We start from the raw sequence: 288,358 nt of genomic DNA, 5'->3' as shown, positions 1-288,358 counted from the left end.
TAGAATGATCACAGTTCCTCACGTTTGCCAGTTCTCGAGTACAATGACGTGGTTCATTGTGCATTAATGCGTTTAAACGATCTTCATCAAACCCCCAACTGTCTCCCTGAACGTGGAAAGTCGCTAATATCAAAACGATCGTCCTTAAAACTAGAAAACCGTTTTCTTGCCGTTCTCTGCCCAGTGGCATTATCCCCATTCACGGCGCATTGTTTCTCATTGCCTCCGCTACTGTCACACCTCTCCTGAACTCAAACAGAAGAATATGTCGGAAACGTTCCAGTTTCTCCACTTGGCGCTCTTTTTTCCAGAGTCCACAGTTCCACTTGCTATCTCCAAATGACAAATTGACAATATGTAAACTCAAATAGCAACAGTGAACCAGAAATAAAAAATGATAATCGATAAAAAAACCTTTAGCAACCGGAATACCAAGATGTAGAACAAAAACACATTGCTTTCGTAACATCGCATTTCTTACTCGGACATAATCACAATGTGTTATAGACTAGGTGTGTAGTAATTATAGGTCGGCCGGAGTGGCCGTGCGGTTCTAGGTGCTACAGGATGGAGCCGCGCGACCGCTACGGTCGCAGGTTCGAATCCTGCCTCGGGCATGGACGTGTGTTATGTCCTTAGGATAGTTAGGTTTAATTAGTTCTAAGTTCTAGGCGACTGATGACCTCAGAAGTTAAGTCGCATAGTGTTCAGAGCCATTTGAACCATTTGTAGTAATTATAGTAGGGGAAGGCGGGGCAAGATGGGGAAGCTAACTTTAAACCCTTACAAAAGGGACAAAAATAAACAAATTCAAGTAGGTCTGATTGTCATTTTTTTACCCTGAATTACAATAGCATGCGAAGAAACCTGCAAACTTGTTACATTTAGTTAGAAATATCTCGATTTGAAACATAAACTACCAATTCCCCGTCTTGCCCCATATGCGGGGTAAGATGGGAACTAGCATGAATTCATCTCTAAAGCTTAAATAAGGACTGGAATAATGAAATCGTGTGACGATAAGGTTTCGAAACATGGTTCTGCGCCGGCCGAAGTGGCCGTACGGTTAAAGGCGCTGCAGTCTGGAACCGCAAGACCGCTACGGTCGCAGGTTCGAATCCTGCCTCGGGCATGGATGTTTGTGATGTCCTTAGGTTGGTTAGGATTAACTAGTTCTAAGTTCTAGGGGACTAATGACCTCAGCAGTTGAGTCCCATAGTGCTCAGAGCCATTTGAACCATTTTGAACCATGGTTCTGCGAATTGTAGAATCAGGTATTACGTTTTATTTAGGCCTCTTTCTTTCACATAGTACACAAGTGTTGACAGCCTCGTCATCATCACTTTCTATCCCGGCACAAGTGTCGCGGGCCCAGCGTCCGCCGCTAATACACCATATCCAGCCTTCTTCAGAGGCTATTTACAATTGTATTCAGCGTATAGTGCACGTGTTCAAAACCCGCAGCGAGGTAAACACATGAGACGATAAGAACGTAATGGTTGGACAAATAGTAGGGGCAAGACGGGGAAGCTCCCCATCTTGCCCCACCCAGTCTTGCCCCCTAGCACGCTGTCAGGTTATGTTACGCCTACATGAACACTATCTAGTGAATATTGACTACTGACACAGCAGTTTACTGTTGATAAGACGTACTATTCGGTGCTATATATACAGTCTGGACAAATGTTCACGAAACACATGTTTTAGGACCTCGAAAGGTGTAAAACATTGCAAATCAGTGCAACAATTGTACGTACCTTGCAAAACTCACAGAAACCGCAGTGAAACTAAGGTTCAGCAATGTCAACATACTGAGACCTGTGTATTGATGATGTTGACGTAGCTATCCACAGATGGCAGCACTCTAACTGTAGCTTATAGCCCTTCCCCGTCCTACCCCCACCTCCCGGTCTTGCCACGCCTTTCCCTACTTTTGTCAGAGACCTTGTACTGAAGCAAAGGTATATCAAAACGTTAACATCTTAGACTTTATGATCATGCAGTGAACGCATTTGTAACATTCACGCTATATAGCTTACTGCCCATACAAAAATATCTTGATTATAGTGTAATAAATACGTTAGTCAAGCAAATACCTCTGTATTAAGGTTCTTAAGTTTATGCATAAATAAAGAAGAAAACATGTATCGTACCTATTTGCGATTTAAATTATTTTGCCTGAAATTGCAGCGAAATACCGACGAATAAAAAAATCAACTTTAATTTACATCTGTTTTATGGGTAATTTATTCTTTTTTATTTCTTTGTGATTTTTACGATAAACTAAACGCAGCAGCTGACAACAATTTAACATTAAGTGCGACACGGAAAGGAACAATAATCAGACACGTTTGCTTAGTTCCACTTCATCTCTACCTTTGTCGGCTGTACTTCCTCTTTACCTGAGTGTAAGCAAATTATAAGCATCGATACGTCAAGAATTTAACCTCACACCGTTGCGCAGCAACTTTTATCATCAACTGAATTAAAACGCTGCAGCTCTTTGTTACGCGATATGCCTCTCACCGAATCTTAAATACAGGCTGACACAGAAAAACGGAACATTTCCCCAATCCAATAAAAGTAGACGTGATGAAGGACAGAAATTGGATTCATAGAAATTGAAATCTTACAACTTCGTCACGTACGAAACACAGATGGCATTTATCATTTTTCAAAAATTACGTTCTTTAGATTGCGTCCTCCTGTACGAATACATTCGTGAAATCAGCTATTGAGATTCCTCATAGAATGCGGCAACATATCAGCTGGGATACTGTGAATTGGATCCCGAATTCTCTGTTTTAACTCATCCAGGGTTCTTGGTCGAGTCGTGTAGACTTTTCTCTTGAGGTAGCACCACAAGAAAAAATCACAAACGGATAAATATGGCGATACAGGGCCAGGGAATGATACCGAATGGTGAGATCACACAGCTGCTGAACAGTTCTCGCACATAAACCATTGATTGTCGTGCAGTGTGTGATGTCGCTCCGTCCTGTTGAAACCAGTCTTCTTGAAGTTGTTCAGTGCCAGTGTAACGAAAGTACGTAACATTTCCACGTAACGATCGACATTGACAGTTATTGTCTTTCCCTGTTCATTTGCGAAAAAATACGGTCCGATAATCCCATGTGATGAAACAGCACACCATACTGACACTTTACTAGCGTGTAAAGGGCGCTCACGAAAGTCATTAGGATTTGTGCTTTCCCAGCAACGATAGTTCTGTTCATTCCCATAACCCGTGAGATGAAAATGTGCCTCATCTGATATCCACAACTTCTTTAGAAATTCATCGTCAGTGTTTGTTTTTGTTGTTATTTGTTGACAGAAACCTGTGCCTCATCTGATATACACAACTTATTTAGAAATTCATCGTCATTGTTGGTTTTTGTTATTATTTGTTGACAGAATCCTAATTTTAATCGGCAATCGTCGTTATCCAATCGTTGCACCATCTGTAGTTTGTACGGATGAAATTTTAAAACAGATGAAGAATTCTGCGAACACTCTCCTGGGACATTCCAACCACTGCTGCTTGCTTACGAAGCGAACGCCGTGGGATCCATAAGACAGACTCTTGTACAACATCAATGTTCCCTCTGAAACGCACAGTTTTTGGTCATCCAGTGGGTTTCTTCTTGAGGGCAAATCAAGTCTCTTCAAAGTTATTAATACAACATTTTATCGCTTGTTTCAACGGCACGGCATCACGACGTCCAAAATTACAAAAACGTCGAAACTTCCTCTGCGCCGCTGTAAAACTGTCATTGTTTTTATAAAACATTTTTGTGGCTGATGCACGCTGTTTCCAGTTCCACTGATCGATGCTTACTGAAATGGCGGACTGTTTCCTCCCTAACTCTCACGAACCTGCAGTGCTGCCACTTGCCCATGGCTGCCACTACTCGTTTCAAACGTTCCCGTTATTCTGTATCAACCTGTATTAAGATGAATTATGTTGATGCCCAGAAATACTTCTTGCTGCTTCTCTCCCTTCAGTAGGAGACAAAGCCAAAAACACAGCTTTACAGCATTACTTCAGAGGAAACTTCGCATGATACATAACGTGTTCTGTGCTGTACATGTAACAGGAGCCCTAGTGTGGCTGGAATTGTCACTTTAAGCGACTCCAGCTAATCAGGAACTGCATACGGATTCAGGCGGAGGGAGAGGGATAGACGTTCTTTACCTACATATAGCTTTGTATACTGATAAATATATGTAAGATATGCAAGTGATATTAACTTTTCAAAGAAATAGGTACAGTATCTTTATTGTATGTATTATGTTATTACAGGTTATGGCGTGGCACGTGAGCGCAAACAAGATGATCAGTAATCAAATGAGAGGAGTAGATCAATCGTCAACACTCCGTGTCCATTATCTCGGTAAATGACAAACCTGGCTGCTGACACTGCAGCTGGAACAGACATGCAGACGTACAGCAAATATCCCTCTAATAGTGAAAGCTAACACAGAGGCAGGGGCGGCGTATGATATGCTTCTTTAATGTACAGCGTCCGAGAACAGCGCTTTGATGCGCTCAGGAACTAAATTAATTACGGCGACTGGTTGCAGTAATTTCTGGAAACTTGAATTAATTCTGATTCCCGGGATTGCCTAGAAAGGCTGGCCCTGCTGATGTCCAGGCACGGCCAGATATTGGGACAAGCGCGCTGTCCTCGCCCCTTTATGCACATCCAGCTGGAATGCGGTGGAGGTCCAGTGAACGGACAGGTATGCAGCGCTGTAATGGAATCTGTACGTCGTTCAGATTCCGCTAACGACGGCTATTTCAGTACGATTTCATACGCCTCTGTGTCCTACCTTAATTACGGTAACAACTGGAGGTTTACAAACTTTATTTCCGAAAGAACCAACAAATTTTTCAAAGGTGTATCTTTCACATGTAACCATATATAGCCGGGGGTACATTTTGCAACTACATTTAGATTTTGATTTAAGATTCACGAATGTCTAATTTTCTCTCGTCCGGAAACACAATAAACATGCAAGGGATAGTTTAAATTATCTAGTGCCGCCCACAGATGTCATTTTTTCCTTTATTCATTGTACGATTTTATAATTTCGAAATTAGATCGTAATCAAGGATAAAAAATTAATCGATGTCACATTATGCCATACAAGACTCTGCTCGTGCGTAAATTTAAACAGTGACCACGTCAATATGTTGAATGCGGCTATCATAGTTATCACAAAATTGAAATCGCTATGACTACTACGACAGTGGCAGTCGTAAGCAAGATGCCACTATTTAAATAAACACGGTCACAGAAACCTGTATGACATAACTTGTCAACAATCAATTTCTTGAAACTTGCTAATAATCTAAGACCGAAATTATATAGCCGTACAACGAACAAAGAAAAATAGAAAAATATGACAGCAACATGCGGCAATAACCATTTAATCAATTCACCGAGATGTGGATAAAATCTCAATGAAGATGATGTGGGGCATAGTCAAACTGGTCCCATATCTTTGCGAACGTATTGCGTGGGGGGGGGGGAAGTCACTCACGAAGGGATCCGGGGACCGCGGACACGAATGATGTAGTGCATGATCCATATAAAGCTTATGGTCGACCCTGTTGGTATAACTCGATGTTAAGCAATACCGTTATGTGCAGCTGTCAGTGGATAGCTCGGTCCTGTTAAAAAATTGTCGGCATATTCTCTCAATCTTGGAATAAGCCAGATCTTCTAATTATCCAAGTACGAGATTCCTGTAACAGGATGAGCGACGACTTAACTATGCCACGGATACGCCTGCCCCTGGTGCCTAGGTAAACATTTAGTTCGGATGTGTATGTTAAAATGTACCCAAGGTTCAATCTTAATTCACACAGTCACGTGAAATAGGATCAGTTTTTTTGAAACGCTCTCTCGTTTGTTATTTTGAGAAACGTACTGTTTACACGGTCTCGGCAACTGACATACGGCCGGGAGAGCGGTGTGCTGACCACGTGCCCCTCCATATCTGCATCCAGTGACGCCTGTGGGCTAAGGATGACACGGCGGGCGGTCGGTGCCGTTGGGACTTCATGGCCTGTTCGGGAGGGGTGTGTGAGTGTCTGATTGTTTACAACTGGTTAAGAAAAAAAACGTTCAAAAGGGTGTGAAATCTTATGGGACTTAACTGCTAAGATCATCAGTCCCTAAGCTTACACACTACTTAACCTAAATTATCCTAAGGACAAACACACACACACACACACACACACACACACACACACACACACACACACCCTTGTCCGAGGGAGGACTGGAACCTCCGCCGGGACCAGCCGCACAGTCCATGACTGCAGCGCCATAGACCGCTCGGCCAATCCCGAGCGGCAACTGGTTAAGAATCTTTGTAAATAATCAGCAAACAGTTGCATAAAAGAAATTTTAATTTTATTTCATTTGCCCGTTTCAGAGCCGACCACTGTGGCCGAGCGGTTCTAGGCGTTTCAGTCCGGAACCGCGCTGCTGCTACGGTCGCACGTTCGAATCCTGCCTCGGGCATGGATGTGTGTGATGTCCTTAGGTTAGTTAGGTTTAAGTAGTTCTAAGTTCAGGAGACTGATGACCTCAGATGTTAAGTCCTATAGTGCTCAGAGCCATTTGAATTTTTTTAACCAGTTTCAGGAACATAGTGCCCACTTTCAGAGGGCTGTACAGAAGACTATACTACAAATAAGTAGAAGCTAGACAAAAATATAAAATTTAAGAACGAAAAGTTTAATTCTTTTTTTAATTTAAAAGAAAAAATTGGCTAATCTTACACATTTGTAATCATCGCATTATTTATGATTAGCAAAAATCTAAATTTATGCAGCATATTAAAATGGTTCCAAGAATAAAAAATTATGTAATACAATAATGAATCCATTAATGCTAAAAGAGATCGTAAATGATTACATGTGGTTAACAGACCCAGTAAAAAAGGTATAAGGAGATAATACAACTGGTGCAGACATCATGCCAGAACTGGAGATAATCAGTTGATGACACGTATGTCTTCAAATCTTGAGGCTGGTGTCAGGATGGGGATAAAATTACGGTAAAATAATAAAGCAAACCCTTACACAATAAAGTTGCCATAAGGCATAAACGAAAATGTAAGTGTGAATAAGGAGCATAATATGAAAACCAGTTGTTGCTGTGATCTTCAGTCCAGAGACTGATTTGATGCAGCTCTCCATGCTACTCTATCCTGTGCAAGCTTCTTCATCTCCTAATACCTACTGCAACCTACATCCTTATGAATCTGTTTAGTTATTCATTTCTTGGTCTCCCTCTACGATTTTTACCCTCCATGCTACCCTCCAGTACTAAATTGGTGATCCCTTGATGCCTCAGAATATGCCCTACCAACCGATCCCTTCTTCTAGTCAAGTTGTGCCACAAATTTCCCTTCTCTCCAATTCTGTTCAATACCTCCTCATTAGTTATGTGATCTACCCATCTAATCTTCAGCATTCTTCTGTAGCACGACGTTTCGAAAGCTGCTATTCTCTTCTTGTCTAAATTATTTATCGTCCACGTTTCACTTCCATACATGGCTACACTCCAATCAAACTCTTTCATAAACGACTTCCTGACACTTAAATCTATTCCCGATGTTAACAAATCTCTCTTTTTCAGAAACGCTTTCCTTGCGATTGCCAGTCTACATTTTATGTTCTCTCTACTTCGACCATCATCAGTTATTTTGCTCCCCAAATAGCAAAACTCATTTACTACTTTAAGTGTCTCATTTCCCAATCAAATTCCCACAGCATCACCCGATTTAATTCGACTACATTCCATTATCCTCGTTTTGCTTTTGTTGATGTTCATCTTATATCCTCCTTTCAAGACACCGTCCATTCCGTTCAACTGCTGTTCCAGGTCCTTTGCTGTCTCTGACAGAATTACAATGTCATCACCGAACCTCAAAGTTTTTATTTCTTCTCCATGGATTTCAATTCATACTCCGAATTTTCTTTTGTTTCTTTACTGCTTGCACAATATACAGATTGAATAACATCGGGGATAGGCTACAAACCTGTCTCACTCCCTTCCCAACAACTGCTTCCCTTTCATGTCCCTCGACTCTTATAACTGCCATCTGGTTTCTGTACAAATTGTAAATATCCTTTCGCTCCCTGTATTTTACCCCCGCCACCTTCAGAATTTGAAAGAGAGTATCCCAGTAAACATTGTCAAAAGCTTTCTCTAAATCTACAAATGCTAGAAACGTAGGTTTGCATTTTTTAAGCTATTTTCTAAGATGAGTTGTAGGGTCAGTATTGTCTCACGTGTTCCAACATTTCTACGGAATCCAAATTGATCTTCCCCGAGGTCAGCTTCTACCAGTTTTTCCATTCGTCTATATTGGTGTTAGTATTTTGCAGCCATGGCTTATTAAATTGATAGTTCAATAATTTTCACTTCTGTCAACAACTGCTTTCTTTGGGATTGGAATTATTATATTCTTCTTGAAGTCTGAGGGTATTTCGCCTGGCACATAAACCTTGCTCACTAGATGGTAAAGTTTTGTTAGGCCTGGTTCTCCCAAGGAGGTCAGTAGTTCTAATGGAATGTTGTCTACTCCCGGAGCCTTGTTTCGACTCAGGTCTTTCAGTGCTCTGTCAAAGTCTTCACGCAGTATCATATCTCCCATTTCCTCTTCATCTACATTCTCTTCCATTTCTATAATAGTGCCCTCAAGTACATAGCCCTTGTATAGACCCTCTACATACTCCTTCCACCTTTCTGGTTTCCTTCTTTTCTTAGAACTGAGTTTCCATCTGAGCTCTTGATATTCATGCAAGTGGTTCTTTTTTCTCCAACGGTCTCTTTAATTTTCCTGTAGGCAGTATCTATCTTACCCCTAGTGATATGCGCCTCTACATCCTTACAGCTGTCCTCTAGCGATCCCTGCTTAGCCACATTGCACGACCTGTCGATCTCATTTTTGAGACGTTTGTGTTCCTTTTCTGCCTGCTTTATTTACTGTATTTTTATATTTTCTCCTTTCATCAATTAAATACAATATCTCTTCAGTTACCCAAGGGTTTCTATTAGCCCTCGTCTTTTTACCTACTTGCTCCTTTGCTACCATCACTATTTCATTTATCAAAGCTACCCATTCTTCTTCTACTGTATTTCTTTCTCCCATTCTTGTCAATCGTTCCCTAATGCTCTCCCTGAAGCTCTCTACAACCTCTGGGTCTATCAGTTTATCCAGGTCCCATCTCCTCAAATTCCCACCTTCTTGCAGTTTCTTCAATTTTAATCTACAGTCCATAACCAATAGATTGTGGTCACACTCCACATCTACCCCTGGAAATGTCTAACATTTTAAAACCTGGTGCCTGAATCTCTGTCTTACCATTAAATAATCTATCTGAGACCTTCAAGTATCTCCAGGATTCTTCCTTGTATGCAACCTTCTTTTATGATTCTTGAACCAAGTGTTAGCTATGATTAAGTTATGCTCTGTGAAGAATTCTTCAAGGCGGCTTCCTCTTTCATTCCTTACACCCATTCCATATTCACCTACTATGTTTCCTGCTCTTCCTTTTCCTACTACCGAGTTCCAGTCACCCATGACTATTAAATTTTCATCTCCCTTTACTATCTGAATAATTTGTTTTATCTCATCATATATTTCATCAATCTCTTCGTCATCTGCGGAGCTAGTTGGCATATAAACTTGCACTACTGTGGTAGGCGTGGGCTTCGTATCTTTCTTGGCCACAATAATGCGTTCACTATGCTGTTTGTAGTAGCTTACCCGCACTCCTATTATTTTATTCATTATTAAACCCACTCCTGCATTACCCCTATTTGATTTTGTATTTATAACACTGTATTTACCTGACCAGAAATCTTGTTCGTCCTGTCAACGAACTTCACTAATTCCCACTATATCTATCTTTAACCTATCCATTTCCGTTTTAAAATTTTTTTTCCAACCTACCTGCCAGATTAAGGGATCTGACATTCCACGCTCCGATCCGTAGAACGCCAGTTTTCTTTCTCCTGATAACGACGTCCTCCTGAGTAGTCCCCGCCCGGAGATCCGAATGGGGGACTATTTTACCTCCCGAATATTTTACCCAAGAGGACGCCATCATCATTTGACCATACAGGAAAGCTGCATGCCCTCGGGAAAAATTATGGCTGTAGTTTCCCCTTGCTTTCAGCCGTTTTCACCTAATGGTAAATAAAATAAGTTAACAGAATCGACACGTGGGGCTGTGGATGGAAAATTGATAACTCGTCTCCGAAACGGCTGTAGTGAGGTCAGCAGCGTGCTAGTAGGAAACTTGTCGGCTAAAACGAAGTGCTATAGCATCATGGGGCTGGAAACCACAACCAGACTAAATAGAGAGGCAATTATCAATAATTAACTGATTTTAAGTGTCAGAAAGTAAGTATAGTGGAAAGGAGGCGTCGACACAATTGTATACTTCCACCATAGTGAAACAACTAGTAGTGGAAAACAAGAATTTACAAGTACGATTCGTGAAAACTAGAAACTAGCGGCATTCAGACCAACTGTATAGTACAGTAAGTTTTAGAGCACGTGGCTGAGATGGTGGAGAGAATGGAATCTACATCTACATCTATACTCCGCGAGCCACCTTACGGTGTGTGGCGGAGGGTACTTATTGTACCACTATCTGATCCCGCCTTCCCTGTTCCATTCACGAATTGTGCGTGGGAAGAACGACTGCTTGTAAGTCTCCGTATTTGCTCTAATATCTCGGATCTTTTCGTTGTGATCATTACGCGAGATATATGTGGGCGGTAGTAATATGTTGTCCATCTCTTCCCGGAATGTGCTCTCTCGTAATTTCGATAATAAACCTCTCCGTATTGCGTAACGCCTTTCTTGAAGTGTCCGCCACTGGAGCTTGTTCAGCATCTCCGTAACGCTCTCGCGCTGACTAAATGTCCCCATGACGAATCGCGCTGCTTTTCGCTGGATCATGTCTATCTCTTCTATTAATCCAACCTGGTAAGGGTCCCATACTGATGAGCAATACTCAAGAATCGGACGAACAAGCGTTTTGTAAGCTACTTCTTTCGTCGATGAGTCACATTTTCTTAGAATTCTTCCTATGAATCTCAACCTGGCGCCTGCTTTTCCCACTATTTGTTTTATGTGATCATTCCACTTCAGATCGCTCCGGATAGTAACTCCTAAGTATTTTACGGTCGTTACCGCTTCCAATGATTTACCACCTATGGCATAATCGTACTGGAATGGATTTCTGCCCCTATGTATGCGCATTATATTACATTTATCTACGTTTAGGGAAAGCTGCCAGCTGTCGCACCATGCATTAATCCTCTGCAGGTCCTCCTGGAGTACGTACGAGTCTTCTGATGTTGCTACTTTCTTGTAGACAACCGTGTCATCTGCAAATAGCCTCACGGAGCTACCGATGTTGTCAACTAAGTCATTTATGTATATTGTAAACAATAAAGGTCCTATCGCGCTTCCCTGCGGTACTCCCGAAATTACCTCTACATCTGCAGATTTTGAACCGTTAAGAATGACATGTTGTGTTCTTTCTTCTAGGAAATCCTGAATCCAATCACAAACCTGGTCCGATATTCCGTAAGCTCGTATTTTTTTCACTAAACGTAAGTGCAGAACCGTATCAAATGCCTTCCTGAAGTCCAGGAATACGGCATCAATCTGCTCGCCAGTGTCTACGGCACTGTGAATAGCGTGCTAGTGGGAAATACGGCCGCCCAAATAGCGGGAAAGATGTACTGAGGGGCCAGAAGCAATAACCCGAGTAAATAGAGAAGCAAGTCCTTGACAACAACAAAAATAAATGGTCAGACATTAAAGGCAACATGTGCATGTTTCCATACGTTTGTTATAGTAGCATAACTGGTGTAAAAATTTATACAAAACATTAAACACACTTCGAGAGGCACATATAACTAGCGATATTCACATTAGTAGCATTAAACAAGTGAATGGGCTTCACTACCAGACAGTGAATGACTGAAAGTGCTTGTAAACCGTAAACACTAATTGTAACTATGAAGTAGAGCATCTGCAACTTTATGAATAGACTGTCTATAAGTCATTGTATAAATATAGCTAACCACATGTACTAAGAATAAATCATCATTTCTAGGTTATAGGTAGCATAATACCTGAAATAACAAATGGTTAAATACCTGGTAATGAAGTAGCTAATCACTTAGAAATGGAAATGCTTCATTACTTACAACTGTAGATGGCTAACAGCTTGAATCTGTAGATGATAAATTACTAAAAAGGCTTTGTAAAAAAATAAAAATGTTAATTATATACAAGAAATGTACCAAATAGTAAAAGTTTGACTAATTGTAGGTGTGAGGAGCTGTTGAAATGTGGCCATGTACACCTAACTAACAGCAACAAAATGCAATAGTACATGGCCAAGTTATAGTGTATAAAATACTACTAACGAGTTACTAGTTACAGGTAACCAATTAGTGATCAACTGAGTATAGCCGCTTACTGCAAATTATTGAATCTAGCGTACTGATTGCAACCCACTGACTGCAGCGTACTGAATACAGCTGCAAACAATGAAGCATTTCCTGATCTAAGTGGTTGCCCACTTACACTACCGAGCTGCTAACCATTTATTACTGCAGATACTAAGCCGTCTACAACCTGCAGGTGGTGAATCATTTTTGCTACATGTGGTTAGGTTTACATAAACAGTGACCTGTACACATTCTATTTTTAAAGTTACACATGATTTATTTCCCAGTTACAATTGGTGCTTACGGTTTATAAGCCCTTTTCGTCATTCACTGTCAGCAGTCCAACCTATCATACTCATTTCATACAACTAAGATGAATGTTGCTAGTTATATATACTTCACGAAGTTTGTTAGGGTTTTGCATTAATTTCTGAATCATTTGTTTCATTGTAACAGGAGGATTCAACCATGTCCACGTTACCTTTAACTTCTGGCGCTTTATTTCGGCTACTGACTCGGAACTGTTTCTCTATTTACTCCAGCCCTAGTGCAACGCTGTTTGCACGGCCATATCCCCTGCTAGCACGCTATTGATACCTCTATACCAGTTCAGCGATGTATTTTAAAACTTACGGTACAATACGATTGGTATGAATGCCACTAGATACTATCTGTCACGAATCGTTCCTGCGACCCGCATGTGTTCCAGTACTAGTTGTTTTACTATAATAAAAGTATACAACCGTGTCGATGCCACCTTTCCTCTATAGTTAATTTGTGACAATTAAGATTAGCTAATGATTGAGAACTGCCTCTGCACTTACTCCAATTACAGTATTCCAGTCCCATGACGTGCTTCGGACTTTTTCCCTGCTAGCACGCTAATTATCTCACTACTGCTGTTGAGGTGATTAGTTGCCAAATGTTCCATCGTTAGCGCTACTTGTCGGTTGTATTACATTACTTTATTCAACGTTAGGTCGTTATACGTTATTCATTATGCTGGTAATGGGCACTTACATTTTCGTTTATGCCTTATGGCAACTATAGTTGTGTAAGGTTTTATTTTATTATTGTATCGTACATTTACCTGTAGCCTGAGACTAACCTCGAGATATGCATGTCATTAGCTGATTAGCTGCAGTTGTGACGTGATGTCTGCACTTGCAGTTTGATTTACTTGACATCGTTCAGAGATCGCAGTGCCACATCAACGTCGGCAACGCATATCGACACCGCAGACGCTAACTGGGGCACGCTGCAGTCCGTGACGACCTGTGGGAGGCGCTCTTAAAGACAAAGCCTCCCTTCTCAACAAAACAGCGCCCTCACACCAGAGGCCAATACGGTGTGGAGCAGGCAGGAGCTCTTCCCTAGTTCGAGACCTCGGCTACAGCAGTCAACAACATCGTGTAGGACAATTAACGTTTCTGATAAAACGTACTCTCATAAGAATTCCATTTTATGTTGCAAGAAAACAGTTTGTTAATTAGTGCCTCAAGTTACGTTTTCATTGTCAATGACCGTTGTAAATTATCAGACAATCTTGTGGAAAAGAAGTGTATCAAAGGTAAGTGAATCTTTAAATTTATGCTATAAAGTGAACTACTGAGCCTTACCCCGGAGCAATTAGAAAACACACTGCTATGGCCAGACGAAAGTAGTTTCACCTGGTCACAACAAATGGTAAGGATTTTCCAAAACTCCCGTTGCTGGCTCCCGATGGCTGAAAAGCAAATGTTCACTGTAGTTTTCACGTTGTTCTAGGATGACATCAAAACCACAAGTCCCCTGTCCACCGACATGGAGGCGTATCCAGGGATTCGGACGCCTACCCGCGATTTTCTGCTGCCTAAGCAGGAATCATAACAGCCACTTCCAGAAGCGTGGCCGCACTGTTAATGGTCAACACGTCTGCTTCGGTACTAAAAGCAGACCCAGCTGCTGAAGCCAGTCCCTCGCCTGTTACACAGAAACATCGGAATCTATAAGTCGTAGTAAAGCAGTGGACGCCCAACCAACTTTCATGCTGTAGCTCATGTGCGATCCTTAATCCTCTTGAAGTACAACATTCCCTAAAGCGACACTCTAGCTGTATTTCCCAGGCAGCAGGCCAAAGACTGTACGCTGAGCAGCAGGCCCTGATAAAGGCTATGGCAAGTCCTAGTTCTCCCGCCGAAAGTGAAATGGGGAACAAGTTTGCGGGGGGGGGGGGGGGGGGGCGGTAGAAAACCACAATCTTATGATACACCCGACCTCAAAGCATGCTAGTTACCAGGCACAATTTTAAGTTGACATAAGCGTGGTCCATCTTTTTTCTTGGTGGCTCGGTTTTGGACCAGAAACCTACCTCGGGAGATCACCTTGACCACATCATTTGGCCCCACAAAGTGGGGAAGCACTTTCGCAATCACGTTCTGGCTACTCTCTTACTCTGGACTCAGAAGTTATCCAGTATAACGACGGCACGAACCTGTAACGAGACTGGGCACTGCCCCTGTTGCACCATCAACTTCCCTTTGATGTGCAACATGAATGTTGTTCCTAGCCGCCAACCAAATTTTCCTAATGAACATCAGATTATTATCCTTGGAGAGGAGGTCATTGATCGACCACATGTTAGATAAATCTGAGTTACCTGGATATGCAACATTATCTTGGCGGGGATGTCCCATGAGTTTCAAGCAGAGCAGTATTAAACACAAAGTTACACCAACTGATTGACTGATTCCACTTTGCCTCAGACTGGACGTGGAAAATGATCAGGTGCAGATTTCAAGTTTCAGTTATATCTGTGTATAACAGATCAAAACGAAAATTTCTGTTCCGACACTGACAATGTTGAGTGTTTATGGAAAAAGTTCAAGGCAATCGTAAAATCCGTTTTAGACAAGTACGTGCCGAGTAAAACTGTGAGGGACGGGAAAAACCCATCGTGGTACAACAACAAAGTTAGGAAACTACTGCGAAAGCAAAGAGAGCTTCACTCCAAGTTTAAACGCAGCCAATACCTCTCAGACGGACAGAAGCTAAACGATGTCAAAGTTAGCGTAAGGAGGGCTATGCGTGAAGCGTTCAGTGAATTCGAAAGTAAAATTCTATGTACCGACTTGACAGAAAATCCTCGGAAGTTCTGGTCTTACGTTAAATCAGTAAGTGGCTCGAAACAGCATATCCAGACACTCCGGGATGATGATGGCATTGAAACAGAGGATGACACGCGTAAAGCTGAAATACTAAACACCTTTTTCCAAAGCTGTTTCACAGAGGAAGACCGCACTGCAGTTCCTTCTCTAAATCCTCGCACAAACGAAAAAATGGCTGACATCGGAGTAAGTGTCCAAGGAATAGAAAAGCAACTGGAATCACTCAACAGAGGAAAGGCCACTGGACCTGACGGGATACCAATTCGTTTCTACACAGAGTACGTGAAAGAACTTGCCCCCCTTCTGACAGCCTTGTACCGCAAGTCTCTAGAGGAACGGAAGGTTCCAAATGATTGGAAAAGAGCACAGGTAGTCCCAGTCTTCAAGAAGGGTCGTCGAGCAGATGCGCAAAACTATAGACCTATATCTCTGACGTCGATCTGTTGTAGAATTTTAGAACATGTTTTTTGCTCGAGTATCATGTCGTTTTTGGAAACCCAGAATCTACTATGTAGGAATCAACATGGATTCCGGAAACAGCGATCGTGTGAGACCCAACTCGCTTTATTTGTTCATGAGACCCAGAAAATATTAGATACAGGCTCCCAGGTAGATGCTATTTTTCTTGACTTCCGGAAGGCGTTCGATACAGTTGCGCACTGTCGCCTGATGAAGTAAGAGCCTACGGAATATCAGACCAGCTGTGTGGCTGGATTGAAGAGTTTTTTGCAAACAGAACACAGCATGTTGTTATCAATGGAGAGACGTCTACAGACGTTAAAGTAACCTCTGGCCTACCACAGGGGAGTGTTATGAGACCATTGCTTTTCACAATATATATAAATGACCTAGGAGATAGTGTCGGAAGTTCCATGCGGCTTTTCGCGGATGATGCTGTAGTATACAGAGAAGTTGCAGCATTAGAAAATTGTAGCGAAATGTAGGAAGATCTGCAGCGGATAGGCACTTGGTGCAGGGAGTGGCAACTGACCCTTAACGTAGACAAATGTAATGTATTGCGAATACATAGAAAGAAGGATCCTTTATTGTATGATTATATGATTGCGGAACAAACACTGGTAGCAGTTACTTCTGTAAAATATCTGGGAGTATGCGTGCGGAACGATTTGAAGTGGAATGATCATATAAAATTAATTGTTGGTAAGGCGGGTACCAGGTTGAGATTCATTGGGAGAGTGCTTAGAAAATGTAGTCCATCAACAAAGGAGGTGGCTTACAAAACACTCGTTCGACCTATACTTGAGTATTGCTCATCAGTGTGGGATCCGTACCAGATCGGGTTGACGGAGGAGATAGAGAAGATCCAAAGAAGATCGGCGCGTTTCGTCACAGGGTTATTACGGAGATGTTTAACAAACTCAAGTGGCAGCCTCTGCAAGAGAGGCGCTCTGCATCGCGGTGTAGCTTGCTCGCCAGGTTTCGAGAGGGTGCGTTTCTGGATGAGGTATCGAATATATTGCTTCTCCCTACTTATACCTCCCGAGGAGATCACGAATGTAAAATTAGAGAGATTAGAGCGCGCACGGAGGCTTTCAGACAGTCGTTCTTCCCGCGAACTATACGCGACTGGAACAGGAAAGGGAGGTAATGACAGTGGCACGTAAAGTGCCCTCCGCCACAAACCGTTGGGTGGCTTGCGGAGTATAAATGTAGATGTAGATGTAGGTGGTAGTGACGTGGGATACAGCCCTATTAGAGCTCACGTCCCTAAATTCCCTAGGTATCGATGCTAGAGCGTTATTGCTCAACACGCCCAACATGAACCAAAAACCGGTAATATTCCGCCTAGTTGCTAAATCGTAACCTCGATGGTGATGGACTTACTAGGGAGCAGCAAGACAAAACCTGTGAAGGCAATGACCACCACCAGTACGTACCGATTACCCTGCCTTTTACGGGGCAAGGGACCCAGATAAACAAAGGCAGTCTTCCTTTTAGAATATTCAGAAATGTTGTATAATGTTCTAGAATCTTCCAGAACGTTATAGAATCTTCCAGAAGATTCTAGAATATTTTGGAATATTTCGGAACGCTCTAGGAACGTACAGAAAGTTCTCAAATATTCTGGAGTGTTTCAGACCGTTATAATGCATTCTAGAGTATTCCGAAATGTTCAAGAATATTCCAGAACGTTCAAGAATGTTCTTGATTGCTCCACTATCTTGTGGTTGTGGACATACGTTCCAGCTCAGAAGCTTATGTATAGGCAGTGCTGAGGAACTCACGCACACTATACTTTTGGACATCGATTGCTGAAAGTGAATTTCTTAAGGTAGTGAACAACATATATAGTGGAATTTTAGTGTCTTAAGTAATATGAGCACTAAACAGGATGCCAAAAGAGGGGTTCTTACCAATGATGAATTAAAAGAAGGAAACATGAATGACAGCGAAGAAATGAAGCAGGGGAAGAGCAAAAATGACGTTTAAATTCACAACCGAAGAGAATGGAAAGAAAAGATAACAAATAATCAATGAGATGAAATTAGAGAAGAGTGTCGAGTGCTCTAGAAGGCTTCAGAGTATTCTTTAACGTTACCTAGTACTCATGAATATTTTGGAATGTGCAGAATGTTTTCGAATTTTCTTGAAGTTCTGTAAAGAAATTATAAGTGAGTAACATAATAATTATTTTCAAATTAGGGTGGTGTCGAATACGCAAGTCTATTTAAAAGTATTTCAGAGCATTTCGAATGCACTTTGGACCATGGAATATTAATAGTTTACGATTTATTGTTCAAATGTGTGTGAAATCTTATGGGACTCAACTGCTAAGGTCATCAGTCCCTAAGCTTACACACTACTTAACCTAAAGTAGCCTAAGGACAAACACACACACCCATGCCCGAGGGAGGACTCGAACCTCCGCCGGGACCAGCCGCACAGTCCATAACTGCAGCGCCCTGACCGCTCGGCTAATCCCGCGCGGCTTACGATTTATTCAAAGTTCATTTTTATGATGTTCCAAATGTGGTTGAGGGATCTGGTGCCTAATAAATTAAAATAAAGACCAAACGAACCGAGTCTTATTCAGCTCGTTCTTTGTAGAATTTTCATTACAGCACGTTTCATTGCGACACTGCTATTGAAAATTTCGTCAGTGGAACTTGGACGTGTCTGTATGGTTCCCGACAAACGACTATGGTTTGTCTGTAATCTATATTCTCCTGAGTCTCTAGCCACCTACTGGAACGACTAAATATTTTTGTTCCAGGAGCTAGGCTGAATTCTGATGAAGTGTCTTGTTTCCGAGACTCTTTAACACAGAAGAAAAAGCGAATTCAGAGGTGCAGCCACAAACTCGCGGCCTAAAGACTTGCATTTGCGGTTTCCGCTGGATCCCGGCGCTCATGAATTTTAACGAGTCATCCTGATTAGGGAGCTGCGCGGCTACTCTGTGGTGTGTCGCAGACCTCGGCTGGTCGCTGCCCGGGAAACTGAACTGCCCCGAGCCCGCCAGCACCCCGCTCTCAACACTTCAGTCAGGCAAAGGAACGATGTCTCAGTCGCTTTAATATTGAACAGGATAGTAGTAAACGAAAGAGACAGATGAACAAATTAAAAGAAAAAAGTTAATATTGGTACTGGATCAACAAAGGGCAGTGATCACGCTTCCCCCTGGGAGAAGAAATAATAACTCTGAGGCTTTCCGTTGACGTAATTCTGTCGGACACGGCTAAATACTTGGAAGAGCAGTTGAACGGAGCGAATAGCGTCCTTAAGAGTGGTTATCAGATAACATCAATAAAAGTAAAACAAAGAAAACGGTATGTAGCCGAATAAATCAGACAATTTGAGGGAATGAAATAAGGAAATGAAACACCAAATGTAGTTGAAGAGTTTTGCTATTTGGCCATCAAAATAACTGCCGACGGCCGAAGGAGAGAGGATATAAAATGCAGACTACCTGTAGCACGAAATTCATTTCTGAAAGAGATGTATTTGTTGACACTGAACATAAATTTAAATTTTCGGAATGCTTTTGCTGAAGGAATTTTCCTAGTGTACCATTACGTTGCTGACATGGCTTTCTGTACAAAGTCTGATATGAAGCAACCGTCCTAATTAGTCTGTCTCGTGTAACACACTTCATGGCAACCTGCTTTACGTAGTCATCACTTGCAGTGACACAAATCGACTTGGCCGATGAGAAATACGCTAATTCTAAAGTATATTGCGTCTACGCGTGCTTGAGAATTAATCTATTTGCGTAAAGGAAAGAAAGTAACTGCGAGAATAAACTCTGTATAGGCCGTGCTACTCTTTGCTGATATAGCTTCCTCGACACTAGATTAATAATGTTTCCTACCACGGCCTGAGATACTGGAAGAGCAAGAAGTGTTGTCGAAGCTGATCTAGATGTATTGCTGCACGGAAGCTAATTCAGAATTAGAAAATTAAGTTTACTTAAACACTAAGGCATAATACCTTGTGAATAGAAAGACTAAAGTGGTTGTTTTGTTAAAGAGAATTACCGTCTAACTAAATCTGTATTCAGAAGTGAGCAATTTTATTATTTTAACAGCTTTGGAAACTTGTGCTTCAAGTTTACGTTTGTGTGGCTTTGTGTGTGTTAATTCGAACCTGAACACGGCCCGGTTCCGTCGAAATAGGCATTAGAACTGTAGTTCACTAATATTTTATCCCCCAAAAAATATGGTAACAGAAAAATATTGCGAATTGCTTCAATTACTATTAAACTTTATATGTTAAAGCTAGAATGATGTTAGTTGTTTGTTAAATTAAATGTTAATGTGTTTCACACAGAAGTTTTCCTGTTAATTAAGAGTGCCTTTAAATCGATCTAGGCTTTCAGGACTGTCCTGCTATGCCCATGTTGAATAATTTTACTTGTATGATGTAGGTTCGTGCAGCCGCCACAATGATCAGTTGATAGCGATACTAAGCTGTAGAATCCGCACTCCGCACCGCTATTGCTATAAGCCGGTCTCCTGAAAAGTTTATTTAACTTTATTTCTCACCTTATACATGCGTGACCACTTATTGCATTACTAAATTATACACCGCACCGTCAAAGAAACTGGTATAGGCATGCATATTCAAATACAGAGATATAAAAACAGGCAGAATACGGCACTACCGTCGGCAACGACTATATGAGGCAATAGGTGCCTGGCGCAGTTGTTAGTTCGGTTACTGCTACTATAATGGCAGGTCATAAGATTAAGTGATTTTGAACGTGTTGTTACAGTCCGTGCATGAGCAACGTGACACAGCATCTGCGAGGTAGCGATGAAGTGGGAATTTTCCGATACGACCATTTCAGAGAGTACCATGAATATCAGGAATCCAGTAAAACATCAAATCTCCGACATCGCTGCCGCTGTTTGAAGATCCTGCAAGAACGGAAGCAACGACGACTGAAGTGAATCGTTCAACGTGGCACAAGTGCAACCCTTCCGCAAACTGCTGCTAATTTCAATGCTGGGCCAACAACACGTGTCAGCGTGCGAACCATTCAACTAAACATCATTGATATGGGCTTTCGGAGCCGAAATGCTTCGTGTACCCTTGATAACTGCGCGACACAAAGCTTTACGTCTCTCCTGCCCCGTCAACACCGACAATTGATTGTTGATGACTGGAAACATGTTGCCGGGTATGGAGACAAACTGATGAATCCATGGGGCCTGCATGTCAGCAGGAGACTGTTCAAGCTGGTGGGGGCTCTGTAATGGTGTGGTGCGTGCGCAGTTGGAGCGATATGGGACACGTGATACGTCTAAATACGACTGTGACAGGTGACACTTACGTAAGCATCCTGTCTGATCACCTGCATCCATTCATGTCCGTTGCAATTTCATCAGGAAAATGCGACACCCCACACGTCGAGAATTGCTACCGAGTGGCTCCAGGAATACTCTTCTGCGTTTATGCACTTCCGCTGCCCATCAGACTACCCAGACATGAACATTGTTGAGCTTATATGGGATGGCCTGCAACGTGCTCCACCCCCTCGTACACTTGCGGTATTATGGACGCCTGCAGGATTCATGGTGTCAGTTCCCTCCAGTCATTTAAGACATTAGTTGAGTCCATGCCACGTCGTGTTGCGGGACTTCTGCATGCTCGCGGGTCCCTACATGATATTAGGTAAGTGTACCACTCTGTAGGGCACGTCTACTTATCCTTGTGTCTGAAGTCATACACAAAATCTTTCACGATTTATCGAACTTACGTGTGGTAGTCGTCTAGTCTCCTTTTTCGTGTTCTGTCGTCTTTCGGTTTTTTTCCTATTGATTGTTGTTAAGTAGAAGTATTTGTCATGCTCTTTGTGTTCTAGGTTCCGCAGTTGCTGCTTTTGGACCTCATTTTTGCTTTCTCTGTGAAATTTTTCCTTGTAGCTGTTTGTCTTTGTAAAATGCTTCTTAGGTTGCCGCTACTAAGCCGCAGTCGCCAGTTGCGTCGCATGCAGCTGATCGAACTCAATTTATTCAGTTTCAGAGTGAACAAATGGCGCAACTGCTTGTGCATCAATCTTTTTCCAAAGTTGCGCCCTGAGTTGGAAGAGTATGAGGACCTATTGCACGTGTTTACAAAGTATTATAAGGACAGGGTTCAAGTGACGGCTGCCCGTTACAAATTCTGTGCCGGCCGCGGTGGCCGAACGATTCTAGGCGCTTCAGACCGAAACCGCGCGACTGTTACGGTCGCAGGTTCGGATCTTGCCTCAGGCATGGATGTGTGTGATGTCCTTAGGTTAGTTAGGTTTAAGTAGTTCTAAGTTCTAGGGGACTGATGACCCCAGAAGTTAAGTCCCATAGTGCTCAGAGCCATTTGAACCACTTGAACAAATTCTGTAGACTGCGCAAGAGACAAGGGCAGCCACACCATCAGTGGGTGATTGAACTGCAAGGCCTTGCTAGACAGTGTAGATTCAAACGTAACTGTGGTAAATACTACAGAGGACGGAGAGGAGAAGATTAGTGTTCAACGTACAGCCAACAACGAGGTCATTAGAGACGGAGCACAAGCTTAGATGGGGAAACGTTGGGGAAGGAAATCGGCAGTGCCCTTTCAAAGGAATGGCATTTGCATAAAGCGATTTAGGGAAATCACGGAAAATCTAACTCAGGATGGCCAGATTTGGTTTGAACCGTCGTCCTCCTGAATGCAAGTCCAGTGTGATAACCACTGCGCCACCTCGCTCGGTGGTAAATACTACAGTGATGCAACGATACGAGATGCCATTACACACAGTATTGCTGATTCTCGAATGCGGGACAGAATTTTAAATACCCGAAACCTTCCTTGGAACAGATTCTGAGGTTCTAGAGTATCAAGATTCCTCTGAAAGTACAGCATACAGTTTTAATGTTCTGTGGATGGCAGCGACAAACATGCCTCCCCACCAGCTCACAAACAGCGATCCGGCCAGCCACAGCCGCAACGCTCACGTAATAGAAACGTGTGTCACTTCCAGCACAAGGAGTGGAGTCACGCCCTTGCTGTTATACGTCACAGTCGGGCTGATGTTACCCTCGCTGAGAAACGACTTGCTTTTTTAGCGGAAAACGGAGACTTGTATAGTCTGTGTGCTTACAGAAGCGTAAGGCATCCCCTTCTGCTGCTCTTTCACGCAAATCTAAGTCACAGACAGTGTGTGGTGTGTTTTCCAAGCCCACCAGTGTCGTTAGAACAAAATAGTGTAATAGCCATTCACGTAAGGCTCCCAACACATCTGCAGCCCTACGTGACAACAACATTTTTTTTTTTTTTTTTTTTTTTTTTGTCAGTAACTATTGCTCTACAATCAGTTCGTTCGGAACTTGACACTGAAACTTCAGTGACCCTGCGCAACAGTACCACTTACGAACTACTTGGCAAATCTAAGTTGAGAACGTCGCGCCATACACTGACGACGTATAAAGACCAGGCACTTGCAGTGTTCCTGCAACTTTCTAAAATTTGACAAAAACAGTGACTTTTCTTGACAGTGCTAACACTTTTGGTATACACTCTTTTGAGCTATCTTGGGTTAAGCATTCAGGACATGTAGTTTCTGTTACGTCCTATGATCCTCGGGTCAGTGTTGCTAAGTTACGTGCAGGATTTCAGGATTTGTTTTCTGAGGGTGCACGCAAAGCCAATGAATTTGATGTTGCCCATGTTACAATGAAGATCAATGCACAACCGCGTTTTCTCAGAGCTCGTCCTGTCCGTCATGCTCTTCGAGAACAGGTCGCTCAGGAACTCGCTGCTTTGCAATGAAAAGCGGTCGCAGCTCACGCTGCTGCCAGTCAGTGGGCGTCGCCTCTCATTATTCCCAGGAAGCCGTCCGACAGACTCTGGTCGTGAGCCGATTTTAAGAAATCTTTGAATCCTCGATCACTGAAAGTTATCCGTTCCCACGCCTGGAAAAACTGATGAATAAATTTAGCGCCGGTCGTTACTTTTCCAAAATTTATTTGCATGACACTTACTTGCAAATCACTCTGGATGAGCAGTCGCAACAAGGACTTGTCATGAACACTAACCTGGGTTTCTTCCGTACCTGCCATATTTCAGCGCTTTCTTTTTTGCTCAAATTATTTAAATTACATTGTCCTCTGAGGTAGCAGTCCTGAAGAATACATTAGCGGTCTTCGCTCTCCGTATCAAGTATTGTCTGTAGCTTGTCTCAGATGTAACAGAGACCAACGGGTGTTTTTTTTCAGACACAACTTGAGTACTTGCAACATGTCACTGATAGCCAGGTTCTTCACCCACTGGAGTCACATTTGCTAGCCATCCGTGACCTTCCACCCCCACACAATGAGCGGGAATTGCAGTCTGTTTTAAGAAAGCTCGCGTATTACATATGAACTATTCCAAACGCCTTTCAGATCGCGGCTTCCTTGCATTGCTAGCACAGGAAAAATGTTCCTTTTAATTGGTAGCAAGTGTGCCAATCTCCTTTCCAGAAGCTGAAAGATGCTTTGCTTAATGGTCCATGCCTTGTTCATTTGATCAAGCGAAACCTGTTGTCTCGGATGCTTCCTCTAATGATATTAGTGCACTTCTGTCGCATCAGCATTGTGCTGTTGACGGGGCGATTGCCTTGCTTCTAAAATGTTGCGAAGCTTAACGCAGGCTTCCTCCGTTGTCTGTTTTCTCAATAAGGGTCACCAGTATATTTTTGACTGAAAATTTTAGTTTGCAGCTGACTATAATCCTCTACAATCTTAGTCTAACCCTTCTCAATCAGTTCCAACTAGCACAGCGCAGAAGCTCCTAAGGTGGGCTCTTCTTTCGTCAAATTACCAGTATGACATTGTGTTTCGGCTCACTTCTATGTATGCAAACGCAGATGCTCTTTCTCACCTATTTTTTGGTCCAGATTGAACATTCGACCGAGTCCACTACTTCTTTGTCGCTGAATTACAGCATAAGACCCGAACGTTTTGCGTAGCTCTCCGCTTAATCACCGGAAAATTGCCCAGCCACAGCAGCGTATTCTGATTTGCAGATTCTGTTGCACTGCACTCGGTCTGGTTGGCAGCGCTCAGCCAGACAGTTTCGTAGCTCTGGCGTCCGCCGATGTTTGGCCCGTCGACACGACCCTATGGTTCACATAGGTGTCATTCCGCTTCACACCGATAATAATCGGTCACGTATTGTGGTTTCTCAGGATCTTCAGCTGAACGTGTTTCGTTTGCTACACCAAGGTCACTGGGGAGTCGTTTGCACAAAGCAGTCGGCATCATGTTGCACTTTGCACAGTCTGGGTGCACCAAATGAATAGTTGACTTCTCAAAGGCAAGTTTGTACTGAAACGTCCCCTTTGAACAATTATACACGACTGTGCTTATACTGACACACAATATTTTTAGCGCAACGCAATCTGACTTTCAATAATCCCTACAAAGAAATGGCCCTGACTAACATTAAACTATACCTTTCACAAATCACTTACCTCACAAAAATCTTCGTTACTCAAGCTACTGCAATACAGCGAGCGCCACTACTGCCAGCTAAATAAAAGATTCAAACTACTGAAGGCACTAACTACTGATAGGCATAGTTAGCAAATGAAAGATTTTGATAGAGAACAAACAATGTATTTAACTCAATAGTGTTCAAAAGTCATAATGTATATAGCAGTTCATGACATCCAGTCTTACAAATTTCAAAACTCCGCCATTTCTCTCCCCATATCCACCACTGCTGGCGGCTCACCTCCAACTGCGCAACGCTTGCGCGCTGTTCACATCCAGCTGCCCAACACTACAAAGGCAGATATTCCAACAACAATGCAAACCAGCCACAGACTGCACACAGCACATACAGAGCGCTACGTGGCGTTACCAGTATAAAAACTTAAACAGCCTACTTACAGTACTAAACATAAGCCAGTCCCGCTTCTGCAGTTCTTTGAATGGTCCACACCTCAAGCACAATGTCAAGGTTTGCACTTCGTTTTAGTGGGTCATTACTGGAATACACGTCGGCTCATTGTCGTTTGTGCGTCTGGAAAATTTTCCTACATTGTTCCTATGCACTGTTCCACAGCTCGTTCCACAATCCGGCATCGAACGAGGTGACGCAGTGGTTAGCACACTGGACTCGCATTCCGGAGGACGGCGGTTCAAACCCAAGTCCGGCCTCCTGATTTAGGGTTTCCGAGATTTCCTTAAATTGCTTCAGGCAAATGCTGGGATGGTTCCTTTGAAAGGGCATGGCCGACTTCCATCCCCAGCCTTCCCTAATCGGATGGGATTGATGACGTCGCTGTTTGGTCTCCTCCACTAAATCGACCAACCAACCAACAATCCAGCCTTCTTGTCAGTCTTTTGCCTCGAGGGATTGTATGAAGTAGTTGTGAGCGACATCGGACCTCCATTTAATTCCACCGAGTTTGAACAATTTTACACTACCTCCATCATCAGGTGTATCCCAAGTGCACCATCCCACCCGCAATCCAGCAGAAAAGCTGAACGCTTTGTACAAAGAGTTAAGCAATGGACGAACAAATTTGATGCCTCCCACACACGGGATCAAGCTCTTTTGCTATTATTTCCTACCTACTGCTCCCAGCCACGCGGTAGTCCATCCTCATCGTAGTTTTTACATAACCGGCGTCACCGCACCTTACTTCAGTTGCCGCAAGCGTTGCGTGGGCGGCACCCACATTGACCGGACAAGCAAAGTATCACACCAACAATTCTGTCTTTTAAAGATTGTATGGTGCACGGATTCCCTGGGTGCAAATAACCAGTCTACGACATATTGGACGTTCTAAGTCTCTTGTGCAAGGGAGGATTGCTGTGATGCCACCAGAATCAAATTCGTCCTTGTGAATTGTATGCTCCTACCACAGGTCGCATGCTTTCCGATTCTGTGCCTGTGTCGACGCAGCAGCCCTCACTGCGCGTGGCACCTGCAGGACCTGGGCCACTGGTACCAGTCGCCCTCTCGACAGCCACTGTCGTCTTCAGGGCAGCTGTTCCATGTGCTGCCTCGGGTCTATCTGCAGTCAAAAAGAGAACGCCATCCTCGGTCGCTGATCCGCCTCTGATGTGGGTGCCTGTCCTCTGCCTGGTCTTTTGGCTGGTATTGGTGGGTGGGTTCAGCACGTGTGCTAAAATGTGGGTGGGTCCTCGGCATCATCCTCAGATTTGGCTCGTCTCCTCATCGTTACATGCACCTGACCCCCTCCCCAATCGTCGGTTGCCCATCTCGACTACTCAACGACAGTGAGGAGGATTGGATGGGGGCCGGGGGTTATGTGATATCACGTATCCATAACACCCCAGAGGTACCATTACATTGGTAATGGAAATGCAAGTTTCCATCGAACATTGATATTAGTCATGTGAGACCCAGCGCTCGGTGAAGCACGCCTGCTGAGTCACATCTACTGTGGCTCTGCACCACGATCGCCCTCGTGGCCAGTGGCAGCGACTCATCCCACTTGTGCCGGGAGCCGCTTCACCACGGGAGGCTATGCACTGACATCATATTTCATACTTCAGTACACAGACACTCTTCCTTGTTGACGCTGAGAACTGGAATCTGTTTCCTGTCGCATTATTTGAGAAGAGTCTTCATTGGCCAGGAGAAATGCAAGTTAAGTAAATCTTCTGTTTGTTGTGATAAATTGTGCGCTAATCATTCCTTAGCCACAGTGGCCCTTTTTTCATCTTTGTCGTCGCTAGTGTTTTTACTCGTCCATTTGGCTGGCCTTTGCTGTGATGTGATTGGCTGAGCGAAGCTTTAAAGGAACTGGGTAGAATGGTCGTGTGGTCGGTCGGACTACAGGAGGTTGGAGAGGGAGAGCTCCGAGTGGTGAGGCAGTTGTGATGCCGGCAGTCAGCGCTGGAGCAGGTCAGGGTCGCCTAGAGCTCGACGGGATGCAGAGGGACGGCGCGGCCGAGTGGGACTGCCCGAGGCCTCCTGCACATAGCGGAACTAGGATTGGCAGCGTCCGAAGTGGAAGCCCTTGCTGCCCGTGGATAGCGTGCGTCCTGTCGCGGCTGTGAGCTGTCATGTGGAATCGCTGCTGCCGATTGTACCCCTTCTTGTGGGTTAGCTATTTGCCGAACTATTAAACTGCGCCGGCTGATTCATTGTTAGAAACTATAACGTGCTGTGATTACACTGTCTTACTGTCCATGTTCAGCAGTGCACGAATTTTGCCCTCTTATAATGAAGCGTAGGATTAAACCGGCTGGTTTCGCCTTTGACATGGTTTGGCAAGCGTTGTTGGAGGCACGTGCTATTTAACGTGTTCTTGCGCGAAAGCAATAAAGTTTTAACTATCAGTAAATTTGCTGTTATACCTGAACTGCTTTAATTCGAAAGTGCCGTTACTATCACTGTAAGATTCCAAAGCTGCCAGCTTCCCCTTACAGCAAATTGGTGTTGCTTAGGCTAGGCTGTTTTATTTTTTTGTCACATAGTGCTTCCGTGAGTTGTCTTATGTAATTAAATACTCTTCCGCTTGTAGTTATGTAAAAAAGGTGGAGTAGTGATTTCATTAATTTCCTGGGTGGTAGTTTAAAGATAAAATTATGTTGGTCATATGAATCGCAACAGCTGCCAGTATTGACATTTAGTTGAAACGTTCATTGTCTTATATTGGTGCCTCCTAAAGCTTGGTGGTTCCGCAAGTACCGCCACACTTGGTCGTGAATTTATTGGTTTATTTATTTATTTATTACGTGTTTTAGAGTGAGACTCATTCGTGTGTGTCGTGTCGAGCGCTGTGTCAGGTGTTGTCGGCGTCCAGTGCAATCAGGCGGGCCATGCCCTCTGCAGGGCGCCGTAGTGGATTGGCACCACAATTGATGTATTGCCTGCTCTCAAGAAACCGCTTTGTCTTTAAATTATAATTTGAAAGTCTTGCTACTCTAAGGTGAGAGGAAAGAGACCTGATTCTACTGGGCCCATCCGGCCAGAGGTTTGATAAATTAACCTGTTGCCTGAAAGATTTTCTCCACAGTAATTTTGATTAAATTTTTAGAATTGTATTTTGCTTAACAGTCTCCTTTTCTGAAGGGTTGGTTCAATCTTCTCTATTTTGCTAAGTATTCGGGAAATAATAATTATTAATGGACTTATTCTAAATTTAGTCTGAAATATCATACTTCTCCCACCCGCCTCCACCAGTTTGCATTAAAATGTTTTGTAATGTTTACTAAGTTGTTTTGATCTGAGACATACGTATGTATACACATATATTGTAAACTCAAGTTTTTATGCATTGTATTTTTTAAAGTAGTATTTTGAGGGGCTAAAAGGCGGCTATTGCAATCTGCAGGTCGATGTTTTCACAGGTGTGCAATACTGTATGCTTTGGTAAATAAAATATTGTTACATTGTATCGTCAATTGGGTTCGGACATTGTAGTCCGACAGCTCTTGTGCCCTGCTGTCGTGCATCAAATTCTGCTCATGTCCAGCTCTCCTACAACGACAGCTGCTGCATCAGTCTGTAGCCCCCCTCTCCTTACCGTTGAGTACAAAGCCGTACACAACAGTTTCAATCAGAATAGTTTAGTAAGGCAGGTGAATATGCACACATACAACATTGTGAATTAATGTTAATGTAATGGTAGTCATTGAAACGTCAATGAAACCACGTTTTGTTTAATTCTTCAGTGTCAAGAAATTACAAAACCTTTGAAATTCGCACAGGTGTCCGACAAGGCGATGGCCTCCTTTTCAATCTGGCGTTAGATGAGGTAATAAAAGAATGGGAAACATCACAACAGGGGATAACCTTAGGAAACCTACAGATTAAATGCCTGGCCTTTGCAGACGATTTGGCGATTGGCACGAAAGGTATAAACTAAAAAAAGACGCTGTTGAAAAACTACACGAAATCGCTTCCAAAACTAGACTACAGATCTCTTACGAAAAGCCACAGTTTACGAGCACAAAGAAACTCTCATCTCTGAACACAAAGTATGGCACGATTTACAAACGGCAAACTTCAAATACCTCGGTGAAACATTAGAAATGAGTGGACATAACAGAAACTCCAACGAAGAAAGGAAAACTAAACTGAACAAGGCATACAAAGTAGTGTGGAATCATTACAACAAGAAGTCTATCTCACAAAAAGCCAAATTACGCCACTACGACACGGTGGTGCTCAAATGGTTCAAATGGCTCTGAGCACTATGGGACTCAACTGCTGAGGTCATGAGTCCCCTAGAACTTAGAACTAGTTAAACCTAACTAACCTAAGGACATCACAAACAGCCATGCCCGAGGCAGGATTCGAACCTGCGACCGCAGCGGTCTTTCGGTTCCAGACTGCAGCGCCTTTAACCGCACAGCCACTTCGGCCGGCACGGTGGTGCTCCCCGAGGCACTATATGCAGCAGAGACCACACTAATCCTAGGGCATACACGTATCAGGCAACTAGAAAAAGTAGAATGGAAAATATTTAGGAAAATATTTGGCGCAACTAACATCAATGGAATATGGATCAAGAAACCAACAGAGGAACTATACAAACACACGGAGACAATCACAGAAAAGATTAGAAAACGTAGACTACAATTCTATGCACACCTATACAAAAAGCTATCACACAGACTAACCAAACAGATCTTTGACTGGGTAACCACTAGAAACAACTAATGGGTATCAGAGCTAAAAAACGACCTGAACCAACTCAACATAACAGCAGACACTATAAACGACAGAATAAAATTCAGAAACATCATTAAGAAAAGTAAAGTACATGAGATACAATGTGACAAACGAACAGGCGTAAAATGGACCGAAGAACGCAAGCAAGATCACAGCCGGAAGATGAAAGAAATATGGGCAACCAAAAAGGCAATCAAGATGAAGCCAAAGACACAAAGTCGACAAGAAGCATGGACAGAGGACCGGAAATAGAAACACAGCGAGCGAATGAGGGAAGTTTGGGCAGCAAGGAAGGCAGCAAAAGGAACTGGCCATGTAGTTTAGTCCAACTGTGCTCTTTAAGGGAAAAACACCAATAATAATAATAATTCAAGATGATCATTATGATACGAGGCTGTTCAATAACTAACGATCATAACTTTTTTTAAACATAGCTTCATTCATCCTCATAATTTTTGTGGTACTTCTCAACTCGCCTCCTTTGGATGCCATGCTCTTGTCCCAGCGTTCCTGCCAGCCCACTAAGACATACAGGAAACTATTTTTCTATAGGTACTTCAGAATCGCCTTCGCAGACTCATACTAAGGTATTTCTTCAGGTTATGTAATAAAAAAAGTCACACAGAGCTCTATCTGGACTGTAGAGAGGATGAGGGATGCACTTCACGTTGATATTTCCAGGATGTTAACATAACAACAATAATTTAATATGTGGCCTGACATTTTCAAGGTGCAGCATCCAGCCTGTTTCACAGACAGGTGGGTCTGCAGCTCATGCTCTAGTGGCTAGCGTTGCTGCCTCTGGATCACGGGGTCCCAGGTTCGATTCTCGGCCGGGTTGGGGATTATCTCTGCCCAGGGATTGGTTGTTTATGTTGTCTTCATCATTTCATTATCATCATTTGTGACAGTGGCTTGACCGGACTGTGTAAACAAATTGGGCTCTGTAAGAATTGGGATTTTTTGTAGAGGCGCTGATGACAGCGTAGTTGAGCGCCCCACAACATCATCAACAGACAGGTGGGCTTTTGCACCTCTCATGGATTTGCAAAGTTTTCGTGACATCAAGGGGGTATTGTTCAGTTGTTGATGCATATGTAGTTCCAACATGCTGATACACCGTTTCATAGAGATTAAAAATGAGATGGCCATAACTTTTTCAGCAAAAGTGATCACTTCCCCTTTTTCAAGATATTGATGAAAGAGGTTCCCAGATGGAGCTTTGCTGTATTTGCTCAGGATAAAAATGAAGCAGCAAAGTTTCATCAGCAGTGATTACCTTTGGAAGAAGCTTTGGAGCTCCCTCTAAAATCAACGTTTACTGCATGAAGACCTTCGCACAGATATCCTTTTGTCCCCGAGAATCAGTCGTGTGGGAACCTATAGTGTGCAAACACTTGTAATGTGCCAATTTTGTGTCACCAACTTGTGGATGGAATGCACTGAAATTTTCGTTATTTCAGAGAGTCTCTGTAAGGTTATTCTTCGATCCTGTGTCACAATGAAAACAGCGGTGGTGATGTACGTTACGCCAATCATTTCGAACTTGTCATAAACCCAAGGCACCAGACACTGGGCAGCAGCAGAAAGTTCATCGAGGCCAAATCAGTGTTAGACTCGCGACAACGTCTGTCGCTATTTAGAACCCCAAGTATAATTCAGAGTTTGATTTGATTACTGAAAAGGCCGCGCTATTCGTCGAAAGATCGTTGTTTGTGCAATTCTCCAAGCCAGTGCGGGTTTTGAACTGACCAGCAGTGCATATTGAGAAGATTGATATGCTCAAGGCTTGTAAACATTACTTCGGCCGTAAGCAAAATCTTGCCTAGAAGCGCCCTTATCACTTTTCGGTTTTTGTATGCATTATTCAGTGAGCTATAATTGATTTAAAAATTAACTGTTATAAAGCTGTTGGTGGAGCGAAATATAGTAAGGATAAATTAATTAATCTTGAAAAAGTTACGGGAAGGTTTCGATTACGATACAGCTGATACACCTGACCGGTGTATCTTGACTCTGGACTTTAATCCAGACCCAATAGTTTTATCCTGCACAGTATCGGAGATGCAGAATACTTTTACACTTTTCTACATTCATGTAGGGAGGCTGGTGAGAGACGTCTGTGTAGAGGGTGACAGTGACGACCTCTTCACTCATAATTCATGTCTAATAAACGGTTGAAGGAGTATGTGGAACAATATAACAAAGCAACACAAAACAATATGACAAAGAAAAGAATGAAGTTTACAGTATTCGACTGAAGATTAATAGTGTTCGTTACATTAACAAATGTTTAGGGCAATACTAATAAATAACATGTAATGGGACGGACACGTAAACTCTGTAGTACGAAAAGTGAATGGAAGATTTTAATTTTCTGCAAGGGCTCTGGGAAAGTGCAGTCTATCTTTAAAGGAAGTCGTATGCATGATGCTAGTGCCATTAGATCTATAGTAATGCCCCAGCACTTCATCAGGCAGGCAAAACAATAAACAGCTGAATGAATTCAGAGATGTGCTGCTAAGACCATAACAAGCCTTTGTTGCCCATACCAAAGAGTAACAGACATGCTCAGGGAAACTTCGGAGGAAAGACTACAACTTAGAGGACGGTAATCGAGAGAGACTGTACGATTAATCCTGTGCCACCATCGTATCTCTCGCTTAGAGCCGATGATGGCAGATTAGCAAACGTCTAGAGCAGAGCTGGCCACGGCGACCCAAACAGCATGTGTGCCTGATGTGTGGCCAGCTTGTGGGCCAAAGATCGTCCTTTCTCGAATTTTCTCGGTTCTTCTGTACCCTGTAGAGCACGACGGTTCATTTGGCAATGCGGTGTGGTAGCTTTCGATCAGCTCAAATCTCTTCAGTTCGGAATCGTGGTAAGAAGGACGTTAACAGGTCCATTGGCTGTTTGCATAAAAAATGTCAGTCATAAGGCATTAAAACTAAATGAGGATGACAAAAGAGAGGGATGAGAGTTCTCAGTAGACTAAACTGGCGTATATTGAAGCTGACTTGTAGTCACATGGGGATTGTTCGTTACCGCTGCTGACATAATAGTCGCATTTCCCTCGTTACTTGGTGTTATTTTCCACTGGTATGTGTAGTTGCTCAAACTTCCAGTCTTTCTCTCTTTTTTCTTATATTGGGGATGGGTGCTTGGCTTGACACGATAAAGATGATACCGTTCGGTATTCCGTCGCTCTGATTGCCGAGTGTCGTATACATTGTGAAATGCTGATCAGCTTCACCATCTGATCTCTACAACGACAGAACAGAGTCTGATGGTTTTCAAGCGCTCATTTAAACACATTAATCGCTCCTTAGGTACATGTTTGCTTATATCTAGCAGTAGGCAGATGGCAGGACCATTGTTTACGGCTCTGATTTCTTGTTACTATGTGGGGCATTCAATAAGCAATGCAGCACTTTTTTTTGCTGAAAGCAGATTGGTTTTATTGAGGATTCCAATACATCATATTATTCCCCAACTTTTGGCTACAAAACTCTATATTTTACCGTAATCTCCATTCAGTACGGGTCGGCCGCTGTGTCCGAGCGGTTCTAGGCGCTTCAGTCTGGAATCGTGTGACTGCTGCGGTCGCAGGTTCGAATCCTGAGTTGGGCATGGATGTATGTGATGTCCTTAAGTTAGTTATGTTTTAAGTAGCTCTAAGTTCTAGGGCACTGATGACTTCAGATGTTAAGTTCCACAGTGCTCAGAGCCATTTGAACCATTCAGTGCGATGGCCTTATGCGACCTTACTGGGAAGGCCCCCTACGCCTGCATGGTACCACTATTGGTCATTGTCGAAGCCTGTGTCTAGCTGCATCAATAAGCTTCCCATCATCCATGTAAATAATTGGGTGAAGAGTGTTCTGTGTCATTTTGTTTGTGTGGGTTTCGTTCATTTAGTGTCAATCATATATTAAGGGAACTTTATACCCCACTCCCTCACCTAAGCCAAATGTTATGGCAATTGGTTTGTGACCCCCTGGGGGTTGATTTACGTGTCCCTGGGGAAAATCTGTCCTTCTGAGAAAACCCCTTCCCTACATTCTATCCCTCCGCCACCCCACTCCCTCTTCACCACCCCTCTCCTCCAGCCCACCTCTGCACTCCAACACTTCACCCTCCCCTCCTCACCCCTAAATTGGCTGGAAAAGATTAAGACTGCACTGAGATACTATTGACGAAGGATGTAAGGTAGTCATTATTTATTTAGGTTTTTTTTGATTTGTTGGATTGTCCTCGACACTCCACTCGTCTCCATCCCTACTTTCTGCTCTCACTTTCCGCTCACCCATCCCCCCCCCCTTCAGTTTTTCTGATTGCCTTTGTTTATGTTCACCTCGTAGTATGATGACTGACTACTCTAAGGGTACTGACTTGGTGATGTTGAGAGAGGTGTTTTTTACCTGCATTATCTGTAAGCATATAGCTGAGGACTGTGTCCATGAGGAATGGAAGGAGATGATATTGGATGAGCATATGGGGAATACTTTTCAGCAAATAATGGTGATGCATTTCACAAATTATAGAGGCTATTTCCTGAACAGGAGTTGTTCATGTTTTTTAAATTGGCCAGTCAAGCCACCATGTAGGAGACAACTTCGTCTTCTTCCTCTACCCCAGACAGAATGAACCAAAGGTGCTCTCCTTGCTGTGTGGAGCTCAGCTGAGGGCTCTTGGAACGGGTCATGCTACTTGTTCTGGCCACATATGTGTGTATATTCACCTTGCTGTATTCTCTAGTTCACAACACGAATCAAAATATGCAAGGAACTCTCCTACCACCTGTGCTGGAAAAATTCTTCCTACACACTTACAAGTGTATAGCTGCTCAGGAACTTGTACACAGATACATGGTAAGAAGGAATAGGACAGCAAACTATCACTTAAGTGTAGGAAGTACAATACATGTTATCACAACTGATGGAAAATGCTTCACTGCTCTAATTACACGTCGAAATTTTCGTGAAAAAAACGCCAATCGTAAAAAACGAATCATAATGCTGCACACACCTTGAGAATTGACAAAAACAATTGTAATAACACAACTACCGCAGAAACGGAATCCTGGAGGAAAGACGCCGTTCTTTTTGAGAAACACTATTGACAACAGACTTTGACCCTGACTGCAAAAGGTTTCTACTACCGCCAACATACATTTTGCATAAGGACCTTGAAGATAAGATACCAGAAATTAACGCTCATATGGAGGCCTAGAGACAGTCGTTTCTTCCCTCACTCTGTTTTTGAGTGAATAGGAAAGTAAATTACTAGTAGTTGTACAGGATGCCCTCCGTCACATACCACACGATAGCTTGTGAAGTCTGCACATAGAGGTACACTGATGAGCCAAAACATTAAGACCACCGTCCACCGAGACGTTGGATGGCGCCTGGTAGCGTCGTAGCCACGTGACACAGGAACAAATGTATGTAAGCAGAGCAGACACGGATGGGGGATCATCCTAGAGAAGATATGAGCTGCAAATGGGGAAGAACATTGAGATAAGCTACACTGACAATGGGCATATTTTTCTTGTACAGAGAATTTGAACGAGTACCCCGAAAACGGCGAAGCTGATTGAATGATTACATGCTATTATCGTGAGCATCTATGGAAAGAGAAGCTAAATGGGTGGACGTCCACGGCTCTTCACAGAACGTGGGGTTTGGAGGCTTCTCTGCTCTGTAAAGTAGGATAGACAGTAATCAAGGCATCTCCGCCGAAAGATCACAGTGCTGGTGCATGCACAAGTGTTTCAGAGCCCACCGTTCATTGTACATTGTTGACCATGTTAACTCTGGAGCAGACCATCCTAATGTGTTGACATGTTGAGCCAACGACATCTTCAATATCGATTGCAGCTGGAACAGGGCCATTGGGATTCGATCGTCAATTAATGGAAAAGTGTCGGCTCTTCGGGTGAGTCCCATTTTTGTACACTGGGTCGTTGAACGTCTACACAAACGCCGTGAACGAGGTGAACAGTTGCTCGGAAGATACAGCGTGCTGTGGGCGCAGTTTGGTTGGTGCAGTATTTATGCTATGGAAGACATTTTCCTACCTTTGCATGGGGGGCTATGGTAATAATAGAAGTCACTCTTATGAGAGGCCTTACATTGTCGTGGAGAAATGGAAATTCAATTCCATTTTTGTGGTGATCAATACTCTGAAGTCGTTTCTTCTGTTTTCGGAGGGTAGCACAATACACTTCAGGGTTGATCGTTGCACCATGAGAGAGAACATCAAAAAGAATAACCTCTTCAGTGTCCCAAGGGACCATCGCCATTACCTTAACGGCTGAGGATACATCACTGAACATTTTCTTTGGAGGGGGTATTGTGGCGTCCCTCCCTTGTTGGTCTTTTGTTTGCAGTTCGAAGTGATGACCCCATGTTTCATCGTCTGTGACGATTTTCGAAGAAATATTGTCAGTATTAAGAAAATGAGACTAATCGTATTTCGGATTTCTTTTTAAAAACCGAATAATATGGTTGTATTACCAACATTTCCTGTTAACGACGTTCGTTTTGTCACTTCTATAGATAACCAAAGCAAATTTATCAAAGTTCAGGCAATATTTAAGTTCAGAATTGAAGAAGATGGGTACAAGCAGAGAGTGTTGATACTTGGATCTCTTAACGTTGGCTTAGTGCTGGTATTGATTGGTTGACAGAAATGAAATGTACGGCAGATTTCGAAGAAATTTGGCTATGTGTGAAGTTAAGTAATGGAGAGAAGAGAATTAGATCTAAAGGATTCGTTGATGGAGATCATTGGAGTAACAAGAGCTTAATGAGTTTCAGAGAGGAAGATGAAAATGCAGTTTTAAATAATTCAGAGGAGGATACTGAACTGCAAGAGAATAATAATGATGAAGGTGCTTTGACTAGTATTCAAAGGATGCCCCTGCAAAATTAAAGGCAAGAATTTTGAACCATTTCACAACACATATTACCCAACACCTTTGCCCAAGACAGAAGCAGTCAGTAAAGAAGAGAAGAGGATACTTGACAGTTAGATAATGAACGATCAGATAGCGAATATTCTAACCAGATTAATGTTGTTGCTAAGAATTATAACACAATATGTTCAGTCTTTGACACTAGTACAGTGAACCACTTTACTCTGCCCTAAGTGGCCAACTGGAAAATTTAGAACGACTCCCACAAACATTGCGAGGAGTAAAAGTCTTAAGCGGTTTGGACCTAACGAGTAGTTACTTATAAATATTCTCAGAGGAAGGTAGTTGAATGTATATAGCCATTTTAAGTAATGTAAGACATTACCAGTTTACAAGACTGCCTTTTGGTCTTCAAATCTTATCAGTGGGCTCTATGATAGCACTATATGAAGTTCTGTGACAATGATTATTGAAGTGCTTAATACTCTATGTGGTTAAAATTATAATTAGCACTAATTAATGATAAGAACAGTCAGAACGCCTATGGTGACTACTAGAAGCCTCTAAGAAATGGTATATAAATCAACTTGCACACATCACAGTCCACCAAATCACAAATTCCTTGGATATAATTCTCCCAGTGAAAGTGAACCTGATCCAATGAACATGGAAGCGGCAAGAAATTTTTCCGCTTCAGAATGCATACATAGGGCCAGTACTTTTTAGGAATCAACATTTATTCATTCCAGCGTACTATCTATGAAAAGAGGTTGGAAGCATTTGAGATGTGGATGTGGAGGAGAATGGAGAGGATAAGCTGGATGGAAAGAGTGAGTAATGCAAGAGTATTGGAATGGGTTGGTGAGAGAAGATGTCTGTTGAAGGTTATAAGGGAAAGGAAATAGAAGTGGTAGGGATATTCATGGAAAAGGGAGTACTTGCTAGCAGATGGTTTGGAAGGACTGGTTTGTGGGAGAAGACTGAGAGGAAGGAGATACAAGATGATAGACGACATAAAGGGAAGAAGAAATTATGTAGACCTGAAGAGGATGGCAGAAGACTGGACAGCCTGGAGAGCTACTGTGTGAAAATCTGCCTTTTGGCAGAACACTAACGATGATGATGATGATGATATACTTTTAACGTAGAGTGTCTTATGTAAATACGATAAGGGACATCAAAAAATACGTAAATTAATTAAGAAACAACTGTGTAATGTTTCGATTCGTCATCACCCTGATTTGAGTGACAAATTTCTATCTTTCACATGGAATGTAGCTATTAGTCCGTTGGTTCAGAAATGTACCAATTGATTGACACTAAGGAAGTCAACATCAGACAACTTATTATCACTTTGGTGAGCCGCGCACTTGTTATCTCGGTAGAAAATACACAGGAACGGGAAAAGAAGCCCTGGCCATTCTATGGAGTTCTGAGAAGTTTCGTTTCTGCTTGCTTGGAAGATACTATGGTTATAGACATAAAGCACTTTCACTCTTACAAAATTGCAAATTAATGCACGACAGGCTAACCTGATGGGCATTATCACTTCAAAATATAATTCTGAGCTTCAGTGCATACCAGGTCACAAAAATAGCTTACTGTGTGCTCTTTCAAGACTGTCCCAGATAAATTTATCGATTCACGTCGTTTATTCCAGGCAGAAACACATGAGAGCTCATTTTATGACAGGCACAGCAGACGAAATTTCATACAAAACTTTCCATGCAATATCAGGTGAGAGCAGGAAAAGGATGGAACTCTTAATATAATCAAAGAAGAATATAAAGAACTCGACAGAAACAAGATAACATCAATGTTGTTTAAAGGTTGTTGATGTGTTACACAGGAGGTCTAACTTACATTCAAATAGTTAGAGTCTATGTATTCCTAGACATACTGTAGACAAACTTGTAAATGCTGTAATTTTTGACAGTGTGGCATGAAAAAAAAGAAAACGTTCAATGACAAAATTATGAAACCAATTATATATAAATAGATGACTAGATCTTAATGAAAACACACATCAAATCCTCTGGAAAGAATGAAGAAATAAAGAAGTTCAGTCACCATTATCAGGAACCATTTAAAATTAGAAAGATTGTTCATCCCAATTTTGTTGAAGATGAGGGTGAAGTATGGACAACATTGTGGTCTCCAATGTGTTGAAAACATAAAATTGCATTATCATCAAGAAAGGTTGCAGTAGCATATGAACTGGTGAACAACAGTTTTCTTCCAACAAATACGTGAATTACTGTGATTTTCTATCAACAGAAAATAGTCGGTTGCTATTGTGAGCCCAGATTATCAGACAGTAGTGCGTAGCAGCTGTAAATGTTTAAGTGACTGTAGTACTTAGCTGCAGTGACTTGTGATAAATATTGCTGTGTACTGCAGTGCTACGACAACACGTAAGAAGAGTAGTCAATGCAGAGCAGTTAATGATATGTTTATTCCGTAAGTGTTGCGCATAAATAACCAGTGTTTCATGGTGTGCTATGGGTAATGTTTGGTCAGCTACATGCGAAAGTGAATGAATCAGTCCAAAATATAAAAATGTAAAATATTATTGGATAATTAATATGTAAACAGAGTGCCAAATTGATTAATTTTTTCGAATTATAGCTTTAAATCAATCATTAAACTGTATGTGATAGTATGATACTCCTTTAGGAAGTTGGGTTGTATACTGTTATGACAATGGCTGTTAGCGAAATTTTTTGATAGTTATATAATATCAAAATTGCGTCTGATATATGTTTAGACCTACCTGTTTGGCACAGCTGCGTTTGCTACAACTACGTACATTGTATCCATTGGTTTCATTTAAATGGATAATATATTTCTCCACTTAGCAGGCAATCTGAGGCTTTTGCTATCTGGTACTGATGACGTGTTCACTAACACTTGTCAGTTTTACTGTACCTAAGAATTACTACTTTCAGCTATTTGTTTCATAGTTAGCATGAATATACAGCTATGCAGCCTCACCTGTGCAAATATTTTTATTTCAGTATCTCACGTTCATTTTCTGTATTATATGTTCCGCACCTTTGCACTTTTAATGAGTCAGGGCAGCATAGAGGCAGTAATACATTGTAAACATAATAATGCACTAAAATAGGTCGCCCACATACAGTTTATTAGCTCTCTTTTGCCAGTTTTAATTAAATCAAACGCTTCACTAGTGATAATGTGGGTTTTGTAGACAATTTTTACCATATTTATGCAACTTGTTTTACAGACACATACAGTCTTGCACTCTTAGTCAAGCTATGATAGAACATCTACAATAATTATGTGGTGTGCACCCACTGTTTTGGTATAGAATGTTTGTTGTGCTAATGGAACTTGTATAGTAGTAAACATTAGTTTTTATAAGATAATGTAGCATTTTTCCTACTATGGAACTATATCTCTCATACATGTTACAGTGTTATATATGTTACTAGCAGTGTCAAATCAAGGTACTGCATAGACTGATTGGGCGTTGTGTAGAATGCCTAGAACTTTTTGGCTAGATGATTAATTTTAATGTGTTTAATTTTAATTTCATGGTTTTCCTGAGTAGTGTATAAAATGCTTAGGTATTTTACAAAATGTGGAATGAACACAGCCAAAATATAAAATTACAGTGTACTCTTGTAAATCAGAAACAAATTTACTGGCGAACTCTGTCTCACTGTCTGATTGTATGGAAAATACAACTCCTAGAAGAGTGAATAAAACAACTAAGAGGTATGCTGCATGACAGGTGACTTTGATATACTAGAATGAATTTATATTCACTAACTGAATGACTTTTAAAATCCATTAGGACAACCTAACATAGAAATTTAAATTCAAACATCAATGGTTTTACTACTAAGCCCTTTCTACACCACTTCTGCTTCTGCTTGCAGGGTTCACAGATTTGTACTAAATGCTGTATATCACAGCAAGTTATACTGACACATCTAACAGACAACTCCTTTAAATAACATAGTAGTAAAATCACTATGTTTCTCCAAATTTGGTTTTCCATGTAAGGTGGACCTAATCGATTTTCAAACTCAATCAGATGGTGAAAGTACACGATCATCAACGATAATATTTTCACAATCATCACGTAAAGGTCCCATTTTAGCGAAAGTGAAACTCTAAAACACCTGAACTCACACCACTCTGGATTTAAACTGTCACAACAATGATGTCTGTGCGCCTTGTAGGAATCACAATGTTTAAATCATCTTTCTTTCATATTTTGCGTTAAACATAACCAGCGTTTTTCTTAAATGCATAGGAAAAGTATCAAATAAGATGTCTTCCACACGCTGTCTAATGACGTTTGGTATTATACACACTGTCTAGGCATTCCTTAAACAGAAGGATTTCACAGTTTGCCAGTGATGTGTATACCACTGTTTAATGGTTGTGCTTTCTATTTTTGTTCAGTTAGTGTGTAATTACTCAGTCACACACAGAGTTATGACATGTATGTATGACTAGATATGAGTCTGTCATTAAAAAAATTACTGCTTGATTCCTAGTGTAATTAATAATTAACTAATTCTGATGAATTAACATTCACTGATTACTTAAAGCAATTACTGAATTTTATTTTTTAAATTTTTAACTTTCTAAAATACAAACTTCGTTTCTCACTTAAATGTAATTGGTAAGTTTTCATTTTGGTGGGAATCTATAAAGGTACAGTTTCCTTAAATGTAATGACTCAAATATTATCACTAAACCAACAATGCTTTTATTCGACTCTATAAACAATGGGGACACATGTGCCAGTTTGCCACTTGGTTGAGTGATAGAGTAATTATGATCCAAATACAGTCTCACGCTTATAGAGTTAATTCGTGGCACTAAATATGTTGAACTGTTTGTAGGGAAGAGAGCTGAGTTCTGTTAACAGATAGTGTTAAAATTTAACTCAAATTGGATTTTCGTAGTTTAATAGTGGAAGTAAAATGATTTACATTAGGAACAAATAAATGTTTCGGTAACAATGGAGATCACCAAAACATAAAAGGATAAAAATCAACTATAGCCATCGATGAAAGGCCATACACGATGTAACTGAAGATCATGACTGGTTATAGTGTTCAGTCTGTTGTTGTTCACAGGTACAGCAGATATAATTTTAAAATGTCTAATTGCAAAGAAAAATATTGTTAACAACAGTTGTTATAACTAACAGCAGTTTTTCTTTAAATTAAGTAAATCATTGTTGGCTTACAGCTCGGAGCTGTAAGTGGAAAGTAAGGGTAAACCTTAGTTCTAGTTATTAAAGGCGAGCAAGGTTTTAGAATGTTCATTGTCATTACACTTGTAATGATGCCTTGGGCGATTCTTAAACCAACGAAACCACAGAGTGGCTGTCACAGCATCAACGGCTGCTGTTGAAAAGAAATAAAATCAGCACGAGAAAATTAATATCCACGCAGTTATTAAGAACCAAGAAAACGCGAATTCGGAAGCAACTCTGACAAATCGAATCTTAATTATGCAGTGAATGTGGATTTTGGAAGTATAGCAACAGAAATGGAAGGAGGATGGCATAAGCTAAAATTACTGTAGTCGTTATCCCTCGTTGATTATATCTTTGAATCCATGTAATCCACCAGAGGCTGCCACACAGTCTCCTAAAGAGACATACATGAAAAAGATACCTTGCGATTCACGCTAATTGTCTTCACCATATGATGTGCTGAGGTATTTTAAAACAATTACATTTTTTATTATTGATGAGAAAATAAGCGATGTAGCAATACTGTAATATGGGAACCCAAGTCCAGTGATAAAATATTATGCATACATTGAGAGAACAGAAAGGTTTCCAGCGCTCCTAACAGTTTTAGTTAGTCCAGTGTTGAAACTGATGTATGTTTGGCGCTAATCCCGGCATTCCTTGGCTAATGTTCTTTTTTCGTTTAGCCTTAACTGCAACATGGAATTACATGTGAAACTACTTTCTGCTTACTAGATAGAAAATTCTCTTCCTGTATTGAAAGTTCACTTGGAGACATAAATATCAAGAAGACCACTTCAGATCTGTGCAAGGGTGTGTTCTCCATTTTTGACGTTATTTCTTTGATTGTTGATACTTGTATCTTAGATGTAATGTATGAATTCGTATTGAAACACGTCAGTGTACCATGTAAACTAATAGTCGTTATCTTGCGTCAAGAAAGGGATCGATAGGCACTGACACAGCTCGAACCAATGCTTACATTGGTGCAGTCTGGAGCAATCAGGCAGCGTAGGGGGCAAGTCAGGAGAAAGAGCTTCACAAACTGAGAAAGTCAACAGAGCCTATGTCCACCTTTGGCCTTATGCTAACAATTATTGGGTCTGACATTGACTGGTGAAGTTGTTGGATGTCCTGGTGTGGGATATAATGCTAAATTGTATCCAATTTGTGCGTTAGAGGTTGGAGGGTTGTTTTCGCCTGTAGACGTACACCACACGTACCGTCATGTAACTCTCCATTGCTGACATAAATCATGGTAGCGAAGTGGTGTTTATGTTCCAGCCGACCTTTTTCATGCTCGTCTGCGTTGTCTTGCCCTTGCTTCAAGGTCTCTAATAGCTCGCTGTAATGCCCTAGCTCTTTCTTTGTCTGAATTTAACACTTTTTCACTGTGAAACGACTAACAGTTTGTAGCAGTCTTTTCAAGACTTCACACCTGGCGACATTTGCTTCATTGAATATTGTCACTGCATCTAAGACTCCAAAATGCAGTGTACTAATTGACACAAATACTGTCTTGGGAATTCTGGCCCAGATTATGCTGTTGATGGACTCTTTAGGTTTCTGGATGCAGCCAGGGACTTATTTCTTCAGTAGTCTTACAGCTGACAGAAGTCTGAAAGTACCTTTCAAGACCTCCACTGTGCCAAAGGGTGCAGCTGGTTTGTGAATGTATTTCTCACCACTTCGCTGTGCTGTGTTGTATTGGCACCACGATTACTTCCTGGAGGACATAGGCTATGAAATGGTTTATCGTGTGTTGCAGAGGGGTGAAACAAAGTTGCCCATACAGCTTTTCTGATATACTCTATGCTACTAACATTTTGCCCGATGGCCATTCGATAATAATTTTGAATTTTATCTATGACAGATACTGTGAGTCTATTATTTCCATCTAATCCTCTACCTCCTTCCAGTTTGTTTCCCTTGTATGCACTTTCCAGTCGGACCCATTCGCTTTTGTACATGACTTACCCACTCTTGTTTAGCGACAGTTGCGTTTTCTTCAACAGCTTCTCCTCCTCAGTTGCTTTGTAAGCATTTGAATCCTTATCTCCTAAATAATTGACGAATCTTACCTTCTTGAACTGTTCAGATTCTTGGAAAGTGGTTATACCCGTACAGTGTTTTGTTTAAATGAATGAATAAACCAGTAATGAGGCAATAATGTACATGCATTATGTATTATTGGAAATGGGAAATTCTGTAGATTAAAATTAATGAAAAATACAAGAATTGAAAATTTCAAGCTTTAAAGTGGTACTAAGCCTCTTAAGCGTGTTTCTCGTACTATGACTTGGATCCACTTATTCAAGTTACTGAGAGCATGTAAACAGTCGGCGTAGCACCGTGGATTTCCCAACGCGTCTACGAGGAACTGTCTGCCAGCAGCAGCCATGTTCCAAGACTTAAGGAATGTTATCATAAAAACATCCTAATCAACAAGATATTTCAAATAAAAAAAGTTGTTAGTCTGCCATACTTTTTGGTCTTTGTCAAACGATGTGCTATATGTGTGTCTCTCCCTGAAATTTCTGTCTTATACAGAATTGTAGAACTGAGAATGATAGTCGTAAAATAAATTTTTAAAATTATGGGGACCGGGGACGAGTATGACGCCTTCGAGTGACAAGAGGTTTCAAACCCGAAACGAGTGGCTCCGGTCTATGATCCATTTCAGTCAGCTACCGAGCGAACCTGATAAGGGAACTGCATGCAGTGGACATTTGGAGTCGAGTATCTCGCAAAAGGCAGCGGCACATACAGCTATGTACTTGTAGCAGATCGGACAACACTAAGAGTTGGCGGTAACTGACCGGAGGCGTCTAGTGTGGCCAAAACGGGCGCTACACTTGTCTCGTTTTCAAATGACTCAACGTGTACAGTGCACCGCCGGCACAATGAGACGTTTAAGCCGCAGTGTGCTGAGGGTACAGTTCAGGCCGCAGGTGATGTCGTGATGTTTTGGATGTGTTTCCGTACATTGTCTTCGCCCCATTCATTCACGTTACTGTGAACATGTATCGGGATGTTTATTCCAGCATTTTCGGTGACAACGTTTAGCTCTTCCTTCTACACCTTCGCGATGAGCATTTAGTAGGCAAGCCGCCTTCCGAGATGACAACATCTGTACTCACCAGACTCCACACAGACGTTTCGGTTTGACAAACAATCAGGCAACCTACCGCACTTCGACTGGTCAGCTAAATCGCTCGATATTAACGTCCGGGAGTATTTGGAACAACCTCGGAAGTTTCGTAGTTCTATGGATCTAACCATCAATCAGTGAGTTCGGCTGCCTACGAGACACCTGAAGAGATCCATGAGCCTTCATCCTCGATAAACTGAGACCACAATCTGAATGAGTCGGTCTGATTGGCTGATGCATCAGCGCTGCCTGTCCTGTGTGTCTACAAGGAACAGTGTATCACTCGCAGTCATGTACCACGGCTCAAGAATAGTTGCAGTAAAAGATTCTAATTCACAGGGACCCGAGACGAATGTCACGCCTCTTCAGTGACAATAGGCTTCAAACACGACAGTAACTGCTGCTGTCAGAGAGTGCAGACTCATCTCAAACAGTTTCCGAGCAAATACTGCGAAGGGAACTGCGTGCAGTGGACATTTGGTCACGTAACACATGAAACTACACGTCTTCACTTGACCAAACGACACTGGTCACGTCTAGAGATTCGGAGAGTGGTGATACTGTCTGTTTTCAAGCGATGCAAGACGTCGAGTGCAGCGACAGTCTTACGAGGCGGCTGACCCGCTGTGTGTGGAAGGTGATACTCAGTGCGGAGTTTGTTCTCTGATGTTGTGCAGCTATCATGTCAGCGTGAACATGTACGAGGATGTTTATTTGAACATTATCGGTGACCAAAAGTTGCCTTTTCTTTTACTTCTTCACGATGAACATGCTGTAAAATTTCTGTTCGCAGGTCCGGTGTGATTATTACCTAACAGACAGGAAAGATTGCTTTCGAGTTACATTGTTTCTGAGGAGTCCTAGTGATAATGTGTGCCTGTGCGTTTAGTATAGTGCAGTGCAAAAGGTAGTTTGCAGTTGCACCTAAATTTATTTCTGTAGTCCAAAAGCCACCTTTAGGTGTGTGGTGGAGCGTACTTTGTGTGCCACTGCCCTCCCCCGATTTCCTGTTCCAGTCGCCAGGGGGTTCACAGGAGAACGTTTGCTGGTATGTCTCCGTGTGGGACAGAATCTCTCTGATTTTGTCTTAGTTGTCTTTTCGCGAAAGAAACGTAGAAGGAAGCAATATATTGGTTGTCTCTTCTAGGAGCATGGGCTCTCAGAGCTTTTGCAGAAGACCATTCCGCGATGCAGAGCGCCTCTCTCGCAGCGTGTGCCACTGGAAATGGCTGACCAGCTTCGTGTCGCTTTCGCGCTTACTAAATGAACCTGTAACGTAATAAGCTCCTCTTCTTTGGACCATGTCTATCAGTCCTATTTGGTACAGGTTCCACACTGGCGAACAGTATTCAAGTAGTGGTCAGACGATTGTTTCGCAAGCTACTTTCTTTCCTGATGAACTATACTTCCTGAAAGTTCTTCCGATGAATCTCAGTGTGGCATTAATAGTTACTCGCGTTTAATGTTAAGTGGTTCAAATGATCAAATTCATGTGAATTTCTAAGCGACCAAACTGCTGAGGTCATCGGTCCCTAGACTTACACACCACTTAAACTAACTTATGCTAAGAACAACACACACACCCATGTCCGAGGGAGGACTCGAACCTCCAGCGGGAGTTTTTTTTCTTTTTCTTTCTTTCTTTTCTTTTTTTTTTTTTTTTTTTTTTTTTTTTTTTTTTTTTTTTTTTTTTTTTTTTTTTTTTTTTTTTGTCATTCCACTTCAAACCACTCCGTATGCATCCTGCCAGATATTGTATGGAACATATCGCTTCCAGCAATTGTTCTGAAATCGTGTAATTATAAAATGAAATTTATTTCTCTCTATGTATTTGCGATACATTATGTTTGTTGACGTTGAAAACAGTTACATTCCAGCACCAAGCGACAATCCACTGCAGGTTTTGCTGCATTTCGCTACACTTTCCTAGCGCCTTTTCTGTATACAACAGTACCATCCGTGAAAAGCCTCATCGAACTTCCGACTTTATCTATGAGGTCATATATGTATGAGAGAGAGAGAGAGAGAGAGAGAGACAAACAGATAGAGTGTTAAAATTACACTGAGAGGACGTAAGCCATGGGATACGTCCTAATGTCATGTCGGACCTTCTTCTTCCCAGCGGATTGCAGCTACTCGATGTGGCATGCACTGGACAAATCGTTGGAAGCCCCTTGCAGAGATATTGAGCCACCCTGCCTCTAAAGCCATCCATAATTGCGAAAGTGTTGCCGATGGAGGATGTTGTACGTGAACTGACTTCCAGATTACGTCCTATAAAAGTCCGAACGTTTATAGGACGTAATCCGGAGGTCAGTTCATGGGATCCAAGTCGGGGGATTTGGATGGCCGTATCATTCGCTCGAATACTCCAGATTGTTCAAATAAGGCGCATTGTCACGCATAAAAATTCTATGGTTGTCTGGGATCATGAAGTCCATGAACTGCTGAAAATGGTTTCCAAGTAGCTGAACATAAGTATTTCCAGTCAATGATCGGTTCAGTTGCGTCAGAGGACCCAGCCATTCCACAGACCGCACCATTACGGAACCACCACCAGCTTCAATTGCCTTGTTGACAATCTGGGTCCATGATTTTGGGGGTGTCTACGCCACATTCGAACGCTACTGTCAGCTTTTAGCAGCTGAAATCGGGACCCATTTGACCAGGCCTTGGTTTTCCAGTCCTCCAGCGTCCTACCGGTATGGTGACGAGCCCAGGGGAGGCGCTGCAGGGGATGGAGTGCTGCTAGCAGGGGCACACGCCTCGCTCGTCTGCTGCCACTGCCCCTTCTCGGCAAATTTAGGTGCACTGTCCTAACAGATAGACAGATAGGTTCGTCGTACGCCTCACACTGATTTCTGCGGTTGTTTCACACAGTGCTTCTTGTCTCTTAGCACTGACAAATCTAAGCAAACGCCGCTACCCTCGGTCGTTAATTGGAGACTGTAGGCGGATGCATTGTCTATCGTATTCTCGGCACACTTTTGACACTGTGGACTCGGACAGTCCCATGCGTATATCTCCAAGCTCAAGTTCTATTAATTCTGTCGTGCCGCCATAATCGTGCCGGAAACCTTTTCATATAAATCATCTGACCACAAACGATAGCTCCACCAATGCACTGCCATTTTATACATTGTGTATGCAATGCTGTCGCCGTGTGTATATGTACGTATCGCTATCACATGTCTTTTCAGTGTGAAGGTCCTATAACACTCCAAAGTTACTTTTATGTCTGAAGACTACTCTCCGTTCTGAATGACATGCTGTTCTCTGTTTGCAAGAAATTCTTCAGTCCAGCTACAAAGTTGGTCTCATATTCCGTACGCTCTTTTTTTATTCATCAGACGGCAGTACAGAACCGTGTCTCACACCTTCCGGAAGTCATGGAATACGGCGCCTACCTGGACCCTTACATCTATCGCTTTCAATGTCTCGTGGACGAAAGGAGCAAGCTGGTGTTTGCATGTTTCTTTTTTTCGGAACCCATGTCGGTTCCTACATATGACATTTTCAACCTCTAGAAACATCATAACACACGAGTATAAAACTTGTTTCAAAATTCTACAATGGATCGACGTCACAGATATAGGCGAGTAATTTTGTGCGTCTGCTCGATGAAATTTCTGGCATACGGAAATGTTCTGTGCTTTCTTCCAAAAATCTGCGACACTTCGCTGCTCTAGAAACCTGCGATACACTTCCGCTACAAAAGCGCAGAGTTAGTTCGCATGCTTTGTATAGATTCGAACTGGTGCCCCGTCAGGTACCGGCCGAAGTGGCCGTGCGGTTCTAGGCGCTGCAGTCTGGAACCGCGAGACCGCTACGGTCGGAGGTTCGAATCCTGCCTCGGGCATGGATGTGTGTGATGTCCTTAGGTTAGTTAGGTTTAACTAATTCTAAGTTCTAGGGGACTAATGACCTCAGAAGTTGAGTTCCATAGTGTTCAGAGCCATTTGAACCATTTGAACCCCGTCAGGTCCAGTGGCCCTTCCTCTGTACAGCGGTTTCCGTTGTTTTTTTTTGTTTTTTTTTTTATTCCTTGTTCACGTACTGCTATTCTGCCATTCTGTCGTTCGTGTGACAATTTAAAGTTCAGTCTTCCTCCGTGAACCAGTGTAGAAAAAGACGTTTAGTATTTCGGGATTTTCTGTGACATCCTCTGTTGCAGTCATAGAGTGCCTGGACGGATGGCATTTATTCGTTTACTGATTTAATATAAAACCAAAATTTCTTAGGATATTCTGTCAGACACGACGGTAACTCCGAACATTACACAGGGTCGTGTGTACTGACAGAGACTTCCTTGCATCACAAGGAACGTTATTTCACAAACTGGAAAGCTGAAAGGGGAAGTACTTTAAGAAAGACGAATATCCCTTATTCCCTTACATATCACTCACGTAGGGGATATGAACATAAAATTAGGCACACACATAAGTAATCATTTTCCAGTTCCCCGTTCCATTCGCGAATGTAATGTAGAAATCGAACATACTCGGTGTTGTGGTTAGAGTCCAGATATTGTGTCATTGACGTGGTACGGCGAGGCGAAAAGGAAGGCCCAACTCTGTGTATAATGTCAATTGTATCACCACAGTAGTGTATACACCTTCATGATTTAGTGTTATTTTGATTTTAGTGTGTCGACTGTGGCGGTAGAATTGTAACCCTTCAGTCTTGTTGCCTCCATGACGCCGGGCACTGATAACTTCGGGTGTAAATTACTTTTCTTCGGAGCACCCATGCTATTCCCACAGTAATTTTCCACTCAGCTGCGTCTGTTGTTGTCTTTATTTGCAATCGAATTCGAAGACTTTTATGGCTGCATCTTCTCTACTTAGGCACTGCTTTCGAAAAGAAATAAACCCGCAAGTATATTTTGTTGCTGTGATACAGCACTGTTCAAATTACTATTATATCTTTCATATAAGAATTTATTGTAACATCGAACTCTTGCTACAAACCTTTATCAGTAATTTTCCGCTACGTATAGACGGCATACTTCAGCAGCGTCTGAAACCAGTAGCGTTATAATGAGAGTGTCTCACTTTATTAGGTCTAGATTTTGTTGGGATTATGATACTTACTGTTTTTGATGCCGTCTTTTTCTTTTGGTGGCTTCTTCCCTACAACCAATTTGTTGTTTAGAAAAGAAACAAGTAAACGGAATGGTTTTGAACTTTTTTTTACTAAATAAACATTTTGTAACGAACACACACGTACATTTCTTATTGGGCTAATGTGAATGGCAGTGCATTACATGCCAAACAGATCAATCAAACAATGGTTGCTTACAGTATGTGGTTGTGATATGCAAGTAAATGATATGGGTTTAGGGTTTCTTCTTTTAAAAAACCTTATACTCCGTACACACGACTCTACAGCCGAGTGAAACGTACCTTTATGAACGTACTTACATTCCAATGTTCTAATCGCTATCTTAATTAACAAAGCGCTAGTACAGTTAACGTCGACAAGGGTCCAACATATTTTTGCTTGTATAGTGTGCAGAAGCATAACCAACATTGATAACTAGCATTTTTTTTAATCCTCCAAGCGTGACTGCGCGTCGATATTTTAACAAACGATAGGAGTTGTTATGCACGATTTAAGAAGAAGCGAAGCACATCATGAAATGATCCTGCACACAGTATAAAAAGAGTACGAAACGTCTACCAGTACCAGACGCCCGCCTGTGTATAGAACGCACAGGGCACGCGCCACAAAGTAGATATTAATCCCTCGATTTGTTGGCTCTTATTAATCGACAAAATTTGTCCCACTATAATCTACTAATTGGCAAGCCAACGAACACCGGATTCCAGTTGGATGAGGATAACAAATCATCGTACAAACACAACGTCACATTCATGCTCTATGTTACACAAATAGGGCCTCCCCTAAGCAGACTCTAAGGAGGCCACTGCACAAACACAGCTGAACATAAGAACTTTATCAAAGAGTTTTTTTTTCAAAACCGTTGTCATCAAAGTGTCAAAAATAAAGTCTCTATTACACAATAATACACAGGTAAAAAGGGTAAAGTGACTATGGAGAACCTTTATCCAGACAATGGGGACCACATTGGACATAATCTATTCCACGCCTTGGAAGTGCTTAGTCAGTAGAAAAATAACAAATTAAACGAGTGTGACTACGAGGTAATTTCTCTCAGCCAAAATAGTGGCGCGTCTGAGTACACCCAAATAACCCTTTTCCACCCGAAAAACATATTTTCCTGAATTTGACGGGTCGCACCCAACCCAGCAGACCTACAGCCTGGTTTCAAAATTTACTCCTTTATCAATTTGGGTAAATGTTGCTGTGAAAAACGCCACTAAGCAAGAATTATTGTAACTGCACACAGTAGTATGTACACAACAGCACAGAAGAAATACATCCCCAGAAGGAAGTAGAGATACAAAAAAAAATCCCTGTTCGTATTGCCCCTAATTTGATCGAAAATGCTCCCAGTGATACCACAAAATGTTGGCCTCAGTTGCTACACCAATCCACCGCAGCTGCCGTGCTGTGAATAGGCACTTGAGTTGTCCCGATGGGCCGGTTTCTGGCTTGTTCCCGTTGACACGTGACAAAAGCCACCCTCGCTCTGGAAGGCGCCGCTCTTATTGTCCGTTGTTGCTGCTCCCTCTTCTCTCTTCTCTTCTTTTCTCCCCTCCTGCGTCGCGCTCTTCTCGTCTCGCTACTGTATTACAAAGAGACTTGTGTCCGGTCCCCAAGCTCCCCACGTGCGGGGACGTGGACCACAGCTATCACCACCTACGCCTACTGATTTGAGTCCATCTGTTGTTGGAAACTAGCAACTATCCGAGATAAAAGTTGCGTTGCCGGCTGGTAGAGGGTACCGCTAGCCAGTCGGACTTCACCCTGCAAGGCACTGGACCAGGCCTACCTCTGAAACAAACCAATGAGCACGTTCAGTAAGGAAGCGGTTTCATCTATTCGAAAAGTTTTGCCAGTAAAGCAATAGATAGCCAGATTTCTTTATGATAGGAAAAAGAGGAAGAAAAAAACAAAAAGGTGGCATTCTTAAGCAACAGACACAGACTGTTACAATAAGGACTTTGTATGAAATCTGACTTGGAGCCCGCGGTCTGTTTTAAAAATTCCTTTTTCGTTCAGGACTGTCTTGATCACATTTGGTGGGCTTATAACGGTTATTGATTTCCGCTCCTGTGAGTCGTCTTCATAACCAGTAATTTTTTAGGAAAGTAACACTTCAAGTGGTCATCTAGCGCTCATTCTAGTCACTTAAAATGAACTCAGTCAACACTTCTCTGCTGAATTGATTTTAAGAGACGAAGGTGGACGCTAGACCACTGCTTGACGTTTTACTGTCTTAACAAGGTACTGGTTTTCATAAAGAATCATAAGGTTCGATACCACTCCTTAATCTTATTAAACAAAATCGAAGCAATTGTGAATATAAAAACACTGGGCCTTTCTAATATTCACAAGCATAAAGAAGCTTCTCCAGATTGTTCCCAGAACCTGTTCCATTGTCATTTCACTGCACTTCTTCACCACAGTAAAATATACGCTGTTACAACATGCGTCAATTTGATAACTTTAAAAATAGAGCCATTTAATCTTGCGAATTGCAAAATTAGAAAACACTCAAATTTGAAGCCCTCATTCTCAACAATACGGTATACAACCGCACAAAAGTTGAAAGTTCTAGAATTTCACACAGATTTGCGGCTGGAAACTGCCTCCACGTTGTTTCCATTTCTTTGTTCTCTTTTCGTGGAAGAGCTCGCTTCAAGAACAAATGTTTTCCTCTTCTGTCTCACGATGCCACCAAAGGGTTAAGTAGGAAGAACTCAAGGGCAGGGTGTGAAATGTTGGGGGAAATATTCCGATATAATATAGAAATCGTATGTACCACTATCTATTTATTAAGGAAATGGAAGTTTTACTTTTAAATGGCACTTCAGTTCATGCTGAAAATTTTCTTACTGCATAGCACTATTTTACATCAGTAAAATTAATGCCCCAACTTATTAGGAACTGTGAAAGACAAATAATGTAAACACTAACTTCATGCGTATGGCGACAGCCGAAACAAGAACTTCCGTATGGTATACGTACCTAAACGAACCATTCGTCCTTCTGACTGGAGGAAATGTCGCTGAAAGGAAAGGAGAAAGGTTGATTTAATAGTCACATAGATTATATATGATTGTACATCTAAAGTAATAATATTACGTTGTGCAGCCGTCGAAATAACTGAAATCAATGGCTTGTGTGTGAAATCTTATGGGACTTAATTGCTAAGGTCATCAGTCCCTAAGCTTACACACTACTTAACCTAAATTATCCTAAGGACAAACACACACACACACCCATGCCCGAGGGAGGCCTCGAACCTCCGCCGGAACCAGCCGCACAAAATCAATGGCTTAAATCACAATCAAACAAGAGTAGATAGCACATGCCCTCTCAATGCTAACAAAATATTGAGATGCACAGTTAAAGCAACTATTAAAATAGGTCTACTGAGAACACTGAAAACAGCACAGCATTGTTGAAACGTGCAACACCGCCTGGATTTTCATTTCTCATTTGTGAATCTAAGTACATCAGGTTGTCTGCCTTGCGGATTTTAATCGATCCTCATCTTGTAACGCCTACTCGTGCCCCCACTTTTTTCTCATGTGGGCCCCATATTCCTTGCAAATTTTCCTGTTTTGAACTGCTGTAAACTATAGACTTATCTGTTTGCCATGTGGGTTACAATGTAATGAAAACGAGCATAAATCAAAAATGTACCAGTGATTTGTTATCATTTAGAAAACTTAATAGCTGTTTAGCATCTATGTCACAAAACAAAAGAGAAAAAAGTATTCTGTGCAGAGGAATACGGGTAGGAAAAAGTGTAATAAAACAGATTTAAATTCGGAAGATAATGATCGGAGAAACGATTAAGTAATTGTTTCTTATTCGTAGAAGCACTCTTAGTAGCAAATAAATGTAACCAAAGAATGTTAGTTGACAATCTGAAACTTACAAACTCTTGTGCAGGTACCACTTTTTCTTCTCCAGTTCCAATGGAGTACTAGATATATGACTAGTCTTCCACCTGTGGACGATTCACAATCATTCTCTTTGTCATACGGCCCAAAAGCAAAAAATTTGGTGCAACCAATGGTTCAAATGGCTCTGAACACTATGGGACTTAACATCTGAGGTCATCACTCCCCTAGAACTGAGAACTACATAAACCTAAGTAACCTAAGGACATCACACACACCCATGCCCAAGGCAGGATTCGAACCTGCGACCGTAGCGGTCGCGAGGTTCCATACTGAAGCCCCTAGAACCGCTCGGCCACACCGGCCGCCGGTGTAACCAATAAAAGAGTCTACGATCACGTATAGTTTTCCAAATTTCGACGGCAAAACCCGACGAAAGAGGAACTGGTATCTTAGTGTCACGCTCTACACCCACCGACTATTGAATCAGTCTCAAGGAAGTCTATCTTAGTCAGCAAAAGTTTTGGCAAGATACTAATTCATTGGAGCGAAACTTCTAGAAATCTGACTTGGTAAAGAATTAACACACTGCAATATACAGTATTATCTTTACATTTATGAGGGCACACACCCAAATAAACGAATGGTTTATGTGGCATGTTTAATTGCGGTTTATCTTTTTGAATAGTGAGCGACGAAACAGAGCGAAGTAAGCGTACCTGGAAACGAACTTGGAAGAAAATAAGTTTGTTAACATAAGCTATAGTATGGTAAATTTATTGCAAGTATTGAACTTCTCAATGGGAGGAATTTTAGATTATGTGGCTCCTTAATTGTTCTAAAGCTTTCGATTGCAAGTAGAGAAATTAATTCTGTACCATTAATCGTATTACAATAAATGGTTTTAAAATAAAAGTGTTATTGCTTCTTATATACATTCACGTTTTAAGTAATACTCCATTAAAAGAATATTTTATTTACTTAAGCGACCGTACATTTCGTGTTTCTGCTTTATATCAACAGAAAATATACCCTAAAGGATATCACACACAGCCAAAAATATTAACTAACTCATTGTGAAATGAGTTCCATTTTATTTTTTAGATTCCTGAAGTCGATGGCACGTTCTGTCAGACTCGTCTTAGGTGTTGTCGTTGTAAGCGACAGCAAGTTAATCTTACTGTTCCGTGCAGCCCAGAAGTCTCAGGACAGCGCTCCGTAAAAGCAGCAAACGTCCTGCCCTCGACGAGGGAGAAAAGAGAAGTAGATAAAACTCAGATTGACTAAGGCTACTCTTTCAGAGGAACCACTCCGGCGTTCACTTTAAGCGATTTAAGGAAAACACGGAAAATACAAATCCGGATCGCCGGGCAAGGATTTAATCCGCCAATCCACACTAAGAATCCAGTGTCTCAGAACTGAGTCACTTCGTTTGCTAGTTTCATAATGTTTGATCTTGTAAAATAAACATTGTGTCTAAGAATTTCATTGTACGAACAGGTGTCTAAATGGGAACGTGTTAAAAAGGTAATCGTCCATAGATGGTGCGGAAAGAGAGACATGTCTAGGTATGCAACCTGCCGTCGAACACGCAACAATTTGACAGAAGCTCTCGCTAGAATGTAATTATAATGTTCGCGGTACTCGTCGAAACGTCTTGGTATGTCAACACTTCACCTGGCTGTAAAGCCGAGGGCTTTTCATCAGTATTGTGTGCCGAGAAAGTATACATTCACACACACAATAGCATGTCTGCTGTTGCCAGTGCCTTGTAGCGAGTGTGATGTCTAGTAAGCTCACCGAGCGAAATACGCTCTGCGACCAAAAAAAACCAGAAAACAAGAAACCCTGATCATAGGGCTCGGTTACAAGCGGGGCGCATCATTGAAGTCAATGAGCCCCATGCAAAATACCTGCCTGGATCCAACACGCCAGTTGGACACAATTTGACACGATATACGATATCCCTCAGGATTCTACCCAGAAAGTCTGTGAATAAATGCTGCTTGCGTAATGGCCAGAGTTGGACCAAGGCGTTATTGCCTTGCTGAGTTTCTGAGGATCTTTCTCTTGAATAAATCATCCAATATTTCTGAAATGGTAATCATTTGTTTGCCCGTACATGTACATCACCGATACTAATTTCCATCCCATTCGGATGAATCCTTCGTAATAGTCTATTTTGTCTGAGATTGTCGTATTGGTACCAGGCGGTCAACACAGCTTACGTATGTGACGGCATTATAAAGTGAGTGTGGCGGTCGGCTGTGTGGAACCAGCGAATGAAGTTGAGTCGATGTGGAGGCAAGACAGAATGGTAGAAAGAAAATATCATGTTTGGTCATGCCTGTGACCAAAACGAGAATGAAGTTCCTCTTGTTGGTGTAGCAACAAGGACTATCCAGCATGTCTATTAGGAGTGGTCCATCAGTCGCAAGCCATGCAACACGACGTAAGAACAGTGTTCGGGAAAATATCGTAACGGAAAGCTAGTTTAGAACAAAAAAACTGTTGTTGGGCATTAGAAATTTTTAATCTTTGACACATGATGTATCTATTCCTGTAATTGTTTTCTTCTACAGGAAGTTAAAAACAAAATAACCTTAAAAAAAGAGAGGGGTCTCGGACGAGAGCCACGCAATGTCAGTGATAAACGGTTTCAAACGCGAAAGGAAGTGCTGCTGTCAGTAAATGTACGTCAGTTTCGGCCAGCTTAGGAGCAGGCATTGAGAAGAGAACTGCATACACCTGACATTTAGAGTAGAATATCTTGCAAAAGGCCTTTGTTCACAGAGGCAGACAAACAGCTTCATATCTCCCACAGTCTAATCAACATAGAATCTGACACCGGCTGTCTGGAAGCCTCTTATGTGGACCGGAATTTCGCGAGGTTTTGGTGAGACGTTCACATTTCCGGAGGGTGCAGTGCAGCTCGGAGGTGATCTTGAGATGTTTTGTCACTCATTCAGTTTACTATGCTTATACCAGTATTCTCAGTGAGAAAGTATCACTCTTCGTCCTAAGTGTTCCTGATAAGAATATTGTGGACAGAGCCGTCATGTAAGAGATCAACACCCGTGTTCAGAAGACCACAGGCGCGCGCACACGTACACACAGGTTCCGGGTGTGTCGAAAACTCAGAAACATTATCGTTTCTCGACTGGTGTACAAAATCACGCGACTTTAATCCCATAGAAAATGTCTGAGACTATTCGAACAGTGGACAAAACGTGGTAGCTGATGACACTTGAGGACCACTTTCCTCTGCGGGCTAACCCTAGCAATGCCGAGGCATTTCCCATAAAACATGTTCCAATTTGGGGGGTGGGGAACGTGGGGGAGCTACATTATCCCTAGCCTAAAAAATTAGAAGTTAAAATTCGTTAACTGTTTTTGGATTATATTAACAGTGTACTTTTTAAAGAGATACTGATGCGTAAGTGGGGTCCATAACCGGAAAATACCTTTTAGCACACTCTTATCAATATCAGCTCACTTTCATTAACGTGTACTACCGGGATTACGACCACCACAAAAAATTTAAAAATGCAAATATCGTGATTGTTCTTTACTTATATTCTCAATACACTTTTCAAACAGATACTGATGTGTAAGTAAGCCCTCAAGCTGAAAATACAGAGCACTACATTCGTAGTATATAGTAACATCCACTCCTGAGACTTAAATGTCCGGGTTAAGTTTTACTGAAAAATTCCTAACATAGAAGAGATATGATAGAAGCATCCTTCGAAAACAATAAATATTTTTTTTCAATATTTTAAAATGTAAAATAACTGACTACGTTACGGCGTAGAAACTGAATTATAATTTGAAGCAGAGAAAATAGCTATTGCACAGAATTTACTGTCGTGACCGGTATCAGAAAATTACGTTGCCATTATCAGATCTTTTGCAATACACTTCACGTAAGATCTGGTGATGGCAACGTAGTTTTCTGATACCGGTCACGACAGTAAATTCTGTGCAACAGCGATCTTGGGTGCCTGAAGTTGCACTTCCGTGTCTACTTAATCTACATCGCCCCCTAACATAACAATGTAAGGCTTATAAGGCTAGACTACCTTCGAGTCCGCTGCTTCGCTCGCTTACATTGTGTGGCCCGCAGAGAGTTTATGGTTTTTGTTTTTAATTAATTGAATTTTTACGTTGCTAACACACTGCAACGCCATCTAAGCTTTTCACGCTAATTATGGCCATATAGGCATAGACTTTTCTGAGTGTAATACTGACCAAAAAGTGATTCTGTTAGCAGGAGTCCAAATTTTTTGTTAATCATGCGTTTTGTTTTCTTGTGGACGTATTTCCATAGTAACTTTCATCCCATAACAAATATTTCTTTATATCTAACTGAGAAGTGAAATACTAATTTTCCTAAACTCAGATTTAAAATCTTTTTAATGTAACGAAAGAGTTCTTTTTTTTTCACTGAAACACTTTTTTTTTTTTAAATTTCTAACCGCGAAGTAAAGTGCTGATTGTCACAGATGTAGCCTTAAAATCCTTTAGTAGTTAATTATTCATTATTTATTTTCAAAAAAACTTTGATCGACGATTGTACCGCATAGTGGTTGAATTACCAAAAATGCTGAAACACGTACTTTTTTTTAATTTCCTGACTGAGAAACCAAATGCCCGTTCTCGTAATTCTAGCTTCAAAATTTCCTTAATGAGGATATACTTTCAGACAGCCATTCATCCCCTATTTCACTCGCTCAGGAGTGAAATTTCGGACAATCCCGTCTTCAACGATACCTACAGTATAAGATCGACACCCTCTCCAAACTTCAACTACTTTTTTTTTTTGTCATCAGTCTACTGAATGGTTTGATGTGGCCCGCCACGAATTCCTTTCCTGTGCTAACCTCTTCATCTCAGAGTAGCACCTGCAACCTACGTCCTCAATCATTTGCTTGACGTATTCCAATCTCTGTCTTCCTCTACAGTTTTTGCCCTCTACAGCTCCTTCTAGTACCATGGAAGTCATTCCCTCATGTATTAGCAGATGTCCTATAATCCTGTCCCTTCTCCTTATCAGTGTTTTCCACATATTCCTTTCCTCTCCTATTCTGCGTAGAACCTCCTCATTCCTTACCTTATCAGCCCACCTAATTTTCAACATTCGTCTATAGCACCACGTCTCAAATGCTTAGATTCTCTTCTGTTCCGGTTTTCCCACAGTCCATGTTTCACTACCATACAATGCTGTACTCCAGACGTACATCCTCAGAAATTTCTGCCACAAATTAAGGCCGGTATTTGATATTAGTAGACTTCTCTTGGTCAGAAATGCCTTTTTTGCCATAGCGAGTGTGCTTTTGATGTCCTCCTTGCTCCGTCCGTCATTCGTTATTTTACTGCCTAGGTAGCAGAATTCCTTAACTTCATTGACTTCGTGACCATCAATCCTGATGTTAAGTTTCTCGCTGTTCTCATTTCTACTACTTCTCATTACCTTCGTCTTTCTCCGATTTACTCTCAAACCATACTGCGTACTCATTAGACTGTTACCGAGCGAGGTGGCGCAGTGGTTAGATACTGGACTCGCATTCGGGACGACGACGGTTCAATTCCGCGTCCGGCCATCCTGATTTAGGTTTTCCGTGATTTCCCTAAATCGCTCCAGGCAAATGCCGGGATGGTTCCTTTCAAAGGGCACGGCCGACTTCCTTCCCCGTCCTTCCCTAATCCGATGAAACCGATGACCTCGCTGTCTGGTCTCCTTCCCCAGACCAACCAACCAACCATTAGACTGTTCATTCCGTTCAGCAGATCATTTAATTCTTCTTCACTTTCACTCAGGATAGCAATGTTATCAGCGAATCGTATCATTGATATCCTTTCACCTTGTATTTTAATTCCACTCCTGAACCTTGCTTTTATTTCCATCATTGCTTCCTCGATGTACAGATTGAAGAGTAGGGGCGAAAGGCTACGGCCTTGTCTTACAGCCTTCTTAATACGAGCACTTCGTTCTTGATCGTCCACTCTTATTATTCCACCTTGGTTGTTGTACATATTGTATATGACCCGTCTCTCCCTATAGCTTACTCCTACTTTTTTCAGAATCTCGAACAGCTTGCACCATTTTATATTGTCGAACGCTTTTTCCAGGTCGACAAATCCTATGAAAGTGTCTTGATTTTTCTTTAGCCTTGTTTCCATTATTAGCCGTAACGTCAGAATTGCCTCTCTAGTTCCTTTACTTTTCCTAAAGCCAAACTGATCGTCACCTAGCGCATTCTCAATTTTCTTTTCCATTCTTCTGTATATTATTCTTGTAAGCAGCTTCGATGCATGAGCTGTTAAGCTGATTGTGCGGTCATTTTCTCACTTGTCAGCTCTTGCCGTCTTCGGAATTGTGTGGATGATGCTCTTCCGAAAGTCAGATGGTATGTCGCCAGACTCATATATTCTACACACCAACGTGAATAGTCGTTTTGTTGCCACTTCCCCTAATGATTTTAGAAATTCTGTTGGAATGTTATCTATCCCTTCTGCCTTATTTGACCGTAAGTCCTCCAAAGCTCTTTTAAATTCCGATTCTAATACTGGATCCCCTATATCTTCTAAATCGACTCCTGTTTCTTCTTCTATCACATCAGACAAATCTTCACCCTCATAGAGGCTTTCAATGTATTCTTTCCACCTATCTGCTCTCTCCTCTGCATTTAACAGTGGAATTCCCGTTGCACTCTTAATGTTACCACCGTTGCTTTTAATGTCACCAAAGGTTGTTTTGACTTTCCTGTATGCTGAGTCTGTCCTTCCGACAATCATATCTTTTTCGATGTCTTCACATTTTTCCTGCAGCCATTTCGTCTTAGCTTCCCTGCACTTCCTATTTATTTCATTCCTCAGCGACTTGTATTTCTGTATTCCTGATTTTCCCGGAACATGTTTGTACTTCCTCCTTTCATCAATCAACTGAAGTATTTCTTCTGTTACCCATGGTGTCTTCGCAGGTACCTTCTTTGTACCTATATTTTTCTTCCCAACTTCTGTGATGGCCCTTTTTAGAGATGTCCATTCCTCTTCAACTGTACTGCTTACTGCGCTATTCCTTAATGCTGTATCTATAGCGTTAGAGAACTTCAAACGTATCTCGTCATTCCTTAGTACTTCCGTATCCCACTTCCTTGCCTATTGATTCTTCCTGCCTACTCTTCACCACTACTGTATTGTGATCTGAGTCTATATCTGCTCCTGAGTACGCCTTTCAATCCAGTATCTGATTTCGGAATCTCTGTCTGACCATGATGTAATCTAATTGAAATCTTCCCGTACCTCCCGGCCTTTTCCAAGTATACCTCCTCCTCTTGAGATTTGTGAACAGGGTATTCGCTATTACTAGCTGAAACTTGTTACAGAACTCAATTAGTCTTTCTCAATTAGTCATTCCTTGTCCCAAGTTCATATTCTCCTGTAACCTTTTCTTCTACTCCTTCCCCTACAACTGCATTTCAGTCGCCCGTGACTATTAGATTTTCGTTCCTCCTTTACGTACTGCATTACCCTTTCAATATCCTCATACACTTTCTCCATCTGTTCATCTTCAGCTTGCGACGTCGACATGTATACCTGAACCATCGTTGTCGGTGTTGGTCTGCTGTCGATTCTGATTAGAACAACCTGGTCACTGAACTGTTCACAGTAACACACCCTCTGCCCTACCTTCCTATTCATAACGAATCCTACACCTGTTATACCATTTTCTGCTGCTGTTGATATTACCCGATACTCATCTGACCAGACATCCTTGTCTTCCTTCCACTTCACTTCACTGACCCCTACTATATCTAGATTGAGCCTTTGCATTTCCCTTTTCAGATTTTCTAGTTTCTAGCTTCTGACATTCCACGCCCCGACTCGTAGAACTTCATCCTTTCGTTGATTATTCAATCTTTTTCTCATAGTAACCTCCCCCTTGGCAGTCCCCTCCCGGAGATCCGAATGGGGGACTATTCCGGAATCTTTTGCCAATGGAGAGATCATCATGACACTTCTTCAAATACAGGCCACATGTCCTGTGGATACACGTTACGTGTCTTTAATGCAGTTGTTTCCATTGCCTTCTGCATCCTCATGTCGTTGATCATTGCTGATTCTTCCGCCTTTAGGGGCAATTTCCCACCACTAGGACAAGAGAGTGCCCTGAACCTCTATCCGCTCCTCCGCCCTCTTTGACAATGTCGTTGGCAGAATGAGGCTGACTTCTTACGCCGGAAGTCTTCGGCCGCCAATGCTGATTATTTATAAAAATTTAGGCAGTGGCGTGGACCGAACCCAGGACCAACGACGTTTTGATTATGAATCAAAGACGCTACCCCTAGACCACGGGTATATGTTCAACTACTAGTCACTCGTTAAAGTGAAAATACGATCTTCTCTGGAACAACAGTAACTTTCCCATGCGTTTAAAATAACATAGTGTAACTTATTTATTTTTCGATACCTAAAGAATTAATTTAATGCAGTCAAACACTGTACAAATTAGTTAATAGAATCAAACATCAATCAATTTATAAACTGTACTACAAAGACTCTAAAGTTTCAACTATTATTGCACTTAAGGAAATGAATTTACAAACCGCATGCAATGTTACGCTTACTTATTAGTGCAATCTAATGACTGGTGACACTTTGTATTACATATCAGCTAGTTTTTGTGACAAGCACACCTATCTGTGGTACATTTAGACGCGCAGTCGCGTTTTCTGAAACATTACCGAATACCAAGGAATTGTTTTATTGCTATTTGACATACATATACCTCTATATCTTTCGTTAAAAACCTCTCTTTGCGAAAATCGAATTCAGATTTGTCATAAAACTGTTTTAAACAGCCGACCCATTTTAGCACCAAGTTTATAAAAATCATCCCTTGTTTTAATAAGAACCGCAACTAAACTCGAACGGGCAACTATTTGTGCTCTGTCTACGTTGGGTACTTTCATTTTCACAGTGATGCCAACGACATTTGGGTGCTTTGCATTAGATACTGTTTACATTTTCTTTGTTGGCTTTTCTAAATCTTTCTTGGCTTCTTCATGCTCAATACATTTTTCCTATACCCTTCCCCCTTAGGATTAACACAGTCTAGTCACATTAATGTAACCATTGCCAACATTCGACGTCAGTGTGCTATAACCGCTCACAGGCGGTAGGTGGCTGCATTAACGGTGGAGGGGGGCGTGGAAAACATTGCAGTCGTTGTCGTGAAGCGGGAGCTGAGCTATCTATCTGACGTCCAAAGGTCATGATAATTTGCTTTTGGGCCAAGGGAAAGCCTTTTCGAAACGGATAAGTTTGTGAACTGTTGGCACGCCGCCATGCTTAAAGTACACCTCGCATGGCAGCTGCAGTGCACCGCGGACCATAAATGAGAGAAGTTGACAACGGTTGTTGAGATGTGTGCGGGAGAACAGACGTGAAACTGCTGAGCAACTGACCACCCAGGTTTCCTGGTGTGTCCTCAAAGGCCATTCAGCGAATGTTGCTGCGTGTGGACCTCCGTAACAGGTGCGGTGTTTATGCTTTCACGGTGACTGTTGTTCATTGGCGACGAAGGCTGCAACTGGACATCTATTGACGGGCGCCAGTTGTCCATCCCAGATGAATCACGTTTTATCCTCCGTCGGCGTGAAACGTCAGAAAGCAAAGACTCTGCAACAATTGTCAGACGGATCCACGCCGCAGGAGGGAGCATTATGGTCTGCGGAATTTTTTCGTGGCAGTCTCTGTACAGCACAATGTATCAACACAAGTATCCATCTATCCCTGGGGATCGTGTCCACTCCTGCACACAGTTCGCTTTTCCTCGGCACGATGGCATCTACCTGCACGACAATGCAACGTGTCACACAGCTCGCAATGTACATGCGTGGTTCGAAGAGCACCAGGATTTTACCGTATTCCCTTGGATTCAAACCCAATCGTAATTCTATGGGAACATCTCGATCTGCGTGTACGCACCATGGATTCTCAACCGCGAAACCTAGCGCAACTGGCAACGTCACGGGAGTCATAATGACTCCACACCGCTCTAAGTACCTTCTGGAACCTCACTGTCTTTCTTTCTGCAGGCTAGCAGCGGTCAACGCTGGAGAATGTGATTACTCAGGCTTTTGACACGTGGTCATGTTAATGTGACTGGACATACTATTTCACCACAAGTTACGTCAACAAACGTATCACACGATTTACATTTATGAGCACCTGATGATGCTTTTGAGCGAACAATACAGTCCACGCCTTGTACAGTCCTCTTTTCAGGCTCTGTACAAAACTATGATGGCAAGTCTGCTGAAGCTGAGGGTAACTCAGTGATGACTTCTCCAACATGCAGCGGTGATTCCTTGGAGGTGCAGGATAATTTCATAACTGTATTCTCAATCAACGGTGTAGAAGGCAGTTTAAGATTCTCTCGATAAATTCTTATATTGCTTGATTCTCTAGGAGCAGGTGATAACGGAATATTTTCTTGACTAAGATTTAACTGTGATCCTATAGTCACAGTCTCTTGTGAATCTTCTAATTTTTGAAGATCTTCTTCAGTATTTATCAAATGTAATACACTTTGTGCTATAATACAAGGAGACAGTCCCATTTTTGCGGGATAGCCGAACATGACTTGGTATGGGCTTCATTTAATCGCGGAACGATAGGCACGATTTTTCATGAAGTGTACAAATCGTACGTCCTCACTCCACTTGTTAGTCTCATTATCAGACAGTCAAGTAGTGAGTATATTTTCAGGTTTTTGTTTCGCTCGTTCTGCACTTCATTGACTTTGGTTGCGTCTATGTTGCCCGTGTGCTTACAAGTTCTTCGATTTCATATACAAAATTCGCCTCCATTTCCAGAACGCAAAATACTTGTTTCGTCAAAAAGCAGAAAAATATCAAACAAGTTATAGGCTACTTCATTCGCCCGTTTCGATTGAGCGGTTTCAGTATAACAAATTTTGTTAAGTGGTCTTGCTATACGAGAAGAAACTTATGTATTCAGTCTGGTTGGGATTGGTAATCGATGAGATCCACCTGGTATCTGTTGCTGAAATGCGATGAAATAATCGGCTTTACAATAATCCCTTTTTTCACCTTTTTTGACAAGGTTTGTATAGATCCTAAAACAGTTTTGTCTGGGATTTCCGGGCGGGAAGGCGTGCCGGTCCCCGGCGTGCCGGCCAGTCTGTGGATGGCAGGCCGCGCGGGTAGCCGCGAGGTCTGGGGCGACTTGCCACGGTTCAGGCGGCTTCCACCATCGGACGTTCGAGTCCTCCCTCTGGCATGGGTGCGTGTGTTGTTCTCAGCGTAGGTTAGTTTAAGTTAGAGTAAGCAGTGTGTAAGCCTAGAGACCGATGGCCTCTGCAGTTTGGTCCCATAGGAACTTACCACGAATTTCCAAATTTCCTTTTTGCCACTGCTAGTCTGCTTTTGATGTCCTCCTTGCGTCGTCCGTCATGGATTATTTTGCTGCCTAGGTAGCAAAATTCCTTAACTTCATCTACTTCGTGGCCATTAATTCTGATGTTAAGTTTCTCGCTCTCCTCATTTCCGCTACTTTTCATTTTTTTCGTCTTTCTTCGATTTACAGTCCATATTTTGTACTCAGTAGACTGTCCATTCCTGTCAGCAGATCTTGTAATTCTACTTCACTTTCGCTGAGGATAGCAATGTCATCAGCGAATCTTACGATTGATATCATTTTACCTTGAATTTTAATTCCACCCACGAACATGTCTTATATTGCTTTTTTGATAGCAAGATATAACAGTAGCGGTGAAAAACTGTATTCCTGTCTTACACCCTTTTTCATCTGAGCACTTCGTTCTTGGTCTTCCGCTCTTATTATTCCCTTTTCACTTCTGCACAAGTATATTACCCGTCTCTCCCTATATCTTACCTCTATTTTCCTCACATTTCGAACAGCTTCCACCATTTCACATTTTCGAACCCTTTTTCCAAGTCGACAGTTCCTATGAACGGGCCTTGATTTTTCTTTAGTCCTTCTTCCATTATCAACCACAACGTCGGAACTGCCTCTCTGGTGCCTTTAGCTTTCCTAAAGCCAAACTGATTGACATCCAGCACATATTCTTTATCAATCTCCTGTATAGTATTCTTGCCAGCCACAATCAGGACTGCATACGACCGAGGCACACAGGGCCAACACCCGGCATCATGGTGTGGGGAGCGATCTCCTACACTGGCCGTACACCACTGGTGGTCGTCGAGGGGACACTGAATAGTGCACGGTTCATCCAAACTGTCATCGAACCCATCGTTCTACCATTCCTAGACCGGCAAGGGAACTTGCTGTTCCAACAGGACAATGCACGTCCGCATGTATCCCGTGCCACCCAACGTGCTCTAGAAGGTGTAAGTCAACTACCCTGGCCAACAAGATCTCCGGATCTGTCCCCCATTGAGCATGTTTGGGACTGGATGAAGCGTCGTCTCACGCGGTCTGCACGTCCAGCACGAACGCTGGTCCAACTGAGGCGCCAGGTGGAAATGGCATGGCAAGCCGTTCCACAGGGCTAAATCCAGCATCTCTACGATCGTCTCCATGGGAGAATAGCAGCCTGCATTGCTGCGAAAGGTGGATATACACTGTACTAGTGCCGACATTGTGCATGCTCTGTTGCCTGTGTCTATGTGCCTGTGGTTCTGTCAGTGTGATCATGTGATGTATCTGACCCCAGGAATGTGTCAATAAAGTTTCCCCTTCCTGGGACAATGAATTCACGGTGTTCGTATTTCAATTTCCAGGAGTGTAATTCCACAAGTTTGAGAGTAAAATAATCGAGACATACAAAACACAGCTGAAGGAAAGGAGAAAACCACAAGAATGACAGAAGGGCAACAAACACTAAAATGGACAAACTCGGACAAGAAAAGCACACAGAGATGCAACAAACATGTAGAAGAGATCAAAACAAGAGAGCAGATTACCATGGCTGGCTGACCATGGGAATAAAAAGGGGAAGCCAGCCACTCTGCAACACATTAAAACCTCCACCCTAAAAGCACTTGGCTGAAGGACACTGAGGGACGAAGGACATGCGCTAAAACTTAGATCAAATGACAAAACTCACCCTCACGAATAAAACGTAAAACTAAAGCTGCTGCTGAGGCATTGTCGCCCAACAACGAAGGTAGGGTGCTGGGAAAGTTAAAAGTCCACCGCAGAGCGGCTAAAAGTGGGCAGTCCAGCAAGAGGTGGACGAGCGTCATTTGTGAGCCACAGCGACACCTAGGTGGGTCCTCGCGACGAAGGTAATCATGCATTCGATACGTATGGCCAATGCGGAGCCGACAGAGGACAACTGATTCCCTGCGAGAGGACCGCATGGAAGACTTCCACACATTAGTAGTCTCCATAAAGACACGCAGTTTGTTATGCGTACTGCTATGCCACTCCGTCTCATAAAGCCGAATTACCCTGCGGCGTAAGACAGAAGGCAGGTCAGTTTCGGAGATGCCCATCTCCACAAGCGGTTTCGGCTTGGCCTGTTTCACCAGCCTGTCGTCAAGTTCGTTGCCTGGGATTCCTTCGTGTCCTGGCGTCCACACAAACACCACTGAGCGGCGGGACCATTCCAGGGCATAGATGGACTCCTGAATGGACGCTACCAAACGATGGCGAGGGTAGCACTGGTCGATAGTTTGTAGGCGGCTCAAGGAGTCAGTACACAGGAGAAATTATTCGCCAGGGCATGAGCGGATGTGCTCAAGAGCACGAGATATGGCCGCCGCATCTGCAGTAAAAACACTGTAGCCATCTGGCAAGGAGTGCCGTTCAATACGTCCTCCACGAAAATACGCAAAGCCTACGTGACCATCAGCCATCGAGCCGTCCACTTCATGGCCCCGGTACATGTCGAGAGTCGAGAGAAAGTGATAGCGGAGACCCACAGAGTAACGCAGTCCTTAGAGCCATGGGGAAGGTCCAAAAGAATCAGCTATCTAGGTGTAAGTCATGGAGGTGTATGTGAATGGACCTTGAGAAGTGGTGGTTACGGGAAAGACTTCAGACAGAAGGGACCAGACGTGAGCCGCCAATCGTAAGCCCTGACCCGGGCCTCCAATGCGGGAGATGAACTGCCAGGGTTGGGAAAAGGAGACGGTAATTCGGATGTGCAGGAGAACTACGAAGGTGTGAAATGTAACTGGCGAGCGGTTGTGCATGCCCAACCTTCAGTGGAGGTACTCTGGCCTCCACCAGGACACGTATCACTGGACTCATTCTAAAAGCTCCCGTCACTAGGCGAACACCACAGTGGTGCACTGGGTCACGTAAACGCAATGCTGAGGGTGCTACCAAACCGTAAACCAGACTCCCATAGTCAAGGAGGGATTGGACAAGGTCTCTGTAGAGCTGCAGCAGCGTAGGGCGATCAGCACCGCAGTTGCTCAGGCAGCGGAGGGCATTGAGGTGCTGCCAGCACTTCCGCTTAAGCTGACGAAGGTGAAGTAGCCAAGTCAATTGGGCATCGAAAACCAGTTCTAAGAATCGATACGTCTCCACTATAGTGAGTGGATCATGATTAAGGTAAAGTTCTGGTTGTGGATGAAAGGTGTAACGCCGACAGACAAGCATGACACTGTCGCGAATGATAGCAAACAGGGTTAAAAATCAAATATGACCTAGGCTTGGAAATTCTTGCTACCAGCGAGATGGATGTGACCGGACGTAGCTAACGTGAAATGTTTACCTTGCTAACAAGAGCGGACTATGCCGCATCACGAGGCTCGAGAGCCGTCACAAGACGCACGCCTTGGACACAGCGAACATAGTGGAGTACGGCCTGTTAGTCACAGAGGCATCACGTGCTGCCGTGTGACACACACGCAATGCTCGAGAGTAGTGGAAACTTTTAGAACAAGTGGTGCCGGGTGCACTACCGCCTATAAAAAGGCTACCCGCTATAGTGTTTGAAGAGTGATGGAAGTGATGGAGCAGCTGGTCAGTCAGTCAGATATGGTTTAGCTGGGGTTAAGATACTGTGAGATTGTAGTGCAGTGCTGCGTAACCACGAGGGGACTTAGACTCATTTCCATGTAGTCAACACTTAGTCTGGTGCGCCCGCCTCTGCTATATTGGGACGTAGACTCAGGCAGCTTTGAGAAGTTACACTACTAAGACGGTAGTCAGTAAACTTTGTATGTAGAACTGTTTATAAAAGGGATATGCCAGGGGTGCTTCCAGTGTACATATATTCATGCATTGATTTATGGTTTCATCCAGTGTACCCTGAGATCCCAGCCGAGTTCCCTGTTCTAACTCACCCTACAACCCTTTTTTCAGTGAAGCAAGTACACAGAAGGCAGCCCACGACTGCGAGATCTTCTGCCAAGCAAGTTCTTTGACGAGCATTCTTGCAGTCCTCCCACTCCCTCTCAGGACTTGTCAGTGCGACATGACAACACACGACTTCGCGGCTGAAAACTTGAAGCCGACTGGAAGCCGTGGGCTGGAGCCCATGACTGCACCTTGTGGATAGCTCCCTGTAGGCCCCGCTCAGAAACACCCGTACTGAAGGAGCAGTACGAAATGCAGAAGTCATCCGCATACAGAGAAGGTGAGCCCGACGGCCTTACAGATGCTGCTAGACTGTTAATTGCCACACTCAATATGGGGCCCTGCGGAACGCCATTCTCCTGAATACGGGGGGAACTATGGGAGGCACCAAACTGGACATGGAAAGTATGGAGCGACAGGAAGTTTTGTATAAAAATCGGGAGTGGGCCATGGAGACCCCACACAAACAATGTAGCAAGGATATGATGTCACCAGGGCATGTCACATGCTTTAGGTAAGTCAAAAACGACGGCAACCAGGTGTTGGCGTCTCTTCCGATGGCAGACTCGAGGGACACAAGATTATCAGTGGTAGATAGACCCTGGTGGAAGCCGCCCTGACATGGAGCCAGTAGGCCACGTGACTCCAGGACCTAACCCAACTGCCAACACACCATACGTTCCAACAGCTTACAAAGAAATTTGGTGAGGCTGACGGGCAAGTCGCTATCAACATCAAGCGGGTTTTTATCGGGTTTGAGCACCGGAATGATGGCGTTCTCCCGCCATAGCAATGGAAAGACGCCAGCACACCAGATCCATATGAATATGACGAGGTGACATCGTTTGTAGTCGGACGAGAGATGTTTGATCATCTGACTGTGGATCCGATCCGGCCCAAGAGCTGTGACGGGGCAATGTGCAATGGCTGAGGAGCTCTCACTCTGTAAATGGAATGAGTAGTGAACGAGAGGATGCGAAAGGCTGAGGGGGGGGGGGGGGGGGGGGGTAGTTCTCTGACGCAGAGGCTGAAGCATAGTGCTCCACAATCGCTTCGCGTTTGCGTCGGTAGATAACACGCCATTGATGTTAACGCCAGGGACACCTTACTGTCTTTCGCTGGGGCCCCTTAAAGAACGAAGGATTGCGTTTTCGGCCGAAGAAACGATCGTTGTAGTGACCTGCTGAATGACAACATCGATGGCACCATGTGGGGGAGATTCAGCAGTGACAGCAGAGGTGAAGGCTTCCCAGTCTGCTTTATTTAAGGTCATCTGGGCAAGCGTACAGGTTGTCATGTGCTCTCCAGTGGATAGATGGGAGAAGGCCAGGACTGCAGATCGAGAGATCAATGGCCGAATGTGTGCCATGTGCTACGCTGAAAAGTGTGGGGGCACCTGTATTTAAGAGGCAGAGGTCGATTTGTGACCGTAAATTGTCAACCTCCCTACCTCAGCCAGTAAGCATGGCCCCACCCCACAAGGAATTACTGTTGTCATAGCGGCAGTGAAGGTTGACGTCATATGCAGGATGTAGTACCTCATATTTTCTCTTAGCCTCAGTGTAGGTCACTCAGTGCACGGTCTTGTATTCCATTATTTTTCTTTCTTGCTGGAGAATCCTCCAATCTGGTGAGCAAGGCGAATGGTGCTCTCCGCAGTTGACATAGATGGGAGGCTGGGCTCAGGGAGTATTAGGATGTGAAGGACGTCCACAATCCCGACAGATGACGCAGGAAGTACAGTGGGAAGACATATTGCCGAACTTCCAGCACTTAAAGCACCGCATTGGACGAAGGATATATGGCTTTACATCACAGTGGTATACCATTAACTTCTCTGGTAATGTGTCCACTTAAAGGCCTAGGCGAAGGCACAGGGGGGAACCTGATTATCCCTCGGACCCCCGTGCATGCGCTGGACGAAATGGACACCTTGTGCTCTAAATCGGAGCGCAGCTCATCGTCAGACTGCAAAAGAAGGTCCCTGTGAAATATGATACCCTGGACGATATTTAAGCTCTTATGGAGCGTGGACGAAACAGAAACATCCCCTAGCTTGTCACAGGCGAGTAGTGCCCGTGATGGGTAGAGGATGCTGTTTTGATCAAGACCAACCCTGACCGCATTTTGGACAAGCCCTCCACCTGCCCAAATGCTCCTCTAAATGCTCCACAAAAAACCGAGATTTCGTTGACAAGAAAGATTCCCCATCAACTCTCGTACATACGAGGTATCAGAATGAATAAGCTTCACTGTCATCCTTATCCTGGCGTTCCTCCCATGGTTTGCCCGGGGGGGGGGGGGGGGGCACGATATGGGGTCATATTTCTTAGTATTGAAATTGGAACTTGACTGGTTAGAAACTGCTGTTGTTTGACCACCAGCAAGAGATTACGTACTACAATTCATCACGTGCCCTGATCCCACCCACTCCATCTAGGGGACCTCCCCACAGGCGCCACCCAGCTGCAGCAAAGGCCACCTGGCAGGATGGCCATTGCCGGGAGTCCCAATGCCCCAGGGTGATGTGGAGATAACGGAGCAGGCAGCAGAGAGCGATCCCTGTGTGGTCAGGGGGCTATAACCGACAGGGTACATGGCAGTCCCACCACAATGGACTCGCTATTGTGCTGGATATCAGGCGCAAGCGAGCTAAGAACATTATAGTCGACAGCGCAGAAAGCGATACCGCACAGAGGATGGAGGAAAACTCACCCAGGAGGGCCACCTCCCCAGTAGCTAGAGAATGATCCATGTCGACGAAGGATGCGAGAGGTCTCGGCGCATGATAGACACTATGCACCATGTAAGGCACCCTTCCCCAATTGACTCGCTCTTCGGGAAAATTTTGAAAAATGGAGGTCAAACCGCATAAAGGCCGAAATGTATGAGACTCCTTTTAGTTGCCTCTTACGACAAGCAGGAATACCTTCGGCCCATCCTAACCCCCCGAGTCGCAGAGGGGTTTTAAATTCTGATTCTAATACTCGATTCCCTATCTCTTGTATATCGACTCGTGTGTCTCGTTCTAATACATTAAATACGTCTTCTTCTATCACGCCATCAGACAAATATCTCCACTCATAGAGGCCTTCAATGTGCTCTTTCCATCTATCTGCTCTCTCCTCTGCATTTAACAGTGGAATTCCCGTTGCATTCTTAATGTTACGACACCTGCTTTTATTTTAACCGAAGGTTGTCTTGACTTTGATCATTGCTGATTCTTCCGCCAATGTAGGCAGTTTCCCATCCCAAGCCCTGAACCGCTATGCGCTCTTCCATCATTTAAGTCAAGGCCGCTAACAGAATAAGGGTGACTTCTTATGCCGGGACTCTGATATTTTTACAAGACGGCTGAGGTCCATCTTAGACTACATATAATGCTAAAGAATTAACCTCTTTGAAACTTCCTGCCTGATTAAAACTGTGTGCCGGACCGAGACTCGAACTCGGGATCTTTGCCTTTCGCGGGCAATTACTCTGCCAACTGAGCTACCCAAGCAAGACTCAAGCCCCGTCCTCACACCTTTACTTCTGCCAGTATCTCATCTTCTATCATCCAGACTTTACAGAAGCTCTCCTACGAGTCTCCATCCGGCACTCAGTTTTAATCTGCCAGGAAATTTCATGTCAGGGCACACTCCGCTGAAGAGTGAAAGTCTCGTTCTGAACTAACCTCTTTGCGTAATTTGACTGGGTTAAAGGAAGTGTGTAGTGTTTAATCTTTGACCGTGTACTGGAGTGTGGCGACAGCATGGCCGTTCTTCCGATAGTTATGCGTATGGTCGCTATGCCAAGGACTGTCCAAAACAAGTGACCCCTTGTTTCTGTGATCAACGCTGTCCGAAATATTACCTCTGAAAACTCGTAGTTTCGCGCACGGCTTTGGTACCGTGCACGGACCGATTGAAACTCCGAAAGAGGTCGTTCCATGAAGCGTGTGGCAGCGTATTACTTCATTCCATATGCATTTCATGGAAATAGAAAACCTTGAGAAGTTAGAGTTGACACAGAGGTTTACCGACAACCAATCTTCCCTCTGGTGATAATGGCGGTCGCAGAGACGTAGTAGTCGTAAGGGCCCGGGTTCAATTCCAGGCTGTTGCATGAGGTTAAACCGGCCCTTCCAAGGCGCGCCTCTTCAAACGTCTCAGTGTTCAGACGTCCGGCAGTGTATTTTTCCACTAAACGTGATAAATAAATACGGAATACAAAAAATAGTAACTAATATAAGAAATACAAACGCAGCGTAATCAACATAAATCACCCGACGGTGAACTGGACTGCAATACGGGAGACTAATTCTTATGAGGGAAGACCATGACCTCGAACACTCAGAACTGCTAAAAATGTCCTTATAATTCCAAAAAACAGTGGTATGAGCCATTCGTTTGCAAAATTGCGCATCTTATCATGACAGACGTTTGGATCATAACTTGTTCAAGGGCTAAGAGAGGAACCTAGATAACACTCAGGGACAGAATATCGGTATAATAGCACCAAAAACACGCATAATTCAGTGTCGTGACTTAGAGCTATATGTCCTTCAGTTTAAAATAATTATACCACCTTGGCAAAAGCTTTTCCGAATACGTGCTGGTGTTGCACACCTGCTCAGCTACGAAGTACATTCGTCAGGTTTAAATGAAAAGGTCAAAGTAAAGTGGAACACAAAAGTACGCACTCCTGACATTTTTTCGTATTTAACATCGCTTCTGTATTCAAGCAGTCCAGCATCAAACGCCAGGTTTGGAAATGTACAGGGACTGGCCATAGTTATGGAAATACTAGAAACACTGCATATTACCCTGCCCAACAAGGTGCAAGAAGCTCAGTTGCATTCAAAATAGCTTCCACGCGTCTCAGAATGGATGGACATACGCCCTTCATGGTTTCCAAGGAAATCGCACACCACTGTTCTGCAAAACAGTTGCAAGTTCAGGTAACGATGATGGGGATGGACAGCGTTCACGAAAAATTACGTCCAGACTATTCCATAAAGGCTCAATAATGTTGAGATATGGTGGCTGTGGCGGCCAGAGCACATGCGACAATTCATGCTGGTGCGCACGAAACGAATCCTGGACAACGCGAGTTCTGTGAACAGGGGCTCTGTCGTCTTGGAACACAGCATCACGATTGGGAAGGACCTGGTCACTCAAAATGGGCACATTATCTTTGGCAGTAGCGCAGCTTTGCAGATTAACCAAGGGGGCGCCTTGTGCATATTGGGATAAACAAATAAATGTCATGTGGCTAGGGCCTCCCGTCGGGTAGACCGTTCGCCGCGTGCAACACTTTCGATCTGACGCCACTTCGGCGACTTGCGCGTCGATGAGGATGAAATGATGATGATTAGGTCAACACAAGACCCAGTCTCTGAGCGGAGAAAATCTCCGACTCAGCCAGGAAATGAACCCGGGCCCTTAGAATTGATATTCTGTCGCGCTGACCACTCAGCTACGGGGGCGGACCATATTTGGATGAAAGCTCGGCCAAAAGTTGGAAACAGTGTGAAGCAAGATTCATCCGACTTTCTTCCATTGTTCCATAGTCAATGTTTTATGCCTACGGCACCCCCTTTTCTTCTTCGAGCATTTGCATCACTAATGTGTGGTTCTGGAATTTCAGATCGGAGTGTAACTCCCAGGGTATGAAGCTCAGTCCGTGTTGTTTTTGTGCTGACGGGCTTCACAAGACGGAAGAATCGGCAATGATCAACGGCGTGAGGATGCAGTAGACATCGGAAACTGCTGTATTAATTCTGCAGTGACCTTTGCAGCTGTCGTCTTCTTGTTTTTCTTCAAAATCACTCAGTACACACTTCCGACCTCGTTGTAACTTACTGAGCGATGTTTTTCCGCTTTCGATGTATCCGGTGTAAATCTTCGATGAGGGGGTGTTGAAACACTAAAAATTTCGGTTCCTTGGTTACGGAAGCACCCACCATGCACGCGCCACCAGTTTTCTCACTCTAGAATTCACTTATCTCCCTCATAACTACACAGAGCCCTGTTCTGACGACGAATGACGCTTTAAACGTATTGAGCACGTTGCACAGTGGTGTTCGTGGTCCAATACACTGTCGCAGGCCTGGCGTTCAAGCTTACACTTCTCGCGGTGCTTCCGTATTACTCTCCAATCCCGTAATTGGTGTGGCGTTTGACAGTGGTTTGCTTGTATGCAAAAATGATGCAGACTGTGAAAAACTGGCCTTCGTCAGAAGTGCACACTGTACTGTTCCACTTTGCTTTGACCATTTCACTTAAAAAAATATTCCAGCCTATAGTGCACAAAATATTTTATTATTTAGGACAACTTGCATCGACAGACTTTGCTGTCATATTCAGGTCTTAAAATACTTTTGCTGTAAAACGTGTTTATTTTACCTTCAAACCTCACGCCAAGGTGTCAAGCTCATAAAAATCGGCACATTATAAAAGTTTATCATAACAAAATAACAGTATTTAAAAACATAAAGCACCTTGTATGTAAATCATTCACAGATACTTGATACATCACAAAAACACAGAACACAGTACTTTGTTTACATGAGCTGGACATATTTATTTTAAAACCAATAACAAAAAGATTTTCAAGACCTGAAGATGACAGCAAAGGATGTTAAATGTTTCTTTTAGCAAGTAAAACAGATCGCGTCTTCAGTAGTCTCACAATGAGGAAATTCAATCATTTCATTGAAATCTCTCACCTGCAGTTTGAGGGCCGAATAGCTTTGCAACACCATGACGTTAGCAGAAAAAAGTTTGTAGCTCACATAGCGCAATTATTTTATGGATAGAGAAATATGGCGATAAGTCACGGCATTGAATTGTGTATGTATTTTTTGGTCCTGTTATACCAATTTCTTTTTTCTTCGCATTACCGAAGTTCCTCTCTTAGACCTTGAACTGGTGATCACCCAAGTGTCTCTCGAGGCGAGGCGAGCAGCTTTGCACGCGAATGGCTCCTACCGTTGTTTTTGGAATGAGCGATTTATATTCTAAAAACATTTTCGCGAGGTTGTGACAGGTGAAGTTATCACACTTCCCTTGTTAGTGTGCCTATACGGCAAGTAAGGAGCTCTTCTGGGAGAGGTCACTTCTCCCAACTCATGCATTACCGTACTTTACAGACTATAAAATGCACTTTTTTAAAAAAAAATTCATCAAAATGTCCAGCTTTTGATTTAAAACTCCTGCCAGCCTCAAAAATGGCCGTATATTCGATGCAGCGCGAGACATATCTATATCTGGCAGCATTGGATTCAATTATCGGTAAAAGTAAAATATTTATGTTAGTAGCTAGTTTCGTAATGGAAAAAATGAAACGTATTCATATGATGCGGGCTATAACTTGAAAGTAATTGCATACGCGGAAGAACATGGAAAGAGAGCAGCTGAGTGGCATTTCAGCTCTCCAACAACAGGAAAACAATCCGCGATTGGAGGGATAGTAAAAACAACTGAAAAAATGAGGACTGAAAGCAAAACAGCAGAAACTAGAAGATGACGTACTGAAATGCTTTCAAGAACGCCGTCAAAATGGCGATGAAGTTAATACAAAATTGTTTCAAATACTCGCTCGTAAGCTAGCGCTAGAGAGGACCTTTAAGAGTGGAGTTGGTTGGAGTTACAAGTTTGTGAAGCGTCATGGACTTCACATGCGAACCAAAACTAAAATATCTCAGAAAAAGCACAAAAATATGAAGAGAAAATATTATCTCTCCATTACTTTATTAAACAATATCGAAAGAAACCCAGTGTGGAACAAAGCCATATAGCGAATATGGACGAAACTCCTTCAACATCTGATGTGCCGAGTAACAGAACTGTTGCAATGAAAGGTGCTAAACCGAAAGTAAAAAAGAAGTGGAAATGAAAAAAATATACTATACTCTTGTCTTCTCGTGTTGTGACGACGGTACTAAACCTAATCCAATGCTCATTTTCAAGTGAAAAACAATGCCAGAACTTCCTGAAAATATCGCCAGGTGTCGTTGATCACATACACCATAAGGGCTGGATGGACGGGGCTGGTGTGAAATTATGCATTAACAGAGTGTGGGAGAGAAAGAAAGATGCTCTATTGAAGAGGGGTTCTCTTCTTGTGCCAGATCAGTTTAGTAGCCATTTGAAACATTCTGTGAAAGAGAAATTGAGACAGGGAAATACAGAGCCTGCTGTTATTCCGGGAGGACTAACTTCACAACTGCAACATCTACATCTACGTCTACGTGATTACTCTCCTATTCACAATAAAGTGTCTGGCAAAGGGTTCAATGAACCTTCTTCGAGCTGTCTCTCTACCGCTCCCCTCTCGAATGGTGCGCGGGAAAAACGAGCACTTAAATTTTTCTGTGCGAGCCCTAATTTCCCTTATTTTATAGTGATGATTATTTCTCCCTATGCGAGTGGGTGCCAACAGAATGTTTTCGCAATCGGAGGAGAAATCCGATGATTGAAATTTCGTGAGAAGATCCCGTAGCAACGGAAAACGCCTTCGTTTTAACGATAGCCGCTCCAATTCGCTTATCATGTCTGGGGCACTATCTCTTCTATTTCGCGATAATACGGAAAGGAGCTGCCCTTCTTTGAACTTTTCCAGTGTCATCCGGATGCGACATCGCACAGCAATACTCCAAGATTGGGCGGTCAATCGTGGTGTAAGCAGTCTCTTTAGTAGCCCTGTTGCACCTGCTAAGTGTTCTGCCTGTGAATGGCAGTCTTTGATTTGCTCTACCCACGACATTATCTATGCGATCGTTCCAATTTAGGTTATTTGTAATTGTATTTAGTTGAATTTAGATCCTTCAGATTTGTGTGACGTATTGAGTAATCGAAATGTAGCGGATTTCTTTTATTACTCATGTGAATAACTTGAGGGCCAATTGGTACTTTTCGCACCATGCAGCTAACTTATCTAAATCATTTTGCAATTCGTTTTGGTCATCTGATGACTTCGCAATACTGTAAATGACAACATGATCTGCAAAACATATAATAGGGCTACTCATTGTCCCCTATGTCGTTAAGATATATCAGGAACAACAGAGGGCCTGTAACACTTCCTTCAGAAACGCCGGATATTACTTCTGTTTTACTCGATGACTTTCTGTCCATTATTACGAACTGTGACTTTTCTGAGAGGAAATCATGAATCCAGTCGCACCACTGAGGTGGTATTCCATAAGCACGCAGTTTGGTTGGAAGTCGCTTGTGGGAAACGGTGTCGAAAGCCTTCTTGAAATCTAAAACTATGGAATCAATTTGCCATCTCCTGTCGATAGCACTTATTACTGCGTGAGTGTAAAAAGCTAGTTGTGCTTCAAAAGAACGATATTTTCTGAATCGGTGTTGACTATGTGTCAATAAATCGTTTTCTTCGAAGTAATTCATAATGTTCGAACACAGTATATGTTCCAAATCCTAATGCAGGTCGACATTAGGGATATGGACCTGTAATTTAGCGGATTGCTCTTGCTTCCCTTTTTGGGTATTGGTGTGACTATCAATTTTCCAGTCATTAGGTACGGATCTTTCTGTGAGCGAGTGGTTGTATATAATTGTTAGATATGGAGCTATTGTATCAACATACTCTGAAAGGAACCTGACTGATATATAATCTGGACCGGAGTCCTTGCCTTTATTAAGTGATTTAAGGTTCTTTGCTACACCGAAGATATGTGCTACTACGTTTCTCAACTTGGTAGTTGCTCTTTATTGGTATTCAGGGCTATTTACTTCGTCTGCTTTGGTGAAGGAGTATCGGAAACCCATGTTTAATAACTCTGCTTTAGTGACACTGTCATCAGTGACTTCACCGTTGTTATCAGGCAGTGAAGGTATTGATGGCGTCTTGCCACTGGTGTGCTTTATGGATGGCCAGAATCGCTTTAGGTTTTCTGCCAAATTACGAGACAGAGTTCTGTTGTGGAAATTATTAAAAGCATCTCGCATTGAAGTTCACATTATATTTCGAACTTCTGCAAAGCATTGCCAATCTTGGGGATTTTCCATTCTTTTAAATTTGGCGAGCTTTTTTCGTTGCTTCTGTAACAGCGATCTGACCCTTTTTGTGTATCATGGGGGATCAGAAACATCACTTATTAATTTCTCGTATGTCTCTCAATTGCCGTCGATATTATCTCTCTGAAATCATTCCACATCTGTATATCAGCTTTTTTAAATAGGTGTACATTGCGTGTCTTGCGTTCAACCTCTTGATGTGTCGATAAATGAGACATTTAAAGTACATATCAGAGAGGAATGGAACATATGGATGATGGATGGAACCTAACATGAATTCACGCCGAAGGGAGCTTTGAAACGACCTTCAATTAAATAAGTGTGTCAGCGGATGAAACCGTCGTGGTCTAGAGTGAGAGGAGACGTTATTGTTGAATCTTTCAAGAAGTGGGGCATAAGTAACGCTCTCGATGGCAGTGAAGACCATCTTATATATGAAGAGGACAACGACAGCGATAAAAAAGAAGAAGAAGGAAGTTTATATGTAAATTTTCAGGGATTTTAAAGATCAGTTCCGTTGTATAAACCAAGAATTTCTTGTAAGCCTGGCTTTGCAATCTGTAAGTAGGCTGTAATTTCTTAGACTTTCCCGGCGATTTGATGACATCTCGTGGAAATCGGGTATTCTGCCGGATATCAGCGTCTTCCAAACACGATATTTCGACGTCATTACTTGACGTATTCATCAGGTGTTCCCTGAAACTGGGAACACCTGATGAATACGTCAAGTAATGACGTCGAAATATCGTGTTTGGAAGACGATGATATCCGGCAGAAAACCCGATTTCCACAAGATGTAAGTAGGCTCTTTAGGTTTTTATATTGGTAAACCCACGTAGCGCTCTGTATGAAAATCACTGGCTGTGCTGTGTGCAGTCTGTGGCTGGGTTGCATTATTGGAAAATTGTTATTGAGGTGTTGGCCAGTTGGATGTTAACAGCGCGTAGCGTTGCACAGGGCAGTAGTGGCGCCCGCTGTATTGCAGTAGTTTGAGTAACGAAGATTTTTGTGAGGTAAGTGATTGATAAAAGGTATAGGCTAATCTTAGTCAGGGCCTTTCTTTTGTAGGGATTATTGAAAGTCAGATTACGTTGCGCTAAGAATATTGTGTGTCAGTATAAGCACAGTCATGTATAATTTTTCTTAGTAATAAAAATGGCAAAAATGTTATTTTTTAAGAAAATTGCTTAAAGGTTAAGGTGTGTCTTATAGTCTGCAGCGTCTTGTAGTCCGTAAAATACGGTACTTGTCCTCCAGTTTAGAGACAGACTATACCCTTCGCCACGTGCGTTAAGGTTCCTGGCGTAGACGTGAATCACGCTGACGCCGGTAACAGCCTCACAGCCTTCGCCTCGACGATCACGAGCCGCGACTGCCCGTGCTTAATCCGCAGCCTTATTCCGCGGGGATCTCGCCTGCCTGAGATGACAGCCCGCCGCTGGCGCCAGTCTTCGTCGCGCCCGTGTCGCGCCAGGATTACACGCTGATTAGCGCTATTCCATAAACGGCCGGGTCTCTGTGAACGCAGACGAGCATCCGTCGCGTAAATCAGCCGGTGTGTGTGGGAAGAGCGGCCGCGTCACGGAGTTCATCAGACGGAGAGCGCCGACGCCGACGCCGACGCCGACGCCCCAGTGTGCTGCGCCGCTGTGTGGTGCGGTGTGGCGCCAGATGAGCGCGGAGTAATTGCGACGCCCCGCCCCACCCCGCCTCGCGCTGCCCCGCAGCCCCCGCAGAGAACCGCCCACGTCGGCGGCTGCGCGCCTTTTGTCTAGCTCTCTCCGCCGGAAGACGAGCCCGCGTCCCACGCACCCGGCGCCCACTTCGTTGATGAGAAAGAAGCGAAAAGAAATACGGGGCAACGCCGAGCCGTGTGCCGGCGGCGGCGGCGACGGCGGCGGCGGCGGCTCCCTCAAGCGCTCGCACACACGACGGGGCCCGGGAGCGACGAGAAAATGTCAGCGGTACTCTGCCAGGTGTGTGGGACCCCAGTTTCTTTTTTTTTAAAAAAAAGAAAAGAAGACAGCGCATACGCAGAGAAGATTCGAGAAGTTGCCGAGTTGGAAGCTAATTTCTTAGAAATTTATTATATCATTGTTCATTGTTAGTTTTTACTCGTACCCCCACGACAAACATTTAAGAATCGAACTCCCATGCATAAAACACCTGGCTTAACAGCTACTTCAGAATATCAGATGTTATGGCTATAAAACCATTCTGGTTGCAGTCACGGAAAAGGCAGTTTTTCACGAACCTAGATGTTAATATCTCCTGTGTTGCATGGCAGCATCACATGCTGTACTGAAAGATTCCTGTATCCATGCAGCAGAACGAAGTTATAAGTGGAGAAACGCACGACAGCTCCATAATTAGGTTCCATGTCAAAACAGCACATATTCAGTATGCAAGAAGACATGTTCAGCACACTGATAGCCGGCCGGAGTGGCCGAGCGGTTCTAGGCGCTACAGTCTGGAACCGCGCGACCGCTACGGTCGCAGGTTCGAATCCTGCCTGGATGTGTGTGATGTTCATAGGTTAGTTAGGTTTAAGCAGTTCTAAGTTCTAGGGGACTGATGACCTCAGATGTTCAGTCCCATAGTGCTCAGAGCCATTTTTTGAGTACACTCATAATGCAAAAGCTTCCAGTCAGCATATCTGAATGCCAAATTTGTGATACCTTACAGCAGTGACAGGGCTTCTAGAGGTGGTGACCAGACGGGAAAACGACGGTAAATGAAACCATAACTTCCCAACTGTTTGGCCTAGCCACTCCAGCCTGCTGTGTATCCAGAGCCAGGAGTGCTGCCATTTGAAAAATATCAAACAGCGTAGGTTACATATATGCCGCCTAATTTAGATCCTTAGTCACCGTGTTCGTTTGTGCACAGTACAACCAGTTAGGCGGTAGCTGCCAGGCACTACTCATCAGAAAATCAGAAATTTGTGGTAAGGTCTTATGGGACCCAACTGCTAAGGTCATCGGTCCCTAAGCTTACACACTATTTAATCTAACTTAAACTAACTTACGCTAAGGAGGACACAGACAGCCATGCCCGAGGGAGGACTCGAACCTCAGACAGTAGTTATTCATCACAAGGAGAGCACTTGCAGACCAATACGAACCAGCCTGCAGGCACTACACAAACTTCCTGTCGTAGCTGCAGGCCTCTGCCTGAGCCACTCTGTGCGTAGTCCACTTGCCACTCACTGGGTAACACACATCTGCTCACAGCCGCCTCCCTGGCGTGCTGCGGGTTTGAGCCTGAATAGTCTAGCCCCAGTGAGACACGGGTTTCAGCCTGGCTCATCTAGCTGCCCAGACAACCCCGCTCGAGCAGTGTCACTGTCCATTGCCACATGCGGACGTACACTAACTAACCAAAACATTACGATCACCTGCTTAATAAGTTGTTAGTCCATCTTTGGAACGCAATACGTCATCTATTCTGCGTATCATGGATTCGACAGTTTGTTGGTAGGTTTGTGGAAGCATGTCGCGCCAGATGTCTACACACACGCCTTAAAAGTGGGCTGCTGATTTGCGTACGCGGTGATGGTGCCCGATAGCGACACAAATGGATTCCGCTGGCTTCACCTCAGCGAATTTCTTGGCCAAGATATCAACGTGCGTACAGTGTGATGCTCCTCAACACTATCACTACAGGATTGTTCTTTTATGCATGGACAACTGCCCTGTTGGAAGATGACACTGCCAGCTACTACTACAGGTCCCATGCAGGAGCAGCACAATTTCTGCCACAGTATAATACTGCTTGATGTGGTGCACATACTGAACCGCTGTTCGCGTCTATGACGGCATTTCTGGAGACGACATCTATCTGGTGTAGCAAAATTTGATTCATCCAACGAGGCGACACGTTTGCATTGATCCACGGTCCAGTCTCTATGATCCCATGGCCACTGAAATTGTAACTGAAGATGTCGTTGTGGACATGTGAACATGTAAGGGTCGTCTGCCGTGGGGCCCCATGTTCAACAATGTATGTGAACGTTGTGCTCCAGAACACTTATTCGTGCGTCACAATTGTGCTCTTTCAGCAGAAATGCAACAGATCGACACCTACTCTGCTTCACAGAGCAGGAAAGCCTCCAAATCCCACGTTCTGTGGAGAGTCGTGGACGTCCAACCACTTATCACCCGGCGGTAATTTCACTGCCATTCTACCGCTTTCCATAGATGCTCACTGTAGTAGTACATGAACTATCACAGCGATTGAACATTCGACCAGCTACGCCATCTTAGAAATACTCGTTCACAGGCTCCGGGTAGTAATACCACCTTTGTCAAAGTCACTTATGTTAGTAGATTTCCCCTTTTGCGGCCTGTATCGTGGTTAGAAAGATTCCCCATCCGTCTTTGATCCACTTATATACTTTTCTCACCATGTTACGTTCCCGCAACCCCACCAGGCGTCATCCAAACTCGCGACGGGCAGTGGTCGTATTGTTTTGGCTTATCAGTATATGTTGCTGCTGTTCTTCACGCAGGAAGAGCACATGTCATTACCACCGGCCATGCGGGAAACCGCGGCTTCAGCCTGCATTCCCAGGGTGCTTTCCACCACAGCTACAGTAGGTCAGCAGCAGCCACTGCTACCTTAGGTGGCCCATTATCAATAGCTGCCGCCGCACAACGTCAGCATTCTTCTACTGTGTCATTGCAGCACTCAACAACAGCTGTCATTGCAAACGCACTGGAATGCTTCAGCGGCCATTACCGACTAGATCAGGGAGGCCACCGAATCCTCCTCTTCCTTTGATTCCGTCACTGTCTCTGTAATAAATAGAAGATTTTCTTAACCAGTAGTATTTCTCCTATGTGCGACCATAGGACACCTACTACCACCAATGTATCTCACTGCAGTACACTAGATCCTGCTATACCAGTAGTGCAATTCGCTCGCGACCATAGGCGTCACGTTCCCGAACCTTACATGACGACAGAACTGGTTAATGCAATTTTAACGTCCATCATCCATGGAGAAGACAGTTGAGCTACTACGGACAATGGGGTTGTGAACGCCATCACTAACTCCAATTTGCAGATTAGACGGCATAATGCAGTGAGTGGGCTTACTGTTTCGTTACCGTTCACTAATCATGCACACGAAGATGGCAGAGATAATGGTATGCCACAGGAATATAAAAGTGCAGTTTGTGAAGGTTAATAGACCTGCCGGCCTTTCACAGGGGAAACAGTACTGGCATGCGGCCGGTGAGATCCACGTACAGCAACCTGTTAGATTACAATGCATCTTGTGCACTGTCAGCGCTTCTTAAGTGTAGTATGTTTGCCACTATTTTCATTCTGTCGACCAGTGTTCAGAATCAAGATGAATGATTCAGCGCAAAAGTTATAAACATCCTGTAGATATTTTAGAGTGCCTGTCGTTTCCTTGCTTTTCTTCTTCTTGTGAGTGCTTGTAATTTTTTTACAGGTAAATATTTTGCAATGTCAGCGTCAGGTATGTAGGGTGTTTCCTCACAAGGGGCATTTCAAGCTTTGACAGAGCAAGTAAAGATGCTGACAGCAGATGACATACAGTTACACAAGAAACTTGCCGCAGTAGAAGAAGCAAAAGCTTCATCCATTATAGCTGCACCACGGTTAGATTCAACTGTTGCCAGTCCGACTAGCAATATTTTGGGCAGGATAACCAAGTATCTGCTGGCGTTCAAGGGTGACTTAGAAGCAGCCACAGTGCTGGGCGTCTGGACATACGAAAAGCTTTAGCAGATGCCCAGGCTACGCTTAATGTATCACGATGGTTTCCAGAAAGCATATATATTCTGGCAGCTGAATGAACCACAATAGTACTAAGTTCTTTTGAGAGGAGCTCAGTCGTGAAGCGTTAATATAAGTAGAGAGTATTTTGGACAGGATCAGAAAAATAAATGCTCAAAGCTATAGGTTCATGGAAAGCACAAAGGCAGACATGATTACTTTTCATGAGGCTGAACATAAAGCGTTGGATGGTTTTTTAAGGCTACTTCCACGCGAGTCGATCAAGAGAGCGCTTATGGAAGACCCAAAGGATTTGACTGCCGCCAGTAGGGTAGCTATGCTGCTAGAAGAGGTATATGTGGCGACAGAAATACAGGAAAAAGAGGCGTGTTTTCTACACACATAGAGTACTATAGATATGTGTGCACAGGCCACATTCGGAAGCAGTGTCGCAGCCACAATGCAATATGTGCAGAGTGGTAGGTCACAGTAAACAAGACTGTAGGAATAAGAAACAACATGGGCAGGGACAAAATAGATGGTCGCTAAACACCAACAGGGCTTACGGATCTGCCGGGTTGTGTTTCCAATAAATTTCAACATTATGAAGACGTATATGGAGGGGTGGAGGGGGAGTTTTGCTTAGATGGTACAGAACATTAGCTACTATTAGACACAGGGGAATATGTCCGTGACGAATGTGGACTTCTTGGGCAGGAGGAGACTGAACTCTCCACGTAATTACATGTAATAGAAAATAATATGTGACATCACTTGTTCAACGATGCTCAGTTTTCGCATTGGAGCAAAGCATTTCCGAAAGAATGTGGAAGTTTTTCTCCTTGTACATGTGGGGTAGTGTGCAATCTTGGGGTCAGATTCCTTAAGCAGACATCACACAAAAAATTAATCTCACACAGTACACCGTTAAACTTAATCGAGCACTGTTCGACTTGCAGAGACTGCTATCAACGATATACTGTTGCAACATGCACCTGTCATAAGAGCAGAAACAAGTAAACTACAGTTGTTAAGAGTCAGTTCATTGGATAAGTGTCACAGGACGCAGAAGAATTTGAATAAGTGAGGTCAGAGACCTACCGAGCAATATCTTCCATATAGTAGAGCCATTGATAGACAATGATGAGATACATACATGGCATTGTTTTACACATACGAGCATTGCTCATATGCAAGACAGCTGGGAACGTGTGGTTTCTATCAGTAAGGATAATTTCAGCACCACATGTAGTGATTTTAACAAAAGGGTTGTTAGTTACAATATGGACGTTCTGGGTGAGAACAATTTAGACAGATCAAATTTGGATGTCAGCCTTAAGCAAACTGTCAACACAGCAGCATTAATGTCAAAATATTAGCATTTCAAGGGAGAAGACAGGATAGCTATAGAGAAGTTATTCATAAAGTTTCCTGATTCTTTCATTCTAGAGGGCTAATGCTGGCAACCCCCATAACATGGCAAAGAATCCTAATTGAGGGCAAAACTCCTGTGTATCAAAAACCGTACAGAGTATGCCACCATTTTCATCCAATAACGGAGGAGTTTATTTATCAGCAATTGAATAATGGCATTATCCATGCGGAGTACTAGTTGTTACTGTGCACAAGAACTCGTTAAGAAGTACAAAAAAATTGAGGTTTTGTTGTGATTATCGTTATTTGAACGCTAAAATGATGACAGATGCACGTCCAGTACCAAATATTGTGAAAAGGCTAGACAACTTCGATCAATGCAAATACTTTTCCACAATAATCCTGCAAGACTGGTTACCGTCAGTTGGAAGCAGGGGCGGAGCATTGGCCAAAAACTGCATCTACTATCTCCTGGGGTCATTACCAATAATGGTGAATGTCATTTTATTTAAACGCTGCATTGGCCACATTTCATCGATTTCTAGATTTATTGTTAAGAAGTCTAAAGCCTGATTAGTATCGTCTTTTCCAAGGATATGAAGGAATGCACAATCCAAGTAGACGAATTTTTTAAAATGTTGCACTCAGCAAACTTAATGGTGAATACTGGTAAGTGCCACTTTGAGTTAACAGAAGTGACTAACTATGCCATGTGATTACCCAATCTGAGAATGATACATGCTGTGCATGATATCCCCCCCTCCCATCCCACAGACTACTAAATAGCTACAGTCATTTACAGGATTTGCCAACTGAAATAGAAAATTTGTGATGAAACATGTGGGTGCTGCCAGACCACTGACACACTTATTAAAGAAGGATGTAGATTTTCATGGGCAGCTGAATATCAAGCCACATCTGAGAAAATAAAGGAGGCACTAATAACTAGCTCTGTATTAGTACGTCCAAATTGCAAGCAGCAATTTATTTTGTTCTGTGATATTAGTGGCAGTATAGTAGTGTGTGTTTTAAGCCAGAAAATAAATAGGAAAGAGCAGTCAGTAGCTTAAACGCCTGGACAATTAAGTAAAGCAGAAAAAAGTTATGCATCCACGGAAAAGGAGATGTTGAGTCTAACATCTACAGTCACATACCTCAGATGTTATCTGTATTTCAGGGAACTGCGAGTCTTAACTGACAACACAGCGTTAAAATGTCTATTAAAGTAAAAGATCTTTGAAGCAGGTTGAGTTGATGAACATTAAAATTCAACGAATTCGACTTTTTAGTAATTCGCAAACCTAGCAGGAAGTAAGGTAATGCATACTGACTATGAAGAAAGAATGGTGTAATAAGAGCACATGTCTGGAACCTTACAGAATGGCAGAATGTGTGAACTATTGACACAGACTTCAAGCTATTCAAAACACATCCACAGTTCACTATTCACAATGGATTGCTATGTAGCACAATGAAGCTTGGTCCATGAATCATGGTGCTTGCTGCACTACGAGAATAAGTGCTGAAATATGCTCATAACTATATGCCATCTGGCCACGGACGACAAAGAACAACTTACTGTAGGATAGCCGATTGGTTTAGGAGAGAACACAAGGGAAGGATGTCAACTAGTATATGGAAATTGTGTACCACATGTACAACATGCTGATTTAACCTATGAACAAGTACTGCTTCAGACATTACCAGTGGTGTTCAAGCCAGTTGAAATGGATGGGATAGACGTCTTGGGCCCATTTAGGGTACAGCCACTACATGTTGACTGGTTGAGACCTTATTTTGCCGTATATTGTACTGACAGCCATTCGAAATCAGCAAGAAAATACAGTAGCACAAGCAATGATTAACTGCTTATTGAAGTTTGGCATCCCCAATACGATTATTCCTGATTGGGGCATAAACTTCATGTCAGAGCAAATGAAACAGATGTGTAAACTGTTACGATTAATAGTCACCATAACGACTGGGATGTTTACCTACACAGTGTCGTTTCTGCATATAATTCAAAGATCGATGATAGTGTTGTGCTCTCAACATACAAGACGGTATATAGAAAAAATATGCCATCATATTTTGATGTTATTAAACATAAGATATGAAAAAGTAGCTAAAATTTGGCTCAAACACTAAAAGACGTGTGAAAGCAGGTGTGGAAGGTAAACACTAAGGAACCCAGGTGCCAAGAGAAAAATGGGATGGTGTACTGCTATGTTACCAGAGTATAGAGTAGGCCTATAAGTAATGTTAATAAGCACCTACTTACTTCAACATTAATAGTGCATAAGGCACCTGATGGAGCGGAGTGTACTGCTGGTACCACTGTCTGATACTCCATTTCTTGTTCCATTCGTGAATTTCGCAAGGGAAGAGTGACTGTCAATAAACCTCTGTATTAGCTCTAATTTCTCTCATTTCGGGACGTATAGGGAAGGAAGTAGTCTGTTTTACGACTCTTACTGGAACGTACCCTCTCGGCATTCAATAGTACACCACTACTTGATACACAATGCCACTCTCGTAGCGCCTGCCACTGGCGTTTGTTGAGCATCTCTGCTGGTTGAGTCTCGACTAACCGAGCCTTGAAGAAACGCATAGCACTTGGTTGGTAACAGTGCCATAATGATGAGCAGTATTCAAGAATCAGCCGAATAATTGCTCAGTAAGCCACTTCTTCCGTGGATCTGTATTTCCTTAAAATTCTTCCTATGAATCTCAATCTAGCATCTTCCCTTCACACTATTTTCTTTATTCTGTAATTCCACATAAGATCGCTCCGCATGGTTACCCCTTCATATTTTGCTGTAGATTCTGTTTCCAGCAATTTTTCATGAGTTGTGTAGTTTTACCATGTCAGCACAGTATGTTACATCTGTTTTCCTTCAGAGTCAACTACTAATCCTTACACCAATCTCAGTCCTGTGCAGGTCCTTTTGTCAAACGTTACAGTCTCCTAGGGTTGCTACCTTCCTGTAGGCAGCCGCTTCGCCTGTGAATAGCCTTAAAGAACTTCCGACGTATTCTACTAGATAATTTATATTTATTCTAAATGTTAATGGTACTATCGCCTTTACTTGCGGTATTCCTAAAATTACTTTTACATCGGTCGATTTTATTCCTTTAAGAGCGACGAGTTGAGCTCTCTCTGTGAGAAAATCTTGAATCCAGTCACCAATGTGGCCCGACAACCGGCAAGCTCGTAGTTTTTTTTCGCTAAACGGCAGTGTGTCACAGTACTGAGTGCCATCGCGAAGTCCAGGTAGGCGGACTAAACCTGAGCGCTGATGCCTGCCGCGCTGTGCATCTGATGGAGCGAGCTGGCTTTCCCAAGATCCCTGTTTGTTAAATCCGTGTTTATTTTTATGGAGAAGATTTTCGTTTACCAGTGAGGATAAAAATGTCACATAACCCTACAACAGATTAACATCAACGATATAGCCTTAAAATTACGTGCATCTGTCCTATGATCCTTCTTGAAAACAGTAATGACCCGTGATTTTTTTCAGTCGTTAAGTACCCTTCGCTGCCCCAGAAGCCTGCGATAAGCTATTGCTACTAGGGTACAATTTTTTTTTTTTTTTTTTGCATAGTCTCTGTAGAATCTAACAGTATCTCATCTGGCACTGATACCTTTCCACCACTAAGCGATAGAGGGTGCTTTATTATTCCGCGATCACTTATCTGAATATCTACCATTCCGATGTTCTTACGAATGAAAGGAGGGACTGTATTACGATCTGCCATGGAAAACAGTTTCTGAAGGCCAAATTCCCTGAGTGAGATTATTTCGATTCTTTTACTGTTTTTATAATTAGCTTTTTCAGTCAGATCGTTTGGCCAAATTTTACTTTCAGAGTCATTGAGGGCTTCTCTCAGTGTTCTCTTCGCTTCGTTCAGCTCGTCAGCGAGGTTTTGACTTCCCTTGAATCTTTGATAAAACTCTCTTTGTTTACATAGCGGTTTTGTAATACGGTTATTAAATCTAAGAGGTTCCTTCCTATCCCTTCAGACATTGTTCGAAACAAATTTTTCTAAGGCATATTGAACGATGCTTTTGAAGTTTTTTACCATTTCCGCTCTACATCTTCGTCTCTTCCACCGATCATTTGATGTTGACTACGCCGATACTCATCAGTTTGTATTCTGTCACTGTTGCTAAGGAAACACGAAAAAACTAACATCGTGATATCAAGGACCATACCAATTTGTAGAAAAACCGTTACTAGTAAACACTAAGTTACTATTGACAAAGCGGACAACCATTGTCCTGTGTTCATTATGCCTTTAAAGCTTCTTTGGAAACTTTACCACTAGTGCCAGTAATATTGCCACGACAGAAGCTATAGGACAAGAGCGCAAGTAAACAATCAGAAACTCGTTGCTGGCGGCGCGTGATATACCCTATGAACTCAGGTGACGCACATAAGGAAGTCGTCTTATTTGTATAGCTTGGGAATATTTATTGTACATGACTATTTATGTGCGAGATCCACAGCATATGTGAGTGTGGTGGTAGATTACATTGTGTTCGTATAGTTTTCTTATTTTTCTGTGGTTGTTATTTTTTGCTAGCATGGGGAGATGCATGTTTTCATGTTGATATGTTTCCTAGTGACAGGCTTAGCAGGCAATGCAAAGCTTGGGTAGAACAAAGTTAAACAAGCGTAACAGAAAGAGTTGTGTCGTTATTGGTATGTAACAGCGGAGATTGGGTGTCCAGTTTTTTAGAGGGGAAAGAGACAGCGATGTTGATTCCTTTTCCCCAGGTGGCGTTGCTAATTTCATCGCTATTCTCATTTCTGCTAATTTTCGTTACTTTTGTCTTTCTTCTGTTTACTCTGAATCCATGTTTTGCACTCTTTAGACTGTTCCTGCCATTCAGCACATCCTGTAATTCTTCTTCACATTCACAGACGACAGCACTGCCATCAGCGAATCTTATTATTGATATTCTTTCACTCTGAATTTTTCTCACTCTTGAATCTTCTTTTATTTCCGACAATGCTACTTCGATGTATAGATGGTACAGTAGGGCCAATGACTGCACCGCTGTCTTACACCCATTTTAATCGGAGCACTTCTCCTATTCTTTTCACAGTCTCGAACCTCTAGGACCATTCTACTTTGTGGAATACTCTCTCCTACGAGCGTGATCTCATTTTTCTTCAGTGTTGCTTCCACTCTCAAGCGGAACGTCAGAAATGCCTCTCTGGTGCCTTTAATTTTCCTAAAGCCCAACTGATTATAATTTAACAGATCCTCAATTTTCTTTTCTATTCTTCTGCTGCCGAGCGAACTCCAATGTTTCCGATTTTGTTGTTGCGGTCATGAAGAAATTTGTCTGTGGGATTAAGCTGTACGTTGCCCGACACCTGCCGGAACGTACTGTCTTGCAACGTCAATACAGAACCTCTCCGTGATGCAGGGTCACGGGATGATGAGCAGTACTCAGTGAAGCAAGTGGTTTGTAAGCCACGGTTTGTAAGCAAGTGGTTTGTAAGGCTGAATTACGTTTCCTTCAAACTCTTCCAGTGAATTTTCGACTGTTATCTTCTTTATTGTTATACTGTTATGTTACTTGTTTCACGTCGTCATACCCTTTTATGTTCTTCCGAATGGTTACTCCTAGGTATTTTACAGGAGTTATTGTTTCCATTGATTTGTCACCGATAGCGTAATCGAACAGTAATGGATTTTTTCGTCTGTTTGTGTAGAATACGTTACACTTGTTTACTTTTATTTCAACGGCCAGTTCTGCATCTATCATCTATTCTCCTTACGTCTTCTTGCAATTCAGTGAAATATTCTGGCATTGCTACGTTACTAGTAACAGCCCCATGGAGGTTCCTACGTTACTGAGTGGATCAGTTAACCTTCTGCCTATCAGGCCCGTGATGTTTAGATTGACATAAATTGACAGTTATGATGTGAACGACTTCTGAGGTATAAATACTTTAACAAAAATACCTATTTAAAGGTCACATTAAAAAAACACAATTTTTCTACTTTTGCTGGTGGCTTTTATTCTTATTGCAAATTGGCGCATGGTCTACAGACAACAGAAAAATGTTCCGAGAATTCCGGTTTGGTGCACTTACAGCAGGTAATCTGACTTTTACTGTCTTTCTTCGACGCACAATATGTACATCTTCCCATTTTCTTAGCTGGTAGTTTCACTTCATGGATCCGGTACCCTTAATGAATTCATTGACTTCTTTACCGATGCTGGTTGCATTCCTAAATTGATGATGAAAGTTCGACGTCTCATTTTTTTATTGGTAGCCAGCATCAACGAAATTTTGTATGAATTCACTGCACTTACATCGATCCTATTGAGGAAAATCGCCAATGGCCAGCACCTTGTTTTTTCTTAATGCTCTGGCATTGCGACTTCTCGTCCATGGTATCATTTTGCCCCCTTGTGGCAGTGCATGTCATTATAACTTCGGGTTTCTGGTCACGGAGAGAGCTAAGGACACTGAAAACTTTCTCTTTCTTACGAAAATAAGAGCCTATTATCACATGTGGTTGAAAACCAAAGAATGTAGAGTACACTTTACGTCCTTCAGGTGTGATGAAATCGCCATTCAGTCCGCCTTTGTTTTTCCGGACAGTACCGATTAGTGTCAGATCAACAAGAAATCAGGTAAATCGAGAGATGCGAAAAAATTATCACATGTGATATTACGTCCGGGTTTTTCATGTTCAGTCATGAAGGTTTTCACTACATTCTCTTCGCACGGCTCCGGTCTCTTTCTCCTTCCCCCAGTACATTTCCATCTTCCAGCAGTAGCTTGATGCACTGTCACATATGGCTCACAACTTTGTTCCACATCTACCAGGTTTTAATGTGATGCGTTATCGATAAAATGGACGGCGACATCCAACATGGCCAACATTTTATCTACGGTCAGACACCGTTCTGGAATGTAGGCATCAATAAGAGTAATTTCACGTACCCGAAGAACTTCTCTGATTCGTTACATTTTGTCACTTCGTCACACTGCTGCATTGTCAAAGCACAACACCCTTCAGAATAGCACGGAAGCGGTTGCGAGACATGGTTTCATTGAACAGTGATTGGCCACTTTCATCACTCCAAAGCTGACTGATACCCGCATTCCCTGACTTGTAAACTCCAGTCAGGATCAGAACACCAAGAAATTTTTTCGTTTCATGCATATCTACAACCACTCAGTCCTTCTAAACTATTCGACCTTCCCTTTTGGTTCACATACACATTTTGCCAATGAGCGGTAGACGAAAGAACAACATAAAACAAGGTTCTTAGTTATCACAATTCTTAATCGAATAATTTGTAGGTCCTTGGTCTTCTTTCAATACATCTTTTTCGCTCCACCTACCAGAAATTCGATTTTGTGAAGCTAGCCCATATTTCATTCCCATTACGAGAAAAGAAGAAGTCACGATCAACAGAATTTGCATTAAATTGTTCTTCTACATCTTAGTAAAGGTATTCTTCATTATCGTCATCTTTGTGTAGTGCTGAGTTTTCCGCGACATCTATCTCATTATCATCACCACTAGGAGATTCACTGTCATTAGATGGGTTTTCAGAATCAGAAGACTGCTCCAACAATTCCCTTATCTCCTCATCTGATAGTCCTCTTCTCCGTAACATTTTCAGTTTGTAAAACAGACAACTGTTTTGCACCAAAATATACATGTGCTTATCACAAGAAGGACTGTTGAACAATGATAGAATATCAGCGTGTGTCAACAATGGCAAATGACGTAACAGAAGCTGCACAGACAGACGGCTGTTGAAAAATTGCTTCTTGCCCCAAGGGCCTGCGAAGCCCGTAAGGGAGAGAGCACTTTAACACAAAGCCATAGACAAATTCTTGTAATCTTTTCCCAAGATTACGACTAGTTTGACAAACTAGCCAAAGTCTAAAAACGTCACTGAAATAAAATAAATGTATAGTTACTAATAGAGAAGATATTTGACATCACGGACGGCCTCCGAGACCCGACGGTAGGTAAAGGAATATATATATATATATATATATATATATATATATATATATATATATATATTGGAAATGATAACGGTCCTATAATCCTTAGTTGGGAGCTCCTAAAATTATGGTTGTACAATATCCGTCGATTTTCTGTCGTTCAGAGCGACGTGTTGAGTGGTATCTACTCGAAATTCCTGAATCGAATCACAAGCATGGTCAGACGCTCGGTAATCTCGTACGTTTTTTATTAAAAGACTGTAAGAAACTATCTTAAATGCCTTCTTGAAAACAAGTAAGTCAACATCAACCAAGACGCCATTCTGTATTACGTTCTGGATCTCATGGAGGAACAGAGCGAGCTGTTTCAGAAGATAAATGGTTTTTGCAGAGGTAATTTTCATTTTCCAAACCCAACATGAAACATGTGAAGTAATTCTATAAGACATTTAAGTCTGCGATAAGGAGCCTATAGGTATGTGCGTATATTCTATGCACCTTCATGGAAACGGAAATGACCCGCGTTTATCCCAAGAGCCAGGCGACCTTCATTGCTGAGAAGAGTTAGTAAGGGTGCAACTCCTCTAGCATAATGACTGTAAAACCTCGAACGTATCTCACACGGAGTAGATGCCTTTCCAATACTGAGCAATTTTCAATTCCGTCTCACTCCTCTCAGTATCTGGCATTTCGTTCTCAAATACTGGGGCGTACTCTGAAGTCACTCTGAAAGTAGGTCAGAGGTAGGCTTACCATATTTTTTGCGCCCAACCCAGGACATATTTTTGGAATTAATAAATAAATCGCAAACTGGGATAGAGACATGAGAACAGCGTGTACCAGCCTCATATTTATTTTCCTTTTCAGCACACTTATCTTTTAGCTCGACAAAACGTTAAAAGTCTTCAAAACAGAATTATGGCGGCAGCGTTCGCATCTAAAGAATGACCTTCCGGGATATAACAAGATTATTTGCATCCTTAAATTGCTGCAAGCCAGGAGACCGATGAGCCTTAGGGGTAGTGGAATACCCCTAGAGGGGAAACAGTCTGCCATAATTGGATAACCTGGGCAGCCAGAACGCTTCAATTGAACAAAAATTTCTGTAAATTATAGTTCTGATCTTGCCTACGGACGCACTCTGCAGACAGTCCCTCTGCTCACAAAAAAGCGTTGCTCTAGCCGGATACACACTCAAGCCACAGCTGTCATCTTGGTCTGACTGCAGATCATTAAGTACTGGCTGCGGAATACTGTATCCACGAGACATGTGCTGCCACCTTCTAGATATGTACAGGCGCGAAAATCTGCCGTTTGCGACTAATTTTTGATCACCGTCGTAGTTAGTGCAGTTTAATAGAACATTAAGTTCATTTATTCAGTTTTGACTTTCACTAGGCATGTTTTCAGAAACAGTGGTTGTGTTTAGCGATGCGATATGAAACTGCAGTCTCTTTAGCAGTGTACTCCTGATAAATATTTTTCACATCTTTTGCTTTAAAAAAAGTTCTTACGTTTGGTGATGCAGTCCCATGTTTAACCATTTTCACGTGGCCTTTAATATGATTCGTACCTTTATGTGCAAGAGAAAATCCTACAGTACACAGTTTGCAATAAAGACGTTCACTGTTACTTTCATTACACAGTTTCTAAAACTTGTATTCCGCTTGCAGGTTAACACTAAACACACACATTCTGTTGCTCATTGCTACTTGATGAAACAAAACACAAATAAAAAAGATGAGTACGTATATGCGCGTTACTTCACACACGAAAACAAGATGAACACTTTGATTACGCTGTTGTGTTGCCAAATGACTAACAATAAGTGAAAAGTTGCGGTGAACCGGTAGCCACGCCTCCCCGTCGATGTCAGTGCTGGCTGCGAGGTTGTCTGAGAGAGGCTTCGTCGTGAGACAGCGATTAAAAAGACGTTGTCGAACCTATAGATCTAACATTCAAGAAAAAATCCTCGAAAGTCGTAAAACTCTCAAAATCTGGACAATTTTGAAGCTTCCTTGGAAGACTACGTTTCGGTAGTTTTGGTACACTACATAAATAACGTCGTAAGTGGTAGTATTACAGTTAGTACTGGTAACATTGATAAGGAAAGAAACATAAATGAATGTGTTAGAGAGAATCTGGGCGCCGACGATTTTTTTTCACACAGTTAGAGCCACACATCACTCAGTGTTAGAGTACTGAGTAATTTATATCCTTATAGAATATAAATTGCATTTTATATGTAATACTTATTAGCTGATCTGCAACAATGTCTGCGCTTCTATGTAAAACAAAAATATATGGAAATGAAGTCCCATGCTTCTTGACAGAGCGTAGGGGAACGATGCGGGAGACCCGCACTGCCGTACTAGGCAAGGTCGTAATGGAGGTGGTATTTGTTGTTATTTTGTACTCAGTAAAACGGTTCATCATCATGATCAAGGGCAAGTGGTTCTTGTTATTATTGATAAATGCGAAAATTGTTTATGAATTACAAAACCATGTTTTGCATAAGTTCGACAAAATATTGGAACGATGTTTGACCAGTTTTTGTTCTGCTTTTTCATTATTTTATTTTATCCTTTTGTTGAGGAAATTGTGTGTTTAAGCGCTATATAATAAATCTGCATTGTTTTCTTCATTTTTACTATAACAGCCCGTTGTTTCACTTCACAAATCAACAGTTTTTAAATAAAACCTGAATTAAACATTGACAATTTCATTTTTGCTATAATACTTTTTGTTTTTAAGTAACAGACAGAAGCGTAACTATGTAGAACAAAAATGTTGTGTAGGTTACCTGGCCACCTTTTATATCCTCACTCAGTTTCTAGACGGTTCACTGCCTCCTCTTTCTAGGAGAATCTTGAAAGGCACTAATTGCAACTCTAAGAAAGCGATCGTTATGGTGTAACGCCAAATAGCTATGCAACACAACTAACATTCAGGTAACGCGGATATAGACAAATGCTTGTAGGAAAAGTAGTCTCTACTTACTTACGATGGTCTACAGTAAACTATAGTAGTTTTACAGCTCTTATCGTAAAACCGGAGCTACCCAAGAGTGACTCACGACCCGCCCTCGCAGCTTCACTTCTGTCAGTACCTCAGCTCCTACCTTCCAAACTTCACAGAAGCCCTCGTGTGAAATTCGCAACACTCGCACTCCTGGAAGAACGGATACTGTAGAGATATGGCTTAGTTACAGACTTAGGAATGTTTCCAGAGTTAAATTAAGGGGTTTGAGCTATGCTTGGGCAGCTCAGTTAATAGAGCCCTTGCCCCCGAAAGACAAATGTTCCGAGTTGGAAAGTCGGTCCAGTTTACAGTTTTAATCTGCCAGGAAGGTCCACACTCCCCCAGAGAGTGAGAATTTCATCCCGGATGTCGGTGCTACCCCAGGCTAGGACAGCGAGAGCGCCCGCGGCGGACTCACCTGTCGGAGCCGGAGCTCCTCACTCGGCCAGGCAGTAGAGGCGGACCCGGGCCACGCTGTACCCGAGCTGGAGGCCCGCAGGGCGACGCCAGTTTCCCGGCCCCGGCGGCGGCTGCAGCTGCGCCTGCGGGGGCGGCGGCTGCGGCTGGCCCAGCCCCGGCGGTACCTTGGCGGCGCGCGCGCTCGCCCCGCCGCCGTTCCACCCGTACATCTGTTGCACTGCAACGCGTCACGCAACAGCGCTCACTCAGCAACACATGCAGACGATCCAAGCCAAGCTGGGCGGGGGCGGGGGCGTGGTGGGGGCGGGAGGGGCGGGGCACAGCCGTGCTGGGGCGGGGGCGAGGGCGCAGTCGGCGCTGCCCGGCCGCCGTCTGCCATTCTTCCGGGAGCATGCGGCCGAGGGGGCGCCGTGGCGGGCGGCACCAGGACTGGAAACCACTGGCGTGCGGCAGACCTCACGCTTACTGCCAAGTCTACGCACAGGTTTCTCCGGTACAGCGGGGGCTACACCCCTGACCATTATAACTACAGCATCACGAGGGACGGCAAATAAGGGCGTATAGTATAAGAGGAAGGATGTACGATTGAATTTGTACGTGATTTGGGAGCATACAGGACCATGCACAACGAAGAAATTATTCCAGTGGGACGGAAATCCGTAGATGTGATGTCCACGTACAGACAAACAAATGGTTAAAATTTCATAAAAATGAGATAATTTATTCAAGAGAAAGAACACCAATTCAGCAAGTCGATAAACTGTTGGTCGCCGTCTGATCGTTATGCAAGCAATTACTCGGTTTGACATTGATTGATAGACCTGTATGTCCTCCTGAGGAATATCGTGCTAGATACTGTGCAACTGGTGCGTTAGAGCGTCAAAATCCCGAGCTGGGCCCATAACGGTCCAAACGTTCTCAACTGGGGGCAGGTCTGGTGACCTTGCTGGCCGAGGTAGTGTTTGGCAAGCACGAAGAGAAGCAGTAGAAACTCTCGCCGTGTCGTCTTGCTGAAATGTAAGCCCAGGATAGCCTGCCGCGAAGGGCAGCAAAACGGGTCGTAGAACAGCCCTGAGGTACCAATGTGCTATAGGGGTGCCGCGGATACCAACCGACGGGGTCTTGCCATGAAAAGGACTCGAACCCCGAAGATTACTCCTGTTTGTTGGGCAGTACAGCGGGAGAGAGTCACATTAGTATCCCGTCATTGTCTGGAGTGTCTGCAGAGATCGCTGAAGGCAATACTACTCCAGTCAATGAGACTCCAGGCGGGAGACGTGTCTACAGACGCACCAGACAGCGGTGGGACACGAAACTGACTTTCACCCGCCGTTAGGCCGACATGATGGTTTGCCATGCAGTTTCATTTGATAACATCGTTCCATGAAATTAAATGGCCTCTGGTTGTCATTCGCGCACCCTTACAGCACAGCGGTACATCGACGATATTCTACGCCCCGTTCCGTTGCCCTATAATGCAAGCCATCCTCACCTCAGTTTCCAGCAATGTACCGCCCGCCCCAACACACCAAGTGTTTCTACTGCTTGCCTTCGTGCTTACCAAACACTACCTTAGCCAGCAACATTGCCAGATATCTCTCCAAGTAACACCATCTGTAGCATTATGGACAGGGCCTTCCAACCAGCTAGTGCGCCATTTCGGCAGAATTTGGCACGATACTCCTCAGGAGGACTTCCAAAACCGTTTTCAATCAATGCCGAACTAAATAATTGCTTGCATAAGGGCAAGAGGTAAAACAACCCACAACTGTCTTGCTCAATTTGTGAAGGTCTTTCTGTTGAATAAATCACCAAATTTTTCTGAAAATTCTGTAGTCTGTAAATGTACATCACATCCACCGATTTGCATCCCATTGGAATAATTCCTTCGTGATGCGTCGTTCTTTTTTCCCTTTCTCTTCTTCCTCTTCTTCTTAGAGTGTATTTCTTTCTCTCCTCATAGAAAGTCTTTTATCTTTGCTCCTTTTCTCTCTCGCTCTTTTTCCAAGATCTTCTTTTGTTCTACTCCACTGGTGACTTCCTGCGTCTTTCTCTATCGTCGATGTCAGCCACATTGCTCGGCGAGTACTTCCCTTCCACCTCGATCCCCAGTTCCGAGCAAATTATTCCTAATTGGATCCTGTCTTCCTTGTTGTCCTCCCTGTCCTTTCCCAGAATATTTTGCTCGTTCTGTCCTTATTCATAGTGATCGAATGTCCCACAAATAGTTCCCTTTTCAGTTTTATTTCTCCTGATATTGTCGATATTCTCTGGTACAGTTCTTTCCTAGGTCTCCGTATCCATCTCTCACGACCATTTTTAGATCTCCTCATCGACGGCTTGTAGTGTGTGATTCTTTCGGTCCGTGGACAATTCTTATTACTATATACGTCTCTGGTTACACAGAAGGCTTATTTCATCTTCTGCAGCCTCTCTACTGATATCTCATTCCTACTATTTTCTTCTCTTGCATGTTCTCTCACGTACTTAAAGTCGTCCACTTTCTCTGAATAATTTGACATCTTGCTTGACTTGTCTGGCTGTGTCTTGCGTCTTGTTCGGTTTTTATGCTATCCACAAAGTCTATGAACTTCAGCTGGGCTCTACTGACCTTTTACTTCGCTGCAAACGTCTTTGGTATTCCAATTTACTCATTTATTGATCTGCACTGACCACTTCGTCCCGCATGATGCTGAACAACAATCCATCATCCTATTTGATAGCGGTCTTGATCTCACACTCTTCCGACAGTGCTCCTCTGAATCTCACATTTGCCTTTGTGTTCTTGCGCAGAGCTGCCAGCTTTAGCAGCTGAGCATGGAGTCGAACTGAGCTTGCATGACAGACACCGGTACGTCATTCTTTGCTGTTCAAACTGTGTCGGAGTTAGTCAGTCGTATATCATGTTGCCGACTGGTGGCGTGCCAATCACTCAGCAACCTTTCACCAGAAGTTTCCAGTGGATAGGAGAAGGTGCTGGACAGAGAGGAAAAAAAGGAATACACTCTGCATCTGGGTAGATCAGTCAGCAAGTCCATCTAGTTGAAAGATAACGTAAAAGATTTCTCGGAGACAGGGCACAACCAACAGCCATTAAGAGCCAGAAATATTACAACTGCTGTCCAAATTACCGGCTGCGCCACCCAAGTGTGATAATTTTGTGTGCCCAGTGGCACCTCATATCATCACGCCAGGTGCTAGACGCGTATGATAAGGACGAATGCAATACGGCAACGTTCATTATCCTAGGAATCTCTGTACAGGAGTATGTCCATCGTAACGCTGTATATAGAATCGGGAGTCATCGGGAAGATACCGTGATACCACTTCTGCGTCGTTAGGTGAACCACTGCTGGCTGTCACTTTAGGGAAGTCGCAGGAATGGTCCCTGTCCTGACAGCCGTCGCTACTTCAGATGTTGTCGCACGGCCGAGCGAACAGTGTATCTGTCCTTTGCAGCGTTAGTCCTGTGGGCCATTGAGATCCTTCATGGCGTCACGGCCCTCCAGAACTCATAGATTCCATATTGGCATGGGATCTTGACCAAGGCGAGTCACTGAACCTGTGGCTGTCGAATTCCAAGACGTGTTGATACAAGTTCCTCCTTCTTCCACGGGCCATAACACGATCTCGTCCCAATCAGCCAATTTCAAATGCATTTGCGTAACCAAAAATTTAATTCACTTCAACTTTGATGTTGTTGCATACTGCCTTCTTTGTTGTAGTTTTACGGGCTAGCAGTGTAGATTAATTATCTAGCAAGCAACTGCTTATATTCTTTTGTTGATATTGACAACAGTAGGGCAGGTTCGAAACAAGTAAAACGCTGCTATAGATGAATTCGTCAGTTTTACATTCTTGTGGCTAGTCGGTTATGACTTACAAAGGAAAAGCGATAGCTTCGTAAATATTTATTTGTGTGAAAAATCTTTCATAATTTTCGTACTATTCTTACGCCGTTAGATTTTCTATGCACATTGGAGAGGGCCCTGTATATTATTTGACTGTCTCCTGTTACATCCTGTAGTCATCATTCACATTGGGGCTCTACTGAACAATACGATGTGCAACAGTTAACAACTCAGATTTTTCTTTTAGCCTTCATCTGTGGGAGTCTTTATTTAATTCTCTCAGTCGTCGACTTTCTCCTTAATTATGTTTTTTATGTTGCATTTCCTTGATTTTGCTTTCATTAGGCTGCGACCTATCCTATTGTCTCAATTATATCATTACTGCGAGTCCTCTAGAACTTCATAACTTGTCGTCTTAATTTGCTTGGTTCCGTTCTTTTAATTTGTTCATGCTATTTTAGCCTGTCTTTTTACATTAAAAAAATTTTATGTACTTCCGAAGAGAGGAAGTAAGATTACAGTTGAACGTTCCGTCGACAGTGAGGTCATCAGAGACGGAGCTCAAAATGTGAAGACACATTGGCTGTGCCCTCTTCACAGAAACCCTCCCGGAATTTGCCTGGAGTGATTTAGGGAAACCATGGAAAACCTAAATCTGTATGTGTAGATGCGGATTTGAACCATCGTCCTCCTGATTTTCATCATGTGGTGTTAGTTGGTTATCCAGTCTTGCCAGCTATGCTCGTCATTTAAGCGTACTGCGTTCTGCATCATCAACGGTTGCATTATGTAGTCATATCTCGGGCCTCCACCATCCATTAACTAAAATTTTTAGCAACAGTCCCTTTTAAAATGTTCGCATATATCAACAACGCATTTGCTCTTATTAAGCATTTCTTCTCTTGAACTTGTTGCAGAACAACTTAATTCCTTACTCGACGCGTCGGATCAACAGGTGCCTTTAATACAAAATTTCGACTGCTTCCAAACAAACACTTCTGTCTTCTACATTGTGCTGGTTTGGCAAATATGGTAAGCTACTTTCCAACTGCAGTGTTTGACGAATCGTATTCTGTATGCAAGTTTTATACTTTTGGATTGTAGAAGGATCTCTTTTAACAGAAAACAATTTGCCTTGTGCGATCCGTGCGTTTTTATTGTATGTTCCTTTTTTATCTTTTATACTCGATCGATTGCGAAATTCGCCTACCTCTTCAAGGATCTGTTCCCTCAACTACTCTGCAAATACGAGGTGGTCGTGATTAAGCTTTCACTCCTGTGACAAATGAGTAATCGTAGGGCAACTGCACTTTGTGAAAACATTTGAAAGTACATACGGATGGTAAATAACGAATGCACCATTAAAAGAAACACATTTTAATTTCCACGTGAGAAGTTAAAATTAGTTAACTGCGTACCATGTTTACGGTCCACATTACAAACGCTGCTCGGTGTAACGACTATCTGCATCCGTGACAGCCTGGAACGGTTCTCGACATTTCTCTACTGCTGCCCGAAACAACGGTGGGCCTAGGGAGATTCACCTGTCGTGACACATCTCGTGCGCTGCTTGAAGATCGTACAGTGCGTCCAGCATTCTCAGCCATGGCAACAGCAACTTCTTCAACAAACTGTCGAGTGATTCGCTGTTGGCCTCTCCTAGAAGAAATTCCCAACTCGCCTGTTAATTCGAACTTGAGAATTATGTTCTTCAACCCCAGTGCGGAAAGAGAACCTCTTCGCATTCCTTTAATGCGTCGATACTCACGAAGTGCAGCAACACTGATTTACGAATAACGCCCTGCTCACCTCGTCCAGACTCATGCTGAGCGTCTGCAACGGTAAAGCGTCTATGCGGGCTCAGGAAGTGGAAGTTTAATTATAAACACCCTGTACATCTCGTACATAGACGTTCGTTTTCTTTTTGTACACGTCAGCCAGCACTTCACGTCACTTCACCTCCACTATGCCAACAACGAACCGTTTCACGCAGAGTTTCTGTATGTTATAAACAGTTCCCAAATCGAGGTAGTCCATTAATTCCCTCTTTCCAACATGATGTACAAAATTTCTCGCCATTTCTACGCCGTTCATTCAATTCCTGCTCTTAACCGTTCCAGCTGATTCTCATATTTACGAATCTAATATTCACACAGCGTACAGATGTCCATCTTTCCTATAGACTGCGAATCATTAGTGTTGTCCTATTTTGAGTGTATATGTTGTTCTGCTGATGAATGTATTTACTCCATTTGTACTTCGCTTTCTCCTATTATATTCACAGGCCCATTAAAAATATCAAGTTAATTTTTACTATATTTCACACACAAAGAATGTATAGAACCAGATATAAATGGTTGCTGTGTAATTTCATATGCTCAAAATGTATTTCAGCATCGTTTAATAGCTGAGAACAGGACAATCCAATAAATAACATATATGCTAATACTAAAATTTCTGTATAAGTTGTGCCCCACATTCGGAATGAGTCTTTGGAACTGGCTACCGGTTCATGACAGGCTCCCATCCAACAGTGACTCTGCGTAAGTTGCCCACCCGACAATCTCGGGTATAGCTACGACTCACTAATCTTGGTTTCCAGGCCTTGTACCGTCAGCACGGTAGGTTATGAATAATGGTGTGCCGTAGCATACAGGGAAGATTCATGTCAAGTGCAGTGCAGAGAGAAACGGGTAAAGTCGTCTGTACATGCTGGAATTTCACTCCAGTTTATAAGAGCAGGTTGGGGGTGACATCTACAAGAAAACTAAAAGATTCAAGAGAAATATCAAGTCATCTTGCCACCTTTATCTATTAACAAATAAAAGACAGATAAGCAGAGATCAGTTAACACAAATCGTAATTTTCCATTTTCAAGCTTTTCAAGAATCCGGCTGTATGTTCCAAGCGTACATGCCACACAGCTGCTAACGAGAAATATTTGTTAGTTTCCTTGCATCAAATACACAAAATCTTCCAGTCCAGAAGTATTTATTGCTGTTATTTTAACATGCATCATTTCCCAATAGAAAATAAACATCCACTTTCTACATATTTTAATAGATACAGAAGCAAGCACATCAAGGCACATAAAGCAAAGGAGCATGACTTTGGTATTTAACTGCTGAGCAAATAATTTTACATAAAAATCTTATATCTTCATATTGAAATTATTCCAAGATAATGTTAAAAATATTTGTTCGTGTAATCTGAATCATGTGGCACTTTTAGGAATAACTCCTCAGATACCTTCGAATCAGCGTGTAAGGACAATAGGTTTAACTGCAGAATACAAGCGAGTAACGAACAGTTTGCGTTTCCATTCTGTGCATAATTAGCTAAGGCAGTATGATACGTTTTGCCGGCAGACCCCCAACATAAGCTGCTATTTCTTCATTACTACGCCTGACTTTTAACCCGTGTATGTCTTTCATGTGGGTTTATCACCGGACTCGGTTCGACAGAATTCAGGCTAGAGGAAATCCCAGTTGAGATGTTGCAGCGGAAGATGTGGAATATCCGTGGCACAACTGCGAAATGCGCATGTAAAGGAGGCCATAATTTTCAGAAAATGGTTACCCGGATTGTTTCTTACAGCAGATTATAACGGATCATCCTGGTTTCCATCAAGTTTACTTGTGTGCTTCGAAGGTTACCTGTGTAGATTATATTTTTCTTTGGAAATATTAAGAAGCATTCAATTACCGTATTCTTCATACTCAGAACTCTTAAGTAATAACGATTTTTGCAACTATTTCACAGTTTAATAATTCTATACTTGCTGCACTATCTCATTGGTAAAAAACTAACGAGTATTAATCATATAGAAAGTTACTCGCTAATTGGTGTATTATAACACGTATCCCTGTCTTGAAGAGTTCGCAAAAAGCAGTGTTAGTAGTGTTCAGCTCATTTGGGACTTGTACAGCCTCAACCGGCGGGATCTATTTCATCTACTATCCGCAACTGAGGGTAAATCTTTTAAAATATCGCCCAAAAGTCATCGTAGAATGAGAGAAAAACAATTCAGAAGTTACAATATCAAAGGCTGTTGTCTACTACCATAAAATTTAGAGGCACTTGACACATCTCACTTTTTTTCGACTGTAGCCCGAAATGAATGATTAGCTATAAGCCTGCGTATAAGCTCGAATTTATCTGTAGTTTTACTTCTGATCATTATATAGTACAAGAAGAAGTGAGTAAAGAGTTAAACACATTGAAAGAGATAGCTCGCAGAAATGGTTTATGACAGTACAATGATTTCAGCTACGTGTATTAAGAAACAGAATACCTCCAAAGAAAAGAACTTTGGCAATATCACACTAATAAGGGAGCAGCCTAGAGAAAAAATGAGGAATGCTGTATTACCATTCTACGGGCTTATTTCTAATGAGATAGCAAAGGCCTACCGTAATAAGAATGTGCAGATATGTTTCCATAGACAAAATCAAATAGTCAAATCTTTACGCCATAGCATCTATAAGGCAGATGTAATGAAACAGTCAGGTGTTTACAAAGTTAATTTAGATTAACTGTGAAAGGTATTATGTAGGTCAAACCGGGAGAAGCCTTGGACTTAGGCGAGGGAACATCGTAATATTAGAACCAGTAATAAATCCTCCTTTATCAATCACTTACGTACTAGTACACATACTGATAATGGCCCTAATGCACTGGAAGTTTTACTCATACTAGTAAGGGTACATTAATGAATATTTACCTAAAGAGATGCAAATTTAAACCGCTTTTAATAAACATCCAGAGTGCGTCTTGAATGAAGAGATGGATTTGAAAAACATATTTCTTGCAAAATTTAAAAAGATTTTATGTTAATTTTTATATACTTTTTAGTTCCACTCTCTTCGAATTATCATGCAGCCTCATACTCTTTGTTCTGAGTCTTTCTACTTGACAGACATCCTTCATTCGTGAAATTTATGCTTCTTTGGTATTTTGGATTTACACTGAACTGACCCTTAAAAGTTTTTACACTTTTATGATTTTCTTGGTTTATTTCATATTATGAAATAGATTTCACTTCATGTCATGAATTACATGGTGTAATCAAAACTCAATTTACACTGAAGTAACCACTAAGGTTTTTATACTTTTATGGTTTCATAGTTTATTTTATAATATGATAATAGGTTACACTTTATGTCATGAATTACTTCGTGAACTGAAATTTCAGTCCTTAGTTTCTTGTCACAAGTGCCATTTGTGAATAGCACTGCCTTACATTTTATATCAGTTGTTAGATATTAAAAGAGGATTTTATCTTTGACATCTTTATATTTTTAAAAAATCGTTGAATATTACTTGATTTGGCCCCTTGTTTCATTTAATAAGTAGTTTGTACTAGCCAACATTCTTAGTTGATGTGTGTCATTGTGTATATTTTTATCTGTATCTTATGACTTTGCTACCTGGTTACCTTGTGTTCTCTTCAGTTAATGGGTTGTTACCACATACTTTGCTGGACATATGATGCATATACATGTTTTTGGGCTATACTACACTTTGACACCTGTATGTGTGTGAACAAAGGGACCAAACTGCTGAAGTCATCGGTCCCTACATGTGTCCAGTAATCAGTATTTTTACGGACTTTCTTTTTTAGTACGTAAGATGTTTTTATCCATTTTGAAAAATACAAGGCGTGCCTCTGTATGAGGACTCTACAGTTTTGTAAAAGAGTAATGTAACATGAAATGTCATTTAGTTGACCTCTGTATGTTATCGTCACACACTCAAGACCTATGATATTGTTTGTAGTAGCTGTTATATTAATTCGATACATATCTCGGAATTATTTTTACCTGTGTTTTCCAGCCATTGCTACTTGGTTCCATACGTTTTTCTTTGCATAATGTGGTTTGAGCCATATGTTTTACTTAATGTCAGATACATATACTTAGTTTTGAGAAGAATGTTTCCTCATTTGCTGTGAGCAATATTGTTGCAATGGTTTTTAAGTGTACACGTAGATCTATACATTTATTGGTTCCTATTATCATTTCCTATCCAGCTTGGTGTAATATAGGCAGACCTATAGTCACAGATTTATGAGTCATTCATCTGTACAATATGTCAGTAAAATAGTCTCCGTATACCTGTACGTTACCTTAAGTCACTGATGACCACGTTAGAATGTTTTCGCTAAGTCTGACAAACCAATAATGGATAAATTCTTTCGCCGTCAATATTTTAAGATGTTCATACTTTCATAGATGATTTTAAAGCAGTGTAAAGAATATATATGCCCTTAAGTGACCTTTGGTCCAGACTTCCTAAACCTGGCACAGAAACAGTAGATGTAATGTAATTGCACATAGCTGTCTATAGGTTTACAACGTTCGGAAGTAAGGGTATCTTTGACAACATCATAAGAGCTGTTTTAGTTGTCAGGCTGCAGCACTTAGAGTGCGACTTCCGGTTTTGTGTGTGTGACATAAAAGAATATGACGAGCACAACAGGTAATACATGACTTAGTAAATGTAAGTAATGTTACTGCTCTATAATGTTACTGCTCTATAATGTTACTGCTCTGTAAATCTGGTTAAGTTAATGTGAGTTATGGAATACTTTATTTACACATGACGATCAACGCATATATATGATGCTCTTCCACGTTGATTTATTTCAGGTGCTTGACAATGGCTCACGGCCGAAATTAACTAGTAACACGATTTTAATAAAACACCATACAGCCCACAACGGAAAATTTTTTCTTTCATTAAACGCTTAGAAGCTGTGGATCTCAAAGGAAACAAAGTCTACAGAGTACCGTATTTCTCAGCTGTATAAGGTCCTCTCTTGGGTATTTAAGAATAATTCACTCGTTCCGTGATCCACAACGCCTTTCCTGCAGAGTCTGTTCTTGATATTTATGGATCCGTTTTGCGACGTACTAGCGCTGGCTAACCAAAGCCGTGACGAGTCGTGCAGTCCTTCCCCGAGTCTCTGCTATCTCTCTAATAACTTCCACTTATTGATCGCCCCACTCTGATTAGCAATACTCAGTAACTAGTTGGAACAACATTCTCTAAACGAACTATTTTATGAATATATTATATTTCCTCTGCATTCTTCCAGAGGATTTCTGACAGTAATCAGCAGGTCTCCACCTTTATGCAGATGTTTCACCTTAAACAACTTCGGATGAGTCATCATCATCATCATCACCATCATCATTTAAGACTGATTATGCCTTTCAGCGTTCAGTCTGGAGCATAGCCCCCTTATAAAATTCCTCCATGATCCCCTATTCAGTGCTAACATTGGTGCCTCTTCTGATGTTAAACCTATTACTTCAAAATCATTCTTAACCGAATCCAGGTACCTTCTCCTTGGTCTGCCCCGACTCCTCCTACCCTCTACTGCTGAACCCATGAGTCTTTTGGGTAACCTTGCTTCTCCCCTGCGTGTAACATGACCCCACCATCTAAGCCTGTTCGCCTTGACTGCTACATCTATAGAGTTCATTCCCAATTTTTCTTTGATTTCCTCACTGTGGACACCCTCCTGCCATTGTTCCCATCTACTAGTACCTGCAATCATCCTAGCTACTTTCATATCCGTAACGTCAACCTTGTTGACAAGGTAACCTGAATCCACCCAGCTTTCGCTCCCATACAACAAAGTTGGTCGAAAGATTTAACGGTACACAGATAACTTAGTCTTGGTAATGACTTCCTTCTTGCAGAAGAGAGTAGATCGTAGCTGGGCGCTCACTGCATTAGCTTTGCTACACCTCGCTTCCACTTCTTTCACTATGTTGCCATCCTGTGAGAATATGCATCCTAAGTACTTGAAACCGTCCACCAGTTCTAACTTTGTTCCGCCTATTTGGCACTCAATCCGTTTATATTTCCTTCCCACTGACATTACTTTCGTTTAGGAGATGCTAATCTTCATACTATAGTCCTTACATTTCTGATCTAGCTCTGAAATATTACTTTGCAAACTTTCAATCGAATCTGCCATCACAACTAAGTCATCTGCATATGCAAGACTGCTTATTTTGTGTTCACATATCTTAATCTCACCAAGCCACTCTACTGACTTCAACATTTGATCCATAAATAATATAAACAACAGTGGAGACAGGTTGCAGCCTTGTCTAAACCCTGAAACTACTCTGAACCATGAACTCAATTTACCGTCAACTCTAACTGCTGCCTGACTATCCATGTAAAGACCTTTAATTGCTTGTAAAAGTTTGCCTCCTATTCCATAATCTCGTAGAACAGACGATAATGTCCTCCTAGGAACCCGGTCATATGCCTTTTCTAGATCTATAAAGCATAGATACAATTCCCTGTTCCACTCATAACACTTCTCCATTATTTGCCGTAAGCTAAAGATCTGGTCCTCACAACCTCTAAGAGGCCTAAACCCACACTGATTTTCATCCGATTTGTCCTCAACTAATACCCGCACTTTCCTTTCAACAATATCTGAGAAGATTTTACCCACAACGCTGATTAAAGAGATACCTCTGTAGTTGTTACAATCTTTTCTGTTTCCATGTTTAAAGATTGGTGTGATTACTGCTTTTGTCCAGTCTGATGGAGCCTGTCCCGACTCCCAGGCTATTTCAATTACCCTGTGTAGCCATTTAAGACCTGAAATTCCACTGTATTTGATGAGTTCCGACTTAATTTCATCCACCCCAGCTGCTTTATTGCACTGCAATCTATAGACCATTTTCTCCACTTCCTCAAATGTGATCCTACTTCCATCATCATTCCTATCCCATTCTACCTCGAAATCTGAAACATTACTGATCGTATTTTCACCTACATTGAGCAACTCTTCAAAATATTCCCTCCATCTGCCCAAGGCACCCACAGGATTCACCAGCAGTTTTCCTGACCTGTCAAAAATACTTGTCATTTCCTTCTTACCTCCCTTTCGAAGACTGCTAATTACACTCCAGAATGGTTTTCCAGCAGCATGACCCATAGTCTCCAACCTGTTTCCAAAGTCTTCCCAAGATTTCTTCTTGGATGCTGCAACTATCTGTTTGGCTTTGTTTCTTTCTTCAACATAAATTTCTCTGTCTACCTGGGTTCTAGCATGTAGCCATTTTTGATACGCCTTCATTTTCCTTTTACAAGCTGCCTTGACTGTGTCATTCCACCACGCTGTTTGCTTCATCCTACTTTTACACACTACTGTACCAAGACATTCTTTAGCCACTTCTAGTACTGTGTCCCTGTACCTTGTCCATTCCTTTTCCAATGACTGTAATTGACTACACTCAACTAACTGGTACCTTTCTGAGATCGCTGGTATGTACTTGTGCCTGATTTCCTTATCCTGAAGTTTCTCCACTCTTATCCTCCTACATATGGACCTGACCACCTGCACTTTCGGCCTCACAATCCCAATTTCACTGCAGATTAAATAATGATCAGTGTCATCAAAGAATCCCCTGAATACACGTGTGTCCCTCACAGCCTTCCTGAATTCCTGATCTGTTATTATATAGTCAATGACAGATCTGGTTCCCCTGCCTTCCCGAGTATACCGGTGAATGTTCTTATGTTTAAAAAAGGAGTTTGAGATTACTAAGCCCATACTGGCACAGAAATCCAAGAGTTGTTTCCCGTTCCTGTTGGCCTCCGTATCCTCTCCAAATTTGCCCATAACCTTTTCATACCCTTCTGACCCTTCTGTTCGATTTCCAATCCTGGTGTTAAAATCACCCATGAACAGAACACTGTCCTTGTCCTTTACTCTAACAACTACATCACTGAGTGCCTCATAAAAACTATCCATCTTATCTTGATCTGTCCCTTCACAATGCGAATATACTGACACAATCCTAATTTTCTTGCTAGACACTGTCAAATCCATCCACATCAGTCGTTCGTTTACATACCTTATTGCAACTACGTCAGGTTCCATTCCTTTCCTGATGTAAAGCCCTACACCCCATTGTGCTATTCCTGTTTTGACTCCTTACAGGTAGACCTTGTATTCTCCCACTTCCTCTTCTTTCTCACCCCTTACCCGAATGTCACTAACAGCTAAAACGTCCAGCCCTATCTTACTTGCAGCCTCTGCCAGCTCTACCTTCTTCCCAGAGTAGCCCCCATTGATATTAATAGCTCCCCATCTTATTACCATTTGTTTGCCAAGTCGTATCTTAGGAGTCCCTGGTTTGTCAGTTAGAGGTGGGACTCCGTCACCTCCAAAGGTCCGAGGCATTTTGCTCTGATTGTTGCCACTATCATATTTAAAGTACCAGGGAAGCAGGTTGCTAGCCTTACTTGCCCCGAGTCCCATTAGGTTTTACCCCTAACGGTTGAGGGACTAACCGGTGGATTTGGTAGTCTTTGCCGTATGAACACAAAGGTGACCACGACTCAGAATATGTTCGAGATGCCCAGCCTTATTCCAAAGTAACTGGTATCCCGACTGTCGGGACCACTTACTTGGCCATTCATATGTTGCCCGTTGTTCATGAACTAGGACATGACTACAGGAACCATCACCATGAACCACTTCGGATGAGTAGCACTAAATATTTCGGGGTTTTACCTGATTCCACTGATTTATCGAGGATTGTGTGTCAAAACACATTGTATCTTTTTACCTGTGAAAGAGATAAGTTTTTGTTACAAATCAGCTGCCACTCTTTGCAATATTACGCCAGCCTACACAAGTCTTCCTGCATTTCACAAAATTTTCTAATGATCTCATCTCCGTACAAACAGAACGTTTTTCGGTGATATCTTGCTGCTAACTTACGTCGCGTATGTCCTCTGGCTGAGCATCTGCCCTCATTTCGTTACACATTTGCAGATAAGTCACCAGAAAAAATGTCGCCGAAAAGCATTTACTCATCAGTACTTGTTTTTGACAAGAAAATTACTGAATACACTTTTCACATCTGTTGAAAGATACATATGATAATGAACACCCTCGCAATTGGGCAACAAACTAACGATAATTTTCCATCATATTTTGGGCGTCTAGCCAGGATGTGAACCTTACAACCATCTTCGAGGTGAATCAATGACTGACTTGCAAGTGTCAAAACGTGCCTATGTATAAACCATAGAAAGCTACATTATGGAGTGAACAGCATATGTGTTACAGCTAATACGCCAATAGAACATTGAATCTAAATATAAAATTTATTAGTCAAAAATGAAAATGTCGCACCAGCAGGATGTAAGCAAATATAGGACAAATACGTAGTCTTTATAAAAGACATCATATTTACGCCATTGACTGTGACACTACATTTATTTCATGACTGCAGTTTCGGCCTTAGGCTATCAGGCCTTGTCAACCTACAATGAGCTGACATGGCGTAATAGCTATAACATCTTCACTTGATAATGACCTAAGGCCGAAATTGCAATGGTGAAATAATGAAAGTGTTACATTCACTGGCGTAAATATGACGTATTTTATAAAGTTCTACATGACTGTGAATCCCAGGTATAAAAAGTTAATTAAATACGTAGTCAATCATCAAAATCAGTGTCAACTGTCGGAACGCTAACGTGAGAAGATTCAGAATGCAAAACTTTTTTCAGGGCGGTGCAGTGAAATCAGAGGAGCCATCAACTGTCGAGATGGAAACTCTCGTCTCGATTGAGCAGGCTGTTTACCGCGTATATTTCCACAGCTTCCTTGAACAGTGAATCCCATTAGGATAGGACTGTGGCCAAAATCTTAGCTTATGCGTAATTTCTGGAATAATCAGTTGAAATACGCAGATTTGTTAGGCTGTAGAAGACGGCACCTTTTTTATGCAGTATGTGTAGTCTTCCCTATTTAACATTATCCACACTGTTTTTGTTTAAATTCCACTCTTGCTGCATGTCCACTTTCTACGCATCAGTTTCGTCTATGACCGGTGCTGTTGTGCTGCCTGACTTATCTGTGATGCATAGGCATTTCACCCTACAGTTTAGCTTCCTTTCGCGTGTTTTTAACGTTTCAGGGTATAACAAGCATGCCTGAGACTCACAACTCTGTCACCGACTCACCTTCAAGAGGTAGGATTACTGTCGAAATATCAGACGAAGAAGTATTACTGTCCCTGATGTACACCCTAAAAATGAAGGAATATTGTGTCTTCCGCGAAAGCTTATAGAATCATAGTGATTGCAGATTAACTAACGTAAATACAATAGTACAACAAAGTTGAATTATAAATGTTTCGAAACCACATTACTGTCTCCCGTTACGAAGCCTAAGTTTGGAGTTTGGCTCACAGATGCCTACAACCATTCTCTCTAGTGGCGCCCTGCGACGCCACACCCGTGCCGACGACGCTCCCAGTAGGAAGGCGTCAACACGTGAGAAAAACAAGGCCAGGGCTCAAAATGTACAACGTGTTAATGATATCCCATTAGCACCACAGTTCACCGCAATTCTGCGGAAAACCGCCTTGGACGTGTCACGCTATGGGAAGTTCCTCACACTACGTCTTGCCCACATTTCACCTCTTCATTCGACGCCTGTTTGCTAGACATCAAAAGCACGACGCCCAGCGGTTTTCTGATGACTGACCGGCAAAAACATTTCACACACACCGCTACACAGAATCGACACGAAAAGACCTCAGGGTGTGACAAAAATGGCACCAATGAAACTATCCATCCTCTTGGGATGTTGATTCAGACCATTTTAGCGGTCGGAAACGACAATTTGCAGTGCTTTGAGCAACAGGAGGACTTTCTTGACAATCTTTGATACTACTGACATCTCCCTGACGATTCAACTCTTTTCTAATGACATAGTGGACTAGCTCCCCCTTTCCCCCCGTTGAATGTGGTCTCACCCTTCTGGAGTGCAGTGTGACTGTAATTTTTGCTCTGGCGTACCGGATGGAACCACTCGGGACCGCGCAAAACCATTCGGCGAAACGTGAACGTGATCGGATGCAGCAAACGGGTCATATGCTTCTTCAGTGCTTCTGTTCGACGCCCTTGTTTGGTGTGATCACAGAGGGGTGTGACACTGATATATGCGTGAATAAAACGGCAAAGGACCTCCCAGCTCAGCAATAACTTTGGTGGCAGCCCTCTCCCCTCAGATTTACTGAGACTTTTAAAAATGTGACTTTACAGAGAAAACCTTTCTTTCCTTATCTTAAAAATCTCATGAGGATATCACTGTGACTCTACCTTCGAATAAGGTGTGCCAGGCGAGATCTCCATGTGTATGGTGCGGCTGTGTATTGCTTCGTTTAATAACTGTACTTTCTTTATTTTCTCGTGTCAGATTTACTGAGACTTTTAAAAATGTGACTTTACAGAGAAAACCTTGGCAGTAGTGCAAGGCGCCTGCAGGAAGGTAGTTGTATCACGTGGTTGCCTACTTCCATGCGCCTAACAGCACCTCGGAGATTTTCTCTGTAAGAGTACATTTGTAAAACTCACAATAAATGGTGGTGGGTGCCACTAAAATTAATGCTGAACTCAGACGGACAGCAGAAGGTTGTAGGCATCTTTGACCAGAATTTCAAACTTCTGCGTCACAATGGGAGGGAATTATGTGTTTTGAAAAACTGGTCCTTTAATGCCGTTGCGCATTGTAGGATTTATGTATCTTGTATTATTTTATCAGGGAACATGAGCACTAGTGACTCTACAAGAAAAAACGCCTAACTGACGCTATATAATGAATAGTCCATAGACACGATGGCTGTTATAGGCATACGAGGAGCTCGTTCTCAGGTTTTAACTACCACTACGAAAATATAATGCTGGATAATCAGTTTTTGGGTGGTTCGCAGGTACGTGTCTGTAGTGCTGACACGCAATGAAATCCTCTCGGCACAGCATCATAGCACGCCTCTAGAGAGGCCGAAAAGAGATGGCACGGTGCAGTACCGTGAAGTAATTCGTTTTCTGCATTTCAAGGGGAGCACCCTTCAACAGTTCATGCTGCGTTGGTGCAATTATATGGAAACAATTCACCTTCATAGGACACAATGGTTAAGTGGTTCAGGCGCCTACAGTGTGATCAAACAAGTCTGGCTGATGACCAAAAGGACAGATCATATTTCTGTGATCAACTGGGAATCGCGAGACAAGTGGAGGCCCTGGTGCTCTAAGACCGTCGAGTCACAACCGCGACGATAGTGGAAAAAGTAACTCAGTCAAAGGCCAGGCTCCTACGTCCTGCACAACATTCTGAACATGGCAAAGGTAGCTGCTTGGGCATTTCGACACCACTCACAAACAGTCACAGCTTCCTCAGAGCCGAACCTGCAACGGTAATGTTGCAGCTGCGTCAAGCCGATGCAAATGACCTCTTTGGGCACTAACCACAACGGGCGTCAGCTGTGTGTTTTCCTGTGTCCTCCAGACAAAGCAGCAAAGCAAGTAGAAGGGAACATGTAGATTCACTATCGCCTGAAAAGGCAAAAGCCCAGTCATCATCGGGCAAGATTATGCCGAGTGCATTTTAGAACTGCCATGTTGTGGTACTAACGAATTATATTCGTAATGTGCAAAAGCCTCACATGAGCACTTTACTGAAATCTGTTTGACGAAGTTAATTGAAGCAGTAAAAGTGAAGCGTAGGACACAATTGCACATATTACTTGCATGGATCAAATTTGGCCAACCTCTTGCCCCCTCCTTATTCTCCTCACACGCAACTCACGGACTTCTCACTCTGCTCCTGGAGATCGAAACGATTGCGCGAAAGGCATTACCAGGTAGACGACGAGATTTTCCAGGTAAGACGTTCGTTCAGTAGGAAGCATAGACTCCTTCAACCTAGATCTCCGATAGTCACCGATCGTTGGGAAATATGAGGCACATTAATGGGTGAATATGTAGACAACCTTCGTGGTTGCAGTATGAATTTTGTCGATGTGATAACTAAAATTATATTGTTACTCCTAGTGTGTGTGTGTGTGTGTGTGTGTGTGTGTGTGTGTGTGTGTGTGTGTGTGTGTCTTGGTGGTTTATGGGCGTCCAATGCCGAGCGATTATCATCGCCCTGACGGGGCTTAGTAGAAATGAATGTCGTGAAAACGTCTAAAATGTTCTGAAACAAGGACGAGTAAGTCCTACATAATTACACTGTCTTCCAACTTCAGTCACGGTCACCGGCACAATCACACTGACTCACAACCTGTAAGGTAGTACAAATACGATTAGATGTTGTAAACTGCCAAGTAAGTAAGTAAGCAATAGAAGAGGACAGCAAAAATAATTACGCAGGAATATGGGGCTGGCTGATCACTTACAAAAAACATAGATTACCTAGACACCCTGAGAACAAATTAAAAACTTCTCCCCAGAAATTTAGAGAACAAGTCGAACAGTGGTCAGAGCCTTAAAAGTCGCAATATATTCGTGACATTGTCAGTTAAAATAGAGGACAGATCTGTCAGTAAATTAGCTGCACCCTCTCGTGAACTGCACTAATTCTAACGTTAATCTGTTCTCCGCTGCCTCTCGGACAACTTCATTATAAGAGAGTTAGAGAAATTAATACTTCGACACGCCAAGTGTGGTGCTAACAGAAGTTCACTGTTGTATGTTAGGTGATTGAGAAAAGTTATGATACTTTTTTGAGTAGTTCCATTCGGCAGCTATACATTGACGGAGCAGTTCTTCCAAATCTAAGCAGAATGGCTGAAACGGTTCAGCTAGTAGGGCCTTCAACATGTCGGTCTTATTCTCTCGAATTTTCGCCAGAGTCCCTAAATGATGCCCTTTTAAGATATTTTTCAATAATGTGAAAATAAAAAAGCCACAATACTTCACATCAGGTCAATTGTGGGCTGTGGAACAACAGAAATAACTTTTGAGGTAAAAAATTTCATTATGTAAATGGCCATAAGACAAGGGGCGTTGTCGAAATGCAGCATCCACTTGTCTGCAATGTCCAGTCTCAGTCAATTATTCATTTTCCTGAGACTTCGGAGGACATCTTTGTAAAACACTTGTTCCTGGCGGTGTGATCTCACCAGAGCACGCACACGTTCGACGTTTTCGTCGGTTTTTGAAGTTGAAGGTCTCCATGAGAGAGGTTCATCATCAACTCGTTCTCCGCCTTCCAAAATGATTAGTTCCAGCGAAAAACTTGGCTCTCGATGAGGAATGTTCCCCATAGATCTGTTCGAATTTTTGTAAGGCTACACTCGCATATTCCTCAAGTTTAACACAAAACTTGGTGGCGTAATGTTGCTCTAATGTTGGTTCCAGAGTTCAGGGACATGATAATAAACAAATGATTAGATTTACAAGACTGTTCCTGCAATTTGACCGGAAGGATTCGAGGCCTCATTTCGGTTATACTATTCACGGACAGTGGGAATGGTTAAGTTAAATTTCACTTTGGCAGTTTTGATGATTCGGCATTAGTAAGCAGCTTAAGTTGCTAAAACTTCAGTTAGCCATATAGTCGTGCATCAGTTTCGGTCAAAGTTCAACCTCAGTCTGTTTTGTGATCGGTTACGAATCTGTGAAAAACAACTTACCCATACTCTATGACTAGTAAGAAACTTTAGTAGTGTTCCATTCTGTTAACAGGCAACAGAAACACCACTGATAGCGCACTCTAAAGTCACGTGATGGCTGTACGGAGCTGAAACTCGGGCTGAACATCTGGAAGGGATGAACACACTGGTCTGCACAAGTAGAACAACACAGCGTTGCCAGATCGCTCAGAGTGTCGTCACTCTCATTACGTTTCTCACACACAGCACCAGTACCCGAGACGTCCAATAGATCCCAGGACTAATGCCAGTAAGCTCTAGAGGACTGCAGCAGAGCGGAGCGGCCGGAGCGTGGAGTTGTGGAGTGCAGCCTTACACGGGAAGGAGGTGTTGGTGGTGGGCGGCGGCTGCGGCGTGGACGGCAGCGGCCCGCGGCGGCCCCGGGAGCGCCGGCACAGGCAGACGGCGAGCGCGGCGGCCGCGGCGGCCAGCAGCAGCAGCGCGCTCACCGCCGCCACCACCAGCATCGTCGGCGACAGCCCCAGCACGGTGCGCGGCCCGCTCTCTGCAACACGCCGCGCGCCGCCAGCGCTGCACCACACACAGTGTCTCTCTCTCTCTCACACACACACAACAAGCAGGCGACGCCGCCATGGGCCACAGGCTTATCGGCCGTCCCCATTCCCCCCCCCCCCCCCCCCACCCTCCCTCCTCACCATCACCATCTCTCATTTCTTTTCGACTTTCGATACTTTTAGTTTTCAGACATATTTTTTTACCATACAAAATTAAAATTCTGCATTATACCTGAAAATTGCGACACCAAGAAGAAAACGTTTGATGAAAATGTACTTGTGATGTTAAAAGAGGCAACCAGAGCTGCAACTAAAACGGGTGTTTATTTAGACGGTGACCGGTTTCGTGCTATGCCCATCCTCGTACCAACCAATATTTCCGAGTAAAATGTCCGTCCAGAAAAAGTAGTAAATAAAGTGGTACCTGTGTGAATGGTCCCATTTCATTTAGTACTTGGTGGCACAGATAAAAGTAGCCCGTGTAAGTATAAAGTGAATTCAGATAAATTACAGAAATGAAGAGCTGAAATGGAGCCGGCCGGAGTGGCGGAGCGGTTCTAGGCGCTGCAGTCTGGAACCGCGCGACCGCTACGGTCTCAGGTTCGAACCCTGCCAAGGGCATGGTTGTGTGTGATGTCCTTAGGTTGGTTAGGTTTAAGTAGTTCTAAGTTCTATGGGACTGATGACCTCAGAAGTTAAGTCCCACAGTGCTCAGAGCCATTTGAACCATTCGAAATGGACTCACCACGTATTTACAATGAAAAATATAGTGAAGTTCGTATTTATCGAATATGCTGTAAGTGATCCCCTGCAGCATCAGTACACAGCCGTGCTCGTGGAATCATGCTCAGATACACCCTGCGTAAAGTTAGGATATCGACGACGGCAACTTCACGGCTGGTGATGTCTTTTAGTCCGTGTATTGTGTGTGGATTTTTTTCGTAGACGTTGCTCTTCAAGTATCGCCACAGGAAAAAAATCACTTGTCATTAGATTCGACGAACGTAGTCGCCATAAATGTTTCCTGACAGTTCGTTCCTCAGTGAAAACACGATGAACTCGTTCCAGCAATGCCTTACAAGTGTGGCATGTTACCCCATCTTGCTGGAAAAAGCGGTATTGTATTTCATATTCAGTGAGTTGAGGAAATAATGTATCAAATATCTATATATACAACCGTGTAGATGGTAGAATAAAAAAATATCGGTCCAGTGATGGGCGTCTCTGATACATAGCAGCAAATTCGATGTTTTCATCGTGGAGTGTGTCCTGACACACAATGTTACTGGTCTCAGTTGCCCACTGCCTCGTGTTCCGGGAATTCGCATGACCGGAAAGATGAAACCGTGCTTCATCACTCATGATATGGAAGGTTGTCTAACAGACCATCGCTGATGTTATTCGAAGGCGACTTGCAATAATCTATACTTTTCTCACTCTCATCCTTCCGTAATTGCAGCTCAACCGTCACACGATATGGTTTCAAATTAAGGCTTTTCAACATCCGCTGGCAACTACTCCTACTTACATGCGCCTGTTGGGCCGATTTACGTGTAGACTTCTTTGACCTCTGAATAATTATTTCGCGAATGTCTGCAATACCTTATGGTATGCGAACTGAAGGAATTCTTAATCGTTTTATACTTTGCACACATCCATAGGTGTACCAGTTTTTGTATGGACTCTGCAATGCTCTTTGTTGGTAGTCCTCTGTCTGCATACCCGACTCAGAAAATTTCACGAGCATCCTCAATCCAACCTGTCTTCACATATACTTCCATAAAATTTCAGTTCTTTCTTCCATCGAGAAAGTCAGTTTGCAGATCGCAAAGAGAAACTTCTAATTTTACTGATGAAATAAACTGAAATGCTGACAGAAGAATGCTAACAATCGATTATTGTGTAAAACTGTCCATTGTTGTAGCAGTTTATTTCAGAAGTCGAATTACTTTATTCGCATTCAAAGGGGAGTTGGGCTGTTTTTAACTGTACCACTCTATACTTTTTTGGACGGACATATTACTTTTCAAACATCAGTTGCTATGACAACGAGCTAGCACGTAACCGGTTACCGCCTAAATAACCAATAATTTTGGTTGCAACTCAAGATGTCTCTTTTTGCTTCACTATCTAAAATGAACTGCTGTCCACTACACCCAGCATGTTGGAATTATGAAAACAGTAAATGGTTCCACAGTTCATGGACACAAAGCTGTGCATGCACTTTGACTGGAACGATTCGAGGCCTAATCTCGGTTGTACTAGTCACGGGGACCAGGAACTGTTAAATTAAGTTTCACTGTGGCAGTTTTGTCATTCGGTATTAGTTAAGTTGCTAACATTTCAAATGGGCATAACGTCGTGCATCAGTTTTGGTCAAAGTTCAACCTTAGTCTGTTTTTGTGATCGGTTATGAATCTGTGAAATACGATTCATCCATACTCTATCACAATTGAGAAACTGTAGTGGAGTCTTACTTATCGGACGGATATAACTTTTTTACAGTTGTATTGACTAAAGTGCTTCATTCGACTGTAAAATAAAATATTGTACCAGCCTATTTCGGAACATCGAAAAAATTATTTTACTATTTACATATTTAACCTCATTGGGTGAGGGCCTTCAGACACTCTCTTACATTTTAGCAGGGTTTTATGCATATATTACAATTACTTGAAGAACTATAACAATTTTGATGATACCTACTAATAATAAGTAATCAAATTTAAAAGTGTTTCAAAAAAGATTTGCATCTAATGTCAGTTAGAAGAATAGTACTGACTAAGAAGTAAAGGTAATAACACGAGTACTAGCTACACTACTATTGCCAATAGTAATGACAAAAATAGTGGCAATAGAAGAAACAAAATTTATTTCTAAAAATAAGATTTTATGAGACAGCGTGTTCGGGGCGGGGGAGAGAAATTCGGATAGACTGCACCACCTAGCGGCTTTTGGAAATGGAAAACATGTGACGCTAAAGTTTGGAACCTGAGTAGTGGAAACGTTGTATGGGATACGTAAAGAATGAACGCAAGTGTTAATGTCGGTTTAGTAGATAATAGTAAACTCTCGATTCGCTGAAGAATCGAAATACAAGTTATAAAACAGCTTCAAATTTCTGGGACCTTTACAAATGAGTTGAATGTGTTAAATATTAGCGTTAAGCTTGTAAGGGAGAAGAAATTTAGCAAAGATTTGAAATTACAATTAAATTTTGTTGAAAGTTGTTAAGTGCTATTAACACTGTATGAGTACAGTCTAAGTAATTCGTGCTTCGTCTTAAGCAAAATCAAAATCTAGTTTCCATGCATCTCAATGAAACCTTGTGATTGATAGTGCCGTACTACTGCGTGAATGGCGAAAATGTTTGTTTCATGTTTTTTGTGGAGCATCAGCAAGAAACGGTTCCTTAAAGTTTGAAATTATATGTGAAGTTTGTAGCAAGCACATATGTGTTCGCATTTTCAAATATCGAATAGAAATACTCACATAGTCTTGGTCACTGACGCAGTGAGTAACACTGCCTCAAGACATAGAAACTGTGCATAACTGTAATACAGAACATGACAGAATACTAAATTTTTAAATTAGATCAAAAATTATCTCCAGTAATGAAAATAAAATATTTATTACTCTGAAAGTCACTAGATAGGCCATAGATAACTAGTTCAGGGTGCCTTGTACCGGGATAAATGTTCAGTAACATCATTATGATCATCACCTTTACATGGAGTGAGCTGCGTAGCCTATTCTGGAAACCATTATATCGTTCAGTAATAGACAATACGCAACATAATTAAAGGTTCACTCTTTAGAAATCCGTTAATAATTTCCAGTTTCGATGTATAAGTTTAAAATTTGGCTTAAAGATATCTACAATCTACTTCTGTAATGAGGCAAAAGTGTGGTACCCTGCGATATAACTGCAGGTTCAGTGACTCTTGAAACAGCAAGATGATACAAGCGAAAAAAAGACCAGAGCGCAGAAGTTCATTTGAGGTTTAAGATGGGTTAATGATGTTACATCGGCAGTAAAATTTCATCACAATTCTTCCCAGAGCCACCACAGTCGTATCAAACGATGGCAATGGTATCGTACCTCCCCTTTCTCACATTTTGCCCCGTCTTTTGAGGACTATACGTATTAAAAGTACGTCGCCCAGCATTGACATCACTCGGTTTTTTTGAGTGTGGCAGAGTATAATACTTGCGACACACTTCCGCTCAGAACTGACATGAAAAGGCCTCAGGGAGTGTCAAAAGGGCTACACTGAAACCACTTTTTCACTTGAGGCTTTGATTTCCACACATTTAGCAGTCCAAAACGACAGCTGACAGTTGGATGAGCAAGGAGATGGTGTCTTGGCAATATTAAAAACTGCTGACACCGCGCAAATGCTTCAACCCTTCCCTAAAGCATCAAGGCCAGCATCCCAACCGAATGTGATTGCACTCCACATAGCGCAGTGCGACCGCAGTTATTTCTCTGACATTCAATGACATTTGAACGTGATCCAAAGCAGCAAACGGTGCTTATCCTTCTTCCGGGCTCCTCTTCTGAGCCCTCCTGCGGCGTTATCATGGAGGTGTGTGACATTGATACATGCATGAATAAAAGAGAAAACGGTGATCTAAGACCCTTCGGTTCGGCGACATCCTCAGTGCCACCCGCCCACATTCCTTGAGTACTTTAAAAATGCGCCTGTCAGAGAAAACCCATGACGAGAATCCTAGGTGTTTGCAGGTAGGCAATCACTTGACACCTCTCCGTTCCAGTATGCGTACTAGCAAATGGTCAGGCCTCTCGTAGATTTTCTCTGTGCATGCGCTTTTTTAAAGTGCCCAACAATCGTAGGCCGGTGCCACTGACAATACTGCAAAAGCCGGCCGAAGTGGCCGTGCGGTTAAAGGCGCTGCAGCCTGGAACCGCAAGGCCGCTACGGTCGCAGGTTCGAATCCTGCCTCGGGCATGGATGTTTGTGATGTCCTTAGGTTAGTTAGGTTTAACTAGTTCTAAGTTCTAGGGGACTAATGACCTCAGCAGTTGAGTCCCATAGTGCTCAGAGCCATTTGAACCAATACTGCAAAATTTAGCACAGGGGTAGGGGCCATTGTATTCCCACATGTATTAATGTCGTATCCTTCTGTATTCACGCTACAGGAAGTACAAAAACAAGAGGGCTGAAAAAGCTGAGGCAACCTTTGCTGCTTCGGATCGTATTCGAATTTCGTCGAGTGGTCTTGAGTAGTCCCTTATAGACACACACTGTGCACCAGAGAAAAAATTGCGGTCGTACAGCAATCCAAAGGGATACGATCACATCCAGTAGCGCATGATGTCCATAGAGAAGGGCTGAAATGGTCATGGAGTGTCAGCAGTGTTGAAGACTGTCAAGGACGTCGTACTGTTGCTCGCTGCACTGTGAACTGAAGATTTCGACTGCTAAATGTGTGGTCTTCAACTCTTCAAGGTAAAGGGGGAGGGGATTTCATTGACACCCTATACGCCATCCCTTGCGACATTTTCCTGTTGATTCGGAGCGGCAGTATGTCTGAAACGTTTTCCTCGATCACACAGAAGAAGACCGCGTGAATTCAACCTTGGCTGTCGCGTTGCTAACCTCCGCCGTGGAGACGTCATAAAAGGAGTGAAATGTGGCTAAGAGGTGGTGCGACGAACGTCCCAGCGTGTGATACGCCCACTGTGGCGTTGGGCAGAATTGGGTTGGGATTTGGTGCCAACGTGACAAAATTAAGCCACCTTACATCTTTCACGAGCGTTTGAGCTCTGGTCTTAAATTCTGCTGTTTGAAGCTTCGAGGAGCCACAGAGTGACGTCGCAGAGCGCCGCTCACTTGTTCATCATTACGGAGAGAGGTTATAGTAATCTTTGAGCCAAATTTTAAACTAAAGGGAAATAATTACGTTGTTTCGGGAATGTGAACCTTCAATTGTTTTGTGCAGTGTTGAACTCATCAATGGCATCCAAAGTTGAAGATGTTACTGAGTTCTGTTAACTAATGAGAGGGAACATTCCAGAGTCGAAAAGGACTTAGAGAAGATGGCTGAATGATACAGTGGAACAGTTGATATTTTACTATGGTGTGAACGAGTATTTCTTCTGTGTTACTTGGAGGACAGACTTGAAAGTCTGATACGTTGATAATACGATAAAGCATATAGCATGGAGGAATCTCTGCTCTTGTCTGCATGTAGTCAGTACAGTAAAGTGATCAAAAAGTCGAACGTCATTAACATACCGTATTCTGGCACTCACCACCCACTTACACATGCCCTGGGCTTTCCTGAGCAATACCTTGCACTATAACATTGTTGTAAACAACAGTTAGAAGTGCACTCGTTCCCATAAGTTTCTTTCTCAATTCAAATGGGAGAACTTCTTGGATTGTTGTAGACAACGGAGACATACTGATGCTTTCCTACAAATCCTAGCAATGTGCTCAAACCACTTTGGGTTTCCAACTTCTAGAATCTTTGCTGAGGATGAGAAATTTATAATTGACCCACGTATGATTATAGATCATACGGATCCAAATTTCTGTCTAATGAGCAACCAAGACCCTTTGGATATCGACTGAGTTTCAATCACATATACTGTGCGTAATTTGCACGCAGGTCAGCATTAACTTTAACAACAGCCGTCTTCTAGTTGATTGGTTTTGCACCTAGGATCACAGATGCACAGGAGAATACTGGACCTACTACGGAATCTTGAAGACCGCCAGATACTGTCCCATTAAGACTGTGTCATTCCTAATGCAGCCTAATGCAGGATTGGCTCAGGTGACTTTTAACATAGGGGGGTTATGTAGGGATTTTACAAAAGAGGATCAGGTAGTGATTGTGGGTGGGGCCGGTAATAGTATTGATAGGGATGAGGAGTATGACACAGATGGTGACCTGGAAAAGATAGCCACTCAGACTGGCAACACGAATGTGCATTTCGTGGAACTGTTTCAGCGTCACGATCTGCCTCATCTTAATACAGCCGTCAGGCGTAATAACATTAGACTTGGGGGTGCGCTAATGACAGAAGGCATGAGTCACACTTCAGTGGTGTCGGTGGAGTCTATCAGCAGGACGGGTTTCACTAGACGTGGCCTGCACCTCAACAGGTATGGAAAGGGGAGGTTGGCAAAGCTTATAGGTGACAGCATAGGTGGGGGTGGTGGGATCACTCATGGCAAAATTCCGGTAGTTTTGCGTGTTAGAGCTGTACCTTTTTTAGATTGAAGTCAGCTGACAGGTATTCCTGCTTAAGGGAAGTCTCTCTAACAAAGAAACCACCTTAGACAAGGCTCAGGTATCCGATTAATGAGGGAATTAGTATATTTAATCAAAACATACAAGGCATTAGAGATAAAGTTAGTGAACTACTTATAGATGTCGACTCTGAAATTATTGGTATATCTGAACACTTCTTAAATAAGGAGATAATTCAGAGGCTTCGTTTACCAGGATACAGGTTGGCTGGCAGCTTTTCTAGGAGCTCTATGCGGTGTGGGGGAGTAGCCATGTATGTGAAAATCGGCATCCCATTTGAGTCAATTGATGTTTCAAAGTACTGCACTGAAAAGGTGTTTGAATGTTGTGCAGGTGTGGTTAAATTTAGAGGAGCTAAGCTTCTTACTGTTGTTATTTATAGATCCCCAGACTCCGATTTCACAACATTTTTGCTTAAGCTAGAGGAGGTTCTTGGCTCACTTTACAGGAAATACAAAAAGTTAGTTATATGTGGTGACTTGAATATAAATTGTATACGTGATTGTGCAAGGAAAAGGATGCTGGTAGACCTTCTTAATTCATATAATCTTATGCAAACCGTATTCTTTCCAACGAGAGTGCAAGGGAACAGTAGAACAACCATAGACAATATTTTTGTTCATTCGTCATTACTAGGAGGGCATTCTGTTTGCAAAATGGTGAATGGCCTTTCAGATCATGATGCACAAATTTTAAGTCTAAAAGATTTTTGTGCTGCAGCACAGGTTAAATATAGCTACCAACTTTTTAGGAAAGCTGATCCAGTTGCTGTAGAGACTTTTGTAAACCTTATCAAGGAAGAAGAGTGGCAAGATGTTTATAGTGCAGATACAGTAGACGATAAATATAATGCTTTCCTCAAGACTTTTCTCGTGCTCTTTGAAAGTTGCTTTCCGTTAGAACGTTCAAAACAGGGTATTAGCACAAACAGGCAGCCTGGGTGGCTGACTAAAGGTATAATAATATCTTGTAGAACAAAGTGGCAATTATATCAAAACGTTAGAAACAGTCACAATCTAAATGCAGTAGCCCATTACAAACAGTATTGTAAGGTGCTTAAAAAAGTTATTAGGAAGGCGAAAAGTATGTGGTATGCAGATAGAATAGCTAAGTCTCAGGATAAAATTAAAACCATATGGTCAGTCGTAAGGGAAATGGCTGGTCTGCAGAGACAGGTCGACGATATAGAATCAGTGCGTAGTGGGAATGTCTGTGTTACTGATAAGTCGCATATATGTACGGTATTTAATAATCACTTTCTGAATATAGCAGGTGAACTGAATAGAAACCTAGTCCCAACAGGGAATCATATAGCGCTCTTAGAAAAAAGTGTTGCGAGACTGTTACCTGAAATGCTCCTCCATGATACTGACAAGAGGGAGATTGAGTTAATAATTAAATCACTAAAGACCAAGAACTCTCATGGATATGACGGGGTATCTAGCAGAATACTGAAGTATTGTTCTATGTATGTTAGCCCAGTTCTCAGCCATATCTGTAACTTTTCCTTTAGGAGTGGTCGGTTTCCTGACCGATTAAAGTACTCGGTAGTGAAGCCACTTTATAAAAAGGGAGACAGGGATAATGTTGATAATTATAGACCTATTTCTATGCCATCGGTGTTTGCTAAAGTTATCGAGAGGGTTGTATATACAAGGTTACTGCCGCATTTAAATTCACATAATTTGCTGTCAAATGTACAGTTTGGTTTTATAAATGGCTTAACAACTGAAAATGCTATAGTCTCTTTTCTCTGTGAGGTTTTGGACGGATTAAATAAACGGTTGCGAACGTTAGGTGTTTTCTTTGATTTAACGAAGGCTTTTGACTGTGTTGACCACATAATATTACTACAGAAGTTGGAACATTATGGAGTAAGGGGGGTAGCTTACAATTGGTTCGCCTCTTACTTTAAGAACAGAAAGCAGAAGGTAATTCCCCGCAACATTGACAGTGGTAATGATGTTCAGTCCTAATGGGGCACTGTTAAATGGGGCGTTCCCCAAAGATCGGTGCTGGGGCCACTGCTGTTCCTTATTTATATAAATGATATGCCTTCTAGTATTACAGGTGATTCAAAAATATTTCTGTTTGCTGACGACACCAGCTTGGTAGTGAAGGATCTTGTGTGTAATATTGAAACATTATCAAATAATGTAGTTCATGAAATAAGTTCGTGGCTTGTGGAAAATAATTTGATGCTAAATCACAGTAAGACTCAGATTTTAGTTTCTAACTCACAATTCAACAAGAACTGATATTTTAATCAGACAGAATGGGCATGTTATAAGTGAGACGGAACAGTTCAAGTTCCTAGGTGTACGGATAGATAGTAAGCTGTTGTGGAAAGCCCATGTTCAGGATCTTGTTCAGAAACTAAATGCTGCTTTATTTACCATTAGAACAGTATCTGAAATAAGTGACATTTCACACGAAAAGTAGTCTACTTCGCATATTTTCATACGCTTATGTAATATGGTATTATTTTTTGGGGTAATTCTTCTGATTCAAAAAGGGTATTTTTGGCTCAAAAACGGGCTGTTCGAGCTATGTATGGTGTAAGTTCGAAAACCTCTTGTCGACCCCTATTCAATAGTCTGGGAATTTTGACATTGCCCTCACAGTATGTATTTTCTTTAATGTCGTTTGTTGTTAGCAATATTAGCTTATTCCCAAGAGTTAGCAGCTTTCACTCAGTTAATACCAGGCAGAAATCAAATCTGCATGTGGAATGCACTTCCTTGACTCTTGTGCAGAAGAGAGTGCAGTATTCTGCTGCATCCATTTTGAATAAGCTACCACACGAACTCAAAAATCTTAGCAGTAGCCCAAACGCTTTTAAGTCTAAACTGAAGAGTTTCCTCATGGCTCACTCCTTCTATTCTGTCGAGGAGCTCCTGGAAGAGCTAAAAAATTAAGCAAATTCAAGTGTTTCATTCTTGATTTTCTTTATTTAAACTAATGACGTGTCGCCTGAATATGTTTCTTATATTTCATTTTATCTGTTTCTACAATCGTGTTATAATTTCATGTATTGACTCGTTCCATGACCATGGAGACTTCTCCTTAATGTGGTCCCACGGAACAATTAAATAAAATAAAATAAAAAATAAAATAACATGTGCTGTTATTCGGAAAACGTCAGGTGTGAGCACAGCACATGGAGAGAAATATAGGATGGAAGCTTATCAAGTAAAATACCGAAGTCGATAGTCTCAATGGCTTTGCTAAGATATAAAAGCAACATTTTAGCGTCTAGTCTGTTGTCCATAGGTTCAGGTTGTTGTTACTATTATTAAAACACATGATTTGCTACGATCTCTGTAGAATCCTGGTTACTGTTCGACCAATACGTTGAATCAAATGAAACAGTTTGTAAATGGCGCAGTATTCTAAGAGTGCTGTGGAAGCAGGTCAGTGGCTTGGCAGATATACGTCTTACCCACAGGGAAAACGTTTGTTGGTGTGCTAGAAGATACGTGTTATTCAGGGCAGGTGTGGGTCAACAAGAAGAGTGGTCATTTGGATGGTGGACGCTAGTCTCATTACTGGACAGTAAGACGGGTTAGCACGTCACGTCGGTGTGTACTCACGTGGACAGACGGCGCTGCCGGCCTCGTCCGACGCGTCGCCGCAGTGGTTGACGTCGTCGCAGACGAGGTCCGTGTCGATGCAGAACTCCCGCGTGCACCGGAAGTCCTCACACGCATGCTCTGCAAGAACCACACAGTCTGACTCACAGCTCACGATCTACATCAGCCATCAGTAGCAGCCGAAACTTGCAATATTAAGTGCAGATGGTGCTGGTGTCGTGGCAGGGGTGTGGTGGTGGAGCCAGTGGGAAAATGTTTTGTGGAGGGTACATGCTACAATGAGGGACTGATATTTATTCCCGATAGACATACAGAATTCGTAAGAATTCGCTGCTTAATTTCAGTAAAATACTTCTGTGTATTTCACCGAGCTATTTGATAAAACCAGCAACGTTTCAGCCGCTATTGCAGGCAGCCCTCATACACGTCACTATTTTCTGCTTTTAACATCGCAATTTGCGGCTTGTGGTTCCTGTTTTGTATTTTTTTTTCTGCTCCATGAAGGCCTCAACGATACAGATAGCTGTCGTACCGTAGATGCAACCACAAAGGAAGGGTATCTGTGGAGATATCAGACAAACATGTACTTAAAGCGTATTCGCATTGCGAATATGGAAGACCATCAGTTGTATGCTAGAATGACAACAATGATAATTTGTGCTGCAACGGAGTTCTAAACCGGAGTTCCCGTTTATGGCGAGCGGTCGCCTCACCCTCAGGCTATCTGATCACGACCCACGGTCGGACTCAAACTTCCATACGTTACTTGAAAATCGCTTGCCCGGTGTCGGCGGATAAATACGACGCTGCACTCGCTGTGTTATTCCGAATTACGATGCAATATTCCTTCGTACATGCATGTATAAGTTAGATGACGAATTGGTATCTTTGAGAGATGAAAAAGGCAGCATAGGATAAAATAGGTAAAAATACAATCCCTAGTATAAATCCTTGGGTATCACAAGAGATGTTGTGTTTAAGTAAGTAACGGAGAAAATATAAAAATGGAGCAGATGAAGCAGGGAATACAAATGTCTAAAAATAAGACTGACAGGAAGTGGATAAAGTCCAAGCAAGAGTGGCTAGAGGACAAATAAGTATACAGTAGCATGTATTACTAGGGAAAAGGTAGACACTGTCTATAGGAAAATTAAAAAGGACTTTGTAGAAAAGAGAAGCTATGGGAAGAATAGAAACATGAGAAAAGGAAAGTGGAAAGAACATATAGAGAGAAAATTCCTGACAGATTAAAACTGTGTGCCGGACCGTGCTTGGGTAGCTCAAATGGTAGAGAAATTGCCCGAGAAAGGCAAAGGGCCCAAGTTCGAGTGTCGGTCATGTACAGAGTTTTAATCCGCCAGGAAGTTTCATATCAGCGCACACTCCGCTGCAGAGTGAAAAATCTCAATATATAGAGAAGCTCTACAGGGAAAATTAACTTGAAAGTAATGTTGTAGAAAGGGAAGAGAAAGTAGATGAAGATGAGATAGGAGATATGACATTGTGAGACCTGCTGAGACACCTCATTCTAAACAAGACCCTGGGATTAGCCAACTTTCGCCCACAAATGCTGATATCCTTGAGAGAGCAGGCAATGGGCAGAATATAAGAAATATGAGACAGGCTTAAAGAAGAATGTAATAGTTCCAGTTCCACAGGAAACCGGTGGTGCCAGGTGTGAATATTTCCGAACGATCAGTTTCATAAATCATGGATGCAAAATACTGACACGAATTATTTACAGAAGAATGGAAGAAGTGGAAGAAGCCGACCTCGGATGACATCAGTTTGGATTCCGAATAGTGTTGGAACACACGAGACAATGCTGACCCTGCGACACGTCTTAGAAGATAGACCAAGGAAAACCAACTCTACATTTATAGCATTTGTAGACTTAGAGAAGTCTTTTGACAATGCTGACTGAAACAAAAACTGTAAATTACTGAAGGTAGCAAGAATAAAACACCGAGAATGAAAGGCTATTTACAACTTGTACAGAAACTAGAGACCAGTTATAAAGGCTAGTGAGCGTGAAAGAAAGCAGTGACTGAAAAGGGGGGAGACAGATTTGTAGCTGGCCCCTAATGTTTCTTAGTATGTATGCTAAGTAGGAAACGAGTAAGGAAGGAGAAACTATGAAATTGAATTTGTTCTGCGAGAAGAAATAAAAACTTTGCGGTTTGTCGAAGACATTGCAACTCTGTCAGAGACAGCAATGGACTTCTAAGGACAGTTTAACAAAATGGACAGTATATTGAAAGAGGGATATAAGTTGAACATTAACAAAAGCAAAACAAGAGTAATGGAATGGAGTCGAATTAAATCCGGAGGTACTGAGGTAATAAGATTAGGAAATGAAACACTGAATTAGTAGCTGAGATTTGCTGTTTGGGCAGCAAAATAAGTTATGATGGGCGAAGTACAGAGGATACAGGTATAATAGCCGTGGCAAGAAAAGTTTATATGAAGAAGAAAAATTTATTAACATTGAACATAAATTTAGGTGTTAGGAAGTTTCCTGGTGGCATTTTTATGGAGTTTTGGCTTGTACTGACCTGAACCGTGACGATAAGCTGTGCAGACAAGAAGAGAACAGAAGCTTCTGAAATGTGATGCTTTAGAAAAATTTTGTGGATTACATGGGTAGATCACGTAGCTAATGAGTAGGTAATGAATATAATTGGAAAGAAAAGGAATTTGTGGCACAACCTCGCTAAAGGAAGGGATAGGTTGATAGGAAACTTTCACCGTTGTCAAGGAATCACAAATTTTATATTAAGGGCAGTGTGGCTGTGGGAAGGTAAAAATTGTGGAGCGAGACGAAGAGATGAAAGCAGGAGCCAGATTCAGAAGCATGTGGTTGCAGTAGTTACTCAGATGAAGAGGCTTGCCCAGGATAGAGTGGGATGGAGAGCTGCATCACACTAGTCTTCGGACTGAAGATAGCGACATATTTTATTACTTGAAAATGGCTGATACTCCTGACATCTTATTTAGTGGGTGGGTGAACGGATCAAGAGTGAAGGATAAAGGATATCAGTTCCTACTGCTGTGAACACAGGGTGTACATAAAGTCCGCGAACATTTTCAATTATTTACTGCACAAGAACTAAACATTGTGCAGATGTCTTACATATTGCATTTTGAAGAGAAACCCCGGTTGTTTTTCTTTTTTAACAAACATTCGATATGCGAACCATGAGTGACCCGGCAGACGTGAATACGATAACAGAAATCTTGCCATACCCGTTCCAGCACGACGTCATCGACTGTGGCAGTCGCTTCCCGTGTTCTCTCCCGCAGCTCTGCTACATCATGTGGTAGAGCCGGTACACACACGAGATCTTTAATGTGTCCGGACAGAATAATGTCACACGGAGTGAGATCTGGTGATAGGGGAGGCAATTTGATGAAACAGATGTCTCCTTCTGTAGCACAGCCCATCCATCGATGAAGCAGCTCAGTGTTCAGGTATCCCGTCACATAACCTGTAGACATCGATTTCCACTCTTAACTGTTTTTTCTCATGTTGGTTTGGGTGCTGTTGGAAATTGCAAAGTTATTTTTCTCTATGTTGTTTAATGCCGAAGGTCTTGTTTACATGCCGGAACCAGCACTTAGGGCGCATGAAGGAGGTGAGCAGTGCCATCTTTCCGACTGATTCCTTGAGTAGATCTGTGGCTATTAATGCAAAAGGCGAACCCATTGCCATGCCGTCCGCCTATTCACAATACTTTCGTTTTCACTTGAAGGAAATGGTGGCCAGGCTGTGCCGGACGTGGTCATACCGTGCACTATCTGATCAGAAGTATCCGGACGCCTGTTACTGCACATTAGTGTGAGGTGTGTCCAATCTTCGCCTTTATGACGGCTTGAATTCTGCTGGGGACACTTCTAATGAGGGGTATGAATGACCGTGGAGGGATGGCAGCCCATTCTTCCTCAAGAGCCAAGACCAGAGGCGCTGAGACCTGGATCGATGTCAACACTCTAATTCAAACCAAAGGCGTTCAGATCGGGAGTCAGGGCAGACCAGTCCGCACCAGGAAGATTATTGCCTACACACCATTGCTGCTGTACACAACACACAGTGTTGTAAAATGTGTACATTTCCTTCCGCATTTAGCACTTTCTTAAGCGCAATAAGACGGGCACACTACAATTACGACAAACATTCACGCACTGTAAAACCACTTCATCCGTACTTCACTATTGGTACCGCACACGATGGCAGGCAACGTAGCAGAGGCACTCGCCACCCCCCAAACACTTTCATTGGATTGCTGGATGTTACGCCGTGAAGTATCACCACTCCAAATCACTCGTTTCCAGTCACTCACTGTCCAGAGGCGATGCTCTTTAGATCACCCCAAGCGTCGCGTAACACTGACTGCAGAAATGGGTGTCTTACGTGAAGCTGCGCGACCACTGATCCCTCTCTTTTTAATTACTCACGCTGAATCATCGTACTAGCAGGACTACTGGTAGCACTTTGGAACTCACAGGTGATTCCTTCTGCTGACTTCATACGATTATGTGCAACCACTGTCCGCAATGCCCGACGGTCCCTGCGCTTCAGTAGGTGAGGCCTGCCTGGTCTTGATCAAGCTGTGGTCGTTTCTACGCGCTTCCACTTCACAGTCGCATCACCAGCAGACGACGTAAGCAGCTTTACGAGGGACGAACTGTCCCTGATCGATATGGTACTCAGGTGACAGCCACGGCCTATTCCACTTTCGAAATCACTGAGGTCTCCTGACCGATACATTCCATAGTTGTTGCTTTCCTAATGACAACACAATACTCCCCGCTTCCTTCCGTACTGGCGGGTCCGTCTCTTGTGACATCTAGTGGACAAATCTGCATTAAATAGGGTGTTCGCATGCTTTTGATCAGACATTGGATGCATCCGGTGCAGGTGCCGCCGTAAGTAGCTTCCGCCGGATTCCACAATTGCAAACAACAAACATTAACGTAAATTATAAACATTTTTATGCATCTGATATATTTCCCCCTTAATGCAATCATTCGATCCGTAATATTCCAGAACCACCAGCCACTTTCAAATAATAAATAAAAAGGAGCAACCTCGAGACACAAGTACTCATCCTGATGAAGGCCTGCTTGTAAAACCAGACGAAACGTTACTAGTTATATCATATACGAGAAGGTGAAACGTGCAGAAAATTTTTATTTAAATATGTCAAATAAGTGTGGCAAACAGCTTCGTGAAATCTGGGCTTCGATCTAGATTCTACTTGAACACATAGGGAAGCCAGGTGTTAACATTCACACACTATTAAGTGCAAAGGGGCGAAAAACTCACAGCATTAATCACAAGGAGTCAGTGCGTGTGTTACGTGCTAATAGTGAGTAAAAATCTGAGTTTAATTTTGCGGTCTGCGAAGACTAGCCGCTTTGCATATACGCTGTGATAACAGAAACATTTTCGTTACACATTCCCTGCAAACACAATAGAGCAACATAAACTCTACACAACTGATGTTCCGTTTAGGAGTGCAGCGACATTGATCTTGACAAAAAGCTAAGTCAAATTAGCAAGAGTTAAAAAGAAAAAAAAGGAGAGTCGCATAACGCGACTACAGTGTAATCGGAGGCTAACGCATGCCACCAAGGCTTTTATAACTGTGTTTACACATCTGATTGTTTATTTTACTTATTTTCTCCTTTAATTTTCGTTTTCAGTATGTCACTGAAAACGCTTAAAAATAAACCAAAATAAAATATTTGAAAGCTTTTATTCGATAGCAAAAACGGACTTCGCGTAGTAAGAAAATTACAGCACTTCAGAAAAGGGCAGTGAATTTCCATATCAGCAATCTAATACACTGAAGAGCCAAAGAAACTGGTAAACCTGCCTGGTATCGTGTTGGGCCCCCCTGAGCACCCATAAGTGCCACAACACTTCATGGCCTCGACTAATGCCTGAAGTAGTGCTGGAGGGAACTGACATCATGAATCCTTCGGGGCTGTCCATGAATCCGTAGGAGTACGAGTGGGTGGAGATCTCTTCTGAACAGCATGTTGCAAGGCATCCCAGATGTATTCAATAATGTTCATGTCTCGGGGAGTTTGGTGGCCAGCGGAAGTACTTAAACCCAGAAGAGTGTTCCTGGAGAAACCCTGTAGCAATTCAGGACGTGTGGGGTGTCACATTGTCCTGTTACTATTGACGAAGTCCGTCTGAATACTCAATGGACATGAATGCATGCAGGAGACCAGACAGGATGCGTACGTACGTGTCACCTGTCAGAGTCGTATTTAGACGTATCAGGGGTCCAATACCACTCCAACTGGTCACGCCCCACACCACTGCAGAGCATCTACCAGCTTGAACAACCCCTGCAGACATGCAGGGACCATGGATTCATGAGGTACACGTCCATCCGTTAGATACAATTCGAAACGAGACTCGTCCGACCAGGCAACACGTTTCCAGTCATCAAAGGTCCAATGCCAGTGACGACGGGCCCAGGTGAGGTGTAAAGCTCTGTGTCGTGCAGACATCAAGGGTACACGAGTGGGTCTTCGGCTCCGAAATCCCATGTCGGTTATGACACTGACACTTGTTGATGGCCCAGTATTGAAATCAGCAACAATTTGAAGAAGGGTTGCATTTCTGTCATGTTGGACGATTCTCTTCAGTCACCGTTGGTTCCGTTCTTGCAGGATCTTTCGTGAAATGGCCGTACATTCGTGAAATGGCCGTACGGGAAAATCCCCACTTCGTCGCTACCTCGAAGATGCTGTGTCCTATCGCTCGTGCGCCGATTACAAAACCACTTCAGACTCACTTAAATCCTGATAATCTGCCATTGTAGCAGCGGTAACCGATCGAACAACTGCGCCAGACACTTGTCTTATATAGGCGTTGCCGCCTGCAGTGCCGTATTCTGCCTGTTTACATATCTCTGTGTTTGAATACGCTTGCCTATGCCAGTTTCTTTAGCCCTTCATTATAACACGGATGAAATTTTAGCTGACCATATTTTGTCGAGCAAAGAAAGGAAATGTCACGTTTCAGCAATTTCCCTCGTGCAGACTGGGTCATCAAAGTTGTTTGTTTTCCATGTATTTATCATTGTAATCATTGTACTTAGCTGAGTCGGATTTTCCAAGACTTGACAAAGTGCTTCTATTTCAGTATCTGTAGTTACTATTTACATATTTGCCTTTATGATAGATGACACGTGACGATTGTCATAAGACTATTTAAAAAGTGGAGAAATACCAGTAGAGAATCCACACAGTATGTTTTCATTCTTGTACATAGAATTACATAACCGAGATGTTACAAAATAATCCATCGCTTTCTTCTTCATTTTCCACCCGAAAATTTTAGTTGAAACTAATGAAACTGTTAATGGGGAATAAGCTGATGTCAGCTCAAAACTCATTTTTCTGTCCTTTGGCAAGAAAAAGAACGCTGCAGAAGTCTGACGTCCTATATACGAGAGCCGTTGACGGCTATACGTTTCCCTATTCAGGTTGCCACCTTTCCCTTCGGACAAATTTTCTTTCTAAAAATGGCGCACGTGGTACGTGTTATCATCATATTGAGTGTTTATATTCTTTTCATATGTTGCTCTCGTAATGATCACATCTCGCCAACATACAGCAGCGCTAGTTTTGAGATGATGTTGTGAATTCAAGTTTTAAGGTCGTATTACGTACGTTTTCCATAGTGCCTGTTAAAGGCCCACTGATTTCGTTGTATTTCGGAGTAAATCTGTTTATAGATTTAATGCACATTCTTACATTTAAAACAATATACTCGGCCGGTTACTTCCCCATATTACACTACTTAAGCACTCCTCAAGCATTTCCATGACAACCTGCTGTTTTCAGCTGATTGGTTGAATGTTTGACATTACACGACTGTAGTACTCTGTTAATTAATTTTTTATTCCACTGTCGCCATCAACAAATAAAACTGTAGGGAAGAATTAAAACATAGTTTTGAATCATGATACTTTCCTAGATCATCGACCAATTTATAAGATTTCAAGAATACTGCTGGACATTTGAGTTTTCGAGGTCAGCCAGGAATGTGTTATTTATTTTTGGAAGCAGCATCTACGACATACGCCTGACAGCGAAAACGCAAGCGCACTGCTCAAGCCGAGCAAACACTATCTGTTTCCATACGAACAGAACACCAGAAATCTGTTCAATTGCCAACCCCGTACAGTTCTTGAATCTTTTGGGAGATTAAAACTGTACCCTCGGCCGAGACTCAGAACTATGACCTGTGCCTTTCGAGGGCAAGTTCTCCACCTACTGAGCTATCTTATTTTATTGGTTTTGTGACAGTATTTTACATATGATTCTCGTTAGAAGACAAGGTATCTTTCTTTTACCTTGCTTGTTAAAATATAATAATTATCCTGGGAAGAAATTAATTGACTTAACTGTTTCTTTGGTTCAGGCAAGTACTTTCTATCAACTGTTAATTTTTATTCCTTCTTTAATTTCAGAATCTTCTTAACTGAAAGCTGAATGGTAAGGGAAAAATGCATTTCTGAACTCAAAAAGTAATAAAATAATAAACCCTGATTCTTTCACTTACAAATGGTATTGTAATTTCTCCTTCTTCTGAAATACTTTATGACTCATTTTGCTCTAAAAATTAAATTTATAAATGCAAAGAATTCTCATGTTTTTTCTGGAGCCAATCAATTAGACATCTACAGAAACCCGAAGTTCTTGCACTTTGTTAACTCCCAGTTTCAGCTTTGCTTCCTCGCTTACAGCTTCTCATACCTTCGGAGCCTCATGGTGTCCTCCGGCACATCCTTTCTTCTAGGGGTGTTAGTTCCAGATGGCATGTAGGAGAACATCTGTGAAATTTGGAAGTTAGAGGAAGAAGTGCTGCTCAAAGTAATGCTGTGAGGCTGGGTAGTGAGTGTTGCTTCGACGGCTTAGTCGGTAGAGCACCGTACTGTGAAATGGCGGAGGTCCTAGGTTCGAGTAGCGGTTCGGTATACAGTTTTAATCTGTCAGGAAGTTTCAGAGTCAGCGCACACTCTGCTGAATAATGAAATTCTTTGTTGAGGCGGCTAATCTTAGCTGTCAGTGGATGTTAGTTGCGCTGTCAGAGGTATCCTTCAATCACATTTACCTGTAAGATGATTTGTTACACATGCACATTAACTGCAGCGTTTCAAGTAATTAATGACTAACTAATTCGAGCAGGCTTCATTCTCAGAATAAACTATAAGAGGCAGTCAAATTAAAACCAAACGCATGCCAGAATGGGACCACAGAATGTTTCCATTAAAAAGTAACCATCACACACATTAAAGACATTTATGTCACTGAGATACGAGACGATCAATTCCTGTTTCATAGAACGCAGTTGACGGCTGACGGATTCACAACTGTACCCACTTATCCACTTCCTCGTCTGACTGAAACCGACGTTCATGGATGCCTTTCTTGAGGTCGCCAAAGCTGTGAAAACGAACACAGTGGCTGTACGCAGGATGATGAAATGCTTCCGGGCCAAATCGTTGAACCGTAGCCTTCGTCCGACTGGCAATATGGGGGCAAGCATTATCGCGCAGCAAGATGATCATTCCTGCAGCTGTTCACACAAGTTCTGCTAAGTTCACGATGACCTTCTTCTTCGACTGCAGGAGCCGTCCGCTCGTCGAGTTCCTCGAGCTTGACACCACAGTCAGTGTGCAGCACTACGAAGACACTTTACAGAAACTTCACCGTGCCACAAATTCAGGATGCCCAAGAAGGTTGTCGGCCGAAATAATTTTGTTGCTCGATGACACCTGTCCCAACTGCAAATCAGACAAAGGCCGCGCTTCAGCGATTTGGCTGCGAAACACTGCAACACCCTCCGTACAGCCCCGATCTTTCACCGCGTCATTTTCACACCTTTGGTGACCTGAGGAAAGACATGTGTGGACATTGATTTCAGTGGTACGGGGAAGCGTGAGTCGTGTGGAACCATCAGCGGCCTGCCGCGTTCTACCAACAAGGAATGGATCATCTCGTCTCCCGGTGGGATAAATGTCTCAACGCGTGTGGCGATTACTTTTAATGGAACGATTTCACGGTCCCTTTGTGGCGGTTGTTCGGTTTTCATTTATGTGACCCTCATATAAAGTGACTAGAGAGTACACTGTCCAAATATTGGTCAACGAAACACTCAATATCAAGCAGTATTCTGCATATTTCGTCGGACAAAATAAAGTTCCTTGCATGTCATCTGCATTGGATATTAGGAAGAGGTTGTGTCGCAGAGCAGCAATCACAAAACATGGGCAGATGCAAACAGAAAGCGCAGCAGCAGTACGGCTACACTGAAAGAAGTGGAGAGCGCGAGCTGTACATACGGAGGCGGGCGCTAGGCGCCGAGCTGAGCTGAGCATTACTTTTGTCCTTGAAGGCGGTGATGACGAGCCGGAAGCCGTTGGAGTCGGTGCCCCAGCCGTCGGTCACGTACTTGAGCGTGACGAAGTTGGTGCGCGTGTAGATGGCGCCCACGGTCGACTCCGTGTTGCGGCACGTCAGGTCCGACTGCAACAGGAGGGAGGCAGGGCGGCAGCGCCCGGTCACAGCCGTTGTCAGACGGGGACGCCGCCGCCGCCGCGCGCGCCCGCGCTCAGCTCGGAATCCGCTCACACATCACAGTGGTCATATGGAGGGTTGTCATCATAACTCAACTCAGCTGTACTTTACGCTCACCACACCAAATTTTTCCCCAACTTAGTAGAGCACACTGGACGCTTTGAAGCGCTACAGATTGTGTAGAAGACCCAGGCGGTCATCTGACCCAGCATCCCTCACGTAATTTATGGCAGTAACGTGTAGTGGAAGTGCCAGTCGGTTGTACGCTGAGGTGACAAAAATCATGGGATAGCTCCTAAAATCGTGTCGGACCTCCTTTTGGCCGGAGTAGAGCAGCAACTCGACGTGGGATGAGTTTAACGAGTCACTGGAAGTCTTTTGTAAAAATACTGCGTCGTGCTGCCTCTATAGCCGTCCGTAATTGCAAAAGTGTTGCCGGTGCAGGAGTGTGTGTGACCTCTCCGCTATGTCCCATAAATGTTCGACGAGATTCACGTCGGACGATATGGGTGACCAAATCATTCCCTCGAATTACCCAGAATGTTCCTCAAATCAAACGTGGACAACTGTGGCCGAATGACAAGGTACATCGGCATCCATAAAAATTGCGTCGTTTTTTGGGACAATAAGTTCTCGAATGGCTGCAAATGGTCTCCAAGTAGCCGAACATAACCATTTCCCCTTAACAATCGGTTCAGATCGAACAGAGGACCAAATCAATTCCATGTAAACACTGCCCACACCATTATGCAGCGACCACCATCTTGCATAGTGCCTTGTTGACGTCTTGGATCCATGGCTTCGTGGGGTCTGCACCACACTCGAGCCGGCCGCGGTGGCCGTGCGGTTCTGGCGCTGCAGTCCGGAACCGCGGGACTGCTGCGGTCGCAGGTTCGAATCCTGCCTCGGGCACGGATGTGTGTGATGTCCTTAGGTTAGTTAGTTTTAAGTAGTTCTAAATTCTAGGGGACTTATGACCTAAGATGTTGAGTCCCATAGTGCTCAGAGCCATTTGAACCAACCACACACGAACTCTGCCTGAAATTGGGTTTCATCTGACGAGGTCAAAGTCTTACAGTCATCTGGGGTCCAAACGATGTGGTCAGAAGCCAAGGAGAGGCGCTGTAGGCGATGACGTGCTGTTAGCAAACTCACTCGCGTCCGTCTTCTGCTGCTACAGCCATTGAACGACAGATTTCGCCACATTGTTCTAACCGATAGGTTCATCGTACGTCTCACATTGATTTCTGTGGTTGTTTCACACAGTGTTGGTTGTCTGTCACCAGTCACAATCCTATGCAAACGAGCCTGCTCTCAGTGGTCTAGCGAAGGCCATCAGCTACAGCGTGATGCCTGAAATTTGGTATTCTAGGCACAGTATAGAATCCGTAACGATTTCCGAGGAATGTCCAGTTGGCCTAGATCTTACTACCACTCCACATTCAAAGACTTTTAACTCCCGTCGTGCGGCCATAATCAGGTCGGGAAGCTTTTCACACAAATCACCCGAGTACAGGTGACAGCTCCGCCAACGCACTGCTCTTTTATACCTTGTGTACGCGATACTACCGTCATCTGTAGATGCAGATATTGCTATCCTATGACATTTGTCACCTCAGTGTATGCAATCGGCGTGGTAAGATGGATCGACATGGAGATATGCTGCATGGCACAAAGTAGGAATGCCGTTAGTTACTCAGTTAATTAGTTACATGTTACATGTATCATTTCAATGATCATTTTATCTAAATGACGTGAAACAAGCCAGTATACACGATAAGTGTACAGTAGTGGAACTACATTTAAAACCAGTATATAACAGAAGGGGCTGTCGAGCAGAATTAATATTAGATTAGATTTAAAATTTGCTTTCATAACTGTCAGGCAGCAGACATTTTATGTTGAAAGGGTACAGTACCGCCCGACATTGAAAATAGGTGGAATATTTAAGAGTAGTTTGAAATAATAATTTCTCTATTTCAGGAGCTTTGTGGGGAGAATTAAATGTCAGGCAGGTAATACTAATGGGATTGTAGTAATCTTCGGAAGTGACCAACGGTCACAATGAGACCACATGTAGCAATAAGTTGAAATACCTCCGTGTGCTTAAGTTAAGCTGAATTACTAGCGTGTGTACAATAAGTTGAAATATTTAAGAAATAGCGTGTGTACCATAAGTTGAAATATTTAAGAAATGGCGTGTGCAGGACTTGAAATTAGAGACGAGTACTTCCACGTGGTGAGTACTGTGTGAGTCTCAAACTGTGTATGAGACAAAAGATAAAGAGAAGTACTCGTCCATGGTATCAGTTGAGGACTCGAGTGTGTGATGAATACGTTCTTAATATTACTTTGCGTGATATGATTCCGTGTGACGCTAGATTCAAACTCTGAGAGAGAAGCAAGGTGAGTCGACCGTCTATCCAGCAACGCCACTTCGCTTGCATTGCACAGGAAGACGTGCATATATCTCCGGAGTTCATAGTAGGAAAGTAGAATTACGAAGTGGGGCAGTGTCGTGTGAAACTGGGATAAATATTAATTGAAGTGGGAAAGCTGAAGGTGATAATGTTGTGACTATTCTCTGTGTAGTATTTCATATTGTAGTGTGGTGTATGTCATGTAATTTGAGTATGTGTGGTTTGCATGGGAGAGTAGCAAGGTAGTTGCAAAAGATTAGTGGGTTATGCTTGTTCCTTCTGTACTGCTCGGTCTGGAGGATAGTTTCGTGATGATGATTGTGAGAGTCGAAGTGTGAGAAATAATAAAAGATCCACCATCCTATCCAGAAAGTGCACTGTGGCGTTAAATAATTACGAGAGCATAATATAGAGATTCACGAATGTACAGCCATGCCCACTGGGCGGAATTTCTCATGTGTTATTGTTGTAGGTTATAGAATTTGTGTGTTTAGGTTAGAGAATTTATCGGAATAAATAAGATAGTGAAAAGAAAAAGATTGGTGGACTTTTCCTTCGAATTGTATGTTGTCATAACGTCCCGAATTTATAATGTGTGCGCCATTCATATTCAGTGCGGTGGCCACATGTTGACAAAAGCCATTAAATAAAAAAAAAAGGAAGAAAATGTGGTATTGCCAGTGCGTAGTGTACAGTCAGAGTTCTGTGAATTACTGATAGTCAGATGGGTGTTTCCGTTGTGTATTAATCATATAGGAGGATAACTTGTAACTTAAGTGTGACTACTAGAGTTCATGTTACTCGATAAATAAGAATGAATCCACTTGCTTGGCAGACCAGTCATCTTGCAGGTCTGACTGCTTGATGCCACAGTATGAGCAAGGCATGTGGGTCCCTCTCGTAATTTCAACCCTGCCAGGATATTTTGCCAGGATATTTTGCCAGGATATTCTGCCAGGATATTTTGATGTTAGAGTTTGCTGTTTAGATTTTTTAAATTTTTTGATGGAATATATTGTGATAGCGCTAAGAAGTAAAATTTTTTTTGTTTGCAATTTCTTTCTGGATTGGTGAGGATCTTTTATTTTTTTATGTAATTAATTGCTATATCGTCCAAGGCTGGAAGATAGTTGCATAATTTTTTTTGCATACTGTCCGTAGTAACTAGGTCACAGTTGAAAAGTGTAGTCACCCTGGAGAACAGTGATTCTGGGGTGAACGTAGCAGTGCGGCAGGAAGTAGCTGTCGACCATGGGCTAATGAGCGGGAACGGCAAACACTCGGAAGGGGCTGAATTGTTCAGTGGACCGCGGCTAGGTGATCCTTTGAGCGGCGGGCTTTGTCCACAAACGGGGGCTTTTCCCGACGACGCGGGCCAGCCGGGACTAGGTCAGGTATGCAGTGAAAGTGCAGCTACCCTTAGCGAAGCGACAGTTTCTCAGGCGAACAATGTGAGCGCACCGAAAGTAGCAAATGACAATGTGCTACTGCAGTGTTTACAGAGGATGGATAGAGATAATAAGGAAAGATTGGAAGCAATGGATAAAAATAATAAGGAAAGATTGGAAGCAATGGATAAGGGAAATAAAGAGGCAATGAGGAAGCTACTCTCAGTTATCGATGAGCGTCTGTTCGCAGTTAGTAATCGGTTAGACGAGGGGGAGAAGAATCTGGGTGCGTTGAAGCACGTATGTGATGCCGTGAAAGAAAAAGCCAATAATTTGGAGGTACGAATAATTGCAATAGAGAGGGATTTCACAGAACGTAGGGACGTGTTGCCAGATGAGCGAATCAGAGAGGTAGTGGAGGACTTACTTGCAGATAAACAAGGGACATTAGACAGCGTGGAAGCTCAAGTCACCTGGCAGGAAGTGGCGCTAAATAAATACAGGGATGAAGTTGCAGAGGTAGTGATCAGAATGAATACAATTAGTGCAGATGTAGAAAAGGTCAGTATAAGAGGCGAGACAGGCTCTGACAGTATGCAGCGAGAGGTTTATGCCGAGCTGAAAGAAATACAATCACTATTACAGTTTAAAGAGGCACAATTAGAAATAAATAGGAAACATAGGGAAGAACTAGCACAGTTGCAATTAGCATACAGTAGCGGAGGTGACACACCAATAGGTAGATTGCAGAGGGAGAGTGAGATCAATTCAGAAAAAGAAAATAGGCAGAAAGAGGAAGACGAACTGAGAGAGTTAGAAGAACAGTTGTGTCGGCTAAAACAGGTGGCAAACCCAACTGGGTATAGCCCAAGGTCAGAAAACATAAATTCGGAAGAAGAATGTAGGAGGCACTTCATGTCGGTACAAAGGTTCACTTGTTTTCCGGATCCTGATAACTACCAACATCCATGTCGGTGGCTGTCTCAATTTCAAGATTCACTACCTGCATCGTGGGGACCGCTCCTCAAAATGAAGTTTGTGTGTAACCATTTGAGGGATGAGGCTAGAGCAAAAATGCAGGAAGCTATTAAAGACTGTAGTAGCTACAAAATATTTTGTGACAAGTTTTTAAATAACTTCTGGCCGAAAAGTAAGCAGGACCAGGTTAAGCAAAGCATATTGATGATGCCAAATTGTAACGACGGTAGTATAAGAGACTGCTATAAGGAAATGCTGAGACGAAATACACTCCTGGAAATTGAAATAAGAACACCGTGAATTCATTGTCCCAGGAAGGGGAAACTTTATTGACACATTCCTGGGGTCAGATACATCACATGATCACACTGACAGAACCACAGGCACATAGACGCAGGCAACAGAGCATGCACAATGTCGGCACTAGTACAGTGTATATCCACCTTTCGCAGCAATGCAGGCTGCTATTCTCCCATGGAGACGATCGTAGAGATGCTGGATGTAGTCCTGTGGAATGGCTTGCCATGCCATTTCCACCTGGCGCCTCAGTTGGACCAGCGTTCGTGCTGGACGTGCAGACCGCATGAGACGACGCTTCATCCAGTGCCAAACATGCTCAATGGGGGACAGATCCGGAGATCTTGCTGGCCAGGGTAGTTGACTTACACCTTCTAGAGCACGTTGGGTGGCACGGGATACATGCGGACGTGCATTGTCCTGTTGGAACGGCAAGTTCCCTTGCCGGTCTAGGAATGGTAGAACGATGGGTTCGATGACGGTTTGGATGTACCGTGAACTATTCAGTGTCCCCTCGACGATCACCAGTGGTGTACGGCCAGTGTAGGAGATCGCTCCCCACACCATGATGCCGGGTGTTGGCCCTGTGTGCCTCGGTCGTATGCAGTCCTGATTGTGGCGCTCACCTGCACGGAGCCAAACACCCATACGACCATCATTGGCACCAAGGCAGAAGCGACTCTCATCGCTGAAGACGACACGTCTCCATTCGTCCCTCCATTCACGCCTGTCGCGACACCACTGGAGGCGGGCTGCACGATGTTGGGGCGTGAGCGGAAGACGGCCTAACGGTGTGCGGGACCGTAGCCCAGCTTCATGGAGACGGTTGCGAATGGTCCTCGCCGATACCCCAGGAGCAACAGTGTCCCTAATTTGCTGGGAAGTGGCGGTGCGGTCCCCTACGGCACTGCGTAGGATCCTACGGTCTTGGCGTGCATCCGTGCGTCGCTGCGGTCCGGTCACAGGTCGACAGGCACGTGCACCTTCCGCCGACCACTGGCGACAACATCGATGTACTGTGGAGACCTCACGCCCCACGTGTTGAGCAATTCGGCGGTACGTCCACCCGGCCTCCCGCATGCCCACTATACGCCCTCGCTCAAAGTCCGTCAACTGCACATACGGTTCACGTCCACGCTGTCGCGGCATGCTACCAGTGTTAAAGACTGCGATGGAGCTCCGTATGCCACGGCAAACTGGCTGACACTGACGGCGGCGGTGCACAAATGCTGCGCAGCTAGCGCCATTCGACGGCCAACACCGCGGTTCCTGGTGTGTCCGCTGTGCCGTGCGTGTGATCATTGCTTGTACAGCCCTCTCGCAGTGTCCGGGGCAAGTATGGTGGGTCTGACACACCGGTGTCAATGTGTTCTTTTTTCCATTTCCAGGAGTGTAGATATTTGGATGTGCCATACGAACCTGTGGGAGTCATTAGGATCTGTATAACGAAGTTGCCAGTGAGATTGCGCAGAGATATAGCGATAGCAGACAGAGGCTTAGACGACTCCGCGTCATCTCAGCACTTGTTACAGGAACTGGGTAATGAGAGCAACATCGTGAACGGAGACACGACTCATAGGTCAGACAGAGTCGAGGATAGGAACGGCAGAAACTATCAGAATGACAGGAGAGCATGGAATCAGAGGAATGACGGGAATGGAAGATGGCGAGGAAATAGGGGGCAAAATTCATGGGAATATCGACCGTCAAACCGGGAAAATAGAAGATGGGACAGAAATGGAAGAAGAAGGGAAAATCAAAATGATGGGTGAAGAGAGGATAGGCAGTCATTGCGTTCACGACAGGACAATCATTGTCACAATTGAGACGATCAAGGGAAAACAATCGTGTGGGCTTCGTCACATTTCTAACATCAAATTATGGAAAAGTTAAGGATAGATCGAAAGTAGGCAAGTTATGGTAGATAGTCAGTGTATTTATTTGTGGTGTGTAACGTTGTGCAGGGGCAAATCGAACATAAGAATTTTCAGGCGGGATGTCAGGAAGTATGATGGAATAGACTGGTCGAATGAGTCATGAACAGGAGTCGACAGAGTGGTGTATGTACGTATTTTTTGTCATATGAATAAGGATCAAGCAGAAACGACGTGACAATTAGCGAGTGGATAAAGATGGTAGATGGAGAGAGAAGCGACGTGATAAATAATTGGGGATAAAGGTGATATTTAAGGAGAGAAGCGATGTGAAGCAGTGTGATTAATAAAGAGAGATTCGACGTGATGAAACAGTGGTAAATAAAGGTGAGTAGAACTAATAATGTGGAGATGTCTTAGAGGTATGTTACAGAGAGGCCTGTGTATGCTGCAATCGAGATTGATGCGAATGGCAAAGGAAGACCAGGAAATGATGCAGTAATCGACGGACGGGGAGCCGAAATACGAATGAAGAGATGAGGACAACTGCACAACGTGAGTATGAGATCCAGATGGTGAACGTTGTGGAATACTGACGTAAGATGTAATATAAGGGTAAATCTAATTCTTATCATAACATTTGCTATATAAAAAAAATAATTTTTGTTGTTGTTGTTGTTGAAGCCTGGTACCAGTATAACTAATCAAAACAGTACCAAGAATGTGTACAGTTATTTTGCAGGATGAATAATTTGTGTATTTTTTGTTCTTAGATGAAATGTCGCAATTCTAAGTTGATATTTAGCAGGATGAATAATCGGTAAAGTGAATGCAGAGGTAAGCCGATGGAGAGAGGTGCCAGAGTGAAAGGACGAATTCGGAGACTGGAAAGCTATCTCCGAAACAGCTTCATGTGTTATGTGGTTGAGTATAAGGGAGCAAAGGTATGGTGTGTTGTCGTGAGTGTGGTGGTGTTAAGGTTAGCTGACTTCTAGACCTATTCTGTTAGTGTATTAATGGATTGAATGAGAAGGAAAATGTGATGTCTGGTGAGTGATAGTCGTAGAGTAGCGTGATCAATGCGCACACTCCTGTAAAGGGGATGCTACCGATCCGTAACTAAAACATTATTGTGTCATTGTTTGATTTGGATGAACCTCGATGGCAGGTCGGGATCTGACATCATGTGGATGGTTCATACATGTCCTAGAAATGTTGTTATATATAATAAAAAGGTAAAATATATAAAGAGATATTAATTTCAGTCTGTCACAAGCACAAAGGTGCGTTGTATATTGTAGTTTTAGGATCAACAGTTTCTAATATTTTCACTGTGATAGGATTAAAGTAGTCTACTATTTGATATTGTAATTATGAGCTGTATAGATTGTTTTTTATTCCTTTTTTTTAACACTTTCATGTTCTGAATGAGGGACGACAGGTACAATCAATAGCACAAGTGTGGGCTGTATATAGAAAAGAGATAAATGTTGATGTTGTATGTGTAGAAAACTAGGATGTATAATTTTATGTTTTTTAGAACAAAGATTCTTTTATTACCAATGTATCTAATAGATCATACATGTAATCAATGAGTATTTAAATACTGTAAGAATATCCTTTTGTCTGTAATGTTGCGAGATGCACGGAAGGGTCTGACTGGGTGTCGTAACGCCCATACCGCTAGCGGGGCGAAGCTGACGTCGCCATGGGAGAGGTGACAAAGCCGCGGCACTCCCCACTCCACTGCCAGTCGGGGTACACTCCACGCACCCGCTACAGCAGGTCAACGGCCTGGGGCGACACGCACGTACCACTGACCATTCGTAAGTTCTGCCACCCTTACGACTGGGGAAAGTATAACGCGGAGGCAACAGTGGGTGGTTTCTTCTGCTCAACGGCGGAGCGACGGCAGAATGAACGACGCGTGGCAGAGGCCGGCGGGCATTTTTTACCAGCAACTATTAACTAGTACAGGACTGTGGAGCCGTGAAACAAGATGACTGCTCGTATGTCTCCATAAGGTGGTAAGTGAAGGACTGGTGTTCCCACGTTGTGAGTGGTGGAAAAGATTTTGTTGTTTTGTTTTGTCTTGTCCACTGAACGGTGGGATCCATAAACCTTTGGCAGTGACTGGTTAACTGTGCTTTGTGATTTGCATGTGGGACGCTTGGTATCCTTAAACAGGACAGTTGTCGTATGGTGACTAATTATTGTATGAACGCAAGAAACTAGAGTGGGGCATTGACATTTGAGTCTGTAGTAGGAGACATTTCTTGAATTGGTGCGGGAATAAGTGCTGTCTGTTGGAACTTACGACTTTTAATTACACCATGAACTGAAAGGACAGAACCGTGAGTAATAGTAGTTGTAGGGCCATTTCTGGACGACCAGATTCGTGTGGATGGTACGCTGAAAGTGACTATGACATTTGTGTTTAATGTGAGATTCAGTTTACTGTTCAGTGCATGTTCAAAATGCCGATTTGAGTGACTTAAAGACTTTCGTCCGGGTAACCATGGGAGAGCTTTGACACCGAGACAGGGTTTCTGGGGAACCTGTCAGCAACTTTTTTGGCCCCAAGAAAATCACAGAATGAAATGATTCCGTGTGACTCGCAAGATAGGGAATAATGTATTTGTACTTGTAATTGTGTACATTTGGTTAATATGTTTCATTCCTGAAGGGACAGCAAGTGTAATTGTATTTCATTAGCATTTGTGTTTAGAATAGTTAGTGTTTGTTTTTTGTTTGTTCTGGGTTATCAAGTTCATGTAGCATGTTTATTAGAATATTTGGTACAATGATGCTTTAATTATTAGCCAGTGGCGTAATACTAACGTAGCGGCTCTTGTTGCATTGGTCAGTAAGGTTGTCACAGGGGACAAGAGTTTGCATTGCATAACAAATATCGGAATTAACTGATGCATTTTGATGTCGTGGACAGTAATGGTCTTGTTGGTGTGTTGACTGAAGCCACTTATTTTCTTTATCACAGTGGTGATATTCCACATTAAAGTGTAACGAAGGCTAGTCGAAATGCAAGTTCTTGTCGTCTAAATGTGTAACAACAGAGAAATGAGCAGTATAGTAAGATACGAGAGCTACTGGTAGATTCAAGCACATATTGCTAAACTATTTACTGCGTGTATTGATCAAAGTTGATGGACAGACTGGCTCAGCAGCGGGTATTTGTACTGGTGGACATGGATAAGGTTAAATCCACAGTCGAGTAGTGGCGGCAATTGCTTAGGTGATGATAGTTAATGAGGTATGACATGATGCCTTAGATGAACTATATTACGTAACCAGTATGTAACTTGTGGTATATTTCATTGTTCTTCTTCTCAGTTTTATTTCTCTGTAGGTTTGATGCATATTTTAGAGTAATGGTATGGAGCCTGACATTCTTCATGTAACTAGTGTACGCATTGTTTTTCTTTTGTTGATTTTGTTTTGTATTTAGACTTTGCTGTGTAAAGGGTTTTACCCCGCAATTCATGAATGTCAGTTACTTGCTCTGTGTTTGAACGGTGACCTATTTAAAATTTCATGAGTACAATTAGTATTTTTTATTTGTTTTAGAATTATTGAAGTTTGGATTACTCCTAAAAATAACGGAGATCCCGGTAACTAAGCCAATTTTTACCTCAACATTATTTTTTATTTGTATGATGTAATGTTTTATTTGTCATGTGGATTATTGTAAATTTGTATGTGTACGTTACTCCAGATTGTGGAGAGTACAATAATGCAGCAACTTTGTCAATAATTTGGTAAAGTAACAGCATTTGGTCGTCTATTTGAGGTCACCAGGGGCTAAGGTCTCCACCTGGTTATTTTGATGACTTGCTACGTTTGTTCTAATACGGCGTTCTTAAAAAAATTTTCGGAACTACCCTCGCATTGCAAGGATAGTACCATGCCATTTTTTTCTGCATGGGTAGCCGGTGGTGAAAGGGTACAGTACCGCCCGACATTGAAAATAGGTACAACATACTTCATTATTCTTGTCAGAACAACCCTTTTTTTTTTGTAAAATAACTCAATTTCAATTAATACAGCGAAGCTGTATATCAGTGTGGGAAAGAATGACAATTTATTTATTTAATTGATCACGTGTGCACTCCCACAAAGTAAATCCCTACATCCAGTTTGGTGAGATCTCTGAAATGAATGAATGTATGGTCGTCTGCTAACCGCAGATAGTGAATGTGAATATATGATCATCTTTGAGACGATCCTTTGGCCACCTTTGGTGGGACCAAAGAGATGAAATTTACCTGAGCTCTGAGCGCCTGAAATGTGGCTGACCAATAGAGTAGCAAGGTGCTCCCCCACTTCAGCAGAGGTACGAGAAGACCTCGAGAACGGCCATGTTTAAGCACTCTGCCGCTGGATCTTGTGCTGTTAAGACCTGTTTTAGTTGTGCTCCGTAATGACAATAGAGTGGAGACATGGTATGCATGTGGAATATTTAAGAGTGGTTTGAAATAATAATTTCTCTATTTCAGGAGCTTTTGTGGGGAGAATTAAATGTCAGGCAGGTAATATTAATGGGATTGTAGTAATCTTCGGAAGTGACCAACGGTCACAATGAAACCACATGTAGCAATAAGTTGAAATACCTCTGTGAGCTTAAGTTAAGCTGAATTACTAGCGTGTGTACAATAAGTTGAAATACTTAAGAAATAGCGTGTGTACCATATGTTGAAATATTTAAGAAATGGTGTGTGCAGGACTTGATATTAGAGACGAGTACTTCCACGTGGTGAGTACTCTGTGAGTCTCAAACTGTGTATGAGACAAAAGATAAAGAGAAGTACTCGTCCATGGTATCAGTTGAGGACTCGCATGTGTGATGAATAAGTTCTTAATATTACTTTGCGTGATATGATTCCGTGTGACGCTAGATTCAAACTCAGAGAGACAAGCAAGGTGAGTCGACCGTCTATCCAGCAACGCCACTTGGCTTGCATTGCACAGGAAGACGTGCATATATCTCCAGAGTTCATAGTAGGAAAGTAGAATTACGAAGTGGGGCAGTGTCGTGTGAAACTGGGATAAATATTAATTGAAGTGGGAAAACTGAAAGTGATAATGTTGTGACTATTCTCTGTGTAGTATTTCATATTGTAGTGTGGTGTATGTCACGTAATTTGAGTATGTGTGGTTTGCATGGGAGAGTAGCAAGGTAGTTGCAAAAGATTAGTGGGTTATGCTTGTTCCTTCTGTACTGCTCGGTCTGGAGGATAGTTTCGTATGATGATTGTGAGAGTCGAAGTGTGAGAAATAATAAAAGATCCACCATCCTATCCAGAAAGTGCACTGTAGTGTTAAATAATTACGAGAGCATAATATAGAGATTCACCAATGTAAAGCCATGCTCACTGGGCGGAATTTCTCATGTGTTATTGTTGTAGGTTATAGAATTTGTGTGTTTAGGTTAGAGAATTTATCGGAATAAATAAGATAGTGAAAAGAAAAAGATTGGTGGACTTTTCCTTCGAATTGTATGTTGTCATAACGTCCCGAATTTATAATGTGTGCGCCATTCATATTCAGTGCGGTGGCCACGTGTTGACAAAAGCCGTTAAACAAAAAAAAAAAAGAAAGAAAATATGGTGTTGCCAGTGCATAGTGTGCAGTCAGAGTTCTGTAAATTACTGATAGTCAGATGCGTGTTTCCGTTGCGTATTAATCATATAGGAGGATAACTTGTAACTGAAGTGTGAGTACTACAGTTCATGTTACTCGATAAATAAGAATGAATCCACTCGCTTGGCAGACCAGTCATCTTGCAGGTCGGACTGCTTGATGCCACAGTATGAGCAAGGCATGTGGGTGCCTCTCAATGTTGCTGGGCAAATGATCAAAGATCTTGTGGAAATCCTTTCTGTGCCACTGACAGGTTTAATAATGGGTTATCATCGGTTATTTTTCCATCTTTTGTTGCAGATATGGACCATATTATTTTTCTTAAATTTTGATGGATAATTTATGACAGGTTTCTTAAGGGAATATTGAAAGTGGTCCGAAACAGTCTCAAAAGCTTGTAAGGGTGCTGCGGAGGAGAGGGGAGGCGCTTGTGCTGAAAAATAATTATTGAGGAAAAAATTTGATGTACTGTGCCATTTGCGGGTGATTTACCACAGAAGTTAGCCAATCAGGTCATAACGCGACCTGAAATCCGCAAAGCATCTCAAAGGAGAATACTGCTACGGCAGGAAGCTGTTGTGTTGGTCCCAAGAAGAAACCAGAAAGACAACGGCTAGGTCTGAAATATATATATATATATATATCGTCTTTATGCCCTGGCGGAATGTATGTAAACTATCGTGCGAATTCCGATTTCCCTATTCAACGGATTGTTAACAACAATTCCACAGCAACAGAACATGAATTTCCGACATTGGGATAGTTATTTGAATTATTTTGATAATTGTGTTACGGAGTTCCCCAGGGTAGTGTTCACAAGTAGAGCACATATGTATTACAAGATTAAAATAACTCGTCTGTTGTCAAATACTAATTGGGTTTCGAAACTTCATTGTTTGGGATTAGTGTTCTGTGGAAACTTAAAGTAGTAAAGGAGTTTTGCTATTTGGGGAGCAAAACAACTGATGATGGTCGAAGTAGAGAGGATATAAAATGTAGACTGGCAATGGCAAGGAAGGCGTTTCTGAAGAAGAGAAATTTGTTAACATCGAGTATAGATTTAAGTGTCAGGAAGTCGTTTCTGAAAGTATTTGTGTGGAGTGTAGCCATGTATGGAAGTGAAACATGGACGATAACTAGTTTGGACAAGAAGAAAATAGAAGCTTTCGAAATGTGGTGCTACAGAAGAATGCTGAAGATTAGATGGGTAGATCACATAACTAATGAGGAGGCATTGAATAGAATTCTGGAGAAGAGGAGTTTGTGGCACAACTTGACAAGAAGAAGGGACCGGTTGGTAGGATTTGTTCTGAGGCATCAAGGGATCACAAATTTAGCATTGGAGGGCAGCGTGGAGGGTAAAAATCGTAGAGGGAGACCAAGAGATGAATACACTAAGCAGATTCAGAAGGATGTAGGTTGCACTAAGTACTGGGAGATGAAGAAGCTTGCACAGGATAGAGTAGCATGGAGAGCTGCATCAAACCAGTCTCAGGACTGAAGACAACAACAACAACATTCTGTGGAAATAAAATGTGTATGGAGTATACATCAGAGATGAAGGCCTGGAAGCATTTGAAATGTTGCATGCCGAAATGATGTGTTTTGTCTGCGATACTCGTACTACGATCACGTGCCTGTTGCTACAAATCAATATTGTCGCCTGAACAGGACAGATCAATCACTAGTAGCAGATCGAGCGCTAGGACCGGGAGACCACCAAATTTGTTTCTCTGACACTGTGGTATTAGCAAGACCTATTGATTACTACTCTAGATCGTGCAGAGAGGCCATACAAATTCACAAGCACAAAAATAATTTCAACAGAAAACAAAAAGGATTGAAACTGGCCTAGTGCTAAATAAAACAAACAACGCCAACACTTTTACTCTACTAGTTCCACAACATACATCGGTACGACTCCGCGATATTAGGCAGTAGTCTGATGACGTCACGGACCGACCGTTTCATGGATACATATAAACAGTTCGGCTCCATGAACTTGTTTTGAGTCTGCAACAGCTTTCCTGAATAATCAAAGCATTTGATGATGTCTCCAGTAGAGGAAGACGAAACGTTAGGCAGAGCATTATGGACCACGACCTTATACCCATAAATAAAATGTCAGCGATATCACAAACACCAGCCGTGAAATCCTACATTGTACGATTTAGTTCTGGGCTGGCCGTCTCCCGTGCACCCTCAACCAGATACGGTGAATGTTGTGCCTTCACTGTGCATGACCCGCGACGCCACCAGCGGTCTAGTGTAGACCGGACGGCAGTGGCAGACGACAGGTAGGGCGCCGTACGAAGCCAGCAGCCGGTAGCGAAGCGCCTCCACTCATCCTCGACTCCAACAGTACTGAACTGCGGCTAGGAGTTCTGTACTACTCTCGTCTAGTTTACTAACATTAAATCGTGAGAGATGCGTTCTTGAACTAGTTGGGCTTGACATTACTGACTGCTAGATTTTCTTTATAGCACACGAATTTTCTCAAAAGCAATTTACCATACGAAATTTCTTCCCTTAGGTGTCACTTGATTCTGGCCTTGTGAAAGTCCCTTCTGGTATGGTCATGTCCTCTTCGATTCGCTAACTTCTAGCGGAATTTTTGACGCATTTTTTCTGCCGTGCCACACTCGTTCACCACAGACCGACGTTTCTGATGTCCCGGTAGGCGGCCTGGAGTTCTAACAGATATACTACAACGTCAGTCGACAAACGATTAACAAGTTGTTTCCAGAAAGACCTCTTGTGGTAGCAGTGCCTTTACCACTTTTCCTGTTAACTTGCGCTGTGCGCTGAAACCTACACAATCTCTACAGCAGTAGCATGAATCATATCACATTTAAATGAGTCACTTGCATATTAAATGGCTTCATCTCTATGGTTATCAGCACATACACACTTTCTTGTCGTGGGAGTATAGAATTGCTGCTAACGTGAGGTACAAGAAGAATAAGTACAAGGAAAAACAAATCAGGAAAGTCATCAACGGAAAACCGATACAACAGCAAATACAAGCTTTGCATAGTATGTAATAAAGCATCCACGAATAATTTAGCTCTGCAAGGGTACACAGGGAGAAAAAATGGGACAGAGAGACACTGAAACATGTGACACTTATATCCGAGGATGCTGCATGTAACAGGTATGCGGATAAAATATTATTGAATAAGACATTAAGAGATACATGACGTGGTTCAGGAATTGAAAAACTAATGACTTGACAGTAATAGCATGTGTGTCATCGACAAGAAGACTTGGGGATTGGACCAAATAACCAGAGAAACAGAATTAAAAACATGGTGGAAGTTAGCAATACAAATGCAGCGATTTTATGGAAGAAGTCTTATTTACTAGCAGCGAGGCTCATATAACCGCCAGCACACTGTATCCAATAACAAACGTAGGCACGGACAGGTATGTGGAATCAAGCATCTTTCTGTTCACGAAGTACTGAAAACCAAGATAGGTCCCCATGAGACTGCTCCTTCTACCTTCCGTGTGTATCGATCGACAAAAAGACTTTCGACAAGGATCCTCTCCATGATGCTGAATTGCAGGCGAACTGCCCCTGAGCATCCATTTTTTATTTATCAACTGAAGTTAGGCGCTGCCAAGGGCGTAACGAAAGGAGGAAGAAAGCTCGAATCAGAGAAGGTTACGGAAAGAACTCCACCGTGTCGTTTCAAAGGAAAGGTCACAGTAATCACCTAAAGAGATTTAAAGAAATCACTGGAAACCTAATCCGGATGCCCAGAGGCATCCCTCAACGCACAGTGGTTGCCCATAGACAATCATGCTATCTGCTCAGGATTCTAAAGTAGCTCTTCTGTTTGTCCTTGAACGTTTCTGTTCGGGTTCATAAACATCTTTCTTCAGGTATTTGCCGGTTATAATTTTTCAGCATTTCTGTTACATTCTTGTTCCATACAAGTAAACAGTGGATATTCGGACTGACCATCCTCTTAGTCCCACAAGGTATTAATGTGTAGCGCTTCAGCAGAAGAAATGTAATGTCTTTAGTAAATTAAGTCAAGTTACACGGAATGGTAACAGTGAATGGAAGCCAGCCATTTGTTTTACCACCTGAATTATACATGATCGCTCCGTTTCACGTCATACGATACACATAGTATGTCCCAGTTCTTTTAGGACTGCTTGTGCGAAATTCCAAGCTGAAATGCTATCTCATGACGAGATGCCACTTACGAACCCTGAAGTTCGAAGAGCAGCCGTGTAGAAGCAGGCACCCAGGCCGCGAATGTAACAAGCAGTACGTGTCTGACACTCATCGGAAAATGGCGGTGGAGTTGCGAGGTAACATCAAGTATTGTGTTAAATTTTGGGTTTGTGGGCAAGAATTCGACCCGAGTAGCAAGAGGAAGGTACACGGTCGCTTCTCCACAGCGCCGCAGCAGCCCACAAGACGAAGCCTGTGCTTGTCCAGTAAATGGATCACACTCCTGGATCACCCGCCGTATTCGCTGGATGTGGCCGCAGCCGCCTTTTGATTGTTCACGAAATTGAAGTTTGTCAGTGGAAGGACACCATTACGTTGCAATTAACGATATCCAAGAAGACTGTATTGCAGTACTAAATGTTGCTCCAAGAAAGAACTATAATGACTATTTCAAAACACTTTTAAAATGATTTTAGCTGCTTATTGATTCTGGGGGAGAGTACTGCGAATGAATACATTGATTTTTCGAACATAATACATAATTTTTATTTTTCAGAGCCACAATCCTAACGGATCTGAGACACATTATGTATTACTATTGACAGTTACCTTTCCCTACATAAAGAGTTACTTTGAAATTCTAGCTTCAGGATGATATTTTCTCGAGATCTAACTCCATTCTGAAGGACAACATATCCATGTAGATAAACACGTCAACTGCAGTCTGACTTGAGCACAAGTTCGGTATAAACTAACTCGCCGCTACTGTCTGGTATGACGTCATGTTTTACCACTTCCCGGGCGTGATCGCCCGCAGGTGGGGCCGAACCCACCTTGTAGCTGCCGACGGCGTGGGCGCCGTCGTAGATGAAGAGGTGGTCGTTGCAGTCGAGCTGCAGCAGGTCGAAGCGCAGCATGAACCGCTGCAGGATGGAGTGCGTCTGGAACGTGATGACGCAGTCCAGGTTGCGCTCGTTCTGCGACTGCAGCACCGCGCCGTCGATCTTGCGGTACAGCTGCTGCAGGAAGTGGTTCTTGCACAGCTGCTGCATGTGGTCTGCGAACAGGAAGGGGCCGCCTGTCACTGGTGCTGTGAACTTGGAAACAAAGAATATTAAAGCTCAACATCCCGTCCACGACAGGATCATTAGTGGCAGAGTACAAGCCGTGACTGGAAGACCAGGAAATACGTCACCCGAAGTGTTAAGGAAGGAGCGTCCCTCCATTAGTATGAAGTAATATTCGGAAACAAAGGATAACTACTCTCTGAATGGTATTATTGTGATTCGCCCTTTCGTCTCCCTAACACGAGTTCAATACGTAAACAACTATCTGAGAACTCGGTGAATTGTAAAGAATCAGCCTTAATAAATTAATAATCTCAAGAAGCAACATTAGATGAAGGGAGATTGCTGCCAAAAATAAACTGTTTAAACACATTTTAAAACTCCCTATGACTATGACAGTACCTATCACGTGTTGCACAGTGTGGAGCATATGTACTTCAAAAACATCCGATTAAATTCACGTGCGTTACCCATGCTTTCACGACAAAGTGGCAACATATGGCAGAAACAGCTATCGTCAAGAATCGGCCAAACAGGCTGGGTCATTGAATGTATCAAGTCAACTACTCCATACCGAAAGATAATTTTGAATAAGAGAATCTGATAGTCGGAAAAGAATATGTATTATACGCCTTTAATCCTTTTTTAGACGATGCCTTACTATGTTATGAAAAGTTTACAGGAACGACCCGACATTCCCAGTATTTCTAAACAAGCGTGCAGGAAATAGTGAGGCCCTGTACTGTATGACATTAGGACACCTGCTGGTCAAAGGCACATGTTGAAGGAAGCTAATCATAAAACGCTGTTTCATTGTGACATTAACGTACATGTATTTTGTGTCTGACTACAGTCTCGTGTTACCCCTTATTTACTCTCATAAACTTAGCTCTAGTGTTCAGAAATCAGGTATCATTCGCAAAAAGAGTAAAAATAGGATAAAATTAGGAATCGTTGTGAATGTCCATCATACGTCCATCAAACACCAACTTCGAAGAGGCACGTAATTAGAAAGTAACGTAGAGCAATGCAGTATATCCATATCTCTCACTTATGTTGGCACTTTAGTTGAGAGAAGAATATAGAATTTTTATGTTCACAATTTAATGCCATAAAGGCACATTTCGAACTAGAGGGACATCAGCGTTGAACATACCACGAACTGCTTCTACGAGGCATTGGAGTCAAGATAGAGACTTAGGAAACCTTCATCATAGGTGAATAAGAAAAACATTGAGAGTGCCCATTCCACAAAAGGCCAATATATGACCTTAACTGCTGTATGGAACTCAGTGATGCCAGAAAAAGATTTATTAGCAGAGATTATTGCTCTCCAAAAATTTCAGTTTCCAGAGAAGACACAGGTAAGAGCCACAGAACAATTCCTTTACAGCCTAGACGTCTCGTAAGATATGTCTCGTTCGTGGCAGTCCTGGAGTACGAGATCTCACCAGCACTGAGTCATCAATGAGCTGAAGGACGTTACGGCACAATCGCCTAGAAGAAGCGTAACAGGCGCAGCCACCATGAGAATATCGCCGAAACAGAACGATTTGATAGTAGATGCAAAGCGACGTTACGAGAATGCTGTATGGGCGCACGAAGCCCTTCACATGTTCGCTCGTAATTGGAGGAATGCTGAGGTGCAGTTGCTCCACATTTCTTCATCATTCACTGTACTTCCCGTGCGCACCGTGCTGCTCTAGTGAATGTATGTACTGTAGTTGGAGATATATTCAGCATGGACTGATTAGCGAGACCCTAGTTTTGGACGCCACCTGACATGTACAAGGGGTCCACTCAGCGACCAGCAAAGGGATCCGCACTTTCTGAGTAGTGGGACGAGCTGCCAACAGAGCTTTTAGTCCGCCTCGATCACGTTGTTGTGACTTTTGTGTGACAGGAGTAAAGATAATTGCTTTAACTGTTTAGTTACTGGGGAAGACATACCCGATGTTGTTACTTTACTGCTTCGGTTTTCTACATTTGTGAATTACATCTTATGGAGAACTTTGTTCGCTGCGTCTTCCAAACAGTGCCAAAAACCTTTTGAGAAACTATACTCTCATTTCAGTGCTAAGCATAACTTCTAAACTCCAGTCTAATTACTTAATGACGGCGTTACAGATTTCCGATCCACATCATGTTTATATAATTATATGGATGGGACGCTACGAATGTAGTGTGTGGACAAATAAGGTGAGAATGTGGGTCTCGCCGGAGGCCTGCGTGAGCAGTCCCTGCAGACCCACTACCCTCTGTGTCCTCGGTGGCTCAGATGGATAGCCGGCACGGTAGCTCAGCGTGTTCGGTCAGAGGGTTAGCTGCCCTCTGTAATAAAAGAAACTGAGTTGACGATCAACGACGAACTTAAACGGGTGTCTTGCAACGTCCGCCCCGAGCAGATGCAACGAACGAAAGCGAACAAAATGAGGATTAAAAAAAATAAATGGATAGAGCATCTGCCAGGTAAGCAGGAGATCCCACGTTCGAGTCCCGGTCGGGGCACACATTTCCACCTGTCCCCGTTGATGTATATCAACGCCAGTCAGCAGCTGAAGGTATTAATATAATTCTAACATGATATTTAAGTTGGTAAATATGATGGAAGATACAATCTCATTTCAGTCACAACCAACAAAAGTAAGATGTGTAGCATTCAACTTGCGCTAAATCCGCTGTAAGAACTTTATTGCTGTCTTGTGAGAAAATCCATCATTTTGAACAGTGCACAACGTATTTCCTTTAGACAGGAGTGTCAAAAAAAATTTCAAATGAAATGAATTTCAATATCCGAATCTTGGTATTAACGAAGAGATATAATTCATGTAGAGTTTCCTGTTTCGACTGAGCCAATAAAAAGCAGGAAAAGCAGGAAAGTACCTGAGTGAGGATCGTTCGCCTACGACAAATATTTTCACGAAACTACACACAGATGTTGCCGGAAAGCAACCCAGAACATTGGCGCAACGTCCACCCTATAGCGACAAAAAGATTGGCGCCGGAACTCTGCGGCCGTTGTTTGCGTGCATCAGTGACCGCAGCCCCGCTGACAGCATAGTGAATAATGCAGGACATCTTTCAGGGGAAGCGAATCACTGTGTTGGCTGCGGCAAAGAATAAAACGTTTGTCATAAGTAATACGCATTACTGGTGTTACCCAGGTAACAAGTTGAGAAGCAGGAAAGAAGAGTCAAGAGTAAAATCTACCGTTACAAACACAGGAAGTACGGTGTGTTAACGATAGTGAGAGGGATCTTGAGAGAGTACGTGTGGATGGCAACATTTTATTCAAATGGAAATTAGAGAAGGTGGAACTGACAGGATCTTTGTGGTATTGCATAACCATGCAATAGATGGATGGAGAACCAAAAGTATATGTATTCAATAGAGAGGGGCCACTTTTATTACAAGTCTGTACGGCCTTATCCCTTGTTGTCAGTGTTTTTCCTATCGTAAAAGCTTGTTATTCAAAAGCACATCAGATGCTAAAAATGGTTCTGAGCACTATGGGACTTAACATCCGAGGTCATCAGTCCCCTAGAACTTAAAACTACTTAAACCGAACTAACCTAAGGACATCAGACATATCCATGCCCGGAGCAGGATTCGAACCTGCGACCGTAGTAGTCGCGCGGTTCCGTACTGAATCGCCCAGAACCGTTCGGCCACAGATGCCGGCTTCCAGAATACTTTTGACACCGTTTCTTACTAGTAGCTTCTAATCAAATTGCTTACCAATGGAGTATCGTCTCAGTTCTGTGACTGGATACGTGATTTCCTTTAAGAAAGGTCACAGTTCTCAGTAACTGGCGGGTACCAGTCGAATGAAAAGACAGTGGTATTAAGGGTCCGCAAGGAACCGCTATAGGCCTAATCTTTATAAACGATTTAGCAGGAAATCTGAGCAACATTCTTGGATGGTTTTCAGTTGACTGTCCTTCACCGTCTATTAAGGGCCGTTGGAACGCCCTATCCCAAGAATTTCAAATTTAGTGGCTTGGCTTCCCTGTATTTCAGGAACCACTGTAGCCACTGACATGAAACTTTTGCAGGACATTAAACTGTATGTTTGAGTCTACTGAACTGCAATGAATGCATTTCAGCCTCTACTTTCGGAAATACTATTTTTTAATTACACGGTTAAAATTTTGTGTACTTTTTTGTATGTTATCGTAAATAATTTTAATTATACATAACATTATGTTCTTATTTTAGTTTAGTAGACTCAGGTTATGTATGTTATTACTCTCTGAAAAGTTGAATACTCTACTCGAAGTGGTTTCTGATATGTAGGGAAAAATGCAAAAGAAAATGTAAATTTTCAGAAACGGCTTCTACAGTTTCAGAACACTATAACTCACTTAATATATGCTTGATTTTTTTTATTTTTTTTTACTTTTAGTCACTCAGAAGCACCCTGCACCGAACTGTATACCATCCTCTTGATCTTTTCCCAAGTTTTTTTCTTTTTTTCTTCTTTCTGGACTCATTAGTGGCCAACTGTGCTGCATACTCTGCTTTATCAAAGCGCGCCTTGTGCCTCTGTTCAAGTTCTCTGATGCAATTTTCTCCAGTATTAATTCCCATACACTGTAGCACTTTCACCGTACCAACGTTGCCATCATTAAAAGCAGTAACAACATCACTGACCCCCAACTTTAGTGTCTTCATTGCAACAAAAACATTTTTTGGTAACCGAGTCCATATAAGATTACTGAACGATTCATCTGGATTTTGAGTCAGACCATGCAGACACTTCTTCAGTAATTCAGGATTTGCCTGGTCTGTGTACACAGGTTTTATGAAATTCATGACTGCTGCTGGGATGGAATGCTTACGGCTGTATGAACTGTTTGAGTACTGGGCATTGCGGTAATTGCACCATCAATGAGGTCCAAGAGGGCAAAGGTGATGTACTTGTTTTCCATCAGTAGACAATCTGTGGAAGAAGGTAGCCCATACTGCCTGCTTCATTTCCAATGAATCCTCAGTGTCATTTCTAATGGCCATCCCATAATACAGTTGTAGTTTATCAGTCATTATATGTGTCAGCCTGTCTCTTATGGTTTTACCAAGAGAAAATTTACTGTCTCTCAAACTTTGTTTCAACTTCCTCAAACTGGTGCCCATCCTCTTCTTTATAACACAGCAATCTACAGCCTTCTATATAAAAAATTACCGATTTTATCAGATCTTGAAGTAAATCACGTAAAAATTTTAAGATTTTCAACCGTTGTACACTATATTTACAAAAATGAAATAAAATATTTCCCATGTAAGTTTATAAGCGATATATATAAATCGGAAAATTGCAAATTTTATAATGAGATAAAAATCCGAAAATGAGAAAAACATTTCCTTTCTAACTCTGTTTAAATTCATTAGAACATCAATATGATTTAGACAAGATTCTATATAGTGGGAAAGGTGGCAACTGATCCCAATAGTGTGAAGTGTTCCATATAAGCACCAAAAAGAAACACGATAAATGACACAAATTTGGAGGTTGTCTATTCAACTAAGTACCTACGGATTACAATTACGAACGACTTAAACTGGAACAATAACATGGTCAATATTGTTCGGAAGGCTAAAAGACCGCATTTTACTAGCAGAACACTTAGAAGATGCAACACATCTGTTAAAGACATTTCCTACACGATGTCTGTGCGTCCTTTTCTGGAGTTTTATTGCTTCGTATGAGTTCCTTTACAGATATGATTAATGGAGGGCTTCATAAATTTCAAAGAAGTGCAACTCGTTTTGTATTATCACGAAATAGAGGAGGTGGGGTAGCAATCATTCTTACAAAGGTGGGATCATTTTGCGAAGTTTCAATTACGTAGTTTCTCCTCGGAATGATGCAATACAGGTATTTTGTTGACTCCCACCTGTACATAGGGAGAAATGACCTTGTAATGAAATGAGAGAAATAAGAGCTCGCACGAAATGATTTAGGTGTTCACTGCTTCTCATCTGCAGTTCGAGAGTGAAACGATCGAGAAATCGTCTGAAAGAAATTCTTTGATGGCTCTACCAAGCACCCAGGTGTTAATTGCAGAACCGTCATGTGGATTTAAGTACTTCCTCCTTGAAACGAAATTAGGGATTTGGAATTGAAAATTCTAAAATACTAGTCTAGCTTTATGAATATTCCTATCTTTATTGTATTAGCACGGAAGTAATTATCGTGGGACAGTAAAACGGATTCACCCACGCAATCGATTTTTTCGGGAGTGAGTCGCAGAAGGAAATTCGAGACTCCACCTCCAGTCACCGTGTCCTGCAGAGCGTAGGCTTGAATGAGCCAAGTTGACGAGTTTTGCCGGCGTGATTTGCTTGTTTAACGCTTGCCGGAGCGCCTCTGTGAACTCCAGCAGTCGCTACAAACGGTGCCTTGAAGGTCTTCCCCTCCTGAGAAAACGCACATGCGGGCCCACGCAAACTAGTGGTGCAGCGCCACAACAGACTTTACAGTTTTCCCGAAATCTCGCAAGAGATTCTTTTTATTTCCCCCCTCGAGGGAACTTGTTTGCCCGCGAGTTCAACTGCCAACTCGTTGGAACTTTAATTGGCTACGTAAAGGAGTCGGAAGCCATGTTGCAGACTTGCTTAAGAAAATACTTGCGAGAAAGTTACGGGTTCAGCGAGGACGCAGAAGTCGAGCATTATCCATCTCGATGTTTTCGCGGTATTCCGTTTTCAGACAAAGAATTCTATTTGAAACGTTAGGCTGCAGTTTAAGGAACATTATCTTTCTTCTGAGCGTCTTTGTAGGTTGTGTCTCATAGCGTATTTGTACTGTATGGAATATGAAAAAGAATCGGCCATACGTCTTTAGTAATGCAAAACAAATAAAAAATGTTGTTCTGTGTTATTAATGTAATAGAACATTATGAAAAAATATCCACAGCTACCCAAGATCTCAGACGATGTAGAAATTATAATGTCTGTGTAATATTTTCTTTATATTTTTGTTTTAAAACAACTAATACGTCTAGCTCAGTTCTCCTTGAACGACTTCATTCTTGGCGCCTTTCCTGCCTGTACAAGTTAGATTAATTACGTACCATTCAAGGATGTATTACTTTTGTTCAATGTAACTGATATTTCCTGTCCTAACATTTTTAAATGTTTTCACAGCCTTGTAATGGAGAGAACCTAATAGCGTTGGGTCGTACTAATACGGTGATGCTATTCTTCGACCACCACTGCTGTTGCCTTAATGTATGTTGCACGATGAATAAAAGAAACTGCGTTTCATGAAGTGCCATCCTGTTAAAAGAAGCATTTCTATGCAGTGCAAATCCTGGAGTTGAAATACTTATCAGTCCTTCCACGGTCACACATCAGTCTGTTAGTAATGGACCAACAAACGTTTATTGTGCCGGTTTTACAGCCACTCCCGTCATTAAGATAATTCCGCTTCCTCTTCTTGCTAATCACATAAGTCAAATAATATTTGATTATTCACCAAAGAAAAAGAAGAATAATATTACTACTTGTATGCCGTTTCAGAAACTTTACTGTAATAAATTCACCATTCCAGATGCGTGATATTTGAGACAAATTCTGGGAATGGTTAAGCCGTAGCGTATTTCATTCCCCTCTTTGACCAGTCCTATGTCAGTCCCCCTTAAATTTTATGTAATGACACATTGAATTTCAACCTTCCATTGCATGCTGCACTACATATATATGATTTCTTTTAAATTCACATTAAAATTCTCTCCTAGAACGTGCAAGACACTACTTTCAGACTGAACTTCAATTGTTCCGCTTACGAAGGGATGGTGGAAAAAATGAACATCTAAAATTGTCGTGCGAGTTATGACTTGTATAGTTTTAACACTATGGTCATTAGGAGGCGAAAGTTGTTATTGGAATTTTGTAACTGATTGACCAACAAAAAAATCTTTGTTTTAATGACTGCAACCAAACTAGCTTATCATATCTCTCATATTTGTAATTGTTCGTGGTCAACTGTTGCTTTTCACAGTATTCAGTTATCTTGCCAAAGTCCTTTTGTAATTCGTTTTAACCTTCTTTAAGTCTTCGAGTTGGTTTTTAAGGAATGCAGCTATTTTTGATGGAGCTGCCACAGATTATCGCTAAAGAGGTCTAGCATGATCTTGATCATCTCGAGTTTCATAGCCGATCCTTTTCAAGGTTACCCACATCCGTAGCGATACACATTTATTGTGACACGACTGTTTTCTTTCAGAAGTACATCATCAGGATACTCCGCCAACAGACTTCATGACAAATCCCCACAGAGTTGTCTAGTATGTTAATGCAACCGTTTACCCGTCTGGACTCAAGTAGTGATTGTAGAAAGTAATTTTAAGAGGAAGCATTTCGTTGAACTGCTTGCAAAGTTTTACGAATGCCACCTACTATTAACATGTATTTTGGCCAAAATATTAAGAGTATACTAAAATCTCCGTCCCCTCCACTAACTCTACCACTAACTGAACTTGTACTTACGAATATCTGCGCCATTTGATAGTTTGTCTCCACTCGTTGTAACTACTACTGACATGGCAAAAAATTAATTTGTGTGAGGGAAAGGTCAATTTCGGCTACAAACTTGCACATATGTGTGACCCAGGGGCGTGGGAACAGTTACGGGGATAACCAGGACCACTACATAAAGTGGGGGCCCTCACTCTCCTGCACGTCCAGTGCCGGCTCCCACACCACACAGCGCAGCAAAACATCGCCCACACATCTTTTCTCAAATCCCCCCTCCTCTTCCTCCTCCTCCTCCTCTCTCTCTCTCTCTCTCTCTCTCTCTCTCTCTCACACACACACACACACACACACACACACACACACACACACGCCGCATCACACCATTCCTCGGCCACTCTCCTTCCGTCGTGTTGAGTCGAAAAGCGAAATAAGTACGGCAGTCTGTTTCTTTAAAAATACTTTGTTTCCACTATTTTAGTCAAGTATCGAAATAAATTTTCTCCGATTTATCTATGTGTGAAACAGTTATTCGACCTTACGTCAATGCACACAAAAAATACTGCACACTTTAATACACTAACAAAGGAACACTGTTCATATAGGAATCTTTATTTAACTGATAAGCAAACTTCTTACGCTGAGAATGAAAACATAAAAAACTAGCTAATTATAAAAACTGAAAATGTCACAGAAAATAAAACATATCTAATAGAGCACAGCGACACAAAACAGGAATAAACAGACAACAAGCGCCTAAGTTTGAATATCGATAAAAAATGAAAACAACAAATGAAATGTATTTGCTTGGTGATGTAAATTCTTGTCCAACTTGAATGAGTTTTTCCTCGTTCTTGTTTTATAAAAATCAATATTTCGTGCCATTTCATTTCTACCTGCTTAGACATATGTAAAAGTGCATTGTAGATGATACTTTTCACTGAACCGTACTGTTTCTCTTCCATTAGCGTACGGAGCGCTGGAAGAATGAATGCTTTTGCACCTCTGTACGAACAATTATCTGCAAGCAATTACCTGATCGTTCGATCCACCTTTCTGTATCAGATTTCGAAAGCGGATAACAATTCCTGGCACACTGTAGAATGTTAGAATTAAAATTACTTTTCAGCTTGATAAAAGAAAAAATGGTTCAAATGGCTCTGAGCACTGTGGGACTTAACATCTATGGTTATCAGTCCCAACTATTTAAACCTAACTAACCTAAGGATATCACACAACACTCAGTCATCACGAGGCAGAGAAAATCCCTGACCCCGCCGAGTACCGAACCCAGGAACCCGGACGCGGGAAGCGAGAACGCTACCGCACGACCACGAGCTGCGGACTTGGTAAAAGAAGTCAGCCTTGCAGTAGCGATGGGTTCTGTTACATTCATCAGCAAGGTTGTAAGTAAAGATCTTGTCAACATTGGCAGCAACAATTGTTTGCTTCAGTCAATGATAACAATTTTTATTTTGGCTACTAAGAACCGCATTCGGTTCCAAGTACCACCTCAACGTCATCACCTATCTTGCAGTCATCTTTCTCGCTTCCCAAGTAGGTGTATCGCATAGTCAAGTGTATAATACACCTACTTGGGAAGCGATTCTGACGACTTTGCGACAGGTGACGCATTTATGCTGATACTTGAGACCGAATCCTGTACCTAGTAGGCAAAATAAAAATTGTGACCATAGACTAAAGCAAACAGTTTTTTTCCTCATTTAGTTGGTCGACGTTCCAACCGATATTAGGCAGGTCATATGTTACTTCAGCGACGCGAGAAATTGCATAAGAAAATGTCATTGAAAAACTTAAGTGCTTCATTTTTAAGATTTTTTTACAGGCGATAGATTTAAAGAAAGTTACGCTGCTATATATGCGTCTATACGATACTTCATTTTTTTAAACCCGATATTCAGTTGTGAACAAATCTTGGAAATCATTGCATAAAAAAGTGTTACTTTAAGCCCAGTTACAGGCATAGTCAGCCTCGTAAGTGCTTCTCAATTGCTTTAATTCTTTCATTTGGTAATGACCCATCTTCCACAGATGTTGACTGGACAGCAAGGGTTCATGTGATGTATTAATTCTGTCTAGAGGCTTATATTCGCTATGAAAAGGGTGAGATTATGTTTTTCAGACCTACTGCTACAATGCATCCTTCACATTCCTTACTCTTACGAATTATACCTGTCAGACCCTTAAGAACGAAATGAACGTTTTTAGATGGATTCTTTTCTGGCAGCCCAGCGCGCATGGTTTTGTGCCTTTGACGCCATCTTGGAAAGAATCATGGAGTTTGTTTTTAAAGCCTATTATAGCAGCGTTCTATGACCAAAACATTTTTAGATGATGTTGTCAACCGTTTTGAAATACATTACTGTGTCTTGATTAGCCTCTTGCCTCTACAGCTCCTTTATGTACTAAATTTAAATTGTGATTTGATTTTTTTCTCACAACATTGTATACGCCGCTCATGACGAATGCTGCATCATTGCCTTGATCGAAACATTTGTACAGCTCTAGTCGCTTTCGTTGTATATTTTCCATTAACTGATGTTCGTATCCAAATGCAGATCCATTTTTGACCAAGGTAAAGAAGGTAAATGCTTTTCGTACCTGTAAGTCAGAATGATTACCAAAATAACTTGCCATTATTTCTACATGCTGGAAGACTTCTCTTGACCTTCTCTTGACTGACTGATTTTACAACATTTTTCTCTTTTCCTACGATTTTATTTTTCCCCTTTATTCATATTTTCTTCAATTGCAGAGTCTTTGCCCTCGGGGGCATTGCTCCGGTTGACCCCGACACAGCTTAGTTAGTCCCCTGTTATTATCGCCGTAAAGGGACGAGTAATTCCGCCTCATGCAAGACACCTTTTTTCTGTTTTGTTTCACCCGGGCATGTTTCAGCACTTCTTGTGCTATCTTCAGTGTTGTTTTTTTTATTTTCTAATTTACATGATACTATTAGACATTTATTTTCATAGCTATTCTGCTACACAATCTACAATTTCTCATGGTTTTGATACTGTGGTGCTTTCTCGTATGTTGTTGGCGAAGTGAATAGGCTGATTTCGTGACCTATTACCGCTTGACGCTGCAGTTCCTCCAATTTTTGAAAAACATAGGCCTAGTGTTCGCCTCCATTACGTGTTGTATCAGCCTACTCATTTCGCTAACAACATATGAGAAAACACCACAATATCAAAACCATGAGAAGTTGTAGATTGTGCAGCAGAATAGCTATGAAAATAAATGTCCAATAGTAGCATGTGAATTATGAAATATAAAAAAACACTAAAGATAGCACAAAGAGTGCTGAAGCATGTCTGGGTGAAACAAAACAGAAAAAAGGTTTCTTGGATAAGGCGGAATTCCTCGTCCTATTTCGTAGGAAGCACGGACATAACAAGAAGAAATACAACACCACAAAGCGATTATCGCCGTATAGTTCCCTTAATTGCACTGTTATTACTTTCCGCGTATTCCCGTGGAGTAAAACAACACATCACGACATGCCACATTCACAACAATACATGGCTTCATGCAGGGCCCACGCCGTTGCGTAGCAACAGTCTAAGACGAAGCGACTGGCATGCAACATTGATGTACCCGTCCCCAGTCAGCAAAATCTTAAGAAAATCGTCAAACGCAGTGAGATAATGAAGCAGCGATTTCAACCAGAAGGTAAGCCACCAGAAAACATCTCAGTTCTGTCAATCCATGGTACGCAAAAAGCAGGCATCAAGACGATTGCACCTTTCTGCTGAGGCATAATATAAATTTTCATCGGCATGCGTAATGAATACGGAGATCATCGACACAGCAGTTACATCCAGGGTAATTTCCTTTTGCAAACTATTCATCCAGGCTATTTATCAAAGTTTGTGTTCGATGACACGAATTTTATAATTTAATAATAAGTTACAGGAAAACCGGAATAGATCGAATTATGCATTCTCTTACGAAGCTCCCGTGCCAAGAGATCTCTGTATTCGCTCACACATTGTTCGACAAGTCATGTGTGTCTATATTTTTATAAGAAGTTTTAATAACTTTATATAGACGAATTTCAAACATTAACGTGCATTTTTTGTCAAGGAACTGATTTGTCTTTTAGATCACAGGAGTCTTATAAATGGAATGTTGTCGCTGCTTATGCCGGCCGCAGTGGCTGAGCGGTTCTAGGCGCTTCAGTCTGGAACCGCGCGACCGCTACGGTCGCAGGTTCGAATCCTGCCTCGGGCATGGATGAGTGTGATGTCCTTACGTTAGTTAGGTTTAAGTAGTTCTAAGTCTAGGGGACTGATGACCTCAGATGTTAAGTCCCATAGCACTCAGAGCCACTTGAACCACTTGTCGCTGGTTTTGTATAACCAGCTGTTAGCCACAGCTATGCTAACATATCTGTAGTTTTGTTATAATGAGTGATGGTGAGGGAGTAAGCTAATGTACCCGCAACAAAGTCAGCTGCCATCACGCGTCTGCCTGTTTGGGTAGGCGCAGCCCGTGCCGTGCTCCCCACTTCTCCCCCTCCCAAGCTGTCCCAACGCACTGTGCGTCGGCACGCACAGCGTCACTGCTGAGCAGTGCGTACCGAGGGGCGTGGACACGAACACGCATCTCTGCGTCGAGCTACTGAAGTAGCTAAACATCATACAATGTGATGCAACAAACGGTATCGAAATACGGATTAAGCACACTGAAGATTGAAGATTGTATAAGCATTGTACACTCCTGGAAATGGAAAAAAGAACACACTGACACCGGTGTGTCAGACCCACCATACTTGCTCCGGACACTGCGAGAGGGCTGTACAAGCAATGATCACACGCACGGCACAGCGGACACACCAGGAACCGCGGTGTTGGCCGTCGAATGGCGCTAGCTGCGCAGCATTTGTGCACCGCCGCCGTCAGTGTCAGCCAGTTTGCCGTGGCATACGGAGCTCCATCGCAGTCTTTAACACTGGTAGCATGCCGCGACAGCGTGGACGTGAACCGTATGTGCAGTTGACGGACTTTGAGCGAGGGCGTATAGTGGGCATGCGGGAGGCCGGGTGCATGTACCCCCGAATTGCTCAACACATGGGGCGTGAGGTCTCCACAGTACATCGATGTTGTCGCCAGTTGTCGGCGGAAGGTGCACGTGCCCGTCGACCTGGGACCGGACCGCAGCGATGCACGGATGCACGCCAAGACCGTAGGATCCTACGCAGTGCCGTAGGGGACCACACCGTCACTTCCCAGCAAATTAGGGACACTGTTGCTCCTGGGGTATCGGCGAGGACCATTCGCAACCGTCTCCATGAAGCACACCGTTAGGCCGTCTTCCGCTCACGCCCCAACATCGTGCAGCCCGCCTCCAGTGGTGTCGCGACAGGCGTGAATGGAGGGACGAATGGAGACGTGTCGTCTTCAGCGATGAGAGTCGCTTCTGCCTTGGTGCCAATGATGGTCGTATGCGTGTTTGGCTCCGTGCAGGTGAGCGCCACAATCAGGACTGCATACGACCGAGGCACACAGGGCCAACACCCGGCATCACGGTGTGGGGAGCGATCTCCTACACTGGCCGTACACCACTGGTGATCGTCGAGGGGACACTGAATAGTGCATGGTACATCCAAACCGTCATCGAACCCATCGTTCTACCATTCCTAGACCGGCAAGGGAACTTGCTGTTCCAACAGGACAATGCACGTCCGCATGTATCCCGTGCCACCCAACGTGCTCTAGAAGGTGTAAGTCAACTACCCTGGCCAGCAAGATCTCCGGATCTGTCCCCCATTGAGCATGTTTGGGACTGGATGAAGCGTCGTCTCACGCGGTCTGCACGTCCAGCACGAACGCTGGTCCAACTGAGGCGCCGGGTGGAAATGGCATGGCAAGCCGTTCCACAGGACTACATCCAGCATCTCTACGATCGTCTCCATGGGAGAATAGCAGCCTGCATTGCTGCGAAAGGTGGATATACACTGTACTAGTGCCGACATTGTGCATGCTCTGTTGCCTGTGTCTATGTGCCTGTGGTTCTGTCAGTGTGATCATGTGATGTATCTGACCCCAGGAATGTGTCAATAAAGTTTCCCCTTCCTGGGACAATGAATTCACGCTGTTCTTATTTCAATTTCCAGGAGTGTATTTATTGCTTCTAATCATATCAGGTACTACATACGAGTATCAACCAACAAAAGCCTTCACACAAATATAATAAAGATTAAAAGTCGAACGTCAAATAACTTTATCCAAAGAGTAATTATTTTCCGCTAATTCGCGTAATATTCTTCAGATCAATGAGTATGTTGTATGACGCATTTTCTAAAGTGGCGTTACTTCTCAGGGTTCAAGCTATATCCACAGCAAATTTCATCAAAATCGGCTCAGCGGGTTAGTCGTTAAAACGTAAGACAGAGTTATTTTTGCATTTATGATGTTAATATGGGCAGAACTTTCAATTCAGGAGCGCCGAAACAAAACCCGATATATCCACTTTTGCTGTATTCGCGTGTCTGAGCTGTAGGGGGGGAGATACGGGAGTAATAATACCTGCTGCCACAAAATAATTTTCGGCACAACGCGACAGCAAGTGTTTTATGGTGTGTTTCTTCTTCTTATAGCTTGTGGAGCCATTTAGAGATCACTATTTGTTACTTTCTGTATTAACAGCAAATCAGGATTTATCGGTTTTTGTTTCGGCGCTCCTGAATTACGCTGTCTTTTTGTTTCGTGATCCGATTCCGATGAAATGAAGCACTTACGGCATGGAGTATGCCCAAGTCACCTGTGAAAACTCCATGGAAGAGATTAGCGTGTTTAAACATAGATTCAAGCAGATACGACAATTTTAGATAAAACTTTGAGCCGCAGCATCTTTTTTTGTTTCCTGATCCGAGTTTGTTGAAATAAAGCCTGAACGGTGCCCCGAGCAACGCTCGAGTTACCTGCGGAAACCTTATGAAAATCCGCCTTGTAGTTTTGAAGATTATGATGTTTAAACAGACAAAGCCACAGACAGGACAGTCTTACACATTTGTTGTTAGTATAAATACAGACGCAGATTAAATAAATTGCGTCAGCCTTCGTCTCTGTGCCGGTGAAGATCGTATTCCAGATCGTAGTATAATGAACCCACATTTCCTTCGGTTCTCGTCACCCTAGTACTAAATCAGTAGAGATCGCTGGAATTTGGACTGCTGATACGTTGATTCTTCTCGGTCTCAACTTCAGAGATCAAATGGTTCTGTATCCAATGGGTCTGAATTATAGTCATCATCACTTAATGCTTAGTTTCATTTAGGTGATGAATAATTTATTGCAGTGAGTATAATTTGTACATGACCTCTTACGCCATCGTGTTCGTGCTGATGTCTAACACAAGTATAAATCGTTCACTTTAAGAAGACTCTCGGAACAGTGACTGACGGGAATAGATTCTTATTTATTTATTTATTTAACTATGGAACCTCCGGCCGGTGTGGCCGAGCGGTTCTAGGCGGTTCAATCTGGAACCGCACGACCGCTACGATCGCAGGTTCGAATCCTGCTTCGAGGATGGATGTGTGTGATGTCCGTAAGTTACTTAGGTTTAAGTAGTTCTAAGTTCTAGGAAACTGATGACCACAGATGTTAAGTCTCATAGTGTGATTCTTGAGTTTCTCCCGGCGTATTTGATAATCAAAATATCCACGGGTGTACTGCCGGCCTACAGTGTCCAACGGCCACAATATTTCGGCGATCATACATGTCGCCATCATCAGGTGAACTGACGGACTGAGCTCCTGTGAACGTGCCGGCACGGAGATCCGTACGCTATGGCTGCTCAGGGGGAACTGGGTTCGGTCGCGGCGGCAGCCGATTTAAATACCCTCCGCCCGCGACGCACTCCCTCCGCCGTCCGCGCCCAGCGCCACGGTCGCGCGGTGGAACAGATTGCAACGGCGTCTGAGATGACGTCGGTGTGATGGCTCTGTCCGCCGTGGTCGTCACAACTATACGTTTGCTCGATTTACTCTCGATTAACCCAATCGCCGGTTCCCAAGCCTTGCTAAGATTATAGCCACAGTCACGGATTATGAGGTCGTCATTGGTGCGAATTTCGATGGCCTCTCTGACAACGCTGCCCCAGTATCTCCACGTCTGAACCAGAATCCTCGTGCGTTCATACTCCATAGCGTGATTTTCCGACAAACAATGTTCAGCGACCGCCGACTTGCTCGGATACATCAGTCGAGTGTGCCTCTGGTGTTCACGGCATCGATCCTCGACGGTACGCATCGTCTGACCAATATACGACTTGCCACATTGACACGGAATCTGGTACACGCCGGCCTTCGTCAAACCGAGGTCATCTTTGCCGCTCCCCACCAGTGCACGAGTTTTATTCGGAGGACAAAACACAGTTCCGACTCGATGTTTCTTCAAAATGCGGGCGATTTTCCCAGAGAGTGCGCCTGTATATGGAATAAACGCAGTGCCTACCTCCTCCCTCGTGATTTCATCCATCTCCACAGGTTTTGCTGTAGTGGTTGGGCGGAGAGCCCGTTGAATCTGCCACTCTGAGTACCCATTTTTTCGAAATACAGTTCTCAGATGTTCCAATTCCTGGGGTAGACTCTCTGTGTCAGAGATGGTGTGCGCCCTATGTACTAGAGTTTTAAGTACCCCATTGCTCTGTGAAGGGTGGTGGCAGCTGTCTGCGTGCAAATACAGATCAGTGTGCGTTGTCTTCCGATACCGCCCATGGCCTAGGGTGCCGTCAGCCCTTCTCTTGACCAAGACGTCAAGGGAAGGTAATTTACCCTCCGTTTCAGTCTCCATAGTGAATTTGATGTTGGCGTGTATGGAGTTTAGATGTGTAAGGAAGTCAAGGAGTTTATCCATACCATGTGGCCAGATGACGAACGTGTCGTCCACGTAACGGAAAAAGCAAGTAGGTTTCCATTCGGATGACGACAGGGCTTCCTCCTCGAAGTTCTCCATGTACAAATTCGCTACCACAGGTGAGAGTGGGCGACCCATGGCGACTCCCTCCGTTTGTTCGTAGTATTCTCCATTAAAAAGAAAATACGTAGAAGTCAAGACATGCCTAAAAGTTCAGTGGTCTTGTCGTCAAACTTCTGACTAATCAATTCTAGTGACTCTCGCATTGGTACGTGAGAGAGTGGAATTCACCCGCCGGAGCCTTGAGTTGATCTCACATGAATGTTATTACTACAATAAGCATTATTCGACCTCTACATAAAAACTTCAGCGTGCGCCTTCACATTAGCTCTTATTCATTGACGACAAACGTGAAATTGCTTCTCATGAAGATGATGTTAAAATAAATTCAATCGTACATCGCCAGTTTACGGCACCGACGTTTACGGAAATGTTGTGTTATGCGTGGTTTGCATCGAAATTGTCGGAAGTAAGAAAAATTTTTTCAAACTGCCAACGAGCTTTGTTTTTCCTTAGAAATTCTGAAGATTCCTGGTTCATGCGGGAAAACTGCATTCATTCGACGTAGCAGATCCTCTTTTCCGTATCTGTTCGAAAAATATAATCCTGCAGTTTGTAATGTCGAAAGCACATCCGACCATTAATCACACATTACTCTCATATTCTTGGATACAGTAACTCATTATATTATTGAATAAAGCTATTTACACCTTTATTTATCTGTGTTTGACTTGTGCTTTCCAAGCATGTCCCTCGTCCTTGAAACCTGTGTCTGCAGATCGAAGTGTCCACGTGCTAAGCAGTCCTCGGTACCTCACCCGACTGCAGGTATTTCGGGAATGACAATTTTCAGGCTAAATTAATATTTGTTGTAATAGTAAAATTAGAAAAAAAATAACATTGGAAAGCCGGCCGCGGTGGTCTAGCGGTTCTAGGCGCTCAGTCCGGAGCAGCGCGGCTGCTACGGTCGCAGGTTCGAATCCTGCCTCGGGCATGGATGTGTGTGATGTCCTTAGGTTAGTTAGGTTTAAATAGTTCTAAGTTCTAGGGGACTGATGATCACAGATGTTAAGTCCCATAGTGCTCAGAGCCATTTGAACCATTTTGAACATTGGAAATTCAGTAAAATTGATTGCAAATACACGTGTCTTTTCACCACATTACCTTTCAAATGTGTGAAATAATACGACTAGTGTTCAAGAAAGATTTTCTACGCTAACAGATGATAGTAATGGTATGTACTTATACCTACACATTCTCACTAAAATACAAAATTCAAAAATTTAACAATAACGTTGGTATTACTCATTCGCTTAAGGGGCTCCGGAAAGGCTCAAAATCATGAAAAGTTCAATTTTTACTTTTTTGCGTTTTCTGAATCTGCAGACTATTACCTTTTAATAGATATATAATTTATTCAATTCCGAAGACTACAACTATTTTTAAATTTTTTTTTTAAAATGTGTTCTACATGGGCGTGACCCACTGTGGCGCTGTTAAACTGCTGTCAAATGGTGTTATTATTAACGTCCGTGTTCATTAGGTACATTTTAGTGATGTGAGATAAAGTATGTGTTGTGGCTAACCTGTGATGGTTCAATATATATCGCTGGTGTGATTGTCGATTGTTTCATGTTTATTTACTCTGTCGTTATCTCGAAAATATTTGTAATTAATTCTGTTTCTTGAGTCTCTGTTTTGTTGAAGTATAATAATGAGTAAAAGTAAAGTTATTAGAAATCCTCTGAAGGCTTTTAAGAAAAGGAGAAATGTTGGAAAGCCAAAGGTATGTGTTATTACTATAAACAATAAAGACGATAACCAAGTGAGTGAACCTAACCTCTCAAGTACACCTGCCCATAGCAGTCAAAGTGGGAAAGAAAATACTTCACAGAAGAAGCTTGGTTCAATGAGTGAAAACTATGAATGTTTTATGGGCGAATCGGACGTGAATGAAACATTTGATATGTCGGTTCTCAAAGGAATTTTTTCAAACTGTGTAAGATGTATTCATTGTAGTGAAGTTGGTCTGGAACTCTCCATAATAAAGCACGTAGGACTTGCTAGTGAAATACAACTGAAATGTGATAAGTATTCATACATGACCACCTTTTGGAACAGTGTCGCAGTAACTGCAACTGAAGAAAATGGTAGCAAAATCTACGAACACAACAACGAGCGATGCTTGCTTTAGACAAGGAACGCCTTCGTGCTGTAGACAGGGCTGTAAAGAGTCTAGAAATACAAGCAAGAGCAAACAGGAGGAGGAACAAGAGGAAGCTGGAGGAGAAGTTTGCAGAGGATGAAGATAATCCATCCTATGGACCTGGAATGCACTAAAAAGTTAATCCAATCTTTGTCGCTCGATTCCCAAAACTTTTATTTCTTCATACTAATTACATGTTTTCTAAGGATCTTCCAAACATATTTGTTTCAAACTTTCAGTAAATGTTACACAGTACCTTCTGCATAATTTAACACAGCCTTTCTCCAAAAAACTGTATATTTTTGAATATATAAATAAAAAATTGCAAAAAAATGTTGTGAATTTTCATTACAATTGAAAAAAAATCATCTTTAATAACTGAACTAAAATTTTGTAAAATCACAGTGTTAAGTTGTAGCCCATATTCCAATAAATAATCTGTAAAAAGTTCAACTTCCTACCTCAAATACTTTGTGAGGAAAGATGTAATTTATAAGCGTTATTTTAACATTGCAAGTATAGGGCGTTCCGGAGCCCCTTAAGTGTTTTTTGACTGCAAATTTTGGTTGCTGACGTAGATACATTATTTTCCGTAATCTTCCGACTAGGGGGTCGAGTCGCAGTCATGAAGTGGAGAAGCTGTAATAGTCGGCTACTGATTGTTATTTTGTTGTCCAGCAGCCAGGAAAATCATGAAACTTATTCTGTGCAACGCATATAGGTCATAGTTGGAGTAGGTGATTCTTTTCACTGCTGTGTTAACAAATAACCTGCTCAACTGAGCTATACGATCAGCATCTGAACTTTTCCTTTAGGAAAATTTTGCATAGCACAACTCGGTCGGTAGCCTCCATTCTCTCCAGCGAGCAGTATGCGCACCAGGCCTCGCCGCGTTCCAGCGCTTCGTTTAATTCACGCGCTATTTCAGGATCAGCATTGTCAGCAATAAGAGCCACGTGCGTCGCTCCATTATCGTCATTAACGGCCCATAAATCGCCGAAACGTTCAGCCGCGCACATCTCATTGCGGATTTATTTGTGCGCCGCACCAACAACGCCCCCTTGATTACTGTTTATACGTAACTGATATTCTTTCTCCCGTACATCGCGCCAGTATCAATTCCCTGCTACCGGCACTGGCTGGGTCAGCTGCCGTCCTTTCCGCTTCCTGCAGCAAAATTTAATGTCCTCATCCCGTCATTTAATCACCGAATGAATCTCTAACAGTACTCAATACAATTCTACATCTCGTATTAGGGCATCATCACATGATACTACGTCACTATCAGCGCCAGTTTGGGGATGTCCTACCACTGTTTGTTTTAATCATGTTGCAACTCTTTGAATTAACGCTTCACTTCAGCTGCTGTGCAAAAGTCTGCTACTAACAACCTCACGGAGAGATAACTGGACAAATACTCATGCGATATGGAACGAGACACATCTGTCTGGTTGTGTAGGGAAAGCGAGGAGAGTGCCAACACGTTACACCCATGTGAAAAAGTTCAATACCTTCATAGTTATATAAACGTTTCCTCAAGTCAGAAGCGTGTCGGTATTGCACCGATTAGCTTAATACCGACATCTTCACAGGGTAATACCAAAGCATGGAATACAGACACAATAAAACTCCCGTTAAAAGAAACTAAAACATTTAACTTTTTAACCGGTATCAAAACAACTACGCAGGATATTTTTCGAAAAGGGTGTTGACGTTAGAGAAAGTAAATCAACTTCACCTTTATTAAAACCTAGAACTTAATCGAAACTTGTTGCTGATGGTTTTCTTAAGCTTACTTGGGGATTTGTAGTTTTTAAACAAGAAACCCAGATTGGCAATTTTATTGGAATTGTGTTTAGACCTTATTTTTCGGCGTCATGGGTAATTCGCCGCAGCTTACTGACTTCACTAATTTTAATACCTTTTTTAGGGATCCTTCAGTCCATTTAGCTCTCTCTGATTTTATTTTTCTTATCCTCATCACCCGAATTAGGTTTAAGAGCGTGCTTAACGGTAAACAACATCATTTTTTAGGTTTAGAGCATATGGAAACATCGACACCCTCTCGACATTGCTCCACACTCGTCTGTCATTATTACCCACTCAGATATGATGGTGGACACCAGATTTCAATGGCTTTGCCAATGTTCCAAACTTTACAAAACCCGTGTTAAAAGACACGCTATAAAGTATACTATCTACCTATTTTATAGTTATTACCGGAAAAAAGTATTGAAACGCTTACCTCAATTTAAGCATGAAACGAGAATAAGCTCAGTATTTAATAAAAATTAATTTTTAGCGCTGCAATAAGACAGTCGTTTACAATAATTCGTCGCCTCGGCACCCAGCCGGAATCGTCCGCCACGCTGCTGACGTATGTGCCAGTGACCACAGTGCTACGCAGCTGAGCAGACGATGGTCTCGGTATTGCCCGGCACGTCGGATTTGCCCTCTCTCTTTTAATGCAGCCCACGTCCCAGCGATGAGTGCGGCAGCTCGTGGTTGCAGGGACTCCACGGTGCACGGAAAGCGTTAGAGAGCTATCTTTGTCGGCGTTATTCACTTTGTCCGAGACTGTTCGAAGCTGAACCCAGGGCGCGTACTTTTAGCTTCTTGGCCTCTCAGATGTGCTCATTCGAACAGAACTAGGGTGACCTGCACGCCACACTGTCATCCTAATTTTCACACAACGTTCCTCAAACAATTCTGGCACAATTTGGGTTCGAAGAAATATTGATAGAATTCTACGATGAGAACTGAGTCAGTAACAGCGTATAATCTGATTTTTGTGATAAATATTAATACTCTTGCCTGTTTTCATAAATTCTTACCATGGTGCGACTGTTTGGTACTGCACGAGCAGAGACAGAGAGAGTTTTACATCTCTCGTAAAGAGTTTCTCACTTCTCTTGTGGGGTCTGGCTATCGTGTTGGTCAAGTATATGAATTTGCAGTTCTGTTCATTCGGACATGTGCGAAAGAACAGGCTACACGCAAATTCCGCAAATGTGAAACATTACAAGTAAACTGAAGGGTAATCACCGTAGTTAGCTGCCGCGGGGCATTAAGCGGAATCAGCAGCGACAAACGAAAATGTGTATCGGACTGGGATTCGAACCCGGGATCTCCTGGTTACTAGACAGTTGCGGTACCCACTGCGCCGTCCGGGACACATCGTTATCACGACTGCACGGACTATCCCGGCACGCCTCCCAGCAGATCCACACTTCAACCGAGCGCTACCTGCCCACAGTCCCCGTCCATTAGCGCGGATCGGCCGAGAGGCGTGCCGGCTTGGTTCAGGCAGTTGCGATAACCATGTGTCCCGGATAGCGCAGTGGTTAACGCAACAACCCAGTATTCAGGAGACCACGGGTTCGAATCCCAGCCCGACATACATTTTCGCTCGTCACCACTGATTCCGCTTTAACATCCCTCTGCAACTGACAGCAATGATCCCCCACAATTTACGCATCGGTTAAGTACGTCAGGTTAACTATGGTGTAAGACAGGTGGCAGTTGAACAAAGCAGAATCAGTGACAACAGGAGAAGCGGTTTATATTGTCCCCCATAAATACTGTCCTTACCGCACACAGAAACAAAAAAGTGGCTGTGTATAAATAATGACACCTTAGACTGGTCACACTGCTGCCGCTCTGCAGTAACTGTGTAATACTGTGTTATGCAATGTTCTCGCGGAAAAGAGACGGCTAACTTTTCCCTTCCTTTGTCATCATAGCTTTCTCATAGTAACTACTTGAGCTGCATTTTCAAAACTGATCCATGAAATTAATAACTAGGAAGCTTTCTTCAGTACTGCGTCTTCTAAGCCAAAATGGCCCAGTTAATTATCTCACTATATTGCTTGTTCATAACATAAATACTTTGCCTTGCGTATCTCACCGCTACTTTCTGGCGCTTCTGGGTAATATAGTAGGGCTGTCTTCGTTTTGCCGGCCGTTGTGGCCGAGCGGATGTAAGCGCTTCAGTCCGGAACCGCGCTGCTGCTACGGTCGCAGGTTCGAATCCTGCCTCTGGCATGGATGTGTGTGATGCCCTTAGGTGAGTTAGGTTTAAGAAGTTCTAAGGTCTAGGGGACTGGTGACTTCAGATGTTAAGTCCCATTTGAACCAGTTTTTGCAGATGTGCTCCGTGTGTTTATGGAAAAAGTAGGATGATTTAGTCCACGGTTCAGACAAGATACATATAAATTTCGTCAAAGTTAACAAAATGGTTATATTTTTGTTTATTACACCTGTAAGTAGGCTGTTTAGGTTTTTTTATTGGTAACGCCACCTCTGTATGAAAATCACTGGCTGTGCTGTGGGCAGTCTGTGTCTGCTTTGCATTGTTGTAATACTCGCCATTGTAGTGTTGGGCAGCGGCAGCTGGATGTGAACAGCGCGTAACGTTGCGCAGTTGGAGGTGAGCCGCCAGCAGTGGTGGATGTGGGGAGAGAGATGGCGGAGGTTTGTAATTTGTCATGAACTGCTATATTTATATATGATGATATCAAGGTAAATACATTGTTCGTTCTCTATTAATATCTTTCATTTGCTAACTATTCCTATCAGTAGTTAGTGCCTTCCATAGTTTGAATCTTTTATTTAGCTGGCAGTAGTGGCGCTCGCTGTATTGCAGTAGCTTGAGCAGCGAAGATTTTTGTGAGGTAAGTGATTTGTGAAAGGTATAGTTTAATGTTAGTCAGGGCCATTCTTTTGTAGGGAATTTTGAAAGTCAGATTGCGTTGCGCTAACAAAATATTGTGTGTCAGTTTAAGCACAGTCTTGTATAATTGTTGAAAGGGGACGTTTCACACCTCCACCATTAAAAAATATACACTGTGTGATCAAAAGTATCCGGACACCTCGCTCAAAATGACTTAACAGTTCGTGGCGTCCTCCATCGGTAATGCTGGAATTCATTATGGTGTTGGCACACCCTTAGCCTTGTTGACAGCTTCCATTCTCGCAGGCATACGTTCAATCAGGTGCTGGGACGTTTCTTGATGAATAGCAGCCCATTATTCACGGAGTGCTGCACTGAGGAGAGGTATCAATGTCGGTCAGTGAAGCCTGACACGAAGTCGGCGTTCCAAAACATCCCAAAGGTGTTCTATAGGATTCAAGTCAGGACTCAGTTGAGGCCAGTACATTACAGGACGTTATTGTCGTGTAACCACTCCACCATAGGCCGTGCATTTTGAACAGGTGCTCGATCGTGTTGAAAGATGCAATCGCCATCCCCGAATTGCTCTTCAGCAGTGGGAAGCAAGAAGGTGCTTAAAACATCAATGTAGGCCCGTGCTGTGATAGTGCCACGCAAAACAATAAGCGGTGCAAGCCCCGTCCATGAAAACATGACCACACCATAACACCATGGCCTCTGAATTTTACTGTTGGCACTACACATGCTGGCAGATGGCGTTCACGGTTTATTCACCATATCCACACCCTGCCATCGGATCGCCACATCGTGAACCGTGATTCGTCACTCCACACAAGGTTTTTCCACTGTTCAGTCGTCCAGTGTTTACGCTCCTTACACCTAGCGAGGAGTCGTTTGCCATTTACCAGCATGATGTGTCGCCTACGAGTAGTCGCTCGACTATGAAATCCAAGTTTTCTCACCTCCCGCCTATTTGTCATAGTACTTGCAGTGGATCCTGATGCAGTTTGGAATTCCTGTGTGATGATCTGGATAGATGTCGGCCTATCACACGTTACGACTCTCTTCAACAGTAGGCGGTCTCTGTCAGTCAACAGACAAGGTCGGCCTGTACGCTTTTGTGCAGTATGTGTCCCTTCACGTTTCCACTTCACGATCACATCGTAAACAGTGGACCTAGGGATGTTTAGCAGTGTGGGAATCTCGCGTACAGACGTATGACACAAGTGACACCCAATCACCTGACCACGTTCGTAGTCCGTGAGTTCCGCGGAGAGCCCCATTCTGCTCTCTCACGATGTCTTAGTACACAACTGAGGCCATTGATAGGGAGTACCTGGTAGTATGTGGCAGCACAATGCACTTAATATGAAAAAAGTATGTTTTGAGTGTGTCCGGATACTTTTGATCACATAGTGTATGTGCTCCATCAAATGGAAACTGGTCACTGAGTAACGTCACTGCTATGCAACTGTGATAAAAATGGACCTATATGTATGTTCTTTTGCCCATGATAACCTGTGTTTGTGGGCTAATAGCGAGCTGTGTAGCTCATCATTCATTTCTGTAACAACTTTTTTGGGGACTATTCTAATTGTATTTTAGTAATTAATCAGTATATACAGGATGAACTTCATGCTCGTGTCCTGTTTTCTTGTACTGCCTTCATAGACTCCGTAGCGTTGAGAGGTTCCATGCCCTCTTTTGCATGTCGCCTCTCATGTTCATCGATTTTATTTATGTCTTATGCCATTGAGCAGTGGTAACAGGCCAAATAAGGTTATTGTGATGAGAGTATTTCTACTGAGAGCTCAAAATACTTTTCACTTGATTCCTATTCATGCTGGGTTACTTCCCTGGGTGACCTGTGCGAGGCGGGCATCGGAGGACGCGGCACACTGTGGTTCCGGTTGGGGGCTGCACTTCTCCGTATACTGAGAGGGTCGACATCGATCTGCTTAAGTACTTGGCGGAAACACTAACGTCGGTTGAGTTTCGCCTATTGTATGCAGGGCGAAACGACCTGCGAGACATCTGAGTGTCGCCGCAGTTTATGTGTTTACCGTTCCGGCGCGTACGGAACGAAGACGGCTGGCACCGGCTGACTGCATTGTCCTCGTGATTCTGAGAATTGTTGTTGACCGTGCCCTGCTGAGCGCAACTGTCTAGCGCCGGATGGTCGCTGGTCTAGGCATGTTGTTTTCGTAGCCGGTCAAACGCTAAGTGCAGTGCCCTCACCTGAGGCATAATTGGCCAACTTAAACAGAGGCTAGTTGACGTCATAAAGCCCTGCTCGAAATTGGAGGGAACTGTCGCTATTGGCGCGAATGATGTTCTGAGACAGTGTGGGGGGAATGTTTGAATCAGCACTGAATGCTGATTCGCGGTTTTCAAGGGTGGTAGGGAGCCGAGCAACGTTGGCTTCGCTCTTGCGTTGCGCGGGCGCAGGGATTCGGGATCTGGTCTTCGTCGGAGTCGGGCGGTCTTGCGACTTAGTCGCGCTTTCTCGGCAGAATTTAGAATTCTCGGACAGCCTTCGAGGCCAGGGGTTGAAACAGAGTTGCTGTGCAGCAGGAGTCGGCGTCTACCGACGACGTGCTGCAGATTTCACGTCTGGTAGAGTCTTTTGAGGCTTCGGCATTGTAGGACCTATCATTTTTGTATTGAATCCCTCAGCAACACACCCGCTCGCTTTGCTACAAGTCCACCTTGCTTCTTTCTCCATGTGATCTCATTTGAGCTCTCACTACTAATGGTGATACCGCAATATAGTCGGGAGAGTAATATTTGATTCATTAGGACCTCCAGTCATTATCGTCTGTCTATTGTATCACAGAGAATAGGAGCCCTTTGTTACCGAGTTACCGAGCCTATTATTCTCATAATAGTTCAGTGTACCCTATCCTTTAACCTACTTTTTGTGTCGTTAATCATGTGCCTTTATGTTCTGATGTATAATAAACCTCATTGTAATATTTAATCCGCATACCACTTCGCAGATATATACAGAATCCCATTTCCGCTTGTTTATTTTGATAAAGTTCTCCTTTTTTCTCTGAGTAGATTACGATTTTATTAAATTATTGTGAGTTTGCAGTCCTTATGTTACCAAGTAGCAGGGTCCTCCATCATTTCCTTTCGTTACCGCTGTGCACACAGTTAATAGCTGACATGTAAGGAGGGGGTCGAGTGCATGTCTCGTTCTCATACAAAATTCATCAGATTTAAAGACTTACAAACTCTTCTCTACCCCGGCACCTCGCAACGTGTCGAAAGTGTGTACATGTCAACGTAATTTTAGTCATTCTCTGAACATAAAATAAACATTCAAATAACTTTATAGAAAATTGCTCTGAGCACTATGGGACTATCAGTCCCCTAGAACTCAGAACTACTTAAACCTAAGGACATCACACACATCCATGCCCGAAGCAGGATTCGAACCTGCGACCGTAGCGGTTCCAGACTGTAGCGCCGGCAAATAACTTTATAGCAGTGTTCCAAAAACTTTTGTATTTTTGCATACAAACATATACACATATGCCTCACATACCCATATATAAACGCATATGTGTACGTGCGTAAACAGAAGAATATTCACTGCAAATTGACCTGTCATTGTATTTGTATATCGACATGAGCAACGCTTTCGTACGTAGCGGCAATGCGGTTGTACTTGCGATTTTGTGTGCTCGCCTTCCTGTCTACGCTGGTGTAGTCCTGCTGCGACCCACAACCGGCTCAAGTGACGACTTTTTAGTTAAATGGGCAGCGGCTGCGAGACGAGAGTCGCGTCTCCGAGCGTACGGAGGCTGCGAGTTCGTAGACACGCTGGCGAGTTTAAGGCGGTATACGTCCTCATTTCAGGTATCTGCTAGACACTGGTTGTTGAGTACCTCGAGAAAGCAGTATTCCTTGTAGTACTCTTATCATATGCCAAAGTCGTATTTGAGTGCTCCTGCTCACACACCGCAGCAGGTGGAAGAACAAGGAAATCCATACACCATTATTCTCTCCGATAAGATGCTGTGTAGCTGCAAATTGCAGAACACCTGATAATACAAGGGTGCCAGAACACAGCAATACATGAAAATCAGAATCACATGGGAGGACCAGCGTGGGAATCGAAACGGGAGCAGCTGCCAGCAGGGCCGGTTCCGCGGACGTGGTTCCCCATTAGGGGAGCCGAACAGCCACACCCACGGCCGCGGCCGCGGCTGTTAGGGGCCGCCTCGTCCACTCCCTTCTGCGAGAGTCAAACTGAGTGGAAGCAACTCGCGGTTCCAGCGCCCCCACGCGGCGGTTTCTTCAAAAGAAGAAATGTGTCCCTGCGCAGTGGTCGGGAGCAGCTCTTCCGGAAGACGGTGCACAAGGCGGACCTAATCGGCTGTAAGCGAGTTGCTCGCACTCACCAGTTCCGCGCCGATCGGCGGGGGAAGGAACGAAGGCGAGTGGATCAGCGTCTCACAACCAACTCTGTACCTCGCTTTCCCACTCGACCTCATTTATGGGCTGATAATAGAATTCCTCAAGACCCCATTAAAGACAGTCATACAATCTGCAGTCACTAATTACTCCAATACATGAAACATATTCGCTGCTGCGAATATGGTCGACCATCAGTTGTATAATGGAATGACGACAATGAAAATTTGCGTCCGACTGGGACTCGAACCCGAGCGCTCACCTTTCTATTAGGTTATCCAAGAACGCTTCACAGACAGATCCAAACTTCCATACGTCGTCAGCCATGTCTCTACAACCGTTGTACATCCACAATGGGTATTCCCGTAAAGGGAAGACAATGTTGTTAAAAGTACAATTATGGTAAACATTTTTGGGAACAGTGATCAATAGAGCATTATATTTTAACTAAAGTTCAGTCTTGATATAAATATAACCGAAACCGGTCACCTATGTTATTGAGACATAAGTGTTGTGATCAAGACTGAACTTTAGTTAAAATATTAGTTGTTAAAAGTCTCTAGCCCGATATCGGCGGATAAATACGATACTGCGTGCCTGTGTTGTTCATAAGTATGCCGCAGAGTTCCTTCGAACACATTTTCTGAGTATTTCGGTAAAAGGAGCTCACTGTGTCCAGTGGCTCGTTACAAATGAGTTCTATTTCGTTTGACTAGTTATCTCCATTTATCTTTATATACGCATTACACTAAAAATTTGCGCAGAGCAGTGAAGAGTCGACCGTGCGTGTTGCGTATCTACTTTGGAAACAACGTAGCCCAAATTTTACTGTTCACCCTCAAGCCTGCAGATCTGCCTCGGGTTTGTTTTTTTCTGGCAGACGTAAGGGTACGGATATCGATCGTATACTTGTAGGATCGAATCTCCCCTTCCGAGACTGATGACCACAGATGTTAAGTCCCATAGTGCTCACAACCATTTGAACCATTTGAACCATCTCCCCTTCCGATTTTTCCTACAGCGCAGCAGCAACCCTGACGGGGATGCCCCATCGTTTTAGAAGGAAGAGATAGGCGCCTGGAGACAGTTTGGGGCGAAGGAGTGAGTCAGTCTAGCCTGAGAAAGCCTGGAGGGCACGTCCTGGGATCTCGTGCTCCGCGCATTGCCCGTAAAAATGTGAATTCCCTTAGTGATATTGCGGAATATTGTCAGTAGGGCCAGAGAATGATTGCAGAGCAGATCCCGAGTGCACAAAAGAGATAATTTTGTGGTTTGATTCAAACTTTGTATCGAAGGAATTGTTACATAATGAAAAGGCAATTGCACAGTAACGAACTGGCGAGGAAAAACTCATACAGGCTCGTGATAAATGAATGACTGCAATTGTAGCGTGAGCGCAATCACAACAAGTTTGGACGTGTTACACGAATTTAAAGTGGAGCAAAATTAGCTGTGTCATACAAAAGCATTCACGTATTACAATCTCTTCATTATTAATGGAGTATTTCGGAAGGGATAGAGACATGGAACCTTAGGAGAGAATGATAGGGCATGAGACTTAGGTTCAAGGTCAGAATTTTTAATTATTGATGCATGCACCTTGGTATCTCGGTAGTAAGTTAGCCCTCTATAGCTGGCTGCTAAGCAATGACCGATGCCGACCAGTCAAACTATATCAAGGAATAATCACCTATAAATAGTAGGGGACTTATACACAGTTAACAGTAGGTTATCGTTGACACACAGTACTCTGGATATATTTACTGATACAGAGTTGGACGATATGCACCTCACGTATAGGTCTACAGAATGCGATACAAGAGCAGCACAGGTACGTATCCTGATCTGTTACGGCAGCTAAGGCAACCGCATCGCAGTACTTGGCTTCCTCTGAGGGTTGTTGCGTTACTCTGTTTTGTGTTCTACGTTTTAGTGTTTGTGTATTATAGTCTCCACATTGTTGTGAAGATATTTTCACACACACAAAGTTAATTCAGGTAGTAAACCGCATTAATTACAGTCACGACAATCACATTATTGCTATGAAACGAGCCAACGGACGTCACGATACCACAAAACTCAGAAAATGCAGCTGAACAACACAGAAATTTTGTCGGTGGAGTTCTAGTTATGCTTTTAAAATGCATCAACATTTTTTCACAGAAATATTACTGAATAATATATAATATGGTACATAAATCATCCATGGGAATAATTATTGTTAGTATATGGTACAGCAAAATTTGCAGCATTCGCAAGTGCTGTGGAGGAGAAGTATAATAATTGCGTTCCTTTCATTAGCTAAAAATGACCTTTATTAAGATGAAGAGATAAAATTTCTTCGCTTCATACACGAAAAAGTGCAGTGTTTTTTTTTACCGAGGCACGAGTTTCAAAGTATAAATATTTACTTTCATGAAATGTCCCACGCAGAAATAACAGTAGCAGAAACTCGTGCCTCTCCATCAAAGAAACTCATGGAAATTTGAATGGGACTGCCAGGTCAGTGACGAGGGCGACATGGTACGCTGCTGCTCTTCTATCTACATGGAGCCCATCTCTGCACACACAGAACGTGCACACCGTCGTGAACGAGTCAGCGTGGACTGCATCGGGATACCTGAAGCCAAAACCTTCGCAGAACCTCTATCCACTCATCGGCTTTTACTTGCTCACGTGCTCCAGGACAACATCGCATCAGATGTGGAAAAGGTGAAGATGGAACCCATCTTCCGTCACTCGACGCACCCTCCTTGACCTCTGAACAGTATAAGGATAGGCGTGGACGTAGAATTAAGTTCTGGTGGAGGGGGATTGCAATTTTTACTCCCCCCTCTCTTCCAAATATAATTTGGCGTCATTATTAGTTTTAAGGATCCACAGGTACATAAGATTTTAAAAGCAGTAAGTATATATCATTATTGTTGTATTAAATATTTTATTTATTTTTTTACGCTAGTCTTTAGCACATTGCTTTAGCATAACTTCCAGGATATTGCAGTTCAGATAAATGCGTCACATGAAAATCTTCCAAACATTTGATAAGTTCCTGCATTATTCAGTTGTTTTATGAACTGTTATAGCAACAGATTTTCGCAACTTTGACAACTCTTCGAAGTAGACCATATAAAATCCAAGTGTGTAAGCAGTGCCACAAATCGATAGGTCGCTTTACTTCATCACTTCATCTTTGTCGCACCGACGCGGGTCTAGCTAGGTCTTTTGATATTCGATCGTGGAACAGCGAAATTTTCGGAGGAACAGAGCCAGGACTGGGGTCACAGTTTCACTCGGCGGTTGCTCGAGTGGCCTCGCATTCTGGGTCCGTGGTTCGCCACCAAAATCCCTCCTGGTTCAATTGGAACACCCTGAATGTTGGCGACTTGGACGGATCAGTATGGGGCCGGTGGCGCGGAGTAAACCTAAACTCCGTCCGAACAGGCCTCGAAATGACTAACGGGACCGACCGACTGCCGTGTCATCCTCAATTGACAGGCGTCACTGGATGCAGATACGGAGGGGCACATGCTCAGTTGTCAGTTTTCGTGACGGACGCCACTACTTCTCAGTCTAGTAGCTCCTCAGTCGTCCTCACAAGTGCTGAGGCAGCCCGCTTGCCACCGGCCCTCGGGAGGTCACGACGTTCACCCATCCAAGTTACAGCCGAGACCGACAGTGCTTAACTTCAGTTACTGACTCGGAACGGTATTACCACAACGGCAAGGGCATTAGCAGCGTGGAGTAAGCGGCCTGACATTCATCGCTGGAGCAGTGTTCTTGTGGGCAGTGGCTACTAGAGAGGCAGTCCTGCCGCTGGGAGAAAGTGGCTCCCATATCGACTTCAACCTGTGTTCTCTAGCAGCCTGTGGGACAGTTATTATGGATGTGCACATTTTGGAACTTTCCCTGTAGTTAGCTTGGCTGTGTCGCAAGTCGCAATAGTTTGCTATGCAAACAGTTCTTTCGATCTCTTCTTTGGCTTCAACCGATGGTGATGTTTATTCCGCTCTTCGTGTTACTGACGTATAAATTGAGGTTTACGGGACCGGACAAGCAAGTTTCAAATTGTTAAATTTGCACGCGGTGCACCTCAGCCTTCCTTAAAGTGTATTTCTGGTTTCGGTAATTATTATGTTTTTAAGAAATTTTCCGCTTTAATGTTTGTGCTTCATAAAAGAATTTTCTGATTCGTCCCCCTTGTGTTTCGTCTGCCTCGACTGTCTGCCGGGGTGACACGTAAAAACTGGCTACATAAATTCAGCTCGCTTTCTGTGCGTGTTGGGAACTATCGTCCTTGGTACAGTAACTCGGGGTACTTTAATCCTAAAGTATTGCTATTACGCCGAAGCGGGTGCGCGTGCAAGCTGTGTTAGGATTTAGCCTATTTGTTAAACAACTTGATCTTTATTTAATTGAAGGTAGTTATTCTAACGGTAATTTGGAGGCCTGATCGTTATTTAATTGTTAGCTCTAGAGTCTTAGACTACTTCATGTTGTGCTGTCTGCTTCCAGAGTGAGCGTATTTGTGTTTATTAAAGCGGGTTGCATTTTAAATCAGCAAGTATGTTTTTAAATGGCTTGTGAAACTTGTTGAGTAATATAAACTAATCGTTCTAGTTTTTAATTCAGCGCATATGCTTTCGCCAGAGACTGGATACGTTTGCCATTAATTTTTGTGAATATCCATTTTTCCATTCTGAAATTCTTGATAATTGGTTTAAGGTATATATGTTGCACGCCGTTTTGAGCACGCATGCGTAATTAAAATTCTTTTGAGTCAATTGCATTCAAGGACAAATTTTATGATTTTTAAAGGAAAGAGATTCTTGTGACCAAGCACCGTGTGTAATGTGTTAACTTGATTCATTGTTACTGTATGCATTTCAAGGTTTCTTTTTTTTGGTATGTTTTAGAGTGAGATGGTGTCTGATTTCCTTGACCTGCCTAACTTGTGAAGCGACCCGGTTAACCTGAAGCGCCGGAGCTTAAACTTACTCTTTTCGAATTTAGCTGACACTACTCATTTGCACATTTTCATTTCACATTGCGAGGAACTTAGTTACCGTAATACAGTGTATCTGAAATTTATTTGTATCACGAATCTGTTGAGTGCGCTCTTTGCCCAGTCTTTCCATCCCCAAGGCAGCCAAGCGAAAAGCCGCGTTTCATTCTGTACTCACTATTATCAGTATTTCACGAGATGTGCACACAGGTCTGGAGAGGTATGCGAACGTATGTATGCATCTTCCCGTTGCTTCCATTTACGTTCGGGAAAAGCAGTCCTCCAGTTATTTTCTTCTCAGTGGAACGTCTTTCCCCATCTGTCTTGTCTTTCCTTAACTTACTGTGCTTGGCCTGTTCCACCTCTCGACTCACGATCCGAGTCGGGTTTGTTGCTGACAGCAGGAATGACCAGCCATGAAAGACCTCCTTTATCCTGCTGGAATGCTTTTTAGAGACTGTCCGTAAACCAAGCCATGTGGGCTGACCCTCAGGAATGCAGTTCAAAAGTACTTCGTGTCAAACGATGTTTTTTTTAGAGTTTCTCACCATTTTAGAGACTTAGTTCTCACGATATATAGTCACCGAAAGCTACACGAAAATTTTGTAAATTAATAAATGTAAAAATTGAAACGCTTTTCGCAAAAAGTTCCACTGGGTCCGCGTCTGGATGACGGTGGTAGTACCACACTGCAAAAACACTTTGCAGGAGCTGGATCTCCTCTAGGAGGAAACTGATGTTTTGGCGAGTGCAGGAAAATAAAGCGGCCTTCAGAGAAAAGAAAAGCAAATGTTCGAATATCAAGATCTCGGACGGAAAACCAGCAAAGAAAGGAAAGCTGAAAAGTGCGAGAAGTGCGTGGAGGCTCTATACAAGGAAGATGAACATGAAGGAAATATTACAGAACTGGAAGAGGACGTAGATGAGAATGGGATGGGAGATATGATGCTGCGAGAAGAATTTGATAGAGCAGTGAGTTGAAACAAGTCCCCGGAAGTAGACGACATTCCGTGAAAACTACTGATATCCTTGGGAAAGCCAACCATGACAAAGCTCTTCCATCTCGTGCGCAAGATGTATGATAAAGGCAATATACGCTCAGACTTCAATAAGAATATAATAATTCCAACTCCAAAGAAAACAGATGCTGACAAATGTGAATTTTACTTAACTATCAGTTTAATAAGTCATGGTTGCAAAATACTGACATGAATTATTTACAGAAGAATGAAAAAAAAATGGTCGAAGCCGACCTCGAGGAAGACTAGTTTGAATTCCGAAGAAACGTAGAAACACTGTATAAATACTGACTTACGAGTTCTCGTACAAGATAAATTAAGGAAAGTCAAAGGTACGTTTACAGTATTCGTAGACATAAGGAAAGTGTTTAAATGTTGACTACAATACTCTTTTCAAATTTTGAGGCTAGCATGGATAAAATTCACGGAGCAAAAGCTATTTACAATCTGTAGAGAAAGCAGACGACAGTTGTAGGAGTCGAGGGGCATGAAATGGAAGCAGTGGTTGAGGAGGGAGTGAGACAGGTTTGTAGCGTATCCCGAATGTTATTCAATATGTACATTGAGCAACAGTAAAGGAAACCAAAGAAAAATTTAGAGACAGATTTTGTAAGACGTATGCATTGCCGGCGATGGGCGAGGCATGACAGAATCTCTGACCAGAGAGTAGTATGTAGTTAGTTGTTGCTTGTCGCGAGTCGGTAGTAGTCTGAGTCAGTCGACAGAAGTATGCAGTCTGCTGTAGTCTTTAGTCCGTGCTAGTCGGCGCGTGCCTGCGCGTGTCCGCAGTCTGCTCTGGTCGGGACTCTGGACGATGAGTATTATTGTAGAAGGTAAAGAAGCAGCTTTGCGCATATCTAGTAATGTATATTAACTGTCATTAACTTCTTTTAAAAATGCCGCAATAATAATTTTCATAATATAAAGTAATTTTTTTAAAGAAAAGCGTTCATTTCAATTTAAAGAAAATTTCCAATGCATGATCATTCCTTCCAAGAATCAAAAAAAAATATATGCCAGCATTGCACGAAGCTGTGCCAAAAAATTTCTACATAAGAGCAGATATATTCGCAGTTTTTATTGAGGTAAGAATTTTTCCTTTTTTTTATTCAGAATACAGGGCCGAGGCGCAGCGCTGCTGTCGTCACAAAAATTACCAGGTTACTGATTTTTTTTTATTTTTGGGTTTAGGAATTTTTCTATTTTTGAAATTAACATTAAATGAGAAAAGAATTTTGTGGGTACATTAAATGTGAATGCATTTTTGAACGGAGACTATAAATGGGAAGCAATTTTGTTCAGAGGTTACATTAAAATTAATTTTGTTCAGAGGTTACAATATTAAAAAAAAATTCATTTAATCCTTATTTTTTTGGGAGGTTACGCTTGGCTCATTTTAATTATTTAAAATATCTTGTGGGGAGGTTACAATTTAAAGGTCAGGAAGCAGACACGGAAACTTTGTTGTTTGCTGATGACATTGTAATTTTGTCAGAGACAGCAAAGCACTTTAAAGAGCAGCTGAACGGAATAGACAGTGTCTTGAAAGGAGGATATAAGATGAAAATCAACAGGAGCAAAATGTGGATAATGGAATGAAGTGGAGTTAAACCAGGTGGTGCTGTGGGAGGTAGGTTATGAAATGAGGTACTTAAAGTAGTAGACGAATTTTGTTATTTTGACAGCAAAAAAACCGGTGATGGTCCAAGTAGAGAGGGTATAAAATACAGAGTGGCAGTGGCAAGATAAGCGTTTCTGAAGAAGAGAAATTTGTTTACATCGAATATAGATTTAAGGGTTCCAAAGTCTTTCCTGAAATTATTTGTGTGACGTATAGCAATGTATGGAAGTAAAATGTGGACGATTAACTGTTTAGATAAGAAAAGATTAGTAGCTTTTGTTATCTGATGCTTAAGGGGGATGCTCAAGATTAGATGGGTAGATCATGTAATTAAAGAAAAGGTGCTGAATAGAATTGGAGAAAAAACAATTTGTGGCGCAACCTGAATAGAAGAACGGATAGGATGGTAGGACACATCCTGAGACCTCAAGGGATCACCAGTAGTTATTCATAGATGAAGAGCGTTGCACAGGATAGAACAGCATGGCTAGCTGCACCAACCAGTTTTCAGATTAAAGACCGCAGCAAGAACAACAACAACAGCAACAACATGGCGAGGTACAAGATCCGAGTCACCTGCTGTATTGCGACCTATCGGATGAATTATACAAGCTAGAAAATGTGTTTACAGCTAATAACAAGGCTGTTTCCACAGAAGTAAGTGAATAGAATTTTAAGCGAATCTTGCACCTGTCAGTTTTCATTTACATTTCCGCGTGTTATTTCAGACAAATAATACGATGGAACGACCAGTAGAGGTTAATGCAAGGATTAAAAATATATGTATGTGTGCTTCACACGTACTGCGAAGTGCCAGTCGGTTAGCAGTCTCGTAGCACAAACAGTGCACAGGTGAGAAGTGCGGCTGCGCTCGTGACGAGTCGCGAGAGTGCAGAGTCCACACTCAGCGCTGCGTCCCTGACTGGTGATTAGTTGCGGAGAGGCCCGCGAGCTGAATAATGAACGCCGCGTGTGGACGCGCTGCCTGCTGAATCATTGATACGCCGCGCCGCGTGGCGCCTGCCGGTTATGCCGCACGCGGCGCGCCACGGAGCACGTGTATCGGGACTCAGCAACATCCGACCACGCACACCTGTCCCTGTCGGAGCCGAACGCGGCGCGTCTTCCAAGAAAGGCGACTTTCTCGTAACAGCGCCTCGTCTGATCCCTCATTGTATTTCTCTTTGACAAGGACAGAGGGAGCGAGGATAGGGCGCATGGCATGAGGAAAATTGTGGTTAGGTTTTCCTTTGTTGCTTTCGGAGGAATTTTGCAAGAAGTGCTTCCTCCAGCGGTATGAGAACGGTGTATTGAATCTTCTTCTATCTGATGCAGGGATCGCCTTTTATCCTATATACCCGCATGGAACGATATACGTGACTGAGTGCGGTGGCGAGGTTATCCGTACAATGGACTCACCTTAAGACCCTTTAACAAGAGCGGCTTTCTTGTCTCATTCGTGTACTCGTGACAAACGAGTCAACTGCAGTGCCTCTAGCTTTTTATTCCTTTTGCTGAGTCTCAGCTGTCACAAATGGTCGTTTCGATTCCTAGTTAGCTGTCTGTTGTGCAGTATGGCACCTGAACAGTGAAAGTGGGGTTATTAGGGGTCGTCCCTGTTTACGAGAAAATCTAAATACTGTTACAGAATATAAGAAGAAGCCATAAAGATGGAGTTTTCTAATGACCAAATAAAAATTCATTGTGGATGCTCTTACAAAGAACGCATGATAAATTCCCCACACACATAACAACAGAGAGAAATCGAAACGTGTCATTTAAACATTTCAGAATATTTGCATTAATCTGCTGGAGAAAATATATATTACAATTACGTCAAATAATATTTAGAATATAGTGAAACGCACCTTTTTATTTTATCCTCCGTGTCTTATTTTATTTCTGTGTGCCATATAGGATCAAAAATTATTTTTCCCATAAAATACACTGACAGGAAAACTGAAACACGGAGAAGACATGGCCGTATCTCAATCAACATAGCTTCGCACACGTTCGCACGATCAGACGGTGTGCAAATGACTGCGTTTGCGATTCTCTGTGGCAGGTAGAACGACCACAAGAGCGCGTTAGTGTTTCTCGTGTTTAGTGTTGTTACCAGGCGTATTGTCTCGTGGATAGGCTTTACTAAAAAATGGACAAAATAATTTTTGATCTGTGTGATAAACTGAAAGTACTCCAAAAATTTAAAAAATCGTGTGAAGTGAGTAATAAAAGTTGATCAGCGACCCTGACGAACAATTACATATGTTTGTGTGATTTCTGATTCTGACTACAAAAGACTTTAATAACTACTATTCTTTCCTTCTTGTGTTCGGCGAAAAAAGACTGATTTCAACTCTCTTAAGATTACCGCTGGCTTAGAAGGAAGTGATTCTAACAGCTCTCATTAAAATACAGCCCTGTTATGGCTGCCACTGCTATTGGCCTAACTAATTTTGTCAATCACGGCTCTTCAAACCTACTTACTTATGAAAAAGTTCATTCAACCATTATCCAAGGTTAAAGGTAAATGTTTGGTGTTCTGTAAATGTATTAGTCGTACCGGACATGTGATGCCAAGTACGTTCAGCGTACCGTATTCGTCATAACAGCCGTCACGGAATATTAATTAATAATACAGACTGCTTGCAAACTGAATGTTAGCGTCAGTGTAGCACGATACAGACGAATACATTTTCGACTGAAATCCCTGAGAGCTTTATTAATTCATCCTCTACTGAAATTTATTGCTCTTTTCTGCGTAGAAGTAATTTTGCCCTTTTACCTACAAATAGATGAAAATATTGACATAGCACCAGTGTGTTGTTGGTTTCATAATTGTGTTCCTGTATTAATGATGGTTTCTGGAAATAATATCAGTTTTTAACGCAAGGATTAACGATAGTAACTTTAACTTTAATTTGAATGTGAAGCATATTTAAAGATCATTGAAACTACAATACAATACCCTATGCAAACACAATACGACACGTTACGCAGGGTCGGTAGGGTATATAATGGGCGTGAACAACGGCAGATTTTGATTGGACGCAGTGAACGAAATGGAGCTGCCACGTACTTATTTGAGACAGCGTAACAAGCACATGACGGTGTTTGAAATGCCACGTTACCTCATCAACAGTGATATGGCTGTTCTCGTTTCATCATGTGGGACACCAATAACCCAAGAGCCAAACCTAAACCTGTTTGCACGCTGGCAAATCATGTCGCCGTGAAAAGCGTCAGATCCTCGTCTGATCATCATGCAGAAGAGGCCGTAAACTTTTCACGTGCCATTTGCCGTCGACCACTGTCACTAGACATAGAATTCGAATGACAGATGGACAAAGATCTTTATGTGCCAACATCAGAAGAGAAAGATATAAGGTTGCCGAGTTAGAAAGGGTAAAGGAGACAATGACAAGAAGAAGACGACGAGAAAGCACGGGAAGATAGGAACTGATGGCGGCAAGTATGTGAAATGCGTCGACAGCTGTAGGAAACCCACAGGAGAGAAGAGCTGCAGTTCAGTTGGACAACGATGGGGGAAGAAGTCAGTCGCTGCTGTCGTGAAGGAGCAACTCGACGTTTTCCTGAAATAACTACGGAAGCAATGGAAAACAATAATCTCCACATACCAGTCCATTTTCGCAGCTTCTGCAACACTTCCGTCTGAAGCTTGACGAAAAAGGCGGGTTAGATATGTATTTGAATTGTACTCTTTTTTAGCACCAAATAACTAGTTTTTCGAAGCTGACTTCGATTTCCTTACGCTCTTCGCGAAGCTCTTCATTTTGCTACAACCAGAAACCACAAACAAGGTGATATTATTTACTACGCTGCTCTAGTTGTTATCGTATCCAATTCTTTCAATTCTTTCTTTTTGCTACTCCTTCAAATCAGGTATTACTCTATTTCATGTTCGATTCCACGAGAATGATTGCGCCTCACGACAGTGATGTAATCCAGGAGAGAAAGAAGGTCAGCATCGGTAGTAATATCATCCGTCATTCTCATTGCATTACAGATCTAGGTTTCAACTGAGAGAGCAGCCATTATCAGTGCGTTATAAGTTTACGTAACTGCTTATAGCGCACTGATGATAGCTCCACTGCTAGTTGAAATCTAGGTTCGCTGTGCAATAAAACAGACGGATGCTGACCTCCTTTCTGTCCTGGATTAGTCAATTTATTTATACTCTTTCGTCAGTATCGACTAGCCATTTCATCCGTTCATCATTTAAATGTAACCACTTTATAAATTCAGTCGTCTATTCATTGTTTCATCAATATTCTGTAGTCACGATTTAACTCGCGTTACTCTCGTCTTTTGGGACTTATTATCATACGATCCGCTTCCACCTAATAGTCCTCGACAAGAATTACCAAGAGCCACACTATGATCTGTATTCGCAGAGTTGCCTGTCAGCCGTCAACTGTTCCTATCCGTCTCTCTTCCTCCCCCTATGGTTCTCCCTCCAGCGCTAGATCTATCTACTACCTACACATCTGTACTGTCTGTTCCATTAGCCTACATATGATTCTAACTATCTATGTATCAACCTATAGTCTGTTCAGCTGTTTATTAATCATCTTTCCTCTATCTGTCCCTCTCTCTGCTGTCATCTCTCTCCTATCTTCTTTTCTCATACACCTGTATGCCTCTCTAATTCCTCTCTTTCTCTCCCCCCTCTCCCTCCCTCTCTCTCTCTCACACTATCTCTTTCTTTTCATCTACTATGTATATCTATCTCTCTATCTATATATCCATATTTTTCGGTCTACCTTTCTTTTTTCCCTTTTCCTCTCTTGAGATAAAGACATAACCAATTCGGCTCTAACTTCATTCTCACTTCTGTCGACGGAATTTCGTCCTGTGGGAACATCGAAAGCGTATCACATGAGAGAGATTTATGCACCACTTATGCAAAAATCACGTCAATTTGGTTTTATATGTTTTGTGTTTAGCCTATGGCGTACTGTGTTTCTGATGTTAGCGTACATAACCCTACCGGAAAGGCCTGCCCTGACGCTGGCCTTGTACCGGGTTGAGAATGGTCAACCTGGCAAGCGGGTTCGATTCACGCTCATCGACTACCGAATTATACGGTCTGGCTCTAGTTATCGACGGTCTAAGCTCTGTTCGCCACAGAAGGAAAGGGACAGTGGAGCTAAATGTACTGTCGAGGACTGGGTCATTAGCGACAGAGCGCGAGCTCGGCCCGGCCGGGAGTGGTTGGCGCCTGCGACTCACCGCGCGCTGCCGGCGGCGGCGTGCCAGCGCACTCTTCCGGCGCCGAGGTTGCCGCGAATACCTGCCGGCTGCCGCGCCGCGCCGCTCCTCGCTATTAACATTCCGCGGCCGGGGCGGCATCAAAGGAGCCAGCCAGGCCCGCATATTAAAATATCGGCGCCCCTGTTTGGCCCGGCGAGCAGCGCCGGCGCCGCGTCGCCCGCACCGCGCAACACCTCTGCCCGCGCGTCGCTATCGACTAAACTCGGCGCGGAGATCGATATCGCGTGGCGTCGCCGTCCTCCGTAACACGAAAACGCGCCGCTGCCGCCCCCGCGCGCGCTCTGCCCGCGACACGCGACACGCTCCACGCTCCCCGAGTCCACGCCGTACGTCCACCTCCACCGTGCCCACAGCGCTAAATCAACGCCGTGCACTCGAAACTAACCGCTCACTTGTCCGTTTCCTTACCGGAGTATTTTTATTCTTTCAGTAACTTAGTCCGCTGTATTCAGCTTTTAAAGTGACGAAACGATCTGACGCAGTCTCTCATGAAACTTCCTAGCAGATTAAAACTGTGTGCCCGACCGAGACTCGAACCCGGGACCTTTACCTTTCGCGGGCAAATGCTCTAGCATCTGAGCTTAGGAGACGAGATACTGGCAGAAGTAAGGCTGTGAGGACCGGGCGTGAGTCGAGCTTCGGTAGCTCAGATGGTAAAGCACTTGCCCGCGAAAGGCAAAGGTCCCGAGTTCGAGTCTCGGTCGGGCACACAGTTTTAATCTGCCAGGAAGTTTCATATCAGCGCACACTCCGCTGCAGAGTGAAAATCTCATTCTGGCAGTCTCTCATGTTTGCTGACAACACGGCACCGTACGGGCAACTGCCATCATTGGCTGCTTGTAAGACAACGATGAATGGCAGTATGCTCTAAAAACGGGAAAAAGGTAGACGACTGGGAAAAGCAATCCTGTAATGTTCGAATATACTGTTAGTGGTGTGCTGCTTGACACGGTCACGCCAATCAAACATCTAGGCGTAACGTTGAGAAGCGACGTGAAATGGCACGAGCACGTAAGGTCGATTGTAGGAAGGCGATTGGCTGACTTCGGTTTATTGGGAGAATTTTAGGGAAGTGTAGCACATCTATAGTGGAGACTTGGTGTAGAACAATAGTCCGACCATTCGTGAGCACTTCTAGAGTGTCTAAGATCCCTACCAGGTCGGTTTAAAGGGAGCCATAGGGGAAATTCTGAGTCATGCTACTAGATTTGTAAACGGTGGGTTCAATCGCAAAAAGAGAGTTACGGAAAAGTTCTGTGGATTCCATCGGGAATCCCTGGATGCTACAAGACCTTCTTTCCCTGAAGCACTATTGAGAAGGTTTATATTGAGTGTAGAATGATCCTACTGCCACTCGTGTAAGGAAGTCGAGAGAAAACAGTACTCGTATGCGAGTGTGCAGACAGTCATTTCCCACTCTCTCCATTTGCGAGTGACACAGAGAAGCGTGTGACTAACAGTAGTACAAGGCACCTTCTGCCGTCCACCGTACGGTGGCTGGAGGCGTACGTATGTAGATACAGATATAGAAGAACCAATGCACTTAACAGGCAGTCGATCGGTGATGCTATCGACTACAACAGAGAAATTTTACCTCTCTGGTGTTTCGTTACAAATGACATGAATGTTGTCAAGACGAAGACAAGGCGTAAGTGTTTTATAAAATCATAGAACAAAATATTAGTGACCCTAATAAAAGAGCCACTGATCACTTTGGAGTGCTTTTGGTAGTGTGGAACCGGTGTCAGGTGGTCTTGCATCGATCTACCTTTGTCGTAAGTCGTAACAGTGAAGTAGTGGCATGTGCTTGTCATTTTTATGGAATCTGAGCAGTGGCGAAACGAAGACCTGAAAGAACAGCAGGAAGGGGCACGGCATAGTCACCCGGTGAATGATGTTCCCTGATTAGTTGGTATACGAATGTAGACTGTCTAGCTTGTCCAAAAGGTGCGGTGTACCACTAGGAGCCATGTAAAACGGCGTAAGAACAGATGTCCTAAATGGAAATGGAGCCTCTCGCCTTCTCAATGACAGTCGGTTTCAGACCCGAGAGGAGTTGCTGCTGCTAAGAAATCCAGCTCCATCCCAGTCTCATTCCTAGCGAACATCCCGAAGTGAACAACATGGCCTGAAGGACGCACACCGTCAGTGACGAGGCCATTATATTGACTGATGAGTTTAAAGGTAGTTCTTCATCGAAGTAATATATGACATTAAGTTCAGACCAAATGAAACACACATTTCACAGTATTAGGCACCCAAACAGTCGCATAAATTCGCAATCTACCCACCCTCTGGCAGCAATGCAGGCGTCTAGCAATGCATGCAAAAGATCGTAATGGTGACCAATGTCATACAGCGATAGATTGTCCCAAGCATATGGCACCCTTTATTGCAATTCCGCAAAGATGTTTTCAGGCCCCGGTGAACGAGAAAGTAGTCGCTTCATTATGTCGCGTACGTGTTCAGTTGGTGGGGGATCTGATGATCTTGCTGGTCAGAGCAGTTGTACACCACGAAAAACACACTTCGTCACAACCTCCGTATGTAGACGTGCACTGTCGTGCTGAAAAAGCACATCGCCTTCCTGTCCAAGAAACAGCAGAGGCGGTGGGATGTCAGCCTGTGCAATGTAGCGGGCACAGATGACTTTATCACGCAGAAATAACAAAGTTGTAACTAATGTAAGACATTTAGCCGACCTCGTGTGGTTTCCAGGGAAGATCATGAGGAATCAATCTCTTTTCGTTCCCCATCAAACTTAGTTACAATATTTATAACATTGTTAATGAGTATGAGGTGCATTAAACTCCTTTTCAATATTTGTATACTTTCCAGTCGTTGACATTTTATTCTTCACTCTAATTTTGTTAGTAAGTAAAACAATTTGGAAATGACTTTATATTGTCATCGGTCTGGAGTCTTTTAAATATTCTACAATAATCTCTTCAGTCTTAACTGGTGACTTCTTTTCCCATCGAAATTTAAAATTAATCATTCGAAATGGTGGCGATGGTTTTCTGCATCTTCTCAAAGATTTTTTACTACTGAGTAAACATTTGGATGAACTTTTGATACTAATGCTTTTATCCTTCTCTTCACCATTCACAGATGTTGTTAGCATAATAGCGTTTCCCACTGAAATTCCACATGTCGTACGTCGCAGGTAGCTGCACACAGGACGGTGTATGCTACTGTTTCGCTGCAGAAAGATATCCTGGGTGAGTATGCGAAATTTTTTAAGTTTTCCCAGACATCGTCGAGTCAACCCAAGACAAGCACGAGCACAGTTTGACGGGCGGAATGCCAACAGGTAGGAGAATCGACACTGCAAACATCACGGCACACAACCGATGCCTTTGCCACACATTGCTCGAGCGACACGTCTGTATCCCCAATTCAGCAATATGGTCTGACTGTGAAGCGATCATAACGTCACGAATTCCGACTTTAAATTAATCTGGATGAAGTTAAGTATCAAATATCGGTCAAAAATGGTAATCGGATGCTTTTATACACCTCGTGGGTGAGGAGCTCTTGTGGTAGAGCGCTTCAGACAGAACTTGCTGCCGCGCGGGGTAGCCGCCTGGTCTTGAGCGCCTTGTCACGGTTCGCGGATCCCCCCTTCGGAGATTCGAGTCCTCACTCGGGCATGGGAGTGTGTGTTGTCCTTAGCGTAAGTTAGATTCAGTAGTGTGTAAGCCTAGTGACCGATTACCTCAGCAGTTTGGTCCCATAGGAACTTACCACTAATTTACAGAGTTCCAGAACTTGCTGAATATCGTTAGCAATTTTCCTAATCATTCCGTAGTGACAGGGGTGACTTCAATTTGCTAGGTATGGATTGAGAATGCCATGCTATCAAAACTCGTACCTGAGATAGGGATTCGTGTGACATTTTTCTGGCTATCTTGTCAGAAAATCACTTTGACCTGAAAGAGAACCAGGTCGTGAAGGAAACGTTTTAGAGCTCCTGTCAACAAACAGACCTGGACTTATTAAATCACTTAACGTAGAGGAAGGTATAAGTGACCATAATGCTATGATAGCATCTCAGACAACGGGCCTGACAAATAATGTCAAGAAAAGTAGGAAGACACTTTTGCTTAGTAAGAGAGACAGGATACAAATGTCAGAGTTCCTCAGCAGTCAGCATTGAATATTCGGTGATGAGGACGAAGATGTGCAAAAAAAAATGGAAAAATTGAAAGAAATCGAGCAGTACACCCTAGACAAATACGTTGCGAGTAAATGTGAAAGACCCACCATCGTATAACAGCCGTGTTAGAAAACTGCTACGTTAACAAAGAAAATTTCACCTCAGATTCAAGAGAAGCAAAAACTTAGCTCACAAACAAAAGCTGAACGAAGCGAAAATGAGCGTAAGGAGAGCAATGAGAGAAGCGTTCAATGGCTTCGAAAGCAAAACTTTGTCAACCGATCCGAGAAAAAACCCTGAGAGGTTTTGATCGTATGTAAAATCAGTAAGTGGGTCTAAATTATCTAGTCATTCACTCCGTCGCCATACTGCCACCGAAACGGAAGATGACAGAGAAAAGGCTTAAATATTGAATTTCACCGCGACAAATCGTAACACGGTCCCTCGTTTCAATCGTCGTCAAGGTCAAAAAGGTCAAAAAGGGCAGATGTTGAGATATGCGATCTCGGAACAGAAAGACACCTAAAATCGCTTATTAGTGGAAAGGCGTCAGGACGAGATGAGATACCTATAATCTTCTATAAAGATTATGCGAAAGAACTTGCTCTCTTCTCGCAGTAATTTATCGTAGATCGCTGGAGCAACGAACGGTACCTAGAGACTGGAAGAAAGTGCAGGTCATTACCGTTTCTAAGAAGGATCATAGGAATGATGCACACAATTATAGACCAACATAGTTGACGTCCATCTGTTGTAGAATTATGGAGCATGTTTTATGCTGCAGAACTATGATGTTCTTGGAGGAGGAAAATCTCCTCTATTCCGATCAACATGGATTCCACAAACAAAGATCTTCCGAAACTCAGTTCACTCTGCTCCTCCATGAGATCCACAATGCCGTAGACAACGGCTTTCAGGAAGGCCTTTGACACCGTTCCATACTGACGTTTAGTGAAAAAAATACGAGCTTATTGAGTATTGGAGCAGATTTGCAACTGGCTTCAAGACTTCCTTTCAGACTCAATACAACACGTTGCTCCTAAGGTAACAAAATTTACTGATGTAAAGGAATTTTCCGGTGTACCCCAAGGAAGTGTGACAACCGTCACTGTTTACAATATATATAAATATATATAAACGATCTAGTAGAAAGCTGTAGTATATTCGAGTCCTCCCTCGGGCATGGGTGTCTGTGTTGTCCTTAGCATAAGTTATTTTAGGTTAGATTAAGTTATGCGTAAGCCTAGGAACCTATGACCTCAGCAGTTTGGTCCCATAGTCCTTACAACAAAGTTCCAATTTCCAGTAGGAAGCGTCTGATGCTCTCTAAGGCTGTTTGGAGGTTATGCGGTTGTCTATAACAAAGTACCGGCCGCAGAAGATAGTAACGATTTGCAGAATGACCTCCAGAAAACTGATGAATGATGCCGGCTCTGGCAGTTGACCCTGAACGTAAATAAATGTAACATATTGCGCATAAACAGGAAAAAAATCCACTACCCTATACCTACACTATTGATGACAAACCGCTGGAAACAGTAGCTGCCGTAAAACATCTAGGAGTAACTATCTGGAGCGACCTTAAGTGAAATGACCATATAGCACAAACAGTGGGAAAAACGGGTGCCAGACTTACATTCATAGGAAGTATCTTAAGGAAATGTAACTCATCCTCGAAGGAGGTGGCTTATAAGGCGCTTGTTCAACTTCCACCTTGTTCTTCTATCTGGCATCCCTACCAGCTAGGAATGATAGAAGAGACAGAGAAGAGCCAACGAATAGCGGCGCGTTTCGTCACGGGATCGCTTAGTAGGCACGAGAGCGTTACGGAGATGCTCAACAAAGTCCATTGGCAGACATTACAAGAGAGGCGTTGTGCATCACGGAAAGATTCACTATTGAAATTTCGAGAAAGCACTTTCCGGGAAGAGTTGGACAACATATTACTTCCCCCTAGATACATCTCGCGTAAAACCCATGACCAGAAAATTCGAGAAATTAGAGCCAATAGAGAGGCTTACCGACAATCATTCTTCCCACGTGCTATTCGCGAGTGGAATAGGGCTGGAGATCTCAGTTGCCCTGCGCCACACACCATTGGGTGACTTGCAGAGTATAATGTAGATGTAGATTCTCACAGCACTACAAGATGCTGTAACAACACATAAATCTTACACAAGAATGCCTTTCCGCCTGCTGACAGTGCAGAAAGTGCCAAGCTGAACAGTTGAGAGATACAGAAGAGACACCGAGCACTGGTGAAGAATGCTGACAGGCCCAGAAAACCAGACCACACTCAGTCATCCTTGGCATATCCTCCGGCAGACAGCTCAAAATATTTGAGCTCCAAAGCTCTTCTCTGTTCCAGTCGCAGCGAATCAGCTTCGAGGTTGAACCTGTGACGTGCTGACCACCATTCACCAGATGGCTACTACCTTGCTCTGCTGCACTTCGCCACTGTGAGCTGCTGACCTCTCCTCAGCTGAGGTGAAGACTTGGAGTCCTCACTCGGGGCCAAACTGGTGGGGTCTGGCACTCTGTCAGACTGTCGCCATACCAGAAAGCACAGTTGCTGTTGCTGCCCCCCCTCCCCCCCCCCCAACTTACATCCGTGAGCGGACGCTGTTGTCCACATCCTTTCTCTGGTGGAGAGGCCATGACATGACTCTGCACCGCCACCACTGCCCTGTGCAGAGCTGCTGACAGCTCACTGGGGCGCTCCTTTCGATGCCTCTAGTGAAATGTGTCTTCGAGGTGTTAGGCGTCACCGCCAGACGACCAACGTCTGCTGACAGCAGGGCAGGCTGCCTTGCGCGGTACCGCTGGTGCTGTTTTGGTGACCGTGACCCTACCAATGGCTTCAGATCTGCTGTGGAGGGCACATCACGCGCTCCTGTCCTGCATACCATCTCCATCGCCCTCGCTGCTGCCACAGAGAGGGTGATTTAGTTGTAAAACCAAAACTAGTAAAAGTCTAAACTCCTAATGCTGTCTCATTAAAACCCTACGCACCTGATGGGTCCTTACCACTGTCCTCTACGTTTCTCATCCTGCGTCCAGAAGGGTCACAGCCCACTGACCTTTACACTACTTCTGGAACTGCCTGTTCCAGGTCCACAAACTGTAGTCTCTTGTTCTTCGCCCCAATGCCAACACATTCCATCTCAACACAAATGCCACTCCAAACAACTGTCACAAACTTGAGGCCTGTCATGACTTCCCTCCATTTCAGAGTAACACTTGCATTCAGAGCCCTCAATTATTTATTGGAAAAGCGTTTATTCCAATCTCTGTCTTCTCCTACAACTTTTACCATCCACGGCTTTTTCTAGTACCATGAAATCATTCCCTGATATCTCGATACGGGCCTGTCGTCCTATGGTTTCTTATCAGTGTATTTCACATATTTCTTTCCTTCTCAGTGCTACAGTTCACCTCCTCATTTTTACATTTTAGCCACTTAATGTTCAGAATCATTCTGGAACACTAAGTTCCGAACACTTCAGTTCTTTTCTTTTCTAATGTTCCCACTGTCCATGATTCACTTATGTTCAATTTTCTGCTCCAGACCTAAATTCTCAAAAATTTCTCCCTCAAACTGAGGTCTACGTTTGATTGTGTTTGACTTCTTTTGCCGAGGAACGCTAGCTTTCGCTGTGCTGATCTGTTTCTTATATCCTTCTCGCTTCGTCCTTCACGCGTTGTTTTGCTTCCAACAAACAGGATACCTTCACTTTCTCTAATAAGTAATGCTCAAATCTGATGTTACTTCTCATTACTTTCCCCTTTCTTTCATTCACTTTCAGCCCATTTGCTACTCATTCCATTTAACATATCCTCACTTTCTCTGAGGGTAGCTCTGTCATCAGCGAAACTTACGATTAATATCCTCTCACTGTGAATTTGAATCCCTCTTCTGAATCCTTTTTTTTTATTTCGGTCAATGCTTCAGCCATGTGCTTGTTGAATTGCAGAAGAGAAAGACTGCATCTTGCTTACGTCATTTGTAATCCGAACATGTCTCTCTTGATTTTCCGTTGCTTTTCTCACCTCTAGGTTCTATGTTTATTGTATATTACCTTTTTTCCGTACGGTTTATACTAATTTTTCTGAGAACTGCAGACACCTAGCATCATATTACGTTTTCGAACACGTTTTCAAGTCGACATACCCTTGGAAAATGTTTTGATGTTTCGTAAGTTTTGCCTGCATTATGAATTGCAACCTCAGAAGTGCTCCTCTGGTGCGTTTATCTTTCCTCAGGTGACGGGCTGCGCAGATGCGTTCTAGCTTGTCTCTGGAAGAATGCAACACTAGTGGACCAGCTTGAACCGAAGATGTGCTGCGAGATGGATGCACTGCAGTACGTCGGCTTCCATCCCTTACAGTCCACAAAGCCCTTCAGGTAGCAATACGCTCTCTGGCACATTGACGTAAAAAAGTTGTTAATTTCGGATAAATTCTCTATCAAAGTGTCCTACAGTGATGATCGCAGATGTAATAGGACTGCAGCTTAGAGTACAAACGTTTAAAAGTGGGATGGTTTGGTGCGCCATTCGTTCCAGCGTATCATCTCAACTCATAGGAATGCGGGAAATATGAACAGAGGACGACGAGACGTATGGGAGGTAACGGTATTGTCCCTTCTTCACTCTACTCCGTGTGCTGCATATTCAGCAGAAAGACATCCCGCCACTGCCTACATCACGTGTAGCTCCTCTTGCTACGTTACCCATCATTCGTTTCTGAAAACTCAGTTTGGAATCTTCTATGTCACGGCCATCCGACAAACACTGATGTTTTATACAAACTCATCCCAACAACATGCGTAGAGCACTTCCAAGGAATATATTCAGGTCATTCTTAACTCCACTGGCATCTCGTTTACAATCTCCACATGCGAAAAATTCTGGCTTGAAAGTATACTGAATGCTCAGCTTCAGAGAACGTATGCAGTGCACCCGTCTGGACATCGGCGAGCGTGATGACAGGAAGGTCACCCTCTACCACAAACATTGGCAAATCCAGGTTGACGTGACGACCTCGTGAAGACAGTGCATAATTCCAGAAAAAAGAGAGAGATGTCATATACAGTCTGTAATCTTAACCATTAGATTACTGTCGTGAATCTGATCTGTGCTGTAAAGTGGAATTTTGTGTCTGGTACTCTCTGTGTTGTTGCACTTCTCCAAAATCTTGGAGTAGTGTACGTATTATCACAGCTCTGACATAGAGGTCGTCATGTTTACGAAATTCACTTGCAGAAAACGTTATATATTTCACGATTTAGGATCTGTCCAGAAATTTTCTTTTCCCAATCTTTATTTAAGCCGTCATCACACCGTAATAGCTTGTCACATTGCCAAACAAAGATTTTTTATGATATCTGTGGAATATTTAAGAATTATATTTGTTCCAGTGCTGCACCAAACAACTTTTCTAAAGAACTATTATGATGAAAGCTAAACAAATAACTAAAGAAACAACAATCATCAATCACCGTATTATGACATTCCATGCCTGACACCGGCACATACCTCTTGGCAATGTTCGTGGCATCTTTATATTTCTCACATTTAACTGGCAGAGGCGCTTTATAAAGGTTTTCCTCAGGAAAAGTCAGGGTAATTTATGAGCGCGATCTATCTGTGTTTGACCGAAGGCAGGGTGTGATGGCCTGTAGGCTCGGTAGGAGCAATTCGGAAACTGCGCGACTTGTCGGGTGTTCGAGGAGTGCTGTGGTGAGTCTCTTCAACATGTGGCGAAACAAGGTGGAACAACGTCCAGATGTCGTGGGGCTGAGCGGCCACCCCTCATTAGAGGCGTCGAACGTCGTAGGCTGGCACACTGGCAAAACAGGACAGGCGCCGACCTGTGGTGGAGCTAACTTCAGACTTTAATGCTGTGCAGAGTGCAAGTGCGCCTGAGCACACAGTGCAGTGACCGCTTCTAACGACGGGCCTCCGCAGCCGGGGACCCACGCACGTGCCAATGTTAACACAATGTCATCGGCAGCTACGACTGAAACTGGCACGTGACCATCGGCAATGGACGCTGGCGCAGTGGCAGAGCGTTGCACGCCGAGACGTGGGCCCGAATCCGTCGTCTTCCAGGGGAACAGTTAATTGAAACCTGTACTGTGGGACTGAGACAAGTTGGCGGCGGCTCCATTATGCTCTGGGGAAAATTTTCATTGTCATCCATGAGTCCAGTGGAGCTCGTGCAAGGTGCCATGACGGCCAAGGAGTATGGTTCACAGTTTGCAGACCACGTACACCCCTTCATGGACTACCGTGTGCTCCGACGCCGGTGGCATTTTTCAGCAAGATAATGCGCCATATCAGAAGCCCAGGAGTGTGATGGAGTGGTTCGACGGACGCAGTGGCGAGTTCCAATTGATATGCTGGCGCACCAACTCGCCAGATCTGAACCCGATCGTACCCAACTGGGATGTGATTGAACGTGGCAGCAGATGTCACCCCTCTTGACGGAATTCACGGGAATTAGGTGAATTGTTAGTGCAGATCTTCTGCTAGGTCCCTCCAGCGACCTACCAAAGCATCATTCTGCCATGCCACAAAGCGTTGCCGTTGTTACCCGCGCCAAAGGTGGACATACCTGATATCAGGTAGATGGTCATAATGTTCTGACCGATCAGCAGAGATGCTGGTGTGCAGTGGAGAACTCAAATAAACTGTACTGTACTTTGAAACAGTAAACTTCTCATTATCAGCACTCTTCAAGTTATACCGAACAGCTATTTCGCGTGGAACAAGTAGTCTGAAAGTGGATCTTGTGTAGCATCACATGCCAGAATCTAACTACTGTTTGGTGCAATGACAATGCAAGCCCCGGACATGTCTGGTTCTTGCCCCAAACGCCAGGCGTCTGCTGGTCCATTCCCTGCGCTATTCTGAACTCGTCCCATGTACAGTCTCATTCTTGCACCACACGATAGGGCAATTTTCAAAGTGTGCAGTGGTAATAAAATCCCATTTTCACCCAAAAGTGGACACACATGATTAGTGCAATAATGCCTTCATTATTTTTGCACCTAATTGAAAAGTCGCAATAATGAGAAAGCTGCCTTCATTACAATTTACTCGAGATACTGGAGCAGCTTTGCTCAAGCATTCCCACAGCTGACCTCCGGTGTTTCAAGTCCCCTGTACCTGACATCGATGCGTAAAACACAGAAAAGAATGCCTAAATGTAGGAGAATGATCACAGTCTTTATTATGTTCAAGTCGACTAACTTATTACCACTTTCAGAGATTTTTCCTGAAATAGTTTCGCATCTAAAGGCTAATTTGTACTTCCTGGTAACATTCTTAGACGTGTTGCTAGCTCATTTACGAACGGAATTTGAGCTCTCTTTCTGATAAAAACCTGACCGATTTTCGTGCACAATCTAAGCTGAGTATTTCATTGTATTTATGTATTCGCCTTTTCAAACAATAGTTTCGAATTTACTCTACCCATCGACGTTTCGTGATGATTTTCAATAACACTACCAGTCACACACATATTATTTTATTCTCTGTGAGGGGGCTTTTACATCTGTCTCTAGAATCACGTCTAATACGTCATATTTCGAAACTTGTGTTAAAAAATCAGTCTCCTATCATTACTTCTAATGCAGTCGAAACACAATGATACTATCAGATTTAGGGTAAATCGGTTATTGTGAACAGTATTTATTACATATTGTCACGTTTGTGCCTAAATATGGTTGTAAAATTCTGTAATTCTCGGAGACATCTTATCCTCATAAGCTTTTGTTACATTCGTTCAGCCAAAGAATAAATTGCATGTACAACCAGGTAACACATTTGGTTTCAACGAAAAGATGACATACTACAAATAGTTATTATCATTCTAAGGTACTTTCATTTTATGTATTCGTTAACATGACAGAAATTAATATGTCCGCTTCGTTGCTCCAGCATATTTTAGTGGTAGCTTGCGTGTGTATGGCAGTAAAACAACAGCAATGAACGTTTATTTTCCACTGTCTATGACACCACGATTTTTTCTGTTCCTTGTTTTTTACTCTTCAATAAGAGGATCTCAAAGCGTATGGGCAGGATACTAAAAATGCGCTATGTTCATTAAAATGGAAAAAAGCGCAGACCTGTATCGCATATAATCAAGTGATGGACCCGCAGCAAAATCTCTGCCGCCGGAGGTATAGCGCGAAATGCAGTTTTATTGGTATTCTCAGAGCGCGTTGCTCACCGCAAATGAAATACCAGAGACTGATGAAATTCTTCATGGCTGTAATAGCCACATATATTTCTCTCATAAATATTTTCTGTGGTTTTCGCAATGGGATGGGTGGTAGTTGTTCACGTAGAGTACAAAATTTATCCGTTACCGTTGTGCAAACATGACACTAGTTGTATGTCACTATACAATTCACTACATATGCAAAAAAATCTCAAGTCAACAATATTCATTTTGTTGTTGTGTGTATCAGACAGAACAAGCTAGCTTTCACGCAATTACTTCACTAACCATGGACATTTCTCTATAGTGGGATATCTTTAAAGAACGACGCATCTATTAAAAAACTAGCACCTTTCTACGGTCAAGATATAAAACACTACAATCTATTTAAAAATATACTCTTCACAACAGATTAGATTTTGTATTTTCAAAATAACGAACTCTTAGAACACTTTTCAAATACATTGGTTGGGTAAAAAGTAGTGGCAACACATTTATAATTCATAGTACACTTTGTTGACAGACGTTCGCCGTAATACATGCCCTCGCTATAACAGTCCCACATCTTGATCGCCTTCCCCCACACGGACGGAAGACGTCATCACCATCAGTGTAGCCGTCTCTGACGAAGTCTCTCACAGACCGCCACATGGCGCGAATGATGTATTTTCTTATGGTGTAGCGAGTGCCACGAAGAGGTTCCCTCATTATGACTACCAGGTCGTAGTCGCACGGATGCATATCTGGTGAATACGGTGGATGTTCCGGTATCCCCACCCGATGTACATGGGAACTCCTGCACAGGATTCGCCGCATAATATCGTGCGTTATCGTGAAGGATGGTGGTATGCAGTGCCAGAACGTGCTGTCGCATTCTTCTCAGTGCGGGACGAAGGTGAGGTCGCAATAAACTGCAGTAATGGGCTGAGTGACCTTCTACAAGTGACTCCGACACAGCCGTCGCCCCCCACAGCCCTACTTTCACTGACCTCCTGCTATCGGCTACAGATCGCGAGCATCCCATTCGACACACATCATTCCTGTTGCGGCAATGTTGCCACTACTTTTTATGAAACCCTAGGATTATACTCTTAAAGTCTTTGGAAGAAGACACGGATGAGGATAATCCGCTGTAAAATATCTAGTACCACTGTACACAGTTACACGAAGCATCTAACAAGGGAAACTCCCCAAAGCACCCCCCTCAGATTTAGTGGCACGATGCCCCAGTGGATAGCCTGTCAAAAACTGAACACAGATCGAGTATGAAAACAGAAAGAAGGCGTACTGGACTATGAAAATAAAAAGGCAAAGTAGAAACAGTGAACGGTCCAATCTTAACAAGTGAAACATCGAGCGAAGTGGAATGAATACAGCGTCGTGGTTAAGTGGTCACCGTGTTGCCTGCAAACTGGACGATCTGGGTTCAGAACTTCCTTGTGCCATTTCTTTATTTTTTCACAACATTATGAACTGTGCGTCAGTTCACTGAAATGTTTTTTCTGCTTCTTATAGTCTTGACAATTATCATAATATGTACTGGTTATAGAATATGAGTGATGTGGCAAGAATACATTATCGTCGCAAGTAAATGTGATGAATAGTGAGAACAGGCGAGATAATACCTAGACGTCTGACAGAAATGAAAACAACAAATAAACAGATGTGAGCTGTGTTGCAACAAATAAATTCAAGACTCAAAACCTCGAAAACGGAACACAACTTCAAAAACGCTAAAAAACCTGTGTTTTGACAGTGTACAGAGAAATTGTGCGATTTTGAAACTGTGGCTTTCATTTGTTGTAGCTTAAGTGACAAACTATTATGTTTTCATCATATCCTGGGGAGTGATCACATCCACGTTCATATGAACATATAAACCGGGCAAGAAGGCGTATCTCAGTCACTCAGCAGGCGTCGATATGAGATTCCTGTTATATGAGACACATGCTGTTGCTAATGCCGTGTTTGACACACCAGACGTGTTTTCCTGTGGAGGATTCGGTTGACTTGTCGCCTTGTCATCAAAGGTTTGGGGCTCCCATTCGAAAGCCACTGCCTTTTGGCTGCTAATATAATAGTTGTGCAGAATCAACTATCATTGTAGGTCCCTTTCTTACACCTCGCTGTTGCAAACGGATGTCACATCACGGCAGAGACACAACATTCAATACAGCGAACAGCGAAAAATAAAAAATTGACACGAGGGAGCTATGAACACAGCTCGCCCGCTTTGTGGTGCAACACCGAGAGCACTTTACCACGACGCCATGGTTCTTGGACACTGCTCTATTTTGCACTTCTTGTGCTTGGACCGTTCGCTGTTTCTATTTCACTTGTTTTTGTACGGTTCAGTACCCCTACTTCCGGTTTTCGTGCTTCATCTGTGTTCAGTTTTTGACGGGCTGTGCACTGGGGCATCTTACCACTCAATGTGAGGGGGCTGCTTTGGGGAGCTTCCGTTGTAAGTAAACAAAACGCAGATTATCGTATTGAGCAAAATGTCATTAACACACACGAAGAACTAAATAGTAATTATTCTTACACCTTTTCCATCAATGGACGAATGTGTATCGATAGCAAAGACCTTGGACATCGCAGATTGGGTGGTTCCGCCACAAGTAGGGTAACTATGCTACGTGGCTGTCGGCTAAGCATGTAAGCTGTTCGAGGAACAACGAGAACGGTCACGTAACCGGCCAGAGGGCAGGTGGAAGTGAGTTCTCTTCGGGCAGCCGCCGTAAGCAAAACAGCGCCAGCTACGCTGAGTCACCGCCGCTGCCGGTGGACATCCCCCTCGCTGCCGCACTGCCGCGGAACTTTTCCTCTGTCAGCAGTGGTCGCTTTCAGGTAACACGCCAAACATTTCCACTTGTTTTCAAGTGTCAATGCGATAGGCGCTGAACTCCTGGAAATTCAAGAGTCAGCTCTTTCTATTCAGCATATTTTCTTCAACTTCTCCCGGACACAATTTAAGTACTGTTAATGTTTCATAACGAGTAAATACTGTAACTTCAAAAAGACTGTATTTATTCCTATAGGCTACAGTAACTGCAGATAGTCGTGGCCTTCCAAAGAGTGGACCTCTCCCTGGAATGACTGTCATCATTCGTGTTGCATAAGCTGGAGCTGGACTAGGAACCAACTGTGCTTATTCCCAAGAAAGAAAGGCGGAGGTAGATACAGCAACAGCGAATGCTCTGTTACTCTTGGGAGTGGAGAGTTCTCGCTTCCAAACATCTGGTGACAATAATCCCCTGTTTGGGACTCTTATTAGACAATCCTTTTCTCACACTGTCAGTTTGCGTTCATTCATTCACAGTATTACACCTGACAGTCCACATCTCTACCAAATAAACCACTGGTCTCTTGCATTCAAAATTAAGGACGGATAATTATGGTTTAGCGTTGCGGCGGCAAGATCATTATAGGGGAACAAATGTTCATGTAGGATAAAGATAAGGATTTGGCAGGAAAACGGCCGAGTCTTTTTCGAATGAATATACCGATATTAGTCTTAATAATAAAGTCCGCAGCTCGTGGTCTTGCGGTAGCGATCTCGCTTCCAGCGCACGGGGTCCCGGGTTCGATTCCCGGCGGGGTCAGGGACTTTCTCTGCCTCGTGATGACTGGCTGTTGTGTGTTCTTCATCATCATTTCATCATCATTGACTCGCAATTCGCCGAAGTGGCGTCAACTAAAAAGGACTTGCAATACGGCAGCCGAACTTCCCCGCGTGGGGCCTCTCGGCCAACAATGCCATACGATCATTTCATTTCAGTCTTAATAAATAAAAACTAAATCTGTTTGCCGGGATCGGAATTTTGCAGCCCTCCTCCCGACTCGGTTGTAGTGTCTCAACCACGGTGCCACCTCGCTCGGCCGTTTGAATCAAGACACTTCGCCAATGAAAATTGTTGTGCGATGTGCCCTTTCCGCTACTATATTTTGCAGTTCAAAAATCGTCCGTTTAATCTAGCACCTTTCAGTCGCATAACCTAGACTGTGAGGACAAGTGCTTCTTCTTACTGCAGTATTATGGTCAGCCTGTCTGTTTCTAATGGCAGTTTTATAGACGGGAGGTCAAATCTTAATCTTCCTGCTTTATTCGTTGTAAATGGGACATAAATCACGTATCATTTCAGTAAAATGACAAAAACTGCTTCGACAGAAGATTGTTGCTTATTTCACCTACCCTCGAAACGGGTTGAGAGATTTGTGTTCTCTTCAGGACCTTCAGTAGTTGGGTATAACTCTAATATTTTACTAATCTTTCACAACCATTTCATTTCCAGGTGGAAAATTTCTCTATTATTTGTTCCTTTTAACATAGTTATTCATCATCTATTGACTCACATTCGGGAGGACGACAGTTCAGACCTGTCTCCGACCATCCAGATTTAGATTCTCCGTGGTAATGACCTCGTTGTCGACAGACGTTACACCATAATCTTCCTTTATTTCCCTTCTGTTTCCAGCTTTTCATTTCACCGCTGGTACAATCTCCTCCTCCTTTACATTTCGGCAAACTGTAAAATGTTAATATTTCTTAAATCAGTAAAATTTCACTTAACTCAGTATTATCAACCTTAAGCAGTTCACTGTCACCTACATTTATTTCACTTTCTATTACTTTTAGTTTCACATGATCCTCTCGAACAAGTTCTAAAAGCACGCTGACGCACGCGTCTCATCACAGCCGATACGGTACTTGAAAGTTGGAGTGTATCGCCACCACAACATGGTAGCGGAACGTTGTTGAGTTAATTATGTTAGCCCTAAAAAGGAAGTATTTCTAGGTAAAATGAACTCTAGAATTTTCGCTCAAGAGCAATAGATGATGAATAACTATGTTAAAAGGAACAAATAATAGAGAAATTCTCCACCTGGAAATGAAATGGTTGTGAAAGATTAGTAAAATATTAGAGTTATACCCAACTACTGAAGGTCCTGAAGAGAACACAAATCTCTCAACCCGTTTCGAGGGTAGGTGAAATAAGCAACAATCTTCTGTCGAAGCAATTTTTGTCATTTTACTGAAATGATACGTGATTTATGTCCCATTTACAACGAATAAAGCAGGAAGATTAAGATTTGACCTCCCGTCTATAAAACTGCCATTAGAAACAGACAGGCTGACCATAATACTGCAGTAAGAAGAAGCACTTGTCCTCACAGTCTAGGTTATGCGACTGAAAGGTGCTAGATTAAACGGACGATTTTTGAACTGCAAAATATAGTAGCGGAAAGGGCACATCGCACAACAATTTTCATTGGCGAAGTGTCTTGATTCAAACGGCCGAGCGAGGTGGCACCGTGGTTGAGACACTACAACCGAGTCGGGAGGAGGGCTGCAAAATTCCGATCCCGGCAAACAGATTTAGTTTTTATTTATTAAGACTGAAATGAAATGATCGTATGGCATTGTTGGCAGTCGCTGGAAACAGGAAAAACAGCGAAAAACTGAAAGAGATTATGAGCGAGAAGCACGGAAGAGAATGTGTAGATCCATAGAAAACTTAACAGATGAACAATTAAAAGAAATTACAGAAGAAAGTCGAGAGATACACTGAGCAAGCAGACACGAAGAAACTGTTGAAGAGACAATATTATGAAATGAAGTGCGTAGAGTTAATGATGGAACTTCGTGAAAGACAGCCATCGCAAGCACCTGAAAAAAATATCAGAGTACGAGAATTGCAAAGCAGAAGAAGTAGCTATTACAGTTTTGCTGGTGAAGCATTTCGCTATGATCCGACCAACAGACACAAATGCAAGAAACAGAAACAAATGAAACTAAAGGCCAAGGAAGTGGGACCTTTCTCAGCTGATAGAATTATAAAACTCAGTGCCACAAGAATACATATTTCTTGATTTTCAAAAATTTTTTCATCCTTTGTATTCTGATCGTTTGAATTTTTGGAGGCTTGTGTCGGACATTAAATTGTGATGTATAAAAAGTAATTTTTGTTAAACAAGTTTTAATTGGATCGTAAATGGTTATAAATATTTAACTGAAGTAAAGCTTTACATCATTTGCTTTCCTGACTGTCATTTCAAAAAGCCTGACTTGTTCTACGGCTTCCCTCGTGTTATTTTGAAGGCATTTACTTTATGAAATCTCCATATTTTCCTGTTAAACTGTAAAAATTCAAATTTTTATCGTATCTTGTTTTGTTAGGTGCAGCCCGAACATTGCTTTCTCCGACACAGCCCGAAAGTACCGCCTAGTAATTCATCACTCACATTATTACTTTTTGGGGGTACATATTGTTCAGCACACAATACAGACAAAGACAGTTGTATCCAAAGATGCCGTAAAAATACTTCACTTACTTCCAGACGAAACACAAAAAAAAAAAAAATCTTACTGCGAATAGGTAACTCGTTACCACTCCGAAACGCACCGCTGTTTCCATTGAAAATCGCTTTAGCTGTCTTGTGCCTCAATAGATCATATGCAGTGGCGCTTTAGGTGCTTTTACTAGCTGTACAGTTTAGGAACTTCTCTTTTCCGGTACAATCTGCTGTCCCCTACTACCCGAACTTCCGCTTCAGGTTCAGTGCAACACTCTCCCGTGTTGGCCTTCGAAGAAAATCAGATGCACATTGCTTGCTTCACAAAAAAAGAAAACTCCCGCAGCACGTCACGCAGTTGCGTCGTCATCTGTCCATGGTACACTCGCAGGACGTAGCATAAACTCTGGGTGAAGGCATTTTCAGGCAAAATGTCGACGTGGTATTCATTTACCAGGGCTGATTAATGGTGCTACGCAAGCAATAAACAAAATTGGGAACTAGTAGCGGAGGGAGAGTGCAGCCAACATTCGCGAACGCCGCAGTGCAGCGCCAGAGTGTGAGAACGATGCAAATAGCGCGCAGGAATGCAAATCATTCTCAATTCAAATTAGAGGTCAGTTACTACGCGCGCTTGAATTTGCCTTTGCTTTAATTTACCTGCATTTTTGTCATGAATAAAGTGTTCCACATGACGCATGCCACCGGTCCAATGTGCCTTTCATACAAACTCGGTTCTGTAACAGCCTTGTTTGATATTCATCTGACAGTCCTCCGAACTACGCGGGGCTGTATGAACGAAGCGTGACTGACAGAGATCCGTAAACGAGTCCGTGCATCTGCAGTGGTAGACCATAGCAAACAAAGCATGAAATGTTAATCTTTATTGAAACAAAGGCACATATAAAGCTCTGGCCCATCTGGAAAGTGCGTAGATTATTTGAAATCATGTATAGCCTGGTAGGCACAAAAAATAAACTTTGTGGGATTAATTGCCTGGTATCTCGACCAACTCCGCACAGTATATCAATTCTTCTTAAAAACATATTATTATTTTTCTTTTCTTACTTTTTTTGTTACTTCACTGATCACAGTTTGGGCGCAAGTAGTTACATAAATATAGACGAAATCATAAATATGACACAACAAATTTAAACACAAACAATAATTTCTGAAAGCATTAATACTTGTTTTCTAACTGTCGATCTTACACATTTCAGTTTGAACACATGTATTTTATAAACACGTTTATTAGATTTTATACACATTATACGAGACGTATTTAGAAAGTAAGGTTGCATTAGGAGTGAAATGGAAGCCACTGTGAAAATCCGATGGAATTTTTCACAGATGCGTTGGGCAGTGTCTTTAGTATACCTGTCGATCGTTTCACGTCGCTCTTTTCAGTTCAGAGCCCAAAGATTGCGTAGAAATGCCAGCAACGACAGTGTCTCCCGCCAAGTATGTGCATCTGGTGAGAGATTTCGCCTGAAGCTATACAGCCCATGTAACATAGATGTCACACATTTCTTTCTTCAAGACAATTTTCAGACGCATTCTGCAGGAGCGATGAAGATGCTCCTGTGGCGTTTTCGATGGTATGTGTTCGATCGACCACAATACAGCCCTTAATTGACCCCTTCCGTTGTTCATCTCTGCTCACATGAACCGCTGGCTACGAAGACAACATCTTAGCACAAACAATGAAAGGCAGACCAGCGTAGAGAATAGGCGGAAAGCACAGACGGCTGCTTTCTGTGACGAGGGTATTGGAAAGTTTGTACAACGCCGCGACAAATGTCTAAATCGGAGAGGCGACTATTTAGAGAGGTAGCTGAAAGGTGTGGATAACTGTTGCGAATAAAAAACTTTTGATTTTCACCATGGTTTACATTTCGCGACCGATCGGACCTTATTTTCCGAAAAGCCCTCGTATTTGTTTCATCATCAGTGCTTCCTGCGCGGGACATACAGCGTGCACTTTCAATAAGTTTTGTTATTCTTACTGATTCTGATGTACTTGCCACATATTCACGGCTTTGGATGCTCTTGAACATTTTCATATCTCTTCCTCTCGTGAAAAGCATTCATGATGCAACGTGTTCTGCTACTAGTATCTTTCCAGGTACCTCCAAGAATATTCTCCTTCTATTTAGTTTTCATCACTCCGATGTCGTTAAATTGAAGTCGACATGACATATCCATTACAAGCAGAAACATAAGTAATATTGTGGAAAACTAGAATGGGCCACGTATCGATTTATCCTTTACATATGTTTACATGTTAGCTAATCAATTGTATCTCTAGCCTCTGTCTTTGAATTATAATCCAAAAACATTTTTGGCTTCTTATGAACCCTGCCACTGATTTCACTATCATGGTGGAGGGTACTCGCTAGTGCAGGATTCTTATGTCTCTTAGCAATATAATTGACCAAGTAGTGACATCCGCGAAGTCAATGAGGAGCGATAAACCTCCTTGTTGGTCATATTCTGCGGAAGCTATGGTTTATTTTTCCGTATAGTTATCGACATTCTTAACGTCCTTTTCATATGAAGTTGTTCCAAATCGTGTGACGTCAGACAGTTGTTACATGTGATGTTTTGACGCGGGAATTCGGAATTGAGATCAGCACCTACCCTCATTCCCAGATTTTTTTCTGGTACCCTTTGAGGCGTAGCGCCGTATAACGATCCTGCCTTGGAGGCGGTTAAGTGGGAGATGTGCCTCAGATCTGATTAGTGACATATGGTGACGCAAGACTGGACGAGCACGTAGTTTATGTATCAGCCGATAGAGGACAGTATTGGATAGGGGACTGATTTAGTTGATATTGTGCCCACTAGAGTGCACTAAAGTAATAGAATGTTTTTCATAAACTGTTCTAGTATTTTCATGAAGTGTTATTATGTCTTTTTGTGTAGGTAAAATGTTATAAATGTGTTTTAGCAGTATGTTAATATGAAGATAATTGTTTAACAAGTTATGTAGTGGGATTTAGTGTGGGAACATTTCGAAGATGTATGGATGTGGACAAAGGGGATTTTTAATAGAATAGATTTGTAAAGTAAATTTATGGTAAAGGGAAAGTTAATTCAGGTGCAAATAACAATAGTAAATAACTTTATGCATAAACGAAACTTCAGCATATTAGATAATTACGTCGGTAAAAAGTGCAGTCGTTATGTTTACTATTTTTCGATTGGTTATTGATGAAAAGCGCGGACTGACGCGGGAGAATGTTGTTTTGCTATTGGCTGTTGAGTAAACAGACCAATGGTAATGCAATATTCTTCGCACGCCTTTCTCTGCTGGTAGAGAAGACTCAGAGTATTCTACAGAAGCGTGGGAGCCTAGCCATGAAACAGTTCGGACGTGTGTAGTAGTAGTTCCGATGGAAATGAGAAGTTGTCGGATCTAGCAGTGTTTCATACATCAAAAGTGTTGTAAAGTGACGGCATAATAATTCCGATGGGTGTGTAGAAATTTCGGAATTTTTAAGTGAATTTTGTGACGAGAAAAGACATATATTCCGCGTGACGTATTGAGCAGGTCGGTGGCTAAAATCTGTGACTGCATTTGGTACCGACAGACTTAATATTTAGCGAGCATTCTCAATCAAAAACAATCAGTATTTTTGTAGCTATTACGTTTTCGGGAAATGCAACACCATGAACTTGCTAACGTCAGTGAAAGCGATTGTGAGTGACTGTGTTAAGACTATCACGGGCTTGGCAGTGATACTTGTTCACCTAAATTTCAGAATATATTAATTGAGGACAAAATTTTCAATCTTTCATTTCGTGTGACAATTTTCTCCCGAAACATAGATTAGTGACTTTAATTGCAGCCTGGTTCACGTCGAAGTACAGTAGGTTTCGCTCGGCTTCCTTACTGATGAAATGCTGAGACAATGTTCACAGACAAGGTGCAGGTCCGTCGTAAAGGGACGGAAAGAACAGCGCCGCCGCACGTTCACCTTTTCTTGCCTGCAGAAATTTGGGCTTTCAGTACGTATAAAAGTTTGCTGTCACACAGAGCCCATATTTTGGTCCGGTATTTCGTCTGTTTTCTTGACATATGCTGTATGAATGAACAGCGACCTCTATTTCTTATAAGCTGCCCGTCGACAGAACTACTTGCTTGCGAATTGAAGAGTTCGGGAAGAACTTCTACCAAGTTCTCGCAAATACCTCAAACTGCAGCAATTAATCAATACGTCGTCTTTCCTTTCTAGTGGATTTCTTATCAAATCGCAGGACACGCGAAGTCTTGCAGAATGTTTCATTCGACATATTTGTTCAAAATATGTTCCGCCCAGACTCCTTACACTACAAACATTTCGTAGATTTCTCATGTGATCATTATACGCCCGCAAGTAATAAGAGTCCTAAATATGCGTAAAAAATAGAATCAACAATGTTTGTCCACTGTTGGCCAAAACCCGCTGCCTCTCTCTACCTGATATCTCATCAGCCGGCCGAAGTGGCCGTGCGGTTCAAGGCGCTGCAGTCTGGAACGGCAAGACCGCTACGGTCGCAGGTTCGAATCCTGCCTCGGGCATGGATGTTTGTGATGTCCTTAGGTTAGTTAGGTTTAACTAGTTCTAAGTTCTAGGGGACTAAGGACCTCAGCAGTTGAGTCCCATAGTGCTCAGAGCCATTATCTGATATCTCCCTTACTTCATTCTAAAACGTTAAATAAAATATTACTCCACATGAACTTCCTATGTCACTTTTCTTGCTGGCTGCATACCTCGTAACTCCCGGGGTACTCTTTATGACATTCGAGGCTCATAGGCGGCCATCTTATGCTGCTTGCTACGCTTAATCGGTGCTGTGTTGTGTTCCAGAGGTGACTCACATATGTTAGCTCTTTTTTTTTCTTTTCGATGGTTCACGTGACATGTTCGTATAGCAAGCATGGTAATCCATAGAATTTTTGTTTTTGTGAACCTAATAACGGTTCTTTCTGTTTTTATTTTCTTAATTTTATGTCGCTTCCCTTTACTGTCCATAAATTGCCGTTCTATATTCCCAATTTAGAAAGAACAGCCCGGTATTCATGTAAAGTAATTGTTTCTTATTAGCTAATAATCGTTCTGGATTCTCTATAACAATCTGGCATTTTGATACTTTGTTGGCAAAATAAGATTTGAGATTCTTGAAGTAACACTGAAGTCATAGATGTTATTTAATATTCATTTAACGTACACAATCGGCTACAATAACAACAAATTATAAGACATAGCAGCTGGGAAGTAGATTATAATGGTGCAAGATATCCTGCCTCGCGACGAAGTCAAAATCACGTACCTCGTAACGCATGTGAAGTGGTGAAGTAGGCACATAAGAATACTGACACGTTGTCAACATATATTCCGTTCACTGCTGTTGCGGATAGGGATTATCGGTTTATCAGATTACGAAATGTGATGATCATATGCTGTTGAGCCATTTTGTGAACTGTTTACTTGGCTCAAGGAAAAAAGTGTATTGTGTTTAATGACGACATTGTAACTCAACGACAAAGTAACTAAGCAGACCACAGTCTCTACCGTAGTACAAGACAAACTGACACGCTACAGCTCGCCATCCACATAAACCAGCGTCTAACAAGTACGCAGTTACGTTTTTAATGGGCCTTCCATGACTTTATTATGGAATGTGTTGTCTCTCTTTCAGCCTCACAGCGGGCACCAATTTACGGAAATGCTTGAGACCAATTACGTAAGACCGCGAACCTCCAACAGATATGCCATCAGAACATATCTACTGTCAGGAATTATTATTCCAAACAAACTGTCTAACATTATGGACAGTAAAGGGAAGCGACATAAAACTTAAGAAAAGAGAAACAGAAAGAACCGTTTTACTTTGAAAAAAAACAAAAATTCTATGGATAACCATGCTTGTTATACGAACATGTCACCTGAACCATTGAAAAGAAGCAAATGTGCTTCCATATGTCAGTCACCTCTGGAACGCAACGCAACACCGATTATGAGTGGCAAGCATTCGGCGGATCCTCAGTAGGTTTCTGGAGATATGTGTTTCCAGATTTCTGTATAAAATTCACGAAACTCCTGCAAATTATGGGTCAGCGGCTTTTTTATGTGGAGCTAGCTCCCAATAATATGTTCCACTGGGTTTAAAGCAGGCAAATGTGGTGGCAAAGGCATCAACGTGAATACATGTGATGCTCCTCAAACCACTAAAGCACCATTCTGTCCTAATGACAAGGATAATTATCCTGGTGAAAGATACCAACACTGTCGGGGAAGACACAAAGCATTGAGGGGTGCAATGGAGCACAATAATGTTCACGAGGTTGTAGGGAAGCAGCCTACTCACGCTGTAATAAATTCACCTCAGTTTCCATTGTGTGCCAGCCAGTCTGCTGTAACTAGCTCTGACGTCATAAATGTTGCGCAATACCTTAAAAATCAAGCAAATGACCTAAAACTTTTCTAGCATGTCAGGAATAATACTAAATTAATGTGTGTTAAATATCAGTTCGATAACTTCAGCCATTTCCGAAATTTGGACGTTTTTCTGAAAAAATCATTGGCGCAACAGAAAAGAGCTAGAGACTTCAAAATTTATATTTAGATTCATCTTTCATAATGATTTAATAAAAACAGTACTTTGGATTTCACAAATTAAGATTTTAGTGGAAATTCATGATTTTCTGGTTTTCATCTCAAAACTGAAGGAAGCAAGATAGATTAAGTAGGCTATTAAATAAGGTTAGGATGTTTAGATTTAAATAGGTTGGAGGTCCGCTATGACTATGAAGATGTGAAAAGTTTCTTTTGAATACCTATAAAATTATGGCGATAGCGGATCTCAAAAGGGCCAGTTCAGAGCTCATCTACTGTGTGCAGTGTAATTTAATTAATTCTCTCGCCCAAAATATTTAACTTAGCCACGTCAAAATTTTATTATCAATACTTACCTGCGTGCTGAATGCACGTTTAAATTAAGAGCTTCATCGGCCATCAGCAAAGGAAGCTATAAATTATTATGTAACTTGAAGTGGTGCGTTACTAGCCTAGCGGCTAGTCGGGAGAGCCGATTTGATCAGGCGTTCCCTTAGCCATCCGCACCGCGGCTTTATATACTGTATAAGAACGCTGCGCGAGGAAGCAAGGCCCCAGTTCTCTCCAGACGCTGAATGACACGCCATCTGTGTCGGGAGTCGCGTCGCATCGGTATCACTGCTACAAACTGCCTCGGGTGCCGTATTAAGTTACTAGAGATACGCGGAACCATGAAAACATTTCAAGTGAAGTGTTAATTCTGGGATGATTTTCATTATCTAGCTTCAGTTTGCGTATTGTCGTATTTTCACGTGCCGTCGCGGGACAGACATTCTACCAATTATTTAGCGTGGCGTTTGATGAAATACTCTCATCAAATTATGGCGAGCATTCTTTTTAACATTTAATTCGGACATTTATAGTTGCATCAGCGCATTAGACTCTGAACTGCTCTGTTAGTTAGGTTGTAGGGATACTTGTGTTTTTTATCAGTGAATTTCAGAATATACTCAACTATTTTGGAAAACCGTTTTTTGATTAGAAATCCCGGACAATCTCCTAATTCCTCAGAGCTATAAGCTGCAGCTATAATGGTATTCTCAGATGAAGTGGGCACTAGGATCTCTAATTACTGGCTCCACGTTTTGTTAAATCACTTTCTGGGTGCTAAAAAGTAAATAGAGAGCCAGTGTCGAGAACGGCGAAAGACAGCATTAACAACATTCTAAAAGCCAGAAACTGATTCAACATGCAAGCATTTATACAGCAATTCGATTTTTTTTATTTTTACAAGTTACTCGCCGCCCCACAAGGTCCCCATCTGTCTTGTGTCTTCAGATACTGTCACTGGTACCACTGAATCCCGAATTAAAGTCTTCCATAACATAATACTGCCCTGCTGGCCTGAGTCCACTGCACACAGAATGTATGAGCAGCCATTCACCCATATGATGGTATATACAGAGTCCTGGTTAACAAGAAACGTGTTTCATCTGTTAAGACTACAACATTTCCATTGATCCACTATCCAGTCTCTATGACCCCATGGCCACTGCAATGGTAATTGACGGTGTTGTTAGATCAACAAGGGAGCACATGGGATCATGTGGTATTGTGTATCGATACCACACCATGGGCGTCAGTGGAGTTGTAAGTTTCCGTCGAACACCGATAGCAGCCGTGCAGCATCCGGCGGCTCTGGGCTACGAGTGCCCTCTGCTGCTGGGTGGCCAGTGGCAGCCAGGTGGCCAACTCGCTCTTGGGGCCCCTTCGCTACGCACACGCCGCCCAGTTGCGGCTCTGAAAACATCATTACGCTGCTCATCGCTGTTATATGAGATGGACTCTGCTTCTTGCTGCATTATTTGTTGGCGAGTCTTCATATGCTTGGTCAAATACAACTTAAGTAAAACTTCTGTTTACTGCGTTAATTCGTTCACTGATCATTTCCGTTCCTGTCCAGCTTTCCCGTAACGACAGTTGCCACACCACTCTGTAACCCACCTCTCCTTACCGTTGCGTACAAAGTCGTACACGACAGTCCGTCTGTTGCGAAACCCTGCGTTCAACAATGTTTGCTGAATAGTATGCTCAGAAACCATTGGGCCAGCACCAACTCTGTACTTAGTAGTCTGATTCACCTCAGATCACAGGCTATCATACTTTACGTCCACATTCCGTGCTGAGGCGTGGACTTCTAGCACCTCATCGGATACTCTTGGTTTCGCCAATTCTCGCAGATGCTCACGACAGTAACACACGAACAGCAGAACAGCTACCACGTTTCCGAGCTGCTCCTTCCAGGCGCAGAGTCAGAACTACCTGCCCACTGTCAGCCTCGCTCATATCAACGGATTTCTCCATTCGCGTTCTATATCGTCGCTACAAAGAATACTCATTCGCCTCCGCTCCGCTTGTGCACTATCCTCAGCGCGTCACGCCCGCAGCGCAACCAGACGACATTCGTTATCACGAGGGTCAGTGGTCATATGTACTGTCCCGTAAGTACGTAGCAGTAGGCGACTACTGTTTGGCTGGTTGCGACATGTTTGGCTGGAGTCTGGCTACATTAAGATGGTGCCTTACGTCCATCAGGCACCTTACTACGTACAGTGGTCAGCTATAACATCGAGTTACATGTTGCTTCTTCTAAATATTATACACGAGTAGGACTGGTGTGCTGATGTCCCTCAACTAAATAGGCGTTCCGTAGGGCGTATCGTTCCCAACCTTCCCAGTGAGCACCCCAAAACGTTTTCCCTGGTGAAGTCAGTGGGCTGATGCATACTTTTATTCTATTACGAAGGCCTACATATACCTCTCCACCAGCCAAACTAATTCCCATTAATGTACCCGAGATAACATCCGCAGCTGTGTTGACTGAAACATTATTTAGTAAAGAGTTCTGGGTTGTTTGTTGTTGTGGTCTTCAGTCCTGAGACTGGTTTGATGCAGCTCTCCATGCTACTCTATCCTGTGCAAGCTTTTTCATCTCCCAGTACCTACTGCAACCTACATCCTTCTGAATCTGCTTAGTGTATTCATCTCTTGGTCTCCCTCTACGATTTTTACCCTCCACGCTGCCCTCCAATACTAAATTGGTGATCCCTTGATGCCTCAGAACGTGTCCTACCAACCGATCCCTTCTTCTGGTCAAGTTGTGCCACAAACTTCTCTTCTCCCCAATCCTATTCAATACTTCCTCATTAGTTATGTGATCTACCCATCTAATCTTCAGCATTCTTCTGTAGCACCACATTTCGAAAGCTTCTATTCTCTTCTTGTCCAAACTATTTATCGTCCATGTTTCACTTCCATACATGGCTACACTCCATACGAATACTTTCAGAAATGACTTCCTGACACTTAAATCAATACTGGATGTTAACAAATTTCTCTTCTTCAGAAACGCTTTCCTTGCCATTGCCAGTCTACATTTTATATCCTCTCTACTTCGACCATCATCAGTTATTTTGCTCCCCAAATAGCAAAACTCCTTTACTACTTTAAGTGCCTCATTTCCTAATCTAATTCCCTCAGCATCACCCGACTTAATTAGACTACATTCCATTATCCTTGTTTTGCTTTTGTTGATGTTCATCTTATATCCTCCTTTCAAGACACTGTCCATTCCATTCAACTGCTCTTCCAAGTCCTTTGCTGTTTCTGACAGAATTACAGTGTCATCGGCGAACCTCAAAGTTTTTATTTCTTCTCCATGAATTTTAATACCTACTCCAAATTTTTCTTTTGTTTCCTTCACTGCGTGCTCAATATACAGATTGAATAACATTGGGGAGAGGCTACAACCCTGTCTCACTCCCTTCCCAACCGCCGCTTCCCTTTCATGCCCCTCGACTCTTATAACTGCCATCTGGTTTCTGTACAAATTGTAAATAGCCTTTCGCTCCCTGTATTTTACCCCTGCCACCTTTAGAATTTGAAAGAGAGTATTCCAGTCAACATTGTCAAAAGCTTTCTCTAAGTCTACAAATGCTAGAAACGTAGGTTTGCCTTTCCTTAATCTTTCCTCTAAGATAAGTCGTAAGGTCAGTATTGCCTCACGTGTTCCAGTGTTTCTACGGAATCCAAACTGATCTTCCCCGAGGTTGGCTTCTACTAGTTTTTCCATTCGTCTGTAAAGAATTCGTGTTAGTATTTTGCAGCTGTGACTTATTAAGCTGATAGTTCGGTAATTTTCACATCTGTCATCACCTGCTTTCTTTGGGATTGGAATTATTATATTCTTCTTGAAGTCTGAGGGTATTTCGCCTGTTTCATACATCTTGCTCACCAGATGGTAGAGTTTTGTCAGGACTGGCTCTCCCACGGCCGTCAGTAGTTCCAATGGAATATTGTCTACTCCGGGGGCCTTGTTTCGACTCAGGTCTTTCAGTGCTCTGTCAAACTCTTCACGCAGTATCATATCTCCCATTTCATCTTCATCTACATCCTCTTCCATTTCCATAATATTGTCCTCAAGTACATCGCCCTTGTATAGACCCTCTATATACTCCTTCCACCTTTCTGCTTTCCCTTCTTTGCTTAGAACTGGGTTTCCATCTGAGCTCTTGATATTCATACAAGTCGTTCTCTTATCTCCAAAGGTCTCTTTAATTTTCCTATAGGCGGTATCTATCTTACCCCTAGTGAGGTAGGCCTCTACATCCTTACATTTGTCCTCTAGCCATCCCTGCTTAGCCATTTTGCACTTCCTGTCGATCTCATTTTTGAGACGTTTGTATTCCTTTTTGCCTGTTTCACTTACTGCATTTTTATATTTTCTCCTTTCATCAAGTAAATTCAATATTTCTTCTGTTACCCAAGGATTTCTACTAGCCCTCGTCTTTTTACCTACTTGATCCACTGCTGCCTTCACTACTTCATCCCTCTTCTGGGTATCCATCTTAAAATTTCTGCCATAAGAGTACACTGTCTTGGGATGCCTCTTGTAACTCTCTTCACTCTCTCAAATTAAAGGGTTATCAAATCAAATGTAAATGCACATGTTACTAGACAGTACTTCAAAATGGGCAATGTCCGAAACCGGTAATGTGAAAAATAAGAAGTTTGATACACAGTCTTGCTCGTTCTTCCGTTGCTTGATAAAAATTTTATCGACAGACTACAAATTTAAAGATCTTCGCTTCGATCTCTGGTGAATCCTAGGATCTTCGTCTGTCCCTGATCATTTGTTTCACCTCCGGCAATGTTTCATATGTGGAAAATGCCGAGTTGTAACGTAGTTCGGAATCCACATTAAACCGTAGGTCTCCCTGCAACTGGCTGGGTGAGTCAGTTCAAAGGTCTGAGGAAGACAAAGGCATACCATCTCCAATAGGATCGTGCTTAGTGAAGCACTGCCGTGTTTAAAACAGTCTTCGGATTGATGTCAGTTTTACTTTTCTTACTGTATGATGGATATTCTTGACTGTTTTGGCACAGGAATCACGTTCATTAGTATGTGATGCCCATAGTCATAGAAGTTTATAGGACTTCCCCACGTTTAGAAATGTTCACAAATGGGTGGAAGATTCCACTAAAGTCTTTTATGTACTTCTCTGGCCTCCAATTTTCCCCTCTCGTAAGGCTAACCATCTCCAGGAACACCTAGGTCTCCATTTTCTCTGTGTCAGTTTGACACTGCCATTTGCTCGGCAGCGGTGGCTAACAGCGCAAGCCACAGGGCTGCATTTACTCCTCAGCACTTAGCAGCACCCAACTGAACCGTTACCAGCTGGCCTCGGAGCTATGCGTTCTGCAAACAGGGCCATTTCGAAACTGTTTTCTCCTCATCAGCGACGTATTGTTTGCCGTCCATCCCCTGCTACACCTTCCTCAGACGGCACTTACTTTACCCTGGTCTCTGGGTGAGACCGTCAAAATCTAAATCTGGTGATCTTGAAGTTCTAAGTAGACAATCCTATGTAGAAAATAATCAATTTGTGAATCTTGTTTCAGAGATAAATATTAAAATATTAAAAGAAGAAAAAAGAATTTCAACTTTAAGTAATTCCTGGGATTCTCAATAGCTTTTAGTGAAAGCAGGGAGATCTAGACCTACAGTACTGTATTTACTAAAAAGGTGCATCCTATTACAAAAATATAAAATTAGTGCTATTCTTTTGTGTTTAATAATGGAAATTTTTAACTTCATAATTTAGAAATTATTTCACTTTCCATCGGAGAAAGTGGGACAAAAATAGGAAAACATCATTTAGTGTTATATTGACCTGACACCGTTTCTGAAATGGTGTCAGATAAAAATATTTGCACCGAGCTGTGAGGCACAACACAATTACAAGTTATATATCTATAAACATTACAATGAAAGTTTTGTTATTACGTATGCAAAGTGCATCAAACGTGTGAAAAAATATGATGACAGAAGCAAAAGGGTTCTATTAAACACGATTCCGGGAACGATCCGTTGCGATGTACTTTCGAAGCAATGGTTACAAGCCGCCACTGACTTCAGTACGAAATGTTGTCCTAGGTACAACGAATATATATAAAATGTAAACTAGTGTGTTAAATCCGTTTCTAGCTGGGCTCACGTAGGACAGTATCTGATAAAGAAGTTAGTGATGGTTCGTTTGAAAATTCACATTTAGTGGAACGTTGTTGCTTAAGTTATTATACACTTTCACACCAGCCAGATTTCCCTACTAATAATGTAGGAAAATTTCCACGTGGGCGCCTCTGGCGACCTTTCAGCTTGACGTCCCAACCGGCCTCTTGAGCCGCTTGAGTCTTACTCTAGCCCTTCCTGCAAAGGGTGCTGCATACAAGCGCGCTGTGTCAGTACGTGGGTCGACAGTGCGTACCAGCAGGACGCGAGCGCCAGAGGGGCGTAGTGTCCCCTTCTCAGGCCGCCACCGCCCCCACCGCCCCCAGCAGCCGGCCGCAGCTGAATGCCGGCTCTCGGCTGCTGTCCCATTCTCGGGTCCGCGTGACCTGCATTAACGCGGCCTGCCTCCGCGGCCCCACGTGCCGCCGCCACGCCGCCACGCTCCAATGGCGGCCCGCGTCCCTCGTGACGTCACACAGTCCCGCATCGATCGGATCGGATCGGTGAGCCGAGTTGGATCTGGACACACAACCCCCGGCGCTCCGAAGCAGCGGCTGGGGCTACGCTGGCTCCGAGGAATATGATTGACTCAGCCCGCCACCTTAGCCAAAAGAGGACTGTTGTTTAATCGTAGTTAATGAATCGCTCGCCACTGTGACTATGAACATTTTCCACTACTGTCTTTCGAGACATACGTATTATTTCACCTATCTTATACCCACAGATGGACTCCCACTACACTGAAATATTCTTATATTGCCGACGTTTGCGTCAAATCCCTTCTAGAAAGACGAACATACACTTCCCGCATTTTTATGAACAAATAGGGTGGAGATAATCCTCCTCTTTTTTCAACAGAAGCGTCGATAATAACTACACAGTTACATGCCTTCACCAAGTTATTTTTTACATATGCAACCCACAAGTCGATGTAATCCCATTACCCTGTCAGTCCAAAAAGTTTCGAGACAGTATTAATAAATAATGTAGGAAAGTTAAGTCGGTGGTGTTAATACTTTAGGTATTTTTCTTAGTCCCCCCTCCCCCCCCCCCCCCAATTCAGTACAACGAAGTGAAACTGACAGGAAGGTTCTTCTTTGTGAAGTTGTTCAACTCGCACGCCACATTGGCTTCACTGTCGCTTATGTCGTCAGATCGTGCGAATTTCATATACCTCTATATCTACATGATTACTCCGCAGTTCACAATGAAGTGCCTGGCAGAGAGTTCACCGAACCACCTTTAAGCTACTTCTCTACCGATCTACTACCGAAATGAGCGCAGGAAAAACGGACACTTAAATCTTTCCGTGTAAACTGTCATTCCTCTTATTTGATTAGAATGATCATTTCTCCCTATGTTGGTGGGCGCCGACGAAATATTTTCACATTCTGAGGCAAAATTTGGTGACGAAATTTCATGAGAACGTCGCGCCGCAGCGGAAAACGCCTTTGTTTTAATGACTGCCAACCCAATTCATGTATCATATTCGTGGAACTCTCTTGCCTATTGCGCGAAAATACAATACGAGCTCCCCTTCTTGAACTTTTTCGACGTCTTCCGTCAATTCTATCTGATGCGGATCCTTCAAAGCACAACAGTACTTCCGAGAAAGGCGGACAAGTGTGATGAAAGCAGTCTCTTTATTAAACCTATTACGTTTCCTAAGTATTCCACAAATAAATCGCAGTTTCTGATTTTCTATCCCAACAACATTATATATGTGACCGTTTCAATTTAAGTTATTCGCAACTGTAAAGCCTAAGTACTTGAGTTTACTGTCTTTAGACTCGTGTGATTTATTGTGTAACTGAAATTTAGCGGGTTCTTTCTAGTGCCCATGTGGATAACTTCCCATTATTCCCATTATTTATGGTCAATTTTCACGTTTTGCGCCATAAAGATATCTTATCTAAATCATTTTGCAATTGGTTTTGACCATCCGATGATTTTACTAGACGGTAAATGAGAGCATCATCTGCAAACAATCTAAGAGGAATACTCAGCTCATCTCCTAAATCGTTTACGTAGATCAAGAACAATAGGGAGCCTATAACACTTACTTGGGGAACGCCAGACATTGCAGCTACTCCAGCTGGAGTGGCCGAGTGGTTCTTGGCGCTTCAGTCTGAAACCGCGCAACCGCTACGGTTGCAGGTTCGAATCCTGCCTCGAGCATGGACGTGTGTGAGATCCTTAGGTTAGTTAGGCTTAAGTAGTTCTAAGGGACTGATGACCTCCGATGTTGTCCCCCATAGTAGTCGGAGCCATTTGAGCCATTTGAACAAATTCTGTAGACTGCGCAAGGTACAAGGGTAGCCACACCATCAGTGGGTGACTGAATTGCAAGGCCTTGCTAGACAGTGTAGATTCAAACGTGACTGTGGTAAATACTACAGAGGACGAGGCGGAGGAGATCAGTGTTCAACGTCCAGCCGACAACGAGGTCATTCGAGACGGAGCACAAGCTTGGATGGGGAAACGCTGGGGAAGGAATTCGGCAGTGCCCTTTCAAAGGAATGGCATTTGCATAAAGCGATTTAGGGAAATCACGGAAAACCTAACTCAGGAAGGCCGGAGTGGGTATGAACCGTCGTCCTCCTGAATGCAAGTCCAGTGTGATAACCACCGCGCCACCTCGCTCGGTGGTAAATACTACAGAGACGCAACGATACGAGATGCCTTTACACACAATATTGCTGATTCTCGAATGCGGGACAGATTTTTAAATACCCGAAATGTGTGTGACATCCTTCGGTTAGTTAGGCTTGAGTAGTTCTAAGTTCTAAGGGACTGATGACCTCCGATGTTGAGTACCTTAGTAATCAGAGCCATTTGAATTCTACCGTACACGACGTAATCATCAGAAAACAACTGCAGACTGCTGCCCACCCTGTCCGCACAGATCATTTACAATATGTGATCAAAAGTATCCTGAGACACACAGAACCATACGTTTTTCATATTAGGTGCATTGTGCTGCCGCCTGCTGTCAGGTCCTCCATTGCAGCGACTTCAGTAATCATTAGACAGCAGAATGGGGCGCTCCGCGGAGCTCACGGACTTCGAACATGGTCAGGTGATTGGGCGTCACTTATACACCGGCCGCTGTGGCCGAACGGTTCTAGGCGCCTCAGTCCGGAACAGCACTACCGCTACGGTCGCAGGTTCGAATCCTGCCTCGGGCATGGATGTGTGTGATGACCTTAGGTTAGTTACGTTTAAGTAGTTCTAAGTCTAGGGGACTGATGACCTCAGATGTTAAGTCCCATAGTGGTCAGAGCCATTTGAACCATTTGTGTCATACGTCTGTACGCGAGATTTACACACTTCTAAACATCCCTAGGTCCACTGTTTCCGGCGTGATAGTGAAGTGGAAACATGAAGGGAAACGTACAGCACAAAAGCGTACAGTCCGACTGACAGGGACCGCCGACAGTTGACGAGATTAGTAAAGTGTAATAGGCAGACATCTATCCAGACCATCACACAGAAATTGCAAACTGGATCAGAATGCACTGCAAGTACTGTGACAGTTAGGCGGGAGGTGATAAAACTTGGATTTCGTGGTCGAGCGGCTGTTCATAAGCCACATAACACGCCGGTAAATTCCAAACGATGCCTCGCATGATGTAAGGAACATAAACATTGGACAGTTAAATAGCGGGTAAACCTCGTGTGGTGTGACGAATCACAGTACACAATGTGGCGACCCGTGGCAGGGTGTGGGTATGGCGAATGCCCGGTGAACGTCGTCAGCCAGCGTGTGTAGTGCCGACAGTAAAATTCGGAGGCGGTGGTGTTATGTTGTTGTCTTTCATGGAGGGTGCTTGTACCCCTTGTTGTTTTGCGTGGCACTATCACAGCACTGGCCTACATTGATGTTTTAAGCACCTTCTTATTTCCCATTGTTGAAGAGCAATTCGAGGATGGCGATTGCATCTTTCAACACGATCGAGCACCTGTTCATAAGGCACGACCTGTGGCAGAGTGGTTACACTACAATAAAGTTCCTGTAATGGACTGGCCTGCATAGAGTCCTGACCTGAATCCTATAGAACCCCTTTGGGATGTTTTGAAACGCCGACTTTGTGCCAGGCCTCGCGAAACCGACATCGATAGCTCTCCTCAGTGCAGTACTCCGTGAATAACGGGCTGCCATTCCCTAAGAAACCTTCCAGCACCTGATTGAACGTATGTCTGCGAGTGAGGAAGCTGTCATCAAGGCTAAGAGTGGGCCAGTACCATACTGAATTCCAACATTACCGATGGAGGACGCCACGAACTTGTTAAATCATTTGCAGCCAGGTGGCCGGATACTTTTGGTCACATAGTGTATGTATTTAGAGAACAACAGCAGTCATGACATGATTGTCTGGGGCACTCCTGACGATACCGTTGTCTCCGATGAACCCTCGCCGCCGACGACAACGTGCTGGGTTGAGCCACTTACATACCTGTAAACTTATTCTATAAGCTCGTACCCTCGTTAACAGCATGAAATAGGACATCTTGTCAAGTGCTTTCCGGAAATGTAGAAGTATGGAATCTGCCTGTTGCTCAAATGGTTCAAATGGCTCTGAGCACTATGGGATTTAACATCTGAGGTCATCAGTCCCCTAGAACTTAGACTTACTTAAACCTAACTAACCTAAGGACATCACACACATCCATGCCCGAGGCAGGATTCGAACCGTAGCGGTCGCGCGGTTCCAGACTGTAGCGCCTAGAACCATTCGGCCACCCCGGGCGTGATAATATGTTCAATGATTCTGCAGAAAACAGAAGTTAAGGATATTGTTCTGTAATTTTGCTGGTCTGTTCTTTTACCCTTCTAATATACTGGAGCCACCTATGCTTTTTTCCAGCTGCATGGGACTTTGCGGTGGGAGAGAGCTTCATGATAAATGCTAGCTAGGTAAGGGGCCAATACTGTAGTATACTCCTTAGAAATCGAACTGGGATTACATCTGGACCTGGTGATTTACTTGCTTTCAATGTTCCTCTACTCCAGGAATGCTTATTTCAATGTCGTCCGTACGGGAGTCTGTCCGATGGTCAAATGACAGTATGTCTGTACGAATCTCCACTGTGAACGATTTCTTGAACTTGAAAATTAAAACCAGCTTTAGTTTTGCCGTCTTCAACTGCCACACCAGACGGGTCATCAAGGGCCTGAATAGGAGCCTTAAACCCGTTTAGCGTTTTTACGTAAGACCAGAATTTTCTCTGGTTCCCTGGCAAATCTTTTGCTAAGGTGTGATGGTTGTTGTAAGCTTCGCGCATAGGTCTTTTTACAGACGCACGAGTCGCTACTAACCTTCGCTTGTCGTCATTTGGGTGTTCCCTTTTGAACTGAGTGTGCAACAGCCTCTGCTTGCACAGAATTCTCCGAAATTCGTTACTAAGCAATGGTGGGTCTTTTCCATTCTTTATCCGCTTACTAGGCACGTAACTCTCTAGACCACGATTTACAATCTGCTTAAACTTTGTTCATAATTCCTCCACACCCATCTTACTGGAACTAAGCGATCCATTCATGGTCTAAGTGCGATGCTTAATAACTACTTATCTGCTCTATCTAGCAGAAACACTCTCCAAAATTTCTTGACTGATTTATTAACTTTCGTAATCATAGTTCTATACTGGCATAATGATCGCTAACCCTCGTTTCTGTACCGACATTGTCGATAAGGTCCGGCCTACTTGTAGCTACAAGGTCTAAGATATTTCCATTGCTTGTGGGCTGCCGAGATAGCTGCTCAAGACAATTTTCAGAAAACGTGTTCAAAAGTATTTCGTATGACTGTCTGTACCCCCGTAATGAATCCATAGACATCCCAATCTACACTCGATAGGTTTAAGTCGCGACTAACTAGTATTGCATGATCTGGGTATCTACGCGCTATTGACCGTAGGGTTTCTTTGAATGACTCTAAATCTGCCACAGCAGAATCGGGTAGCCGTTGAAAACTTCCAACAATTATGTTCGTTTAGCCTACACCTGTTACACGCGACCAGATGACTTCACTGTCACACTCAACTTCGTCCTCAAAAAAGACAATAATTTTGTCAGCTGCAATGAGCACTCCCCCTCCTATGGCTTCTAATATGTTTTTAGCACATACATTCTACGACTCACTCAGAGCTTTCCACTTGGAGTTTCAGACAGCTTTTGGTCCCAAGAATAATGTGAGTGCGAGAACTTTTTCTGGGGGCAGTAAATTGGGGAACTTTATTATGAAAACTTCGACAGTTTACTGATACAATTACGACAGTCGACGTGAGCTTATTCCGAACGCTGTTTTTCTTCCCTTGCTGCACATCGACTGGCGATTATCCGTCAGAGAACCTCAAACTACTGCCTAGGCTAAAAAAACTCTCATGTGCACTCCGTAAGTACTCTGCTACCCGAGTAGCTGCTTCTTTTGTGTAGTTCACCTCTGACCTATCAAGGAGAGTCCTACAAATCCAAAATCGATAACGCAGGTCTATAAATATGAAGTCAAGACCGTTACAGAATCGACGAAGCCTTTGTTTGAGACCCTCCACTCGGCTCCAAACCAATGGAATCCGATCAACACTGGGAACGATGCTGCATATCGCGAGCTCTGCTTGGACCCCGCGCGCGAAGCCAGCAGTCTTCACCACTTCCACCAGCCGCGCGTGCGAGCTGAGGATCGCCTCAGAACCCACACGACAGGCGTGGCTGGTGCCGACGAGGGCCACAACTTGCGGACGACTGCACCCTGCACCCTCGATACCGCTGCCGCCAAGTCTCGGATGGAGCCTCCCAGTAGACATACCGAGTGCACTTTGGCATTCTTTCCAGCCCTGAATGCTATATGCCTAAGGGGCTCCGTAAAGCGCCTAACATTGGAGCTTCCAATGACTAGTAAACCCCCTCCCCCCCCCCCCCCTTGTGCCTGTTCGGACCCTGCCGAAGGGACAGCCACATGTTCACTCGTAGGGTGAATGCTAAAGACCAGGTGGCCAGTCTCCACATTGGCCCTCCGCATTGAGCGATGCGAACTCGTTACCACTCGCCACTCATCCTGCTGTGAGGGCGGATCCACCGCGTCGGGTGCACTAGGAGTTGCCTCGGAAGCTGAGCCCGTGGGCAAAACAAGCGACACCTGAGGTGACCATGCGACGCGCCAGATTCTCCGCCAACGCTACACCCCGAGGCAGCAGCCTGCAGGTGACTGACCGTAGCCAAGAGCACATTCAGCTGTTAGCGAACCGCGGCCAGTTCCTCCGTCGTCCGCACAGCAGAAGCAGCAGATCCTATCTGTCTTAACAACACCATCTGTTTTGCTCGATAACTTTCCTTCTGTTATTACGAAGTGTGACCTTTCTGAGAGGAAATCACGAATCCGCTCGCATAACTGAGGCGAAACGCCACAAGCACGCAGTTTCATTAGAAGGCGCTTGAGAGGTACCGTGTCCAAAGCCTTCTGGAAATCTAAAAATATGGAATCAATATGATGTCCCCTGTTGATACCACTCATCACTTCATGAGTATAAGAAGCCAGTTACGTTTCACAAGAACGGTTTTCTCGGTCAGTGTTGGCTATTTGTCAATAAATCGGTTCTTCGAGGTGATTCATAATATTCAAGCAAATCATATGTTCCAAAATCCTATTGGAAACAGACGTTAGTAATGTGGATTTGTAATTCAGCGAATTATTCCTATTTCCTTTCTCGCATATTGGTGGGACTTGTGCAACTTTCCAGTGCTTAGTAACTCTATTTCAGTGGCACTGTCATCAGTAACCTCATCATTGTTATCGCGCAGTGAAGATATTGAGTGCGTCTTGCCATTGGTGTTCTTTACATATGACCAGGATCTCTTTCGGATTCCCTCCGGATATCGAGACAGAGGTTAGTTGTGGAAACTATTAAAAGTATCTCGGACTGAAGTTCGCGATAAATTACGAGCTTCTGTAAAACTTTGCCGATCATGCGAATATTGCTTTCTTTTCAATTTCGCTTGCTTTTCTTCGCTGCTTCTGCAATGTGTTCCGACCCTTTCTTGTGTACCGTGGGGTATCAGTACCATCTCTTATTTATTTGTTTGGTGTGTATCTCACAACTGTTCTCGATACTCTTTCTTCGATTCCATACGACATCTAGTCTACGCTTACATAGCTAGATTGGATGGAGTGGAGATTGTCTCTTAACAAGGTGTCAAGCGAATTTTCATCAGCTTTTCTAAAGAGATGAATCTTGAGTTTATTTTTGGTGGATTTCAATGTTACGGTATTCAGTCAAGCTACAACAGTCTTGTGGTCACTAATCCCTGTACCTGTCATGATTCTCCTTATTTGCTCAGGATTCTTTGTTGCTATTTTTCGCAACTATTTTCGTTTCTGGTGGCCTCGTGAACTAATTGTCCATAAAATTTTCTGAGAAGGCATTCAGAACGATTTCTGAAAACGTTTTATGCCTATCACTTGTATTTTTGCGAAAATATCGAGGGTAGATTGAAGTCCCCACCAACTATGATTGTGTTAGTGGGGTACCTATTTGAAATGACACTCAGGTTTTGTTTGAATTGTTCGTCAATTGTATCATCTGAGTCGGGGGTGGAGGGGGGGGGGAGGGTCAGTAAGAGGGACCAATTCTTAATTTATTCCTCTCCTTTTAAATGAACAGACTGCCATATTGCTATGTTGTTACTCTCATCTGGTGTGAGGCGTTCCCGGGGGGCTCCAGAGGGGGCTGAACCGCACAATAACCCTGGGTTCGGTACGGGACGGCGGTGAAATGGGTGGACTGCAGTGGCCTGTTGTGGTGCTCTGAACCACTGAGGGCTACGGCGGGACGAAGCCTCTCCTACGTTTCTAGGTCCCCAGTTCAATACACAATACCATAAGATAAATATCAGCCAAGAGCAATCAAACTGTACAATATTTTAAGAATTTAAGAGTTACATTAGTAGATCAATTGTCAAAAGTATCTGCCATTTCATCTGTCATCATAAAAGGGAATTTGGAAATTTAAAGTGTTATTTTTAAGCTCCTTTAAGTACATATAACTCGATTTTGTAGTGAAAAATTTGTGGTTTTTATTATAGTGGGGTAGTGAGATTAATGTCCTTTGCGAGCTAATTATCTCATATATCTATGTTTTATATTTTTTAGCAAAGTCGGACGAATATCCTGTTTGTAGCACTATGTGACGTAATTTTATTTGGTGAAATGAGCTTTACCTGAAACTAATAAAATAAAATAAAGAAAACTCATTTCTGGTACAGTATATACTAAATTTCAGTGAAATATGGCTTAATTGTCGTATTCGCGAATGCTGTAGCTGATAAAGAATGTTGATCGGTGCTATCTCACTATTTTTCTATCCTAGATGTGCATTCCAGTGTTGTGTTACCTTATTTCGTGTAGCGTTCTCCACTACCAGTGAGTGATGACATACATATTATGGATCCATCTTGTTATCTCATTTTCTCGGATGCTGCAGCTGATAGACAATTTTGGTTCACTTTTTATTCATATAAATTTGTATATGCAGAAACACTCGGTTAACCTTATAGCTTTATTGCTAGATGACGTCTTTTGTCGCGCACTGTTCTTCTGTACGACAACGCGTTTACTTCTTACGCTGCAACACTGATATGACACTTTTAATTTTCTCCTTCACATCTAATGTTACTGTAAGTTTGTATTATAGTTTCTCGTTTTTCTTAGTTTCGTTTTATTATTTATTAATTTATTTATAAATGTGAAATTCGCTCTGAGCACTATGGGACTTAACTTCTGAGGTCATCAGTTCCCTAGAACTAAGAACTACTTAAACCTAACTAACCTAAGGACATCACACACATCTATGCCCGAGGCAGGAGTCGAACCTGCGTCCGTAGCGGTCGCGCGGTTCCAGACTGTAGCGCCTAGAACCGCTCGGCCACTCCGGCCGGCAAATGCGAAATAAAAGAATAAAAAAATACTAAAGAATGTAGTGGCCATGAGATGTGAACGAAAATTTAATCTAATTCAACAATGAAATGATTAAGTGTACAAATTAAATATCCCTAAAATCAGAGAGTGGTTAAGCCCCCACACGCTGTGGTAGGGCCTCCACACGCACCGACATGGAATGGAACACGCCTCGTGTGGATACTCGAGCGACATAATTCCAAAAATATTTAGCCCGAATCGATAGACCGAGCATGAAGTTTTGGTGTTTGACAAGTGTATAGGAAGACGAGTGTTCAAATCATAGCGTGACCACCCAGATATAGACTTTCTGGTCTTATATCCCCTCGTACCTCTTAGTTTCTTCACCTAAGAATTGGTATGCTGCCTTCAACGAGCCCACTGGCGATTGCTTCTACCATTTTCTCTTTGGCGTTTACACATACCTGGTACAAATCCTATTGACATTTCTGAGATTTTTTGGTTAATATAAACTCGGTCTGTCCAGTAGTAAATAAACAGTAACTTCACATTCTAAAGGAAATTACGAAGCACACAAGGAAGGAATGGAAGTTGAAATTTGTAGCCTCTTCTTCATTACCAAGATCATTGGAGACAGAGTGAAGATATAAGACCTATGGAAACAGCTTTCAGGCTTAAAAAAGGCTAATGCAACAAAAAATACATCTCAAAATACACTAAACTGAGGCACTGCAATATACTTATCTAGTTCGGTCCCTTTACACCCCAAACCAATCAACTAACCAATACACTGATCAATACCGAGCTAATATGGCGCTGAAAAAGACACCGTAAAAAATTCGAAAAAGAAAATGAAAAATAATCAGGACAGTTTTAGGTCCAAATTATACTGAGGAAGGAACGTATACATTAAGAGTAAATGAAGAAACTGAGAGGTATACTAACATATATTCATATATGAAAAACCGTAGGCTGAAATTCTATAGGCTTATTTAAAGAATAGAATCGACTACATTAACCATACAAGGTGAGGAATTCTACGAAACTCGCAGTAAAGTTAAATGTGAACCAATGAAATGGACTGCTGGAGTAAAAGAAGACCTGAAGGAAGCAGCAATAATATAAGTTGAAGTACCAGGTAGAAAAATTTTTTGGCAGGAAGTTGCCGACCTCTCAGTTGGTCTGGCATAAAAACTTAAGGACACCGGGAAAGTGACGAGAGGAACAGATCCTCTTCTGAGAGAGTGAAAGCAATAAGGGCTCAAAGAACATCAAAAACAACACTCTGAAAATGCCCCTTGCACTTGGTGTGATAAAGTAGAACCCACACGTGAATTATAATAATAAAATCTTAATCAGTTCTTGGTCAGATTAGTGTGAAGTCAACAGACAGCTGATGGCCTCAGAGGAGTCACGAAAGATAGTGTTTCAGGTATGGCTTACGAGTTACTGCCTGTGTAGTGTCGGACTCAGCGAGTTATACGCCTGCGCGCGCGCGCGCGCGTGTGTGTGTGTGTGTGTGTGTGTGTGTGTCTAGCGCGCGCGCTTCGCTCACCCTTGGGATTTTCAATAACGGCAAATTTGAGCCCGGCGGGCCGTGGGCGTTGATTTTACGAGCCTCGCCCCGCTGAGCTGGCAGGGACGGCAATAAAAGCAGAATGTAGTCTGTCGGCGCGGGCCAGACGGCCCGTGCTGGCCGGAGCTCATTTCACGTCCGGTGTCAACCTCATAAAGCAAGGGGCGCCACGGCCGCGGCGGAGACGCCGGAGCTCTGAACCGGGCGGGTCCGCTCCGTCATGTACTGGTCAGAGCCGAGGGTGAAAGCGTAACTGCAGAAGCTGTACTGCACAGAAAGCCATGAGATATTTTGAATTGTATTTGTTAAGTGCACTAAAGAGTTTCTATTGTACAAAAGCTACAAGACACACCAAAATAACTCATACCAGTGGATAGAGCACCTCTGCAAGTTTGGATTCGCATTACTCGCCATGGCATAGTTTCCGAGCCACCACTATTAACCAGGTGTGACGGCATATGCAGACGAACCATCTGTTCCGTACTGTCGCAATGAATTTGTTGGAGTCTATAGATAGGCAGCCCAATGACCAGATATACAAAGCGGGCTTCTCTCGTTGCGCCTTCCCGTTAGCGACAGAGGCAACTTCAATGACATACACGCGAGCATTGACGTCTGTCAGACTACAAGTGGTTCCCATACCCAACACTTACGGTGCGTCCGTTTTTAGGGTTCCGTGCCTCAATCTGCAGAAACGGAACCGTTATAGCTTCGCTTTGTCGTCCGTCTGTCTTTCTGGCTTGCTGCCTGTCCAACTTTTAAAAACTCCAAATTTATGTCACGTACTGTTGTCTATGGTCTCTTCGCAGCGTAAAAATTTTGAACTTCTAAGTCATTTCACTCATAAGATTCGTACATTTATGCCGCTTAATTTGATACTCCAAAACCCATTCATCACAACCTATAGGGTATTTCACATCGACATAGAATCACGAAATTTGGCAAGAAGCTAGGTTTCACGGCGCAAGAAAAAAAAAAGAAAAACGTGTTGAACTGTAATTATTTTACATGAATCAAATTTTTTTGCCGTTAGAACATACGCTGCATTTATCATCCTTCAAATGCGTAAAAGATGAACATTACTGCAAGCAAACATTAAACGAAAGTTGTAGTTATGTTTTAGTACGTAAATAAAACAGTATTTTATTAAATTTTCTGTATTTACATACACAGTATTAGGCCAATAAGTGACGTGAGTGTACGCATATACTCAGGCCCCAATAGAATGGAGCAACTTCCCATACAGCCGGCCGAACCTTGGAGGACATTTGCACAGTCTTCACGCTTGACAGAATTGGTAGCAGAAGTCAGTCTAGTTGCGGCCCTAGTTGGCCACCCACGTCGCCTATTCCGTCAGTTTGCGACTACTTTGTGCGAGGAGCCCTCAACTCTAAGGCATATCGCAAGAACCCTCATAGTCTTCAAGAACTGCAGGACAACATTTCGGATGAGACTGCACCAATTCCAGCAGTGCACCTTCGATCCGCCTTCAGCACCTTGCTGACCAGAGCCCAAAAGCGCCAAGAGATGAATGGTGGTTACTTTTGACAACTGCTATAGCCAGGTTAGTACTGTATTTCCTTTGCTCAGCTGTTTTTTTTTGTTTTTTTTCTCTTCCTGGAACACTCGTACTCCGGGCAACGTTTACTAAACTGAACTCGCCTGCTCCTTTCTTTTCGTATGTTACGGCCACTCCGAGGAACTGCTGTAGAAATCTTGATACATTCTTGGAATTCGAAATTCCCGGGACTGTATCTTGCCAGAATCTGTATCGGAAACAGGCAAAACTCTACGACATTATCTATTCTAGGATCGATGATTTAAGTTTCATATCCAGAAGGAAATTATGAAAACAGATTGTGTCTAGAACTGTGATCAGAGCTTCTTGGGTTATAAACTTTCAGACGGAAGAATGTAATCCAACAAAGATGATAAGGACCGAAAACAAAAACCGGAAAACTGTAAATACGTAACTAGTATTTATTCATGCTGCAAATTGAATTTTGATGCGCAAGGTCATCAAAATTATTTTAATCATTATCGGACGAAACTGCATGCTAGTACGAGTATATGCAAATATCGATAGAATATTTACAGCTCTGTGCCTTTCACTTTTTAAATATAGTTTATTTGGACGAATGTATCCCATACTAAAAACTGGATTTACGGCTACTTGGGAGTTACCCTTCCAAATACTTTTGAAAATGTAAGTTTATTCAACATTTTCAGAGATCATCAAACGTCTTGTATAGCATATAGCATTTGTTAACACATTTTAGTAAATGAAAAGTCTGGAAATCATTTACACGTCCGTACTGCCTGACATAAATACTAACTTTTAGCCAAAGAATATAAATTTTAAAACTGAAACTCGATGTGCTATCAGAAAACATGGAAATAGTTCAAGTAAACCCACAACGAAATCTGGAAGCTAATTTCGTACCTTCTTGAAAATAAGTTGTTGGGATGCATGATGAAGGCTCTGCCGCTTACTTCAGCACTCGATCTTCTGGTCACCGGAGACCGACTGCCTGGTATCCAAACGCGCACGATCCTACTTAGTGGGCATGCGGTGTTTATAGCCTCACATTGTGCAACCTTTTGGCTGCCGACAGCCTTCTAATTACAACCTGCGCTGCATACCTCAACAGCTGGCTCCGTGCTTAGCCAACCAAACATGTTTCTTACATTGTTTACTGACTTTTGTACGCCCTGTATTTCAATTTATGATACATCTTTGCATATACTGGGAGGTGGCTGCACTTGCTTGTCATGTAATCGTCGTGTTTCAGTACCCACATTTAACGAATCTACGCGGGTGGAACTAGTATTTGCCTTTGTAGTTCCATGGCTTTATTGGTGACACCACCTAGGACAAACAGGAATACCGCTTGTACTAATTTTATTCTGATATTATAAATTTAAAGTATGTGTCTTAACTACTTGTGTGCTGTATTTCTGAGAAGAAGACATGGAGTTAGCTCGACATTATCCTTCACAATTGTGTGAAAACTACTGAAAAGCTACACACAGGTCAGCTGTGTACCAAACCGCCGGTGAGTAATCCACCATGCTTAGTCCGGTTGTAGACGAGTGTTTCGGTAACAATACTTCATAAAATGTTTACAATAAGTTGTGTCGAACTGTAGATCGATAGTCCTTCATTTGTATTTCAATTACTTTCATTGTTAGCTGTCTTTCGTGCAATGTTCTCTAAGGAGTTTGATAACAAATATTGCACTAAATCAAGAGGCAACCTATAAAAAGAACAAACTTCTGTTATCCAAAAATGTAAAAATTGAGATCAGAAAAGATCCACGAAAAGCTAAGTGTGGAGAACAGATGTGTAGCGGGGCGAAGCACGATCAAAGGCGGTGGAGAAGACAAAAGTGAAACGAAACTTCTCGATAGATTAAATATGTGTGCCGGACCGGGACTCGAAGCTAGGACCTTTGTCTTTCGGGGGAAAGTTTTGTACCGGCCGAGCTATCAAGCACGGCTCTCGTAGTTGCGCGGGCGCGTCGTGAGTCGTACATGGATAGCTGCGTCGGTGGAGAAATTTCCCACAATGAGCAAAGATTTCAGCTTCGAGTTCCGGTGCGACAACAGCTTTAATCGGCTCCGAAGATTCAGAACAGGGCACGTCTGATGCAGACTGAAAATTCTTTCTGGAAGAAAAGGAAACGATTTGATGTCCTTGAAATGTGGTGACACGGGAGACTGCTGGATATCAGGCCATTGATCGAGTAAGGAATGAAGACATCGTGTAACGGGTCAACGAGAAAATTCCTTGTGTGGCAAAAACAATGAAGCACCCAGAAGAGAAGGAAACTAAATGAAACTTCAGCGCTTGAGATGGTATGTAATGTTATTTCATTGGATACAAAATTGAGTCATTTTTACAAAGAACTTGGCACTGTGAACCCACTTACCAGTATTATGTTGCACACTCTCCGGCCTGGATGAATGCACGTGATCAGTTTGGAAAAGTTCCATAAACGGTTGTGTCCTCTCCGGAGGCTGGCCAGCCCACAACTGCTGTAACTATTCCTTTGATATCCTGGACACGCCCTGGAACGGAACTGACGTCAGAGCTAGTCGTACAAATTTGCTATTGGGGACATATGGAGAAATTTTTCTGACCACTGGAGAACATCAACGTCACGCAGACAGTTCATAGATATACGAACCGTATGTGGATGAGCATTGTCATGTTGAAAAATGACACCACGTTACTGCGCTTGAGAGGTAACATATGATGTCTGTCTGTGAGGTATAGTTGTGCCACCAGAAATCCGTTAATCGATACTAGACGTGACCTCAAGTCAGACCCGATGGCTGCCTACACCGTGACGTCAGGAGAAACACCGCTGTACTTCTACAATATATTGAAAGAATGGGACCTCCGTCCAGACCGCCGCCATACTCTCCGATGGCGCTGAACCGGCTTAGTCTGGAACTGTGATTTGTCGCTCAACACAGTGTGACGCCATTCATCAGCTTTCCATGTTTGACGGTTCCGGCACCACCGCAAACGCAGCCGTTTGTGTTGCTGTGTTAATGGCGGCCTACGCATGGGCCGGTTATTCCCTAGTCCAGATGCTGCTGGTGTCCGACCGATGGTGCGCGATGACGCAGAATGTTGCACAGAGTCCGCTGTTCGTTCTCCGGCGGCAGGGTGTCACGACGTGCTTGGTGCACAACACGGCCACCCTCCCACTCTCCCTGTCGATGGTCAGCCGTCTTCGACCGGTAACCTGGCGACGAGTGCGCCTGCCCTCACTTTCTCGCGCAGTCCAACATCGGGCCTCCGTCACATCCGAAAGTCCTCCACATCCGAATGTTGCCCTGTTCGACCAGCCGGCCAAATGAAGATGAATAATGTGGCCCCTTCAAACAGTGTCAGCTGTTGAGAAGGCTGTCTCAGACGAGTAAATGGCAGCTCCGTGTCCTTCATACTAATCACTCAACGTTTGACGCTGCTCGTCCCCTTGTACATGCTATCAGGACTGGTAACAATATTAAACAGGAGCAACGCTAATGCACTCTGCTGGCCGTTCTACCTGTCACAGAGAACTGCAGCTATAATCATTTACATACACGTTGACGATCTACACCTTTGTTGTTGTTGTGGTCTTCAGTCCTGAGACTGGTTTGATGCAGCTCTCCATGCTACTCTATCCTGTGCAAGCCTCTTCATCTCCCAGTACCTACTGCAACCTACATCCTTCTGAACCTGCTTAGTGTATTCATCTCTTGGCCTCCCCCTACGATTTTTACCCTCCACACTGCCCTCCAATACTAAATTGGTGATCCCTTGATGCCTCGGAACACGTCCTACCAACCGATCCCTTCTACTGGTCAAGTTGTGCCACAAGCTTCTCTTCTCCCCAATCCTATTCAATACTTCCTCATTAGTTATGTGATCTACCCATCTAATCTTCAGCATTCTTCTGTAGCACCACATTTCGAAAGCTTCTATTCTCTTCTTGTCCAAACTATTTACCGTCCATGTTTCACTTCCATACATGGCTACACTTCATACAAATACTTTCAGAAATGACTTCCTGACACTTAAATCTATACTCGAAGTTAACAAATTTCTCTTCTTCAGAAACGCTTTCCTTGCCATTGCCAGTCTACATTTTACATCCTCTCTACTTCGACCATCATCAGTTGTTTTGCTCCCCAAATAGCAAGACTCCTTTACTATTTTAAGTGTCTCATTTCCTAATCTAATACCCTCAACATCACCCGACTTAATTCGACTACATTCCATTATCCTCGTTTTGCTTTTGTTGATGTTCATCTTATATCCTCCCTTCAAGACACTGTCCATTCCGTTCAACTGCTCTTCCAAGTCGTTTGCTGTCTCTGACAGAATTACAATGTCATCGGCGAACCTCAAAGTTTTTATTTCTTCTCCATGGATTTTAATACCTACTCCGAATTTTTCTTTTGTTTCCTTTACTGCTTGCTCAATATACAGATTGAATAACACCGGGGAGAGGCTACAACCCTGTCTTACTCCCTTCCCAACCACTGCTTCCCTTTCATGTCCCTCGACTCTTATAACTGCCATCTGGTTTCTGTACAAATTGTAAATAGCCTTTCGCTCCCTGTATTTTACCCCTGCCACCTTTAGAATTTGAAAGAGGGTATTCCAATCAACATTGTCAAAGCTTTCTCTAAGTCTACAAATGCTAGAAACATAGGTTCGCCTTTCCTTAATCTTTCTTCTAAGATAAGTCGTAAGGTCAGTATTGCCTCACGTGTTCCAGTATTTCTACGGAATTCAAACTGATCTTCCCCGAGGTCGGCTTCTACTAGTTTTTCCATTCGTCTGTAAAGAATTCGTGTTAGTATTTTGCAGCTGTGGCTTATTAAACTGATTGTTCGGTAATTTTCACATCTGTCAACACCTGCTTTCTTTGGGATTGGTATATTCTTCTTTAAGTCTGAGGGTATTTCGCCTGTTTCATACATCTTGCTCACCAGATGGTAGAGTTTTGTCGGGACTGGCTCTGCCAAGACTGTCAGTAGTTCTAATGGAATGTTGTCTACTCCCGGCGCCTTGTTTCGACTCAGGTCTTTCAGTGCTCTGTCAAACTCTTCACGCAGTATCGTATCTCCCATTTCATCTTCATTTACGTCCTCTTTCATTTCCACAATATTGTCCTCAAGTACATCGCCCTTGTATAGACGCTCTGTATACTCCTTCCACCTTTCTGCTTTCCCTTCTTTGCTTAGAACTGGGTTTCCATCTGAACTCTTGATGTTCATACAAGTGGTTCTCTTATCCCCAAAGGTCTCTTTAATTTTCCTGTAGGCAGTATCTATCTTACCCCTAGTGAGATGAGCCTCTACATCCTTACATTCGTCCTCTAGCCATCCCTGCTTAGCCATTTTGCACTTCCTGTCAATCTCGTTTTTGAGACGTTTGTATTCCTTTTTGCCTGGTTCATTTACTGCATTTTTATATTTTCTCCTTTCATCAATTAAATTCAATATTTCTTCTGTTACCCAAGGATTTCTAATAGCCCTTGTCTTTTTACCTACTTGAATCTCTGCTGCCTTCAGTATTTCATCCCTCAAAGCTACCCATTCATCTTCTATTGTATTTCTTTCCCCCACTGCTTTCAATTGTTCCCTTATGCTCTCCCTGAAACTCTGTACAACCTCTGGTTCTTTCAGTTTATCCAGGTCCCATCTCCTTAAATTCCCACCGTTTTGCAGTTTCTTCAGTTTTAATCTACAGGTCATAATCAATACATTGTGATCAGAGTCCACATCTGCCCCTGGAAATGTCTTACAATTTAAAACCTGGTTCCTAAATCTCTGTCTTACCATTATATAATCTATCTGATACCTTTTAGTATCTCCAGGGTTCTTCCATGTATACAACCTTCTATCATGATTCTTAAACCAAGTGTTAGCTATGATTAAGTTGTGCTCTGTGCAAAATTCTACCAGGCGGCTTCCTCTTTCATTTCTTAGCCCCAATCTATATTCACCTAATATGTTTCCCTCTCTCCCTTTTCCTACACTCGAATTCCAGTCACCCATGACTATTAAATTTTCGTCTCCATTCACTATCTGAATAATTTCTTATATTTCATCATACATTTCTTCAATTTCTTCGTCATCTGCAGAGCTAGTTGGCATATAAACTTGTACTACTGTAGTAGGTGTGGGCTTCGTATCTATCTTGGCCACAATAATGCGTTCACTATGCTGTTTGTAGTAGCTTACCCGCATTCCTATTTTCCTATTCATTATTAAACCTACTCCTGCATTACCCCTATTTGACTTTGTGTTTATAACCCTGTAGTCATCTGACCAGAAGTCTTGTTCCTCCTGCCACCGAACTTCACTAATTCCCACTATATCTAACTTTAACCTATCCATTTCCCTTTTTAAATTTTCTAACCTACCTGCCCGATTAAGGGATCTGACATTCCACGCTCCGATCCGTAGAACGCCAGTTTTCTTTCTCCTGATAACGACATCCTCTTGAGTAGTCCCCGCCCGGAGATCCGAATGGGGGACTATTTTACCTCCGGAATATTTTACCCAAGAGGACGCCATCATCATTTAATCATACAGTAAAGCTGCATGCCCTCGGGAAAAATTACGGCCGTAGTTTCCCCTTGCTTTCAGCCGTTCGCAGTACCAGCACAGCAAGGCCGTTTTGGTTATTGTTACAAGGCCAAATCAGTCAATCATCCATACTGTTGCCCTTGCAACTACTGAAAAGGCTGCTGCCCCTCTTCAGGAACCACATGTTTGTCTGGCCTCTCAACAGATACCCCTCCGTTGTGGTTGCACCTACGGTACGGCTATCTGTATCGCTGAGGCACGCAAGCCTCCCCACCAACGGCAAGGTCCATGGTCCATGGTTCAGGGGGGGGGGGGGGGAATCTACACCCACAAGAAGATAAATTAACATCAGACCACGTCTTCTGGGTAGCTCATCTTTCTTTCCGGCAGTGTATAAATTTATTTTTGTATGCTGTTCAAACGATATCTCTTAGCATCTTTCAAAAAATGGCTCTGAGCACTATGGGACTCAACTGCTGAGGTCATTAGTCCCCTAGAACTTAGAACTAGTTAAACCTAACTAACCTAAGGACATCACAAACATCCATGCCCGAGGCAGGATTCGAACCTGCGACCGTAGCGGTCTTGCGGTTCCAGACTGCAGCGCCTTTAACCGCACGGCCACTTCGGCCGGCCTTAGCATCTTTCATTACCGTTCGAAATGGTGTGACGCTTAATCACCGAAGCTGGCATAAGCACTGAGGTAGTGCAGCTGAACAATGTGTAGTCATATACTTCTAGAGGTCTCAGGAATCTAGTGCACCATTGGATGATGACAGTAATGAAAAGTCGAGAAAGGGGCTCTTAAAGCCCTACCTTGAAAGAAGAGAGAATTGAAAAAAGAGTTTGAGAGCTATGGGACACGGTCTTTGAAAGGGCAGTCTGATGAAAGGATGTCTGTATTAAACGTATTCAAAGCCTCAGGCCAGAGAAGTACAGAAAGCACAAGTAAAGGATGAAATGAACTCAAATGTCCTCCAAGGACACTGCACAAACAAAGATAGGGAAGGAACTTAAGCAAAACATTTGAACAAGATGTATACAGTCAAAGAAGATAGGAAGAAATGTATGGAAATAAACCTTGAGTAATCTGAATTAATAAATGAATGCATTGTTGGAACGTTGTATATAAGACAATCAATAAAAACACTTGGAGGAAAGTTTATGAAATAGTAATAGTACTTATTGTGAGAGTCAGACAGTTGTTTCCTCAGAGAATAATTTATTCAAAATCCAAGCAACGAAAATCACATTTTTCAGGAAAGTTAACAATAAAAAAACAGCACCGGCTCGGATAAGATAAAATGAACGTTGACGTGCGAACACTTTTAAATTGTCACAGACAGACGAAAATAATCACAAGTAAAAAGACCAGGTTACCTAAGAGAGTAAATCGCTCTAGACCAAGAGATGAAAGAACTTGAAAGGATCACGTTTGTCTATACTGGTAGATCATAATAACAGCAAGATCAACATCGAGAAACGATGACGTTTAGTTGTAGCGTCAGTCTGAATAACAAGAATTTCGTGGTATAAATTAATAACATTCAAAATTGTCTAGTTTGTAGAAAATATTTCATCATGTTTAATATTCAGTGTTGTAGCATCCACTGAAACTACAAATGCAACTCTATATAACTGATTATCATCGGCAAAAATTTAAAGCAATTTTGACGCGGAAATGAAACTAATGATTACGCTCACTTCAGTATATGTAACTGTTCCTTGATAAGCCACTGACAACAAATTTGTTGCTGTTTTTTCAACATTAGTCCCGAGAAATGAAGATGATAGTTGTTGCTTCCATGCGATTTTAGTTAAAATTTTGAATCGGAGGGAGGGACACATGGAGTCACACAGTTTCGCGACCGTACAGATGCTGCTTACTTTCCACCTAAGTACTAAAAAAAAGTACATCTATCGAAGTGACGCCGTTTAGACCTTAGCGCAATTTTTTTAACAATAGAAGTGGTACTGAGAATGCAAATAACTGAATCAATCTCTTAACAATTCTGTGATTCGCAGCAACCAAAAGATATAACTACGTTTCTTTAGGTCGGCTGTAAAGTATGTGATAAGTATCACAACTTTTTTATGCAAGATGAAGATGGATAAAGATGTTAAGACTCTCATACTGGAGTACTGAGATCAAATTCATATCCCGCCATCCAGAATTGGGTTTTCCGTAGTTTATCTTATTATTTAAGACAAATTCTGGAGTGGTTACACTGAAAAATATACTAACGGTTTTATTGTGATGCTTGCCCTTCTCTGACTTTAATGCCCTCATTATGAAACAGTTGTTTGAACTCTTATCTCCGTCCTTCTTGTTGCTCTTTTTTTTTCGCCAGGAACATTAAATGCTACGAATAATATACACAATGGCGTACATAAATTAGAGAATTACAAAAAAGTAACAATATCTATGTATAACGAAAGCATCTCTCACTACAGGACTATTGAACAACACACCATCTGCGGATCACTGACACAGTAAATCAGTCTTGATCAGCTGTACATAGCAGATGGCTGCGTAAAGAGTAAAGTGTCAACTTGTGCGTAGAGAATAGGCAAAGACTGTTTGGACAACCGAGCGAGGTGGTGCAGTGGTTAGACACTGGATTCGCATTCGGAAGGACGACGGTTCAATCCCGCGTCCGGCCATCCTGATTTAGGTTTTCCGTGATTTCCCTAAATCACTCCAGGCAAATGCCGGGATGGTTCCTCTGAAAGGGCACGGCCGACTTCCTTCCCCATCCTTCCCTATTCCGATGAGACCGATGACCACGCTGTCTGGTCTCCTTCCCCAAACCAACCAACCAACTGTTTGGACAATCATCTTTGTCCAATAACGGTGACGAGTCGTTTAGGAGGTGAACTGAGCTGGACAGTCATGAAAAATTTGAAAAAAAAGTTAGATTCTAATCACTTTTTCAGACTCCAGAAGGTATTGCCAAAGACTATGGTGCCATACTTGATATTGTAGTGAAAGGCGATAAGGTTGTAGGCAAACAAGAAGAAGAGAATTTCTGATAGAAATTGTTTGCTGATATTATTGGTAAGAGACATTTAGAGAGAGAGAAAAAAATGGTGAAAGGTATGAGAAGGCGATCGCCTTAAACTAGTCATGTGAATGTTGAGCTAAGCGTGCAACAGAAATATTCTTCAGTTAACTCCATTGTTATGAAGCTTCTTAGTTATATCGAAGATTTATTTATTTCACTTATCTCGTCACTACTGTGTGGAGTATGACTCATTAATTGAAACTTGCTAATCGTGTGACCCAGTAAACAAAACACCACCAGAGTTGAAATAAAAATACATATGAGTTTGTGCGATCAGTAATAAATTGCGTTTCGAATTCTAACTCTATTGTACTGAGATAAAACTGTTTTTATTTGGCTCTTATAGTCATTTACTACAACTGTTACTAGCCACCAACGTTTTGGTGTGTTTAACATTTACAGTAGACGATCTTGTAAAGTATTATTTTAAGAAAAGAATTTACGCAATTACCCATCAGAAAATTCCACGAAAATAGTTCTTAGACTGTTACAAAATATGTGATCAGGTGAACAAATGCAAATGGGTAACATATTTATAGATTAAAAATACGCTTCAGTTGCTAGTAGTTTTCTTAATTTATTCAATGACCGATTTGGAAGCTTAGAACTTCGTCTTCAGGTGCCATCAAATACATTGAAATCGTGCTGTCCAGATGGGTGTTGTGGTTGCTGGTCCTAGGGCCCCACGCGTTTTTTTGTCGTGGGTATGACTCCCAGTGATTTGCTGCCCCGACTGCCACAGATTAATGCTTTCTTAATTTTTATTTTATTTTTCTTGTTTATTCCTATGGCTCACTTGCAGTCTAAAAATACAGGTGTATAACAGCATTCATAAACGTATATAACAAGAACACGAAAATATAAAACTAATTAAATGTCAGTATCTAAGTTCATAATCCATATAAGAGCTGTACCATCAGCTTTCATGAGGTCGCCCCAACTCCCTTGATAGGATCGCAAGTGGCACTCATCTCTGATGTGCTGGGCTGTCTAGTTCGGAGCCCCATAGTCACAAACCGGAGACTCTGTAGCACCCCATTCGTAAAGTAAGTCTGCGCATCGTCCATACCCAGTGCGAGCTTTGTTCAATTTGACCCACTGTTTCCTGTCGACGTTTGTGAATGCAGTATCACGGCTATACTTACGAAACCACTCATACTCTTCAAGATTTTCAATACGTTGAGAGTTATGACCCCGCAGGTCGCCCACACCGATATTACTGGCATCTAGCTGTTTTGCTTGCCGTAGTGGTGGGTTTCTCGAACGGAGTCTATTTCGACGTAGAATTGGTATGACTTCCTGTATGTGTAATTCAAAGTTCTCCTGTAGCCAGCGGTATTCCCTAAACAAGGTGTCGCCTCCATGGATTGCAACAGGGGAAGCCAGTTATCGGTGTTGGTCGGATTGTCCCAGTTATTGACCGCATAGCGTGGTTCAACTGGACGTCGATCAAGTTGGTGTGGCAGCTGTTGAGCCACACTGGGGCACAATTCTCAGCTGCTGAGAAGACCACTGAAATATATGATGTGAGCAAGGTATCTGCTGTAGCTCCCCGTGTCATTCCACACAATTTTGTGAATAATGTTGTTACGAGTTCTTGTCTTGGCAGCAGTATTTTCAAGATGTTCCCTACGAGCGTAGGAACTTAAATAGTGGCAACTATTTATTCACAACAGATACAAAAGAGTTACATGTTTACACCTGTTGCTGTCCTTCAAAGTAGGCACCAGTGTCGTGTAGAACCCGTTGCCAGCGATGTGGAAGGCGTAGTATACCGTTAGCAGAGCTTGTTCTGTTGATGGTGCGAATGGAGCGGTCTACTGCCTGTCGAATCTCTGGAACAGTTCTGAAGCGAATGTCACGAAGTGGTTCCTTCATCTTCGGAATCAAATCAAAGTTACGCGAACTTAAGTCCGGGGAGTATGGTGGATGGTGCAGTACTTCCCAGTCCCATCGACCGAACAGAGCAGCCACAGCTTGCGCTGTTTGCGACCGCGCATTGTCGTGCAAAATGATGAGGGGGGGGGGGGGGGTTGCGCAGAAAGTGTCGCCGCTTCTGTCGCAAAGCTGGTCACAAGTGATACTCCAAAAAGGACAGTAATACTGTGCATAGACGGTCGGCCGTGGAAGATTGTAATGCGTTAGGATAACACCATCACAGTCGTACACGAGAAACACCGTAACTTTAGACCGCTCCGCGAACTTAAATAGTTGTCACTATTTGAGTTCCAACCCTCGGATATGAAAGGGTGCGCTCAAGTATGACACCAAAGTACTTAGAATACTTGTTATAGTAAAGAGTTTTTCAGTTAAGTTTCACTCTGAGCTCCCTGTTAGTTGGTTTGTTTGTCAGATGGAATGTACACACTTTAGTTTTACTTGTATTAGGTTTGAGTCGCCACTTTCTAAAACAGGAGCTCATAACGGCTGGGTCTTATGTGAGAATTGTCTCCGTTTGTCCGAGATCCTTGGGTCTACAAACTAGAGCAATACCGCCTGCGTAGCAGAATTTTGTTGATTTTGTATTGGAGAGATCGAATATATGGGAGATATATAGGGGTACTAAGACGAAGACCTGTGGTATACAGTTACTTAATTTCCTAATTTCCCCTCCTTGCTTCTCGTTTTCTTAATTATTTTGTGGCACGTGATGATGAAGCCTTAAGTTCCGAAACCGGTCGTGGACGAAATTATGAAAATTACTAGTCTGAGACTGTTGTTATGGCACCCCTGAGTCCGAAGATGGGTTTGACGCAGCTCTTCATTCTCGTGTCTACTGTGCAAGCATCGTCATCTCTGCGCAATTAATACAAGTTACATCCTGTGTTTCCCTCTACCAAGGATGTAAATCCCACCAATAATTCAAGTTGTGCCACAAATTTCTTTTCTCCCGAATTCCTTTAGCACTTCCTCATTAAGTGATTTACTCCTCCAACCCTCTGCTTTCTTCTTCATCATCAAGTTTCGAAAGCTTCGTCTTCTTGTCAGATCTGTTTATGGTCTACGTTTTGCTTCCGTACATTAGATAATTGATACTTAAGTGAAATGATTGTCCATAAAATATATGACCATCTTTCTGTAGCAATATCGTCGGAAATTAAAGTATCATTCGCAAATTCAAACGCAATGTTCACATTAGGAAGTCAAATTTGATCATCTGTAGATACGGAATATTAGAAGTCTCGCGGTACAAATCAGCGCTTCTGAGCGTGGAGCTGTTTTCCATCGGGCGCCCTAAGTTGTTGAATTTTATTTGGTGGAGAGTGAAAACCGGCAGTCTCGATGCAAGGTCCAGAGATACACTAGTCTCGGCGAGCCAGGAGTTTTTACAGGTGCACTGTAGTCGGAATACCGTACCTAGAGACAGGAGTTGGTCGGCAAACGCCGCTGAGCTCTGAAACGGGCAGACGTAGCGACCACACTCGCGGCGGCGCGCGCCCGACCCGTTGGCGGGAAATCGAATTTCGGCGCCGCCTTCGCGGCGGTCGGCGTATATCGGGAGACGCGGCTGCTGGCTGCTGGCTGCGTAGTGAATCCATTTTATTTGACGACACAGCGATTCCTGCCAATAAAGCTGCGAGTGGGCCGGGCTCCGCGCTGCGGGCCGTCGTGAATATTTGATGCGTCCCCCTGCCGGCCCGGAACGCCGCGCCGCTGACGTCCGGTCTGCAGTGTGGGCGCTGTACAGTGGAGGTCAGCCCGTGGAGCGGCCACCAGCCTCTGCCGCGGCGTGCCGGCCACCTGCGTTCGGCAGATATCTCAAACATAGTCCAGACATCAAGCAGGAAGTAGAAAATGCACTGCAACTGGCCAACGTGACGACTTCAGATTACCGCTGCCCTCTTCTTTTAGCTGTAAGTAATAAACAGGAACAAGCAGACAGGAGCCATTTGAGCTGCGGAATACACTGAGTTGCAAAAGTCGTGGAGAGCTATATTCGCATATACAGATGGCGATAGTATCGCATACACCAGTTATGAAATGGCCCCACGGCAGGTATGGTAGTTGGAGCTGTAAGCATGGCACATTTCATTCCGGAAGTCGTTAGTAAATTCAACATTACGATATCTACAGTGTCAGGAGCGCGCCGAGAATACGTAATTTCAGGCGCTACGTCTCACCACAGACAAGACAATGGCCGACCGCCTTCACTTAACAACCGAGAGCAGCGGCTTCTGCGTGGAGTTGTCGGAGCTAATAGAGCATCACTGTGTGAAATAGCCGGGACTAAAGACTTCAATAGCAACACAGGTCACTCTACATTAAGCTCATTCTTCCATCTAAAATCGAGATTAGAGAGTCATAACCGTATCAGTACAATCTTGAGGTTCATTTGGTGGAAACGAGCCACAGTCCATTTACTTAATGAGAACTCAGAATGCAGTTGAAAATTATATAATGACTTCAGCTTCTCACACAACTTACCAATCGCATTTAGGCAAATGTACCACGAAATACACATTTGACTACATCACCTTCTTAGCCTCACATCAATCCGTGAATAATAGTTAGTTGCATAATTTACACCTGGAATACCGGGAGAACGCACATGCGTCCAGAGTGGTGGGACCCAACCGGGAGAGGGGGAGGGGGAAAGGGGGGGTAGCAGACCAGCTGCGGATTTTCTCTGCAAATTGAGTGAACTATGCTCTGCGTTGATTACCTGTGATAAGTTTGAACTACACTCCTGGAAATTGAAATAAGAACACAGTGAATTCATTGTCCCAGGAAGGGGAAACTTTATTGACACATTCCTGGGGTCAGATACATCACATGATCACACTGACAGAACCACAGGCACATAGACACAGGCATCAGAGTATGCACAATGTCGGCACTAGTACAGTGTATATCCACCTTTCGCAGCAATGCAGGCTGCTATTCTCCTATGGAGACGATCGTAGAGATTCTGGATGTAGTCCTGTGGAACGGCTTGCCATGCCATTTCCACCTGGCGCCTCAGTTGGACCAGCGTTCGTCCTGGACGTGCAGACCGCGTGAGACGACGCTTCATCCAGTCCCAAACATGCTCAATGGGGGACAGATCCGGAGATCTTACTGGCCAGGGTAGTTGACTTACACCTTCTAGAGCACGTTGGGTGGCACGGGATACATGCGGACGTGCATTGTCCTGTTGGAACAGCAAGTTCCCTTGCCGGTCTAGGAATGGTAGAACGATGGGTTCGATGACGGTTTGGATGTACCGTGCACTATTCAGTGTCCCCTCGACGATCACCAGTGGTGTACGGCCAGTGTAGGAGATCGCTCCCCACACCATGATGCCGGGTGTTGGCCCTGTGTGCCTCGGTCGTATGCAGTCCTGATTGTGGCGCTCACCTGCACGGCGCCAAACACGCATACGACCATCATTGGCACCAAGGAAGAAGCGACTATCATCGCTGAAGACGACACGTCTCCATTCGTCCCTCCATTCACCCCTGTCGCGACACCACTGGAGGCGGGCTGCACGATGTTGGGGCGTGAGCGGAAGACGGCCTAACGGTGTGCGGGACCGTAGCCCAGCTTCATGGAGACGGTTGCGAATGGTCCTCGCCGATACCCCAGGAGCAACAGTGTCCCTAATTTGCTGGGAAGTGGCGGTGCGGTCCCCTACGGCACTGCGTAGGATCCTACGGTCTTGGCGTGCATCTGTGCGTCGCTGCGGTCCGGTCCCAGGTCGACGGGCACGTGCACCTTCCGCCGACCACTGGCGACAACATCGATGTACTGTGGAGACCTCACGCCCCACGTGTTGAGCAATTCGGCGGTACGTCCACCCGGCCTCCCGCATGCCCACTATACGCCCTCGCTCAAAGTCCGTCAACTGCACATACGGTTCACGTCCACGCTGTCGCGGCATGCTACCAGTGTTAAAGACTGCGATGGAGCTCCGTATGCCACGGCAAACTGGCTGACACTGACGGCGGCGGTGCACAAATGCTGCGCAGCTAGCGCCATTCGACGGCCAACACCGCGGTTCCTGGTGTGTCCGCTGTGCCGTGCGTGTGATCATTGCTTGTACAGCCCTCTCGCAGTGTCCGGAGCAAGTATGGTGGGTCTGACACACCGGTGTCAATGTGTTCTTTTTTCCATTTCCAGGAGTGTACAAGTAAGCACGATACTCAGACCCGTGCACCTGGCATTAGGCAGAGAATAACCAGTGAAGGACAGTGCACAAGTTCAAATCTCTGCCCGGTATTCGCATAAAGCCCTATATTGCCATAAATGAAGGACACAGTGCGTAGTCTGTAACAGATAAAAAAGTTTCATCCTCTGCTTTCTAAGTTTTCCTATTTTAAGTGTTTGCTTGCATAATATATAAGCGAACAAATAGAGAATCAAACATGTACTCGAAAATTCAGGTGAAAGATATAATCGAAAGATTGCATCCACTCTGAAGTCATTTCCTAACATGTTCCACGTAAAACGATACCCGTAGACCCAAGAGTTTTTGGGAAACGAGAAAACTGTCTTTTAACCTTATACCCTGGGACTCGGACTGTTATGGAATTTCCTCGTTGTGGGAGGTCAGCCGGTGTATTTGCACAGTTATTGTTCAGCCCGAGCCATTGGAATCAGCTAAAAGTGGCGTAACCTCTTTCGTCTGTCTGTTAACACTGCGGACTGCCTACAACGAAATTCTGGAATGACAAAACCAAGACAACTTTTTTCTTTGCTACAGATGTGGGCGCAGCTGAAGGAAACTAAAAGGATAATAATAGTGGTTGACATTGTACAAAGAATTGCCTAAGAGACGTTTATCACGGGATGGCATAAGTGTGGTCCAAAACGGTTTATGTATACTGAAGTATGAACTGCTTTTCACGTAATAACATGCACTAACTATAAAAATAGTAACAACTTACACCCTCAGAACATGTGAGACCTAATAAAATCCACAAACAATGTTCGTATGAGAGACTGAACCTTTTACTCATTTACTATGACAATTACCTACTGGCAGTAAGAGACCATCATTGACTCTATAATTCTAAAACGATTTTTTATGTAGCTGTAGCATATCTGGATAGAAAAAGAAGAACAACGATCTGGACTTGCTCATTTTAGAGCATGGCACTTGTGTTCGGGATTCGCACCAGGTTAGATTGAATGAGGATGCGAAACTAATTCAGAGACGCGCCTCTGGGTTTGCATCCAGTCTGTACAGTCAGTAGGAAAGTCTCATGTAGATAGGCACGACGCTTCCACGTGAACCTACAGAAAATATATATATCATTCGCCAGTGAAATAGTAAAAGAGGAAGACAGATGATTCCACCAATTACGTTTCTAGAAAGGACTGCACAGCGGCTTGTGTAGTGTATGTATTAAGATATATGTCCCATCAATACGTATTCCTGTAGGAGTAAAAACTGAAATTGTAAACGATAGATCCGTGAGGTATAGGATATCATAACAAATAATTTTAGCATTTCGACAAATCACCAAGCCGACTGGCTTTTGAAGTTCCTCTCAGTGTGGGAGGTACTCTCAGGCTCAAGTTCTTGCTTTCACGTGTCGCTGTTTACGTGTACAAGGTCCCTAGAGATCGTGTTGCATGTTGTTAGCGGCTGGTTTGCAGGTACTGAATCCGTAGCCCTATTATTCAGCTCCTCCGCAACGCACAAAGCCTGTCATAGGATCTGACAATTAAAGAGGCTTCCAGTGTCTGAAAGATGTTTCAGGCTAACTTTAGAATGGATGTTTAGCATCTGTCTCAGGTATTACGAGTTCCGAAAATAAAGTTATACGAAATGTGATATCTTTCTAGATAATAACAACCCTGGTCGATTCGGTTACTTGCTATTCATTAGATTTTCTGTTGTCCGTTTCATAACTCTTCAAGGTTATTTCCACAACTGAAGGAATATATTTATTTGAGAATATTCTGTACGTGTGGTGCTCATCAGCTTTCGAATATTGAATACATGCCTTATATAAGCTGCACGAGAGAGAATACTTTTACTTATTAACTGCTGAACTATTATCGGTTGTCCATGCCATCATCAGTTCCATCTGCATTATAGAAGGCAAATCTTTTAAAACACTTTATCTCTTCTGTCTTTCGTTCTAATTTGGCCAACCAAGGTCTGAGTTGCTCTTTTTTAATGGTTTGTCTCAAATGATTTTATGCTGTTGACTTTGTTTCAGAATTCTTCTGTGTGTTGAATCATCTCTGGTATAATTCCAGTTTCTTGTGCATCTTCTGTGACGTCTCTGCCTACTTAAAGGTACAAGTAACGACTTGATGAAGTTCAAGACCTATTTGCTCGGTCTGTTTTCGAATATTCTTTCTAAGTGTGCATAAAATCTAAGCGTGCATAAAATTACAACTGTCGTGTCAGCATTGTACCAGCGACCTTTGCGGTGTACTCATAGAGCCCCTAATTTTTCCTACTCTTCCAAGTCCCGTTCGTAGTCTTCTGAGGTCCCAAAATCTTCCTCAGAACCTTCCTTTCCTACTCTTCAAGTTCTTCTAACACCCCCTTTTTATTTAAAATAAGATACACCGAAGCACAGAGTCTTTCTCCTTTCATAGGTGAATTATAGTGCTTCATTTCGGCCTTATTGGCTGCTGCTGGTTATTTGCATCTGTTCTGTGATAGTTTTCAAGTAAGGTCAAATTTCCTCGCTCTTCCTTTGACTGCATCTCATTCCAGTGCATTTGGATCTATTCTAAGTGTTAGAATTTATTGGTCGTTTTAGTCCTTCCCTATTTTACCTCCAAGAATGTCTCCCTTTGATGTCTGTATTTCACATATTCTGTCTTTTGATATGTGAGTTTGAGATTCGTTTTTGCAGCTATTTCATGCAAGTTCTCCAGTATTCTTTGCGTCATCGTTTAGATTTCTAGATATAAGGGCAAAGTCATCGACCAAAGCTAGTCACCTGATTTCCAGGTTGTTTCCTTTCTTCCACTTATCCTTTCCAACTTCAGAGTTTCTTTGCTAGTTTTTATTATTTTCTTCAGGATGACATTGAAGAGAACTGTGGATAATCAGTCACTTTGCCTAACCCCCGCTTTTATTTCCAAGGCTCATAGATTTCTCCAAAAAACTTAATATTCGCATTTGTCGTCTGTGTTTGGTTTAGGATTTCCCTCGTTTTTCTATCAGTTCTGAATTCCCCCAAAATCCTAAATAAAATTCATCCGTCAGCTGAGTCGTCTGCTTTTTTGAAATCAACAAAAAAGCTACTACTGATTCTGGCTTCTTATTGCTCTTTAAGGCTGAATTTCTGTTCCACGCATGAGCTGCGATGTCCAGTGGAGCGGTCACAATGTTCAACTGTTGTCAGTTCAGGACTATTGAAAGTACCTTATATGCAACTGAAAGTAAGAAGATCTCCCTACAGTTGTTCATATCCCTTCAGTTGGCTTTCTGATCGATTGGATATACGGGCGCACATTTCCAGTCTTTCGGTATCTTTTCAGTTTTCCATATTTCTTCGGTTAGTGGCGTATTCCTTCTGCAGAGACTTGCCTTCCAAACTTTCATCTTTCTACCACAGTATCATCTTGACCTGGTGCATTTTTATTTTTGAGCTCCCTGAATGCCTGCCTGATTGCACCTTGGCTTGGTGTTTTGGAATATACCTTATTGTGAGTTTGTTTCTGAGTATTCAGTCTTTCCCGATGTTCTCCAATAATGCTAGGAATGAACTGTTACTAAAATTAGTTCGACGTCTGGTGAGACCAGCCATTTGCAGTTGTTTACATTAACGATTCATTAGTCACCGATCATACAGGCTGTTCAACGAATATTCTGTTGTCCAGTACAACATGCTTTTTCCAGTTTGTCACAAATGTGTTTTTCAGAAAAAATTTGCGACTTTATCACATGCATCAAATAAATGCGGCATATTCTGCACCTCAGCTTGACAGTAATGGAAACAAATATGTGTACCAACATTCGTTTAGTACACGATGGGGTTCATTATTACTCTGATATTTACTTTTCACTGAAGCAAAAAAGAGAAGAAAGCCATAGGAAATATTTACAAATTTGTTATTTTTATTTTGTGTAAAAGAGTACGCTTTAATGAGAGTTTATGTCAGAGCTACACAATTAGCACTCGCGGCGGAGATAACGTGAGCAAAATTACGGCCGGCAGTGCCAAATACGCATTGTGGCCAAAAAATATTTTGTTTCTACTCCAGTTAATGAGCACAGCAATCACACAGACCACTTTTACTATTTCCCCTATACGCACTAATGATGAATTCACTATAAAGTAGAACCCAAGAACACGTCTGTACCAAACTGCTCGACTGCTGCCATTAAGCTGACTGATTTCAATGAAATTTTGCACAGCGTAGAGACAAACTGCATTGTCGAGAAACAGTTCGCAATATCGTCTATTTTAAATTAGTTTAACATCCCAAGTTGAGACGTTGTCGCGACAGCTATGCTCTGAAGGCAGCTGCCATTGCGCTGCGGCCTCTGAAGCGACAGAGAAACACGTTAAAGTATAGGTCTCTTTCGGAGATCAAGTAAATTATGTTAAAGTCACTCACGGTAGAGACCACTGTAGTGTTTCAAAGCATTTTAAAAAAACTTTTCTTGACTGTGATTAGGGTTGGAGCTACGTCGATTTTTTGAAACGACTGCAATTTTTCCGCCCAGGACAACGCTTCTAAATTCTTCTGCCATATGCTGAAAACTATTTAACACCTGGCTCTGAGCACTATGGGACTTAACATCTATGGTCATCAGCCCCCTAGAACTTAGAACTACTTAAACCTAACTAACCTAAGGACAGCACACTACACCCAGTCATCACGAGGCAGAGAAAATCGCTGACCCCGCCGGGAACCGAACCCGGGAACCCGGGCGTGAGAAGCGAGAACGCTACCGCACGACCACGAGCTGTGGACGTATAACACCTCGGAATACATCAATTTTTCGTTCATTGCCAAAATATCTCATTCATCAACCGATCATCCTGAAGATTCGTATCGTTTAGGTTTGCTGTGTGTAAGCTTCGGAACTCAGTATAATTTTGTTATTTTGTCAATATTTATCTCATAACAAGCTTCAAGTTAAAAGCCTCTATGCCCCACACCAGTCACGGAAAAATTCTTTAATTTGTGTAGTCCATATGTTTCTGAGCGCGTCAAAAATCTGTCTATAATTTGATTTAGGGCTGAAACTATTTATTCTCCCAATAGATTAAAGTTTTGCACCTGCAAAAGTTTCTTACTAGAAGACTAGCTAGTCCAAACACATAGTGCCGACATAGTGACAGCCGACAATGCCAGTCACCCATTTCTGTATAACTGACGGATTCAGAATACCCATTCGCTATCAAATGTTCACTAATTTAAATAGTACTATTACGCCACGATACGAAGATAATAATGTATCTGTCTTATTCATTTGTCTCGAGGCAGCACATCTGATATTTGGAGGCCTAGATCGACTTGAAAATCGCAAAACAGTGCTTGGGCCTTTTTCGCTGAAACTGTAGCACACTGGATGCCTTGCAGTTTTTCTCAACATTTTATGAGCTTCGGTAAATTTTGTAACCTTGTTGAATTCTCTACATCGAAAGCTTCCATCTCTGCTTGGAATCAAATTCTTGTTGAAGAGGTGCGTCACCAACAATAGCTAACAGTCCGTCAGGATAGCAGACAGCGGGTACGTGTAAGGTCACCACATAGGACTCCCGATGAAGATAAATAGGGCAGTCTGCGGAATGTTGTGGAGGAGAATGAAATTGCCATGTGACTGTATTTGTTGCTGCCAGTGTTGCGGTAAGCCTACAAGCTAAGACACTGCATGCGTGTCTTCAGTGGTTAATATCTACATCTGTATCTACATCCATACTCCGCAAGCCACCTGACGGTGTGTGGCGGAGGGTACCTTGAGTACCTCTATCGGTTCTCCCTTCTATTCCGGTCTCCTATTGTTCGTGGAAAGAAGGTTTGTCGGTATGCCTCTGTGTGGGCTCTAATATCTCTGATTTTATCCTCAGGGTCTATTCACGAGATATACGTAGAAGGGAGCAATATACTGCTTGACTCCTCAGTGAAGGTATGTTCTCGAAACTTCAACAAAAGCCCGTACCGAGCTACTGAGCGTCTCTCCTGCAGAGTCTTCCACTGGAGTTTATCTATCATCTCCGTAACGCTTTCGCGATTACTAAATGATCCTGTAACGAAGCGCGCTGCTCTCCGTTGGATCTTCTCTATATCTTCTATCAACCCTATCTGGTACGGATCCCATACTGCTGAGCAGTATTCAAGCAGTGGGCGAACAAGCGTACTGTATCCTACTTCCTTTGTTTTCGGATTGCATTTCCTTAGGATTCTTCCAATGAATCTCAGTCTGGCATCTGCTTTACAGACAATCAACTTCATATGATCATCCCATTTTAAATCACTCCTAATGCCTACTCCCAGATAATTTATGGAATTAACTGCTTCCAGTTGCTAACCATCTACATTGCAGCTAAATGATACGGGATTTTTCTTTCTATGTATTCGCTGCACATTACACTTGTCTACATTGAGATTCAATTGCCATTCCCTGCACCATGCGTCAATTCGCTGCAGATCCTCCTGCATTTCAGTACAATTTTCCATTGTTACAACCTCTCGATATACCACAGCATCATCCACAAAAAACCTCAGTGAACATCCGATGTCATCCACAAGGTCATTTATGTATATTGTGAATAGCAACGGTCCTACGACACTCCCCTGCGGCACACCTGAAATCACTCTTACTTCGGAAGACTTCTCTCCATTGAGAATGACATGCTGCGTTCTGTTATCTAGGAACTCTTCAATCCAATCACACAATTGGTCTGATAGTCCATATGCTCTTACTTTGTTCATTAAACGACTGTGGGGAACTGTATCGAACGCCTTGCGGAAGTCAAGAAACACGGTATCTACCTGGGAACCCGTATCTATGACCCTCTGAGTCTCGTGGACGAATAGCCCGAGCTGGGTTTCACACGACCGTCTTTTTCGAAACCCATGCTGATTCCTACAGAGTAGATTTGTAGTTTCCAGAAAAGTCATTGTACTTGAACATAATACGTGTTCTAAAATTCTACAACTGATCGACGTTAGAGATATAGGTCTATGGTTCTGCACATCTGTTCGACGTCCCTTCTTGAAAACGGCGATGACCTGTGCCCTTTTCCAATCTTTTGGAACGCTACGCCCTAAGGTACACCGCTGCAAGAAGGGGGGCAAGTTCCTTCGCGTACTTTGTGTAAAATCGAACTGGCATCCCATCAGGTCCAGCGGCCTTTCCTCTTATGAGCGATTTTAATTGTTTCTCCATCCCTCTATCGTCTATTTCGATATCTACCATTTTGTCATCTGTGCGACAATCTAGAGAAGGAACTACAGTGCAGTCTTCCTCTGTGAAACAGCTTTGGAAAAAGACATTTAGTATTTCGGCCTTTAGTCTGTCATCCTCTGTTTCAGTACCATTTTGGTCACAGAGTGTCTGGACATTTTGTCTTGATCCACCTACCGCTTTGAAAAAAATGGCTCTGAGCACTATGGGACTCAACTGCTGTGGTCATAAGTCCCCTAGAACTTAGAACTACTTAAACCTAACTAACCTAAGGACATCACACACATCCATGCCCGAGGCAGGATTCGAACCTGCGACGTAGCGGTCGTGCGGTTCCAGACTGTAGCGCCTTTAACCGCTCGGCCACTCCGGCCGGCTACCGCTTTGACATAAGACCAAAATTTCTTAGGATTTTCTGCTAAGCCAGTACATAGAACTTTAATTTCGAATTCATTGAACGCCTCTCGCATGGCCCTCCTCACATTACATTTCGCTTCGCGTAATTTTTGCTTGTCTGCAAGGCATTGGCTACGTTTATGTTTGCTGTTAAGTTCCCTTTGCTTCCGCAGCAGTTTTCTAACTCAGTTATTGTACAGCGGTGGCTCTTTTCCATCTCTTACGATCTTGCTTGGCACATACTCATCTAACGCATATTGTACGATGGTTTTGAACTTCTGATCCTCAACACTATCTGTACTTGACACAAAACTTTTGTGTTGAGCCGTCAGGTACTCCGAAATCAGCTTTTTGTCACTTTTGCTAAACAGAAATATCTTCCTACCTTTTTTAATATTTCTATTTACGGCTGAAATCATCGTTGCAGTAACCGCTTTATGATCGCTGATTCCCTGTTCCGCGTTAACTGTTTCAAATAATTCGGGTCTGTTTGTTACCAGAAGGTCTAATATGTTATCGCCACGAGTCGGTTCTCTGTTTAACTGCTCAAGGTAGTTTTCAGATAAAGCACTTGAAAAAATTTCAATGGATTCTTTGTCCCTGCCACCCGTTATGAACGTTTGAGTCTCCCAGTCTATATACGGAAAATTAAAATCTTCACCCAGAACTATAACATGGTGGGGAAATCTACTCGAAATATTTTCCAAATTATCCTTCAGGTGCTCAGCCACAACAGCTGCTGAGCCAGGCGGCCTATAGAGACATCCAATTACCATGTCTGAGCCTGCTTTAACCGTGACCTTCACCCAAGTTATTTCACATTTCGGATCCCCGTCAATTTCCTTCGATACTATTGCACTTCTTATCGCTATAAACACGCCTCCCCCTTCACTGTCCAGCCTGTCTCTGCGGTATACATTCCAATCTGAGTTTAGAATTTCATTACTGTTTACATCTGGTTTCAGCCAACTTTCTGTCTCTAAGAATAAGGCAAGGTACCAGGTGCTTCGCCTCTGGGACAACGGATGGCGATTGGAAACAAAGCATGCATGCAAGATTGGTGACTGCTGAATTGACAACAATCTTCCATCACAAAATATTAGACTTGTAAACATGAATAATGTATCACTCTGAACCAACATATTGGGTGCTAAGGCTAGAGTTTGTACCAAAATTGACGTAAAAACACTCCGTAAGCACTTTTTACGAGCCAACATTATTCTCTTTGTTTAGTATCCCCTTATATATTGAAAAGGGAGGTGGATGCAAACTTTTAAAAACGTGGATAACACCCTACTTAACGCACTGACGCCATGGGAGAGTCTTCACCCTCAGGAAGGCCGCTACATCACGGCCGAAACATCGACTATTGTAGTATTTTAAATACTTTGTGTGATTACGCGAACAACCGACCAACCTCGTCGTTTCCGAAATGATCTTCCTCAGGCACAGATCAATAACGTCTGCCGTTTGTAAAAGTCGCTCATTTCAGTGGACTTCCCCGTTTTCGCTCCGTATCGTCGCTAGAATGGTTCCCCACTCGTCCCTTTTCTGCTTACGTGGGTTCCTTACCGCGTCCCCAGCCCGCAACACCACCAGATGGCATCCAGTCTCGCAGTGGGCAGTGGTCATAATGTTCTCAGTCATCAGGGTATTTCTCATGATTTTTATATTTTCCACGACCAATGTTTTATACTGCAAGTTTTGTCTACTTTTACTGTTTAAAAGACGTCCTGTCTTCTGGTGTATTATGAACCAAAGATTCCTCAACTAGCAAAGAAATTAAGTGGTATTTCGCAATACGTGAAGGTCTTACACTGTACAGCAAAGAAATTAATTGATTAATATTGACGTTGCCGGTGCACAGACATACATTACTATATTGGCAATGCCGTATACGCTGTCATTGGTCTCAGTGAAACCAGCAGTTTAGAATAGCAATATGGCGGCGTGTGCAAAGGACTTGTAAACAGCTGACTTACTGATACAGCACTCGCAAGAAATGGGACCAGAGTCATAAGACTACGTTGCCTTTATAGTTTTAACATAATGGTCATTACACGCATCGTGTTTAGCTGCAGTTTCTCGTGCAGCAGACGGATGATGCAGGGAAAGACTCACGTCTGAATGCAAGCATAACTAGGAACAAGTTAAGTATTTTTGTTTTTCTACTGTATGTAAGCCTAAATAATTACATTACAGTTAGTCGTATCCGAAATATAGACAGTATTTACAAAGGTTAAATGTATATTTTTTTTTTTTTGGGGGGGGGGGGGGGGGTTAACAATCTAGTATTAACAGACGTAATGATGTGCGCTTAACCAGATTTGACCAACTTCGGCTATTCTTCGAATAGTAAGCTTGTTATGAAAGTCCTCCTATAAACAGAACGTGCTATTTGACGTTAATAACAAGTGTCTTTATTCATCTGATGTTCTTACGAAAACTACAGTCTGCTTTAAATGTGTATATATGTAACTTGATGCTTTCTCGCGGCACGATTCTGCGTTGAATCTGTTAAATATAGCTAGTACACAAATATTTGGTCAACTGAAGAACTTCTTTAAACTACCTCGTGTACTCACAACGCCATGTCGTTTCAGAAAATCGTATAAGTACCATATACAACTTCCTGACGCCGCCGTCTTACCTCACCAAAGATCAGGCTTCTGTAAAAGCGAAGTCTTTGACAGTCTAGTAATGTACGTCTGTGTGATTACACAAGGTGACAAGACTAACATCACTGAAACAGACAGAGGGCTTGTAACAAGAAACCAAGGTAGTGTAAAATAAAAGTTGTGAAACATAGACAAGAATGAGTTACAAGTAAGTTCTTCCTAAGGTATTTATAATTCTTTTATTGAACCATTTATACAAAGGCCAAATAATTATGAATATTAGACCTGATAAAACACATAATCCAGGAAACCCTCACCCAAAGAAATCTGATTACTTAAGTTCTGTATTAAGGGTACGGAATTGTATCATTCATAATTTTCGAAATAAAAGTCAATCGATATTTGCTTTTTCCATCTACGACGAAAGAAATTTCTGTTCAAAGTCTACAGCGATTTGAAGATGTAGACTTTGAGGATTGCTTTTGTTAAGAAAGAAAAGCTCTGAACTTTCGACGCGAGAACATTGCAAGAAACGCGATATAGAAGGTTCGCAGAACAGCCAGTGTATGCTGGACGTGGCGGAGGAGACTTTCTTATTATACTGCCCTATGCGTTCGAGTCTTTTCACGGCCAATTACATTCACCTAGTTCAATGTGACTTGAACCTGTGCTTGCTTATGTGAATAGGAGAAAGATATCTTCCTCTCTGTTGTAATATGGCCGAGTCGTTTGTGGTTAACAAGCATGCGGGAAAAAAAGATAAATAGTAGTGACAATGCTGCGCACGCTTTCAGTGCCATTCAAATAATTTCACTGCGTTCGAACAAAAAAGGCGGTAAGACGAATAGCGAAATACGTATCAAGGGCGGCTGATAAATTGATTAGGAGAAGGCAAGTCGTATAATCGAAGGGACTTTGACAAATGAGTAGTCTTTCCTTTTTATTATTCTCACTATGTCACTTCATTTTGCCAAATACAAAACTAGTAGTGACTTAAAGTTCTTACGAAAGTAATCAGTGGTTTGGCACAGATCTAAAATCTTTCATCTTAACCACGATGGGAATGGCTATGATCGTGGATGTTTCTGGAATTTAGTGCTGAATAAAAGCTGTCTTCAAGCACACAATAATTTTTATTAATGTCTAAAGCACTTCAATTCTTGTGGTTTCTTCGTCACATGCTGTTCCTAAGTAAAACATACTTAACTGTGTTTTGCCATTTCTGTGCCTCTTACGGAAACTGTCAGTTGATTCCCTCTGAACCCGCAAACGTTCGACAACAGAGAGCAGTGTGCTGGATCACGAGCCCTCAGCACCAGCTGGTAGCGACAGCAGCGGCAGCAGCTCTAAGTTTGAGCATCGCACTTAGTTCAGTTTTCTACGCGCTTCCGTCTGGTTGTAAGCACTATCTAGTTTTTTACCTAATTTCCCTACTTCTCTTTATATCCGTAAAATTTCATGAGAACATTTGGCTAGGGGCTGTGGCCGTTGCTATCGATGATCGCGATAGGTGAGTTCGTTACTGTTTATGAAAACGGAACCTGAATTGGCAACTCTTGGCTGAAAACATATCTTCATTATCATCATAGGTATACAAGGGGCTGCATGAATTTTTCAGTAATAAAATTTATTCGCTGTCCTGGACAGCGAGTACTCAACAGAAACGAAAGTAACATCGGGAGTATACCAGGGAAGCGTAATAGAAGCTCTAGTATTCACCAATACACGTAAACGTTATCGTTACTGTTGACAAATATTACGCTGTTTTACCGCTAGCTCTTGGCAACAGCTTCAACTGCAATGTTAGTAACATCATTAAACTAAATCACTACCTATTAAGTAAAATTTTCACTTAGCCTTTTATTATGCGCTCAAGCACATGACATTTCGTCTTAGTTGTTGGGGCAACGTAACCCAGTAACTGCATTACGAGTGACGTTAACATGCAGTGTTTCTGACTTGTGCAATAAGGTATGTATTACAATAGTATTTGAGAACTGTTTTTAAAACTTGTGACCATAGTCCATTTCACGTCAAACGTGTAAAGCTCAATTCTTATCTTTCATTAAACAGATAGCGCTTCATTACATCTACCTCATTAATATAATTTTCCAGTCTGATTATTTATCAAAACAAATTTATAATTATATATCAATACTATCAGAGCAAAAGTTTATATTCTTGTTTTTTATGTATTTTACGTGAATTTGATGTATATTGCAATTTGTAACGAAATGGCAACTAGTGTAAGAGACACCTGATACTAAGATAATCGTATGTATAATGTACACTGTGGCTAGCTGTGTATGATTGGAAACAGCAACCTTAGTGTGAACTGAGCTATTTGCAGGGTAAATTGGTTTTAACAACACGTGCACATACAAGCGTTCTGGTTGTGCACGATTCGCTGCTAAACTGTGTGTCTGTTTTGTCCTGTATATATTTAAGCTAAATGTTCCTTGTTGTATCCAGTTCAAATGTCTGATCCCTCTATTTCTTACGCTTTTATCACTGATAGCTATACTGCAGATCTGCATTAATATACAGATTTATTTGCGACTGATTGCTATGTTCATTTCTGATTACAACGTTTTATCGGATAAGGTGAGAAACGGTATCAGAAAGTTCGCTGTCCATGATTACGTCTATAGTATAGCATCGTCGTCGGAAGAAGGTAAGGAAATACAGAAGAGATGCAATGTTTACTGTCTTAATTATCGTATCGCAGGATCGGTGCTGATCCTGCAAGAATTGTTGAGAGAAAGGCTAACAGCCTCGAGAAGAAAAGTTCCTTACTGCTCAGACCATCAAGAGTCTCAGTCCTTATTCTGTTGCTCCCCCTAGGTTATATGGCCTCCCTAAGGTCCACGAGGACGGGGTTCCTCTTCGACCGATTGTGAGTAACATTGGTGCTCAAACATATCATGTAGCAAAATACCTTGCTGCTCTTTTGAGCCCTATAGTGGGTCGGTGCGAGCACTACATTAAGATCTCGGCAGATTTCTTATATCGATTAGAGGGAATGCGTTTCAATGACTTCGATATTCTAGTGAGTTTTGATGTGGGCTCTCTCTTCACTCGTGTTCCTCTGTATGACTCGTTACAGTTGACTGAGGTTAGGTCTGGTGCTGAATTAACGAACTTATTTCGACATATGTCGACTTTCACTTAATTTTTGTTCAGTGGCCAGTACTACGACCAGAAAGACGGCGTTACGATGGGAAGCCTGTTGTCACCTATTATTGCCAATTAGTTTGTAAAATATTTCGGGGTACATGGCTTCTACAGCAACATCTACATCTACATACGTACTCCTCAAGCCACCGTAAGGTGCATGGTGGAGGGTACCCTCTACTACTAATACCCTGTACCACTACTTGTCGTTACCACTCCTCTTCCACTTGCAAATAGAGAGAGGGAAAAACGACTGTCTGTATGTCTCCGTATGACCCACAGTTCCGTGGTTCTTATACGAGATGCATGTTGGCGGCAGTAGAATAGTTCGGCAGTCAGCTTCCAATGCCGGTTCTCTAAATTTTCTTAACAGTGATTCCAGAAATTATAGCTGTCTTCTCTCCAGGAATTCCCAGTTGAGTTCCCGAAGCATCTCCTTACCAGTTAATTTTTGTTCGAACCTACCGGTAACAAATCTAGCAACTCTCCTCTGAATTTCTTCGATGTCTTCCTTCAATCTGAGCTGGTGCGGAACCCAAACACTCGAGCAGTACTCAAGAGTAGGTCACAACAGCAGTCTCCTTTACAGGTGAACCACTCTTTCCTAAAATTCTCCCGATAAACAGACCATTCGCCTTCCCTATCACAGTTATCATATGCTCGTTCCACCTTGTAGACTATAGCTTTGCAACGTTACGCCCAGACATTTAAACGACTTGACTGTGTCAAGCTTGACACTAGTTATACAGTATCCGAACATTATGTGTTTCTTCTTCCTACTCATCCGCATAAACTTCCATTTTTCCACATTTAGGGCTAGCCGCTATTCATCACATCAGCTGAAAATTCTGTCTAAGCCGTCTTGTATCTTCCTACAGTAACTCAACTTCGACACCTTACTGTGCACCACAGCATCATCAGCAAACAACCGCAGACTGCTGCTCAACATGTCCGCCAAATCACTTATGTATGCAGAGAACAACAGCGGGCCAGTCACACTTCCCTGGCGCACTCCTGACGATACCCTTGTCTCTGATGAACACTCGCCGTCGAGGACGACGTACTGCTGGGATCTATTATTTAAGAAGTGTTCGAGCCACTCACATATCTGTGAACGTATTCCATATGCTCGTATCTTGATTAACAGCCTGCAATGGGGCACCGTGTCAAATACTTTCCGAAAAATTCAGAACTATGGAATCTGCCTGTTGCCCTCCATCCATAGTTAGCGGTGTATCATGTGAGAAAAGGCCAAGCTGAGTTTCGCACGAGCAACGCTTTCTAAAACCGTTCTGATCAGCGAACATAAGCTGCTTATCCTCAAGAAAGTTTACTATATTCGAGCTGAGAATGTGTTCAACGATTCTGCAGAAAACAGAAGTTAGGGATATTGATCTGTAATTTTGTGGGTCCGTTCTTTTACCTTTCTTATAGTTACCCATGCTTTTTCCAGTCGCTTGGAACTTTGTGCTGGGCGAGAAATTCACGATAAATGCAAGCTAGGTAAGGGGCGAATGGCGTAGAGTAATCTTTGTAAAATCGAACTAGTGATTTACTGGTTTTAAAATTTTTAAGTTGCTTCTCTACGCCAGGTTTGCTTATTTCTATGTCGTCCATACGAGAGTATGTCCAATTTTAAATGACGGAATCTTTGTACGGTCCTCCTGCGTGAACGATTCGTTGAACGTGAAGTTTAAAACTTCGGCTTCCGTTTTGCTATATTCAACTGCCACATCCGACTGGTAGACAAGTCACTGAATGGACGCCTTAGACCCGCTTAGCGATTTCACATACGACCAGAATTTTCTCGGGTTCTCTGCCAGATCTCTTGCTAAGGTGTGACGGTGGTAGATATTGTATACAGCGCGTAGATCCTTTCACAGACGCACGAATCTCTTCTAACCTTTGCTTGCCGTCGTTCGTTCGTCCCCTTTCGTGTCTAGAGTGCAACAGCCTCTGATTCCTCAGCATCCTCATAATTTCGTCATTAAACCTTGATGGGTCTTTTCCATCCGTTATCCACTTACTAGGCACGTAACTCTCGAGACTACGATTTACAATCTGCTTAAACTTTGCCCATAACTCTTCTACATGCATCTTACTGGTACTATGTGATGCCAATTCACTGTCTAAGTAAGAGGTGAACAGTTGATTTAAGGACATCATGATCGCTATTCCTCGTTTCTATACTGACATTGTCGATAACGTCCGGCCTGTTTGTAGCTACAAGACCTAAGATATTTCCACTGCATGTGCGTTACTGAACTAGCTGCTCAAGACAATGTTCAGAAAACGTGTTCAGAAGATTTTCGCATGACTGTCTGTCTGCACCCCACGCAATGAATCCATAGGCATCTCAGTCCATATCCGGCAGATTAAAGTCGCCTCCAACTAGTATCGCATAATCTGCGTACCTGCGCGATATCGGCGGTAGGCTTTAGAACTGTCACAACGGAATCGGGTGACCGGTAAAAACATCCAACAATTAACTTGTTGTACGAGACCAGGTAAGTCCTCTGTCACACTCAACTTCACAATATTTTTCTCAACTGCAATGAAAATTCCCCCTGCTGTGGCCTCTGATCTGTCTTTCTGGTATATGTTCCACGACTCGCTAAATATCTCACAGCTTTAAACTTCTGGTTTCAGCCAGCTCTCTGTCGCAAGAATAATTTAAGCGCTAGAACTTCCATAGAAGGCACTACATTAGGGAACTTCATTGCGTATACTTCGACAGTTTACTAACAAAATTCTGACAGTCGAAGTGTCTTTATTCTGAACCCCGTTTGCCTTCCCTTGCTACGTATCGACTAGCGCGTATTCATCTAAGCACCTGAAACCACCGCATAGCCAAAAAAAAAAAAAAACAACCACCTCATGCCCACTCCACTAATACTGTGCTACCCGAGTAGTTGCTTCCTTTGTGTAGCGCACAGTGTTTTTCTATACGGCGCTGAAACGTGGACTATGAGGAAATAAAAACAGAGAAAGGCTGGAGGCTTCCGAGATCTCGACATGGCAGAAGATGGAAAGAATAAGTTGGATGGACAGAGTAAAAAATGAAGAGGTACAGAGAAGAGTGGGAGAGAAAAGACAGTTACTAGATGTAATAAAGAGAAGAAAAAATAAATTGGATTGGGCATATATTAAGAAAGAATGACGGATTGATAAAAACAGTTTTAGAAAGTTATGTAGAAGGGAAAAGGAAGCAAGGAAGGAAGAGATTCCAGATACTGGATGACATGATGGACGGTACAACATACAGCAGCCTTAAGAAGGAAGCAATGGATCGCAGAAAATGGAGTGGCAAAGGACCTGCTAATATAGCAGATAACTGATGATGATGACCCCTGACCTATCAAGGGGAGTCCTGTAAATGCTCACCAGATAACGCAGCTCCAGAAATCTGCAGTCGAGACCGACACAGAATCGACGTAACTTGGGTTTGAGACCCTCTACTCGGCTCCAAATCAAAGCACCCCTATCAACTCTGGGAACGATGCTTCAGATTTCGAGTTGCGCTTGCATCCCGCGGGCGAGGCCAGCAGACTTCACCACCTCCGCCAGCCGCCTGCACGAACAGAGGATCGCCTCAGAAAGCACGCGACAGACGTCGTTGGTGTCAACGTGAGCCACGACTCGCAGGCGACTGCAGTGAGCCCGCTCCATAGCCACCGGAAAGACCGCCTACACATCTCTGATGAGGCCCCCCGTCAGGGCTGTCTTGACGTTTTGGTCAGGAGTAAGGTGGATGGTACGTTGGGACATGCCGTTTATAGGAAGCTTGCTCATCTTGATATCTATCTGCAGGCTGGTACTTGTCACCCTTCGGCTCAACTTTAGGGGGTACTTCGTAACTTTGGTTCACGGGGCCAATGTCATCTCGGACCCTGGGAGTTTATCAACTGAGCTAGCCCATCTCAAAGATATGGCGAAAGACAGATAGGACGTACGTTGTGCTATCGACCAAGAGTGCGCACCAGGCAAGTGTGATAATATTGATGTCGCTCCAAAATCTGCGACCTTTTTACCTTAACAGGGAGAATTTCGAACAGGATTTGTAGCATTTTGCGGAAATATGGTGTGAAGTATGTTTATCGACCACCATCTAAGATCAGGATCCTTCTACATTCACTAAAAGATGGTGCTGGTTTCCTTAAGGTGGGTGTCTATAGTATTTCTCGCAAGTGTGGTGTATCATATATTGGTCAGACTATCAGGACTGTGGAGAAACACACGCTTGCACATCCAAGCAAATTCCCCATTGCAGGACATTGTCATGGCACCGATCGTCCTATGGAATATAACAACACAGTGAGTCTGGCATGAACTCAGCTGCTGGAGTAGTATTATTAAGGAAGCTGTTGATTAAAATTCTACACAGAATACCGTCCTCTCATTTGTCAAAAAACAGAGGGACACTCTTTATCCTACCTCACACGTTGCCTATTAATTTCACTATCGATAACTTTTGACGTCGGTTATCATTGGTATGGGATGGTGCTAGTGTTTACATTGTGTAGGTGTGTGTGTGTGTGTGTGTGTGTGTGTGTGTGTGTGTGTGATATCTTTACGTAGTTTATCTAAAAACCGAGGTTTTAAATTCGGTTGCACAACCCTTATGTGCTGCAGTTTTGGCTTGAAAATGGCAGGGTGTGCTGCTGTCAGACATCAGTGGTTATCGATGACATCACAGGGCTGCATTCCCTTAAGTTCTTTGAACATTGTGTGCACTGGAAGGAAGTAACGTCTCTCAAGTCGTGTTTTATTTGCTTGGTCATTCTGAAAGGTTTCTGTTTATATTTTATACCACTTTTTACATCTTTCATTCTGACTTGCACACAGTTTTGGGTTATTTTCTCACGCAAGTAGATATCTGCTAATAGACTCTTAACTACCTGTTACACGTTGTATTTGGACTTTAAGTGTAGATTTTATTTCTACATATTGCATTTAATTTTATGTTTTATTGTTAGACACACATTTTGTCATGTGAAATCACTTTAATAAACGACTGTGCATATTCTGTTTTAAACTATTGAATGATGCTGACCACATACGTATGTCAACAATAGTACCATCCACTGGCTATAATTAGTTATGTTTGTCTGAGTATGGGGCCCCCACGGGATATCACGAGCATGTTTTATGTAGCTATGTGTACTTACAGATTTTTTGACTTTGATATTTGTATTATAATATTTTTAATGATATGTATTTCTGCCATGTAATGTTGTTGACCCTTTAGACATTCTGTGCATTTACCCCTCAGCCAATTGAAATGTGACACTATTTTTTTTCTATTTATAACAGATCCCATGATAGTAGTAAGCCGACACGGTTATTGTGAATTGTATGGCATACATGACTGAGACTGATATTTATGAACAAAGTGCCAAACATGATCGCAGATTCGTTTTCAGACTACATCTTCAGTTCATAAATTAAAGTTCCTTCGAACTACACTGAATTCTTAGCGCCATGGAACATGTAGAGTTATGCAGTCTTAATAATTACTTTACAGCCATGTACGTAATCTGTAATACTAACACCTTAAGAACCAAATCTACTATAAATACAATGAAAGCTAAATGAAATGAACGAATCATACTTCTGGAATTTTGAACATAAAGAGAAAATCGTGTACTGAGTTATCTTCCACTCAGGCAACTTGTATGTAAGATATTCGAGGTACATTATCGGTTTCAGGATTGAACGATCATACCTTGAGATGTCCATATAGCTGTTCTGATTAATCGGAACCCTTATATGGTTAGTAAAAGGCCAAAATCAATTAATTAATATGAATATCTTAAATAAAAGAGCTAAATGGGAATTTTAGCAGTATCCAATTAACAAACTACATATAAAATCCCCATAAAGTTGTCATTGAGTAAAGTCCCACTATTTCGACCTTTATCACTGGATGAACAATTTTGGTTTATGCTATCTTTCTCAAGCTACAGTGCGACGCCGCAGCACTTCAGTGTCGGTACTACAGCCATTTCAACCTGTGTAGGCAAATGTAAATCGACAAAGAAAGGGAAATATTCGCTACAGAGTAACTCCAGCTCCCAGAACAATAACACTGTGTAGACACTCGCTGTATTGCGGAAAAGATAAACGGAACTAGCCCGAAAAAAATTTTGCTTTCGCGGACCTTACTGAATTGTTTAGCAAGCAGCAGGCTTTTGTCCTTGTTCAGATATTGACCAACAGTCCATTAACGTCGTTGCACAGCCGCAGTAAGAGTGTCCTCTGAGAAACAAAACCATCAAAACAACTTCAGCATTGCACATTCGTATGGAAACTAAATTTTCGATTACGTGAAAATTTCACAAAATAAAGATATCAATGAAAAGACACAAACTTTTGACAGTTAAACAGCTTAAAAATGATTTATTTGATGCATAGTCCTTACTTACAGGCAGAAAGATAGATTATTGTTTGCCTTCACGATTGCTGAACACTCATTGGAAGTACCCCCATTCCCAAAATTTCTATGAGTATGCATGCAGAGCAATTTAAAGCAGAACGACCACATGAAAGTGAACGCAGATAAGGCACGTATCAGATTTAGCTTCATTGGAACAATCTTCAGGAAACAAGGTAGCTTATGAAACCCTCGTTCGACCAATAACTGAATACTGCTATCAGTCTGGGTTCTGTATCGAATGTGTCTGGTAGAGAAAGTAGAGAAGATAAAAAGAGGAGCAGCGGGTTTCGGTATAGGTTCATGTAGTAAGCGCGAAAGCCGCATGGAGACATCCACTCATCTACAGTTGTAGACGCTGGAAGAGAAACATTCTACATTACGGTGCGGTTTATTATCAAAATTCAGAGAGCATACGTTACTAGAAGAGACAACCGAAATTTTTCTTTTGTTTCCGTATTTCTCGAGAAAATACCATGAATGTGAAATTAAGAGTCAAACTCACACGGATGCTTACCAACAACCGTTATTCTCGCAAACGCGAAAAGACAGTTTTGCATAATGTACCCTCCGCCATACACCTTAAGGTGGCATGTGAAACATACATATAGATGTAGATATAGGTGTAGGCGCTTGAGAGAAGTTGACTAACTCCTGCTGCGGCTGATGTGATTAAGGTTCCTGTCTCCAAAAAACTAGTCCCTTGGGAACCCTCAACTCGCTTTTCTTCTTACCCGCCTCCTTTCTCGCATTTTCTGACGATTGGCTTGTGTGTGCGGAACGATAATAATTTCGGGGGTAAAATAGTTCATTTCTTTCGCCAATATGTCGTATCCACACAGCAGCAAGGACACGTCTACCAGAGATACCAGTCGCACCGCCGCTGGCGATGAGACAAAAGCGTCATATCTCGAACGCCACACTTTTGCGAATTGCTCATGAACTCCGCCTACCAATTAAAAGGAGAGAACTAAAGTTTAATCCAGCACTGAGGAGGCAGCGAAATGCAACTTGCCAACTTCTCCTATTAGTTTAGACGTAACTCTTAATTAAGAGTTTCCGATACCATAATATCAAAGATGGTATCAGTGTATTAAGCTCCAAAAAGGCAAAGAGTTTTGTAGCTAATCACCAGAACGATGTCTCATCTCTAACGGTTCCTACTCTTGAACCATAGCCCGCATCTCGTGGTCGTGCGGTAGCGTTCTCGCTTCCCACGCCCGGGTTCCCGGGTTCGATTCCCGGCGGGGTCAGGGATTTTCTCTACCTCGTGATGGCTGGGTGTTGTGTGCTGTCCTTAGGTTAGTTAGGTTTAAGTGGTTCTAAGTTCTAGGGGACTTATGACCACAGCAGTTGAGTCCCATAGTGCTCAGAGCCATTCTTGAACCATAACAGTACACACATCATCTCTGGAATAATAAACAACGGTAGATTTCGTAATGCACAGTAATATAACACATGCTGAAAACTCTGATAAAATTTAATTACTTTTACTCTCTGCTTCTCACAGATTTGCTGAGAATCAATTATCGCTACAAGTATCACGGCTTATTTTATTTTATTTTTATCGGACCTAAGTGATATGCATAGACAAACATGCAGTGTATGAGGTTTGACTTCCCAGGTGGAAATCATTGGTGATATAAGTCCCGACATTTCAGCATACATGTTTATTTCATCCAGGTGCGTAAAAGTAGGTTTAAGTTGTTGCTGTTTGCAAATAAGACCTCAGTAAGTCAAGCGCGTTGTCATGACGGTTCAAAAATACTACATGATATGCTAATCTGCTAGCGCATTAGCTATAAATCATTTTCATTTGGCACAAAATCAGTTGCTTTTCACAGGAAGTCCCTTGCATCCAATTTTTGCACCAGAGTATGGCTGATCTTGTATTCTGCTCCTATTAGACTCTTTCAATCGGTTGCTATTTGCACCCTCGTCTCTAAAACATTGGAGCCATATCGGTATTTGCTGTTTACAAAAAACTTGTCTCTTAAGTTGCATTTAAGACAATTACACATGGAAATCATGAGACATCGCAATCGTGCGCTGTTTCTTCCCGCCATTCTGCTGACAGGTTTTCTGGATGTGTTACAGTCAAACTGTGAAATTCGGAACTTTTTGGAATGCCTAGAAATTTACACAATCCCAAAAACTATTAGGCAGGGTATTAACTGCATCATTTTAACACTTTTCAAAGACTTTTAACAAAATGCCAGTTATGTTTAAGGCAAAGTATGAAAGACAGACAATTTAAATATTTTGACAGTTACGAGATCCACAAATACCATTGTTGTAAAAGTTTCCGTCCAATCCGATTTGGGTTTAAATGTGTCACAGTGTCGCTTCCACTAAAATGGAAGTCACACGTGATCATTAAAAAATTTGTTTCTTAATTATCGTACAAATGCAAAGAGCTCAACAATCTACCGGGAATGGAAAATGTGAAATGCATGTGCAAAAATAACTGCCAGAATCTCTGGTGTTTGTGTGTAAAACGAAAAGGTATTTGCAATTAAAAATATCATTTCAGTTCTGCTTGCAACAATAAATCTACATCTACATCTACATGGTTGTTCTGCAGTTCACACTAAAGTGCCTGGCAGAGTGTTCATCGAACCATTTTCATACTACTTTTCTACCATTCCATTCCCGAATGGCGCGTGGGAAAAGGAACACCAAAATCTTTCTGTTTGAGCTCTGATTTCTCTTATTTTATTATGATGATCATTTCTCCTTACGTAGGGAGGTGTCAACAAAATATTTTCGCATTCGGAAGAGAAAGTTGTTGATTGAAATTTCGTAAATAGATCTCGTTGCAAAGAAAACCGCCTTTGTTTCAGTGACTGCCACCTCAACTCGCGTTCATATCAGTGACACTCTCACCCCTTTTGCGCGATAACACGAAACGAGCTGCCCTTCTTTGCACTTTTTCGATGTCCTCCGTCAATCCTACCTGATAAGGATCCCATACCGCGCAGCAATATTCCAGCAGAGGACGGACAAGTGTAATGTAGGCTGTCTCTTTAGTGGGTTTGTCGCATCTTCTAAGTGTTCTGCCAACAAAGCGCAGTCTTTGTTTCGCCTTGCCCACAACATTATCTGTGTGGTCTTCCCAATTTATGTTCTCGTAATTGTAATTCCTAGGCACTTAATCGAATTGACCGCCCTTAAAAATGGGTTCAAATGGCTCTGAGCACTATGGGGCTTAACTTCTGAGGTCATCAGTCCCCTAGAACTTAGAACTACTTAAACCTAACTAACCTAAGAACATCACACACATACATTCCCGAGGCAGGATTCGAACCTGCGACCGTAGCGGTCGCGCGGTTCCAGACCGCCCGTAGATTTGTGCGATTTATTGTATACCCAAAATGTATCGGATTTCTTTTAGTACCCATGTGGATGACCTCGCACTTTTCTTTGTTTAGTGCCTGTTACCACTTTTCGCACCATACAGAAATTCTCCCTAGATCATTTTGTAATTGGATTTGATCGTCTAATGACTTTACTAGACGGTAAATTACAGCGTCATTTGCAAACAGTCTAAGGGGGCTGCTCAGATTATCACCTAGATCATTTATGTAAATCACGAACAGCAGAGGGCCTATGACACTACCTGCGGAACGCCAGATATCACTTCTGTTCTACTCGATGATTTACCGTTCATCACTACGAACTGAGACCTCTCTGAGAGGACTAATCCAGTCACACAACTGAGACGATATTCCATATGCACACAATTTGATTAATAGTCGCTTGTGGGGAACGGTATCAAAAGCCTTCTGGAAATCTAGGAATATGGAATCGATCTGAGATCCATTGTCGACAGCACTCATTACTCCATGGGAATAAAGAGCTAGCTGTGTTGCACAACAACGATATTTTCTGAATCCGTGTTGGTTATGTATCAATAAGTCATTTTCTTCAAGGTGATTCATAATGTTCGAGTACAGTATATGCTCCAAAATCCTACTGCAAATTGAGGTCATTGATAATGGTCTGTAATTCAATGGGTTACTCCTATTTCCTTTCTTGAATAATGGGGTGACCTGTGCTACTTTCTATCAGCGCTTGAACCTCTGGAACTTTTACAGCACAGCTACGACAATTTACAACTACAATACCGAATGTTGTTTGGTCGATTCTCGTCGTTTCTTTGCTCTGTACACTTTGAGACTACAGCCCTTTTTTATCTTTTCCGAGACTTTCTAGCCTAAAAAACTGCCCAGTCCACGCCACACAGTGCCTGCTCCACGTGTCGCCACCTACTGTGTGTAGTGGACACCTGACCTATTTATTTAGTGGAACCCGAAACCCTACCACCCACCTTCAATAAATGAAGAATAAAAGAAGAACAGGTCAGAAGTACGTAAAAATTGAAGTCTGCATTGAGTTATTGTTTTCAGCAATTGTCAAATAACTGTTTTCTTCAATTGTCTATTACATGTCAGTAGCTGTTAGGGGACTGTTAAAGCACATCTACTTCAGGATAAGGCAATTTTTAGAGACACACAATTGTAATGTTTTTTGTTATTTTAATCTATCTTCCGTTAACTAAATAAATTTCTAGTTTGGACATATTATTTCATTTTAACTTTATACTTTTCCTGAGTCCGTAGGCGTAATATACATTTCCGAGGAGAAGTATTAAACATAAATGAAATTTAGCACCTTGCCAAAAGTTTTAGGTGTTCTCTATATTGCATAGGCATTCTATACAACGGTCTGATTTGACACTTTGCTAGTAACAGATACATTCCAATATCTTTCTCTATAGTTTTTACCCTCTACAGCTCACTCTAGTTCAATGGACATCATTACCTGATGTTTTAATAGAATAGATAGATTTCCTATCATTCTATCCCTTTCTCTTTCTCTATCTTTTCCACACATTCCTCTGCTCACGGAGTCTGTAAAGAATCTCCTCATTTACAACCTTACCTGTCTGCCTAATTTTTCACATCCTTCTGCAGCACGAGATCTCAAAGATTTCGACTATCCTCTTTCTCGTTTTTCCCGCATTCATTGATTCCATATAATTATGTGTTCCAAACTTACATTATCAAAGATCTGTTCCTCAAATTAAGGTCTCTGTTTGGCGACAGTAGTCTTCCCTTGGCGGGCCTACTGTTTGCCTGTGCTTATCTGCATCATATATCCTCCTTGCTTCTACCGTGATGCATAATTCTGCGTCAAAGCTAGAAGATATCCTCCACTTCTTCTGCTGCGTGGACGACATTTTTGATGTTAAGGTTATCGGAATTCTGACTTATACTTCTCATTAATTTCGTCTTCCCTTGAGCTCTGTTCCTTCCATTCAACAGGTCCCGCAATTTTCCCCCACTTTCACTGAGGGTAGCAAGACCATCAGCGAATCTTCTTCTCTTTCCGTCATTGCTTTCTCGTACACATGAAACAGTAGCGGGGAAAGATTGCATTCCTGCTTTCCATCTTTCTTAATCCGCACAGTTCAACTTCGTTTTTCATTTTAATTGTTCCACTTCTGTTGTTGTACATATTGTTCATTACCCATCGCTTCACATAGTCGATACAAATTTATTTATTTACTTTTTCTGAGATTTTTAAATATCTTGTGCCATTTTACGTTATCGATTTTTCGAGGTCAACAAATCCTATGAATGTAACTTTATTTTTCGTAATTGTAGCTTCAATTACCAAGCACAATGTCAGTAATGCCTTTGTGGTTCCCTTACCTTTCCTAAGCCGAACTGATCGTCATCTAACGGTCAGTCATAGGCAGCATGAAACCCATAGCTCCCAGGAGCAAATGTCAGCAGGCCAGATCATAAATAACAGACAGTCATCCAATACGGTATGAGCCTGTCGGATGCAGCCTTGAAGTGGCAGAGATAAGGCCGAGCTGGCGCCGCCGCTGCCGCCACTTTGTGCTGCGGCCGCAGAAAGAGCATAATTCAGAGACGGCAGCCTGCCTGCGCCCTGCCGGGATTACGCCTCGCTTTGCGCCTCTTTCAACGCGCTCTTTCGCCTGGCCAGAATTATTCAACGGCCACGTCAGAGGGGCAGAAACGCGCCACTGTCTGGACTACACTGAAAGCCCCGAATCTTCACGTCCACCCACACAGAATAATTAATTCTTTTCTTATTCCCAGCCTTACGTGGACTTCACGTTGTACGCTGAAGGTGATGAGTAATTTATACGCTCTTCCCGTGGTGGAGGGGGCGGGGGAGGGTGGGGGAATTGAAATTCCTCTATTATGTGTTCATGGTCAGAGATACAGCGAAATACTAGGACCCAAGGTAGACATGACAGTAAAAAGTGCAGACATCCATACGAAGACCTTTTAGGTCAAGCAACTAGAATTATCTTGTGTTCTCCAGAATCAGTCTTTAACTGACGAGCATAAAGAATAGTAGATGGCGTAAACCTGTTGTGGTCACTTTAGTATTCGACAAGGGGAAGTTACAAAGACGTCAGAGTCTTGTACAGCTTTATGCATTGCGCTCTACCTTCCGAGACTGGGAGGTGAGATAGACTGTAAAGCAATCCACGTGGCGCCCCTACTGTCCCTTTCGGACGGTGATTCGCAGTCGCCTAAGAAAGCCTGTAGCTGGTTCGCCTACTCCACATAAAAGCAAAGACAATAAAGAGTAAGGGACACGAGATAACCGAACTCACAGATGGATCGCGTAGACTTTCTTAGTACCATTTATGGTTAAATCACGACGCAGTAGCAGGGATGGCATTTGGGAACAGAATATAACAACTAATAAATCAATGATTGGCTAATACCCAGTGTTTGTGGGCCACCAGAGCGGGAAACACTATAGAAAGCACAGGAATAAGAGCTATTTCGTCAGCTGCAGTGCAATTTACGAACCACATCGATAAATAAAATGTCAAAAAATATACCTGAACTCAATTCCTGTTACAACATCGAAGTGTATTCTTTATGGGAACATGTTTTAGAACGCTCTCGTAAAAAATGAAATATTGAATAAATTAAAAGCTGAAGTTTTACCTTATGGGGGATGGAGAAAGATTCTGAGATAAAGAAGCTGCGAAAAATTATGTAGATACGAGTATTCCTAGTGTC

General features: G+C 42.8%; 1 protein-coding gene across 1 annotated transcript; it reads right to left on the bottom strand.

Moving 5' to 3' along the window:
- Nucleotides 1–51,268: 51,268 nt before the first annotated feature.
- On the bottom strand, nt 51,269–248,211 carry LOC124615554. The gene is made up of 9 exons (XM_047143530.1): nt 248,111–248,211; nt 158,997–159,220; nt 141,164–141,308; nt 130,752–130,871; nt 119,673–119,861; nt 99,174–99,218; nt 99,008–99,125; nt 54,212–54,251; nt 51,269–53,014 (listed from the first exon to the last, which is right to left on the bottom strand). The coding sequence occupies exons 1-8, from the start codon at nt 248,172–248,174 to the stop codon at nt 54,212–54,214; spliced, it is 945 nt and encodes a 314-aa protein (XP_046999486.1). The 5' UTR covers nt 248,175–248,211; the 3' UTR covers nt 51,269–53,014.
- Nucleotides 248,212–288,358: the final 40,147 nt, after the last annotated feature.

This window comes from Schistocerca americana, chromosome 5 (assembly GCF_021461395.2).
Source record: "Schistocerca americana isolate TAMUIC-IGC-003095 chromosome 5, iqSchAmer2.1, whole genome shotgun sequence".
NCBI classification, from domain to species: domain Eukaryota; kingdom Metazoa; phylum Arthropoda; class Insecta; order Orthoptera; family Acrididae; genus Schistocerca; species Schistocerca americana.
Note: the sequence above shows the minus strand (reverse complement) of the source record. Positions and strands in the feature narration are given on the sequence as shown.

What these genes read in the sequence shown, in the direction of transcription:
- LOC124615554 (XM_047143530.1), bottom strand. Translation starts at nt 248,174, where the DNA reads ATGGAACTTTTCCAAACTGATCACGTGCATTCATCCAGGCCGGAGAGT. An exon ending in CGGCAGCGCCGTCTGTCCAC is followed by an intron (nt 119,862 to 130,751) that starts GTGAGTACACAC and finishes GGCGTGTTGCAG; the next exon opens with AGAGCGGGCCGCGCACCGTG. An exon ending in CGAGCGCGCGCGCCGCCAAG is followed by an intron (nt 99,126 to 99,173) that starts GTACCGCCGGGG and finishes CCGCAGGCGCAG; the next exon opens with CTGCAGCCGCCGCCGGGGCC.